At 37.0% G+C, this 288,358-nt stretch overlaps 1 protein-coding gene and 1 long non-coding RNA gene across 2 annotated transcripts; one reads left to right on the top strand and one right to left on the bottom strand.

Moving 5' to 3' along the window:
* Positions 1-82,350: 82,350 nt before the first annotated feature.
* On the bottom strand, positions 82,351-268,539 carry PLCXD3 (phosphatidylinositol specific phospholipase C X domain containing 3). The gene is made up of 3 exons (XM_007961480.3): positions 268,310-268,539; positions 147,213-147,921; positions 82,351-82,913 (listed from the first exon to the last, which is right to left on the bottom strand). The coding sequence occupies exons 1-3, from the start codon at positions 268,410-268,412 to the stop codon at positions 82,760-82,762; spliced, it is 966 nt and encodes a 321-aa protein (XP_007959671.1). The 5' UTR covers positions 268,413-268,539; the 3' UTR covers positions 82,351-82,759.
* A 136-nt stretch (positions 268,540-268,675) lies between these two features.
* On the top strand, positions 268,676-269,593 carry LOC103215187 (uncharacterized). Its single transcript, XR_490042.3, has 3 exons — positions 268,676-269,063; positions 269,179-269,247; positions 269,390-269,593. It is a non-coding gene; the product is annotated as an uncharacterized lncRNA (long non-coding RNA).
* Positions 269,594-288,358: the final 18,765 nt, after the last annotated feature.

Here is a 288,358-nt window from a genome sequence, read left to right as displayed (position 1 = left end):
ATAATATGGTTTTTGTTTTTCCTTATGTTAAGGCACTGTATTACATTTATTAACTTCCATGTGGTAAATCATCCTTGCATCCTGTGGATAACTTCCACTTGATCATGGTGAATGATTGTTTAAATATACTGTTGAATTCAGTTTGCAGGTACTTTATGGAAGGCTTTTGCACCTACGTTCCACAGGAATATTGGCCTGTAGTTTTCTTCTTTTGTTGTGTCTTTGTCTGATTTTGCACTTAGGCTAATGCTTACACTGTAGAATGAGTCAGAGATAATTCCCAGCTACTCGGGAGGCTGAAGCAGAAGAATCACTTGAACCTGGGAGGTGGAGGTTGAAGTGAGGCAAGATTATGCCACTGCACTCCAGCCTGAGAGACAGAGCGGGACTCCATCAAAAACAAAAACAAAAACAAAAACAAACAAGCAAAAAAATCAACTCTTAATTTTATTGATCATGTTAATGTTTTTTTTCTATTTTCTATTTCATATATTTCTCCTCTGATATTTGTTATTTTCTTTCTTCTGCTAAGTTTGGGCTTATTTTTTCTTTTTCTTGTTTCTTGAGGTGGAGTTTGTTTATGTGTGATCTTTCTTTTTTCTTTAATGTAGGTGTTTATCTCTATAAACTTCATTCAGAACATTTTTACTGCTTCATCCATAAGTTTCAGTATGTTATGTTACCATTCTCATTGTGTCAATATGTTTTTAACTTTTCTTTTTGATTTCTTCTTTGACCTGTCAGTTGTTCAGAACTGTGTTTAATTTACACATATTTATAAATTTTCAAATTTTCCTCCTGTTACTGATTTCTAGTTTCATATTATTGTGATCAGAAAAGATGGTGCAATTTGATTTCAGTATTTTTTTTTAATGTGGTAAGACTTTTTTTGTGGTCTAATATGTGATCTATTCTCAATAACTTTCAGCGTGTGCTTTAGAAGAATGTGTATTTTGTTGTTGTTGGATGGAATGTTTTGTATATGCCTTTTAGGTCCATTTAATCTGTAGTGTTATTCAAATCTTTGGCTTCCTTATTTATTTTCTATCTGGATAATGTGGTTATTGTTAACAGTGGGTATTAAAGTTCAATACTAATCATATTGCAGTTTATTCTTTCAGTTCTGTTAATATTTGCTTGATATATTTTGGTCCTCTGATGTTGTTTCCATATATATTTACTATTGTTGTATCTTTTTGATGGATTAACCAATTTATCAATAATAAATTCTATTTAGTGTCATCTAAGTATAGCCATTCCTGCTCTCTTTTGGTTACTATTTGCTTGAAGTATCTTTTTCTATTCCTTCACTTTCAATCTATGTGTGTCTTTAAAGCTAAAGTGACTCTCTTGTAGACAGCATACAATTGGATGTTGTTTTCTTAAAATGTATTTATTGTTTATCCACTTAGCTACTCTTTTAATTGAAGAATTAAATCCATTTATGTTTAAAGTAATTATTGAACGATACAGACTTGTTTCATTTTTAAAATTGCTTGATATTTTGTAGGGTGTTTTTTATTCTTTCTTTTACTGTCTTTGTGATATTTATGATTGTTTTATGATGGTATGTTTCATTTCTTTTTCTCTTTAATGTACATACTATATGGCTTTGCTTTATGGTTACCATGAAGCTTACAGAATTCATCTGACAGTTACAGTTAAAGTTGCAGATTCATCTTACAGTTAAAGTTACAGAATTCATCTTACAGTTAAAACCAGTCCAGTTTTAACTGATAATGGTTTAATTTTGTTCACATACAAAAACTACACTTTTGCTTCCTCCATTATCTTGTGTAATCATAATATATGTAATATCTAAGCTAATATGCTATTAAAACCATTTTTATTTTTAATTGGTTATATTTTTCATTTTTAAAAAATTCTTTTTAAAAATAAATTCTGGTCCTCTGGTAAAATTCTCCATTTTGACATTTTTTAAAAATGTACTAATTAGACTTATTTTAAAGTCAGTGGTGTACCTATGATTCTGTTTCTAACATGTTATTCCCCTCTTGTTTGACATTTGGTTCTGTGTCCTGTCTTGCCTGGTGATTTTTTTTTAAATGGTAGACATTGTGCATGAAAAAATCATGTGTTCCTAATTAATAATTTTATTTAATATAACAATTTCTTTAATACAGTTTTTTTTTTCCTGGCACAGTTACAGTAGTGACAGATAATATTGCTTTACTCAGTGATTGGGATAATTTGTGCTGAATTTTAGTGTCTGTGGGGATGACTATATCTGTTTTTTTTCTGTCTTCTTAGGGTTTTACCTTTTGAGAATCTCAAAAGTTTGTTGTTCTTGTTAGGACTCCTAATTCATAGTTGTCTTTGTTGTATCCACAGAACTATGAGACTTTCAAAAATTCTTCTTAGCTTTTTTATATATTGCTTTCTGCTTTGTTTCTCCAACTCTTAAAGTGTTTCTTAACCTTTCAGGAATGAGGAAATATTTGAAGATAAAAGCGGAATCAAATACCGAGTTTACTTCTTTGTATGTTTCCCCCCCTCCCTATCCCTTGAGTTGTGGCTGTCTTAGTAGTCCTTACTCACTTCTGTTTCCCTACTACACTACTATCAGATAGTGGAAAGCTCTGATCTGCTGCTCTGTGCTAAATCTTTTGGCCTACTTCAATTATCAGTTAGTAAATCCCCTAAAAGAAAAGTGGCAGAGATTTTGTCTTAACCACATGGATTTTTCTTTCTCAGATTTCTTGATTAGTAAAGTATATTTTGCCCTGACTATTCTCTTTTTAATTTTAGCTTTTATGGTTGCTTTTGCTAGGAAGTTTGGTAGTACTAATAAGTATTCCGTCAGTCAGAATCAGAAGTCAAACAAGGTTGTTTCTTAAAAAGCAGCTATGCATTGTTTCTGATTAGTAAAGTTGTGTGTGTTTTCTTAGAAATTTGGAAACACAGAAAAGTAAAAAAAAAAAAAAATTAAAGTCATTCACGATCTTTTTTGCTTCATTATCCTCACTTGATTAATTCCTAATTATTTTTCTATTTTCAGTCTCGATTAACTTCCTCAGAGTCAAATCAACTCTCATATTAATTAGATGCTATTCACAGCACCTTTTTTTGTTCTTTCTTCTCATATTGTATTGCCATGTTTCTTTTTGTGTTTATTTGATTTGCATTTATATCTCTCATTACATTATTAGTTTTACTGTGGCAAGGACCATGTCTACTCTTTCTGTAAACCCAGTATCTATTACAGCCTTAAACATAGCAGATATTTTATATTTATAGAATGTGCTGCACTACCATTATTTCTGCTTTGTATGCATATCTTTTCAACTAATATTCTATTATGTATATAATTTTTATGTGTATTACTATATTTTCTATATTTAAAAATTAATTTGATAACATATTATAAACATTTATTCATATAAAGTTTTGTTTCTAATATCAGCTCAGTCACCAATTATTTGATCTTGGAAATTTTAATTAACATTTTTAGCAGTCAGTTTTCTTATCTGTAAAGTAGGGAAATGATAACTGCTGTAACTACTCATTCTGGTCTTTTTCAAAAGTAAATGAGACCACTGATCTTCATGGATCTTGTGGCATAAAAATTATTGGATATGAAATGGTTAAACAATAATGTCTTAAACTATTGTTACCATTGTTTCTTGATGGATAGTCTACAGAAAGTGTAAGTGAGGTATTTGATGTAAAATTCATGTTTACTTTAGAATTCTAAGGCATAATTCTTTTTCACTATAGATGGAGAAGCTCTTCACATATAGAATATTTACATGATGGCAAAAGGAAGACTGTCAGGAGCAATTGTGTAAGAAAACAAAATAAAGCTAAAACAAGATGCAACTATTCTCATTACAGCAAAGTAGGCAATAAACTTTTTGTAGAGCACTTTGGAAGGAGGCAGACACATTTGTAGACATGTAATAAGCACTCAGTTGCTACAAGTAAGTGCATGAGCAAACAAATAGTTGCAGTTATTAATAAGAGCTGAGAATTAAAAAAGCTATCCTATCTTAGAAAATTTGAAAGAAGAACACTGAGACAATCAGCAAAATCCAGATGACACCTGATCATTTGCTCTAGCCACGTTAAATTATTGGCAGGCCATATGAGAACTCCATCTGTCTCTATAGTTACAGTTTATTTATTTCTTTCATAAAATTTTTTATTATTTTCTTTTGATCATAATAAATATATGACAGCATTAATAGTACCAAATATTGCTTAAATGATTTCCACAAATATTTCTGTTTCCATAATAAATCTGTGATATTAAAATAAAAACCTTCAAATATTGCTATATATGATACCTAGATGGGTGAAATTTGCTTAACCATAGTCAAGGTTTTGGTAGCCAGAATTTATAAAACAAGTTATATAATATTACCTACAGAATCCTTTGCCACAGGAATCATTCTTTCCAGGTGGATCTCACATTACTACTTTTGAAGGAGAAAAGTAGAAAACGCTACGTAATTGCAGTGTATCAATATCAATAACTTCCAGGTGAAGTAAATTCGTTGTAACAATAATAGAAATTCCACTTTTCAATAATGTTCAGGGGAAAATCCTAGAATTTTCATGTGGGATACTTTGTTTTTCTACCTTTTTTTTTTTGCTTGGAAAATGTTGCATAACTTAGCGAATGGAAATCATTTTGTCAGATAATTTGGCAATAAACGTATTTCCCACGTGCTTGGTCTTGTAAATCCTATCTGGCAAAGTAGCCATTTAATCAACAGAGTAAGAAAATAGAAATTTAATCTAGAAAGCAATTGAACTAGCACTGACTGTAGAAGCTGGACAAAAATGGAAATATCATTGCTCTGTAGTTTCTCCAATTTTATAAATGATTATTAACGAGTAATGAATCAATTGCCTAGTTCCTCTGTACAATTTGGGAAAACAGAAGAGCAGAAAATCCTCTGCCTTGAGACTGCTGTACTATGGTGATTACAAGGGAACACAATTAGTGATGTTCACTAATAACTTGTTAAATCAAATCAGCTTTATAATCATGGAAAACTAAGAAAGTTATGAGGAGCCAATAATGCCAAGGTGAGAAAATACGAAGGCACATTTGTAAATGTGAATTATTCAGAACATGAGGTAGATAATTTATTGTTACTTATTCCTATAATAATTCCTTACTACTGAGACTTTATTAATTTGGAGTTTGAGATGATTTGGAATCTTGGCTGAGATTTGTCCTTCTATTCACTGTGAAAATGAGATTTGGAAAGCAAGTTAGTAGCCAAACAATGAGGATAATATTTTTGAAAGTCCAAGTCCTACATTCTTATTCTTTGTTAATAAATAATAAATGGCATTATTGCCTTTTTTTTTTTAACCCAGCAGAAGAGGAGAATATGGGGCAAGTCTATTCACACCAGAAGCAAAAGTAATAAAACCCTTAGACCACTGGAGAAAAGAGGAAGAGAACAGACAAAGGGTTCAGGAAGTGAGGGACAAGAGGTGAGACATGAGCAGTGATGTGCTGACAAATGATTAACAATTGCAGAATTTGATAATTTTTATGGTGTAATATCTCACACCATGAATAAAATTTCAAGTTACCAGTCTGATGTCATTGAATGTAGAATTAGAAGGATAAACTATACACAAATGACCTGAAGGGCATAAATATTAGTAAAAATTAGTAAAAATGTACTAAAATTATTAGAATATGGTGAATTAAAGTTTTTATTACCTTTGTTTTTAATAAAATTAATTTAAATGTAGGTTCATATAATTTAATTTAAAAGAACTTATGTGTTTAACAGCAGGCTAACAACATTCCTAAAAATCTAAAAGTCAACTTCTTTGAACTTTTATTGATATACAATGTTTGTACATACCTATGGGGTAAATGTAACATTTTTTTTACATGCATAGCATGTGTAATTATCAATTCAGGGTATTTTGGGTATTCATCATCTGGTGCATTTATACTTTCTTTTCCTCTTTTTATTTTCATGGAGACAGATTCTTGCTCTGTCGCCCAGGCTGGAGTGCAAATGGCACGATCTCGGCTCACTGCACTCCCGCCTCCCAGGTTGAAGCAATTTTTCTGCCTCAGCCTCCCCAAGAGCTAGGATTACAGGCCCGCACCACCATGCCCAGCTAATTTTTGCAGTTTTAGTAGAGATGTGATTTTGCCATGTTGACCAGCCTGGTCTCGAACTCCTGACCTCAGGTGATTCACCTGCCTTGGCCTCCTAAACTGCTGGGGTTACAGGCATGAGCCACCATGCCTGGCCGAGCTTTTATCATTTCTATGTGTTGAGAACATTTCAAGTCATCTTCTCTAGCTATTCTGAAATACACAATACATTGTTGTTAACTATAGTCACCCTACTCTGCTATCAAACATTAGAACTTATTCTATCTAACTGTATATTTATACCCATTCTCCTCATCCTCCACCCTTCAAAACACCTCCACACCCTTCTGAGCCTCTATTATCATTATTTTATATCTCTCTGTAAGTTCAATGATTTTTAGCTCCCACATATTAGCAAGTTTATTTTCTGTGTTTTGATAATAGCACATATCTTCCTTTCACTTCTGGATGTTGGACTCCCTGAAGCATATCTTTCAGGTCTGGTTTAATGATGATAAATTCCCTCAGTGTTTGCTTGTCTAGGAAAGGCTTTATTTCTTTCATCTATGAAAGGTAACTTTGCTGGATATAGTGTCCTTGTCTGGCAATTTTTCTTTCATCACTTTGTATATATCATCCTATTCTCTCCTGGCATGTAGGGTTTCTGTTGAGAAATCTGCTGTTAGTCTGCAGAGTTCTCTTATATGTGACTAGACACTTTTCTCTTGATGTTTTTACAATTCTTTTTTTTTTTTTCTTTGACTTTTGACAGTTTGACAATAATGTGTCAGGAAGAATCTTTGAGTTTCCTGTATCTGGATTTCTAAATCTCTTGCTCTAGTTGAGAAGGTTTCTAGCTATTATTTTGTTAAATAAGTTTTCTAGGCCATGGATCTTCATTGGTCAGAGTACATTGTTAGTGGAAGCTCTGGTGAGATTTTGCTGGGAACAGGGACACCTGTCCAGTCTTGTTGCCCCATAGGTGCTAGTGGTGGGCCAAGAGTGCCTGTTCTTGGACCCCTGAGCAGTGTACACAGCCACTAGTGCTAGCAGGTTTAGGCAGGCCAATTCTTGAGCCTCCAGGTGGCTTGCCTGGGTGCCAGTAGGAGCAGCTGTGGATCAAGCAGATGGGTGAGTCCTTGGGCCGCTGAGCAACATGCATAGTGTGGGTCGTGGCAGTAAAGTGGTGGGATAACTCTTGGACTTTCAGGCAGCATTTCCTGGTATTAATGGTGGTTGTGATGGGCTGGGTGGGTCATTCCCCATTCCCCCAGGTGGCGCATGTGGATGCTGATGTTGGTGGTGGCGGCAGGCTGGGCTGACCCATTTTCAGACCCCTGGGAGGACTGCACAGATACCAGCAGTGGTAGACAGGGTGAGGCGATCCTCAGGCTTTCAGACAGTATGCTTGAGTGCCAGCAGCAGATTTTCTGGGCTTGCAGTTAGGGCCCCTGGTGGCGCACACATGTGCCTAGAGTGACCGATGGGGTGGAGTGATACCCCAGGTTCCTTAGTGGCATTCTTGCATCCTAGATGGGGAATACCAGGTGAGGTGGGCTTCTCTTTAGGTCCCCTCTCCGTAGAGTGCATGGATGTAAGGTGTAGTGGGCACAGTAGGGCAGTCCTTGGGTCTCCAGATTGTGTGTTTGGATGACAGGCATTATTGGGCTGTTATTAGAGCCCCTGATGCTATGTGTGTGCACCTGGGGTAGCTTACAGGGCAGGACAACTCCCCAGGTCCCTGGGGAATGTGCTCATGGGAGTGATGGTGGTGCCAGGCCGGGTGTGCCTGGTCTGAGGCCCCCAGTGGCACACACAGGTACAGGCTGTGGTGGGCAAAGTGGGGCAATTCTCAGGACCTGGTTGGCATGTCCCAGCAGCAGCAGCAGCAGCAGCAGCAGGCTATCCTCAGCATGTATGCAAGTGTGTGGCAACCTTGCTGCTGGAGGCGGGGTGGGGTTCTGCCAGTGGCAGCCAGTCTAAGCAGGTGGCTCTCAGGCTCTGTGGAGCTCATGCTACAGCTCTCTGGCAGTGATAACAGCAATAGTAGTGGGTGGGAAGAATCTAACAATAAAATTTTGTGAGCTTATATAAGCTGGCTCTAGCACACCGCTGGATCTTGGCTTCATTCTCTACCAGGGCTGAGCCCCTGGGAGATAGTAAACCATATCCAACTAAATTTGGAGGAATCAAAAAATACTGTGATTCCCTGGACATAGACTGAAGAATTTACAGGTCTTGCAGAGAAACCATGAATTCAGAATGGCACCACAAGCAACATGGTTGCAGAGCAAGAAAGCAGCAATGTTGGCAGAAGTGAATGGATATGGGATAATATTTCAAATTTCATAAAGCGTACATGTGGTTTCCACAAGGTCAGTGTGCTAGTGGGGTGACAAAAAATTGTGAGAAAATTTATGTAACAGAAGAGACCTTAACTAGATGCTATGATGGGAAACATGGGTTTCAAAGTGGATGTTACTACATATAAAACTTCAAAAGACTAGATAGCAAGACTGGTTCAAGATGGATATTGTTTGAGGATGCTTAGTACTTAGGTAGGACAGAAAACTCACAATAGCCACCAGCATAGTGTGAAATGACAGCCGGTGGACCAGTGTCCCCATCACACTTCTTCTATGAGTATTTGGATGAATCTTGAAAAGGAGAAGGTAAAATAAAAAAACCTATAGCAAGACAAAAATAGTCCCAATAGGGAGTTTGAGTTCATTAAATAGTTACCTTGAATAATATTAATTGAAAAGTTTAAGACTTTTTTCCTCATTAATTGGGATAGGAACAGAAAGGAAAGAAAAACTTGGAGAAAATAAGGTTACATTTTTTGGCGTATGATATGGTTTGGCTGTGTCCTCCCACCCAAAATCTCATCTTGAATTGTAATCACCACAATCCCTGTGTGTCAAGGGTGGGACCAGGGGTAGAGAAGCCTCATAGGGGTAGTTTCTCCCATCGTGTTCTCGTGATAGTGAATGGGTCTCAGGAGATCTGATCATTTATAAGCATCTGGCATTTTCCCTGCTTGTACTCACTCCGTCCTGCAGCCCTGTGAAGAAGGTGCCTGCCTCTCCTTTGCCTTCTGCCATGATTGTAAGTTTCTTGAGGCCTCCCCAGCAATGTGGAACTGTGAGTCAATTAAACCTCTTTCCTTTATAAATTACCCAGTCTTGGGCAGTTCTTTATAGCAGTATGAAAATGGACTAAACAGGGTACATCTGAGTTCTAGCAAAAGTTACATTTTAGGGTACATCTGAGTTTCAATTTCTCTGTAGTTAGCACACACTTATAAGGATAATGTTTTCTTAATTAAGAAATTGTTTTCAAAAATCTTTATATAAATTATGTTTCATTTCAAAATAAATCTCTAGCCAAAATTTTTCTTTCAATTCTCTCATGTTTGCAACAACTTTAGAAATCCCACATTTATGCTTTCCTGTCACCTCCAGAATGGTTCGTCAACAGATGAACGGATTAAAAAAATTTATATATATATATACTCAATAGAATACTATTGAGTCTTAAAAAAAGAAGGAAATTCTATCATTTACAACATAAATGGAACTGAAGAACATTATGCTAAATGAAATAAGCCAAGTACAGTAAAACAAATTCTGTGTGGTTTAACTTACACAAGGACTCTAAAACAATGGAACTCGTAGAGGCTGGGGATGTGAGGAGGAATGGGAAGATAATGGATAAAGGATACAACATCTCAGATGGGAGACATTTTATTTTCTTTTGAGTTCTATTGCACAGCTTGGTGAATATAGTTAGTGTGAATATAGGATAATGTACATTTCAAAATTGCAAAGAGATTAAGGTTCAAATGTTCTCATCACAAAGAAAGTTAAGTATTTGAGATGATGACATGTCAACTAGATTGATTAACTAGGTTGATTTAATTATTCCACAATGTATTCATAAATCATAACATCACTTTACCTCCACACATTTATACCATTATAAATTATCAATTAAACATTTTTATTGTGTGATTTTTATGTGGACACTCATATCTCATGATTTGTGAGCACATTGTTTTCTCTTATTTTGTGCCATTACAGGCATTGCAAATAACTGTTCCCTTAGTGATTCATTATGTTAAAAAAATTTTATTCTAGGCCTTTTAAGCTTGTGTAGTGCTTCATAAAAATACATTAGGCTTTTTGAGCAGAATTTCTTGACTCTAGCTGCTTTACACATTGTTTTAAAGTTTTTTTTTTTTTTTTGATTTATAAAGTTTCTTTGGGAACAATGAGACTAGTTACTAAACTAGACATTCCTGTTATTACTTAGTATATCCTTCCTAGAGTATGGATGTAGCAATAGCTGTAGGTGGTCCATCATATCCCCTTAGCTCTCACTTCTACACACCACAGCCTACTTAATGAAATCTCTGCTACTCTCTGCCTGAGGGCTTTTTAATAGCCTTGGGGAAACTCTTAGCATATGTAAAAGACAACCCAGAAATAACAGAGTTAATGATGCTACAGTAGCACTCAACCTTGGACAGTTGGGGAGTTGGTAGAAAAATACTCCCACTTTCTCTTTCCTCAGTTGGAGTAACTTTGAGATGTGTTCTACATTGTCTTCTAAATGTGGAATTAAGTCTCATTTGCCTACACTAAAAACCAAGGTCATAACACACAATATTGGCTTCATTTCTTTCCCAGTCTTATAACCTTCCATTCCATACCATTGTTTCTTGGATCACTGTCCATGTAAACTACATTTATCTTTTTGACTCAGGACCTGCTTTTGAGAAAACATAATCTAGTATTAAAAGGGGGTCACAACTATAGAGAAAGATACTTTTGAACTTCATGTATGAAAAATAAACAGTTTTATAATAAAGATGCAAAAGCAATGTCATAAATATGAATGTTCTAAACCAAATAACTTATTATAAGTTCTTCTCTTCTTTTTATTACATTTTCTCTCTGTTAAAATAATAATAACAACAGCAAAAGCTAAAATTTTTATGGTGTTTATTAAGTGCCAGGACATGCTCTAAATATTTTACACATAAAATTTTGTTAATTCTTACAACATCTTTGGTGTATCATAATGGTAGGCATACAGAGAAAAAGTGAGAAGTTGAATTTCATGTCCAGGATCATAACTCACAAATGGTAAAGACTGGGTCTAACTCAAGCAGGGACATTTCAAAGCCCATACTAATAAATACCATGCTATGTAGCTTCTATGCAACCTAATCTGTAACGATTGCTTCAATAACTACCTGCACAGACATGGCTCCCAAATTTATAATTCTAATCTATGCCTTGTCTATGACCTCCAGAACCGGACAACCACTGTCCCTCTTGGAAATTGTTGTTAGATGTCTCCAGGGGGAGAGCACTTCAAAGCCAATGTATTAAAAGTCAAACACATTTTTTTTTCCTTTAAATGTGATTCTCTTCTACATACTAAACTTTAGTTAATATCATAAAATTCTACGAGTGAATGTAAAAAAGGGTTCAGGATATCACTTTATCTTCTTAATTTTCTGAGAGTTTTAAATCATGGATGAGTTAAGAATTAGCAATGAATTTTTCTAAATGCTTTCTCTGCATCTAATGATCTAATGAAATGATTGTATAGTTCTCATTTTTTCAGTTAAAATGGTGAATCATGTTGATTGATTTTTTTAATGTTAAACTAAGTTCACACTCCTAGGATTTATTGCACTTGGTCATGGTTTATTTTCCTTTTTGTGTTTTGCTGAATTCTATTTGTTAACATTTTTTATAATTATTTTTGTATCTATTTTCATTAGTGGTCTGTGATTTTCTTTTATTGCAGTATCTTTTCTCATGCTGGTATCACAGTAATGTTGATCACATAAAATAAATTGTAAAGTTTTGTCACCTTCCCTACTTTTCTGAAAGAGTTCATGTAACGTTGGCATTTTTTCTCCCAAAAAATTTAACGGCCATGCATGGTGGCTCACGCCTGTAATCCCAGCACTTTGGGAGGCCGAGACGGGCAGATCACCTGAGGTCAGGAGTTTGAGAGTAGCCTAACTAATATGGTGAAACCCCATCTCTACGAAAATACAAAATTACCCGGGCGTGGTGGCAGACGCCTGTAATCCCAGCTACTCGGGAGGTTGAGGCAGGAGAATCACTTGAACTCGTGAGGCTGAGTTTGCAGTGAAGTGAGATAGCACCATTGCACTCCAGCCTGGGCAACAAGAGCGAAATTCCATCTCAACAAGACAAAAAATATTTAATAAGATTGACTAGTAAAGCCATCTGGGCCTTGAGATTTTTTTCCTGTGGGTAAGTTTTTAGTTAAGATTTCAATTTCTGTACCTTGATTTGCAAAGTGGCTTTCAAAAAAATCACAATCAGTTATCGAGTTCTATCAAATGCTTTTCCTTCATCAGTTGAGGTAATCATATTATTGTCTTTTTATTGTATTAATATAGGACATTACATTGATTGATTTTTTTAAATCTTGGAATTTAAAACTCGGAAACCTGGAGTAAACCCAGGTTAGTTGTCATGTATGATCTTTTTAAACTACTGAAAATCCTTGTTTGGTGATATTTTGTTTAGGAGTTTTGATATTTATTCATGAGAGATGTTGGCCTATGATTTTCCTTTTCTTAAAGTAATGCTATTTTAGTTTAGATGTCACAATTATTTTGGCCTCCTAAAATCAGTAGGAAATTATCCCTCTGAAGAAAGTTTTCTTCCCTTTTGGTTTCCTTCCCTTTAGGAAGGCATTTAGAGTAGAGGTAGATCATCTTAATACCCTCGAAGGTAAAGATGAGTCAAATAATTAGTCTTTGACAAGGTTAAACTTGACTCCTATGATGTTTACCAGGGCCTCCTTTTCGGCAAGCCACGAACTCCAAATTTTAGTCCCAGTCTAAAACTCTGCTACTCTCTCAGGCTCTTGGTGCTACGTTTCTCTTGGATTCCATGCCTCTTGGCTTCTTTGCTGTTAGATCTCTCAGTTTCTAGTCCATTGCTTGTAAATTAACAGATGCCTCCAGGTTTAAAGCTAGACCAAATGCTGGGCTCATTTCTGCACTTTGCTTCTCTCTAGGATCTTGGTCTTTCACATCCTCACTGATGCCTTCACACAGATGTTTTTGAAATTGCATCCAACTATTCTAATTATTCTTAGTGGGAGTGCTGATCTGATAAAAGTCTCTCTGCCATATGTGCAGGCAAAGAGTGTCCAAAGTCATCTTCAGGTGCAAAAACATTAGTCATACTGCTTAAAGCAATATTAGCTGCATGAGTGTGACAGCTCAGTCATAGGTGACTCATTGGGCCAGGCTGCATCTAACTAAGAGTTTTTGAAAAAGCCTGGAGACGCTGTGGAGCCCGTAAACCAGTCCTGAGCAGTCTAACTCTCGGCTATTTCTTTGTGAGAAAAAGACATTCTTATGTGTTTATATTATTGTGGTTGGATGATTACTCCCAGCAGCTAAATGCAATTCCTATTTGATTCAGAAGAGGACAAGACAAACAAACTTATTTGATGAGGACAAAAATGTTGACTATATGTTTGAGCTTGAAAAGGAAAATTTGGGATAAATAACAGCAATACATCTTTACCTCTGGGAAGTAATTCAATAAAAAAGTTTACCTCTAGAAGTAACACAATACATTTATATGGTTATGAAACCAGATTCAGAAAGAGTTAATTCCATGCAATAATGACAGATATCAGTTAAGTATTAATAATGAAAATTTTGGTTAGATATTATACTCTGATCATTACTTAGATCAAATGTGAGAAAACCTGTCTTTGCATTTGTGCCTATATGCCATATAAAGTGTACTAGGCTGACTGTGCACAGTATTAGGCCTAGATTATGCTATGTTTATGCTGATTCTACCTCTCTAAATAAGCCAATTCAAGGAAGTCCTAGCCAGAGCAATTAGGCAAAGGGAAAATAAATAAATAAATAAATAAATAAAAGGCATCCAAATAGGAAAAGAAGTCAAACTATCTCTCCTCAGTGACAATATGATTCTATACCTAGAAAACCCTAACGACTCCTCCAAAAGTCTCCTGGAATGACGTCAGTAAAATTTTAGGGTACAAAACCAATGTATAAAAATAAATAAATTACTATACATTAATAATGTTCAAGCCGAGAACCAAATCAAGAATGCAATCTAAGTTACAATAGCCACAAAAAAAGTAAAAATAAAATAAAATATTTAGAAGTAGATCCAACCACTTTGGGTGGATCACGAGGTCAGGAGATCGAGACTATCCTGGCTAACACGGTGAAACCCTGTCTCTGCTAAAAATACAAAAAATTAGCCAGGAATGGTGGCAGACCCCTGTAGTCCCAGCTACTCGGAAGGCTGAGGCAGGAGAATGGCGTGAACCCAGGAGGTGGAGCTTGCAGTGAGCCGAGATCACCCACTGCACTCCAGCCTGAGCAACAGAGCGAGACTGTCCAAAAAGAAAAAAAAAAAAAAGAAAAAAAGAAAAAAGAAAAAGAAAAAAAGAAAGGAAATATATCTAACCAAGAAAGTTAAAGATCTCTACAAAGAAAACTTGTACAAGTAAAGACATAATACTGCTGAAAGAAATCAAAGACACAAACAAATGGACAAATATTTTATCCTCATATATTCAAACCAAAAAGGAGCCTGAATATGTAAAAAGAACAAAGCTGGAAGTATTATATTACCCAACTTCAGATTATTATGTAAACCTACAGTAACCAAAAAAACATGGCACTGGTACAAAAACGGACACATAGACCAATGGAACAGAACAGAGAATGGAGCTTGCATGCCTATAGCCATTTAATCTTCAACAATGTTGACAAAGATAAGCAATGAGGGAAGGACCCCTTATTCAATGAATGATGCTGAGATAGCTGGCTAGCATATGCAGAATAATGAAACTGGACGTGTATCTTTCACAATATACAAAAATTAACCCGTTAGATTAAAATTTTAAATGTAACAACTCAAACTATGAGAATCCTAGAAAAAAACCTAGAAAACACCATTCTGGACATCAGTCTTGGGAAAGAATTTATGATTAAGCCCTCGAAAGCAATTGAAACAGAAACAAAAATTGACAAGTGGGACTTAATTAAACTAAAGAGCTCCTGCACAGCAAAAGAAACTATCAACAGAGTAACCAGATAATCTACAGAATGGGAGTAAATATTTGCAAACTATGCATCTGACAAAGGTGTAATATCCAGAATCCATTAGGAACTTAAACAATTGAAGGAGCAAAGAACAAATAACCTCATTAAGAAATGGGCAAAAACATGAACAGACGCGTCTCAAAAGAAGACATGCAAGTGGTCAACAAACTTATGAAAAAAGTTCCACATCACTAATGATCAGACAAATTCAAATCAAAACCACAGTGAGATACCATCTCACACCAGTCAAAATGGCTACTATTAAAAACTCAAAAACCAATAGATGCTGGAGGGGTGGAGAAAATGGATGCTTATACACTACTGGTGGGAATGTAAGTAGTTCAGCCACAGTGGAAAGCAGTTTGGAGATTTCTCAAAGAACTCAAAACCGAACTACCATTTGACCCAGCAATCCCATTACTGGGTATATAGCCAAAGAAGATAAATCATTCCACTAAAAAGACACATGTACTCACATGCTCACATGTTTATTGCAGTGTTATTCACAATAGCAAAGATATGGAATGAATCTAGGTGGTCATCAATGGTGGATTGGTATATATACACTGTGGAACACTATATAGCTACAAAAAAGAAAGAAATCATGTCCTTTTCAGTAACATAGATACAGCTAGAAGTCATTATTCTAAGAAGTTTAATGCAGAAATAGAAAACTAAATACTGCATATTCTCACTTCTAAGTGGTAGCTAATCATTAAGTACTTACATAAAGATGGAAACAATAGACACTGAGGGACTACTAGAAGGGAGAGGGAGGTAGCAGGACAAGGGTTGAAAAACTAACTGTTGGTACCATGCTCAGTACTTGGGTGATGGGATCAATTGTACCCCTTAGCATCACTCAATATACCCAGGTAAGAAAACTACACATGTATTCCCTGAATTTGAAATACAAGTTGAAATTACTTAAAAAAAAAAAAAAGTTAATTCAAGTTTTTAAAAACATAACAATAATACTTGAGTATTTCTTTTATTTTTCCCCAATAGTTAAAATAATAAAAATTCAAATGCTTGTAAATACTGAAAATGATAGTAGAACTATTATATTTGTATTTGCTCTTATAGATATCCAATCTCTACTTTACTTTGATGTAGTAAATCAACTTTATTTTTAAAGCTCTAATTTTGAGAGCCACAGAGGAGACTTTCTTTCATCCACAATCTTTCTGCTACAACCTCCAGCAAAACATTAGATAAATTAGTGTTAGGGATTAGCTAGATGTGTTTTGAATATTGGCTAAATTGTTTTCATAGCTCAATCTATCATACCTTTGGCTTTATTTGAGCTCTCCCTTGCTGATGAGCTGAAATTTTACATGTGGGTGCAAAGTGTATTTTATCTGAAAGCCAGGAGTCAGAACTGAATAAAGCCATGGATATTGATTATTCCTCATTAACGTTGAGTTCTTAAAGCAAATAGGTCCATTTCAGATCCAATCCATGCTACGGATAGAAAGACTAACTTACAGGAGTACTCATAAGAAAACTGACAAAAATGTGTTTCAAAGAGTCATGTTTAAACAAAGCAAAAGAAAGAAGAAAAAAAACCGTGGATGGACAGCTTTTAATAAATAATGTACTACTCTCTTAAACGGAGATAATTATATGCTCCAAATTCTTTAGGTGGGTTTAGATTTGGACTTTTTCAGCTGCATGCACAGAGTCAATTCTTTCTCACCTTGTGGTCAACAGCTTTTAACCAGGGACAATTTATCCATAGTTAATGGTATCAGGGGAATTTAATATGTGGTTCTGGCTTTTCCAGCATCATGCCCTATTTAACAGACTAGACTATACATTCCAGAATAGAAAATTCCACCTCCACTCTCACCCTAGGCTCGAGGAGAAACCTGAAGTTATGTTACCCAATAGTGGCACCAAACTCTGAGGGAATTTACATATGTCACATAACCTTGTGGGTCTCGGCTTTCCATCCTTTAAAATTACCTCCATGGATTGGATGATTTCTAAGGATGTTTTTTAGAGCTATTGTCTATCTGTGGTTCTAGAATTAATAATTCCACTCCACAAATATCCTTTAAACACTTAATTTGTACCCAGTCATATTTTAGACCCTGAGATGAAAAAGTAAAAGTTATTGTCTCTATCTTCTCTGTCCCATTCATGTTGGGCCTAGTCAATGGAATGTGAACTGACCTGAAGTACATCCTATCTGAGCAGGATTTAAATGTCCTGGCAGAGTTTGATTTGGCTTCTTGCATTCCTGTTATCCACTATACACACTATACAAAGTGGCCCCAAGAGTCACTGGCCCTCTAGCTGGACCCCAGAATGAGATCACATAGCGTATACCCAAGCCTGAGCCCAAATGACCCCAGGTGAGCCCAGGTAAGCCACAGCAAACCTTCAGACTTGTGAACAAGGAACAAATATTTGCTGCTGTAAGCCACTGAGATTATGTAGTTGTTTCTTGCTACCTCAGAAGCTGACTAACATAATAGCTTATTATTTAGTAGGAAAGAGATGTCATCTTCCCAGAAATAATTTTAGTGTAATGTGAAAAGATTATATGTTTAAAGCCTTTCAATATCTTAATTTGGTATAAAGAAAATAATTTGACACATTATTTTATTTAATTGTCAATCATTTGATCAGGCTGTTTTCTCTACTTTATATCTGAAGACCTTGAGGCTCAGAGAGGATATATTACTGGCCACAAATCAACCATCTTGAGTGGGGAGAACCATGATCAAATCTAGAACCTCTGAGTTTTGAATTGAAACTTTAGGTCCATCTTATATATTATTCTCCTGCCTCTGGCATAAGTATTTTAGTTATTATGTATTGAATCAGGTTTACATGCTAGTTCTTAAGTAAATTGATGGTAGCTGATTCAGGCCAAAAGGAACTTATTTAAGAAAAGGATGAGTAGTCCAAATAAGCAACAGGCAGGCTGAAAAACCTGGATAGGGGCAGCCTGAAATTGTACCCCAAATCATCCCAGAACCATGCTTTTTTTTTTTTTTTTCCTACCAAGTACCAGATGCAATAGGTTGGATCACTGGCACCACTGGCACTAGACATTGAATGCTATTGCTGTTATTAGTGTGGCAGGCATATTGTCCTTGAAAACTTGATCTTTTTACCAACAACCCTGTAGTCATGACCAAAGAGAATTCTTCTTGATATCCTCCTCTTTTTGTCCCTTGCCCTAGAAGAAAAGTTTGGAACAGCTGAATCTTAGGTCAGGGACCTAGGTGTTCGCATTTTCAGCTCTATGCTTACACTAAGGAGTTTCTCCCAAATTAAGAAAAGGGTTCTGATGCTAGAGAACTAAAACAATGACAAACACTAGGCAAATATAAAATACATTTTTGCAAATGCTCTTGTTGAAGCTTCAGTGTAGGACAGACTAGGCTGTATGTGCCTTCCTTTCATTCTGGGATACTAGGCAGTTCAGGGATTTTACTGGGCTGGAGTCTCTGCATCAAAGCTGGGTATATGGGAGAGGCAAATTTTATCTATGGTTAGAAACATGAAGCAAAAAGCAAGTAAAGTCTCTTTTAAGGGAAAAGATGAGCTTGGGAAATAAAGGGGCTGTAAATGCATGAAACTCAAGGAGAGAGGCAAGAAGCTAAATCCATATCCTAAGTAAACCTTATGGCAAAAGATTTTACAGTGTGGGTGTCTTTTCCAGAGTCCTGGGCCACATGTGTGTGCACAGATTTGTTAAGGTAATATGTAAATTCAGTTACCTAAGACCATTTAAAGGTGGTTTGCAAATATTCTGTGATTGACTTTCAGACTTGGCCCTATTTTAACTAAATAGACATCCCTAAAGCATTGGAAAGCATGAGCATTGTGTATTTGAAAAAATATGTTAACTTCATTTGGCTGGGAGGGATTCCAGAAATAGGATGTAAGCCAAAAATTAAATTCTTAGCCTTCCACCAGTCTACATGGATGGCCCTACCTTGGCCAAGATGATCTCAAAGAATAATTAGTTCAGGCCATGTTGGGAGGGGAGGTCAGATATGCCTATTATACCCCCTCCCTTCAGAGTTGAGGCATAACTGACCAGCACTAACATTAAAATAGAGACCATAAGACCTACAAGGCAGACTCTTTGTAGCAGTAAGATACCCAACTCCAATCTGATTTTGACATAGCATCTTACGACAGATAGCAGGTCATGAAGAAAAGAAAAGTATTTTATCCCCAAATGTAGTTCTTTGTTATATTTTGAAATGGCCCTGCAAAGCCATCTCTTTTGGGAGAATTTTACCTTCTGCAGAGAGTCTCCTTCCCTTTCCCAGTCTTTTCCTGATTGAGGGGAAATTTAAGAGTTTGATACCTTTTAAGTTCTGATAAGAGACATTTACCATCTATTCTTTCTGAAGCTTGCTACCTGGAGGCTTCATCTACATAACAAGAACCTTGGCTTCCACAGCCCCCCTTATCTTAACTTTTTCAACTAATTGCCAATCAGAAAATCTTTGACTCCACCTTTGGCATGTGAGTGGGCTGAACCAATATGTATCTCACATTTATTGATTTATGTCCTTGCCTGTAACTTTTGTCTCCCTAAAATGTATAAAACCAAGCTGTAACTCAACCACCTCGGGCACATGTTCTAAGAACTTCTTGAGGCTGTGTTCTAGGCCATGGTCAGTCATATTTGAGTCATATTTGGCTCAGAATAAACCTCTTCAAATATTTTTGAAGAGGGGAAGAAGGCATGGGCTTGAATTGATATCTAATTATATGTTAAGAGTGACATGTAATTGTTTTAAGCATTTGATTATGAAGTCACTTGGTGTACTTTTCTTCGTTTATGTTATGCATGGGGTTTTTCCTTTCTGGCTGGTAGGAATATAAACATCCCTAACCTTGTCTGAGCTCTGTGGTTTGCACCTGTAATCCAACCTCTTGGGTGGTTCTTTGCTGGGCCTCTGGTGGTTTCCTCACACCTGTGAGATGACTGATAGTCATCTGAAGGCTGGAGAAGGGCCGTCATCAAATTTTTATCTCATAAATTTCTCTCTGTGTAGCTCTCTCCTTTTTGTTACCCTGCCCTGTGAACTCTAGTTGGCTGTATGTCCTTCAGTCCCAACTCTGTTTTCTTAACTCTGGGAGACTCCCAGGCTCCACTTGGGATTTTCCTCCTTTTCTTGAAGCCTAAAAACTTTTATCAAGGCTGTAAACTAGGGCAATTGTAGGACCCACCTAATTTGTTTTCTCTCTCCCAGGAATCGCGGCTCTACAGTGTGTAGGGTCCAATGGCTGAAAAACCATTGTTTTATTTAGCTTGTTTTTAGGTTATTTTGGCTTGTCCTTGTTACACCTTCTTGATCCAGAGTGAAATGTAATTGTATGGATAATTTGTACTATTGTTTATATGAACATCAACAATAAGGTAAGTGTTTTTTAAAAATATGGTATTTTATTGTTATTTTTCCAAAGCTGTAATTAAATTGATAGTGCTTCCTAAAGATGTTTTTGAGTTATAAAAAATACATTGTATGCAACAGTGAAAAAATATATTGATAATTATGCCCAAAAAGCAATGTGTAATTTAGGATTTTATAACATTCCAAGTTCTCGAAGTATAGATCCCAACCTTAAAAGTTGCAAATGTGGGCAAATTTCACACAGTTGGCCTTATGTATTAATAGTACATGTTTCAAGGAATGATTTATGTATAAAACTAAGTCCCTGACTGCAATATACATAGGAAACAAGTATTACATAGAAAAGAAAAAACAGTTTTGGCTGGGCATGGTGGCTCACGCCTGTAATCCCAGCACTTTGGGAGGCCGAAGTGGGCGGATCACGAGGTCAGGAGATCCAGACCATCCTGGCTAACACAGTGAAATCCCATCTCTACTAAAAATACAAAAAATTAAATTAGCTGGTGTGGTGGTGGGTGCCTGTAGTCCCAGCTACTTGGGAAGCTGAGGCACAAGAATGTCGTGAACCCGGGAGGCAGAGCTTGCAGTGAGCCGAGATCATGCCACTGCACTCCAGCCTGAGCAACAGAGCAAGACTCTGTCTCAACAAAGAAAGAAAAGAAAGAAAGGAAAGAAGGAAGGAAGGAAGGAAGGAAGGAAGGAAGGAAGGAAGGAAGGAAGGAAGAAAGAAAGAAAGAAAGAAAGAAAGAAAGAAAGAAAGAAAGAAAGAAAGAAAGAAAGAAAGAAAGAAGGAAGGAAGGAAGGAAGGAAGGAAGGAAGGGAGGGAGGGAAGGAAGAAAGGAGGAAAGAGAAAGAAAGAAAGAAAGAAAGACAGAAAGAAGGAAAGAAAATAAAGAATAGTTTTATAATTTTTGTCTTCTCCTTAGCTAGTAAAATAGAGTTTCTACAGAAGTACCTACATCTATAGCTTCCATTTCTTAGGTTTAATTAAAATATTACTTATAGATTTTATCACCAGCCTCATTATAGAGCTACCAAATGAAGAGTGAAGAGAACCTTGATAACTCCATTTGTGGAACCTTCACAATTATTCTAATTATTATCTGATAGATCAGAGATTACCGCTGTGTATTTCAGCTCAATGTAAAGGTTAAGAAATTCCCTATAGCGAGGAAATCATAATACAGTGTTGGAATAGACTTTAATCAATTTGACAACATTTTTTCTTTATAATTTTTTAACTGAAGAACAGTTGCAATCCAGAAAGCAAGATTTACAGGAAGCACACAGTGACTAGTGCTGCAAGAGTTTATGTGACTTCGGCTACTATGGATCTCAGTGAAAGCATTTTAGTCTCCTAGATAATTTTGCAAATGAGTAGGCAGGTATAGAGGGATTGTGTCACTTTAAATTTTGCAAGAAATGGTGAAGACCCAGTGTATAATGCACAGGTGTTCATATCCCATTCCTGGTCATCCACATCAACTTCCCAGAGAATAAATGCTTTGAGGGGCCACCTAGAAATTATCTTTAAAAAAGGGTAAGAGTCTTGGCCAGGCCTGGTGGCTCATCCCTGTAATTCCAGCACTTTGGGAGGCTGAGGTAGGCAGATCACTTGAGGTCATGAGTTCAAGACCAGCCTGACCAATATGGTGAAACCCTGTCTCTACTAAAAATACAAAAATTAGCCGGGCACAGTGGTGAGTGCCTGTAATCCCAGCTACTCAGGAGACTAAGGCATAAGAATTGCTTGAACCTGGGAGGCAGAGGCGGCAGTGAGCTGAGATTGTGCCACTACACTCCAGCCTGGGAGACAGAGTTAGATTCCACTAAAAAAAAAAAAAAAAGTGATGAGTCTCAACACGGTTCCACAGGATCCACTTTCATTCTTTCACATTCTTGGTAGAAGGGAAATCCGACTCTTTGGGCTGCAAGTAATGGAGACAAGGGCTTATTAGTAGGAAATGTATATAGCAGTACAAGTGTGTCTTCTGGAATCAATGGCAGTCATGAAGCCAAGCCTTGGGAAGGGACTCTAATCAGAAAATGGGAAACTGTGAAGCCTCAGCACATCTCCACTTCTCTCTGAGTACCATATGCATTCTTGTACCTGCCCAGATTAGCTTTTGCTGTATGCAGTCTATGAAGGGAAGACAATGTTTCACAACTGAATTTATGTGCTATGGGTCTGTCAAAAGTAAAAACAAATTGGCAGTCCCAATTCTTAATTCCCAGAGAAGGGAATATGAGTGTCCAGCTTGGTCAGGAGTTGACCTGTGGTCCAATGAGGAGATTATATTACTGTAAAAAGCCTATCTTTATAGTTCAGCCTCTACAGAGGGAGTAGTTCCCAGGTAAGGCAAAATCATTGTGAAAAGATGTTTAAGCATCTGTGAGTGTATATGTGCTAACGGAAAGGAAGTAGGGGGTTACATTCCCAACTTTTGAAAAGCTTACTTTTTATTACTTAAAAAATAACAACAACAAAGAAAAAACCCACCAGGCATGGTCCTCACAAGCAAAAATTATATTGCTTTAATTTCTGTCACCATGAGGTTGCTGTGCAGTGAGAGCAAATGTCCTGTTAGATGTCATTTAGGGTTAAGAGTCTCAGATTCTACAGGCCTCAGGCTGGACTGCACCACCCAGACTGCTAAGCTTCCCTTAATGCCACCTTTTCAGTTACTGAAATCAGAGGGCCCCACTGCTGAGAGAATTTTGTGCTTTGATGTCAACTAATCTTTGTATCACACAGGGGTTTCTCAATGTTGGTTTTAAGTTCTCCGGTATAAAGTTTGCTTGGTTTTATGTTATGATATCCTGCCTCTAATGATCTCAATAATGTTACCAACTGCATCATATTCCAAACCAACCTTCTTACCTTATAAGCAGATTGAGTCTCTTATTAGAGAAGTTGAAGGCCAGTCAGCTCCTTGATAAAAGGGAACACATTTTATAAATGGGTAAAGGAACAATTGCCTCATGGTGCAATATTAGTGGGAAGTTCCCAAACCCACTTCCCATCCCCAAGTCCAATGGGATGTTTTGTTTTCTGAATGAGGTAGGCTTTCTGCAATTTGGATGAGACTTTTATCTTTGTTTACACTAAAAATGCCACAGAGAGTACTTCCAACTCTTGTTTATATTTATTTATTTATTTATTTATTTATTTATTTATTTATTATTTTTCAACTTTTATTTTAGGTTTAGGGACTACATGTTCAGGTTTGTTACATCGGCAATTTGCATTTCACTGGGGTTTGGTGCACAGATGATTTTGTCACCCAGATAGTAAGTATAGGTAGTTTTTTTACCTTTACACTCCTCCCACTCTCCTCACTCAAGTAGGCTCTGGTGCCTATTGCTCCTATCTTTGTGTCCATGTGTAACCAATGTTTAGCTCCCACTTATAAATGAAAACATGCAGTATTTGGTTTTCTGTTCCTGCATTAATTCACTTAGGATAATGACCTCCAGCTGCATTCATGTTGCGGGCAAGGACATTATTTCATTTTTTTATGGCTGCATAGCTTTCCGTGGTGTATATATACCACATTTTCTTTATTCAGTCCACTGTTAATGAGCATCTAGATAGATAATATGTATTGGTATTGTGAATAGTGCTGTGATGAACATATGAGTACATGTATCTTTCTGGTAGAATGATTTGTATTTTTTTTGGGTACACACCGAGCAGTAGGGCTGCTGGATTGAATGGTTATTGCACTTGATGAATAAAGTGTTTGGGAGTAGACTTCAGGCTTCTTTAGATTTAAGGAAGGGTTACCACTATGAAAATAGAAGCTATCAGAATGGAAAGCCACAAACAACTATATCACATCTACTCACCTACCTGCTTTTGTGGGCACATACTTTGCCCTCCCTGTTGTTAACAGTCTATCCTCCCATCTAAGGCTGACATATATACTACCTCTTAGTCCCCTCATGCTGAATTAGGAAGATTCCACCCACATATTTCTCTCTTTATTTTTTTGGCTAGTTATCCAATTTTCTTGTTTTTCTGGATTGTCCCTATGTACATGCATGTATTTGATATGATTTACTTGAAAGAAGCTTAACAACCATCAGCACAAATTTTTTAAATCAAATTTAAAATTTCACACAGAAAAAATCTTTTTACATAATTAACTCATTTTTTCTATCAAATCATAAAACTTTACTTTTTATGACTTTAAAACAGCAACAACAAAGAAAAATCCCACCAGGCATGGTCCTCACAAGCAAAAATTAAATTGCTTTAATTTCTCTCATTATTTTACAATAATGTAGTCTTGGTATTATCCAAACGTTGGTTTAAAATTCTTGTCAATGTATTATGAGGAAAAATAAAACACATCTGAAAGTCATTATTATTGCTTTGCTCTACAGATCTAAGACCCAAAGGTGACTTGTGAAGTCAAATTTTATAAACTTCTTTATTCTATATGAAGTGAAGAAGGATTCCGACACTTATTCATTTTTTTTTTTTTTTTTTGGCTGAAGTCTCTATACTGTAGTAATTCCATGATTTTGTTTAATGATTTTATTAGCTGAAATATGAGACAACCACATTGAATGAAAATAAGAAGGTTATATATTAATAGAAAAAGCTTCAACTGGAAGGCCGACCTGCCCTTTTCTAAATGTCAGACCTTGGAACCCAGTCCTTTAAGTGTTTTGATGCTGTTTGGGTGCAAAAAAATATTTTTGAAAGCTCTCAAAAAATTTACTTATATTGAACAGGTCTTAGAGGGAAAGACCTGTTGAATGAAAGTAACCATATCTATATGTGTTGTATTAGCGATTCTCACGCTGCTATGAAGAAATACCTGAGACTGGGTAATTTATAAAGAAAAGAGGTTTAAGTGAATCACAGTATCACATAGCTAGGGAAACCTTAGGAAACTTACAATCATGGCGGAAAGCACCTCTTCACAGGGTGACAGGAAAGAGAATGAGTTCAAGCAGGGGAAATGCCAGACACTAATAAAAGCATGAGATCTCGTGAGGTTCACTTATTATCATGAGAACAGCATTGGGGAACTATCCCATTATCCAATTACCTTTATCAGGTCCCACCCTTGACATGTGGGGATTATGAGGATTACAATTCAAGGTGAGATTTGGGTAGTGACACAGAGCCAAACCATATTACACATACATATACAGTGAGACCAACGAACATGCTTATGGGTTTTAAGTTCACTAATAATGAACTGGACTCTGGGTCACTGTCACAGATGAGAAGTTTCATTTTAAAAACTTTAAAAAAGAGAATGTAATAAATGGGTGTTGCCTTTAGGGGATCTTGCTCTAATGTACTTGAAAACATTTACTTATTCAAATTCAAAATTATTAAATCAAATGTTTAATGAAATTATATAAAAGATATAAATCTAACCTTAATTCTTCTTAATGGAGAAGCAAAGAGTAAAAATAACTGGCAAAGTGTGAACTAAACACGTGGCTTATTTTACTTTGCATTCCTTGGTGAATGTATATGGGTTTCTAGAATCTCTTGTATTTTATTTCATTGTTAATATAAGCAATGATGTCCAGGCTCTTGACAATGTTAATATCAATTTTAAATTCTATTTTTCAGGTCTGGTCCAATGCCATTAAAAACAGCATAGTTGTTCCAAATTTGAGCCCTTGAAATTACAAAAAATAATCTTTTGTTTTCTGAGATAATAGCACTATTTTCCTACAACAAGATTTAAACTGTTTTCAGCACATTACCACCTTACAAAAATCCAATAAACCCTTGGCACGAATACTGCAAATTTAAATTACCAATTGCTTAGAAGTGGTCCTTAACTCTAATTTTAGAAAGAGGAGGTTTCTATTCCTAATTTGTTCACGTTATTGGCCTGAGGCTGCACTTAAAAAGAATAAAATTATCCATTATGTTTTCCTAATATCTCCCATATGTCATACCTATTAAGAATACGGACACCATCAGCTTTCAATAGGGGTGCTATTGGCATTATGATGTGTCAATTCTTCCTTAAACCAGAATGTCTCATAGAAATTGAGTATTATTTGATATGTCTGGTCTGAACCCTCTAAAAGCCTGGGGCTGTCCCCACACATTTCCAAATGTCCTGTAGAGAAAAAAACACTCTCAGCTGGAAATGTAAATACCTCTGAGGAGAAAGAACTATTTTATTCAATGTATCTGCTTATTATCCAGCTATGGATAATGATTTCTAGGTTATTCATGAGTTGCAGTCAAAGCTTCCTATAGTTTAATTTTTTTCCTCAAAAGTAATTCAGATGAATATTTTGCTTTTCGTCCACTACAAGGCTATTATAAGGTATAAAACACAAGCTGATTATTTTTTAAATTTTTATTTGCCTAGGCAAATGAAGTAGTAACTTGAACACACACACACACATCACAAATACACACACACACACCACAAACACACACACACACACCACACACACATACGCCAGCTTTGTGACTCAGTCACATAACTTTCTTCAGAAAAAGGACATATTGCAAATATTGGAGGCACAGAATTTCAAACACATTATATCAAGACATGTAATTAGTGCTTTCAGATCCCTTCTCTTCAGTAAATCCAGAATTGTTCAGTAAAAACAAACAAAAAAATAACCCCCTCTTAAACAAACAAGCAAAATGCTGCAACTGCTGGTGCGGTGGCTCATGCCTGTAATCCCAGCACTTTGGGAGACTGAGGCAGGTGGATCACCTGAGGTCGGGAGTTCGAGATCAGCCTGACCAACATGGAGAAATCCCATCTGTACCAAAAACACACACACAGAAATTAGCTGGGCATCGTGGTGCATGCCTGTAAATTCCAGCTACTCAGGAGGCTGAGGCAGGAGAATCGCTTGAATCTGGGAGGTGGAGGTTGTGGTAAGCTGAGATGGCACCGTTGCACTCCAGCCTGGGCAACAAGAGAGAAACTCTGTCTCAAAATAAACAAACACACAAACATACAAACAAACAAACAAACAAACTGCAACTTCTCTAGTCTTAAACACACCAGTCCTACAGATGGATACTGTGAGTAAGGAGAAACAGCATGAATGAAAATGAAAACATGAACAAGTTAGATTTCACAAAATTACACTTCAATTAGTAATGACAAGATACTATACAAAGGTTTGTTTTCCAAATGTGAAATCTCCATTGACTTCACAAAGACATTGTCACATAGCAATCACATATCATAAAAAGTACCATCACAAATGTACCCAAAACCATATCCTATAAAGCTAAACTACTGCCTTTGTAAACTTTCATCTGGAAATCTTTTAACCGGCCATTTCAAGAAGCACCAACCTCATATGCATGCCCACCAATTAAAAAAAAAGACGAAAAAATTAGAAAACTTACTATGCATCTATGACTTGAAGAAATACCAGCAGATACTTCATCACATCAAAATCCAAGTCCAGAGTAACTAGTTTCATATTTCTTATTATGAGCTCTCAGCAGGAATCTTATTATATGCTGAAATATTTAAGCTAGAAACATTTCTCTTTAAAAGTATTTCAGTTTTTAAGACTCAGTTTCAGAATAAAATTTAATAAATGTTATGTTGAAGACATACAAAATTAAGAGAGATGAGTGTATGATAAAACGGATTGAGAATCTCTACATTTTAATTTCGTTTAAAAACGAAACTAAATGCAATAGAGACTCAATGCAAATCCAGATACAACTGTGTTGTTCTGTTTTATCTTCCTACCCCCATCTCCTGCTTATTTTTATCTTTTAGAACTTTTTCACACAAATTAAACATTGCAAAAACTTTCTATTTCAATTTTAAAAAATCACAAATTCAGAAAGATTTGGATTGCATCTCAAATATTTAAAATCAATCTTACAATTAAAATTTTCAAATAAAAACAGTAGTTTAAAACTTATTTAATTGTCACTTATCAATCCAAAATTATTATTATCTTTCACTTCGTTTTTAATGAGATTGATTTTCATTTTTTGAGTAGCAATGTCACTACATCAGAATGTGGTGATTTTTTTCTGCATTCAAAATACTCTCAAATTCTATGTTTTTGGCAGGGTTTTAGAAAACACAAAAAATTAATTAAAAAATTCTATTGAATAAAATATATTGAATTATATGATAAGCAAGACACATTCCTTTGGAGGATAAACTGCTGGCGAAAAAAAAAAAAAATCCTGTGTATATATAAGTGAGCAAGAAAATCTTTCTTTTTTTCTTTTTTTTTTTTTCTGTCTCTTTCCCTTCTTTCCTTCCTTCTTTCCTTTCTTCTTTACTCTCAAAATACACTTTTCGTAAAGTATGTTCCACAAACCCGGAATTGAGAATTAAGGTGGGCAGGGAGGACAGGAAAAATGAACAGATAAAATAAAAAGGGATGAAACCATAGCAAGCAATTTGTAAAGGCTACAGTCACATTCCAAGATGGTAGACACTGCTTGAAGTAATTTGAAATGCAGCAAGAGCTCAGATTTTTATTGCGGTATGAGGATCAAGGAGAAATTTAACACCTGAAACCATTGTGCCTTTTCATTGCACATGCTGCTTCCTCCTTCCTGCCTCCACAGAAAGGACTTTTTATTTCACTATTTCTTCCTCTTTGAGGTCCTCTAGGTGTGCATAGTGAGCAGGAAGTTTGTGTCTTCTGGGAGAACTCAAAAGATATCTTAAAAGTTTCATTTTTTTGACTGTGTACATCTGTATGGATAGGGCTTGTATAACTGATTTCCCAATTTGGGGGTGAAATTCAACCTTTTCTTTTGTTTCCATTCAACCTTCTCTTTTGTTTCCATTCTTAGAAAACACGGAGAGGCATTCTTTGATTTAGAAAACTTGAGATTATTAGAAATTTTGCTTTTCTGTGTACTGTAATCCATTTGGTTATGACAAACTTCATACGTGACTGCTGTTTGGAGTCAGTGTGCAAACAAACATTATCATATTATGAAGAGATCTAATTAACTAGGTAATATGTTTCAACATCCAATACAAGGTGAAGGCTGCAAAACAAATTAGTTTTACCCACTATCTGAAAAGCATTCCTTCAAACGGAGGGATTTTCAACGTACTTGATTCTTTACTCATACATATATCAGGTGGTAAAATAACTAGTTTTACTTTTTTATTTTGACTAAAGTGTTTTTATCTTTTCTTTGCTACAACCTAAGGAAGAAAGCTATTGTAATATGAGTATACGACTGGATAATTTTTTGTCTTTGTTTTTGTAATTGAGATTGAATTGAAGCATGATGTCATTTACAAGGGTGTAAAGTGACCAAACTTGGAAATAAGCCATGGCCATCTCATGGAATTGGTTCCCCAACATTTACAGTTTTTGCAGTGACCAATAGAACAAGTGACCACGTGCAGGTAATTTATAGGCTGATAGATAGTTCACTATTCCATGTGAGAAGGATGAATCAAAACTTAAGGTACATTGGGTGAAAGATGTTTGCTGTTTTTAAGATTATTTGGCTTTTTAAAAACTGTAAATACAAATTTCAAGTAATTTATTTGAACAATGCCTACTCCTTGCTAAGGTCATTTGATTTCCTCAAAATTCAAGATCAGACAAGGTTAAGCTTCAGTCAAGATTTGCTTTTGGTCCCATCTTACCTTATCTCTCCTCACCACCATCACTCTCAACTTTGCCTGGAGTTCCCCTCCTCCTAGACCTCTCAGTTGTTTCTCCCTAAACATTGTCTTGGTACTCAGAATGTGTATGACAGCTGCTGAGTGTATAGTGTCCTTATTTTTACAACATATAATATCTGACCTGCTTAGAAATATTTCCTGGTTTCCTCCTCTGTCCGACAATCTTGCTTCTCTTTATGGCTTTAGATTCAGGCTACCCAATATTAACAAAACCTGTTAAAGCACTCTTTGGGAGCATCAGTAGGTTGGTGTGTGTGTCTCCCTGTCTAGGTAACATTCTTATATTTTCATAGAGGTCACTGGAACCAGAGCACTTAAGCTCAAATATAGACTGTACTCTCCTCCCTCAATATCATGGCACAAATAGGTGCCATTCATTGGTCTCAATAAGGACCAACGGATGCAATATCTTAATAGATGGTTCTATTTCCATCCCCATCACCCATAAGTAGCATGAAATACCTGCTTTTTCTGATGTATGATTGTGAAGTTATGGGATAGGGGTCAGCAAAAGCATTAATAGCAACAGAAAGCAAACTATTTATTCCTCTTTCATAACATGAACCAGAATCAAATAGTTGGAAGCCAATTTTGAATCTGAAGCAGATAATGTTTCCTGTATCCTGCTATTATTTTTCTCCCCAGCATGTGTTCAATGAAGATAAGTCCTGTGAATAATTATCTGACTCCATAAAAATCATTAGGCCAGAGTCCAATGAGGTACCACAGCTGTGCTAGGGACCAGATAATAGAAGAAGAACAGCATTCAAAGCTTTTCATATTATCCATGTATACTATGAAGAGGGTAGTGGACAGAAGACAGGACCCAGAGTGACGTGGTCCTGACTTCCCTGGGCTGGCATTGAGGTACTGGGGATGGGACTGGAGTTGGAGCCAGCAAGAAAAGTTATTTAAGAAAAGAGCCAAGAGAACTTTTCTATGTTATTTATCTCCTGAAACCTAAAGATTGGGATAGTTCTGTTTTTCCTCATGTTACTGTGGAAGAGTAGGATGCAATCAAGATGTTACAGTAAACTTTAGGCTCCTAGATAAAGCCAAAAAGCAGGATGAGATTGATGGTTCAGGAGCACAGACTCTGAAGTTATTTGTCAGGAAGTGCCTATCATAAGTTGAACTAAACCAAGTCATTAGAACATGTGTAATTCTATCCTAGTAAGGCCTAAAAGTTGGCTAATGTGCTGGTGCCTATATTGCCTCCTCTGGCCAAACTGCAATGTTCAATTTCTTTAATTGCTGTCTTTTCATTAAGCCTGCTGACACAACCAAATGGAGATTTCTCAGCCTGTCGAAAGGATAAGTCTGACCTCTGTTTGTCTATGTTCTTGAGGCTAGCTTTTTGCTTAATTTTTTAAAAGCTGTCTTAAAAATATGACTTTAAGGCTACATTAGTAACAGAGGGAAATATTGGCAAATCTCACCGACAAGAGTGAGTGAGAACCTCAGGGGTTTGTGCCCCAATGGCCAGGTTTCATCCAAGAGCATTTGTGTCTAAGTGTCAGAATCAGGATATTTTTTAAAACGTGCAGATGTTTTCTTCATGATTAGGTCAAAAGAGATCAGCTCTACTTACTGGGATCCTATGTTTTAAATAATAAAATGTTTTCTATCTAACTCAAAATACACAGTCAAGCTATGTCTATATACCATCAGTACATAGAGAATAAAAGTGAAATATTTACTCCTTCTCTTAGATGATTTGTTTTTATCCTATAAACATTTGTGGTGCCTAAATATTGCTCTATTTCTTAATAGATTTGTACTGATACTTGCAAGAAAGATGTCAGAAAGACCATGGTAAGATGAGTTAAATGTTCAGAAAGAAGAATGAATGAACAAAAGAAGACGACTTAGGAAGATGTAATGGTCTCTTAGACCTAAATAAAGAGAAATAACAAAACGACCACATATGCAACCACTGAGCACAAATGTAGTCACAACTGCTGCAATGAGTGGCTATCCCCCACGAGTTTTTGCTTTGGTTTACAGCGTGTCCACACTAGTCTTGGCTGAAATTAAAGGAAGATCTGGTTTGCACAAATATTTATTACTAAAATATAATATCAACAATTCTTTGATTTGGAAAAATATGGGGAAAGCGTCTGTGGGCAGAAATCAATGGCTCAAGGAATTTTTAGAGCAAACAATTTTGATATTAGCAATAAATTATTGAAGCAAAAATGGAAATGTCACTAAATAAGAGGCACAGAGGGATTGGAAACTGTTCCCTGATATATGGCAAGCACTAGCATTCCTTTCCTTTGGAAGAGAATGACTTTAATCTCATAAGGATTCCTCCCGGTACCAATATTTTGGAAATCTATATTTCTCCCTGAAAGTTCAGAGAAAGAAAAGAAAGCTCATAGAAACCATGTCTCTAGTACATGTCCTGTTGGTTATGGGTGTTAAAAAATAAAGATAATACTGTGGTTTGAGTAATGAAGACATTGTTATGCTTGTGAACAATTGTGTTTTCTATGCTAATGTCCAGTTAGGAATTACAGGACAAATAGAATTTGTGGTGGTATGCTTAGTGTGTATATAGTTAGGGACTTTTTTCCATGGCCAAAGAAGTTATGTCAACATGTCACAGCCTAATTTCCAAAATTTGTGAAGCAGAGAGATTAAGACGTTCTCTTCATTAAAATAGCACAGGAATTTTGGAGAAGATAAACAAAGTACAATAATACTTACAGGGCTCTGGGTTTTAGCACCTCAGTGGGCAAAGAGATGCTGGACCAAAACGTCTTCATTGGCAGGCAGATCTGTGAGATGAAGAACATGCTGGCCTGGCCTGCCATGTAATGTAAACAAGTCCCTTAGCCTCTTTGTGTCCCAGATTCCTTGTCCATGAAAGAAAGGGTTGATTATCTTATCTTCTTAGTCACTTTCAGTTCCAGAGTTTTATGACTGGTTAAGAACAGATTAAAATGTGGTCAAAGTAATAATATAAACAAGTTGTATGGATGCATATTTTAAATTCTTAAGAAAATATTAATAAGTTCTTCAAAGACATTCATGTAAATACGAATTATTTATGAGCTAATTAAAACTTATAGAGTCACATCATTTCAGATATGAAAGAAACCTTCAGTGTTCAACACATCACTGTATATCATGTATATCATGTATATTTGTGAATGTGTTCCTTCCTTGAAAGCTTTTGAGGACATCATCTATGTTTCTTTGTGTCATCAGTGCTTACACCAGAAAGATATAGAGTGTTTACTAAATAAAGAGTAGTTAAATAAATTTTGCAGATAAAGAAACAGAAACCTGAAAATATCTGCTAAACTGGTCAAAGTTACACACATAGCTAGAATGAAACTTCACCCTCTTCTGATACCCGATGCAGAGACGGTTGACATCTTAAGGCCAAATTGTGACGTTTTCTAAAAAGTATCATCAGTAATAACATTTACTTATAAAAACAGGCCTTCTAAGGACTTAAAGGCAGGACTCTGAGCTGAGACTAAGGCACACAAGAAACATTCAGTAACTATTGATAGATTGAAACAAGAATCAAATTACTCATATCTTCTTAAAAGTGATAAAATTATCTCTCTGTGGTAGCCGTCCCAAGATGGCTGCCTTCCTTTCTCCTGTGGCTGTATTAGGTGCTATTCCCTCACCAAGAGATGAAGCTTATTCCACCACATCCTTGAATCCCACCCTACCACTGCTTTAACCAGTAGAGTACTGACGCTGTATCAGTTCTGGTCCCGACCTTTGGGAGTATAACAGCTTTCACGTTGGTCTCTTGGAGGCCAGAGCTACCATGTATAAAGTTCAACTTCAGTGCTGAAGAGGTATTTAGACTACATGGAGAGAGAGGGGCCCATCTTAGACCAAACTTCCAGCCACCCCCACCCTGGCTCTTGGAATGCGAAGAAAGCTGTCTCGAATCCTCCAGAACAGCTCATCTAGATAAATATCACAAAGTGACCACAGTCAGTACCTCAAGGAGCAGAAGAATTATACAGCTGAGTCCTGCTTGAATTGAAGTCAGATAAAATCTTGAGATATAATAAAAGATTATTATTTTAGATCACTTAGTTTTGGGGTAGTTTATTATGAAACAATAAATAACTGGAACACTTCTTTATTGAACAAGTATATAATTTTACTTTTCTATTTTTCTAAATTAGGAAATTAGAAAATAATTCTAATTTTCTAAAAGTAGAATTTTGCTGACCCCCTACTCGTATCACAAATAAATACAAGTTAGAAAGATCTAATAATGCTAATTTCAAACTTTGCTATGTTAAGAATATGTCCAGGATATCAGCATTAAGAAAAGCCAAAGCTAGCTTCTTTATTTTATAGAAAGGAAGTTAATTTTAATGTGATTTATGGTGTATAAGCTACAGTATCAATTTCTTTCCCCATAAATGAGTCCTACCTTTTATAGAGAAGCCAATTGAAGCAGTAAAATTTATCTTAGTACACGCATTTATTTGGCCAAAAGAATCCTGAAAGAATGACTGTTGCAAGTTGTTTCAGTGCCTTTCTTCCCCTTTTCCTTATCCTTGATTTAATATTTCCATTTTCATTTTAAACTCCTCACTCACTTATGTGTGGATTCTTTCAGGTAATCTTTATTGAGTCCCTGAATTCCTGATACAGTCCTAGGCACTGGAAAAAAAGGATATGATTAACAAGTGATAGACATGTACATCAAAGAACGTGAATTCTATTACAGAAGAAAAATATATTAATACCCAGTGTCCACAGGGTACAATAAGTGTAAAATAAGTCTAAAATTGAAGTCACTGGGTACAATAAGTGTAAAATAAGTCTAAAATTGAAGTAAGTGCAAAAGTGAATGGGAACTTAGTGCCTACAACAGTACGGGAAGTTATCCCACAGAAGGTAAAGTTGGGTCTTACAACATAAATTTTGCAGACAAAAAAACAATACAGGCATTTCAGGCAGAGAGAATGACATCTGTAAAAGCATGAAAAAGTAAGGCAAAAATGGCGAAACTTCCATTGTGAATATAGCAAAGGATTGACAGGAGGGCAGGGGAATAATAAGAGATAAATAACGGACTACAACAGTTGTGGGCTGAGGGCAAACAGTGAAGAATGCATGCTATGAACCAACAGTCAATTAATGTTTACCCAGTGCTCCCTACGGGACCTACTAAGTGGGTAGCATGCCCACCACCACTTCCCACTGATTAGACCTGGCCTGCAGCTAGTCCGTCTTTTGGCTTGAATGTGATCAAGCAGTTTCTCCTTTTTGGGCATTTGCCTTATAGATGAGGTCAATGACTGTACCTGGCCATACAGTATACTGGATTGAATGGTTATGTAGGCATGAGATCAGTTCTGGAGTCATGGCAAGCCAGGACCACAAGCAAGTGGGCAGCAGAAGTGCTATAGCCTTGCTGAGTCTGTGGATAGGAAAATGGAACTGACATGCTGAGGAAGGCAGAAATGAAGAACCATGGGATCAGAGTAAAAATTAGAGCGAGACAGAGCTGTTAAAACATCCATGAGAAGAAGATCACATCTGGGGGAAGGGTGTGAGATTAGACAGGCCAAAGGTAGCAGAGACATCAGCCAGATGGGGACTTGGTTTCATCTATTGGTTCTGACAGTTATTTCTGACTTTAGAAACGATGCTTCTCAGGTAAGCTGATGTGAGAATCCAGACGCTACCATTAGGATCTCTGAGTCTACATGGAGTGTCTGTGAAATAAGGCAAATAAAGTATAATGTATACTGATGATTTCCTATTGACTGAGGTAAGGGGGAATGGCTGCAAGGATGAGGAAATTCAAAGCACGTTCAAATGGGCCACCTCTCTCTAAGTATGTTATGATGGGCTGGCCTTTCCTTTCTTCCACTCAAGTCCTCCTAATTTGAGGAATGATTTGAGCTCTCCATTCTTCTGAGATATATTGCTTTCTCTTTTATCAATGATCACAGCTAACGCTGGTAATGTTCCATTGACTTAATCTACTTAAAACTCAGCAAGGGCTGCTTGGTGTAATGGTTTGCTTGAGGCCAGGAGTTTAAGACCAGCCTGGGCAACATAGTGAGATCTCATCTCTAATTTAAAAACAAAAACCAAAACAAACCAATAAAACTCAGCAAGTCCTCACTTTAGTCTAAGTAGTGTTCATATATTGAAATATTGGACATGGTACCTCAGAAAACTTCACTTTTTTAAGGAAAATAGTGTAGCATGAGGCTGGGAAAAGTTGGAGTGAAGTCAGCTAGGTTTTGCATTGTGATTTTCCTACCCTTGGGATCTTCAGACTGTGGTTCTGGAGGGTGCTTCATGTAGGCTATGGTTGCGTATCTAGTAGAACAAATGCCTAAAATATAACAAGACATTTCTTGCTGATGGGATAGTTGTTGATGCCTTATCCACAGCTGTCCTTGGATTCTCTTTTTTCTGGTGATACTGAAGAGCAGGAAGAACGGGTGTAACAAGTAATCCATGGGAGCAGCAGGTATCTTTAAGGGGGTCCAAAAGCTGCTTGAGACCCGCTGCCTATTGTTGTATCACCTCCACCCTTCAAAGGATCTAAGGTCTAAAATCTTTGAGAAAACCAGTTCTTGACTTTAGAGCAACAGTAGAAATCTTTACTTCTTTTCCAATACAGTTTAGAAGAAGAAATTAGAGAAAGGGTGAAAAAATTAAGCAACGAGCAATGACCAAAGGAAGGAAAACAACAACAACAACAACAACAACAAAAGAATGTCCTCTGAGGAAGATCACAGTTGAGTTCTACTTGTTTATTACTGGCTGAGATATGGAGCTGCTTTCCCTAGTTGATATTTAGCCAAGTCCGTGGAGTCTGACTGCCTTTTGCTTACCACCAGGGTGCACCAGTGCACACACTATTTCAAACTTTTAACTCATCAGGGTTTGTTAGCCTTTAATAATTTGGCTAGTCAAAAGTTACTCACTTTTAAAAAGACCATTGGGAGGGAATTGAACCTGTAAGATACTGATTACTAAACCGCAATTCTGAAATATTCCGGATTTTAAAAATTACATCTACATTCTGTTTGCTACAACATGTATTTTAAAATGAAAATTAACTCACATGCAATTGGTAATTAAGGGAATTATGTTAGCGTAACAGGGCAGACAAATTGAACCAAACATGACTTTCCCAGTATGTTCATCATTTGACATGATCAAGGGTAACTTTCCTCACAGTTAAATAAAATAAAACTGTAATGATATTTGCAGATCTTAAAAAAAAAAGTTGAAACATCTCAAAATGTCTTCTGTTTAGTCCAAGATAGCAGCTGGTTAATGGCCTTAAGAGCTGCTGTGCTTTCCATTGTGCTAAACTATCTGAGGGTAGTGTAAGTGAAAATTAGAACCTGGAAAGACATTTCCCTGTGTTAAAACAAAATAACAACAACAACAAAATACATTCCTGAATCACATTTTTATTTTAGATGTAACTGGCCTGTATGAAAGCAACTTTTTTTTTTTTTTTTTTTTAAAGTATACTAAAGTCCAGGCTTTATTTTTCTGAGTAAATGACACATTCTATAATTCTGGAGTTGTAGGTTTTTTGGACATTGAAGTTTAGCAGTTGAATTTTGAAGACCTTCCTGAGAGACTACACTTGTCATATTTCCACTTTTCTGAAGTTGTTCAGCATTTATATAACATCTCATCTGTTACCATGAGCACAGATAAATTACCCCAAATAGGATGGAATTTTTGAGACAGCCTCATAGTGATTGCCAGTATAAAAATCTTATATGCAGCCATGAAAACTCATTGGTGTATATTCTGAAATTCCTGAGACTTCAGAAGGGAAAGCAAGTCATTGCTTTTCCCATGAACTATTCTATTTCTGCCTTTTCTTGGCATTTGTACAATACATACAGGCATTGTTTCTTTTACACAATGTATTTCTCCAATTACATGGTAAATCTCCAGAGGTTGGGTATCCTGATACTATCTTATTATATTATTTTTATATATTTATTATTTATATATTTTTATTATATGTATTTTATTATATATATTTTATTTTACTTATTTTTTCTTTTTTTATTATACTTTAAGTTCTAGGGTACATGTGCACAACATGCAGGTTTGTTACATATGTATACATGTGCCATGTTGGTGTGCTGTACCCATTAACTCATCATTTTCATTAGGTTTTGCTCCTAATTCCCCCCTTCCCCCACTTCCAACAGGCCCCAGTGTGTGTTGTTCCCCTTCCTGTGTCCAAGTGTTCTCATTGTTCAATTCCTACCTATTAGTGAGAACATGCGGTGTTTGGTTTTCTGTTCTTGAGATAGTTTGCTGAGAATGATGGTTTCCAGCTGCATCCATATCCCTACAAAGGACATGAACTCATCTTTTTTATGGCTGCATAGTATTCCATGGTGTATATGTGCCACATTTTCTTAATCCAGCCCATCATTGATGGACATTTGAGTTGGTTCCAAGTCTTTCCTATTGTGAATAGTGCCACAATAAACATACATGTGCATGTGTCTTTATAGCAGCATGATTTACAATCCTTTGGGTATATACCCAGTAATGGGATGGCTGGGTCAATATCATACTGAATGGGCAAAAATTGGAAGCATTCCCCTTGAAAACTGGCACAAGACAGGGATGCCCTCTGTCACCACTGCTATTCAACATAGTGTTGGAAGTTCTGGCCAGGTCACTCAGACAAGAGAAAGAAATAAACGGTATTCAATTAGGAAAAGAGGAAGTCAAATTGTCCCAGTATGCAGATGACATGATTGTATATTTAGAAAACCCCATCATCCCAGTCCAAAATCTCCTTAAGATGATAAGCAACTTCAGCAAAGTCTCAGGATGCAAAATCAATGTGCAAAAGTCACTAATATTCTTATACACCAATAACAGACAAACAGAGAGCCAAATCATGAATGAACTTCCATTCACAATTGCTTCAAAGAGAATAAAAAACCTAGGAATCCAGCTTACAATGGGTGTGAAGGACCTCTTCAAGGAGAACTACAAACCACTGTTCAATGAAATAAAAGAGGACACAAACAAATGGAAGAACATACCATGCTCATGGATAGGAAGAATCAATATTGTGAAAATGGCCATACTGCCCAAGGTAATTTATATATATATTCAATGCCATCCCCATTAAGCTACCAATGACTTTCTTCACAGAATTGGAAAAAACTACTTTAAAGTTCATATGGAACCAAAAAAGGCCCTGCATTACCAAGACAATCCTAAGCCAAAAAACAAAACTGGAGGCATCACGCTACCTGACTTCAAACTATACTACAAGGCTACAGTAAGCAAAACAGCATGGTACTGGTACCAAAACAGAGATATAGACCAACAGAACAGAACAGAGCCCTCAGAAATAATACCACACATCTACAACCATCTGATCTTTGACAAATCTGACAAAAATAAGAAATGGGGAAAGGATTCCCTATTTAATAAATGGTGCTGGAAAAACTGGCTAGCCATAAGTAGAAAGCTGAAAGTGGATCCCTTCCTTATACCTTATACAAAAATTAATTCAAGATGAATTAGAGACCTAAATGTTAGACCTAAAACCATAAAAACCCTAGAAGAAAACCTAGGTAATACCATTCAGGACATAGGCATGGGCAAGGACTTCATGTCTAAAACACCAAAAGTAATGGCAACAAAAGCCAAAATTGACAAATGGGATCTAATTAAACTAAAGAGCTTCTGCACAGCAAAAGAAGCTACCATCAGAGTGAACAGGTGACCTATAGAATGGGATAAAATTTTTGCAATGTACTCATCTGACAAAGGGCTAATATCCAGAACCTACAAAGAACTCAAACAAATTTACAAGAAAAAAAACAAACAAACAACCCCATCAAAAAGTAGGCACAGGACATGAACAAACACTTCTCAAAAGAAGACATTTATGCAGCCAACAGACACATGAAAAATGCTCATCATCACTGGCCATCAGAGAAATGCAGATCAAAACCACAATGAGATACCATCTCACACCAGTTAGAATGGTGATCATTAAAAAGTCCAGAAGCAACAGGTACTGGAAAGGATGTGGAGAAATAGGAACACTCTTACACTGTTGGTGGGACTGTAAACTAGTTCAACCATTGTGGAAGATAGTGTGGTGATTCCTCAAGGATCTAGAAAGCTACTGTTTTAAAAGGCCTCCATTTCCAAGAAGAAAGCTTTAGACACTAGTGGGTAAACTGATTCAGGTTCTAGGGCAAAGGCAAGTGGAGATTTAACTCTGCTAGTATTTGCTTTAGGATTGTTATTGCTTTTGTTTGTGCCCTGGTCAAAAAGTGCTGTAGGTTTTGAAGGATCTATTTTTAACACTGTTTCTCTTCATGAACCCTATTATGTTTAATGTATGATTTTGAAAAATGTGAGAATGCATATATATATATTGTGATATGGCAGAAACACCTGTGCTGAGAATTTTTCTTAAACATTTGCTTAACCCTTACTAAATACCATTTTTCAAAATATTTTATATACATTAACTCATTTAATCCTCAGAACAATTTAATGAGGTTGGTTCTATTACTATCTTCTTTTTTAGAAATGGGCAAAATAAGGCAAGGAAGAATAAATGAACAGCGAAAAATGAGTGTATTAAAAGGATGTGAATCTGGATGGGTAGGAGGAGGAGGTCCTATTCTTTAAGTTATGCCCATGGGAGGGCACTCTTAAAAGGTGAGTTTGCAGGGAAATAAGGTTTCATTAGAATGAGGCTATCATGTAGAAGGTAGCATACAACGTCACCTGATGAAAACTGGTTTTTAAGTTTTGGCACATATGTTTAAATGCACAAGCCATTTTGTTTTTAACTCAATGAGGTACATATTCCTCCTTTCAAACTTTTCATCAAGTTGTCAGTAGATACTCCATATGAAGTAATGTTATGTGTGATGAACTACAGTGATTGTACAAATTCGTATCTCTAAAACTGGTTATTATGGTAACTTAGAGTTAATTAATTGCAACTGCCTTTCCTCCCTCCCTCTCTTCCTTCCTTTTAAACTCCTGTTAGATTACCTACTGAGATTGGCTCAGCACAAAGTCAGGCCAGACATGGAATATGGAGAACTCATAAATCTCTTGTATATAATCTTCTAAAAGGTTCACTTGCTTACATCTTTACATGGGAAATTGCTGCTTGTAAAGAAATTTTTTCAGAAATTGATTTAATGTGAGTAAATAAAATTTTAATGGTAAATAGGCATTGTTTGTGAACTGTATGAGCTGTCTACGGTGCAGGCTTCCGACGCCAGCAAGCAGAATGTGGAAGGTCATATTATTCTAAGCTGCCTTTCTGTGAACCTGAAGATTATTGAAAACCATTCTTGTTTCCATAATGAGTTCATAATGCAACAAAGAATGACAAGAGTTTACCATATCTCTCTGATTGTATTCTGGGACTCTGGAAAGAGAAAATTCCGTCATTGAATTACCATTTTATTTGACATTTCATAATGAAGTGAGAATGCGTAAAAATAAGAAAATAATGCATGTAAATTTATAAAGAAAGAAAAGTATGACATTGTATTTTACAATTCTCCCTTCCATTCTTTGTAACAAAACACTTTTCTGATTTATTTTTATATTTTCCATTTGGTGCCAAGTACCTGAGTATTAGTTATACTGCCAAGAACCTGAGGGTTAGCTACAGTCTTCTTTTGAGAACAAATTTGGACTTTAAGGCTTCCCAGTAGTTACAGATTAGTGTTTAGCAAAATGTAGGCTAAGGGTTATGTCTATCAGAATCACCTGAAGTGCTTGTTAAAAATAAATAAATTCTTAAACCAGAGTCCTATTTACTAAGTTACAATATTTGCATGTGGGGGTCTAGACCTGAACTTCTTTTTTTTTGAAACAGAGTCTCACTCTGTTGCCCAGGCTGGAATACAGTAGCTGATATTGGCTCATTACAGTTTCCACCTCCCAGGTTCAAGTGATTCTAATGCCTTGGCCTCCCAAGTAGCTGGGGCTACAGGCACAGGCCACCATGTCCGGCTAATTTTTTGTATTTTTAGTAGAGATGGGATTTCACCATGTTAGCCAGGATGATCTTGATCTCCTGATCTTGTGATCCACCTGCCTCCGCCTCCCAAAGTAATCCTCAGCCTGGGATTACAGGCGTGAGCCACTGGGCTCGGCCTACCTCAACATTTTTAACAAGGTTCATATGGCTTTTACGCACACTAAAATTTTGTGTGCGTAAAATTTGGGTTTAAATAACTGATTTAGAAAATCCAGAGAATTTACAATAGGTATAGTTGTTGCTGCCAGGCAAAAAAAGCCATTGGCTGATTAATTACTATAGATCCCAAGTTTTTTTTCGGATTGGATAAGCTTTGTGTCTTAATACAAATTAAGAGAGTCAAATAATCTACTTAGTCAGTTGAAGACTGAGGACCAACTGAACAAATCAAAGTTCAATTGTGCAACCAATGTCAGAGGCCTTGTTTGACTGGAAAATGACATTGTAAACAACCTATACCCAAAGGTTCTCAAGATAGTCAAATTGATTTATGAGTGCAGAAATAGCCTTAAAACAAACACTACCATCAAGATTGTAGGTATGTTTAGGTTTATCCTAAAATCTTTAGTTGCAGAAGAGGAAACCTCTGAATTAAATATTGATACATGCAGGACCATGCTAAGTGTAAGAGACTCTTTTCAGTAGTTGTTTGACTTCTAAGCAGACTTTTGACATTGCTGAATACTCCTTTTTGAAACAGTCTCTTATCTTGGCTTCTGTGATTTAACATTGTGTATGTGAAGGTGTCTGCACTAGGTGGTTTAATATAATAAAAGTTTATTTCTCACTCATGTTAAGTCCAATAGTGCTTTTCCCCAGGGGATGGGGGAGTTTTCTCGTTTCTTTTGGAGGCTGACATGAACTAACTAGATGGAGAAGAGTGAAATTGTTATGGGAAGATCTTATGTATCAGCTTTGAGAGTGGTATTTATCACTGTTGCTCTCATTCCATTAGTTAGGATTCAATTGTATAGCAATACCTAACTGCCTGGGAGGCTGGGAAATACAGTCTAGAAAGAAAAGTAAGCACATTGGTGCTCAGTGAACAATTTCTGCTAGACAAATTCACCTTGTTTTCTTTCTACCTCTTTTATGCTCTTTCTCAGATGCATGTGTGACTTTTTTCACTACCCAACCCTAAAACATTGATTTTCCTTGTGGCTCTGTCCTAAGTTTCCAACCCTTTTGGTCTTCAAACTTTTCCTGGGCAATCTCGTTCTTTCACATGACTTTAATGTGCATCTGTAGCCCTGGGAGCCCCCAAAGCAAAGTCCAGTTGCTACTGAATCTCTATCCCCCAGTGACTCAAAGGTACGTCAGTCTCAAATGTGCAAAAGTGAGCTCTTCAGCATCCTGATTCTTTTCTCCTTCCAGCCTTTTTGGACACAGTAAATGGCAAAGATCTGTTTCAAACTGCCCAAATCAGAGACCCAGGAGTGCTTCCTGACTCCTCCTATCTTCCCTTCATCACTGAATCAGTCATTAAGGTCTGATGATTCTAGTTGCTGAATATCTCTTAAATATAACCATTATTCCATGTCCATCTCTGCTATCCTAGTAAAGTCCACCATCTCTTTCCTCTTTTCCTGGTTACTGCCCACAGTCTTGCTCCCCCTCAAGCTACTCTCCACATTGCCACTAAAGTTATTTTTATAAAATTAAATTATTTATTTATTTCTCCACTTTAACTCTTTCAATGAGTTTTCTGTGTCATCACAATAAAGTCCAAGCTTTCAAATGTGATTTATAGTGTCATCCATGATTTGGTCCTTCTATCCCCTTTCTTGACCTTCAACTCCTCCCCTCTTACTATTTTTCTGTAACATACAATGTTCTTTTGATTGTTTTCTCAAGCATAACATTTTTTTTTCTCTGAACCTCTGCTCATGTCATCCCCTTTACTTAGATCTGTTTTCCCTGACCTATTTGAACTCGGAGTTTTAACTTAAACATCACTTCCTTTTGGAAACCTACAATAATTCCTTAATTCATACTGGTTCATATTAGAAACCTATAAGGATTCCTTAGCTCATATTAGAAGTCCTGCTTACTCTTCTATGACACTTTGCAATTTATTGTGTTCTCTTGTTTAAAATGTTTATTTACCCTCACTCTTCTGCACTCTCCAAGATACAATTCTGCAAGAGTTGTATCAGTTGGGTTTACTACTTCATCTCCAAGATTCTTACTGGGTATGCAGAAGTTTGCTGGTGAATGAATAAAGTTATTAAGTGAGAAACTCAGCCAGCTACTATCATATTTCTGCATGTTCTGTGAAACAAATGGTTGCTTATGTGGTCCAGTTAAATTATCTGTGAAACCATTTTCTAGAAGTCCAACTTCTGATGGCATCTTCATGTAGCACCTCCAAACACTTTATTTGACGAGAAAAATAGGATTGCTTTTTGTTTGCACACAATTTTTCGTTTCCATTACTATCAACTTCCTCAAGAAACTCAGAGAAAGCTAAGGAGCGATTTCTCTAACACTTCCCAGAGCAACACAATAAAGGAAATCAGAGAGACATCTGTGCATTGTTTTTTTTTAATCTCCACTAGACTTTTATGAACTGTAAATTACTTGAGAACAGCTGGGCAAGAGGAAAGAAAGAGCTATTTTGTTTTAAAAAAGTATGTATGAACATAATGACTAATTTGATGCTTTCAAGTTTCATCATCTACAAAGTTACAGTAATTTTCTTAACTTACAATTGACTAGTATAACATTAATCAGGAGACATATTGATTATGTACATAAAGTGAGAAAGGACAACTCTAAAAATGCCAACTGACTTTGGAAAACTTAAATGGAAAAAATGTGTAACTGAGGTGGAAGCTGGCTATTGCCACACTGATCTCCCTTCCAGCACTGAAAAATTGATTCTCCTGGTTATGGAGTGCTCTCTGTTATATTTCATGATTGTTTGGCCAAAGAGAGCTAACCATCCCCAAGGTTACATCCTTTTCTCAGGTCAAGTTGCTCTACTGACTAGGTTGCCTTGAGCATGTAACAGCCTGGGTCTCTTGACTCAGCTTGAGGCAACTCTTAAGGATTATCAGTTAAATGGGGAGCTTCCCATGTGGTTGGCTGGGGTCTCCATTTGAACACACCACAGCCCACGTTCTCCCTCTTTCCAATAGTTCTTCCTTCTCCCTTCTCACAGGTGTCGGTCCTGGGAACACTCCCTAATAAACTTCCTATATGCTTATCTCCATGTGCTGTCTCAGATTCTGTGACACACACCTTCTATACTAGGCTGCAAATTTAATCTCAGATAGGAGGTTTTTTTTACTCTGTTATCCACTAACTTCTAGATGGTAAAATTGGAAGAGGAGATACGGTTTGTCCAGCAAGAGGGGCAAGGGAGTAAGATTGGTTTGAGGATGGAAATAGGAAGTGAAACACGAGGCAGAGGATAGACAGACTCCTTGAAGTTTTAGCTTAAGTTAGGTAGAATTATTTAACCTTCCTAGGTAATTTGTAGGTTTTTGCTATGAGAAGAAACCTTTTCTGCTTCTGACCAATAGAGAGATCTGTGACTCTTCCCACAAGTTTGCTTTTATATTTTGTCTTATATGCTAGTTTATTGTTTTTTTTTTCAAAGTAGCTTATAACTCAAGATTTTTTAGAATAGAATCTAGATCTTATGCCTCACCATTTCCACAGAGTTTCTACCTCAGTTCACTGAATGTCCAAATAGTATAATATAGATAAATTGTTATCAGATAAAGTTTCTTAAAAACAGTTATCTACCTAGCTGTGCCTTATTCGACTTAGAATTGATTTTAACTTACTCTTCAGCCTGGCCCTTCTATATTATAACTTTTTTTCATCGCACCTGATTTTAAGATGCTATCAAAACCACTTTTCAAGCTTGGTTAAATAAAATCACTTTTTCATTATCAATACTTTTGTATTTACTGTAAAGACTAAATATAACAATCCTATTATCATATAGAAAGTGACTCCACCTAAAGTTGAGAACCTAGTATGCTCCAGGGGATATGCAGAATACTCTACCTGCAATCTTGAAATACTCTCTGGAGTTTGAAGAAATATGTGTCCAGTGTTTTTTTTTATATATTTATTTTATTGTATTGTATTAAATTCTTTTAGGAACCAATTAGACTGACCAGATTAATTTTTCTTAATAAGAATGATTAACAAAAACTCATGCCTTATACTTGCCATGGAACAGGAATTCAAGTTCATTGTGGAGTCAGTTTTAGACCCTGAGCACTCAGCGATGAGACCAGGTCTTGTGGGAGATGGCCATTCATGCCTGCCTACTGAATCTTAGTTGACATTTTAATTTGCATGACCTATTTTCATTGCTGTTGGAATTGCTTTTACTTTGTCAATGAAAGATTGAATTAGTTTGTCAGTCATTCAAATGAAGGAAAGCAGCACAGGAGACCAAGAACCACATCAAACTAGGAAAGAATAACATAATTAAACACACATGAGTGACTTGGAGAGACTAGAGAAGGGTGTTGTAAATCTTCAAGTAAAAGAATAGATTAAGTGTGAGTATGAGCAAGTCTCTCATACTGTGAAGAACAGGAAACTGGCAAAAATTTAGATTAGAAACTTGTCTCATTTCAGTGTTTATCGAATCTCATTATATGTATTCCTTTCACTGTGCTACCCTCCATGCCCTCGAAGAGGCAACAGTGGGGATACTGATGAATACAAATACGACATCACTACCCTAATGCACATGCTGGCAGAGGAGGGGACAGAGGAGGACCAACACAATTCTGGAAACAGAAACCTGTGTCTGGGGGAAGTTGAGCTTTCAGTCTAGGTTTTTAAAAGGTTAATTCAGGATATTTCTTAGGAAAAAAATAGGCCCACATGTTGCTCTTATTGAGTTATCTTTTCCAAATAATCTGCTTAAGAAAATTTTCATGTTTAAGTAGGAGATTGCCCGAAGGAAATAAAACGTTATCCTCCTATCGATGGCAGGTTTACCAAAACTATATTCTGTGAGCACAACTTTACCCACAAAAATGATCAGTCATACATACATTCTAGTGAAAATGAAATTTCTGTTTCCTGCATTTACTTGTATAATGTGGTGAAAATCACTCCACACTTCTCTCCCTTGTATTTTTACCCGTAGCAAGTCCCTGTGGATCTGAGATATTTCTACAGCATCTCAGAGAAAGCAAGAGGAGAAAAGGGAGGAGAGAAGGGGTGTGGCTGTGAAGTCAGTGGCTTCAAGATGCCAGAATCTCATACCAGACACAGGGGCACAACTGTGGAATGTGTATAGGTTTATTTTCTGTTATCTGCCCTCTCTTTTAAAAAAATATTTGAAAAGTAATTGTCCCCTCTTTTTTTGAGACCTTACCTTACAAATGATTATTTTCTGTGGATATGAGTCAGCACAGGACAGAGAGCAGAGCCTTTGGATGTACACAGACTCAATTTGAATCCAGCTCGGCCCCTTAGTAGTTATTATGATAGAAATTTATTATTCAACATCAATTAATTTAGTACCTGTAAATAGCCAAGTCTCGGGTTCGTAAGTTCTGTGTATACCAAGGAAGCAATAACAGAAGAACTGTTTATTTATAGTCTGAATTGTTTTTGTAAATATGGATAGGTCTCATTGGGCTTTGATTTGTTTGGTAGGCAGAGAGAAAATATCTTTCAGCTGAGGGAAATCAAATTGTTTTAGAATTTAAATAACAGTGATTTAAGTCACTGATCCCTCTTCCTGTACAATTTTTTTTTTTTTTTTTTTTTTTTTCCGAAATGCAATCGGTCATCTAACCAGTAGATAATACAAAATCCTGTGATGATATTTTTTAAAAACATTTTTCAGGAAGTTTATAAACTATGTAACTGGATTGTTCAAATGAAAGTAAGCTGTCAGAAGATGTGGAAGTGAGTTAGGCTGGAAGTAGAGGTAAGAGATGAAAATCACTATAGCAGCAGACTAAGGCAAGCGTCATTAATGCAGCCAACCACTACATTTAATTCTGATCTTCATCATAGACAAGGCCAAAAAACCAAAGACAGTGAGATATGAAATAAATCTATTAGGGAAAACATTCTCTTTCCTACTATTAAATCATATAAGAAACTTATATACCCTTATACAAGAGACAGAGGGATGTTAAATTTGCTGCATATAACAGGAAAACCCCAAATAAAAATGATTTAAACAAAGTAGCAGCTATTTCTTTCATATAAAAGAAAGTCAGATATAGGGAATCCCAGTGTGCCTCAGGAATCTTCATGGTATCATCAAAGACCCAGGCGCCTATTTTCAGATCTATTGTCTTCAGAATTTGTGGCTTTCATCCTCACAGTATCCAGCAGTCCAAGATGGCTACTGAACTCTGACCATCACATCTGAGTTTCAGGCTGTCAGCAAGAAGAAGGAAACTCCAAAAGTCATTTGTCCCTTCCCATTTAAGAAAATTTTCCAGGAGTTGTATGCAACACTTATGCTTCTATTTTATTAGTTAGAATTTAGTCATGTGGCCACATCATGTAAGTGTACAGGCTTGGCTGGGAAAAGTAGTCTCTTTCTGGATAGTAATGTGTAACAGTAAAAACATTTAATAAGCAACTGATAGTCACTGTCACAGACAGAGAATAACAAAATGAATGATGTCTTTAATGATAGTTTTACAGAAAATTCAAATATGGCATTTATAGAAATGTGTTACCAGAGGCAAGAGAACAGAGTCCTGTGGCCACAAAATATTGGTGCATCTGTACTATTTTACTTAGCTCAGGTCTTGGGCATTTCTCCAGGAGAAGTAAATGCTGAAGCTCCAGAGAAATAATTACATATTTAACATGTTGTCTCTAGTTCATTTCCCTAGGGACCAACCAGCTTTTAAAACATGAAGTTCTAATAAGGAAAACATAAATCCAGTTCTTACCCATGAGATGTAATTGATTCATAGTCTTATATTCTTTTGGCCTTCTAATAGGCAGTAGCTACATAAAACTTTTGCCTGTGGTTTCTGTAATAATTTAATTGTGGGGAAAGTGCTTTGTCCAAAGCAAATATGTAATCCAGATGTCAGGAGTTCCCCCTAACCCCTTAGATTTAATGAAGATTAATTTGAGCCCCATTGCCTGGACTGTGGAAGACCAGAGCCCTTTCCAAGATTACAATGAGCTTCAGAGGGACTCAGGTTCTTATGGTCACCTCTGGTTCTGAACACCTGCCTGTATAAATTGTCTGTTTTTTTTGTTTTTGTTTTTGTTTTGTTTTGTTTTGTTTTGTTTTGTTTTTTGAGATAGAGTTTCGCTCTTGTTGTCCAGGCAATGGCGTGGTCTCAGCTCACTGCCTCCCTGGTTCAAGTGATTCTCCTGCCTCAGCCTCCCGAGTAGCTGGGATTACAGGCATATGCCACTATGCCTGGCTAATTTTGTATTTTTAGTAGAGACGGGGTTTCTCCATGTTGGTCAGGCTGGTCTCGAACTGCTGACCTCAGGTGATCTGTCTGCCTTGGCCTCCCAAAGTGCTGGGATTACAGGCATGAGCCACCGTGCCTGGCCCAAGTTGTCTGTTTTTATAGATTAACTTGCTCATGTTGTTCCTCTTCCATATTGTGTGGAGGCTGAGGTAAGACCTGGATATTTTTCTTATTTTCCATACACATAAAAATGCAAATCAAAAGAAAATCTATAACAAAACCAGAAACCTCCCATACAAGGTAATTTAGTGTGGGTCAAAGACTTTCCTGAAATATATCAGAGTAGAAAAGTACACAGACCAATTTAAACAGTAGACGTATTTTGGATAAAATGTCCTTTAGCCACCATGCCATTGGAGACATTTTCTTGGCAGCTTTATTCCCATTTTTGCTTTTGCTAATCCCTTCTTATATGGTTTGGCTGTGTCCCCATCCAAATCTCATCTTGAATTGTAGTTGCCATAAAATCCCCACGTGTCGTGAGAGGGACACAGTGGGAAGTAATTGGATAATGAAGGCACTTACCCCAATGCTGCTGTTCTTGTGATCATTAGTTCTCACGAGATCTGATGGGTTTTATAAGAGGCTTCCCCGTATCCGCCTCGCTCTGCACTTCTTGCTGCCGCCATGTGGTGAAGGATGTGTTCGCTTCCCTTTCCACCATGATTGTAACTTCTCTGAGTCCCCCCCAGCCACGCTGAACTGTGAGTCAATTAAACCTTTGTTATGATCACAGGCAGCCAGATTTTGTTGATGTCTTTCCTACATTGAACTACCTTTGATCTATGGCCTGCTTTTAGGATTTTAGCAGTGAAAATGAGAGCCCTTAGGAGGCTGAAATTAGATTATGAATGTAAAAGACAAATCACAGTGCCAGCAAATAAGTGCACGGTAGTTATTTAATAAGTGTTAGGTATTATTACTAAACAATCTTCAATCGATACTGCTTTTCTCATTGAGATAAATGTTGAGTCTGTCTATTCTTCTGGTACAGAGCAGTTTTAATTTGAATACAGAGATCTTCAGAATCTGGATTTGGGGACTGAGTCTAAGTCAGGAGTTATGGTCGGCTGGTTCTCAGGACGTGTCAGTTCTTGAGGTGATTTTGTAGGAACACTGGACTCCTGGTTCTCTGTCACTGTAATTCAGTTTTGAAAATGCAGCAGCTAGTCATTTAAGAATCAACCGGGGCCGGGCGCGGTGGCTCACGCCTGTAATCCCAGCACTTTGGGTGGCCGAGGCGGGCGGATCACAAGGTCAGGAGATCGAGACCATGGTGAAACCCCGTCTCTACTAAAAAATAGAAAAAAATTAGCCGGGCGCAGTGGCGGGCGCCTGTAGTCCCAGCTACTCGGGAGGCTGAGGTAGGAGAATGGTGTGAACCCGGGAGGCGGAGCTTGCAGTGAGCCGAGATTGCGCCACTGCACTCCAGCCTGGGCGACAGAGCGAGACTCCGTCTCAAAAAAAAAAAAAAAGAATCAACCGGGTGAGCGCTGACCGTAGTCAATTAACTAATGTAGCAAGAGGGAAAGATGATAACTCTCTTTTAAAGTGTCTAATATCTGACTAAGCTGATCTGACTAATGGTAATTTATTTTGAGCTTCATAACCCAAATGAACAATAAAAGGTTACAACCAGCCAACATCTTGAAAATGTCTTTCCCTCTGTATCTTCACTTCTGCCTTTCAAACCTTATCTCTTACTCTATTCACTAACTTCCTCTCTTAACCTGCCTTAGTTTTCCCGCCTTCTGCCTTTATTATTCGTCTGCCTCTTTAGATCCCTTGCTTTAAGTTATGATTTAAGAACTATAGTATTTTCCTTTTGCTTAGAATTTATTGCACATACTCAATAAATGACCAATTTCACTTTTAAAAGTAGGTAGATTGAATATTTTCCTCTGTAAATAAAGCAAATTGTCTTGTTATTTTTTGCACTCAATTGATTCTCCTCATACAATATTATTTCTTAATTGAAAATGGGTTATTCCAATGGGTCCAAATGTTTTTCCTCCAGGCTGTGTATTGTTACCTCCCTATAGTTTCTCAAGTTATTTAACTACCGTTTCTTGAAAATTACTTATATCTTGGCCACCGAGACAGATGCTGTAGATTAAATTAGATTTGGCTCCCTTCTTCAAGGAGCATATAGTATACATGGAAAACAAGACATAAAATACTCAATACACAATTGAAAATACTGGTTCAAGACATTATATGTAAACTCCCTACTGTATGTCCTATTAAGAGGTTTAAAACTTAAATCTGCCAGACCCAGGTTAGTGATACAGTTATATTGTCTCTAATTTCCTAACAGCAGACTAAATTATGATAAAAGGCACTTCCCAGTGCTTTTTACAAGAAAAGCAAAACATGGATTTGTTTTCTTTTAGAATTAAATCTATAAGGATGGCACAGCCATAAGTCCTATTAAGTAGCAATATTTTCTCTTTTCTGAAGATTATTACAGTAGATTTTGCCCCATATTCTAGATTCACTATCTCTGGCACTCACTCAAAATAGAATATCATTTAAAAGAAAGACACTTCTTTCCATATATATATGACTAATATTTCTTTTAAAATGTCAGTTTAGTAGCTACTTTTTTTTTTTTAATGGAAGAAGGAGAAAAAAAATACTTTCTTAGGTTACTTACTGGTTGTCTGGGATGGGTAATAAATTATGTAGCCTCAAGAAGTCTTAACTATCTAGAAGAAAGCATTCCTCTTACTGACATCTTGCGGGTAGATGAGAGAGGCTGACCACTTTCACCCTGAAGATGATATGTGTTTTTAGCTCACATTTGCACCTGAGAGGCTTACAGATCTGTGGCCTCACCTGAGGTCACAGGTCAGTGTGGAGAGACCCAGATAAGGACAGATCAACTTTCATACATCTTTCATATATCCACTTGGATTTCTATTTATTCTATAAGAGCAATTGATTTCTATATGGAGGCAGGGGCAATATTACAGGGTAGGAGAAGTCATTGTTTATATATCACCAGCAGTTCTCAAAAATAGTGCTTCCCTGATTTGCTTAACAAAAGGCAGATTCCCAGAGCATTTGAACTACCTTGGGTGTAAAGAGAGAGGGGGTTGGGTAGGGGTGGGGCGTTTGACACGTTAAGAAAGATGGTGCAGTAAAATGAAATGGCATGAGGAAGAGAATACTGGCTTGACTAAAGAGAGAAAATAACAGAATTTCAGGACCTCTGGTGTAGGGGAGAGCTAGATCCATGAAGGAGCTTGAAACTAAATGGGAATCTATTGTTTAGTAGGCTTGAGATGTTTCTGATTTTGAAGTGTGCGTGTGTGTGTGTTTGTGTGTGTGTGTAAATGGTAATCAATGCATATTTTCAAATGTTTTCGAGACTTACAAAGATATACAGTAAAAGTGCTCCTATAATCACTGCCTCTTAAACCACCCAATCCCAATCTTGGAGGCAACTGATATTACCAGTTTTTTTGTGTGTCCTTCCAAAGATGTTTTATGCATGTATAATGTGACTGTATTTATTCTCTTCCTTTGCTAATATGGAGGAAAGCTTTTTGAGAGTCACATGCTTTGAATAAGAGAGAAGCTCCGGAGCATTAGAACTGACCAGAATGCCAACTCATTTTCTTGAGAGAGAAGAAAAAGAAAACAGAAAAATAATCTGCTGAAAATGGTGCAATACATACAATAGGTTGAATGAGGGTGACTTTTAGATGTTCTTATTTATTTGTATTATGAAATATATTAGGGTATTGTGCCCTGCCTCGTGTTACTGGACATACATTAAAATAGAGGAGGTATAACTTATGAAGGGAGTACCATCTGAATGGCAAGGTAACCTGAGCAAAGGAGGACTGTCCTTTAGAGCTCTGTCACATTATAGTTTAGGTAGGTTTTTCAAGATTTATTATGCAATATTCATTTTCAGGGCTTCAGGAATTTCAAAGTTATACCTAGAAAGAAGAAGTGAATGTTTTCGACCTATTGAGTTCTTACTATCTCTGGTTATGACATAGCCTGTTTTCCCCTTAAATTCCATCTCCTCAAGGACAGAAACTATGCTTTATTTATCCTTCTATTTCCTACTTAGTCTAGTGATTAGAATGTGGTAGATACTCTATAAATATGTGATGGATGGATGATTAAATGAATACATTTCTAAATAATCAGCCAAGCCACCAATCTATGGCTTAATTTCTTTACTTTGCAACAGTGAGTATTTTCATTTCAGCTTTAATTAAAATATGGAAAAAAGCATAATCATTCAGTTTTTAGTATTGTTCTGTGGCAACATTTCATGAAATTCAAGGTGGCCATTCTTATGTGAGTTTTGCTAGATTAACATGTTAATGAAGAAATATTTATATCTTAAAATTCTATTTTTTTCTGTTTTATCTTCAGTTTCCAAAAAGGGCAAAATATCTGTGTATCTGGAATAAAAGACAAATTTAAAAAAATAATTCAGCACGTATCAACAATTTTTAAACATAAATTTTAGCACTAGAGGGGTGATAAAATCAATCATTTCAAATGTGCTGTATGAGGGGGTTCGATTTAATTAATTTACTTGAAAGGTGACCCAATCTGCACAATTGGAATATCAATAAAAACACAGTTTTTACATATAAAACAAACTCTGAAAGAATTTCCGTTATTTTGATTGCTAAAACAACAAAAAAACCAAAAAACATGCTTTGCACAGTTTTGTTATCAGGAGCCTTTGCATTTGACATTTTGGAAGCAAGAAAAGGGAATGGCTTGACAAGTTGAAAAGCCAATTCATCATGATGTCTGACATTTGGGAACTGATATTATCGTCTGCAATTTAAAATTCGGAATTGATAACGTGCAATCATGTAATATAACCCAGCAAACAAAGGGTCTTATTGAAATGTATGTACTCTGGGAAAACAACATCGAGTCACAAAAACTTGATGGTTACGAATTTGAATGTTTATTCTTCCTCCTCTCATTCCCCATTTCTACAAAACAGTGAGTTTCTACCTTCTGCAAAAAACAAAATTGTCCATACAAAAAACTTGGTTTTATACAGGGGGATTTATGAAGGGGGATTTTATATAGTGGATTTAAAAGTACACTATATGACCTTTCTCTTCATGGTTAAGAGACTTCTCTTAAACGTGTATCATGTGATGTTTGTTGACTATTTCTTGACTTTATTTCTAATCAAAATATGAAGGCACATGAAAATATGTTCAACACTACTATGGAGATTCTATTTACGACACCAGTAATAGTTCTTACGCTGCTATGTGCTTATACATAAGGTTTACTGGTTAGGGATTCCTATCTGGTAACACTAGCAGGCATTTTTGGGAGCATTTACATCAGAACATACCCAGTTGGAGAAATTCTTTAGCAACTACAGCCTCAAAAGTCACAGAAGGTGCCTCTCAGTGCTCAGATGATCTCTTGTCCTTGAATCTGATCCTCCACTTTCCTTTTCATCAAAGGAATTAGCATTAAGATTGGGAAATGGGCATCAATGATTTTATGTTCGTTTTTGTCATTGTCTGGCATTGATGATTCTGCTGCTCTCTCAAAGTTTGGCTTGCTTCGTGTACTGTGTCCAGATTTCTTGCAGTTACTCTTGGATCAACAAAACAAAATATTCCTTTTATTCCTTTCTTACAAAAACACTGCAAGAAAAAGCACCTAGTGATTTGTACAATTGACAACTGCAACCATTGCTCTAGGGCAGAGTGAGGAGAACTCATATTCTCTCTAATATAATCTAGAAGTGCCTGTTCATCTACCTTATGACTGAGGCATGCATTTCATTGCTGCTCTGTGATCTAATTCAGAGGAGAGATAGCTGCTGCATTTGCAATTGATATATAAAAATAGCTGGTTGCACTAGACACTATCTGACGTCAATGGAAACATTAAAAAGCAGTGACCAGTCTGCAGAAAGTCTTGGTTGAAGCTAGTGCAGCTCAGTCTGCAGATACTTAAGCTATACCATTTTTTCCTTTTGACAAACAGCCATCTTTTCCTATTGTAAGGTAATTTTCATCAATCATTTAGCAAATTTGTGGTCAAAGTTCAAGCTCTTTTCACTACACCATAGTGCATAATTCTGTGTTAAAGGTTAGCCACATTTGAGAATGATTCCTATTCTGTGGATATGGTAGGAATGGATTTATGAGTACCCTTGGAAATTTCTCAGTAGAATCCTATGTAATCTGAAGCCCACGAACTAATTTTTACTATATTAGCTTCCACCACAGGCTTTTCTAAAGGTAACTGATGCAGAAAGCCATTGGACTCTTAACAGTGACCAATACAGTGCTGAGGTCCACTTGCAAATTTTTCTAGGATATGGAGCTTACACCAGGAACCAGATATGAGTATAAAAATGCCAGACAGAGTGAGGCTCACGAGTCTGCCAAATCTGTCACTCTGTAAAATGTTCTGCTGCCCTTCCTCCAGTATGAAGTCGCTTCCTCATTCCTCACTATCAAGCTAAATTTGATTCTGCAAATGACCCTAAGTCTTGCCTGACCACTCTGGCATATTATCTTTCCCCTTCCTCATCAGACCACTCCAGTTCTCGGTCATTGATCTAGCTGAAACCGTCATCAGCTTTCTCTTACTTGCACTTTCCCCAAAGAATGCCTGGCTGACCCCTGTTCATGCCATCTTTCAACACACCTTAGTTGCAATTTTTCTTTTTTTTGAGACGGAGTCTCGCTGTGTCACCCAGGCTGGAATGCAGTGGTGCAAACTCTGCCCACTACAACCTCCACCTCCCAGGTTCAAGCGATTTTCTTATATCAGCCTTCCAAGTAGCTGAAATTACAGGCATGCACCAGCATACCTGGCTGATATTTTTATTTTTAGTAGACATAGGGTTTCACCATGTTGGCCAGGCTGATCTCGAACTCCTGACCTCAAGTGATCCACCTGCCTTGGTCTCCCAAAATGCTGGGATTACAGGCGTGAGCCACCGTGCCTGGCTGTAATCTTTCTAAAATACCGATCTGATTATGTTAGCCCCTGGCTTGACAACTGTCAATGTCTCCCTGTGTGAGAGCTCCCCTACCTCTATGTCTTTTAACCAGGCCAGCTCATCCATATCCTAGCCAGAGTCGAACTAAACAAATCTTTGGTCTTTTAGGCCTTAGAATTGTTGATTTTTATTCTCCCCTTATTTTTGTTATCCAATCATTCCTGCAAACACTTGCCTTGGGGGGTTACTCTTCCCTTTCACCCCTCATCCTTGACAGATTTAGCTATCTTACTGTTGGGCAGTTGTGTTCTCTTTTAAACATAGTTTCTACTAGTCCTATGAATGCTCAGATAACCACTCTGCTTCACCAGTATCCACACCTGGGTTTCATCCTGGAACGTGATTTACCACCTTCTTGGAAATGAATCAGGCACTCTCGCATTATGTGCAGAATAAAACCCATGGCACAATACACAAAGCCCCAACCCACCGTTCCAGACTCTTCTTCCACCAATTCCCACCATACATCTATATAGCAGCCACATAGCCCACCACAATCTTTCATTCTTTCATTCTTTCATCATTGTGCCATGCTATGTCATATCTTGAAAACACTTCCACTCTTCTCTATTTGACCCATTAATCACTGAATATCAAACTTAATTGTCATCACCTCCAACCAATTTAATTGATTCAATGTATATGGTCCCATGAAAATGCATATTTATCTCTAGCACACATGCTTTGTAACAGCTTTATGTTCATCTGTTTTCTTCCCTAAAACTTGACTTTCCATAATGAAAGTCAAGTTGTATATCTTTATATCCCCAGCACACCACAGAATCCGTCAAATGATGGTTCGTTAACAAAGTGTTTGTTGATTGAACAAATAACCTACACCATATATTTGAGCGTATCTTGATTTTTTTACTTGTATTGTCCAATAATTAAGTGTATGTCATCTATGCATTGCCTCTGATTACTCACAAGCATGATGTGCTGCAGGTATTATTTTTAATTACGTATATACTACCTTGGTCAGTGTCCAGAATTTATGTTTGATGAACAACCTTTTTGGTATTATCTTCTGGTTTCTGTTTTACCTATAATATTTTCATTTATTAATATTTCCTTTCAAACTTAAAATTCTAGGCTTTATAATTTCTTAGAAAGGCACTTAGATGATGGAGGATTAAAGTTTGTTAGGCCAGTTAACCCAAAGGCCCAGGTGGAGGAGAATATTTGTCACTATGGAGATGTGCAATGGTACATCCCCTTTGGTCATGTTTGTGTCCTGCAGTCATCATTTAATTCAACATTTAATAATTGAGAGTTAGTTTTGTTTCAATCTAGACTCTGCTTCTACATAGATCTGGAGATTTTCATATTGCTCTTCAATTTGTGTCTTTAGCCAGTTAACGCAGCTGCCTACGCAAGACTATCCCATCACACAAGTATCTAAAACTCATTCTGTTCAAAATGTGAACCAATGATCCATTTTTCTAAATGTGTGTGTTCTGGAATGTCTTCCATTTTTATATTTAGCATAACAATTTCTTGATTTCTTTCTAATCAGAAACTTGAGAGTACCTTTAAATCCTTTTTCTTCGTGACCACCCCCCATATCCAGTCTAGCATTAAGTCCTGTGTTTTCAAACCCATACATTTTTCTCCACCCCCATTGTCATTATTCTAATCCAAACCATCATTGTCTCTCTCCTGAATTCTTGTAAAGTCCTTTTATTTGCTTCCTCCAGTTGATTCTCCATATAGCATCCTAGGAAATGTTTTAACAACCAAATATGATTACTTCCTTCTCTTACTTAAAATCCTTTAATGGCATCTGATTGCCTTTAAAAGAAAGTCCAAAATGCTTCTCATAGTCCACATGACTGCATAACCTCTTCAGCTCCACCTCAACCTCCTCCAGCCTCTGTTTTCATGAGCCTCACTGAAACTGTTCTTGATATACAAGCATTTCATGCCTCTACTTAGGCTGCTCCCCATGCTCTTCTTGAACCTTCCTCACTGTTCACCCAGCCAGTATCTACATATCCTCTAGAACTCAACTAAAGCACCACTTCTTCTAGAAACCTACCACGACCCCTAGATTAAGTTAGGTACTTCTTTTGTATGTGCATTCACCTACAACTCATAACTTTCACTTATATGTTTTATCAGATTTGTGATTATGTAATTGTGTAATAATTTATTTTCTCTTTCCCTGCTATCATGCAAGTTTCTTCCAAGAGGACAAGTATATTTATATATTGCTCACCTCTGTATCTATAGAATATAGGAGAGTACCTGATAAATAGTGGTGTTCAATTAAAATACTAATTCACTGTATGAATGAATGAATGAATATCTCTTTTCTGTAAGGGTTCAGTTATTAGTTGAGACTCTGAATTTTTAATTTAGGCTTGGGTAAAAGATTAACATCTCAATGGCCAAGTTGATGGTAATGTCACAGGATCCTTGGGCTGTTGCTTCACCAGGCAGAAACCTCTGTGGTTGGCAGTGTCTTCTGCCTGAGTATTGCTTGTGCCTGCTGGGCTCGTTCCACCCACTGAGCCTGGTAGGCTGCACTCAGCTCGTGCTCCTGGCCTGGATCCCACATCTACCAAGGGCCAGTGAGGTGCAGAGAGGCAAGGGGTCTGTGAACAAGTGAACGTGGGGTCCGGCCACTGCACACAGCCAGGTGCTGGCACAAGTGCTGGCTCTGTGTAAGACTGTGTCTGGACGAGATGTACCACACATGGCTTCTGCTCTGGGCATGTGTGTCTGGATGAGGGGAATGTGGTGGCTCCTGGAAGCTTGCAAATGTCAGGAACCACAGAACCCCAAAGAAAGTATCACAGCCGTGGCTTGGGGAGCCCCTAGGTCTGGGCTCCCCAAAGGGCTGCAGCTCTTCTCTCCATCTTGTTTCCTGCAACATGGTGAAGTAGAGCAGGGGTCAGGGGCGGGGGGCAGGGTTCAGCCCTGTTTGTGTTACAACTCTTTCAGTCCCACCATTTGGCAGGTCCCGAGTTCTTGTCCTGCATCTAGGAAAAAACGAGGTACACAGACAACTGGAGGGTGAGCAAGGTGGAGAGAAGCGTCACTGGATGCAGAACAGCTCTCCAGAGACCCAGAGTGGGTAGCTCCTTTCTGCAGGCAGGTCATCCTGCTGAGTGTCCAGTTCTCAGTGGAGAGGAGGCCCGCAGTGGGTAGATCTCTGGACCAGGGACTCTACCTGGAACTGGCAGCCTGGCTCCTAGGCTTTGGGCCATCCCTGCATTGAAAGTGGAATTTCACCCGGGACCCGCCCCTTTCTGCTGAGAAGCCTGTCTGCCACCTGCTGCCATCAACATCATCACAGTGTCACAGTGCCCAGGCTGTTCGTGGTTCAGGGGTGCCTGTGGGCTTTTGCTGAGCCACCCTCACCCCTGCTCAGTCTCCCTCCCATGCTCATCAGCACCCAAAGTCTGGAGGGAGCCAAGGTGGCAGGGGTCTGGCCTGTCAGTGCCACTGGGAGTGTGTACACACCTAGGCGGGTACTGACAACACCCAGACTCAGCCATGACTTTGCTCCACCCAGGAGCAGCTGCTGGGAGTAGGGAGAGGCCAGGGAGTGGGAGCAGGTACTTCTGAGCCTGTGGGGACAGGGGTGTTTCCTGAGCCCCCAAGAGGACAAGGATGCCCCCATCTGGAGCCTTGGCTGAGTGCTGCAGTTGCTCCCAGGAGTGTGGGACTCCCACCCTCCAACTCTATAAGGGTTGAGGTTCCCACTGGCTCCGTGGAATGTGCAGCCCCAGCTGCACCTACCCAGCTGCAGCCGGTGTCTTTGCAGCAGCCACTCCGGATGGGCCACTGCTGCCATCAACAACAGGTAAAACATATTACAGATTACTCTTTTTGGTAAAATTGCTTTCCTTTCACTTGCCTTGGTGAAAAGCTCTCTACAGTTGATAACAGTATATATAAGAAAACAGTAGGTTCTATTAAGGTTTTTTCAAAATAAGAAGAGGTACTGGGATTCTGAACTTATTTTAGTTAATTGCTGAGGTTGACATATCATTGAAAAGTCACACCTTGCCCTTTTGTTTAGGTGCTGCAGTAACTATGTTTGTGTGTTATTGTGCAGACACGTGTTTCAGCTAATCACTGAGAGCCACCACTAAGCAGCTGTCAATGGAAAATGCAGAGCAATCAAATCAAATCAATAAGGATGGCTAAGAGCCATTGCAGAAAGAGGGTGGTACAGACTTCATACTGTCTGACCTGTTTCAGGCCACTGTGTGTTTTTGGCTTAAATACATTTATCGTAACCATTTTGCTACTTGTAAGTATTTCAGGATTCTTGAAAAAATAGAATATATTTTTTTCTTCCTCATAACTTCTATATTTAGTGCAAAGATCATGAGCTTTGCCATCAGACAGTCCTGGGTTTAAATTCTACTTAGAGATTTTGTAATGCTGAGAACATTGTCATCTTTTAGGAGGCTTTGCCCCTTTTATTACGTGGTTATCAAGGTTGAAATAAATAACATGTTCAAAGTAACCAGAAAGCTTGATAAATGTCAGTTTCTCATTCCACACACCATCCCTTGATTTTTTACTTTTTTTTTTCTTTACCCAAACTCATTTACCTTGGTTTTTCTGATCTGTGGGGCCCTTGGTAACTTTCTTTAATTTCTAAGGTATTGGAAATTAAATTACTTTTGTACTTGAATATTGGGTTACAGATTATCCAGAATTCTATAACTTAGGGAAATTTAAATCTTCTTAAAACACATTAGTAACTAGTAAAAAAAATACTATTTCTCTATTTTTACTGATGAAGAGTCTATTTTGACTGACTAAAAACTTTAGAATCCTTCTTTAACATGCTATATGGCCACAGTTGATCAATTTCCAGTTGAATATTGTAAGCTTAGGTTAACTAAGGTCATCTAGAATCTTATTGATTTAACATGGTGGGAGGGAAATAAATGGCTGAAAGATGGGCAATTATAATGGAGTCTAGTACAAAGATCATGGGATCTGTAGTCGAATCCTGGGTTAAAGCCATCTTTTGCTCATGTAAACTTGAATAATTTAAAATAAATAATTTTAAATCCCCAAAACTCAGTTTCTTTATTTATAAAATTGGATACTTAGTATACAATTGTACAAAATTAATAAACAGTCATACAAAATAATACATCCAATTATTTCATTTAATAGTCACAAAAAAAGTTCTAGTGTCCAATTTTGGTAAAGTTTTTGTGACTATTAAATGAAATAATATATGTATAAAGTTTATATACTTTATACAGGGAAGGCATTCTAAATACTATGATTTACTTTTTTCACAACAGAAGGTAAAGCACAGTTCCCAATTCAGGCCTTTTTCTTGCATATGCAAAGGAGAGTCTGATTATGTATCTGGGGAAGAGTATAATGAAAAATAGAGGGCGGAGGAAAGGGGAAGAAAGCAAGCAACATTTTTTCAATTCTTAGAATTTCCTAGGGCATATATATTCTAACTCATGCTTGTCTGGTAGATGCTTGGAGGGAAGGAAGATGACTTTGGATACACCCTTCATCATCACAGTGTCCGGAATTTCTGGATGCCTACCAAAATAAACTGGTTCAGCTTTTTCTGAAGCAGACTTTCCAAGCAAGCAAAGAGGCTCTGTCCCACCCCTCACCCATAAACCTGATGTGGTGTCTATTGAGCTGCTGGGATTGGACAAAAAGTTGGATAAACTGGTTCCAAAGATTTTTTTCTGAGATGGGGTCTTGCTATGTTGCCCAGGCTGGTCTCAAACTCGTGGACTCAAGTGACCCGCTTGCCTCAGCCTTTCAGTATTACAGGCATGGGCCACTGTGCCCATCTTCTACAAAGTTTTTAAGTGATAGGAACAGAGCCTACTTTTAGCCCCATCCCAAGTGACCCCATGGGACATAGTGGAATTGACTGGGCAGTCATTTGCATAACCAGTTTCTATTCATTGTGGTATCACTCCCTGAATTCTCCTACTCTGGTTACCATTCAGCATTGGTAATTGGGGTAGATGAGATGGGGTAGGTATCTTGGAATGAATGAAAACTGGAAAACAAAAAGGATGATAGATGACTAATACCCTTTTAACCCTCTGCTTACCTTCAACAACAGTTCACTCATCCTCTCTCAGCTGATAAATTTGCTTTCAATTTCACTGAGCAAACTGGCAATCAGAAGAGGTCCACAAGTTCCCACACCACATCTATTCACCAACTGGCATCCTCACCCTTATACTCACTTTCCTCTTGCTGTAAATGAGGTGTCCGTATTTCTAGTAAGGACAGCCTCTTCAATTGTTTATCAGATTCCAGCCTTCTCACATTCTCAGGAATATTACCCCAGAAATGCTACTCTCATGCATCATCAATTTTTTTCTCCAGTTGAATTATTTTCATTCATCTACTTATATGCTATTATTTTAATAATCTCAAATAAACCCTCTCTTTACCCTGTTTTTCCCTGTAGCTTTGCTCTATTTCTTTGCTCTCCTCTACCACAAAACCCCTAAAAAATATGGCATATAGTCTTTACTTCTAGTTCCTCCTTTCTCATTCTCTTTTAAACCCACTCATAGTATGTCTTTGTTTCTATCATTTTAGTAAAGGTGCTCTTGTCAACAATGGTTTCAAGTTACTAAATCCAGAGGTCAAATTCTCAATCCTTATTTTATTTGCCCCTTCAGCAGCATTCAACCTGATAAATCACGTATTTCCTTTCTTTTTGAAGTGCTTTTTCACTGGGCTTTCAAGACACCACTGTCTCCTGGTTTTCATCATCCTTATTGACCATTCCTTAGTCTTTACTGATTCCACTCTACCTCCCTCATTTTAATATTGGAGTGTTCCTCGGCTCAGTACATGATCTTCTTTTCTCTAGTTACACTCATTTCTTTGGTAATCTTATTGAATCTCTTCGTTTTAAGTCCTAATAACACATTAATGATTATCAATCTGGATCTTTCTCATGAAATCCAGGCACATACATGCAACTGCTCTCTTGACATCTGCCCTTGGAGTTTCATGGGTACATTTAATTTATCATGTCTAGAGTGGGTCTCTGAACTTTTCCTGCTTTTCACTTTTCTTGCCCTTTTTAGCTCACATCAAATCAAGTTTTCCTTAGAGTCGTCCATGCTTCTTCTTTTCTTCTCACACCATAAAAAAGTTCAAATAGATTTGCCTTCACAATATAACCATAATCTACCACATCTGTTCACTTCTGCTGTTACTGGCCCAAGTCATCATCTGTTACCAGAATTTCTACAGTAGACTCCAAACTGGTTATCCATTTCTACTCTTATCCCCTTCAGTCTCTTGTTAACACAGTGCCCAGAGTCATCCTATTAAAGCATAATGCAGATGATGTCAACAACTTCTCATCTCAAATAGAACCAAAGACAAAGTTCTGTTAAGGTCTATAAGGCCCTACATGATGGGTTCTCCATTACCTCTGGACAAAATTCTCTTATATCCTCCCCATTGCTACATTTGATCTTACTACAGTGGCCTTCTTGCTGTTCTTTAGCATGCCAAACACATATCCATCTGAGGATTTTGCACTTCTTTTCCAATTTGTGCCTCAGCATGTGCTACCCAGAAATGCAGGCATAGAGCTTATGTGATGTTTTCAGGGAGCTCAGTCCCAGGGCACAGGTGAGAAGGGCAAGAAGAGTGATGCAGGGAAGGAGGAAGAACCAGGGCAAGGACACGTTATTGAGCCTGCTTCCAGTTACTGCAGTTAGCTGCTCAGTTCACTGGAATACACTCTTGAGCAACTTTGAGTGTTTCTCGGGAACACAAAGGGAGAAGAGCTTATCCAGATGATTTTGTCTTGCATTGGTTGAAGTTTATCCACGTGGGCATTAATTTCCATGCACTTCCAACTTGCAAATGTGTGAGTTTAAGTGCCCACGAGTCTATAGTAGTATCAACCTGAAGCCCTGAGGCAGAATAAAAGAAGTGAAATCAATCAGAGCCCACACAGAGCTGGAACAAGACACATTGGGATCTCAGAAATAATATAAGAGATGTCGGATAAACTATGCCTGGAGTGTTCTCCTCCTGGTGTTGGTATGGCTCACTTTAGCTTTGAACAAAGGTGTTCTTTTCTCAAATGCCATCTTCTCAGTGAGATGTTTTCTCACCTTCCCTTTTAAAATTGTAGTCCCCTATCCCCCTTTACTGCTTTATTTTTCCCATATCACTTTCTAAAATGCCATAAATCTACTTATTTATTTTGTTTATTGCCAGTCTCCTTCACTAAACTTTAAGCTGCAGGAGAGCTGTGAGTTTGGTGTGACTTATTCATAGTTGTATTCCTAGCCTATCACATAAATAAATACGTTCGATAACTACTTTGTTAGTGGATTATTTATGGAAATTATTGAAAGTGAGGTGGTGAGCTTTTGTGATAAACTTTGAATTAGATATATGGAACATGTTAATCAATGAATAGATTATGTGTTTCTTTTGTCAAATAATCAAATATCCCAAGCATTAAAAGATAGGGTGCAGTATTTCTTAGGTGGATTCTAAAGCAAATTATTGAATGAGAAGATACTTTAGTGTTCACTGATCAACAAGATATTTGTTTACACAGCTTCTTTATTTCTCTAAATTACCTTTTATTGATTGGTTATATTAAGTCTCTATGGAAATAACCACAAGGGTTGGCAACAAACGTATTCTTTGTTCTGCCCTCTCTTGGATGTTAACAGTGGGTCCCTGTGAGTTAGACAGTGATAGCAGAAGGCTTTTTAACATCACTTTCTGAGCAAAAGGGAATATGGAAACAAGGAAGTGAAATGAAAAAAAAAATGAGTAAAATTAGATCCCATAAACTTACATAAGAATCATAAATTATAATATATGTTATTAAAAATAGTCATTATTGATCTTCCTTAACTATTCTAATGCTTCCAGAAGTAACAATGTCTTCTGCAATTATAAATGAAGGGAAAGGAAAGAAAGCAAATAGTAGCAATGGCATAGCTGTTTTATAATTTTCTTCTAATCATTGACATTATTTTCTTCAGAGGCCATTATAGAGTACTGATGAGTCATTGATCTAGACATATCCGCATCCTGATTCAATGATTTATTAGCTTGTGTGGACTTGGTCAAGTTATTGAACTTGTCTAAGTCTTGATTTCTTTATTTGTAACATAGAGATGATAATATTCAAGCTTAAAGTGTAAATTTTTGATAAATAAATTAGAAAATATAAGGAAAGCACAAATACATAAAAAATATTTGATAAGCTCTGCCTGAAGTTTAGGTCCTCTACTGTTAGTGTTTATCAGAAAACAGCAAAGTAAAAATAAATGGTAAGAAAAGCATGAAGTAAGAGAGAATAATTTAGATATAATGTTAATAAGACTTTTAAAATAAAAATAATTATATGTAATGATTTCAATTTTATTCATATTAAACATTGAAAGCATTGCAACAGGCTAAACATTGGCAGTCACTATGTTTAAGTGTTACACAAATAGAACATATCAGGTGACATATTTGGCCTCCAGTATTTTGGTGTTCCGTTAGCACTTGCATAATTTAGAGAAAGTCTTTTGTCTCCACAAAAGTTAGTGTCCTAGCAGTCTAGAATACCTCATTAAACAATAGAAACATCATTAAACTCAGTTCACAAAGAAAGAAAATTGGTTAACCCGATGTGCCAATTATCAGTTTATTGCCTCAGCACCAAATTCGTATTTCACTGCCTGCTTTGTGATAATATAGACTTTAAATTGATTTTCTTTGTTATCTGGCTCAATATTAGATTTTACCAGTGGAGGACTTGGAAGGAGTTTAGAGGAAGAAAACGTCATTTTCTTCCTGGTCCCAGTTTGTTCCTCCTGCTGGGATCTTGCTGCATGGTTTCTCTAGCGCTGAGCTTCTCAATGCGCAGCTCCTGCAGTGCCCAGCTCCTGCAGTACGTGGTGCCCAGAAGCACTCATTGACCAGCAGTTGCCCCAGGGAGCCCCTTAGATGTTTTGTTCAGCAAGGCACCCATGAAGGGGCACATCTCTGTGCACAGTTTTCCCTGAACCCTCTTGTGCAACATTGCAACAAATTCTGAGACATTACCTCTCCCTCTGGATGGTTTACTTCAGAGAGTAGATTGCCATCAAGTTCCAATGGCACAGCATCTCAGCACCTTTTCTGACATCGAGCGAGCCATTGTTTTGCTCTCCCCAGTGAAGTATGAATCTCAACACTTTGGGAAGTTCTTACTTGGATGCTCTACTTAAGCCCTAAGGGTGGATATTGCTCCTTATTTCTGCTATTCTTACATGCCTTATAGTTCTCCTTACTTCATGGTGGCCTGCGGAGACCAGCTCGGTTGGGGAGACCCTAACCCAGTGGCACTAGAGGAATTAAAGACACACACACACAGAATTATAGAGGTATGGAATGGGAAATCAGGGGTCTCACAGCTTTCAGAACTCAGAGCCTCGAACAGAGATTTACCCATGTGTTTATTAACAGCAAGCCAGTGATAAGCATTGTTTCTATAGATTATAGATTAACTAAAAGTATTCCTTATGGGAAATAAAGGGATGGGCCAAAATAAAGGGATGGATTTGGCTAGTTATCTGCAGCAGGAGCATGTCCTTAAGGCACAGATTGCTCATGCTGTTGTTTGTGGTTTAAGAACGCCTTTAGGGGGTTTTCTGCTCTGGGTGGGCCAGGTGTTCCTCGTCCTCATTCCAGTAAACCGACAACCTTCCAGTGTGGGCATCGTGGCCATCATGAACATGTCACAGTGCTGCAGAGATTTTGTTTATGGCCAGTTTTGGGGCCAGTTTAAGGCCAGATTTTAGGGGCCTGTTCCCAACAGTAGCCAATATTCTATTTCTTCAATCCTCTGTTATAGTTAATAATTATATATTAAACTTTTCCTCTTCAAATTAGTGTGGTCTCTATCTCCCACTTGTTTCTAAAAGAAACACTAGAGTCTATCTGGTGCTGTATGAGACAATGAGGGAGCAAACATGTTCTGTTTAAATGTCACTCTTTAAATTTGTTAACACAGAGTTCATTCTGTTATATCTCTGGAAGTGCAATGTTTTGAAAAATGGTAAAATTTATTTAAAGAAGGATTAGTGATCATGTAATCATTCTACCTGAGAGGAGGTCTACAGAAAAATGTAATGAAGAGAAGTTGTAGAAAAAATAGACTATTTGAGAAGAGTATACCAAACCATTGTTTTTTAAAGTTACGTAAAATGTGAGAATGTTTCTGAAGTCCAAGACTTGTATTTCTTTTTGCATTCATCAGCATTATAAGAAAAAATATTGCAAATAAGTTTTTATATACTAATAATTTAAATTCTATTTCATGCTATTTTGTTTTAAATTAAGTTCACTGAACAATTAACCTACTGAATTGTAGAAGGATCTATCAAAAGAAAGATGGATGACATATATATTATTTTGTAACACATGGTGAATATTTCAGCATTTCTTTAGGATATATACCAATTTTTAGTGGTCTGAACAGTATCCCCCCAAATCCATGCATACCCTGAATCTCAGAATGTGACCTAGTATGGAAATACAGTAGTTTCCCCTTACCCATAGGAGATATATTCCAAGACACCCAAATGGATGCCTGAAACCAGGAATAGTACTGAACACTATACATACTACACACAAATTTATTTTTCCTTCATTATAATTTCATGGCTAGGAGATGCATTCTTGCCATCGACCTTAGCACCCTCATCATACAACTTATTTTTCTTAAGAATTTTTACCTTTTTGCTTAAAGGAAGCACTTTATGGCTTCTCGTTGGCATATATGAATCACCAGCATCCCAACCCTTGTACTTTGGGGCCATTTTTAAAGAAAACAATAAATAACTTGAACATAAGCACTGTGATACCGAGAAAGTCGATCTGATAACCTATCCGACTGGGACAGAGTGAGATTCCTTATGCTACTCGGAATGGCAGGAAATTCAAAACATATGAATTATTTATTTCTGGAATTTTCCATTAATATTTCCAGACCACAGTTGACTGTGGGTAACTGAAACTTCAGAAAGTGAAATGGCGGATAAGAGAGGAATGTAGGATTTTTCCAGATGTAATTAGTTAAGATGAAGTCATGCTGCATTAGGGTGGGCCCTACATCCAATAACTGGTACCCTTATAAGAAAAGGAGAGGACACAGAGATAAACACCAAGGGGACGATGTAATGATGGCAGCAGAGATTGCAGTAATGCATTGACAAGCCAAGGGATGCTGAGAATTGCCAACCACCACCAAAAGCTGGAGGAGAAGGATGGGATGTTTTTTTTTTTTTTTTCCTTTGAGCCTCCAGAAATAACCAATACTGTTGACACTTTGATTTCAGACTTTCAGTCTTCGGGACAGTGACAGAATACGTTTTTGTTCTTTTAAACCATCCAATTTGTTATTGAAGCCTTGGGGAACTAATGTGCAATTACTATACGAAATATTGGGGATTCACAGGTAAATAAGACAAGAACATTCTTGTGCTCATAGGGCTGCTGATCATATTTTGATATTTTCAGTATTAGTTAAAAAACTTATATTGTGTACTTTTGATTAAGAAGGTCTTTTTCTTATAACTCCATAAGAAATTGTAACTGCTGAAATAGTGACCAGAATTTAGGAATGTGGCCTTGTGGAAGGCCTTATTAGATGGGGGCATCTGAATTAGATTTTAAAAATATCTTTTATGAGAAAATACTGCAGAAAATTCTGTGGAGCACCTAAATATTAACACAGACACACACACACACGCCACAGTATATTTCATCCACTTTCCTAATTCAGAAATGCCTTATCTCAGGTAACAGGTAGATGTGGTTCTGCCAACTATTTTAATAGTGACCCTGATATGATTTGGCTGTGAATGAGCTACAATTCTCTTGTAACTCATCAGGTCGTTAGTGACCCTGACATGGATTGGCTGTGAATGAGTTACAAATTCATCAGCATTATAACTTCCACAATTCCCATGTGTTGTGGGAGGAACCTGGTAGAGGTAATTTCATCATGGGGGCAGGTCTTTCCCATGCTGTTCTCATGACAGTGAGTAAGTCCCATGAGATCTGATGGTTTTAAAAATGGGAGTGTCCCTGCGCAGGCTCTTTTCTCTTGTCAGCTGCCAGGTGAGACATGCCTTTCACCTTCTGCCATGATTGTGAGGCCTCCCCAGCCACATGGAGCTGAGTCTGTTAAACCTCTTTTTCTGTATAAATTACCCAATCTTAGGTATGTCTTTATCAGCAGTGTGAAAACGGACTAATACAGACCCCAAGAACTGAGCTGATGACTTTGGGATCTCCTGCAACTTGTATTGATTGGGGAGGAAATAATTTGGTGCTACCAAGGCTGTCATTTTCCCCACACTGTTGAACCATTAATTTGACTATATTAGCACCTTCTTCTGAAAGTTGTCTCAGAAGAATTGCCTGTTCCTTCCTCCACAATGAGAATTCTAGCCTGCATCTTATTCAGACTAAACAGCACACCTAATACCTTCTTACATATTATACATCATAGAAACTTTCTTTTCCCTTCTTTTTATATAAACCATTGGGTTTATTTTTATATTCTCTGTGGTGCTTTAGCATAATGTGAAGTTTGAATGAAGACCTACTTCATTATATGAATGAGTGTGGGGATATAGGTTTTTCAACTTTTCAATTCTGACCTCTTAATTAAAAGTTTCTTTCTGAAATGTGAATAATTATTTAAAAGCACACTATTTTCTAGATGATAATAAGTTAACATTGAAAAAATATTAACTAAAAAGTGACTCCAAGGAAAATATATATGGATGTTTTCTCTAATATTTTTGCAACTTCTCTGTAAGTTTGACATAATTTAAAATTTAAAAGCAAAAGAAAAAATCAAAAAGTAAGAATTAAAATTAGACTTAATGTTAGTTTTTACTTTTTAATCTCTGGGATTCAGAACAGAAGTCAAAATAATCAAGACTACCCTAATGAGTAAATAAAGGCAATGCCCACCTACATGGCATGGTTTCAGAGGTATTGGGAAACTTATGTGGATGACATCTACTGTTTGTGCCTGACTAGAGCACCTTCTAACATCTTGTAGTAGCAGAACTTAGATTTTTCTTGTAAGTCACCTCTTCCTCATTTGCAGTTCACTCATAGGGATGGGGCTGGCAAAGGCCCAGCCAGTCAGTCCATTCTATTTTCATGCCAGTGCTTGTTTGGGCAATTGCCTTCAGGCCCAAATCAGATCAGTGAAACTCAGTTATGTTTCTAGGTTGAAGCTATTAGGAAAACGTGTCTTTGGTCATCTTGACTCAGTATGGAAAGATCCTACTTAAGGATAGTCAATGCAGACAGAGGAAAATAAAACAGATAGAGAAAACTCAAGCCTGGATGACACTGTTTGAGACTCCAGATCCAGTTATCCCCAAAGCTGCCTCTTTTTCAGTTCCAATTAGTTTGAAGAGTCTCCCTCCCTCGTGTTTTTGGTTAAACTGATTTTAGTTGGGTTTCTGTCATTTGCAAACTGATCAGTTAAGATTAGATTGGAACTGAGAAAGTATAATCTGCATGGCCATTTATCAGGTTGGAATAACAGAAATATATAGATAAAGCCAACTCTGCAAGGAAGGAGACACTCACACAAGGACACACTGCAGCTCTAAGGTACAACCCCCTTCTTGAATGAGTATGGCTGTTTTAAATTCTGTCAGTAAAAAGAAAACATTCTACTTGTGCATGCGGAATTTAAGTCACTTTGACACAGAGAAACAGCCTCAATTCACAGCCCAGGAGCAGAACTTTAGATAATGAGTTTCTGCACACAGCATTCCATAGCTACATCACTTTGTAGGGTGAAAGGAAACTGGACTCTGAGTCCACTTTGCAGTCTAGACCTCCATTAGACTTTACAAAGCCCTACTTTGCTTTGAGTCGATCAAAATACTGTTTTGTTTAGATTTCATCTAAACTCCGCTTTTGCACAGAACTCTGTAACAACTTATATTTTCCTTTGGTGAGATGAACTTTGCAATGGATAAATAAACCTGATTTTGTTAGACTACAAGTAGTTACTGGTGGTTTTGGTTTGACTAGGACTGGGAAACCAAAGGGTTTTAAAATTATTATAGCTCTCTCTCCTACAATAATTCTTGCATTTAAACTGTTTTTATAATTAGAGGTCTGGTCGTTTATTCATCTGCAAAGCACATCTCATAAACATTTGAGACTATGAAGCAGATTTTTGAAGCTGGACTCCATAGCCTAGCTACTGACAGTGGGATGCCTGTGACAGTAGCATCAGTATCATTGGGACCTTGTCAGAAAGGCAGAATCTGGGGCCCGTCTCTGACATGCTGAATCAGAATCTGATCTTTTATGGAGATCACTATGTAGTTGTTTGCGCAATAAAGTTTGAGAAGTGCTGCTCTGGACAGTCCTAGGAATTTCCATAGAGCCTCTCAGGAAGCTAGGGGATAGGGAAAGGGGACATACAGCCACTGGTCTTTCCCTATGACAGCCATCCTGTAATATATTGCTTTGTGATTTCATTTTTCTGTAAACACTCCTTTACAGTAAGAAAAAAAAAATTGAAACACTGCTATTTTAAGCCACATTAAATACTTCATTGTAAATGAACTCATCATTTTGTGTGTGTGTGAGAGAGAGAATAAGTTTTGTTTGGCGAGGATAGGGGAAGGAAGAATTCTACTAAGGAAGAGCTTGGAACCCAAACACAAAGCCCCCTACTCAATTTTGTCATTTGCCTGTCTGTGTGGAGATGGATGCTAGCAGGAGCTGCTGGTTCTTTTAGACCACATACACATGTGGTTCTAGAATGATTCTAAATAACAGAGTTGGGAGGGTGGGTCTCTCAGAGCCCTATTTTTATAAAAATTAAGAAATCAACTAGGATAATGCCTTGAGAAAATGAGAAGCCAGGAAGATAAATTTGACCAAGAAGAAAGCTCTGGTCCTCAAAGAGGAGTGGCAATTTTGAGAATAGCACAGTGGTTGTCACTGGAATTAATTTCTGTCTCCAGGCCATAGACGAGAGAGGGAGAGGGGGATGGGGATAGATAGTAGGAGAGAGGGAGAGCGAGAGAACCAGATCTAAAAATGATATGCCTGCAATCCCAGCACTTGGGAAAGGTGAGGCAGGAGGATCACTTGGGACCAGGAGTTCAAGACTAACCTGGGCAACATAGTGAGACTCTGTCCCTGCCAAAAATTTTTAAAAGGCTGGGAATGGTGGTGCATGCCTATGGTCCCAGCTACTAGGTAGGCCAAGGTGGGAAGATCACTTGAGCCCAGGAGCTTGAGGATGTAGTAAGCCATGATTGCACCACTGCACTGCACTGCACTCCAGCCTAAGGAACAAATGGAGACTCTTGTCTCAAAAAAAAAAAAAAAAAGAAAGAAAGAAAGAAAGAAAGAGCTTCCACTCCTCTACTCCTCTGATCTTGGGTAATTATCAGAACATAAGAGCCTATATCTAAGCCCCTCTGTTAGAATGTAACATAAAGGGAGGAGAAACATTTCCTCACCTAGCTTTACTTGGCCATAGGCCAGCTACCCCTTCAGTCCTGGAAGACTCCACCTTTGTAGGATGCCCAGCTGTAGATAAGCAGTGGTAATTGGGCAGTTTGCTGGGTCTGGCAGAGAAAGGGCAGAGACCAGAGACTGCAGTGGGCATCAAGATGAGAAAGAAGCACAGGCAGTACCCAGAAGTAGTGGAGTTTAATATGAATCGAACAGGAAATAATGTCAAAAACTGAAATTATTTTTGCAACAACCTAGTATCTTCTGGGCACTCAGAAAAGCATGGGGTAAGAGATAGTCTTCCAAAAGGGTATGTGAGTAGAGGTCTTGTGTGGGAGCAGGAATCTGTGGAATTTTAGTTAACAATTTATGCAACCCCACATGTGTCTATGGGCAAATGAAAAATTTAATAGGATATTTTGGGAAAATTAAACAGGACATTTTGTTGAAGCTCAAAATGTAATCTGCTCCCCAACTCTTTTTCACTCTTTTTAGAATAGATAAGCCAAGTTCCCATGGTTGAATATTCTTCGTAAAGATTTAGAGTTGACTTTAAAGCCTAAGAGACAGGGTCTTTTACTTTTATAGAGGACACCATGCAGGGTGTTTTCTCCTAAATTCTCTTCACTTTCTCAGCATTTCTCCGAGGAATACAGGAGGTAAAGGATACTGCCTTATAGTTTTTTGATTACCACTTATCAGTACTTAGCATGTATGTGACCCTCATCAAGCAAGTGTCCATGGTTCGATTGGGTCACAATCAGCCACACTTTGGTTTCATTGTTTCCAAACATGTTTTAATACCTGCTATGCCCTAGGAATACAAGAATATTTTACCTTCAATGCTTAAATCAAAGATTAATATTCTTATAGTCTTAAGAGAAAAGGATTATTGGTTCTAAATTAAAATGTTCTGCCTTATCCCCATACAATGTACAAACCAGTCTACAGGCACATTTTTTTTTTTTTTTTTTTTTTTCCTGTAATGAAAGAGTACAATTTAATAACAACTGGGTCGTTGTGTTGAGGCAAAAGATTTTTTCTTGTTTCTCAGTATAACCCCAGGAGGTCAAGCTGACATATTCCTCTGAAGAAGTAAGTGCAAATAGAGAATAAGGGTTCTGCCAAGAGGTGCTTCGGGAGCTGCCAGCATTGGTATTCTCAAACACCTTCCTCTCCCTGTCACTATGGCACTGAGGCCCACTTGTTAGAGTTTAATGTAGTTCACCTTTGCCTCACAGCTCCAGATGTTTCCAGGAATAGTTCTGTCCACAGGACTGAAGAGTGAATATGGTAGCAGTGCCCATCAGATTTAGATTCACTTCTTGCTACTTAATTCCAGTGCAGCCATTATTATGTCTTATTGCTAAGAACATACATTGAACTACATGTCGAGAGCCAATGATGAAACCTCTTATTGTGCTACAGTATTTTTTTCCACCCAAAAAGAATTATCTCCTTCAATTCCAGATGATATTTTTACCCCTTTGATATAAGAAGTACCATAATTTTTACCTTATATAGAGGAGATACCTCTTTTATTTATGGGGTCGGCTTACCTGAGATGCAGAAGTCTACTTGTTAACATCTCAGTGGTGCCATCAGTCTCTCCTGTGGAGCAAAGACAGTTTCTTCTCAAGTCTGGAGGTGAGGGGAGAAAGGAAAAGGGATAGAGCTCTGCTTTTTCTGTTTTAAAGCTACAGGTAGGAAGTGGCCACTAGCTTGCACACAGTGCCCTGTACATAGTGGCAAAGATTGTGTTAGGGAGAGAACAAGAGTCTACTCTTCATTGCCTGTGGTCATGACCAACCTATTTCCAATTATACTTTTTTAGAAGTTGTGCCTTTCTTCTCAGGCTTAGGAATAACTGTGTTCAAACCATTTTATTATCTGGGGATATTACTTTGAAAATGTCATTGAGCATGAATGCTTTGCTTGGAGACAAAATAGTGCCAGTTGTTAGCTCAAGTGAGAGACTACCAAAGATGTACTTCGTCCATTTTCCTAGGAAACATTTTAGAAATGTTTTATAGTGCTTAGCAGGGAGCCTGCCACAAAGTAGGCAAATGTTTGCTGAATGACACAATAAATGAATAACAGCTCTGATGAAGCTATAGCAATATTAAGGACACACAGATACGGTTATGTGGATTATTATTTGCAGACATACACTACTTCTTGAATGTAGCAATCATTACAGCTTTATAAATAGAAATCCTCTATGCGTATTAGTAGTCTTTGGGGGGATTTATGTCCATGCTCAGTCCCAAAGATAATCTTGGACCATATTTATTTGCTTGACTATTTTGATAATACTATTACAATGCTTAAATTTTGTTTTAAGTATGATTTAAACCCCAGCAGGTAGGGTTTACTTGGTGAAATACAAAGGCTATTCCACTTCTGAAATAATGTCTCATGTATTAAGTACCATGCAGGCCCAACAAAAGTAGATAGATTTCCTTCACCCGAAGCTTTTAACTTTGAAATGGTGTTTGATAATATTAATATACTATGTTACTGTAATATTGCTGCATTGATATGGGCCTTCTTCATCATATCGGAAGTGAAGTGTATTGGACATCAGATACCTAACTTTTATACAAATTGAAGGACTCACAGCGTTGACTTTATTGGTAGATAATATACATATATATTTTTATGGTAGAAACCCTAATATGATGCGTCACATTGTTAAAAAAGAATTATATTTTTTGATGATCTGAGTCATGCCCTATTTAAGAGATCCATTTTGAGCTTATAATGAAGCACTGATGAATATTAAAATAAAAATAAAGATAATTGATACCGGGACTTTATTAGGCATTTCACTGAATACAAATCAACTTTTTTACATTAAGAACACAATCTTATCAAAAAAGTTCACATTTTCTATACAGACTGTAGGCATGGATTTTCTTTACACCACATTTATTAAAGTATCAATGACCAGATCCTAAAAAGAGAAGGCACAAATCTGTCTCTCTCTGGTGAATTCCCGGTGTCTAATGAAGGAAATGTCACCAGCCCTGCAAATTCCCATCCTCCAGAACTGAAGCAAATCAATGGAAATGTGTGTAAGCAGGAGTCAGGAGATGGACATGTTATATTAAAGGATTTGGATTTTCCTCTGCCACTTATAGGCATTTCAAGTGAGGAGGTAGCTACTGAAAATGTTTCAAAACTCCGTCTACATTCAGGCTCTGTCAAGGATTCACTTTTGGAAACGAGAGTATTTGAAAGCTAGAATTTAGGAATTCCAACATGTTTCTATTTTCTACACTGTTTTTAGAAACTAGCCTTTGATCTCACTGTTCTTATTTTGGGGCTTCTTGGGTTTTCAATTCCAAAAAAATAAAATAGTGCTGGTTGTTATAATTTTCTTTGACAAGTCTCTCTGCCAGGTGATAGCTTCATGTCAGGTCAGATTCTATCCCCCACTCGTGCCTGCCTCCCCAGTCTCCCAACAATGTTCTGAGGAGGTGTCACCAGGGCAGTGTCTATACCTCAGACTCTTTTATTCTTCCAGCAGTGAAGACAGTTCCTTCCTATATCACCTTTTCTACGATTCCGTAGATGACCAGTTTTAACGTGATAAAAATAATTTGTGGTAAGGTGTTAATGGGAGAAATAATGAATTAGTTTGTTATCTCTCTGAAAGAAAAAAGAAATTGAATTTAAAAGAGGTCCTGGTACTAAGTTAGGAGGTGCTGCTACTTTTTAGGAGCATTTCTAATATGTCGGTGTGTTTTGGTTTTCCCAGTTACTGGGAAATGCTACATAAGGGATTAATGGGGAAACTTGGACCTCACAACAGGCTGGCGAAGGGAAATGTTGAACTTGGTGGCATTCATCTTATGAAGATATTTACTTGAGTATCCCATCTGTATTCAAGCTGGCCCTTCAAAAAGCATTTTCAGGACCTAGAGCTGACCAATGTTTTCCTTCTTCAAGGACATTATGACTGCAGATACTCATAAGGTGTCTGAACACAGGGGTATGGAGGGAGGCAGATCTCGCCCCTTATAGTTAGCCCAACTGAAAAAGATTAGAAAGGCAGTGTGGATAGAATTATGAGATTTAAGAAAAAATATATAGGACACACCCAGTTACATTTGAATTTCAGATAAACTTTTTTTAAGTGAAAATATTTCTGATAAAATATATGAGAAATACACTGAAGGAATAATGTTTATCTGAAATTTAAATTTCACTGGGTATCCTGTATTTTACCTGGCAACTCTAAATGTTGAAAAGGAATAACTAAGGATGGAGAAAGAAAGGAAGTCAGAAAGTTAATTAATATTCTGTACCCAGATGCCAAGCCCAAAGAAGGTCAGAATTTTTGCTTCAAGCATGACCACGTGTGTAGATCCTTGTCAGTCACGAGTTTTCTATCGCTAGACTAATTCTACATGTGGGGCAGACCGGAAAAGTGTGCAGGTTGCATGCTTGTTTTCTCGAGAAGAGAACCATGTTGGAACCACCTAGTATGGGTGGGCCTTTAAAAGCTCTCCTAACACCAAGGCAGTTCATTTTACTTGAGAAGATCGAATTTTAAAAAGTAATGGTTTGGAGAAACATTTTTTCATGGAAAATTTATCATTAAAGAAAAATGGGTGCCATGTTGGAAAGGTCAACTTTCGAGGTGTACTGGTTTTATTGCTGATGAAAACAAATTAGTCTGTGTGTTGATGAAGTTAATACATGAATTGATGTTTGATTATTTCGAAAAGCAATGGGGGTGCCTCACAAGCTGGACAGTTTGCTTGTGGGAACTCAGATAGGTTCTAACAGCCCATTCCTCAAAAAATTAAGACACCATTTTTAACAAAAACTTAATTTCGGTTTCAATTTTAAATCCAAATTGCAGCAATAATGAAAAAGTGTTAATAAATTAAGGCTGGTCACAATGTGCCCTTTTTCTTTAGGATAAGTTTGATTTTTGATAAGAGATTATATACTTACACACGCATACCACATACAAGCACATACTTTTGACTCATACAAATATACATTTAAAACTAATACCTGCAAAATAGTATCACAATTGAAATAACAGTTACACAAGTTTCAACAGATTCAATTGACATGTTTTACAAATTCTACGGAACGTTTTATCATTATCATTGGGAAAACAAACAATTTAGAGCATTATTTAAAATTGTATGTAACACAGGAGCCACCAATAAGTTATGGCAAATATAGCATTTACACTATGGTGTCACTGAAATCTAGCTGAAAAGACTAAAGTGCTGTAAAATAAAATGCTCTTAAAAACCTTGTTTAGCATATCCTGAGGACGTTATGCATTATTTTCTATTAGCAATTCAAAGTGTGAGCACTGTGCCTATGGAACTCCTGTTTGGTTGAGTGACCAAAGATTAAAAGATTGTGTCGTTGGATCTGTAAAACTGTAAAACTGAAAAACTCATGGAAACATGCATTTCCTGAGACTTCCAGCTTTCCAGTCTGGAATCCTAACAAGGAAGATCCTGAACAAATAACCCTGGCTAAAAACATGTCAGAATTTCAAAGAACTTAAACAACTTTAAGTGAAGATGTGTGTATGTGTTTGTAATTTATAGTCTAGTCCATCTTGGATTCTCTAATATGAAGTGAAATTGACAATTTAGATAGATTGTTAGTGCCAGGCATTTTCTATTTCTGATGGTCTCAGTTTTCATTGGTTTTCGAGTTACCTTTCTCCTCTTAAATATTTAAATATTTGAATTATGTTTATATCTACTAATGTAGGAGATACTGATTTTAAGAGTTGAAACAACAATAGAATCAGATTGATTCAAGTGCAGTTTCAACTTGAATAATAAGTGTACGTGTGTGAAATGTGCATTCTGTGTGTGTGTGTGTGTAATGTGTGTATGTGCACATACGGGTGTATACATGGCAAACATTTTATACTCTAATACATTCACTGTTAGGTGGCACTCCATGAAAAGTAAGTTTTCCCAGTATGGCTGAAAGTAAATATTGAGGTCATCATATAGAATATCCTAAGGCTTTTAAAAGCTGCCTCCTCATTCTCTGCATTTACATGATTGTGTGGCAAATAGGGAGACATAAATGATACTGGCAGAAGAAAAATTTACTATATTAGTCCTTGAAAATTACAGACAGGAAAGGAAAGCAAACTTAAAAATGATCTCTTTGCATATTTTCTCTCATCGCACCCACTTCTTTGATTTCCTGCTGTAGATTGGGTAAAAGTTAGATTGTATTTGTTTGGTTGTTTTGTCTTGTTTTTTTGCCTTGCAGGACTTGTGAAATAGTCTTAAGAAACAAACAAAACAAAAAATGCACCAAGATGTATCTACCGCCATCTTGGGGACCATGTATAGCGCTTGTGCTACAAGCTCTCTGAAAAGACAGTGCTCAGCTAAGACAAAGGTGCATAGGCTGAGGGTAAGCTTCGATTGCATATCACCATTTTTCACTTTTGGAAGGCCTACAGTCTGCTTCCCCAGTGTGCTCCAGGGCAGGGCTAATGGATAGAAGACAGTCAAAGCCACCTTCTCTCCATTCCCATTTCCAAGGACTCCCTTTTAGTAAACTCCCCCTCTTGCTAGAGGATCCATGACTCCCTGCTACCTCTTCCCTCCTTTATAAATTAAGGCAAGTCCATTTACTCTCAGCGCCTGCTACATAGGCACTGTATGTCCACACGGAAATCATAGCATTGGCTTGAAAGTGCCTTTTGTCTAACAAGGTTTCTGGGTGCATATCATTAGCAGCAGTACAAACCTTTCCCTAGTTAAAAAACCGCACAATTATTCAAAAGCTTCATCATGTTTGTTTTTTTCCAGCACCCAGTTGACAAATAGGACAAAGTTAATTCTAAGCAAACACTATGAGAAAGTATCTAGGTTCAAGAAAATACAACATAGTTACCTCTATATTTTATTCATTAATATGATGAAAAATCTGTTTTCTATTATATTTATAACATTAAATTAGTGTGTCATTGCAAGTATGCTTGGCTAAAGATCCTCCTGAAGGATAAATGAATAGCCAATTAGAGAGAAAGTCTGTCCCAAAACCAAATGTACGGGACATACATTTCAATAATCCTAATCATTTTAAAAGGATTCATATACATTTTCACATAATAAAACTACAAGGGAAGGGAAAATGGAAAGAAGAAAGGAAATATATTTTAAAAATAATTAAGTCCTACGCTAGAATTCTTTTACAAAAATACTTTAATGTGATCATCGACTCTACTCTCAAAGGTTTTATTACTCTTTTTCACACATGATTAAGGGTTTCAGTCTTAAAATTAAATTATTTAATATTATCAATGTTTTCATTTGAAAAGAAGAATTGTACTGTGTCTGTCCATATCTATGTGTGTTTGTGTATGTTTGAATCTGTATGCTTGCACAGGAGTGGGCATATGTTTGTATATTGTGTATGGCAAGATATATACACACAACCCAAATGTACACACACATTTTGTGTGTACATGTATGTTATTTGGTATACCACAGGTACATACACACTCCTTAAAAACATTCTCCTCAGTATAAACAATTCCTTTCCCTCCCTTTAATTGCTAGTAAGTACTATTTTCTGATCATGAGTATTTATAATCTTGAAAACAACTCTTGATTATTTATGATCTTGACATATATAGTTTTGAATTCAACTCCCTTATCTAAGTCTAAGAGATTAAGCCATATATCCTACATTTAAGTTCATTAAAAGCTGAGGGCATGCTTTTATTTCTCTATGACCCTACTTTTCATGGACTGTATTATCCTAGGAACTATTGAGGTGTGATTATTTCTAAACATGAAAATAAAATAATTCATAATTGTAAGAATTTCATCAAATTTTATAATTTTTGTAAACACCTCACAATATTCCTGTGAATTACATAGCCAAGGATTATTGTGCCCTTACTAAGTTTGTTTTTTTTTTTTTACTTTTTAGAGTTGTCAAATATCACAGAGACTCCAAGGAGGAAGTAATGCTCAAGCTATGTCATTGTTCTTCCCTGTTGACCCTGACTATTAAATATTAGGTTGCAGAAACTTTGTATGAAACTTTTGCCTCTGCCTTAATCTCATCCTTCAGACAGGATGAAACTCAGAAGTGAGGAGTCAGTGCCAATTTTAAACAAGTCCACTCAGATCTCATAAATTTCAAGAGTTTTCTAAAGATATTTCACAGATCCCTGTGATTTCATGGACATAATTTCAAAAACATTGCTCTAACTCCTTCTGTCAGCCTTCCTCTTTCCTTCAAGTTGAAAACTTGAAGTTTCTTGAAAAATCTTCCTTAAAATATGGAATTTAGAATTAAATATTTGAAAATCCCAAATTGGCAGGAAAGCTTGCAGTCTTTTTTTTTTCTTCCTCCTTCCCTTCCTTCCTTCCTCCCTTTCTCCTTTCCTCCCTTCTTCCCTTCTTCCTTTCCTCCCTCCCTCCCTCCCTCCTTCCCTCCCTCCCTCCCTCCCTCCCTTCTTTCCTTCCTCCCTTCTTTCTTTCCTTCCTTCTCTTTTTTTCCTTTCATCAAGAGCATCATTAAGAAGGCCTTTTAAAGAGTTCTTTTCAGAGTTTTCAATTTTAACACAGTTGTACCTTACCGTGTACTGGGTACTTGCAGGGAAATATTATTTAAGAGATTGCCAAATTAAAATGCCATCCATCTCTTTCACCCCTCAATCATCATTCCCTCTGAAGTTGGCATTCACAGTTCTCCAAAAATATTTTTATCCTATATTTATAGCTGCCTTAAATAGAAATACTGTGAAACACTATTATTTTCATATAACAAAAATCACTGATTATGACCTTCAATATTACTGATGCATGGAAACTGATTTGATGCAGACTTTCTATGACCAAAAGTTAGCTATGATCGCCCAACTGCAGATGACTATAGAGTATTATACCAAGTCCCACAAAACAAGTACGTTTTAAGATAACAATGTAATACACAAAATGTTGGGCATTCAATTGTTTTGATTTCCATATAGCATCTGATTAAAAAGAGTGAGCAAGAGAGGGAGCAGAAAGGTTACAGGATATAGACAGTGTAGGAGCTGTAGGATGGAAATAGAGAACCTAATCAAGTAAACACATGTAAGTTCTATGTTACAAAGACTAATTTTGAAAAACAAAGTTACTGGTCTTTTTTTTTTTTTTTTTCTTCCTAACACTAGAAGTAGATTTCACGCATCAAATGGGAAATGAAATATTTATAGTAATGAAGAGTATGATTGTAATCACTGAAGAAATCGTTTTTCCCCTTTTCCCACCCACTACCAGCCCTATTGCCTTCAGAGACTCAGTGAAATAGGAAGATCAAATTGTTTACAGATAATATGCCCTAATACAATGAGCCTTTCCATCTTAATCATGGAAACTCCAAGTAGTGCTATCAAGTGTTGGCTTCTCCTTCATCAAAGACATAGTTGAGCTTTATGACAGTGCTGATAAAGTCACCAAGTTCTACAAAATCGGCAGTGACAATATTGATGCCACTCTCTCCTGGCTTCTGTGTGCGGACCCACTGCATCATGGCAGGAAGAGCTCTGAGAAAGGAAACAAAAAGAAAAGTCACAGAAGGCAAGATATTATTTTTCAAGCTCTACAATTCTCAGTCTTCCCTTTAGTTTCTAGCTTATTAAAATAAATGTTTCACTTATAGGTACAGGAAGAGGAAAAGGCCACATGGACTCTGGGGGTTTCTTAACCTTTGCAGAAACTCTGTAAGAGAAATATTCATATTGGTTCGTATTGGAGTCCTCATCTCGGCAGATCCCAGATACTGTGATAGTTTATAATGACGTTTCCCTACTAAGAAAACAACATTGTTGCGTTTATATTCTGATTTTACATGGTGTTATCATAAACCCTGCAAAACTACGGAGTAGGGAGGTCAGAGATAAATACATGCACTTAGTAAACATTTATTATGAACCCACTATTATGAGGAAATGTGCTAAGATATTGTAAATAGACATAATAGTAAAATCCCCTGCCTTCAAAAAGTGTACAGTTTGGTGGTGGGTAAGCAGACAAGGAAGAAATTGTAGCACAATATAATCAGGGCTCATTTCTTCAAGCACATTTACTGGGCACCTATTAAGTTCCAGTCATCACTGTAGGCACCTGGAGGATTCAAGTAAACAAAACAGATAAAAATATCTTTCCCTGTGGAGCTTACATTCTCATAAGGAGAAACAGACAATAAACAAGAGTCATAAAAATGTGTAGTTTGATAGGAGGGAATAAGTGCTATAGAAATGGAGAAAAGAAAGGAAGATTAGGAATCTGCAGGTGGGGAGGAGTGATGCAGATTGCATTTTAAAATAGGGTGGCTTAGTATGCCTCAGTGATAAAAGGACATTTGTGCAAAGGTTTGAAGGTGACAAGGGAGTTAGTCATGTGGTTATCTAGGGAAAGCATCCCAGCTATTGCCATGGCACAAAAGGGGTAGCATGCTTAAGCTTAGAAAAAAGAAGAGAGTAATAAAAAATGAGGGTAATGAGGAAAAGGGGGCAGATTCTATAGGGTACATTAGGCCATTATAAATGTTTTGATATTTACTCTGAGTAAAATAGGGGCCTTTGATGTATCTTGAGCAGAGGAGCGGTGTGATTAGACTTTCACTGTAAGAGCTCATTCATCACCATGAGACCATAGTGGAGAGTCACCTAGCATAGCCTGGAAAATCAAGGAAAACCTTTCAGAAGGATGCTCTCTAAAATAAATATTGAAGGATTATGAAGATTTAGCTGGATAAAGGTGGGAATGGTAGATGGAGGATGATACAATACACTTTCAGGCAGAGGAAATACCATTTTTACATTCATTAACAGAATCATGGTGTGTGCTTAGGAGCAAGGGATACAGGCAGACAGATACAGGTGATGTTAATGATGATGTCCAGCTTCATCTGACAGCATATTGGAATGAGAACTACTATAACTTGGGCAGGGCAGGAAGGGAGGTTTCCATGACAAAAGGATAAATGAACAGGCCAGAGACCTGATAGTGTACTAACAAAGAAAGTTTGATGGAAATACACATGAACATTAAATTTCTGGATGAAATGGAGAGGGAGAGGGAGAGGGAGAGAAAAGGGAAAAAAGGGAAGAGAGTTTAAAAACCTAGAAGAAGTTGTATCAAAAAGGTAAGGTCGTTTTGAAAGATGTTAAAGAGAAAAAAACCCAGACAACAGAGGGCCTTGAGAAATATATAACAACTGAATTGGGAGGCTGAGCAAGATGGTGGAACAGAAGGCTCCACATCCCCCTGCAAGGACATAGTCCCACCTGCAAGGATACTAAGTTAACAACTATCTACATAGCAAAACAAAAACAAAAACAAAACAAAAACCACCTTCATAAGAACTACAAATAAGGTGAGTACCTATAGTACCTGGATTTAACTTTATATTGCTGAAAATACCACTGAAGACATAGAAAAAAAAGTCCTGAATCACTGTCACTATCCCTTTCAACCCCCACCAGCAATGGCCTGGTATGGAGAGCATCTCTGGGCTCTGGGGAAGGGAGAATACACTAATTGTGAGGTATTAAACTCAGTGCTGTCCTGCTAGAGCAGAAATGAAAACCAGACCTAACTCAGCTGATGCCCAGTCACACAGGGAATATTTAAACCAGGCCTAGCCAGAGAGGGAATTGCAGATCCCAGCAGTCAGAAACTGAGTGCCTGCAAACCTCACCACAGAGGGCTACAGTATTCTGTATCTCCAAGGAAATTTGAAAGGCAGTCTAGGTCTTAAGAACTGCAACTCTTAGGCAACTCCATACTGAGACATCAGCTTGGGTAATCAAGGGAGTGCTGGCATCACCTCTCCCCTAAACCAGGCTGCATAGCTTATGGTTGTAAAAGAGATCCTTTTCTTCCACTTGGGAGAAGAGGGGGAAGAATGGTGAGGACTTTGTGTTGCCTCTTGGATACCAGCTCAGCCACAGCAGGATAGGGCACCAGTCAGAGTCATGAAGTCCCCGTTCCAGGCCCTAACTCCCAGATGACATTTCTAGACACACCCTGGGCCAGAAGGGAACTCATTGCCTTGAAGAAAAGGATGTAGACCTACCAGCATTCATCACCTGCTAACTGAAGAGCCCTTGGCCCCAAATAACCAGCAGAGATATCCGGGTACTACATCTTGGGTCTTGGGTGAACCTCTGAGACTTGCTGGCAAGTAAGACTCAGCCCATTACTAGCTATGGTGGCTGTGGGACAAAACTGCTTCTTGTTGAGAAAAGTGGAGGGAAAAGTAAAGGGGACTTTGTCTTGCACCTTAGGTACCAACACTGCCATGGTGGGTAGAGCACCAAGCAGACTTTTAGAGTCCCCGATTCCAGGACTTGACTGTTGGATGACATTTCTGGACCTGCCCAGGGTCAGAGGGGAGCCCAGTGCCCTGAAAGGTGAGTCCCCACCTAGGCAGCATCCACCAGAAGCAGACTTAAGAGATCTTGGACCTTAAGGGAACATCAGTGGTAGTCTGGAAGTACTCATCATGACTACGGTGGTGGTGGCTATACGATGAGGCTCCTGTACCTTTGGAAAGGACAGGGAAGAGTGGTAAGGACTGTGTCTTGTGTTTTTAGTGCCAGTTCAGCTGTAATACAATAAGATACCAGATATATTTCTAAGGGTTTTGGCTCTACTTCCTGACTCCAGATGGCATTTCTGGACCCACCCAGGGCTTGGGGAACCTTGCCATCCTGAAAGGAAGGATACAGACCTGACTGGCTTTGCCACCTGCTGATTGTTCAGCCCCAGGTCCTTGAGAAATCATACACAGTAGCCAGGGACTGGTTACAGCAGGGCCTGCATGAGAGCCAGTGCTTTGCTGGCTTCAGGTATGACCCAGCACAGTCATAGTGGTGGTGGCCACAGAGGTGCTTGTTTCATTCCGTCCCCAGGTTTACGTGGTTCAAAATGGAGCAGGAGACTCTGTATGTTTGGAAAGAAGTAAGGAAAGAGAACAAATCTCTGCCTGGTAACTTAGAGAATTCTCCCATATCTGGACTGAAACCATCAAGGTGATACCTCTGTAAGTCGTCAAGAATCACAGCATTTCTGGTCTTGGGGTGCCCCTTAAAGTAGACACAGCTTAGATCACAAAACCCAAGTCTTTTCAAATTTCCAGAAGGCGTCCCTGAGAAGGATGGCTACAAAAAAGCTCAGACAGAAAAGACTAGAATAAATACCTAACTCTTCAATGTCCAGACACTGAAGAATATCTAACTTACATCAACACCGTCTGGGGAAATGTGACCTCACCAAATGAACTAAATAAGGCACCAGGGACCAATCCTGGATAAACAGAGATATGTGACCTTTCAGATGAAGAACTCAAAGCAGCTGTGTTGAGGAAACTCAAATAAGTTCAAAATAACACAAAGAAGGAATTCAGAATTCTATCAGATAAATTCAACGAAGATATTAAAATAATTAAAAAGAGTCAAGCAGAAATTTTCTGGAGCTGAAAAGTGCAATTTATATACTAAAGAATGCATCACAGTCATTTAATAGCAGAATGGATCAAGCAGAAGAAATAGTGACCTTGAAGACAGGGTATTTGAAAATATATAGAGGAGACAAAAGAAAAAAGAATAAAAACAATGAAGCATGCCTACAGGATGCAGAAAATAGGCTCATAAGGGCAAATCTAAGAGTTATTGACCTTAAATAAGTGAAAAAGAAAGACATAAGGGTAGAATATTTATTCAAAGAAATAATAACAGAGAACTTTCCAAAATTAGAGAAAGATATTAATATCCAAACACAAGAAGATCAGGAGAGCATGACATGACATATTTAAGGTGCTGAAAGGAAGAAAACCTTTTACCCTAGAGTGGGATATCTAGCAAAAATATCCTTCGAGAAATAAAGACTTTCCCAAACAAAAGCTGAGGGATTTCATCAATACAAGACCCATCCCACAAGAAATGTTAAAGAGAGTACTTCAATCAAAAAGAAAAGGTCATTAATGAGCAATAAATAATCAGTCGAAGGTACAAAACTTATTGGTAATGGTAAGTACACAGAAAAACAAAGAATATTATAACGCCGTCACTGTGGTAAGTAAACTACTTTTATCCTCAGTAGGAAGACTAAACAATGAACCAATCAAAAATAAAAACTACAACAAATTTTCAAGACACAGTCAGTACAATAAAATATAAGTAGAAACAACAAAATGTTTAAAAGTTGGGGGATGAAGTTAAGGCATATTTTTATTAGTTTACTTTTTGTTTGTTTACTTATACAAATAGTGTTAAGTGATCAACTTAAAATAATGATAGTATTTGCAAACCTCCTGGTAAACTAAAACCAAAAACATGCAATGGATACACAAAAAATAAGAAGCAAGAACTAAATTCTCTCACCAGGGAAAATCATCTTCACTAGAGGAAGACAGGCAGAAAAAGAAAAAAGGAAGAGAAGACCACAACACAACCAGAAGACACATAACAAAATGGTAGGAGTAAGTCCTTACCTATCAATAATAACATTGAATGTAAATGAACTAAACTCTCCAATCAAAAGACATAGCCTGGCTTAATGGATGAGAAAACAAGACCCAGTGATCTATTGCCTACAGGAAACACATGTGACCTGTAAAGACATACATAGATTAAAAATAAAGGACTGGAAAAAGATACTCCACACCAATGGAAACAAACAAACAGAAAAAAAGCAGGAGTTGCTATACTTATATCAGACAAAATAAATTTCAAGACAAAAACTGTAAAATGAGACAAATAATGTCACTGTGCCATGATAAAGGGTTCAATTTGGCAAGAGTATATAATAATCGTAAATATATATGCAGTCAACACTAGAGCACCCAGATACATACAATAAATATTTTTAGAGCTAAAGAAAGAAATAGGACCTAATACAATAATAGCCAGCGACCTCAACACCCTACTTTCAGTACTGAACAGATCTTCCAGATAGAAAATCAACAAAGAAACATCAGACTTAATCTGCAGTATAGACCAAATGGATCTAATGGATATTTACAGAACATTTCATCCAAGAGCTACAGGATACACATTTTTTTCCTCAGCACATGGATCATTCTCAAGGATAGACCATATTTTAGGTCACAAAACATCTTAAAACATTCAAAACAATCTAAATATCAAACATCTTCTCTGACCACAATTGGGATATAACTAGAAATTAATGACGAGAGGAATTTTGGGAGTTATACAAATGCATAGAAATTAAACAATATGCTCCTGAATGACCAGTGGGTCAATGAAGACATTAAGAAGGAAATTGAAAAATGTCTTGAAACAAATAATAATGGAAACACAACACCCCAAATCCTATGGGATACAGCAAAAGCAGTACTAAGAAGGAAGTTTATAGCTACAAGTGCCTATGTCCCAAAAGAGAAAAAAGCTTCAAATAAACAACCTAATGATGCATCTTAAAGAACTGGAAAACCAAGAGCAAACCAAACCCAAAATTAGTAGAAGAAAAGAAATAATAAAGATCAGAGTGGTAATAGATGCAATTGAAATGAAAAAAATACAAAAGATCAAGAAAACAAAAATGTCAGTTGTTGAAAAGCACAATGGACAAACCTTTAACCATACTAAGAAAAAAAAAGAAGATAGAAATAAATAAATAAAATCAGAAATGGAAAAAGAGATATTACAACTGACACTGCAGAAATTCAAAAGATCATTAGTGGCTACCACGAGCAAATACATGCCAATAAATAGGAAGACCTAGAAGAAGTGAACAAATTCCTAGACACATAAAACCTACCAAGATTGAACTAGGAAAAAAATAAAAATCTGAACAGACCAATAACAAGTAATGAGATCAAAGCCATAATAAAAAGTCTCCCAGTAAAGAAAATCCTGAGACCTGATGACTTCACTGCTGAATAATTCCACCAAACATTTAAAGAAAAACTAATAGCAATTCTACCCTAATCATTTTGAAAAATAGAGAAGGAGGGAATATTTCCAAAATCACTCTGTGAGGCCAGTATTACTCTGACACTAAAACCAAAGACGCATCTAAAAAAAGAAAAAAAAGAAAACTACAAACCAATATCACCGATGAATATTGATGTAAAAATTCTTAACAAAATACTAGCAAACTTAATTCAGCAATATATTAGAAAGACGATTCATCATGACCAATTGGGATTTATCTGTGGAATGCAAGGGTGGTTCGACATATGTAAATCAATTAATGTGATACATCATATCCACAGAAAGAAGAATGAAAACCATATGATCATCTCAATTGATGCTGAAAAAGCATTTGATAGAAGTCAACATCCCTTCATCATAAAAAATATTTTAAAAAGCTGGGGATAGAATGAACATATCTCAACATAATAAAAACCATATACAACAGACCCACAGGTAGTATCATACTGAATGAGGAAAAACTAGAAGCTTTTCCTCTAAAATCTGGTCCATGACAAGGATGCCCACTGTCACTGCTGTTATTCAAAATAGTACTGGAATTTCTAGCTAGACCAGTCAGAAAGAGAAAGATATAAAATGCTTGCAAACTGAAAAGAAAGAAGTCAAATGTTCCTCGTTTGCAGATGATATGATCTTATATTTGGAAAAACATAAAGACTCTGTAAGAAAACAAAACTGATAAACAAATTCAGTAAATTTGCAGTATCCAAAGTCAACATACAAAAATCAGTAGCATTTCTGTATGCCAACAGTGAACAATGTGAAAAAGGAATAAAATAAGCAATCCCATTTATGATAGCCACACATAAAATTAAGTACCTAGGAATTAACCAAAAAAAAGTGAAAGATCTCTATAATGAAATCTATAAAACACTGATGAAAGAGGACACCAAAAAAAATGAAAAAATATTCCATGTTCATGGATTGAAAGAATCAATACTGTTAAAATGTCCATACTACTCAAAGCAATCTACAGATTCAATGCAATCTCTATCAAAATACTAATGATATTCTTCACAGAAATAGAAAAATCAACTCTAAAATTTATGTAGAACCACAAAAGATCTGGCATAGCCAAAGTTATCCTAAACAAAAAGAACAAAACTGGAAGAATCACATTACTTTAAATTATCCTGCAGAGAAATAGTAACGAACACAGCATGGCACTGGCATAAAAATGGACACATAGACCAACAGAAAAGAATAAATACAGAAGCAAATTCACACATTTATGGTGAACTCATTTTTGACAAATGTGCCACAAACATACACTAGGGAAAAGACAGTATCTTCAATAATGGTGCTGGGAAAATTGGATATCCATATGCAAAAGGATAAAACTTGGCCACTATCTCTCACATCTCACCATATACAAAAATCAGATCAAAATGGATTAAAGACTTAAATCTAAGACCTCAAACTATGAAACTACTATAAGAAAATTTTGGGGAAAATCTCCAGGACATTGGTCTGGGCAAAAATTTCTTGAGCAATACCCTATAAGCACAGGCAACCAAACCAAACATGGACAAATGGGAATCACATCAAATTAAAAGGGTTCTGCACAGCAAAGGATACAATCAACAAAAAGAAGAGACAACCCACAGAATGGGAGAAAAATATCTTCAATCTACCCATTTGACAAGAGATTAATAACCAGGATATATAAGGAATTTGAATAACTTTATAGAATAAAAGCTAATTATCTAATTAAAAGATGGGCAAAAGATTTGAACAGACATTTATCAAAAGAAGATATACAAATGGCAAACAGACATATGAACAGAGGCTCAACATCATTGATTATCAGAGAGATGAAAATCATGTCATCCAAGTTAAAATGGTTTATATCCAGAAACAGGCAATAACAAATGCTGGAGAGGACATGGAGAAAAGGGAACCATTGTATACTGTTGGTGGGAATGTACATTAGTACAACCACTATGGAGAACAGTTTGGAGGTTCTTCAAAAAACTGAAAATCGAGCTACCACATGATCCAGCAATCCCACTGCTGAGTATATACACAAAAGAGAGAAAATCAGTATATTGAAGAGATATCTGCACTCCTATGTTTGTTGCAGCACTGTTTGTAATACCTAAGATTTGGAAGCAACTTAAATGTTCATCAGCAGATGACTGGATAAAGAAAATGTGCCTGGGTTTGGTGGCTCACCCCAGCATTTTGGGAGGCTGAAGTGGGCAGATCATGAGATAGAGGCCATCCTGGCCAATATGGTGAAACCCCGTCTCTATTAAAATACAAAAAATTAGCTGGGCGTGGTGGTGCACACCTGTAGTCCCAGCTACTCAGGAGGCTGAGGCAAGGGAATTGCTTGAACCCGGGAGGCAGAGGTTTCAGTGAGCCAAGATCGCACCGCTGCACTTCAGCCTAGAGACAGAGCGAGACTCTGTATCAAAAAAAAAAAAAAAAAAAAAAAAAGAAAATGTGGTACATATACACAATGGAGTACTATTCAGCCATAAAAAGGAGTAAGGTTCAGTCATTTGCAACAACATGCATGGAACCGGAGATCATTATATTAAGTGAAATAAGCCAGGTCCAGAAAGACAAGTATAACATGTTGTCACTTACTTGTGGGATCTAAAAATCAAAACATTGAACTCATGGACACAGAATGTAGAAGGATGGTTACCAGAGGCTGGGAAGCATAGTGGGAGAGCTATGGAGGAGGCAGGGGTAGTTAATAAGTATAAAAAAAAAAGTTAGAAAGAAGAAATAAGATCTGCTATTTGATAAAGCACAACAGGGTGACTATAGTCAATAATAACTATACGTTTTAAAATAAAGAGTGTAATTGGATTGTTTGCAACTCAATGGATAAATGCTTGAGGAAATGGATACCTCATTCTTCACGGTAAGCTTATTTCACATTGCATGCCTTTATCAATACATCTAATGTACTCATAAATATATACACCTACTGTATACCCACAAAAATTAAAAATAAAAGGGAAAGAAACATATAGTAACTGAAAACTGTTAGCTGGTGGAATACTATGATTAGATTAGTGATTTAGAGATTAGTTTGCCTTCAGTGTAGACAAGTGATGGGAGAGAGAAATACTAGGGGCAGAAATCGCAATTAGGAGCTGCTGAAGTAATCCAGACCAGGGATAGTGCTTGCTTGTATTGCAGTAGCAGCAGTATATCTGAAAGATACCTGAAATCTATATGTCATCTAAAATGACATCTGATATGAAATTGGATGTAGAAGGAGAGGAAGAAAGAGGCCATGAATTATGCCTAGATTTCTAACAGTATTCTGGCAGGTGGACATCATTCACTCATCCTGGAAAGATGGGAGCGAAGGCTTTCCAGCAGGCATGATAAATTCAGTCTGATACATGTTGATTTTGAGGTGACTTTGGAAAACATGAGTTGAGATCTCAAGTTGCAGGTTAGTACAGGTCTGATATGCAGGACAGAGAGCTGGCCAGAAGTCACCACAAACAGAATAGTTGGAGCTGTGAAAGTGGATAAAATCATTTAGATTTTGAGGAGGAGGAAAAAAGAGAAAAAATCAGAAGCATTTAAGGGATGGGCAGGAAAATGGATTCCATAGAAGGCAAGCAGAAGTAGACATAGAAGTAGGAGGAAAATCAGGAGCATATAGTATCATGAAAATCAAGAAAAGAAGGAAGCCATGCTCCTTTTGGAAACTAAGAAGAGCTGAGTGAGATGGAAGCAGGGAGTGCGATAAATGTGCATTTCCCCAGGTCTCAGAAAGTATATCTAGTCTAAAGAAATTCAACCCATTCAGACAACACTGGGTCAATGGCCTTGAGCTACACTATTCCCTGGCTAGTACCTTAAAAATCCTGATCCATAAGTTCAGCATATACATTTCCCTGTGAGACCCAGATATAGGAGGACTCAGTTGTTTCTAAAAGAGCATAATGTGGACCTAAATGGCCCAATGCCTTTAGAAAACAGAGTAGCAGGTGGAGACATTTGATCCCCACAGCAATGGTTTTAAAAGATAATTCTATCTTAAAAGGGACAGTCTGAATCCCTGGAGCACAGACATGAGTGTATTCAAGTTCATTAGAACGACAGATACTGTGGCAGTATGTGTGCAGCCACTCTGGTTGAACCCAGAACTTCCTCTTCTGGCCTTGCTAGAACAGATGAAGTGGCTCTGCTGTGCCTGTGGCATCACCTTTGCATATACGAGAAGACCAACGCTCTTTGGAAATAGTATCACAGCCAGTGTATTTCCTGGGAAGAATGATTTTTCAACAGACTCACTCACCTTGAGAGGTGAAAGGCAGAGTAGATAAGCGTGATGCTAAGGCCAGTGTTGATTCTGTATTAGCCTTAACTGAGTAGCTTCTTCAGCAGATCCCTTGGGTACTAGGTAATGGGAGGTTCCTGAGCAACCAAATTCACATCTCAGAACCGTGATCATCACAGAAACAGCTCCTCAGATGCCGTCTGTTACTCAGAAGTTAAAATATCAAGGCCTGAATTTAGAATAACTAATTGTTATCTCCACAGGGAGAGGTTAGGAGAACAGAAAAGTGTTCTTTTTTGTTTCCCCATAAAATAGATTGCTTTGAGAATTGATGAAACATTGTTTCAAAATAACTTGTAGTCCTTAGATGAAATATGAATATTACATTTAAAATATCATTCCTCTGAGTCATGGGAATATTTCTATTTTCTGTTCAGGCATACTTTCCTAAAGTCAATATGATACCAGAGACAAAACAAGCAATAATGCCAAGTTAAACCTCAAATACTTAGATAGTGTCAAGTAGAATTATATTAAACAAAGAGACTCACCATACTGGATTAAAACTAGCAAATGCTACTGGAGTTACAACAATTATTTAGAATAGCATTTCTTAATCTTTTATCATTATTACCTCCCAAGGAGCTTTTTTGAATATTGTTTTCCTATTTGTCTCCCTCATCCATGAAATTTTAATACTACAGATATATTGTATAACTGTTTATATGTCTGTGTTTTACATGTGAAAAGAAAAAAAAAGTTTGCTGTCTAAAGAACCAATTATTGTTGTTGTTGTTGTTTGCCATTGATAATGTATGATGTACAGCTAATTAGGACATTGCTAGTTATACTTGGTGTTGGACAGGTAGTAAGAATGAACTGAAAGATGACTCTGGTGGTAATAAAATGCCATCAATGTAACAGTTTTTATGGTATGAGACAGTCTTAGTTTGTTTGGGGCTGCTATAGCAAAATACCATAACCTGGGTAGTATATAAACAACAGAAACTTATTTCTCAAAGTTTTGGAGTCTTGGAAGTCCAAGATCAATGTGCTAGTAGATTTGGTGTTTGGTGAGGGCTCCTTTCTTGATTCATAAATGGAGTTTTCTCACTGTATTTTCACATGGTGGAAGGGCAAACAAGATCCCACATGCCTCTTTAATAAGGGCACTAATCTCATTCATGGGGACTCTGCCTCACAACCTAATCACCTTCCAAAGGCCTCACTTCTTAATGCCATCATCTTGAAGGTTAGGATTTCAACATATGAATTTGGGGAGACACAAACATCACAGCAAAGAAAAACTGGTTAAACTTTATTTAAATCACCTATCTTTCTGTACCTCCATTCATCCATCTATGCATTCATCTAACAAAGATGTATTGTGCATCAGTGGTGCTACTTGTAACTCCCTAGGGCCATTTCAGAGTTTAGACTTTCCTCATCTCTCTTGGAGAGATGTTGCCACAGTCTTGTGCCTATGTTCCTTTTTTGTGTGTTTTCTACACTACAGTCAGGACAATGTTCCTCAAATTAATTTGAGCATTATTATTCCTCTTCATGAACAACTACAAATTCATCTCTCACCTGTAAGATATACCTAACTCTTCAGCAGTGTGTATGAGTTTTTCCTATCTCCGCCATATCAGCTGCCATCTCCTCCTCAACTTCATTCATTGCTACTTCCTGTTCATTTGTTCTCCAGTGATACTGAAATGCTTGTATTTTTCCCCAAACATGCCCTGCCTGTTTTTTCAGGCCTGTCTTCTTCCAATACCCTTCTTGGCCAATTGCTCCCTACCCTTTAAGATTTAGCCTGGGCATTATCTCAACCCCTCCCATCCAAATCTGAGTGAAGATCCTTTTTTTTTTTATGCTTTATGCCTCTTCAGCATAGTTTTGTGAGTGTACATAGCACATAACATTATGATTATCCATTTCCTTGCCAATTTCTACCAATACCTGCCCATTAAAATATCATATTATATTCATTAATACATTCCCTGTACCTACTACAATCCCTAGGACCCAAAGAGAAAACAACACATTCATTGAACTCCAATTTCCTGGGCTCAGGTGGCTCAAAGTTTAAGAAGCAAAATAGGCGTAAACCCACCATGACAATATGATGTGGTACAATAGAAGTGGGCATAGAATTCTATGGAAGCACAGTAGATAAAATCATTCATTTTACTTGGGAGAAATTAAGGAGGAATTTAAGGACCATTTAACAAAATAGAGGCTATTTGAACTTGGTCATGCCTAGGCACTCGTAAGATAAAGAGAAAGGAGTTCCAAAGAAATTGAAGGAAGGTATCGTAAGAAAAGGGAACAGCACATGCAAAAGCATATGGGCATGAAAGAGATGATGCAACTAGGAAGGACATGGGGACCAGAGAGCAGGGGCCCTGGAGGTGTAGGGGGACTGACTGCAGTTGAGAAGAAGCAGAAAAAGTGTTTGGCCAAATCGTTAAGGACTTCCTTTGACATGTTGTGGAGTCTAAGCTTGACTTTATATGTAAATAAAGATTTGTCCAACTAAAGAAACTTTTAAAAAATTTTCTCATACAAAGTAAAATATAATATTAATTCCATTCAAAGGCTCCTAAGACATTGAAACTTGTATTTTCTTCACCTATAAATAAAGAGCTCATTGTCTTCCTTTGAAACTTCTCAGATTGCTGTGAGAGTCTAAAAAAGCCTTAATTCATTCATATTACTCCTACCTTTCCTTATAGCCAAGATGTTGCTAGTGGAAATTTTAATATTATCCACGAGTATCATGAAGGAAAATATTTCTAAGTGAGTTATGTAATCTTAAGAGATAATTAAATTCCCTTTGAATTTGTATATTAACATTTTAACATCTATTTATAGAATGGTCTACTTTAGTATAGAAAGTTGTGATTATATAGTTACTGTGATGTCGTCTTATAAATGTCCCCCAACCATTCTTTAATCTTTCTTTTCATTAGATGTTGACTTTTTTCTTTTTTAGAGACAGTGTCTCACTCTATCACCCATGCTGCAGTGCAGTGGCCTAGTCATATTTCACTGTAACCTCGAACTCCTGGACTCAAGTGATCCTCCTGCCTCAGCCTCCCAAAGAGCTGGGATTATAGGCCTGAGCCACTGTGCTTGGCAGATGCTGGATTTATAGTGTGGATTAGACTCTGATTGCTTGCTAGACCTCACTGACTACCAGGAAAATCATTTCAAGATAAATGAAATTTAAAAAACATTCATAGCACTATTGTCAGTTCTAGAGCAAGACTGTTTCTATTCGTGTTTTAGCTCCATTTATTATGAGCAAGTTGGTTATCACTCTAAGCCTTAGTTTTGCCATCTATAAAGTGGGCATAATAATGAGGATTAAATTAGTTAGTACATGTAGAATGATGAGAAGAGTGCTTGTCTCTCTGTAGTGGTGTTGCATTCAATAATCACCGAGTGACAGCCTGTCAATTCACTGCTTCAGTAGGGGATTCTGAGAGCTGGGAATTAACACCTGGGCATAATACAGTTGTGATATAAAATGAGTCTGCAGGATTTCTTTCCAACTTTCACAATTTCAAAGACAGAAAAGAGGGGGATAATAACGTCCTGGTGCTGTCAGACAAGACTGGTGATGAGGCATTTGGGGAAGAATTCTTGAAATGGCTTTGTTTCCTGGGCACGTAATTGTGGCAAATATCTGAATATCCTTTTCCCATTGCAGTATCTAAAGTAAGTTGGTACAACAGCAGTTCCCAAATTTGGCATGTGAAGTCTCAAAGCCCCTCTGGAATGTGAAGCTCCTCTGAGGCAAGGCATCTTCAAACTGATTACAGGATTCTTAGAAGAGAAACAGGGAAGGCTACAGGAATCAGAAAACCTCCCTCCTCCAAAGAAGCCACAGGAGTGAAGAGATATGAGAACCAGAGGTTGTCTTCTGATATACTGACATTAAGAACTGGTTTTAAAAAGATTTAAAGAAAAATATTTAAGAGTTGGAAGTGCCGAGGAGTTCTTTTGCAGGTCATATCTATTGAGTTCAGTAACCCCCAATGTGCTGACCTTGACTTGTTATTTCATGTCAATCTCCTGCTTTGGATGTTTCAATTACCTCTCAGTGCTTTTAGGACAAAGGTAAAAATGCTTAACTGGCCTACAGGGCCCTGAACAATGGCCACTAGAGGTTTCTTCAGTTTCATCTCTTGTCATTCTCTCCATCAGTGAATGCTAGCCATGTTATCAGTCTTGCTCATTTTGACTAGTCTAATTTTCCCCCAGGGAAACTTCTGGTTTGTTTTTTTTTGTTATTTTGTTTTGTTTTGTTTTTCCAAAGATGCTTTATCTTCCCTGCCCCGTCACTTGGTGTTAAAAGAGAAATTTCACTTCTGGTCCTGACTAGACTAATGTACTTTCATCTTTCAGGTGAAAGTTTAAATGTCGCTTCTTCAAAACACTAGTCAGAATTGTAATTGTATTTATGCGTTTGATCAATGTCTGTCTCCCCAACTAGCCTGTAAGCTCTTTGAGGGCTGTTTTCCCACTGTTGTAGCCTCAGTGTTTAGCACAGTGTATGGCACAGACTAAGGACTCAGTAAATATTTGCTGAATAAATGAACAGGCTTTTCTTTTAGAAACAAGGTTTACTTTTAGAACAGAAGTATATGCAGTAACATAATTCATAAAAATGCTACTTAGTATTCCTCATTGTGGCTACTGCCACAGATTTTAGTTTATGGACTCTGCTTTTTTGCTGAATAAAAGTAATTTTTTAAAAAAAAATTTTATAAATTTTATAAATTTTCAAACTGACCACTCAATTTGAAAGGTGCCTTTCCTTGCATTATACATGTAGTGTCAGGAGGTTCTGTGTTAATGATAATGAAAGCAGTAATCATCACCATCTTTATAAGATTAAAGTTTATTAGAATTAAATATTTTATATAATCAGATGTATTTAATCTAATTTATTATATATTAATTATTTATTATATTATAGTTGATTATCATTTTAGAATTAAATTTATTAGAAATGTATTATAAATTCATGTCAAATTCTTATTTAAGTATATGTGTTTATGTATATATAATAGCTTTGTAACAATTGTATTTCATATATGCTACTTCTCTAACACTTCTAAACTTATATTTTATAGTTATAGATGAACAATTGTGGATAATAAAACATTTGTGTCTTTTAATGAATTTGTTTTGAATACATTTAATTTTCAATGAAGTATATCTTTTATTGAAGGAAATAAATTTCCAAAATCAATTCATTAATTTTTCCGGAACTCTCTGATGCACTGGGGGATAAAGATTATAATAAAAATGTCAGTGCCTTGTGACTGCCCGTCCCAAACCCAGACTCAGAAATGAAGCCTTCATTGATCTGCAAAGTTTAAAATAATGATCATGGATCTGTCTTCCTTTGAGCAACTGAGCCCCCACAGACCAACTAATTAAAGTCAAGTGTGACAGATTTTCAGATATGTTTTCTTGTCCATATGGTCATTTCTGAAAGTTTGGAAATTTCACTTGAAAATGTAAACAAGAGAATGACAACATGAAAAGAAACTCTTGCCCAAAAGGTTAGTATTCCATGCACTGAAGCATTCAGTGATAAAAGGCAGGGTCTTTGCGTCAATAGGTTAAAACAATGGTGACGGGTTCAGAATAACCTCAGGTAGACAAATATATCTCATAAATCATAGCATCTGTAAACACAAGGCTTATGGGTTTTGCTAAATTCATCTCTGTGTAGGAAGCAGCATATCTGATTTATGTCTGATGAAAACAGTTCATTTAAAAAATATTTTTCCCCTAAAATTACACTCAGAGAAATAATTAAGTCATATGAATTATCTGGAAAACAATGCTCTAACAAACAAGTCTTGAACTTTTAGGTGACCTGGGCTTTCCTGAATAGGGCTAAAGTCCTCCTAAGTCTTACTATGTCCTTCATTATGTATTTTCAGAACTAAGTTATCGTAACTATTTAGTTGTAAAACAGAAAGTAATTAAAGGCACAGCTAAAGAAAACATTAATCTGAATTTTCCCCTTGTCCCTGCAAAAGGAAAAGGTCCCCTCACCTTGACTTTCCCAGATTCTCAAAGCAAAACATGCCATCCGTTTCCTTTGATAATGACAACAGCAGCCCTTTTTTTTGTTGTGGCAAGGAAAACCATTAAAAATCCATTTTCAATTAAAATAAGTTCATATAAACTACAAGAAAAATGGTGTTTAAGAGTTCATAAAATGTACTCTGTCCTCAGACTCATCGTTTGCTCCAAGTCAGGGTTTCAGAATGAGTCACAAACCTTGCCAGGAGACAGAATGTGAGCACAGCCAGCCCTTGATGGGGGCCTCCTGGTGTGCAAGGACTATTTTGTCTTCTAGTTTTCCAGGGGAATGAAAGAATAAAGAAAGCTTTGCAATTTTTAAACAAAGAGACCCTTCTGTGTATTAATAAGATTTTGATTGCCAGGAGACAGACAATGGGTTTTCTTTCAAGGGCAGAGTCTCAATATAATGAACTCTTCCGTGTGGCATCAAGTGTTCTCACTTCACAGTCTCTCCCTCGGCACAAATAGCCCCTCACTCAGTGCAAATGCACAGGGAATTTGGGTGCTCAAAGCTCAAAAGCAATTTACCTTCCTCAAAGCAGACAGTTTCTATTGCTAGTCCTGTCCTTCCTTTCCCCTCTTTGGAAAAATTTCCATTTGATAAGAAAGAGCTGTGATGAAAGGAAATTTCTGATTTTGCTTGGAACAAATATCTCAAGGACTATCTAGGTTTATCCTTTGGCTGTCAGTGGTTAAATCCACTTGAGAGTTCTGGATCTAGTACTATTAGAGGCAGTAACATTGAAAGCCACAACAGAAATCAATTACCCATAATCCATAGTCACGTGAGTGAACAAAAATGCTACTTCACTGTTGGCAGGATCGTTTTATCAATCCAGGTTTAGTATTGACTACCTATTGTTGATTGGAAGTTCTAGTGTATTCTGTATGTCTTTAATTTTAGCAATGGGAAAATAAAGTATTACTTTAAAATATGCATTTATTAAGAAGAGAAGGGCTTTGTGGGGAGAAATAGGGAAATAGGTCCTTGATGGTAAGACCCTGGAAACTGCTGGTCTCCATGGCATTCATACATATGCTCATACTGTCAACAAGTGTTTAGTGAGTTCCTATCATGTGGCATTTGTTGGGGGTGGATGAATCAGATGTGGTCCCTGCCTTGACTATGGGACTAGTTCCAGAATTACTTGAAATCCTACAAACAGAAATTGCTGAATTGCTCTGAATAGCCTTGCATGGAAACACTGGAAAAGGAGATGTCCATAAAGCCTCTTTTGGCTTCATGAACTAGCTATTTGTCTCTTTATTGGCACACATTCCAATTCTAAAGGAAATATTCCATGGACTCTCACAAATTCATAAGACTAAATAAAAACTACTCCCCAAGGACTCATAAGCTAAGTGAGTATTTATCGACTTGTAGTGGACTCCCTCCAATCGATGCAGAAAGATCAAGAGCTTTGGAATCAGACAGAGTCATATTTGAGTTATAATAACATGCGGCCCTTGGAAGGTTATTTAACCTCCCCAGTTCTCATCTTCCTCATTGTATAATGACAATAATAATAGTAACACTTCATAGTGTTTTTGTAACAATAAAATGAAATAATACATTATAGATAGGTGGTATGGCATAGAGGTTAAGAGTGAAGATTTTGGAGCAGAGTGTCTGAATTCAAATCCTGGGTAGAGCAGAGTGTCTGAATTCAAATCCTGGGTAAGTCACTTATGTAAGAGAATAATAAAAGTGAATAGTAAATTAAATGAAATAAAGCATATAAAATTTAGATTTATACCCAAGAGATAAGAACTCAATGAAGGTTAATTGTTACTCCATTATTAGTGTTAATACTTCAAGTGCTTAGCACATAGACAGTAAATACATGTAGTTACATTCATTTTTTCTAGTTTTGGGTGACTTCAAGGCAGGTGACTGAACTCTCTATTCATTCAGGTGTTTAGTGAATGCTTGTGATGAGCCTCCCAGAGCTTCCCTTCCAGATGGAGAGTGCTCATTCTTCTAGCTTCTGAAAGTGTTGTTGGCTGTCAATTCCCAACTAAGTTTCTGTCTGAGAATTGACCTCAGCAAAAGAAAGCCACCTCACTCAATGCCACACATGCTCTTTGGAATAACTTGTATGCAATGACTGATGTCTGGGGAAGGCTGGGAGGACAAATCTGAAGATTTCCCCCAGCTCTAGAGCTTCCTGTAGTCTTGGCTGAGGTCTTTGTTCTTACTGCATCACAGTCCAATTTCTTCCTCTACATAGTTCTGTTTCCTGTACTCTCCCATAGGTGCTGATCCCAAAAGAACTCCAGAGTAACCCTTCTGCACACAAATCTTGGCGTCTTAGAGTCTGCTTTCTGGGAAACCCGACCTACAAGTATAATCTAGATGGCAGGAAATTCTGTGATCATAAAATCTGTCCTTTTGCCAGAGTAAGAATTAAGAGTGGCCTCTGACAAACTTCATAAGGGAGAAAAATTAAAACTACATTTTCATTTCCAAAATGCCACTGGGGTGGGTTTTCAGCTGCTTTTAGGGTGTTTAGTGATGGTCAACCAAAAGAAACTGCATTTATGCTTAGGCAGTGTACTGTACTTACCCACGTGGGTATCTCTACTTCCTCTGGCAAAGGTGAAAGGCCATCAGAACTAGATGACTTATTGTCAGTGACCACAGAGTCTTAACCTCATCCAGGATTTCCCTCTGGATACCATGAAGCTATGAATAATATACAAAAGGCTCAGAAAATCTAAAGATACCCCTCAGAAAAAGTTTGTGATGGGCACTTAATGGGAGACTTTTCCAGTCCAAATTGCCCAGCAGAAGCTGGAGGATATTGATTACATCATCAGGGCTTTTTGTGTATAGTACTTTGTTAAGCTTCATGTCCCCAGTGCATCCTTTCCAAGATAAATGTAATTATAGCATCCAAATTTGAGTTTGATTTTTTTTTTAAAGCCAAATTCAGAAATTTCACTTTCTTTAGAGAAAATGCTAACAGGCAGAATGAATGAATATAAGTAGAATTTAATTTGATCAAAACATCCCAGGTGCTAATATGTCAATGTGTCTTTGGACACTTGCAATCACACGTAATAATCAGAGGTGATTTTTTTGTTTTTATCCCCTTTAATCAGTGACAACTGCAGCTGCAAAGTATAGAGAAAATATGTCATCTGTTCTGCAAGAAAATAATATTCATTATGTTGTTAATTCTATAATTTCCTCCTGACGGTGGCCTTATGAAGTCAGAATCTTTTAACAGTACCATCAGGGAGAGAAATTTTAAGTCAATTGATCTGAGTTAGAAGAGTATTTCCCATGGTGTCATCTCTTCATTATATCTTTGGGAAATCATATTACCTGACACTTTCCTAAATTGTTTGACCATGTTAACATTTTAAAGATAATTCCTAGGAACTTAGTAATGTACAATAAATATTGTCAACCCATAGAGGTGCCACATATGTGTCTTAATTTGTAATACATTCTTCCTCTTCCTTGTATATTTTCTCATTGCCATGTTTAGAAAAGTCTTAGAGAATATCAGGTTTGAAGATGTCTTTAAGACATTTATAAAGTAATGATATTCTCTACAAAAATGTTTCCTGAATTAAATTCCATGGAACAATGCTTCATGACAGATTAAAGATGTGCCTAAAACAAAAGATTTTCTTGGCCACATAAGTTCAGGGAATGTTGAAGCCTCTTTGATGTTCACAATACACAAAATAGCATATCGAGACCATTATCATATTAAGAACATTGAAATGTCCTGAAGTTAAGGATTTATTTCCCTGTTTTTAAATTGGAAAACAAATTTATTTGACCTGAGAATAGCCCTGCCACTAGGGCCCCTACTAACATGAGTGCATGCATGTGCACACACACACACAAATCACCAATGACATCTAGTGGACCCAGTGTTCTACAGAACACTGTTGAAAATTTTGCAGTTTCTTTTCAAGGGGCTTAACTTGAGCATCCTTTTCAGGGGCTCAACTCTAACATATGTTTTAGGGGCTTGGAATTCTCATAGCCTCCCTCTCACTATTACAAGTTTCTTTCTGACCACCCACTATATCTACTTAGGTTCATGTAAAACAAGTGTATTCATCTTCAACATGATATTCCTTAAATATTTGAAAATAATTGATATTTCCCTAACCCCACCATCTGTATCTTCCCTTATTCTTCTTAAATACCCTCACTTACTTTCCTTGATTTTTCAGCTTGGAATCCTGTTATTGTCCTTGTCACTCTTTTCTGAGTGCTCCACTTTGTCTATACTTCCTCTAAAAAGGGTAACTGGAAAATAATGCAATATTCTCACTTGGGTGTAAAGTGTAATAGAGTATTTCCACCCTCATTCTGGTTCTTTTATTATGGTCAAAGATTATTTTGGCTATTTTTTGTTAATGTTTCCGAGTAGTTTCATGATCACCTTTTTCCTGGAATTCTTTCATGGCTTCTTCTGCAGTGAGTGGCAGGTATTAGGCAGTATTAGAGGAAGGGGTAGGGAAGAAGTTGCTGTACCTCTGAAACAGTCAACAGTAGTTTGCTAGCATATATATTCTTCTCCCTCTTTAGCTCAGAGAATCTCCTCTCTGCTTCCAAAGAAGATATGAAGCATGCAGAAGCTGAGATCCCACCAGAACTGCAAGAAAAGTCCTCAAGAGTGATCTGAGGCTAGATAGTGGTCAGAAACTAAGGAATGGGAGCAGAGGAGAAACATGAAAATTTGGATCCTCTAGGACGTAGCTCCAGCTGGTAGTAGGAATGGTGCTGCCAGGGGATAATAGCCATCTGAGTAAGTCTGTTCTGACTTGCTTTAGAGTGAATATGTCAATGGATACAGAGAAATCGTACTATTTTGTTTTTCAAAAATTGGAATCACTGATGTATGTGACTAGTTGGTCATGTAAATTATCTGCCTAACTGACTGAGTCTGTACTTATCAAATACAGAAGCAGCGTTTCCAGGGTGACAAAATGACAGTAGTGTTGCCCTTTCTCAGGGCTTGTGCTCACTTTAGCTTTAATTAAGTCGTTGATTGCCTAGCTATTGATTCCAATATACGTCATAGAATATGTTATATGGAAGAGAAGCGTTATTAACAACTTGGTATGGTTGTATTCTAGGGAAGCATTTGAAAATGTCATCCTAAAGGAACCCTTGCTATACTTTTGTCTTAAATCTTCCTTCACGTTAATCTATAATGCTATAAAAATGACCTTAGAAAGATGAATTAAAATGCCTCCTCATAATCATATGCAGTGCTGGGTTATTTCAAGAGAGATTTGCAGGGATACGTCTTTAAAAGTTGCTTATAGGATTTATTCTAGATGGAACAAAAGGAAAGACACTCGCCATAGAGATGCCAGAGGAGCCTTCGGTCAGGCACATGGAGAGGTGTTGAGAATTCAGATAAATGGCTATATGTGTGTGTGTATGTTTCTGGAATCTCAGTTAACCTCTAAAGTTATATAGATTCACACCTACAATTGCATTAACTGCATGCCTTTATATAGATGCTGCTGTCCTGGGTCCTTCTCTCAGCAATGCCTCTATTAGATAATCAGCAGCAGTTTTATTCACAGAATGAGGGAACCAGCATTCACTAGTCTCTTTTTATTAGAGCATTTTTCTACACTGAATTTTGCAACTCACTGCATATAGTATCCCTAAAAACAGATAACATGATACTGTGAAATGACTAATTAAATAGCTAATGTACTGAAATATCAAAATTATCCTAGAGGCAACAAAATATATTAGTTTCATCAATTAACTAAAAGTTGTAAAAATAAATGGAATGCCGTGCATTCTCAGTTTCTCTGCCCTAGACCAGAAGAACAATTTGAAAAATCCCATTATTCTTCACCACTCCAGACTGGAAAATTTTCTTTCCATAGCTGGGGTTCAAATTTGGAAGACACCCACCAAGGGAAGTTGGTGGTGAGCTAGACAACGACACTAGAGATGGCCATGGTCTCTGATGACTGCGTGCATCAGTTGCTCATCACTTTTACCAACACTGACCCCGAGGACAGGCCAAGGCAAGGAAAGAGTCTTCTCCAAAGCAGTTAAAGTCTCTCAGGCAGAACTGTTTAGAGGGATAGTGCTACTTTCAAGTGAAAGAATGAATACTTTCCAACTCAAAGTTGCAGTCAGCAGGATAGAACCTAAAGAATTTTGTTGCTAATTTTATTGGGAACTCATGTCCCACTGGAAGTCATTAAGTGGACGTTATTTGAAAATATTTTTAATTGTGTGACTTTTTAGCTACTAATAATAGAATGTATTTTATAACAGGTCTTACTCTTGGCATTGAGTTACATTTTAGCAGATGAAAAAGTTTTGATATTAAAGAAGTACAAATATTTGTTAATATCCCACCAAAGTAAGGTATTCTAAATAAATGTAAAAAAATGTTGCTGACAAAATACTTGCCAGTTTTTAAAGTTGCTCTATTTCTAATGACAAAAGTTTATAATGTTGATTTATTTTCTTAGCTATATTAAACCAGTATATCTAGTGGAATTCAGTGAAAAACCAAACTAATACCATATATAGTTGACTGAAGAATTATGAATACTTGATTCTAAACTGGGCTGTATCACCGATGGAGTATGTATGGAAGAGAGCACCATCAATATCCCATGTCTACACTGCCATGCTAATGTCCAGAATGGACAGCTTCCTAGCTAACTCTGCGAAGTCATTCTTGAAACCAGGACTGTGACTCCACCTAAACCATGTCTACAAATTGCTGATCCTTTCTGTGCAACATGCAGCATGAAAATACATCATTCTACCTCATGATTAATAGGAAGCTTACATATAATCATGACTATCAATACTCATGCAAATTTCAAAGTGCCACGCAAATTTCAAAGTGCCCTACAAATGTAAGTTGTTCCAAATAAATTAATGATTTTGGATTATGTAAACTGGAAATAGTCCTGTCCCTCCGCTGAACTTTTTACTTGTAAATGGAATTGGTTGCCATTGGGTTTATAATGTTTACCTGTTTGCAATATTACCTGTTGTGGCTATGAATCATTCCTCTTACCTTATAAGAGGTCATAAAGGGTGGGTGATGGGTAAATAGGCAAGGCCATGGTAGAAAAGAAAGGTTTTATCACTTATTTTTACATCTCTTGGAATCTACCCGTGTTGCTAATCTCAAATAACTTAAATCTGAAATGAAAGTTGTCATCTAGTTATTATGTACCCATTGCTTATAAGCTGTGATGCCATCATACTGTTTAGGTGCCAAACAACTCACCTGGATTACAAAGGAGCCCATTCCTAGCCATGTTTTATCTCTCAAGATGTGAATCCACAATAAGACATTTCCACCATCTACAAGAAGGCTTTGTTCCAATAGTTGTAAAAAATGAGACTGGATCATACGGCTGTGATCTAGTGAGCTCCTGCCTGCTCATCTTTCTATTTAGGGATAAATCTGGGTAACTGGGAAAGGATTTGTTACTTTTGGAAATGAACACAGGAGTATGCAGATGTGATTTTCAGGACACTGTGGCCTATAGGGTATCCATATACCCTTTAATTGATCAAGATATTATCAACTCAGAGTATCCTACTTTGGAATTCCTCTAATGATGCCACAGTTTTTGTTCAATCCAGTTATACCAAATGGTTGCTGCCTGCCAGGCACTGTGTTATGCAACAGAGGTGCTGTTTTAGATGTTGAAGAGTGAGCCCAGAAAAGTGTGTGTAAAGAGAGACTAAACTTTCTAGTTTAATCTACAAAGTCTGAGCATATGTTCAGGAAATAGTACTGATTTCACCATTGGCGCAATAATTAGATTTTATTGACTCTGTTTCCCAAACTTGTTAACAATGGAAGAGAAACTGTGGGCCTCAAAGCAGCTGAGGCCAAAAGGCAGTTTGGTGATTAAAATGAAGGTTCACAAATGATATCTTCTTGGACATATAAAATTGTGCAGCTGAGTACCTTCCAAAACTGAAAATGTACAGAATGCTTTGTAAATTTAGTGTGGGTATTTTATTACCACTTCACTATCTCATTCTTTATCTAGGTTTAGTAGTATATCAATGTATTGAGTCAATATAATTTTTGTAGGAGAAATCTCAAAACAGAAGCAAAATCTCCAAATGCAGCATAGAATATTAGTAGAAAAGGAGGAGCTAATTCATTCCAAAATTTAAAAACTATAAGAGTTTATAACATACTTAGCTATTTCAATAAGCTGAAAATACTTGCTTCACAATTTGAAAAATATAATCAATGATGCCTCTATTTTTGTGGTGGGGATACGCCTTGTATCTAAGAAGGTTGATTTCTAGACAAAAGCAAGAATAATGGATTGGTCCTAGAAGTCTACAGTTCTCAAAGCTAACAAATCAGCATCTTCAAAAATCTACTTTTTTGAATACAAATACACAGTGGGTATAGATTTTCTTTTCATTAGAAAAATGTAAAAGTTTAATGATAAATAACATTATCATCCACAAAACTGTGTTATCAAACCTGCTGCAACTTCGCACAAGCATAGGATCCTTAGAGCTAAACCTAGGTAGCTCCACCTTTTCCTGTTCTGGCTCCTTACCCATTTTAGGCTTCTAAGTAAATGAGTACATGAGGACCACTTTGTTCACCACAATGATAATAGAAAATTGAATGAAAGATATTAAAATTATGATTTTTTCCTTCAAGTGTAATAGCATTTTTATGCAATTTGAAATTTTTATATTTACTTGAAACCTAGTTGTTTTGCTTCAAAAATCTCTTTTACATAAATAGAAAAATAATCAATCCAAAGCCAAAGAAATCATCCATGTACTTGGTGAATATATTGAAAATGAATTACTACTAGGCAAAAGGAAAATTGTTTGCTTATATGCAAAGTAAGTAACTTCTTTTTGGCTAAAATAAATGGTCCATTCAGTACTAAAATCAGTCAAAATTTTTAACCCCAACAGGTGATTTCACATGTACTACTACTAAAATCACAAACTTACTTTGTGTCTACATCTTGAACTTTGGATTGAAATAATTTAAAGTCATAACAGTGTCTAGACTGAGAACGTTTGTAGTTACAAAGAAAATCCAATATACTTAAACCTGAAGAAAACAGAGAATATCATCAGCTAGAAGAGAATTCTGATATTTTTTCTGATCTTAATGAAAACGTGGTTTAATGTCAAGTCACAGTCATATTAAAACATTTTTTCCTAAAGCCCAAGCATTATGTTTGCTATACACAAGGCCAACATTTTTATGAATTGTGTTATTTACTTGCTTAAGCAGAACTGGATGATTTGAAAAATTCTTCACACCTCAGACTTCCATTTCAACTTCAAGTAAGTAACAACTGTATTGCTTTTTTTTTCTTACATTCTTGTATTTTTTCTTACATTCTAAGTTTCAAATGGCATCTATGATTCTCCATTAACCATAAAACATTATCTTGAACTGAAAAAGTAATCTTTCTAAATTGATGCTCTGAATTAATGGGCATGTTTTAAAGGAACGATTTCAGATGGACTTCTAAAACATGAATAATTCATTGGTCATAAAGAGCAGGCATTAAGCTAGCATTTAGAATCACTCCATGAACACAGAATAGAAGAAGACAAAAGATAGTTTATCCAATATTTTGTTGACATATTTGGTCCGAAGACTAAGTGCCAAGTCATCCATCCAGAAATGAGACTTATTTTTAGAAAGAGTAGACTGAGGTTTCAGATTTAGTCAGCTCTTATTCAAATAAAAGGTAGAACTTTTCACATTTTTCAGTTATTTTCCACAGCAAAATGAAAATCTGAAATCCAAATGATCAACTCATCAGTTAAAGAAATATTTGAATCTAGAATGAGAAATCCATTTTCATTTGTCACTTAAGGAAATAGTTATTTTGTTATAAGTTTTATATTCATAATAGTTCCCATTATTTTCCTCTTACAATTTTAATTCACTTGTTTGCCTAGAAATTATTTTAGATAAGAAATATAAAAATGCAGCTGATATCTGTGACTCACATCAGTTAACAGAAGATCATTTATGGACAAGAGATTACCATGAATTACTAAAAATTACAATATTAAGTTCCTGTTGGAAAATTTTTATCTCAAACCTACAACCATTTAGAAAAAATATCCTAACTCAGAGCAAACCATGTATCAAAAAAATCTAAATTCTCTTTTACTTCATATAATTAAAAATTATATTTATGTTTCATTAAACTAATATAAAGAATCATTCATTCGATATATATATATATTGCCTACCTACTCTGGGCACTAAGCACTGAGGAGTTAATGGTGAATAAAATCAGATCATTCCCTTCCTTCATACAACTCGTAATCTAGAGGTGGGTAGGTGTGGGCAGACATTAACAAATAATCACAAAAATAAAAGCATTATTACAAACTGGTTCTATAAACAAATTGATTCTATTACAGCATATAGTAGGGAGACTTGGACACAGTCAAGATAGTAAGAATATTGATTTGAGTATTTTCTTTCCAAAAGTCCAAATAGTAATTGATGAAGCAAGGCAACATTTGATTTGTGTCAAAATAATATGATCTCTGCAGACTTGGGCTTTCTTTGAGATTTTCCAAATGATGTCTTTGGCTAAATCTAACCAGCAAGACAAAAGAACTTGAGAGCAAAAATGGAATTCAGAGAGTATTTAGTCTAACCCTCTTATTGGATAGATGTGGAAACAAATCATGAGAGAGGGTGAGTAGCTTGCCCTTGCTTGTTTTCACTCAGTGGCAGAGATGAAATTGGAACCCATTATGCTAAAATCCTGTCCAGAGGTTATCCTTCTTCTTCATATTATTCTGGGTCTGGTTTATCTAACGTTATCTACTCTGATGCACTAAGGCAATAACTGGAATAGCAATATGATGATAAGAAAGCCTAGAGAATGAGAATATTCATAAGATAACATTGTTTTCTGAACACAAACTGTCATTCAGCTCAGGCTGGTAGTGAATAGAAAAAAATTGCTTATGCATACAACCAAATATCTTGGTAAGTGTCCAGTTATTTACCATGTTTCATCCTTTACTCCAAATTTATACATATATATGTGTACACACACACACACACACACACACACACACACATTCAGGTCGCTAAAGCTTCTAACTTTATAGATCCCAACTTTAACTCATTTAACTCATGGCTAACTCCATATTTAATTTTTGCTATATATTTATTTGTCTTTATCCAAATGAATACTTATTAGAGCAGTTTCTCCTTCCTTCCTTCCTTCCTTCCTTCCTTCCTTCCTTCCTTCCTTCCTTCCTTCCTTCCTTCCTTCCTTCCTTCTTTCTTTCTTTCTTTCTTTCTTTCTTTCTTTCTTTCTTTCTTTCTTTCTTTCTCTTTCTTTCTTTCTTTCTCTTTCTTTCTTTCTTTCTTTCTTTCTTTCTTTCTCTCTTTCTTTCTCTCTCTCTTTCTTTCTCTCTTTCTTTCTCTCTTTCTTTCTTTCTTTCTTTCTTTCTTTCTTTCTTTCTTTCTCTCTCTCTCTCTCTCTCTCTCTCTCTCTCTCTCTCTCTTTCTTTCTTTCTTTCTTTCTTTCTTTCTTTCTTTCTTTCTTTCTTTCTTTCTTTCTTTCTTTCTTTCTTTCTTTCTTTCTTTCTCTTTCCTTTTCTTTCATTCTTTTTGATGGAGTCTTGCTCCGTTGCCTGGGCTGGAGTACAGTGGCACAATCTTAGCTCACTGCAATCTCCGCCTACTGGGTTCAGGTGATTCTCCTGCCTCAGCCTCCCGAGTAGCTGGGATTAGAGGCACCCACCACCATGCCTGGCTAATTTTTTGTATTTTTAGTAGAGAGGGGGTTTCACCATGTTGGCCAGGCTGGTCTCGAACTCGTGACCTCAGGTGATCCGCCTGCCTTGGCCTCCGAAAGTTCTGGGATTACAGGCGTGAGCCACCACGCCCAGCCTAGAGCAGTTTCTAGTTTACAGGCAACTTACACAGAAAGTACAGAGAGTGCTCATATACAACCCTTACTCACCAACCCCTAGCTAGTTTCTCCTATTATTAACATCTTGCATTAGTGGAGTATATTTGTTAGAATTGATAAACTAGTTGTAATATAGTATTATTAACTGAAGTTTAGAGTTTATGTTAGGGTTCACTCTGTGTTGCACAGTTCTATGGGTTTTGACAAATGCATGATGTCCTCAATCTACCATTACAGTACCACAGTTTCACTGCACTAGAAATGCTCTGTGCTCTGTACCTACTCACCCTCCCTCCCCTAAACCAAACCCTTACAACTGATCTTTTACCTTTACTGTCTCTATAATTTTGAATGCGTATGTTGTGGTAAAATATATATTAATATATTTATCAATTTAACATAATATAAAATTTACCATTTTAAATATTTATAAGTGTACAGTTCAGAGGAATTTGGTACATTCACATTGTTGTATTATACAGCCATCACCACTCTCCAACTCTTTATAAACTTGTCTTTTACAGAATGTCATATGGTTGAACTTACATGCTATGCAGTCTTTTCAGAATGTCTTTTTCACTTACCAATGTGCATTTAAGCTTGCTTCATGCCCTCTTGTGGCTCATTTATTTTTATGATGGAATAATGTTCCATTGTATGGATTTAACAGTTTGTTTATCCATTCAACTACTGAGGTACATTGTATTTGCTTCATCTTGGTTCCTTCTAAGTTTTGGCAATTGTGAATAAGGCTGTTATCAACATCCATGTGCAGGTTTTTGTATGGATGTAAGTTTTCAATTCATTTCGGTAGGTACCTAAGGTTGCTATTACTGGATCATATGGTAAGACTAAGTTTAGCTTTGTAAAAAACTGCCAAACTGACTTCCAAAACAGCTGTTCCATTTTGCATTCCCAACAGGAATGAATAAGAGTTTCTGTTGCTCCATATTTGGTGGGACATTTGGTATTGTCAGTGTTTTGGATTTTAGCCATTCAAAGTCGTGGTATCTTGTTTTAATAAATTGATATTTTAGGACTTTCCAAATTAAAATGCTGAAGAGATGCCTCAGCGCAGTAAAGTTAGAAAAAATTAGAAAAAAATTCTTTATCTATTAAAATGATTTCTGGTTCACTTTTGGCAAGGCTTGTCACCTAGTAGATTTGGTTTACTCTGGACATTTATTAGATCAGATTCATAGGTCTTTAGCAATCTCTCATTCCTAGGAAAGTAATTTATCTCTCCTCTGAAATCTCACAGCACCTCAACACCTTATACACACCATTCTACATTGCAATAGTGTATTGTTCTGCTAATCTTTCTCACTGAATTTTGGGTCAAAAAGGCAGGGATCTTGGTGTAGCTGTGTCTGTATCCCTGTGCAAGCACATCTATAGATACTAGTTACCAACCTATAGTTGTTCTTGATTATGACAGCTATTAAAGAAAGACATGGAAGATGAATGTAAACTCACACTGGTCTTCAGTTTTACTATTTTCTCGCTAACACCTTTGTCCTGAGTTGTAATTGTCTCAGTATTTCCCTACTCTTAACACCAAATCAACTGGAGGCACTATTATTCAAAGAATCACCAAATAGGCACAGGACAGACTGAGAGAGGAAAAACATATATAGTCCAAAACCAGGTAACTGGGCCATGAAAAATGAAATGTAGCTGGCCTTCTTACTCTTTCTCTTTTATTCCATACCTCTCTTGTTAGTAGCTAAATCAGTCTCTGTCATAGGCATTACACATTTTGGGATGGTGGGCAATTGTTCTCCAAAACACTAAGTAAAAATAGTTCAGTGGAGATATTTTAGAGATGTTCTCTGGCAGCTCCAGTGGATATTTGGAGAAACAAATATTTTTTCCAAGTTATTGGTTAACATATCATGGAATTCCCTATTGTAAAGTGCTTCTCACACTGTGAGGTAGGTTAATAGTATTAGGCCCGTTTCCTAAATGAGTTAGGGGAGCAGCTGCTCTGGATGCTATTTTCAAAACAAAGACATCATTGCTTGTGTGATATTATGATCTAATAGACGTTCTAAATGGACCCCAATGTACCATTATCTTAAAATATAGATGAGTTAGTAATTGCACAAAGGTAGGAAGATGAAAAGAAGTAATCATGGTACAGCTGAGAATTCCTGTTAGAAACTCATTTTTTTGTTGTTGTTTTCTTTGTATCTAATGTCAGATGTCATGAGAGTAAGATTTTGAATCAGTGAGGGAAACCAGAAAAAACATTCCTGGTAATATTTTGCAATGTCAATAGGTAGCACTCTAGCTTAACTAGTTAACAAGACAAGGAAGCTTGTGCAAATATAATAATAAAGGTCTTCCAATTTTGAAAATAGATGTTTCCCCCCCCTCCCAGAAATCCCATCACTGTCATATAAGATGACCACTTACAAATAGAGAAAATTACTGATCTATCTATCTATAGATAGATAGATAGATAGATAGATAGATAGACAGACTGCAAGAGCATTGGGCCAGGTGTGATGTTGAATACATTAGGTGCTTGGCAGCCTCTGTAATGCAGACTTACTAAGTGCAGAAGCACTGGGGAAGAACAAGACCTGCAGCTGATCCATGACTGCTCGGCAAAGAAGAAGAAGACTTTTAAACCTCCTGGGAATGAAAATAAGCCATCTCTTTCAGAAAAGGTATGGAAATACAGTACTGAGCTCTGGAAAATTTGCCAAAAGAAATGAAAAGTAGTAGGGTCTAAACAGGTCAAATACTAACCACGCATCCACGTATTTGCTCTAGTTTTCCAGTAGTTAGATCTAAAACCTACGATTCAAAATTTCTGGATGATTTTAATGTGATTTACTCATCTTTTCTATGATTTATTGACAATATGCAACCACAGATATTGACAATGCAAAGGACTCCACATATCCACCTGTTACCAGTTTTGCACATACAATGTGAAGACTCCTAGCTCTATCTAGTAGTTGTTTAAATGGTCAGAAAATTGTTCTCAGGTTGGGTCTTCTGTTTCCAAAGCAAGATTTAGTTTTTTAAAGGATGGCTGCACTCATTAGAGGTTGTTAGGATGCTAAGCATGGCTTTAGGATTAAAGAAGCAATCAGAAGTTCAAAATGTTGTGTCAGGATAAAAAGTTTCATCATGATCATCAAACAGCTCCTATGGAGGAGTGCTACTTTCAGAAGAATAACTTCTCTCAAATTCAGAGATGGTCAAATGCTCCTATTGGGAAAGGGGTATGGAGTTCTTTAAACTTTTCCTTATATTAAATTCTGCCACAAGTTGTGCTAAAAGGACATTATCACTGAGAAATCAACATTCCTTTAAACTGCAGCAACTAGAGCATATCACCCTTCATGAATGATGTGGAGTTGAAGATGAGGAACTGACAAAAGCATTCCACACTTTCCCCTCATGAAATGGTTCAAGAGTTTAAAGCAGAAGTTCTTGTACTTTGGAGGTTTAAATAACACTTCAAAATGCTGTCATTTTTTGCTCCACACTTGAGGAGATTTAAAAACTCGAAAATGCACCAAGCAAGCCAGTGATCATTACAACACAATTGCCTGCATCACAGGTCTGTAAATTATCCTATAGTTACAGAGGACTAGTCCCTTAGTTGTCCTTTAGCACTGTGGATACTCTGCTTACTTTCCCGATTGCTGTACCCATAAATTCACAAGGGAAAGTTCTGGAATGTCCTAGTAAATATGCAGGATTTTTTTTTTTTTTTTTTTTTTTTTTTTTTGGAGTGCTTTGCAACATTTTGTTGCAGAAAATTGTAGCCAGCTATTCACTGTGGTGCCCTACTTGTTCAGCTGGGCTAATATCTGTGGATGACTCCACAATGGGTAAAGTTGATAAAGACTTCTCTCATACCTCCCGTGCCAGAAGTTTCCACTGTCTCCTGTATCACAAGAGACCCTAATATGTACACAGCTCCCTCTCTCATGTTTTTAAGCCCAGTTTAGGCTCTCCTCCCACTTCTTTCAGAGCTCAATTATTTCATTTTTTAAATTCCCTCTTCTGTTTTCTCATTGAAAATGAATGAGGCACATTGGATTTAAGCTAAATCTACAGTATAGAGGTCCTCAGAGCTCTATTTGCTGCAGTACCCACTACCTGACCCCATATCTACTATACTCTTCATCTTCTCTCTGATTCTTTTTCTTTACTTGCTCTGTTTCTCCATTCTTTTTCCTTTTTCTCCATCTGAAGAGTAAGGGGAACAATCTTAGGGTGTTAGGTTTTATCCCCATATGAAGAGTATACTATGAATTTTCATGGATTTCTTTCTTCTTAGAGTATAGATGCATTCCATTGAAAGACTCTTTCAAGGTATGGAATAATTGGATAATTAGGTATAGATTACATCATTCTTACATCATGCTTAAAAAAATACGATAATGTATTCTGAGCATATAACGTGAATCAGCATAATCAGGTGCAATTCTTTCCCAAGACAAGGTCAAGAAAATTTTCCCGAGTGTCCTCCCTACAAAACAGAGTGTGGCAAAAGTCCCAAAGAGCTTTATGAAGTACAGTAATTATAGACAAAATTATTTTTCCCAGGAAGTCACCTCTTAAACCGTGATAAGTATATTGCATAAGCAAAATCTCTTATATGTTAAATTCCATTTTATGTCTTAGATTTTTCTTTCCTGTTCATAGAATCTGGGACTGGTAACATAAGCTTACTTTGTACCTGGTTTTGACAACTTTATGTCTTTGTCTTCAGCTTGAGTAAAAAGCTCTTAAAAAAGATTTCTGGTCTTATAGTGGGCAGAAGTCACAAAACCATACTTTATACTATTGTTTGTGGCAACAACTGGAGAAAGTATTAAATTATGTTTTATAAAGTATTAAATTATGTTTTATAAACTATTTATAAACTATAAATTATGTTTTATAAACTATCAAAGAAACCACAAGTTCTCAGAGCAGATACTTTTTTTTTTGAGGCAAACTTGTTCTAATTTTTGGATTTCTTAGATATTTAAGAAAACCAACAATCAGGGTAGAGGATATCCTAGCTCACTAGGTCCCTCTGATATGTGCTTTCATCGGGCCACACACCTTTCTTATCCCCCATTCCCCACCTCTTGACATTTCAAATCAGTGTGACTTTATTAGTATCACACGAATGTCTCTTCCCATTGGAGTGTGAACTTTAGGCTTGCAGGGTTCCTTTCATCCATCATTGCATTCCCGGACCCGGCACAGGGGCTGAGCATATGGTAGACTTCAAGGCCTGTAAGGGATGTGAGGCTCTCACCTCACTCCCTACTATGGGCTTGTGGCAGAACAAGGGCAGTTCAAACGGATTTTCTCAGTCATACAAGAAGACACCTAGTAGAAAAAAACCACTGAACTGAAAGCCCAAGGGTCTAGATTTTAGATCCAACTCTACTAAATTGTGCCTTGGCTTGTGGTCTTCAGTTTTCATATCTTTAAAATGAAGTTACTATAAGAAGAGCGATTAAGTTCCCTTCCAGTTCTCAAATGTTATGGTTCTCCCTGGTGCCAGGGTAGTAGATTGCTTATTCATTCACTCAATGAATAAGAAGTATTAATGATAGTACTATTGCCTATTGTACTTTAAGAACCAAACAGATCTCACTTTAAATGCTAAGTCTAGCTTATATTATTTTTCAATTAATTAATATCACTCAACTACTCTTCATTTTTCTGTTTTGAAATATGTGGGAAATATGCCATTAAAATATTTGAATAAAGGAACAAAATAATTGCAATGTTCTGGCAAGGTGAATATTAAATTTCATGGTGACTATTGCATTTCAAAACTATGTCATTTTTATTTAATTTATTTACTGTAGTATTAACTTATGCAAGCTAACAAGGCCAGACCTTATTGGTGATGTGGCCTGTCACCCACTTATTTGAAATTATAAAAAAAGAACTGTGTTTCATTTACCAATAGAAAGGCTCAGCATGCAGAAGACACCATCATCTGACTTTTCTTAAACTTCTAGTCCCTTCATCCTGCCCTCCCCCACATGAACTTAGTTCAAGACCCGTTAAACACTTTGTGCATCTTGACTATGAACATCCTTGCCTATTTCATCCTTCCTCCGCCTTGCATTTTTTCTTGTATTTTTTCTGCCTCAAGGGTTCTTTTTTCCCCCAGGTTCACTTGAAAAATTTCTGCTTGTTTTAATTCTCAGATCAAAAATCACTTTCTTTGTGAAGTTTTTCTGGAAATCCCTGGGTTCGTGAGGGCAGGGACAGTATCTTATTTATTGTAAAATCAATTGGCAACATCTAACAAATTTTGGCAAAAGCAGGTGTGCAGAAAATAAATTTATGATGATTAGCCTAGTCTTACATCGCTGCCTATTTTTCTGAATGTACTTGATTAGAATAAAGGCAGCAATCCATTACGCAAACCACCTTTCTCTATTAAGCATTCTGCACTAGTAGAATCTAAAATGTTTAAGACCTAGTTGTCTTTTAGTTATCCAAGTATAAAACAAATAGACATCTGAAGAATTCTTAACAGCTGAAAAATTATTTGGTCAGGGAGACAAATGGTTTTTTAACAAATCATTCTCTTTGTGGCTGAGTAAATTTTTTTTTAAGTTTGAGGTAATTTTCTAGAGTTCTGAAGAGTGGATTTAATTACAAGAAAGGCCCATTGTTTCATCACTGATTGTAGGATACTTCCCAGGGTTTGACTTATTTGAAGGACAATCTCCTTAGTGAAAAATCTTAAAGAGCAAGAAAAATGCAGGCTTTCTCTTATGATTTAAAGCCAGTGCATATCATGGCTAAGAAGGTTTGCTAGAGGTTTGAATAATCCTCATGGCACAGTGAAGTTTGGGTTTAACTAAAGCACTGCCTACTGGAGTGTTCAGTCAAAACCAACATGTTGCACACTCAGCTTTTTTTTTTTTTTTTTTTTTTTTGAGACAGAGTCTGGCTCTGTTACCCAGGCTGGAGTGCAGTGGCGCGATCTGTGCTCACTGCAAGCTCTGTCCCCCGGGTTCACGCCATTCTCTTGCCTCAGCTTCCCAAGTGGCTGGGACTACAGGTGCTTGCCACCACACCCAGCTAATTTTCTGTATTTTTTTTCCCCAATAGATATGGGGTTTCACTGTGTTAGCCAGGATAGTCTCGATCTCCTGACCTGGTGATCTGCCCGTCTCGGCCTCCCAAAGTGCTGGGATTACAGGCATGAGTCACCATGCCTGGCCTACACACTCAGCCTTTAAGAGAAAAAGCAAAACACAAGAAAATAAATTCATATCAGGAGTTTTATATAAGTAGGATTTCCTGGGATGTGGTCTGAGATCAGTAAACACCTTGTGTGGATGTATGCTTGATATTTTTATTCATTCAACAAATATTTATTGAGCATGTACTATATGCCAGGAATTGTTCTAAGCTCTAGAGACACAAGAGTGAGCAAAAGAGACAAAAACCCATGCCTTTGTGTAGCTTCGCTTTTATTGAAGGGAGAAAGATAATAAATGAATTATTAGGTAAAATATGAAGTTATGTGGTGTGATGAAATCACCCACTGGGCAAGCAATAATTCAGGATTCTTTTCTTCTGAGTTTGTTCTAGTTGGAGATTTAGGAGTTGGTGGTGTGGTAGAGACGCGTTTTCTCTGGGCTCCAGTAGTAACTTATTTCTCTACTGTGGGTATCAATGGCTCTGATTTTTCTACTTACCTATAGATAGCTCCCTCACCAGAATTTGAACTTCTATAGATAAGGACTATGTTTCTTTTATCTTTATATCTTTGGTGCCTAGAATATGTGCCCATTTTTCATGAAATACCTTCCACTGGTTTCTGAGAATCCGTACTTCCTCTAGACTTTTTCTATTTTCTTCCAACTTTTGGTAGCCCCACAGCTTTTTTGCAACCACTTTTCTTCTGCCCAAGCCTAAAATGTGATGATTGTCAGAGTTCCAGCCAATCCTTTACAGATTCTAATTATCTCTCAATGATTGGATTATTCCCACAGCTTTAATTCCCAGCTAGATATTTACAACCTCCCAAACTACTTTTGTAGCCCAGACTTCTCTCTGGATGCTAGAGAACCAGGCTCTTCTATCCAACCAGACTTATGATCAGCAGGACCTGAATGCCCTGCAAACCTCTTGGAGTCTTCATATTTGAAACAAATGGTCATCATCCCTCCCTCAACTTGCTCTATGCTCAATATTTCTGAGTTCAGTGAATGGTATCAGAAATGACCCAAGCCAGAAGCTTCTCTCTTTCTTTTTCTTTGACTCCTCCTTTCCTTCCCTTTCCCTAAAACAAGTCAATTGCCCAACTCCTTCAGATTCTACCTCACTAACATATTTTAAATCTCTGTCCATTTTTTCAATTCCTATGACCACACCTCAGTTTAGCCCTCAGTCATATGGTATCTAAATTACTTGCCACAGCCTCATGCAGCAACACACTTGTACTGACTATATTATGCACTTAGATCCTGGGTAGCAAAAATAGAAGCCCATGCTCCATTGGGGATGTTGGTGTGGTAACTCCTCTTTGGTTTCCCTGCCTGTAATATTGTCTTAATCAAACTCATTTTTTAAAACTGTAGAATGATTTGTCTAAATCCAAATCTGATCACATTAGTTTCCTGCATAAAATTCTTCAAATATTTTAATTTGTCTCCACTCTTCTCAGGAAAACCCTCAAATTTCTTAACATGAAATCCAAGGAAGGCACCTTATAATATGAACCATTCTTCTTTCTCTAGATTAATCTTTTGCACTAATTTCAAATGCCACGTTAAGCACACAAAGGCACCTGAAGTTTCCCCAAACTGTGTGCTGTCTTATCTCAATAGAAAACATGTAGTTTTCTATGACTAAAGAAAAATCTTCCATCTGAATATAGAAACACATCAAGCTTCCCTTTCTCCAGTTGTTCCTGTTTACTCCAAGACAAACCTCACTGTACTACCATCCTACTCCTTCCTTAACACTAGCCTGATACCGAGCCACAGTCTACCAAGAGTGTAGAAGTAGGTAGTCTCTCAGTTATATGACAGACAGGAAATACCCATGGAGTTTTACATAACATATCTCCTAATCTGATAGATTATGGAATGTGAATGATTCTTCTGTCTTTGGAGATCATAAAATGGACGGAGCTACAAAGAACTACAAAGTGTTCAGAACAACACTTTTCCAACCAGAATAGAGATAATGCACTCCAGAACACTGCAGCTTGCATAATTATCTTTCTAGGCAATAAGGTACTTGTCTGAAGTAAGAACCATAATATCATAATCTAACCTTTATGCTCCTGTTTCAACCTGAAGCCCCCACTCCCCCTTTTCATGAATTCAGTTGGTCATTAACTGTCAATGTCCACTTATGCTCCATCCAAGCCCTTTCCCTGCCACTCCTGGAGAGGACCTCAATATCAGCTGGGGAAGCTGGAAGACTATGCCTAGGAATATTTTTGTAACTGCCTTGACACAGACTGTTTATGTTTAAAGGAAATGAACATCTTTGCATTGCCTTCATTCACCAAATGATGTCTTCTATCCATGCATGCTGCTCTAGTCACGAGAGTGGGTTTCATGTAACATACTTGTGATTCCATGAAGAGTGGGCACAGGGGAGTGCTGGTCAGGCTAAAGTTTGGGACAGATGAGGATATTAGGAGAAGAAGAAAATAACTTCTGCTCATCACCCAGTAAAGATTATTTTTCCATTAGTACATTTTTCTTTTCCTCTGGGCATCAAATGGCCTCTTTTCGTTTAAATTTTAACTTATATGAAATGACTTTTTATACCACCAGGACATTTATCTTTGTTACCCAGTAACTTCTCCAAAAAAAAAAAAAAAAAAAAAAAAAAAAAAAACATGATCATTGGGAGGCTGAGGTGAGTGGATCGCCTGAGGTCAGGAGTTCGAGACCAGCCTGCCTAACATGACAAAACCCTGTTTCTACTAAAAACACAAAAAATTAGCTGGGCATGGTGGCGGGCGCTTGCAATCCCAGCTACTTGGGAGGCTGAGGCCAGAGAATCGCTTGAACCTGGAAGGCAGAGGTTGCAGTGAGCCGAGATCATGCCACTGCACTCCAGCCTGGGCGACAGAGCGAAACTGTGTCTCAAAAACAAACAAACAAACAAAACCATGAACATGTTCATGTCCCTGAGAAATGAACTACAATGATAACTGTTACTACTAAGAGTTGGCTTTGTATTGGTTAAGAAAAAACTGGGGATGGTTACAAGATAACTTGATTCTGGGTAAAAATTAATAAGGTAACACTAGGCAAATCATTTCATGTGCGGAGATCTAAGAGTGTAGGCACCATAAATTGTCAGATGCTATTATTATTAATTGACTTTTGGGTTATTCCTTTTAATTGTTCCTTGATTAATGCAAATGTTAACCTTTGTATTATTGGGAATATCAACAATTCCCAAAATGTGTGGATCCCTGTTTTTAAAAATGAAAACGGCCCCTTATTTTAATCCAGTTTATCTCTAACTCAATTTACAGACTATCATATCTGAACAAACCTTTTTGCCATTAATATTTACTGAAACACATGCTATGAACCCTTAACAAAACTTCCTGGTGAAGTGACCTCCCAAAGATAAGACACATATTTTTCCTTTCATCTTTTTGCTGAGATGCTGAAGTAGGAAAATCTCACCGGGTCATCCCTCCTGGAGGGCTGCATGTTGTTGTCACAAGCTACAGGGCAAACAGGAAGGGCTGCATGGGGCTGTGGAGAACTCACATGTCCCAGGGGCCCACTGTTAGCTGCTAGAATTAGCTGCACAATTATCCCAGTCACACCAAATGGTCACCAAGGGTGATAGAGATCCTAGATGCAACTTAATGAACCATTTTCAGTTTTATGATAACAACCATGTGTATGCAGACACGCTTGACCTAACTCTGAGATGGGCAAATGCTTACTTGCAACAGAATCTGCTGGGTCGCTTGATATATTTAAATAACAGAAATGTGATTAATAGCAACAAAACATGTCGTTCTTAGAACAGTGTCTTGTCAACAGTAACCAGCTAGCCTGACCTTTCAACAGCTCCCTGAAGGGTGGGTATACACATCTTTCGTTAATTGTGGCTTATATTTGTACCTTGGTATAAAGCAATATAGCTGTCAAAAATACTGTATATTGAATTTTTAAAAAGTTATTATCAATTAAAAAATTGTTATTGCCATAACTTAAGGTGGCACTGGCCAATTATAAATTCATTGGATATTAGTTCTCACTTCTTAGAACATGTAAGACTCGGTTTCTGTTTGGAATATGCAACTTAATTTCTCTTTTATTATATTCTATGATATCTGGCCTGCAAAACTACTCAGAAAATGCTTAACAGCTTTAGAGCAATTTTAGGGGCTACAGAATTGAATAGGTGGTGCTCACTATTTTCAAAGAGCTGATCAGACAGTCAATCAGTGCTTCTCAAGCTTGGCGTGACACTAAAATAACACTGGGATCCAGGCCCACTGCAGAATTTACACAAGCTTGAGCAAATCTATATTGTAATGTCTCACTGATAATTCTGATTACAGAATCCCTATAATAGACTTAAACTTAGTTCTAAAAATAATTATAGCCAAATAAAAATAATGATATGTATAATAAAAAGCTGTAATATTAGTGTTAGAGAAAAACAAAACCCCAAGATACTTGTTGCAATGGCCATATAGCATCTGACAATTAGTGTACAAAATTGTTATATGTGCCAACATCTATTGAAAACTCCAAATCACCATTATCTGTATTACAATAGGGTTCTATTTAAAGTAAACCTAATTATTCCCAATGATAAAATCAATTCCTAGGAAATAGGCTTCTCAAAGAAGATTATTTACTCTTTTAATTTAGCAGAGTACCATTGAATATCTTTACAAAAATATGTTGTTAATGAAAGCTAACATTTATTTATCATGCACTAGGCACCAGGCATAGAGCTAAAAACCTTGTATGATGGTTACTTTATGCTTCACAGTAGTCTTGAGATAGGTGTAATTTTATTTTAATTTTGCAGAGGAGAAACTGAGGTACAGAGAGTTTATGGAACTTGCCTAAGATCACACAATGGCAAGTGGTAGTCAGGACAAGCTCAATTCTGTGTCCAGAGTGAATGCTTTGGGCTACTTTTTTTTTTTTTTTTTTTAATGTCTTTTATATTTCAGTAGGTTTTTGGGGAACAGGTTGTATTTGGTTGCATGAATAAGTTTTATCGTGGTTTCTGAGATTTTGGTGCATCCATCACCTGAGCAGTGTACTCTGTATCCAATGTGTAGTCTTTTATCCCTCAACCCCACTCCCACTCTTTCCCCCAAGTCCACAAAGTCCAATGTATCATTCTTATGCCTTTGTATCCTCATAGCTTAGCTCCCACTTATAAGTGAGAACATATGGTTTGGTTTTCCATTCCTGGGTTACTTCACTTTGAATAATAATTTCTAGTTCCATCCAGGCTGGTGCAGATGCCATTATTTCTTTCCTTTTTTATGGCTGAGTAGTATTCCAGCCACAGTTTGACTTCCTATTTACCAATTTGGATGTCCTTTATTTCTTTCTCTTGTCTGATTGCCCTGGCTAGGACTTTCGGCACTACGTTGAATGGAAGTGGTGAGAATGGGCATCCTTGTCTTGTTCTAGTTCTCAGGGTGAGTGCTTTCAACTTTTCCCTGTTTAATCTTACGTTGGCAATGGGTTTGTCATAGATGGCTTTTATTGCATTAAGGTATGTCCCTTCTATGCCATTTTTGCTAAGGGTTTTAATCATAAGAGATGCTGGATTTTGTAAAACGCTTTTTCTGCATCTGTTGAGATGAGCATGTGATTATTTTCTTTTTAATTCTGTTTATGTGGTGTATCACATTTATTGACTTGCATATGTTAAACCATCCCTGCATCCCTGGTATGAAACCCACTTGATCATGGTAGATTATCTTTTGGATATGCTGTTGGATTCGGTTCACTAGTATTTTGTTGAGGATTTCTGCAACTACATTCATCAGGGATATTGATATGTAGTTTCCTTTTTTTTTGTCATGTCCTTCCCTGATTTTGGTATTAGGGTGTTACTTGCTTCATAGAATGATTTAGGGAGGATTCCCTCTTTATCTTTTGGAGTAGTGTCAACAGGATTGGTACCAATTTTTCTTTGAATGTCTGAGAGAATTCAGCTGTGAATTTATCTAGACCTGGACATTTTTTTGTTGGCAGTATTTTATTACCATTTCAACCTTGCTGTTTGTTATTGGTCTGTTCAGAGTTTCTGTATCTTCCTGGTTTAATCTAGAAAGGTTGTATATTTCTGGGAGCTTATCCATCTCCTCTGGGTTTTCTAGTTGATGTGCATAAAGGTGTTCATAGTAACTTTAAATAATATTTTGTATTTCTGCTGTATCAGTTGCAATATCTCCCATTTCATTTCTAATTGAACTTATTTGGATTTTCTCTCTTCTTTTCTTGGTTAATTTTGCTAATGGTCTATCAATTTTATTTATCTTTTCAAAGAATCAGCTTTTTGTTTTATGTATCCTTTGTATTTTGTTGTTTCAATTTCATTTAGTTTTGCTCTGATCTTGGTTATTTATTTTCTTCTGCTGGGTTCTTGTTTCTCCAGCTTAATGACTTTAAATAACCTGATGACTATGTGCCTAGGTGATAATCTCTTTGTGATGAATTTCTCAGTTGTTTTTTGAGCTTCTTGTATTTGGATGTCTAGATCTCTAGTAAAACTGGGAAAGTTTTCCTCAATTATTTCCTCAAATATGTTTTCCAAACTTTTAGATTTTTCTTCTTACTCAGGAACACCAATTATTCTTAGGTTTGGATGTTTAGCGCAGTCCCAAACTTCTTGGAGGTTTTATTCATTTTTTTAAAATTCTTTTTTCTTTGTTTTTGATGGACTAGGTAAATTTGAAAGCCTTGTCTTTGAGCTCTGAAATTCTTTCTTCTGCTTGTTCGATTCTATTGCTGAGACTTTCCAGTACATTTTGCATTTCTCTAAGTGTGTCCTTGATTTCCAGAAATTCTTATTGTTTTTTATTTATGCTATCTATTTCACTGAATATTTTTCCTTTCATATCCTGTATCAGGAGATGATAAATCAAAAAAATTTTTGATTTATTTAGGTTAGACTTCACTTTTCTCTGGTGCCTCCTTGATTAGCTTAATAATCAACCTTCTGAATTATTTTTCTGGCAATTAAGAGATTTCATCTTGGTTTGGATCCATTGTTGGTGAGCTGGTGTGATCTTTTGGGAGTGTTAAAGAACCTCGTTTTGTCGTATTACCAGAATTGTTTTTCTGCTTCCTTCTCACTTGCGAAGAATATGTAGGAGGGAAGACCTGGGACTCAAGGGCTACTGTTCAGATTCTTTTAGGGCTACTGTTCAGATTCTTTTATCCCACGGAGTGCTCCCTTGATGGAGTGTTCTTTCCCTTCCCCTAGGAATGGGGCTTCCTGAGAGCCAAAATGCAGTGATTATTTTTCCTCTTCTGGGTCTAGCCACCCAGTGGAGCTACCAGGCTCCCAGCTGGTACTGGCGAATATCTGCAAAGAGTCTTGTGATGTGATCCATCTTCAGGTCTTTCAGCCATGGATACCAGCACCTGCTCTGGTGGAGGTAGCAGGGGAGTGAAGTGGACTCTGTGAGGGTCCTTGGTTGTATTTTTGTTTAATGCATTGGTTTTGTGTTGGTTGGCCTCCAGCCAGGAGATAGCACTTTCAAGAGCACATCAGCTATGGTAATATAAGGAGGTTGCAAACTCACCTTAGGGATACCTGGTTAAGTATTCAGGTTTCTCAGGCTATGGAAAGGGCTATAGAGCTCCTAAGAGATTATGACTTTTGTCTTCTGCTACCAGGGCAAGTAGAGAAAGACCACCAAGTGGGGGCAGGGATAGATATGCATGAGCTCAGACTCTCGGTGGGTGGGGCTTGCTGTGGCTGCTGTGGGGGATGGGGGTGTGGTTCTCAGGCCAATGAAGTTATGTTCTCAGGGGGTTATGGTTGCCTTTTCTGAGTCATACAGGTCACCAGGGAAGTGGGGGAAAGTTGGCAGTCACAGGCCTCACCCCACTCCCATGGAGCCAGCAGTCCTAAAGGCTAGTCTCACTCCCACTGTGTCCCCACACAGTAACACTGAGTTTATTTCCAGGCAGCCAGTGCCCAGAGCGGAGAATTTGCCCCATACCATGAGCTTCCCTGCTGAGAAAGCAAGCAGACCCACCGTTTTTTGGTGTCTCAGGGAGTCTGCAGTAGTGATCCAGTTCCTTCGCATAGTCTGTGGATTGTCTCAGCTTTCCTGGAATGTCCCTGCAGTAGTTCTTGAAGCAAAAGTTCATGATGTGAGTCTCCACATGTTGCTCTATTCATCCCCACAGGAGTTACAAGCCAGTCTTGCCTTATATCTTCCATCTTTCAATCCCTATGATCCGCTTTGGTCTACTTAAACCCCACAAAAAACATGAACAAGGTGCCAAATGGAATGAACAATAGAAACCTACCTCACTCATTCTCATAATGAAAGATAAATAAAAGGGTGAATAAATGAATGGATAGCCTACTTTGTCACACTCTTCTAGAAGCAACATCTCAGAGCTGTCAGTTAATCTATTTACCATATTAAAATAAAAGTCTACATGATAGAGAAGTAGTACAGTTACAATGAATATTTTACTTCATTGACTGCTTGAATATTGAACTAATTATCACAATTTTAATATACAAACTCTTGAATCATCAACGCTTTCACAGATGAGAGTTAAAAACAAAACTAGAGATAATAGACCACCACACTTACTTTCATGTCAGCATGTCAGTTAGTATGCTGACTAAGGGAGATAACCTGAAATTTGGATTGGTTTTTGCTCTATCCCTGAAACTTTCTGGATTTAGAAATATTTTGGACGAGAATCAGTGACACTCTTTGGAAGCCATTTTTACATGTAAAAAGCTACTCATCTGACAGGACTTCTGTTTGTCCCTGAATTTGGAAGTAGACATAAACATTTTCTTCTTTTTCATTTTGTAGTTAGAAAATGTGTGATACTTTCATATTACTTTTTTGAGTTACTGTGAAAAGAATTACATAATTTCAGATCTTCATCAGAGACAACTCAAAAAATGGAGTGATATGTAGGGGGTGAAAAAAAGCAACAGAGACTCTGAAATCAGACTGACACCTGTTTGAATCCTAGCTCTGCCACAGATGCTAGATGAGTTGGTTTATTTGGCTAACCCTTATTTTTTCCATATGCAAAATAGAAATAAAAATATCTGCATCATTCAGTTGTTAAGAGGACTGAAATAAGAATATAAATAATGTGTCTACTGTGGTCATGCGAAAAAGATTCGTTCTAATTCCAATCTCTTCATTTTACAATTCAGAATGTCGAAGCCAGAAACCGACACCTTGAAAGTCAAACAAACTTCAGCTTAGGTTACTTAGGATGTCACTCATATTATTTAAAATAATACAATAATTTAAATTACAAAGGATTTATGAGTTAAGTTTTAAATGTAGACATTTTATTTTGCTTTTCACTGCTTGCTATTTTCCTGGGATACAGCAACTCCTGGGCCAACCATGTAGTTTATTGCAGTGCTGCATAGTCTAGGAAGAAGAAATAAGGGCAATTCACTTGGTTTATGGTCATTCTTTAATAATGAACTACTAGTAACAAGTCGGATCTCTCAACAGTTAGTGTTCATGAATGTCTACTTTGGCATCTCTTCCTGTTTCGGTAATAATTCAAATGAAACTAACGGTTAGTATTTAGACATCATATGATCAGATTTTTTTTACAAAATATTGTAGTACATATGTCCATAGAAACTGTTATTGTTACCACAGAATCAGCATAATGACGCTAGAGGAGGGGACAACTGCCTTTACAGATAAGGAAACTGAAAGCAGATGAAATTCAGTGACTTCTCCCAGCTTACAGTCAGTCGGTATATGGCAGCGCTGGGTTGAGAAACCAGGTAAATAACTGATTTTGATTTATCTTAGAAGTTACTACATGATGTGGAAATAAACTGTTTATTAATTTGTCTCTCCCACTGCAGGGTAACCATGTTGAGGATAAGGGGCTATGTTTTAATCATTTTAAAGTACAGTCACTAGCACACACTCAGTAAACGTTCTGTAAATATCTGTTACTTGATCCAAGTAATATAGATAATAAAAGAATTTTAAAAAGAATTTATCAGGATATTTTCTCTTATCTTATTCTACGAGAAATGACTCTAAAATAGTGGATTATTTTAACTGACATCCCAACACTTATAAGCTGAAGATGAGCTGTCATTCAGAATTATTACCCATGGAGATGACTGTTCACTTATCCCATCAATGACAGAATGACTCAGAATCTTTTAAAGACTCCTTTATTGAAATTGACTTTAGTATCTGTTCATGAGGGAAGAAAAATCCATCTCATTATTGTTTCACTTAGATTTTGACTCCAAAGAGCCTTCATTAGCTTTGCTTACTTGCCTTATTTGCTAAACTTGAATGAGTTTGGTTTGTTTCAAAAAGCAATTTACCCTGAAGGGAGAAGGACTTATCCCTGACTAAAATTATTCTTATTCAGTATCACTTGGATAAATGAGTAAATTCCCAAGGTGACTAATAAGCAGGTGTCAGTAGACACTAAAAATGTGCAAGCTTGGTCATATTTGTTTAAACAAAAAACATGTCATATTACTAAATATTTTATGCTTGTCTAATCCCTGGACAGTTGGTATCGTCTGTTTAATGTGTAAAGAAATAGAGCATCAGCAAAAGTAAATGACTGTCACAAGACTTTTTGTGCAGTGGCAGCTCTAGGCCACTAGTTTTTAACGAGGGTCAACTCTGTAACCTCCTCCATGGGTGGGCGTGGGGAGCGTTTAGCAATATGTGGAGACATTTTTTTCAGTCATAACTCAGGGGAAAGTGCTACTGGAATCCAGTGGGTAGAGGCCATGGATGCTGCCAAACATCCTACTATGCATAAGACAGCTTCCCATAACGAATTACCTTGCTTACATTGTCAATATTGCTGAGGCTGAGAAAATCTGTTCGAGGATAAGAATTCTCACCCTCAGTCTCTTCAGAATCCTTCACTACAATCAGTGTTAAAATATTTCCACAAGCAAAAGTGAGTGCATGATGTGTTTTTCTTTGGTAATCAAAGAGTAAAATTTTTTTCCATGCTATTTTTGCCACCAGAAAATCCTATTTGCCTTAGGTTCCTTCACCAAAGGATACGAAATTGTCACAAAGGTTGCCTGGAGATGGGTTTGGCATCTTAAAAGTCTAATTGGCAGGAAAATTAAAGCAACTTAAAATGTGTGTGCTCTTTAGGGAGATGTGCTGTTCCCACTCTATATTATTAGATCTCAGAGACAGCTGGGGCAAGAACATCTGGGACTTCCTGCACTATCATTTTGCCAAGTTGCTATAAAATTGTCCTTTCTCACTAAAAAACTGAGAAGGAAAAGAGAAAAAGCAGTGCAAAGGTCAACCACACTTGTTAAAAGGTTGTTCCTCAGCTGTCTTTCAGAAGTCCCAGCGGTGGTTCCCTTTTTGTCAGGTTACTTCAATAAGGGAGGGAATCTACTTCATTTGATGTGTACTTTTGATAATCAATGAATGTATCTTGGCATGTAAACTGTGCAGGACAGAATGTCAAATCTCAAAGCATATTTTTCCACCTTGAATTTTAAAAATGTAATACGTAACATGCATTTAGCAAATTTTCTCAGGGAACTTGCTGAATTTTATTGTCAAAATACAGACCTTTCACATAATGCTTTCACTTTTGTCTCTTATGTACATCTGTTCCTAACACCAATAGGCACACAAAGTGTTGTGAATCAGTAGCTGGATCTTCCAGCCTTCCAGGGAACTCTCACTTGTTGGCCTAGTCTAATATCTTATTATGTGGAAATGTTTTCAAAACCAAGCACAATTTTTCACCATAAAAAAGATTTTTTTTTTCTTTTACCATTTTTGGTGGTCAGTGATTTAGACAATCACAAGAGTATATCACATTTGAGTAGAGAAAACAGATGTGCACCTGATATATGAGCATAAATTGCAATGTCTCGATGAAAGGTAAAGTTCAGAAAAGGCCAGCATATTTCTGTCCTTAGATGCTGAAGAAGTCACTTTTGTCATCTTTCCTTCCTTGGAATCCCTATGGCATATGTCAACTATAGATAATTTTACTACGCAGTTGCAAACAGTGTCTCATGCCATTCTCTAGTTTTGTCTTTTATAAAAATCTCACACTCCAAGGAGATTGTCCTGTAACTGGAGGACAAAAACCATGAAGAAAAATTTTATGACACCGTATCATGCCTCTCCAGTCCCCACTCTAAGCCCACAGCACATTCTTACTATGTTTTTGTTGGCTGAGTGACTGGCCAACTCAATAAATGAATGGATTCTTGTTTCTGTCCCTGGGTAACCTGAAGAGTGCTGGGACACTAGGAAACGCTATTTTGGTCTACTTCAAAGAAATTAGAATTCTGTGAAGTCATACCATAAATGTCATCCTAGTTTCAAGTGGGTTATATTACTTTCTCAATTTTTTTTTAGTATTGTATCTGCTTCATTTTAATGTTTCATTCACTTTTCATAAGTTACATCTACTCACTTGAAATGTCTCAAGCAGAACCCTTTTTGCAAAATAGAGTTTTGAAAATATTATTTGTCCTTGTTCTCAGTAGGTCACCATTTTCTATTTATATATTTATTTACTTATTTATTTATTTTTATTGTACTTTAAGTTCTAGGGTACATGTGCACAACATGCAGGTTTGTTACATATGTATACATGTGCCAAGTTGGTATGCTGCACCCATTAACTCATCATTTACATTAGGTATATCTCCTAATGCTATCCCTCCCCACTCCCCACACTCCACGACAGGCCCCAGTGTGTGATGTTCCCCACCCTGTGTCCAAGTGTTCTCATTGTACAATTCTCACTTATAAGTGAGAACATGCGCCCCACATCAATTTTTAAGAAGAGTCATAGATATACAAAAGCCCCCCAAATATCACAGAGATAAGCCACACAATGTTGGAAACAGAACACAACTTTCGAAACTACACTGCCAAATAAATCCTTCAAGAAAAGCACTAAAGGAAAATATGAGGTTCAGAGCAAGCTAAAAGAATGTAAATGCATGTCACCTAGGACAATCATGAAATTAGGTGAAAAAGTACCACATGGGATATCTGAGCACTTTCAGGAGACCATCATTTATATCTTCAATTGGGAGATAAGATCACACTGCATGTGAAACTCTTCTTTCCTTAATAAGCAGGAAGAAAGCAATGAATACTTACGGATGAAAAGAGAAGACTATGTTAATACTTATTTTCAAACTATTCTCTTACCCCTATCAACACACAACTTGCATCCACACACACATGCACAAACACATACATGCCCAAGCACACATCAACATTTTCTTTTTTTTTTTTTTTTTTTTTTTGATTTCCAACTTTTAAGTCAGGGCTCCATGTGGAGGATGTGCAGATTTGTTACACAGGTAAATGTGTGCATGGTGGTTTGATGCACAAATCAATCCATCACTAGGTTTAAGCCCAGCATGCATTAGCTATTTATCCTGATGTACTCCCCCCAACCCTAGTGTGTGTCATTCCTCTCCCTGTGTACATGTGTTCTCATTGTTCCTTTCCCACTTATAAGTGATGCGTTAGTTTGCTGAGGATAATGGCTTCCAGCTTCATCCATGTCCCTGCAAAGGACATGATCTCCTCCTTTTTATGGCCACACAGTATTCTATGATGTATATATACCACATTTTAAAAACTCAGTCTATCATTGATGGGCATTTGGGTTGATTCCATGTCTTTGCTATTGTGAATAGTGCTGCAATGAACATACATGTGCATGGATCTTTATAATAGAATGATGTATATTCTTTTAGGTATATACCTAGTAATGGGATTGCTGGGTCAAATTATTTCTGGTTTTAGGTCTTTGAAGAATTGCCACATTGTCTTCCACAATGGTTGAACTAATTTACACTCCCACCAACAGCGTAAAGATGTTCCTATTTCTCCACAGCCTCACCAGCGTCTATTGTTTCTTGACTTGGTAATAACGCCATTCTGACTGGCATGAGATGGTATCTCATTGTGGTTTTGACTTGCATTTCTCTAATGATCGGTGATGTTGAGCTTTTTTTTCAAATGTTTGTTGGCCATGAAAATGTCTTCTTTTGAGAAGTGTCTGTTCATGTCCTTTGCCAGCTTTTTAATGGGGTTGTTTGTTTATTTCTTGTAAATTTGTTCCTTGTAGATACTGGATATTAGACCTTTGTCAGATGGATAGATTGCAAAATTTTTCTCCCATTCTATAGGTTGCCTGTTTACTCTGCTGATAGTTTCTTTTGCTGTGCAGAAGCTCTTTAGTTTAATTAGATCCTATTTGTCAATTTTGGCTTTTGTTGCAATTGCTTTTGGCATCTTCATCATGAAATCTTTGCCTGTGCCTATGTCCTAAATGGTATTGCTTAGGTTTTCTTCTAGGGATTTTATACTTTTGGGTTTTACATTTAAGTCTTAAATCCATCTTTAGTTGATTTTTTTATATGGCTTGAGAAAGGGTGTAGTTTCTATTTTCTGCATACAGCTACCAAGTTCTCCCAGCACCATTTATTAAATAGGGAATCCTTTTCCCATTGCTCAGTTTTGTCAGGTTTTTCAAAAATCAGATGGCAGTAGGTGTGCAGTCTTATTTCTGGGTTCTCTATTCTGTTCCATTTGTTTATGTGTCTGTTTTTGGAAATGGGAATAACATTGAATCTATAAATTGCTTTGGGCAGTATGGCCATTTTCACAATATTGATTCTATCCATGAACATGGAATGTTTTTCCATTTGTTTGTGTCATCTTTGATTTCTTTGATCAGCGGTTTTTAGTTCTCCTCGAAGAGGTCCTTCCCTTATCTTGTTAGCTGTATTCCTAGGTATTTTATTCTTTTTATGGCAATTGTGAATGGTAGTTCATTCATAATTTGGCTGTATATTTGGTTCATTCATAATTTGGCATGGAGCCAAATTCATTATAAGCTACTTGCCTATTCTTGGATTATAGGAATGCTAGTGATTTTTGCACATTAATTTTGTATCCTGAGACTTTGGTGAAGTTGCTTGTCAGCTTAAGAAGCTTTTGGACTGAGAGAATGGGGCTTTCTAGGTATAGGATTATGCCATCCACAAACAAAGACAGTTTGACTTTCTCTCTTCTTATTTGTATACCCTTTATTTATTTCTCTTGCCTGGTTGCTCCGGCCAGAACTTCCAAATACTATGTTGAATACGAGTGGTGAGAGAGGACATCCTTGTCTTGTGCTGGATTTCAAGGCAAATGCTTCCAGCTTTTGCCTATTCACTTTGATATTAGCTTTGGGTTTGTCATATATGGTTCCTATTATTTTGAGGTAGGTTCCTTCGATACCTAATTTATTGAGAGTTTTTATCATGAAGGGATGTTGAATTTTATCAAAAGCCTTTTCTGCAGCTATTGAGATAATCATGAGGTTTTTGCCTTCAGTTCTTTTTCACATAAACATTTTCAATCTACAGCTGACCACCCTTTTGTTAACTGGAGTAGAAAATGGTGGACAAGTGAAGCAGCCTTTCTATAAACAGCCTGCATCAGGAGACATGGAAATGTCATTCCTCATGGTTTACAGTATTAAAAAGCCTCTCCATCTTTATTACTTGTAAGAGTACTCGGCTATATTGTGTTTGGGGTCTTCTTGGTCTGTGGACACATGAGTGATGTGGACACATGAGCATACAGTGGCAATAAGTTGTGTGTGCTCAAGGGTGTGGAATTCTCCTTGTGTCATATAACACCATGTAGAAATGTCTGTGGCACTTGCTCTGCTTGTGAACAGCAATAGAGTCAAATTTATTAAATAACCAAGTAACCCCTAACCAGCCAATGTGAAAGTGAGACAAGAAAAAACAAAGTTTTCAGGATACTTAACAATAGATCCATCATGACTCTTCTGAATCGACACATGCTGTCTATTAACAGACTGAATTTAGTGACACTAAACTACACACTTGATCAAATTTTCCTATAATCTATTCATTATAAGCTAGCTTTATTTAGAAAAACAGGCAATGTGAATTAAACTTTTGAAAATGAACCACAAAAACTGAAAGATATCCATTAATTAGTAGCTTTTATTTTTGTCTTTTTTTTTTGTTTGGTTGATTTTTCTTAGACAGGGTCTTGCTCTGTCACCCAGGCTGGAGTACAGAGGCTCAATCAGGGCCTAGTGCAACCCCTGCCTCCTGGGTTCAAGGGATTCTCCTGCCTCAGCCTCCTGAGTAGGTAGGATTACAGGTGCCCACCACCATGCCCAGCTAATTTCTGTAGTTTTGTAGAGAGGAGTTTCACCATGTTGGCCATGCTGGTCTTAAACTCTTGACCTCAAGTGATTCACCAGCCTTGGCCTCCCAAAGTGCTGGGATTACAGGTGTGAGCCACCATGATGAGCCAATTAACAGCTTTCGATAGAGTTATTATCTATTTTTTGACTGGTTAATTTTTGAACCTGAGGTAAATTATATAGGCAACAACTTTTTTGTTCAGTATTCAGACAAGTAGCAGACAGCAGTGAATTTGGTCTGTTTTATATTGGCTACATCTCACATCCACTTCCAAAGGGCAACCTGTGCTTTTAACGTTCACTAATGAAATCACACATTACAGTCTCACTACCACATACTGCTTCCTCCAGATAGGATGTCACAGCCCCAGAAACAACTTGTAAGCTTTTTGTCTCTTAACAGCTGAGGCCACAGGGAAATAATGATGAGGGGGTGGAAGGAAAGACTATTTTAAAGGAAAAGTTCAAGATATAATTGTGATTTCTGCAAAAAAATCAATTATGACAATCAAGTCTCTAGCCATTCTTGTCTAATTATTGTTAATACTTTAAAATAAGTTAATTAGCAATAGGCTACAATCCCAGACATACAGAGCAAGAGCCAGAAGATCTGTGCTGTAATCAACAAAGCCAAATATTAATGCCTGCAACTGATGCATGCAGTATTTTCTTGTAAAATCCTCCGAGGTCAGGTATTCTGAGAAAATTTCACAGTTTTAACTTTTTTATTGCTGTTGTTACACTGAAAATATTATAGAAAACATCATTTTATCAACCAAATGTGGTAAGTTAAAAGCTGACATCTCATTGCCTAGAGTGATGTTAGTTCGTTATTTAATATTTCTATAACGATTTGGTTAGGTAGGATATGCTTACAGCAACTCCTTGCCCTTTTATCGTTTTTGACAGAGAGGATTTGGCTTATATCACCTCACTCGACTAGCCATTTATACTTGTCAGAGTCACCCTTGTTTATCAGTAGGTCAGTCTCTGAAAACCACGTCTATCAAGTACACTCAGCACAAACATCTGGATCGCAAGCCCTCAGGGGCACCCATGCAAACAAGCCCGATAAAAAAACATGCCTCCCTCTGTGAAAGAGGACAACAAACCAATTTAGCTGAAAATATGACAGTCTGCATCCTATCTCCTGCTTCCTTGTGCCCTGAATGAGTTGTGAAACCTTAGGAAGATGGTTGGAATGTTCCCAAATCTTAAAAAAACAGCAATTCCCTTTACAAAGAACTGTGTTCTATTTTTTTCCTGCCCTGGACCCCGTCTCTCCATCATCTGGGAAATTTCAACAGTTTTCCAAGGGTAGAGGGAGAAATTTAAGATCACAGAGAAAGAAAGTCAAGTTGACTGTCAATATAGCCTAATTTGAAGAGTTTACATTTTCACTAGCCAATCCCTCAGTTAGGATATTACCAACTCTTTGATTTGCCTCATTATCAAAATGGTCTGGGCTTTTGCATAGAAACAACCTCGACCGTTTTAATGAGAAAAAGAACAAAGAAAAAGCACATGGACAGACTAATTTATACTAGAGGCTTTTAAGCCAAATGAGAATAAGTGATATTTCTGTTTTCACATGTTACTGAAAAAGGGGGAAAGAAAAAGCAGCCCCTGACAACTGAGAGCTCACCAGACACTTAAAACCAGGCCATGTTATTCTCCTGTTGGACATAAGCAATCTCCCACAATACCAACTTCAGATAAGGTCACCACTTCTCTTCACTAAAATAAGTGACTGTGACTCCTTTACCAATTACAGTTTGATCTTGCTCTAGCCCTATGGATTAGGCTTGTTGAAATACCCAAATATAGACTAGTCTTTGCTTTCTGACAGCATCTGATCTAGAGAGAACCCCTGCTTCCTTAGACCCTCCCTCAAGTCACCCAACCTAAGCCCAATCTTGTAAGTCCCTTCTAGCATCCTCTTACCGGGGTGTCTCATGTATGAATCCCATGGTATGTTCTCCATCGCTGCAACAAATAGTAAACTCTGCATGTTCAACAAATGTTTGTGCCTGGGGATCTTTGGCTAAAGGACAATCACAAAATTCAGCTGAATGGATTTGTGCCCCACTCAGGAGCCCTGCCTGCATAGAGCAGAAGGGAAGAGCTGGCCTGCAGGCCCCCTTCTCATGACTGTGGAATGTGAACTGAGATTTCCACATGTGGTCCATTTTACTTCTTGAATCAGACACCTTTTACTCATTCATCTACTGATATCTCATTATATGGTTCATTTGAAACTCCAAACAAATCTCCCTTTTCCTTCGGTTGCTGACTAAACTACACAAATTATTGTGTCACTACTTGACTGACTAAATAGCCCTGCTGCCTGGATACTCCATTTTTATTCTCTCTACCCCATCAACCTACCTCCTTTCAACTTTTTTTTTTGTGAGTGCTAGCTATACATACTAGCTATATTTTAAGCTAGTTTCTTTTAGAAATTAAATTCAATCTGCCCAGCAATTCCATAGAAGAAAACTGAGATCCAGAGAGGTTTACTAAAGTAGGAGAATCTCCATCCTATGCCACAGTTTCTCAGAAAAGTATATGTATTCATTCTCTGTTTCTCTCTGTTGCTCATACACACACACACACACACACACACACACACACACACTACACACACACAGAGCAGGCACTGAATAGATGTCTGACTTCTCAACAACTTGGAGCCTTCTCTAGGCTTTAACCTCTCCGAAACAGTGAAAACTACCTGCCTGTATTTAAATGTATTTTATTCTTCTTTAATCATACAACATCAGCAGAATGAAGGAGAAAGAAAGTTTTTATATGCACTCTTGTTTCAAAAATTTTGGGGTCAAAAGTTGTTAAAATGGAGAATTACAGACAACCCTTCCTCCTGCCATACCCCAGAGGACACAGGCTGAACTCACTGCTCTGTCACACAGTCTCACAACTGTAAGCTGGTACAGAATCTTCTTCCTTCTGAGAAATAAAAATTAAATCTTGAGCCCCCCAGCCAACTGAGTGCAACCCCTTCTTGGCCAAAAGGACTCCAGAGAAACCTTAAAAACTGAGTTCTTGGCCTTGCATGGTGGCTCATGCCTGTAAACCCAGCATTTTGGGAGGCTGAGGCGGGTGGATCACTTGAGGTTAGGAGTTCAAGACCAGCCTGGCCAATATGGTGAAACCCCTTCTCTACAAAAAGTACAAAAATCAGCTGGGCATGGTGGCATGCACCTGTAATCCCAGCTACTCGGGAGGCTGAGGTGGGAGAATCAATTGAACCTGGGAGGCGGAGGTTGCAGTGAGCCGAGATCATGCCACTGTACTCCAGCCTGGGTGACAGAGCAAGGCTCTGTCTCAAAACAAAACAAAACAAGAAAACAAAAACAACTGAGTTTTTGGCAATGATGGGATGGGAGATTGGACATGCCTTGTTATACTCCATTCTTCACTAACTGCCACTAAAAGACTTCCTTTCCCAAGAGTTAAACAGAAATCAATCCATCCAACTTCCCCACATTTTTGTGGTTTCAACACAACTGACCAGCTTGTCTTCCTGATCAGAGACACCAAATCGTAGACTGGTTCTGGTCAGTTTACAGAGACTGCACATAACATGCCTCTGTGTCCTCTGTTTCACTTTTTGACATATAGGACCTAATTTTAATGCATTTAAATGTTAAGTCTCCACCCAGAAGTGAACATAGGACTTATGAAATATGTATGTTTACTTATTTATAAATGCAACCGTCCCACTTTGTGAATATTCATAGATTCTCCTACAACCTGTTGAATATGTATACTTAGCTGACCCTTTCAGTCTAAATTTTTGTCTCACCCTTCCTTTCCTTGAAGTACCTTTCTCAGCTTCTACTGGAGGCTACATTTCCCAACCCATGGAATGGCCAGCCTGCAGGTGGCAATCCTTTATAAGAAATAAAGCTCTCTTCTCTCTGAATTTATGAAACTCATAATTCTTCAGTTGAAACTCCTCCTCCTCCTTTTCCTCTTCTTCTTCTTCTTTCTCATCGTGTTTGAAATTAGCATTGGGGAGGCAGTTGGGATGCAGTGCTGTAATGTTAATTGGCTTTGGTGGGAGACACTGAGTCTAGAAGTTATTAAGTCTTCCTACACGAGAATGTGCTTTTTAGCCCATTAGCGCAATAATTCTAGGATCAAACTAAGTCACACAAGACAGAAGATGCCAAAAGCTGAGGGCTATTTTTTTGGAAATCATTGGTAGGTACTATCTGAGTGATACAGCAAGGAAATATGAACTTAAATCTGGCAGGTCTTGTGGGTAGAGGAGTTGTAACTTAGATTTTAGGAAGAACTAACTGAGCCTAGGGAGGAGGGCACCAATAAATACTGGGGTTTATGTTCTCTAGGTTAACTAAAACCAGGTTAATTTGTCAGTAGGGATGATTAAGGTGCAGCTTGTTTGTGGGTATGAGCAAAGCGGTGCTACTTGAAGTGGGGCTCACTTGAGCCTGCTAAGAATTAAATACTTTGAACCACAGACTACTGAATCAGAATTTCTGAAAGTGGTACCCAGGAATTTACATTGTAACAAAATTTCCGTAAGTGTATTCCAGTTTGCCAAGTCCTGAGCTGGGAAAGGGTTGTTTTCTGGAGCTTCCTTTTGATTTACAAGCCAGAATCCCCTTTCCAGTGGTTCAGAAAGATTCTAAATTGCTCCCAGCACTGACTTATAACATTATCCGAGTAAATTATTTAGCCATTCTGACTTTCAGTTCTTTAAATTGCAAATTAGGAATAACACTTGTACAGATGAAGCCATGTACATACATACAAACAGACACACACAGACACGAGTACATATATGTATCTGTATGCATACATATCTATAGAGACAGGGAGAGACAGAGAGAGAGACAGGTCGAACAAATGAATCTTATGGTGAAAGTTTTTTGAAAACAATGATTATTGGAACACTAGCTTTCCATAGTCTCCTTGGTGTTCTTTCTCCTCATGGATATGTAGCTTGAGGAGATCGCTTTCCCCATCTGTTGAATAGAACATCCCAAATATCCATTGTCAGCTGCTCTGCTCTGCTGCTGTGCTGACCTGTCTTGGGACATGGCCTAGGGTGGAAGGGCGGGGCTGGAAAGCTGCTCTTTATGGAGATAGGTACTGTCTCGTGTCACTGTAGCTGACTTTGAACCATTCTGAGTCTCAGCCTCTAAGTGAAGATTTTCCTGGCTCTCCAAACTGCTAAGATGACTGGCACTGCAGCTGAAAAACTTCCAAGAGACTAGACCCATCCCTTCTGGGTACGGGCAAGGAAAAGGCAAATTGGGCAATAGGCGGGTTGTGAGCTGAAGTGTGTCCCCATTGGAGAGAAATAAATAATCCTTTGGGCTCATGATGTAGAGAGAGAAAAAGAGTAGAAGAGAGAGAGGGAGAGAAAGAGAGAGAGAGAGAAAGTCCAGGGAAAGTAGGCCCAGCATAAAATCTGTGGCCCAGTCCTTTGACTTTACCCGCATTCCCTCCTGGCAAGACTCCAGGGCACCATGCAGTGTTGAGTGCAGCGCAGACTGAAAGCCCTTCCATGTTGGTATGTGCAGCCTGGTATGCTCTGCCCCCTCCACCCCTAGGCTTTCTGTTTATCCTCTGGCCTTATCCCTCTCTGGGGTGTCTCTTCTTTTGACTGGGAGCCAGGAGTCCTGGATTTTAATCCTTTCTCTGCTGCCAGTTAGCTCTGTGTCCTTGCACAATCAATTAGCATTCTTCTTGGCCTCAACTTTCTTATTTAATAAAAAAAAAAAAAAAAAAAAAAAAATGGTGAAATGAGCAATAGGCACAAGGCAAGAAGGATTAAGCCCAGTCATCTCTAACTCCTTTCATGTTCTATGTCAATGCTTCCTTAGGGGGTTCCATGCTAACATCCTATCAGGGTTTGCTTTCTTGAGGCAAAGCCACACACTTCAGACCTTCCCTTCTCTTAGCTTTGCCCACTCTGTCACCAGCATAATTCACTTTCCCAAACCCCTAGACCCGACTCTGCCTTCCAAGATGACAGATAATATATTAAATGCAGCCAGTGCCAAGCAATATTAATTTTACCTAATCTGCAAGAATAAGCATGGGACTTAGAGTCAAACAAACCTATGTAATAATCCTAGCTTATTAATTAAGGCATAACTTTAATATGGGATTTTAAAGCAAGGTATTAGACATCTCTCAGCCTCAATTTCCACCTCTAATGGATTTAATAATACCTAATTTGTAAGGCTGCAAGGACTTAAATGGACACAAATCATGTAGAGCTCTTAGCACAGTGCCTGGCACATAATGTGGGCTCAACAACTACAGTTGTCTTCCTTTGGCCAGCTGGGTAATATTGGTGTATACTCACAACCACATCCTAAAAATTCTGCCTTACACTCAAGGTGATCACTGTGCCCATAAGACTAAGTGGCCAGGGCTACCCATCATCCAATTCCAAGGGACATCATCCATATAAAATGATACTGTAAATGGTATTCCAAGGGGGCAGCACTGTCAGTAGGGCTGAAGTCAAACCATGTCAGGATTTTTACCTCTTTTTCTTTCTAAACACTTGTTGGCATGCTACTCTGTTTCCGCCTTTAAACTGGTAGCTTCATCTTCAGTCTCTTCCTTCCTTACTCAACCTACATAATTAGGTGAGTTTCATCTCCTGAGGTCCAGTTCTGATTTGCCCTCCTCAATATCTTCCTAATATATGCCTAATTCAGCCAACCATAATCTCCCCCTTCACTTTTTCCTCGAGTCATCCCCCATGTTCCTTTGCATATCACTCTGTTTCTCTAACCAACCTTGATTTCTCTTGTCCTTAAGATTTCCTACCTCCATGCTTTGCTCTTGCTATTTCCTCACCCTGAGAAGTTACCCCTACCCATCTCTGCCTATCACAGTGCTTTTTGTCAAAGCCAGCCAAAATCTTTCCAGATATCTCTCTCCTCTAAGTCATATAGGTCTTGATATTTAACTCTCCTGTTTCTCTCCAATTTGTGTTTAGGTCTTGCATGTTCTTGTCTTTTCAAACCTACTTGATGCTTGATGGGAACAATGGCAAATACCAATTTTAATATGCCTCACAACACTTAATGCAGAGCCATACTCATAGGAGCTGTTCAACAGATAAGTACTAAATTGAACTCAGTCTACCTGAATGTACTGCCAAATTTGATCTAGATATTGTCATTTAATAAGATGAAAACAAAGTTGCAGTCACTTCTTTGGATTCTCACAAATAGCAGGGAGATAGTACTACGTAATGGTTATAAGACTGCATATCTGAGATCAGTCACTTGAAGTACAGTGTCTAGAACAGATTAGGCATTTAAATGTTTGCTTTTGTGAATAAATGAACAGATAGAGCAGCCTAAATTTAAATCCTGAATCTACCTTTTCTTAATTGTGCTATCCAGCTAAGTTGGTTAACACTTCTAAGGCTCAGTCCCTTTATTGTTAAGATAGGATAGCAATAGTACCTACACTTGGAGGTTTTATAATATTGAACCTAATCATGAATATAACACAGTAAAGGATCTAACAGATAGTGAACCCTTATAATAGCCCATAATAATAATAACAGTTATTATTATTGTTATATTAATCATTATCTAACTTGTTGGCCTGAACAAATATTGTCTAATTTAACTGAGCATCACTTTACTTGCACAGATGTACTGCTGCTTAAAAATTCAGGCAGGTAATATGGCTACATTTTTTAAATTAAAAAAAACCTGTAAGTTAATAAACTTCTACAAATTAGGAAAGGACTTTACTCAAGTTGCACACCTTCTTTTTAAGAATGTGTGAATTGCGTGGGGGTGGGGTGCAAAAACTGGTGTTTGAAAAAGAAATTAAAAATAAGTCTTTAAGAAATAAAAATCTGTGTCTTTTGGCATTGCTACAGTGTAAAAAATGAATCTGCAGTATTTAGAACCATTGGCCAGATTGAAAGCTATGGTACCTAAATCCAGGCTGGATTTAGTTTCCCTGAAAGCCACCCACGACTCTAAATGCTGTTTTCTAAATGTGTGTGCTCAGAGTTTTGTTAACCCAAATATTAGGTATGATTTTAAAAACTGTAGAGAAACTAGCTAGTCAAATACAGGATCTTAGAACTGTGGGATTTTACAACTGAAATGGATCTTGGAGGTAATCTAGCTCAAACTCCAAATTTTGCAGATGAAAATATGTAAGGCCTAGAGCGGTCTTATAATTGCCTGGTAACTTTCCTTTCGTGGCACAGAAGAACTTACTACAACTTTCGGTGCCATCACAGGACTTTAAGAATGAATGGCTTTTACACAAAAGCAAAGAGGACAATGTCAGAATCAGTTCACTTCATAGGCTTCATCACTTGGTAAGAAGAGAAAGCCAACAAGTTCTGGGGAGTCAGGTGCTCCTTCGCTGAATAAGTGACAAGTATTAATAAATTGCCTTTGCAAGGCATGACCCCAGAGCTGACAATAAGCTTTTCCTGTAGGTTCCATGCAGAAGGCTGGAGTATGTCCAATAACCACACCAAACTAAAACAAAAAACTGAGCTTCACATTAATATAACATTCAGAATACAGCTTTGCAAATGGTTAAAAAGGAAGTCTTTCTAGTACTTCTGAGACTACACTCCACTGGAGAATGCTAGCACATTTATAATGACAAGGTTCAGATATATTGGCAAATTATTTGTAAGTAATTTTCATAATCCTATAGAAGAAAGAATTAGTTCTACATATGGAGTCTTCATTTCTACTTTTAAAATTTCTTTTTCTGTTCCTTTTTCTTGTCAATGATACAACTCTACTCTTCCAAATATACAAGCTAGAGAGGCAAGTAAGAAGTTCTGAATTAAAGGGCTGAGAGCAGTTTTTAAAAATTAATTCCATGTGCTGTTAATAAGTGTTACCTGAACAAAAGTTAAGTGCTGGGAAAACACTGCATTAGTTAAATTTAAGTAGGATTCATCACTAAAACCTTCCTTAGTGCTTTTTATATGCTAATGCACACTGTGACTCCTTTGGGAGAGTTGTGTAGAATATAATGTCCAGCACTTTCCTAACTGATTTGACTTTTTTACCCACAAATCCTACTTTAGTAGTAGTGTACTAGAGCATGAGTAACCAAAAAGCAGTTTAACTATGACTTGAAAACTTCTAAATGACATCAAATGCCGTAAGAAGGAAAAAATGAAAACCGTTTATCTTTGAGTAAATTCTTGGCTTCTTCAAAGGATGATCTCTACACAGGTAAAATGAGGGTAAAGTTCTTGGCGAAAATGCAAAGCAAGGATTTAATATGAGTAAGTGTTTTCCTAAGCATAGAACTATGCTGGAAGCCAGAAGAGGTCATAGGAAGACTTGCATCATGCCCAAAATGTCAAAGTTAAAAATGAAGCTTCTTTCATTCAAGGTATGGAGAGAATGGAGGGAGTTGGAGTCAGTTCCCTCCCAGGCTCCTGCTGCCTTTTCACCACCTCTAGTGACCCATCAGAGATTCTTCAAAATCTGGGGACTCTATGGGATACAGTTAAAAACAACACATTTTTATATGTACACAACTCCCTCACTTTCTAAGTTTGTGAGAAAGGGGGTAAATTGCTAATTACCAGAAAAAGTAATGTTTGTAGACAGCGGTGCTATAAAGCAAAAAGCCCTCTTGTTTTGATGAATACTTTGTTTCAACTAGCTGAGTTTAGGCTTAGGAAGCTGGAGAGAGTTGACTAGTTAGGCATAATCATCTAGATGTGTTAATCTAGTTACACAGTCATCTAGAATGTTGGGTCTCAAAGGCAATCTAAGGGTAAAGAAAGAAAATAAGTGAAAAATGGTAAAGGAGGAGAAGATTCAGTCAGAGGACATCAAGCTGAGGTATACAGTGTTGCAGATGTTGTCAGGGGCTGTTATCCTAGGGCAGAAGATTTGTAATTAAAGACAAGCCTAAAATTCGATTTTAAATTATGTACATTATTGTGTTTATAAGCCATTCCTGGCCTCTTCAGATCTTCGGTAAAATTTAAAAAATATTGTGGAAATGAACATGAAGCAAGTTTCATGTCTCAGAATGGGACATGGACAGACTGTGTGGGACAATTAAGTCATAAAATGATATAATCCAGTAGTAGAAAGGGCTCCTACCATACAAATAGAAGAAATGTAGACCTTAGCAGAAATCACAGAGAAAGCCAGGCACTTTCATAGACTATACAATGAGTGGTTGGTAATGTTATTTAAATTTTAAGGAACAGAGCAGTCCCAGCTAATGGACCATTCTGAATAAAAGAAGAAAGTTTTGATTTCATATGGAGGAACTTTTCCACTCCAAAGACTTGGAGTTTCCACCACCAAGAAATGCCAACAACCCCCAAATGAGTTGGCCTGTATTTCTAATGATCAATTAGCCACATCTACTTGAATGCCTTACTCATGCTTTAAATTCAGCATGACCCTGATGGTACCTTCCCCACTTCCTCCCAAATCCCTGTGTCTTTGTTTCCTCAGTCTGTGAATGCTTCCATTACCTATCCTGCTTATCCTGAACTCTTTTCTCCCATTTATACCACATATGGAACTAGTCACCGAACCATTTTAATTTTCACTGCTTGCATATTATCTGCTTCTGTGTTTTTCCGCTTCCCCAGTGTAGCTTGCATTACCTTGCTGAAACAGTTCTAAGCACTTATCAACTGCTCACTCTCTCCATTCCATCAATCCTCCAGGCTGCATCAATTATTACATAAAACGCAGATCATGTCAAGTCATGTTACTTTTAAACTTTATTATCTAGCTCCCCATTGCTCACAGGATGAGGTTCTCTGTAGCCTGGTTAAAAGATTTCTGGAAAATGTGTTCTTGCACCACTCCAAGCTTTAACTCCTTTCATTCCCCATCCTATCTGCTATGCCACAAGGTCACACATACTATTTTCACTGCCTAATCTTTTCTCTTCATCTTTTGTCTTTTTTTCACAAAGACCTTGAGTCCAAGCAAAACATTCACGCTCTGTTTCTTTAGCATAATTCAAAATGTCAGTGAAAGATAAAAATAAGAGATCTGATAAGGATTTATGTTCTTTCTTCAGATGATGTTTTCATTATTTAACATTTTAACTCAAAAGAATAAATAATATGTATAATTCAGCATATTGTGTCAAACTTTCAGGAATAAAACTGTGATTGCTCAAGTTATACTTCACAGGTAATAAACATTCTACATGTTTGGCTGGGCTTGACCAATGAAGTGACCACTGTCTCAGGGGTAACCATTCCTTATAAGGCTGCATATGTAGTATAAAAGGCATAGGATATAGTTTGAGAATAGAGTTTGAGTATCCGTGTTATCATTCACTGTTGAAGCGGTCTTAGGAAAAATATATCACTTTTTTTAACCTCATTTTTTAAATCTATAAGACAATATCTACTTCTCAGGGTTGTTATGCATTTCAAATGGAATTAGGGATATTAAAAGACTCTGCAAATGGTGGAGAAAGGATATTGCAATCTATAAAGCAACACACAAATGTGAAAAAAGGGTGCTATGAAAAGACAACTAGACATGGAGTCAAAATACATGGGGTTATGGGTTGATCTGTGGTCCACAAAAAGACATGTTAAAGCCCTAACTCCTGCTACCTGTGAGTGTGACCTTATTTGGAAATTGGTTCCTTGCAGAAGTAATTAAGATGAGGTTATTAGAGCAGGCCCTAATTCAATATGACTAGTATCCTTATAAGCAAAGGAAAACACAGAGACACATGAGAAGATGGCATGAGAAAAAGGAGGCAGAGACTGGAGTGATGCATGTATAAGCCAAGTAACACTCAGGCTTGCCAGCCACCACCAGAACCTAGGAGACAGGCATAGAACAGATTCTCTCTTAGAGTCCTCAGAATGAACCAACCCTGCTGACACTGATTTCAGACTTCTAGGTTTCAGAACTGTGAGATAATATATTTTTATTGTTTTAAGATACCCAATTTGTGGTACTTTGTTATTGCAGCCCCGGGGACCTAACATACGTAAGTGTGAATTTTAGCTTCATCACTTGTGAGCTCTATGAATTCAAATTAAATTATTTGAGGTTTTCCCCCTGACATTTTAAAGACACTTACCTTTCTGTGATTGTTTCTCTGAGGCCACTTGCCACCCCTTTGACTACAGTGCTAGCTTTGGGGGTCAGCACCACCTGAGATATAAAAAACGATCCCTTCTTTCTTCTTTCAGTGATGGATGCTTGAAGAAACTGGATCAGTTTCTCAGGGTCTGTGGTGTTGGCCCAGGGTGCTGGCATCATCTGCCCGGGCCAGAGAAAGGGCACTTCCAGAGCCACTGGACTATGGTAGAAGACCAGCACTTGATAGTCCTTCTCCCATAGGTACTTTAAACTAACTTCCTGGGCAAAAATCGCTGGGCACATTTTATTTCCATAGATGTCTTTCAGCATTTGGACCAGTTTTTCATGGTGATATTTCTGCATCCCATAGAAGTGGTTGAAGTCCAAGAACACTACCTCCTTATGGTGATCTGTGAGGAATGCATTGATCTCCTCAAGGCCTTCATTGACTTTGGCACTGAACAAACCATGAGCAAAATAGAGTTCATTGTCGGGGTCTCTGGGCTTGGTGGAAATTCGAAGATCAAAATAACGAATTCCAGCTCCTAGTTGGCCAGTAAAATTCATTGTCTGAGTGGCCAACCATTTCCGCATGAGCTTTTTGGCCACAGTTCCAAACACAGAGACAAAATTCTGGACAGTTTCTGGCTGTTCAGGACCTACTGGAGAGGCTTCATCAATGTAGAAGCTGAAGGAATCGTGAGACCCTAGGAGAATAACAAGCATAGTGTGGTTAATTTCCAGGTCTTTGCCCTTCCCAACTTCCTTCCCTCTTGCAATATCCATACCTCTCCCACGAATGAGACACAGGAAATACTAAGAAATTTAGTACTAGTTACTTTTTATGCCTTAGGAGAGTCCTTTATATAAATTGACATAAGACACAGAACACTTCAGTAGATCAAATTGGTTATAAAAGAATAAGAAGATTTCATTGTCATTAAATTTAAATTTAAATAATCATCTATTCTGTGAACCAAGAATGTAATACACTCACTAGAACTGGATTTCCATATGGGTGACATAAGTGATCATTCATAAAGCGATATGTATGAAGACTCACCAGTACCCCAATACTTTACAGTCTTACCCTTTTCCTTGATTTTGGGTTGATTTTAAGCCTAGAAGGATTGTCTCAATGAATAAAGATGCCCTTTTCACAAACAATCAGCATTCGAATTGTTACCTCATTCACTTTGGAAGGCACAGGAGGTCAAAGTGATAGAGGGAAGGAGAAGTAAGACAAGAAGGCAGTACAATGCTGACATATTTAAGTTCATTCCTGACCTTGTATTTGGGCAACTGTAAACTTAGATGAGGTCAAGTACTTTCCACATATTGAATAAACGATTAACTGTTCTTGCAAGTCAACAGCATTTAAAAATTAACAGCATTTAAAAATTGGCAGCATTTAAAAAGTAACTAATAAACTCTTTTCTTCACAAATTTTCTCTCAATAGCATAAACTCTTTTGGGAATTGGCTTCTAAATTTAGAATAATTTCTTCCTAGGAAGAAAAAGGACTATTTATTTGATTAGTTTTGGCAGTTGCAAATTTCAAGACTCCAGAAATGTAGCAATGAACATGTGTGTGATTTGTTACAGAGAGTGGCATTTGAAACTCTTTATTAGGACCCAATAAAGAAAAGTTATTTCAAGGTTGCATTTTATTTCTTAAAGCCTCCTTTAATTCTTAGGCATAACCCACTGAAGAGCTAAAATTAAATTAACATATTCTAAAAATTTCATACATTAGAGGGCAGATATGCTTTAAATTCTGACACCCTTTCCTGTTTCATGACTTTGTCCTAGTAATATCGTTCCCCATCTGTTACTCAGGCTTCCTCTGAGTATACTTTGTTGCCCCATTCCTGATTTTCCTCCCTTGAGGCACATATTTTCCTAGTTCTTTCACTCCCCAACCCAAAACTCACATACATATAAATACACACAAGCACACACAAGAATCTTAAGTTTATCGATACAATACTTCAAAGCCTTGGTCTGATAAATTATTTGAAGCATTTTTTTCAGTGATGCAATATATACCATTCGTCTATATTCCATATCTAAGTCTATTTCTATCTATGTATCTATGTATCTGTCTATCTATTATGTATCTATGTATCTATGTATCTATGTATCTATGTATCTATCTATCTATCTATCTATCTATCTATCTATCTATCTATCTATATCTAGCTTTAACAGCCCATAAGAATCACAAGTGCCTAAATTTCAGACACCATGGTAGGTTGTTAAAGAAAATAATTTGCAAAATATTTTGATACCCTGAAAATCACAACCTTTAAAATTTAGATAAGTTCTCAGAATGATATGCTTTTCAAAAACAATAAAAGATAACCCAAATATACAGAAATAGCACGTTTAATTTAATTTGAAACTGCATGTCTTATCTTTAGTAGATGATGTGGCAAGAAAATGTCAATCCTTTCTGAATAAGCAAAGCTGGGAGTTAGGTTCTTATTGGTAAGTTTTAATAAACATTTAAATTGCTGCATACTGGTTTATTAGTTGCTATTCATCTGACTGCTAATTTAAATGAAAGCTAAACAAATGGTGCTACAGCTTAATATATACAAAGAAGTGTGTCTGAAGATAGAAATGAAAGAAGGTTTAAGAAGAATTATGATTAAATGATCTAAGATTAGGAGAGATAATAAATACATTTATTTAAAAATAAATTTAAACTCTCAAAATAAAAGTTAAAAAGTTAGTTTCAAGGCACATGAAGGGAAAGGTAGATGAAAGTAATTGGTTACTTCTGTAATCTAGTAGAAATTATACTTGGAGGCAGGCAAAAAGGGAATTAAGTATAACTAGATTTCTTTTACTAGAAATGAGTGGTTCTTTGTTTTCAATATGGCTTTAGTTTCACCTTTCTATCACATGGTTATGTGGCAAGTAAAAAAAACTGCAAAAATAAAATTTTAAAGGCAAGGAAATCACCACTTTTGAAAATACTGTGAAAGGATATTATACTTTCTAGAGTACATGATTTGTTGACTTTCATGGAAAGTAGCTTCTTAAGGTCAAAATAAGGGAATGTTAAAAATAAAAATAAACAATCAGAAGGAGAAGCCAATGGTGGCTTCACCAGTATGTGTTTTAAGCCAGATGACTCTGAGGTGTAGCCACAGCACCTGGTATAAAATGGTGCTTCATACTGTAAATATTATTAGAAAAGAAAAGAAAATCAATAGATACAAAACAGTATCTATGCATTTTGTAAGAAAATATATAATCTACTTTTGGCTAAAAAAATGAATATTTTGATGACTTTTAATTTTATTTGTAGTAATACTTCTCAATTTCAACATTTTTACGGAACCAGTAAGTTTTCTATTCATTTGAATGTAAAGCACAAATACAGCAGTACTTCATAACCATTCAATAATTGTGAGGAAAAGCCTAACCTCGTGTCTTTAAAGCCAGGAGTCCTCTTTGTTCTTGAACTTTTCTGCTACATCTGGTCTGACATTTTGCTTCTATATTGACTTGGTATTCCTGGGCTTCTGACCTTTTATTCTTCTCTCATCCACAGTCTCAAATGCATACCTTGGACCTGGTACTTAATGTCACTCCTCTGATGTTGAATTTAGTTTCTCATCTTTAGGTTCCATTTGCCCTCTCTCCTCAGACAAGGGCTAACCACTCCCATTATACACCCAGTCCCACCAAGTTTGGTTGCTTTGGCTCTGAATAAGTAAATGTAATCAGAGCAACTATTTGTTTCATTTCTTGGAAATAAGCACTTTAATTTGTTTCTCCTCAGTGTGATAAATTGTACCGTCATTCAGGCACTGTGGGAAGCACACTTCTAAGATGGCACCTAACAATCCTTGCCCTCTTGCATTCATATCCCTCTCTGTGAGTGTGGGCTGAACCTATGACTTGCTTCTAATGAATTACATATGACAAACATGATGGGATGCCCTTTCTGAGATTAGGTTACAAAAGATTATAACTTCTGTCTGGCTACTTTTTTCCTTGCTTTGATGAGTGAACTGCCATGTTGGAGAGGCCCATGTGACACAGAGGTGGGAGTGGCCCTTGGTCAACAACCAGCTGGGAGCAGAGGTCTTTAGACTAACAGCTCTCAAGGAACTGAATCCTGTTAACGGTCAATGAATAAGCTTGGAAATAGATCCTGCCTGAGTGAGATCTTGATTGCAGCCCTGGGAGAGAGACCAAAGCAGAGAACCCAGTTAAGTAATGCTTAGATCCCTGATTCATAGAAGTACCCAGAAACTCTGTGTTGTTTTGCGCAACTAAATTCAGGGGCAATTGGTTACACAGAAATAGTTAACTAATATAGGCCATCTCTTTGTGGTTAATGAGGGGACTTGTGGCCAATAGACCCAACTGGCTAAAAGGAGAAGTTGGAATTTCAAAGAAGAGAAATTAACTATGTTTATATTATATGCATGTTTCTATGATTGAAAACTGTATCAGATATGAGAAAAAATTTTAAAGATGGTTAAAAAAATATTGAATTCACAAATGGACTTTCTTTTTTCCACATACTGTTATGGAAGATCTGAGATATCATCTGGCCTAACCAATTGGCACATAGCATCAATTTTATTACCTTATCAGTGTGGAACGTGTGTGTGTGTGATCATTTCTATATTTTATGATTTCCAGTAGTACTGGACTTAACTTCTCATCCCATCATTTGGTATGGTAGGAAGATTGCCCCTAAAACATCCTTCTCCTGGTGATATGACCTATATAATCCCTCCCCTTGAGTGCAAGGTCTATGATTCCATATTGTTCTTGTGATTATGTTACATTATATAGAAATGAGATTTTTAAAAATATGTAATTAAGGTCCCTAATCAGTTGGCTCTTAGTTAATCAAAGAGATATTATCCTGAGTAGGCCTGACTTGAGCAGACAAGCTCTTAAAAGAGGCAACAAGCTGCAACAGATATTTTCCTGTTGCTCTTACAGAAGCAAAATGCAATGTTGTAGAGAAGGCCATATGGCAAAGGAAGTCATTAATAGCTCACTAAAGTGGTGTAAACATTTATTTAAACTGAAAGCATCTGAACGATCAGCAGCAACAGAAAAAAAATATTATTCAAACTTAAGCAGACCCTCCTGAAAATATAGTTGCCATTGCCTCCCCTTCTGATTGAAAAAAAGACTGATCCTTATCACCAGAAAGTGCAAATATAGCTGTCCATAAGCATCATAAAGCCCAGTAGACCATTCCATACTTTTCCAATTAAAATATTAACCTTTTTGTTTAGTGAGCCTTTATTTATGGTTATTCAGGGAGTTACTCCTCATTGAGCACTCCCATCTGCATACCATGCATGCATAAATAAACCTTGCATTTTCATCTGTTAATCTGTCCATTGACAGTTAGTTTGCAGGCCACCAATCACTGGACCCAAGATGAAAGGGAAAGGTTTTCCTCAAAATATAATGAACACTAAGTAGCCTCTAGGAGCTGAGGTCTAAGCTCCTACACAACTCAAGAAACCACGTTCTGTGAACAACCAACAAGCTTGCAAAAGGAACCTTAGCTGCAAAAGAGTTTGCAGTCTTGGTCAGCACTCTGATTTCAGCCTGGTATCATCCTGAGCAGAGGTCCCAGCTAATTCATATCCATAGTCCTTATTTACAGAAGCTATGAGAAAATTTGTGTTGTTTAAGCCACTATATTTGTGGTCATTTTAATGCAACAATAGAAAACTAATACATTTGGACACTACTTAAGATCATCTGTATATGTAGTGTCATACGAGTATTACAGTATAGTTGAGACAATTAGTGTGAGTATTCTGTAATTTTTAGACTGTGTGTGTAAAGGGATATGAATGACTTGAGGCAATTATAGCATTCTGATTAAAGGCCCCCAGTAACTGGAAGTAAGTTAGCCTCCCTGTGTAAAAAATTGTATCTACTACTAATTCTATTTTGCAAATGTTTTCTTCAAGTAAAATGGTCTACCTTCCTGATGGAAAGAAATGTTCTTATTTTTAAACTAATGAATTGCTCATTTGGTAAAACATTTATCAAGCACTTGCTATACGTGTTGTTATTATGCTAAGTATAAGACAAGCATTGTTTTAATTCTCATGAATTTACAGCTTAATATGTGATGCACATAGATAAATAATTATAGTACAGTTGGTAATGATTCTTTAGTCACTATTGCAGAGCATGGGGTAGAGAGGAGAAAATGTGTGATAACTGATTATTAATATCAATGGGCTTATGCAAATAATTTTAAAAGAGCTAGACTAAATGCAAAAGTAGCCTTGCTTTTTGGGTTAAATGATAAATGGCTCTTGGGAGCCACACTAAACAGGGTACACAGAATGGGAGAATTTGCCTCTGGCTAACTTTGCCTTAGTTTATTGCTGTGGACTAGTTGGAAACTAAAAAAAAAAAATTACATACAATTCTTGCCCCCAAGAGTCTTATAATTTAATTAGGGAAGTTAGGCATAGACACAAACAAATGAATCTTTATACCAAATAGCATTCCTTCATTCTTTCAACAGACATTTACTGAGCGTCAGCTGTGTTCAAGACACTTATAATTAGGCAGTGGAAGTTAAAGACAGTCGATTTGGATGTGGAAGGAAAACGTACACTTCTATTTTTATTTATATATTTATCTTAAAATAATAAAAATTAAGCATTAATAACATTTTACATATGTATTGCCACTGTCACCTCCAGGATAGTCAAATACCATATTCAGTACTCAAGGTATTTTTTTAAAAAAGTGGAAATTCCACTGCCCTGAATGGTACCCTCATTCATTTGATCAGATTGTGCTGCATTGCAGTTTGCGTAATATCCTGGCTAGTTAAGTAGACTTTAGACTTGCAGAGTTTAATTATCCAAGCACTCCCAAAATAGACATGTGATTTTAGAAGTTATTTTCTTTTTCATAAAAAAGGTCTAGACTAAAGATAATTCAATTAAGTAAATAAGAAATCTAAAACTGACACCTATTCTTTTATTATGAGTTTTTTGTTAGTCATATGACTATATTATAATTTTAGCTAATAGAAGGACAACCAAAATAGTATGAAATTACCAAGAAGACTACCTGATATGTGGATTCACTTTTACTATTAACTATGAACTTCTCCCTACGTACGTATCATGTTTTGTAATACCAGTTCATAATAGAATAATGACACTACAATAATAAATGTTTTAAAATAACATATATTTTATACTTTATTAGTATAGTAATGCTTGTATAATTTATATATAAATGTATTTATAATAATTTTACGTATACAGCACATCCATAAAATTTATGGATAAATATACTTCTATAACAGTTTCTTGCTTGATTTTTTTTTTTTTAGTTGATAGAAAGGCCTCTGATTTAGTCCACTGGAATGATTAGACTGGAGGAACTAAGTAAAAATGACTTGAATCAGAAAATACTGGAGACAGAGAAACCAGTTAAAGCCTATTGATGTGCTAGTGATTTGAGATATAGAGCGTCTCTGTGAAATAAAACGTACTGAAAAACTTCAGCCCTCAGTGCTTCTCCCCATATTACAAGATACTGGCATCAGAAAACACCACAAAATGAATACCATTCTTTACTCCTTCCTTGCTTCCCAAATCCCTACTGGGAAGTAACATTTAGCAGTGTGAGAGTAATTAAGCAGAATACCTCCTTCCTCCAGATACCAACACAGATGCATAAGAAGACATAGCTGAATTTCCGAGCAACAGGTGTTAGCTTACAAAGCACAAGGTAAGCTGTACTGTGTTCTTTGCAATTGAAGTCAAATATTCCAACATGAGAAGAGCCTCTCTGCATATAGACAAAGATAACCAACTGTAGCTAGAGGCTTCCATGTACTTTCAGTACTCAAAATAGTCATACATCTGGGCATTCTGCCAGTCAACACCATGTCTGCTGTTGATGTTGGTAATAGTAACCATCGGAAACCTCAGGAAGTGAAAGAAGATCTCCCATAGAAAAGGAAATCATGGTCAATATAATTTTTGTGATCAATTTGTATTTCTTTTAAATTTTCTAAATGTCTAAAAATATACACATCATATATATTTTACATGGTAACTTTCAGTTAACCAGAATTTTTTACATTAACGTTCCTTTTTAAATTATTATTATTGAAGAATAATGTACAGACTATAAAATGCATTCATTTTAAGTATATAATTCTGTCAGTTTGATAAATGTATGCATCCAAGTAATTGCCACCACAATCAAGATACAGCACATTTCCACCACAAAGGTCATCCCTTGTGACCTTTTGTAGCAAATTCCCCCTATCCACCCCGAGATCCAGGCAACCACTAACCTGCTATATATCACTCTAAGTTAGTTTTGACTTCTCTATAATTCCATATAAATGAAATATACAATATGTACTTTCTTCAGTCTGGCTTCTTTTCCTTAGAGTATATATTTTAAGATTCATCCTATGTTAAGATACATCCTATTGTATGTATCAGTTTTTTTCTTTTTATTGCGAAATCATATTCCAACCGTATTCCACCATTTGCATACATCACAATTAATTTAACCATTCATTAGTTTTTGAGCATTTGGGTGGTTTCCATTGCTGACTATTCTGAACAAAACTGTTCATTGCTGAATATTTTTTTCTGTAAACATTTCTCTTTCATTATTATTGCACAAGTCCAAGGAGCAGAATTGCTAGGGTAAATAGTATTTGTTTTACATTATAAGAAATTGACAAATTTATCAAAGAGATTGTCTCATTTTATATTTCCTCAAGCAATATATCAGAGTTCCAGTTACTCCACAAAGTACCAATGCTTTGTAATGTCAGTCTTTTTAGTATTAGTCATTTGATTGGTTGTACACTGGTATCTCATAGTGGTCTTAATTCTCTGATATCTGCTAAGTAAAGATATTAAGAATCTTTCTGAGAGACAGGCAGAGCAAGAGGGTGGAATAGAAGGCCCCACCAATCGCTCTCCATGCAAAGACACCAAGTAGTTAACAACGATCTACATAGAAAAAAAAAATCTTCATAAGAACCAAAAATCAGATGAGCACTCATAGTACTGGGTTTTAACTTCATATTGTTGAGAGAGGCTCTGAAGAGATAGAAAAAACAGTCCTGAATTGCTGTTGCCACTCTTCCCTACCCTGGTGGCAGTGGCCTGGTACAGAGAATATCTCTGGGTACTGGGGGAGGAAGAACACAGCAATTGTGAGGCATTGAACTCCATGTTGTCCTGTTACAGCAGAAATGAAAATTGGACAAAAACCAGGTGATGCTCGCTCGCTAAGGGAGCATTTAAAACAGACCTAGTCAGAGGGAGAATTGGAGATACCAGTGGTCCAAACGTGAGTGCCTGCAAACCTCAGTACTGAGGGCTACAGCACTCTGAGCCTCCAAGTAAACTTAAAAGGCAGTCTAGACCATAAGTACTGCAATTCAGGCAAGTCCTAGAGCTGAATTCAGCCCAGAGACAGTGGACTGAGGGGGAACATGACACACAGAAACATCAGTCGAGGAAGCCAAAAGTGCTGTTATCATCCCTCCCCTAACCCCAGGCTGCACAGCTTCAGGGTCCAAAAGAGACCCCTTCCTTGCTCTTGAGGAAATGAAAGGGAAGAGTTGAGAGGAGTTTGTCTTGCATCTTGGATACCAGCTCAGCCACAGCAGGATAGGACACCAGTCAGAGTCATGAGGTCCCCATTTCAGCCCTAGTTCCCAGATGACATATCTAGACATACCCTGGGCCAGAAGGGAACCCGCTACCTTGAAGAAAGAGACGTAGTTCTGCCAGCATTCATCACCTACTAAATGAAGAGCCCTTGGGCCCCAAGTAAAGAGCAGTAAGACCCAGCTACTACATCAAGGGCTTTGGGTGAGCCTCTGAGACTTGCTGGCTTCAGGTGAGTCTCAGCACATTACCTACCACCTGTGGTGGCTACTGGGCAAATTCCTTACTCTTGAGAAAAGCAAAGCGGATTTTGTCTTGTACCTTAGGTGCCAGCAAAGCCACAGCGGGGTAGAGCAACAAGCGGGTTCTTGGGGTCCTCGATTTCAGGACTTGACTCTTGAACAGCATTTATGGACATGCCCTGGATCAAAGGGATCCCATTTTCCTGAAGGGTGAGTCCCAGACCAGGCAGCATCCACCACAAGCTGACTTAAGGGAACTTGGGCCTTAAGAGAACACCAGCAATAGTGTAGCAGTACTCCTCATGGTGGCTATGGATGAGACTCCTCTACCTTTGGAAAAGAGAGGGAAGAGTGGCAAGGACTGCCTTTTGTAGTTTGAATGCCAGCTCAGCTGCAACACAGTAAAACACAAGGTAGACCTGTAAGGTTTTTGACTGTAGTCTCTGACTCTTGGACAGCACTTCTGGACCCACCCAGGGCCTGGGGTACCTCTCTGCTCTGAAGGGAAGGACACAAACCTGGATGGCTTAGCCACCTGCTGATTGTACAGCCCCAGGGCATTGAGTGAACATAGGCAGTAGCCAGGGAGTGGTTACAGTCAGTGCTTTTCTGACTTCAAGTCTGACCCAGCACAGTCGTAATAGTGGTTGCCACAGGGCTTTTTCTGTCACTTCACTCCCAGCTTTAGGTGACTCAGAACAGAGAGAGAGACTCTGTATATTTGGGATAAAGTAAGAGAAGAGAACAAAAGTCTCTGCCTGGTAATCCAGAGAATTAACCTGGATCTGAACCAAGACAATCAAGGTGATGCCTCTACAAGTCTGCAAGAATCACAGTGTTACTGGGCTTGGAGTGCTCCCTAAAGCAGATACCACTTAGATCACAATACCAAAGTCCTTTTTAGTATCTAGAAAACCTCCCCAAAAAAGATGCCTACAAATAAGCCCAGACAGTGAAGACTACAATAAATACCTAACTGCTTAATGCCTGGACACTAAAGAATATCTACTAGCATCAACATCATCCAGGAAAACTTGACCTCACCAAATTAACTAAGTAAGGCACCAGGGACTAATCCTGGAGAAATAGAGATATGTGGGCTTTCAGATAGAGAATTCAAAATAGCTGTGTTGAGGAAACTCAAATAAATTCAAGATAACACAGAGATGAAATTCAGAATTCTATCAGATAAATTCAACAAAGATATTGAAATAATTAAAAAGAATCAAGCTGAAATTCTGAAGCTGAAAAATGTAATTGGTATACTAAAGAATGCATTGGGATCCTTTAATAACAGAATTAATCAAGCAGAATAAATAACTAGTGAGCTTGAAGACAGGCTACTTGAAAGCATACAGCCAGAGAGGGAAAAAGAGAATAAAAACAATGAAGCACTTAAACAGAATCTAGAAAATAGCGCTAAAAGGGCAAATCTAAGATTTGTTGACCTTGAAGGGAAACTGGAGAAAGACATAGGGGTAGAAAGTTTATTCAAAGGGATAATAACAGAGAACTTTCCAAACCTAGAGAAAGATATCAACATCCAAATACAAGATGATTATAAAACACCAAGCAGACTTAACCCAAAGAAGACTACCTCAAGACATTTAGTCATCAATTTCCAAAGGCCATGGATAAAGAAGGGATCCTAAAAGTGCCAAGAAAAAAAATAAATAACATGAAATGGAGCTCCAATACATCTGGCAGCAGACTTTTTAGTGGAAACCTCACAGGCCAGGAGAGAGTGGCATAACATATTTAAAGTGCTGAAGGGAAAATATTTTACCCTAGAATAGTATATCTGGCAAACAATATCCTTCAAACATGAAGCAGAAATGGAGACTTTCCCAAACAAAAAAAAAGGTGAAATTTAATCCACACCAGACACATCGTAGAAGAAATATTAAAAAGAGTCCTTCAAACAGAAAGAAAAGGACATTAATGAGCAATAACTTATCACCTGAAGGTACAAAACTCACTGGTGGCTGGGCACAGTGGCTCGTGCCTGTAATCCCAGCACTTTGGGAGGTCGAGGTGGGTGGATCATGAGGTTAGGAGATCAAGACCATCATGGCTAACATGGTGAAACTCTGTCTCTACTAAAAATACACACACACACACAAAATTAGCCAGGCATGGTGGCAGGCGCCTGTAGTCCCAGCTACTCAGGAGCTCAGGAGGCTGAAGCAGGAGAATGGCATGAACCTGGGAGGCAGAGCTTGCAGTGAGCCGAGACTATACCACTACATTCCAGCCTGGGTGACAGAGTGAGACTGTAAAAAAAAAAAAAAAAAAAAAAAAAAAAAAAAAAAAAACCTCCCTGGTAATAGTAAATATGGCAGACAAACACAGAATACTGTAAAATTGTCACTGTGGTGTATAAACTGCTCTTATCCTAAGTAAAAAAACTAAATGATGAACCAATGGAAAATAATAACTACAATAATGTTTCAAGACATAGACAGTAAAATAAAATATAAATAGAAACAACAAAAAGTTAAAAAGCAGGGAGACAAAGTTAAAATAGAGTTTTTATTAGTTTTCTTTCTGCTTGTTTGTTTATGCAAGTTGTGTTAAGTTGTTATCAGGTTAAAATAATGGGTTATAAGATAGCATTGGTAAGCCTCATGGTAATCTGAAACCAGAAAAAGGAATACATAAAAAATAAATACAATGAATACATAAAAAATAAAAAGCAAGAAAAACTAAAACATTATCAGAAAAAATCACCTTCACTAGAGGAAGACAGAAGGGAAAAAGGAAAGTAGAGAAGACCATAAAACAATTGGAAAACAAATAAAGTTCTTACTTATCAATAATAATATTGACTGTAAATGGGGTAAACTCTGCAATCAAACAACATAGATTGGTTAAATGAATGGAAAAACAAGATCTGTTGATCTGTTGACTACAAGAAACACACTTTACCTATAAAGACCACACAGACTGAAAATAAAGGGATAGAGAAAAATATTCCATGCCAATAGAAACAAAAAAAAAAAAAAAAAGAGAAGCTGGAATAGCTATAGTTATATTAGACAAAATGGATTTCAAGATGAAAACTAAAAGAAGAGACAAAGAAAGTCACTATATAATGATAAAAGTGCTAATTTCACAAGAGTATACAAACTATTTAACAATTTTAACTATATATGCACTGAACAGTGGATAACCTAGATATGAACAGGAAATATTATCAGAGCTAAAGAAAGATATAGGCCCCAATACAGTAATAGCTGGAGACTTCAACACCACACTTTCAGCATTGGACAGATCTTCCAGACAGAAAATCAACAAGGAAACTTGTTGGACTTCATCTGCACCATAGACCAAATGGATCTAATATTTACAGAAATTTTTATCCATGAGCTGCAGAATACATGTTCTTTTCCTCAGCACATGGATATATATATTATCAAGAATATATATATCTTGAATATGTCATATGTCAGGTCACAAAACAAATCTTAAAACATTCAAAACCCATTTAAATAATATCAAGCATCTTCTCTGACCACAGTGGAATAAAATTTGATTTTAATAACAAGATGAATTTGGGAAACTATACAAATACACAGAAATTTAAGAATATGCTTCTGAATGATCAGTGTATCAATGAAGACATTAAAAAGGAGATTGAAAAATTTATTGAAACAAATGATAAGGGAAGCATAATATACCAAAACCTGTGGGATACAGCAAAATTAGTACTAAGATGGAAATTTATAGCTATAAGTGCCTACATCAAAACAAGGAAAAACTTCAAATAAATAATCTAATAATCTTAAAGAACTAGAAAAGTATGAAAGAACAAAACCCATAATTAGTAGAAGAAATAATAAATGTCAGAGCAGAAATAAATGAAATTGAAATGAAAAAACAATACAAAATACCAATGAAACAAAAAGTTGATTTTTGAAAAGTTAAACAAAATTGAAAAACCTTTAGCCAACAATGAAAAAAGGAGAGACTATCTAAATAAAATTAGAAATAAAAAAGGAAACATTATAATTGATACTACAGAAATTCAAAGGCTCATTAGCAGCTACTATGAGTAACTATATGCCAATAAATTGGAAAATACAGATGAAGTGGACAAATTCCTAGATACATTCAACCTAGCAAGATTGAACCAAAAGAAATGCACAACCTGAACAGACCAGTAACAAGTAATGAGATTGAAGCTGTAATAAAATGTCTGCCACTAAAGAAAAGCTTGGGACCTGATGGTTTCAATGCTGAATTCTACCAAATATTAAAGAATAACTAATACCAATCTGATTCAAACTATTCTGAAAAATAAGGAGGAGGGAAAATTTCCAAACTCATTCTGTGAGACAAGCATACCCTGATACTAAAATCAGGCAAAGACCCATCAAACACACACACACACACACACTCACACACACACACAACAAAACAAAACAAAAAACACAAGTACAGGCCAATATATCTGAAGAATATTGATGCAAAAATTCTCAGCAAAATACTAAGAGACTGAATTCAACAATACATTAGAAAGATCATTCACCATGACTGAAATGGTTTGACTGTGTCCCCACCTAAATCTTATGACAAATTTTAATTCCCAATGTTAGGGAAGGAACTTCGTGAGAGGTGATTAGATTATGGTGGTAGATTTCCTCCTTGCTGTTCTCATGGTAGCATGTGAGTTCTCACCATATTTGGTTGTTTAAAAGTGTATAGCACTTCCCCCTTCTCTCTCCTGCTCCACCATGGTAAGTCATGCTTGATTCCCCTTCACCTTCCACAATGATTGTAAGTTTCCTGAGGCCTCCTAGCCATGCTTCATTTACAGCATATGGAACTGTGAGTCAATTAAACCTCTTTTCTTCATAAATTACGCAGTCTCAGGTAGTTTTTTAAATAGCAATGTGAGAATGGACTAATACAGAAAATTAGTACCAGAGAAGTAGGGCACTGCTATAAAGATACCTGAAAATGTGGAAGCCACCTTAGAACTGGATAATGGGCTGAGCTTAGAACAGTTTGGAGGGATCAGAAGAAAACAGGAAGATGAGAGAAAGTTTGGAACTTTCTAGAGATGTGTTGAATGGTTGTGATCAAAATGCTGATAGTGAAGTCTAAGCTGAGGTGGTCCATATGGTGATGAGGAACTTATTGAAAACTGGAGTAAAGCTCACACTTGCTATGCTTTAGCAAAGATACTGGCAGCATTGTGCCTCTGCCCTGGAAATCTGTGGACCTCTGAACTTGAGAAAGACTATTTAAAATATCTGGCAGGAGAAATTTCTAAGCAGCAAAGCACTCCAGATGTGGCCTTGCTGCTTCTAAAAGCCTACAATTATCTGCATAAACAAAGAAATGACCTGAAACGATAACTTCTATTTAAAAGGAATGCAGATTATAAAAGTTTGGAAAATTTGCAGCCCAACCACGCAGTAGAAAAGGAAAACCCATTTTCTGGGGAAGAATTCAAGGCTGCAGAAATTTGCATAAGAAGAGCCAAATGCTAATAGCCAAGGCAATGGGGAAAATATTTCCAGGGCATTTCAGAGACCTTTGTGGCAGCCCCTCCCATCAGAGGCCTGGAGGACTATGAGGGAAACATGGTTTCCTGGGCCAGGTCCAGGACCCTGCTGCTCTGTGCAGTCTTGGGACATGGAGACCTGCATCCCAGCTGCCCCAGCTCTAGCCGTGGTTACAAGGGGCCTAGGTACAGCTTGGGACATTGCTTCAGAGGGTGCAAGCCCCAAGCTTTGGTGGCTTCTACATGATTTAGGGCCTTTAGGTGCACAGGAGGCAAGAGTGGAGGTTTGGAAGCCTCTGCCTAGATTTCAGAGGATGTATGAAAACACTCGGATGTACAGGCAGAAGTCTGCTGCAGGGGTAGAGCCCTCCATATGAGGGCAGTGCAGAGGGGAAATGTGGGGTTGGAGCCACCACACAGAGTCCCCACTGGAGCACTGCCTAATGGAGCTGTGAGAAGAGGGACACCATCCTCCAGCCCCCAGAATGGTAGATCCACTGACAGCTTGCAATATGTGCCTGGAAAAGACACAGTCACTCAATGCCAGCTTGTAAAAGCAGTCATGAGGGCTGTACTCTGCGGTGTCACAGATATGAAACTACCAATCCCTTGGGAGCCCACCTTTGCATCAGTGGATGTGACACATAGAGTCAATGGGAATTATTTCAGAGCTTTAAGATCTAATGTCTGCCCTGCTGGGTTTTGGACTTGCATTGGTCCTGTAACCCCTTTGTTTTGGTCAATTTCTCCCTTTTGGAATGGTAGGATTTATCCAATGCCTATACCCCCATTGCATCTTGAAAGTAACTGACTTGTTTTTCATGTTACAGGATCATAGATGGAAGGAACTTATCTTGTCTCAGATGTGACTTTGGACTTGGACTTTTGAGTTAATGCTGGAATGCGTTGAAATGTTGGAAGACTGTTGGGAAGGCAAGTCTGTGTTTTGAAATATGAGAAGAACATGAGATTTGAGAGGGATGAGAAGCAGAATAATATGTGTGCTTTGGTTTTGTGTTCCCATCCAAATCTTATGTTGAATTGTAATCCCCAGTGATGGGGAAAAGACCTGGTAGGAGATATTAAATCATGGGGGATGGATTTCCCCCTGGCTGTTTTTGTGATAGTGAGTGAGTCCTCATGAGATCTGGTTGTTTGAAGGTGTGTACAACTTTCCTCTTTCCTCTATTCTGCTCTGCCATTGTTAGATCTGCTTGCTTTCCCTTCGCCTTCTGCAATGATTGTAAGTTTCCTGAGGCCTCCAAGCCATGCTTCCTTTACAGCCTGTGGGACTGTGAGTCAATTAAACTTCTTTTCTGTATAAGTTACCCAGCCTCAGTTATTTATAGCAATGTGAGAAAAGACTAACATAATGACCAAGTGGGATTTATCCCTGAGATGAAGTATAGTTCAACAAATGCAAATCAATCAACATGGTACATCATATCAACAGAATGAAGAATAAAAACTATATGATCATTTCAATTGATGCTGAAAAAAACATAATATCCAACATCTCTTTATGATAAAAATCCCCAAAAACTAGGGATAGAAGGAATCTACCTCAACATAATAGCCATATATGGCAGACCCACAGCTAGTATCATACTGAATGGAGAAAAACTCTAAAATCTAGAACACAGCAAGGATGCCTACTGTCACTTCTGTTATTCAGCATACTACTGGAAGCCTTAGCTAGAACAATCAGACAAGAGAAATATATAAAGAGCATCCAAATTGAAAACAAAGCCAAATTATCCTTGTTCACAGATGATATAACTAATATTTTAAAAATCTAGGCTTCAAAGAACAACTATTAGAACTTATAAACAAATTTAGTAAAGTTGCAGGATACAAAATCAACATACGAAAAAAGTAGCATTTCTACATGCCAACAGTGAACAATGGGAAAAAGAAATAAAGTAATCCCATTTACAAGAGCCACACATAAAATTAAATACCTAGGAATTAACTTAACCAAAGAAGTGAAAGATCTCTATAAGGAAAACTATAAAACACTGATGAAAGAAATTGAAGAGGACACTAAAAAATGGAAAAATATTCTATGTTCATTGATTGAAGATTCAATATTGTGAAAATATCCATATTACGAAAAGCAGTCTACAGATTCAATGTGATCCCTATCAAAATACGAATGACATTCTTCACAGAAATAGAAAAAAAAATCCTAAAATGTATATGGAACCACATAAGACCTAGAATAGCCAAAACTATCCTAAGCAAAAATTACAAAACTGAATAAATCACATTACCTGACTTTAAATTATACTACAAAGCTACAGTACCCCAAACAGCATGGTACTGGCATAAAAACAGATGCATAGACCAATAGAACAAAATAGTGACCCAGAAACAACTCCACACTCCCACATTAAACTCAATTTAGATAAAGGTTCCATGAACATACACTGGGGAGAAGATAGTATCTTCCATAAATGGTGCTGGGAAAACTGGATATCCATATGCAGAAAAATGAAACTAGACCCCTATTTATTACCATATGCAAAAAAAATTAAAATTGTATTAAAGACTTAAATCTAAGACCTAAAACTATGAGACTACTACAAGAAAACATTGGAGAAACTTTCCAGGACAATGGTGTGGGCAAACATTTCTTGATGAATACCCAAGAAACACAAGCAACCAAAGCAAACATGGACATATGGGATCGCATCAAATTAAAAAGATTCTGCACAGTAAAAACAGCAATCAACAAAGTGAAGAGACAACCTACAGAATGGGAGCAAATATTTGCAAACTACTCCTCTGGTAAGAGATTAATAACTTTATATATTAATTATTAATAATATATTAAATAATATTATATAAATAATATAAATAATATTAATATATTAATATATAAGGAGCTCAAACAGCTATATAGGAATAAAGCTAATAATCCAATTAAAAATGGACAAAAGATCTGAATAGACACTTCTCAAAAAAAGGCATACAAAGACAAACAGGGATGTGAACAGATGTGCAATATCATTGATTATCAGAGAAATGCAAATCAAAACTACAATGAAGTATCATCTCACTCCAGTTAAATGGCTTATACCCAAAGAGAGCCAATAACATATGCTGGAGAGAATATGGAGAAAAGGAAACCCTTATACACTGTTGGTGGGAATGTAAATCAGTGCAACCACTATGGAGAACAGTTTGGAGGTTCCTCAAAAAACTGAAAATGGAGCTACCACATGATCTAGTCATCCCACTGCTGGGTATACACCCAAAAGAAAGAAACTCAGTATACTGAACAGTTAACTGAACTCCTATGTTTGTTTCAGCACTGTTTACAATACCTAAGATTTGGAAGCAACCCATGTGTCCATCAACAGATGAGTGGATAAAGAAAATATGGTACATATACACAATGCCACACTATTCAGCCATATAAAAGAATAAGATCCAGTCATTTGCAACTACATAGATGGAATTGGAGATTATTATGTTACATGAAGTAAGCTGGGCACAGAAAGATAAACACTGCATGTTCTTACTTATTTGTGGGATCTAAAAATCAAAACAATTGAACTCACGGAGATAGAGAGTAGAAGACGGTTACCAGAAGCTGGGAAGAATAATGACGGGCTGCAGGGTAGGTGGAGATAGTTAATGGGTACAGAAAAACTAGTTAAAGAATGAGTAAGACCCACTATTTGATAGCACAATAGGTTGACTATGGTCAATAACAACTTAATGGTCCATTTTAAAATAACTTAAGGAATATAACTGAATTGTTTGCAACTCAAAGGATAACTGTTTGAGGGGAAGGATACCTCATTCTGTATGTTGTGCTTATTTCACATTGCATGTGTGTATCAAAGCATCTCATGTACCCCTTAAATCTATATACCTATTGTGTACCCATGAAAATTTTAAAAAGCTAAAAAAATTAAAAATAACAAAGAATATAGTGTGCTTATTTGACACTTTTTTTTGAAGTGTTCATTCCAGTCTTTAACTCATTTTTAAATTTGGTTACCTTCTAACTATTTAGTTCTGAGAGCTCTTCTGGAAACAAATATTTTGTTTCTTTCATTGTGTAACTTTCTTCCATGTACTTAATGTTGTCTTTTAACAGCAAAAGTTGTATTTCTGATGAAATTCAATGCATTTGTTTTTTATTCTTTGGTTTGCTTTTTTTGTGCTCTAAAAAATATTTGCCTGTCCCAAAGTTGCAAAAATTTAAACATGTTGTCTTCTGGAAGTTTTATAGTTTTGGCATTTATATCTGGGTCCACAGACCATTTTGAGTTAGTTACTATGGATGACACGAAGTAAAAGTCAAAAGGTCAAAAGAATATCCAGTTGTTCAAACACTACTTGTTGAAAAAAGTGTCTTTTCTTCCGCTAAATTACCTTGGCATGTTTGCTGAAATTATCTGACCATATATATATGGGCCTAGCTCTGGAATATCGAATTAGTTTCCCGATTTCTCTATATGCCAATACCACACTGTCTTAACTATTATGATAGGCAGCCTTTCAGATGGTTCCCAGTGATCTTTGCTTTCTGGTTTTCTTACTCTATTATAATGAGACTCTTGATTTTCTAAAAGAGTTTGTGTAAGATATGCATTATTTTCCTCTTAAATTTTGAATTAAATGAACTACTGAAGCCATCAAGTCTTGGAGTTGTTTTGTGAGAATATTTTAAATCATAAATTCAATTTCTAAACTAAAACAAGGCTATTTGCTTAACTAACTTTTGGTAATAGTTGACTTTCAAAAAATCTGTACATTTACTTTCTGAGACGTAGCATTTATGGATACAAATTGTTCATAATATTTTTATTACACTTTTAATGCTTGTAGGATCTGGTGATGCCCCTCCTTCATTCCTGATGTCGGTTAATATTTTTCTTTCTTTCATTTTCTTGATGAATGCAAGTAGAGATGCTAAATTGTATTGACACTTCCTAAGAACTAGTTTTTGTATCATTGTTTTTTCTGCTATTATTTTCCTTATTGATTTCTACTTTTCATATATAATTTTCTTATTTCAAATTGTTTTTGGTTTAATTTGTTCCTTTTTTAAGCTTTTTAAGGCTGAAATTTAGATCACCAATTTTTGTACCGTATTCTTTTCTAAAATAAACATTTAATGTTAGCTTTTTCTCTAAGTACTGCTTAGCTACATCTCAGAAATTCTGCAATGTTATATTTCCCTTTTCATTCAATTAAAATTATTTTATAATTTTCCCTCTGATTTATTCTTTGACCTCTGAGTAATTTATAAATGTGTTATTTTCCAAATATTTATAGATTTCTTGGGTAACATTTTGTTATTCTTTTAAATTTAACTTCATTTTTGTCAGAGAACATGCTCTCAATAATTTTAATTCTTACAAATTTATTGATATTTGTTTTATTTTATTTGGTAAGTTGTCATGTGTGCTTTAAAATATTTTATTCTACTGTTATTGCACAAAGTACTATGTAAATATTAATTAGGTTAATCCGGTTGATAATGTACAAGTCTTCCATAGCTCTATTAATTTTCTATCTGTTTTATTAATTATTGAGAAAGGAATTTTAAAATGTCTAACTAAATTGTGAATTTATTCTTTATTCTCTATTCCATCACTTTTTGCTTTATATATTTTGAAGCTCTCTTATTGTTTATAAGTACTATAATTGTTGTGTCTTTTAATATGTTAATCTCTTTAGTATGAAAAGCTTCTTTTTATAATTAGTAGTAGCCCTTGTCCTGGATAATAATATTTAATATTATATATCATTTTTGTATTTTTACTTTTAACTTATTTGTTTTTAGATATAAAATGAGTTTCTTGGAGAAAACAACTTGTTGGCAATTAGTTTTATATCCAGTCTGACAATGTCTCCCTTTGAATTCAATTGTAATCCATTAACATCTAAGTATTTACTGCTATGGTTAGCTAAATACACCATTTATATTTACTTTTTTGCATCTGTTCTGCATTCCTGTTTTTCTCTTTTTTCTTCCTTCTTTGGATTATTTGACTCATTCTCAGAATTCTATCTTATGCCAACCTTCGGCCTATTAGGTAGACTTTCTACCTTTGGCTTTACTAAAAAGGTTTACTTTATAAGGGGGATATAAAATGCATCTCTATAAGAATTTTCAATATCACTTTAGGGGTTCTTTTAAAACTAAAAAGAAGATTAGAAAAGAGGAACCCTTAAAATAACTATTCTATAAGCCTAAATAAAACATCTTAATAATTTAAGTTTTATTTTTAAAAAATCAAAGACAATATATGTTTGCTTAATAAAGAAAAATGGTGCATAGAGTCAAGTATCAAAATATATTAACTTCCAAGTTGGGTTCTTCCAAGCAAATGACTCATATAAATTGGCCTTTAGATTAAAATACATTAAGCAATGGAGTGCACTGAAAGCATCATTGAAAGAATTGTTGGAAGAATGGGCTCAAATTTACACTCAGTAACTCACTGTTTAATACTCGAGAATCACCAAAACTTCTATCTCCAGTTTTCTAATTTGGTTAATTAAAATACCTTTCACACCTACTTTGCAGGACTCTTATAAGGAACAAGGGGAACCATGTTAACGAAAGTCCCATAAAAGTACTATAATATTTAAAATTCCTTATTTTATTTTCTTATGGTATAACCCGTCACAAACATCTATTCACCCGAGAATAAAAAAAAAAAAATCACCTACACAAATGCACATTAGGATAGCTATGCAAGCTCATAAGGAAGAAGGGCAAGGAAGGAAATGATTTAAGTTGCAGAATTTAGGTTTGTAAATATTAATAAAAAATAAGAATATTATCTACCATTTGTCTAAGATTTTATAAATATAGAACAATAAAAACTGCTTCATCCTTTATTGCTTTGAGCAACATCTAAAGATTTATATTCTGCTATATTAATAAAACTTGTATATGATATATAGTAAGTATGAATCTTTTGCCATTTAATATCTTTCCAGTATTATTTATAGAAGTTTTTGGAATGAACTTCTGGTTGGTCTCTCAGTTTAGCCATAATCCCGTTTCAAATTCTACAAAATTATAGGTTTAATAAACATCAAAGAAAATGTATCAAGTCAATTTCATCTGTGACCCTTCAGACCAAGAAGACCCCAGTGTGCTGAGGTTTGACATGCTGTGAATGTTCAATTTCAGTATCCATATGCTGACCTTGGAATTCAGGCTTTGACTCAGTTAAAATAAGAACTGCTTCTCTCCTTGTTTTGGCAGAGCACTAAGCTTGCTTGTGACAACACTATGTGTTAGTACATCATGTTTTCTTCTCCTTGCCTGTTCTATTTCTGTTCTTTGACTCAATGCTTTCTGGCAATAGACTTTCTACATATATAATACCTCCATACCTTTTTATGATAATAGGGCCAACACTATGGTGGTTGGGAAGCAAACATACCTTCCACCTATGAACCAAAAAGATGCTGCTGGATGAAGATATATAAGGGTAGCTTTGTTGTTAGAGGTCTTTTTCTAGGATAGAAGAAAGACAAGTGGAAGTATTTCTACTTTCCATGGGAAGAGATGGAGTTCTGGAGTGAAGCTTACCCTCTTGTCTTCCCATATGAAAGTCTTTATCTTAGTCTCTTTGGTAACCAACATATATTTCCTCCTTTGTACCAAAACCTTTTTTTACTCATAGTTGTCTTTTTCCTGAATTCACGTTTATATCATCTACCACTCCTCCTATCAAGTAATAATTATTATTGGATGTTATTACGAACACTTGCTATGTTCACTAAATTGTTTTTCTGTCTTTATATCTTGCTGTATACCTGCAGTCTCTCATGTACACACACTTGATTTTAAGCTTCCTAATAGAGAAATTTATATAGAGAAATACAGAAATAGAGAATATAGAGAAATAGAGAAATAGATAATATAGAGAAATAGAGAAATAATAGCGATTATAAGCTTCCTAATAGAGAAAAAAAAAAAACCCCTATGCCTTATAATTCCCTGTTCCCACTGCTGCATCTAGCTGTATTAATATAAAAATACTTGATTCAAGTCAATGGGTCCATTGTTCACGTGAGATGTTCTACAAAAGTGAGATAACTACATCCACTAATAACATTTTTTACCAATTAGGCAATCATTGGTCCAATTTTTTTTTTTTTTTTTTTTTTTTTTTTTTTTACCATTTTCATTCAAATTCTCAGATTAGTCTACTTAGTCTGCCTCTCTCTTCCCCAACTTTGGTTCCATCTTTAACCCACTGTAATAAGGTTATCACTATTGTAACTCATATAAAAACGCAGCAAAATGCCATTGATGACTACTAAAGAAAATTGACCAGTCACTTTCTTGACTTCATTCTTAAGTCTCAGCACAAAGCTTGGGAGACATAAGTTTATTCTATTAAATAAACAAATAAGTGAATCCTGCTCAGCCTTTTTGGAACATTTGATACAGCTATGCTTCCTTCTTGAAATATTTTCCTCCTTCGGCTTTTGAGACATGGATCTTTCCTAGATTTTCTTGTCTTTCTGTGATTGTCCTTTACTGCCTCCTGTCCTTCCAACTCCCAAATGAAGGTTAACACCTTCATTTCACTTCACCCAAAGCTCTATTCAAGACCTCAACTTGCTTCATACTTTTTCCTTGGGTGATATCATCCATTTCTTTAGTCTCTTTTGCCTTTATATAGATGCATCAAATATTGATACCATCTAATTTGAACTGCATTTTACAGCCCCTGTGTGCCTACCTGACAACTAAATTTTATTGTTCCGTGGGTACTATAAGCTTACATGTCCCAAACAGAATTTAGTATCTTCCCCTTTAAATCTGCTCCTTTTTGTTTGTCCATTATCATATTTCCTTTTCTCATCATCCTTCTATTTCATCCTTGGGTTCATCTTCAACTCTTGCTTGCCCTTCAAATCTTACACTCAATCAGTCTTCAAGTTGTACAGTGTCACGGTACATACTGCGTACAGACATAAATCCTCTCTCTCCAAATCCTCTCTCAGATTTTTTATGTTCTCTTCCATTCCATTGACAGTAGTCTGGCTTCCTGTGGGGTCCACTGAAATAGCTTTCAGGTATTGCTTTGATTCAATCCTCTGTAGCTTTCCCTTCATCCCAGCTGCCACCATTCAACCTTCCTCTATGGTCATTACCCTGCCTCAGCCTCTAGAATGGATTTAATCTTAGGGAAAAGATATATAATTATTTTCCAGCCCAATACATTGGCATTTGTTAAAAAGTTCCAAATCTGGCTGATGATATGTGGGACTCTTGATTTCAGTACATGGTCCTCCATGTAGGTGGATAGGAGTGCTTTATTCCTGATAGTACTCAGAAAAAATAAAATCTACTCTTGGTTTGTAACTGAGGAGATAAAATACACAGATTATGAAAATAATATTAAATTCCAAAATACTTTTATTTGGTTTGGAAGATAATCAGTTCAAATCATGACTACATGATTTGACAAGAAAAAAAATTTCAAAATTTACTCACTTGATTCTTACCTGACGGCTAACAATTAATCTTAATTTTTGCTTACCGTGTGGATTAAACTTATCAGTTATTTGGACTTTTGGAGACAAAGACCAGCCATTGAACAGTAAGGATCACTTTTTTTTCCTGGCACATAATTTTGCCTCAGTCCTCCAGCTCATGATTGGGTCTTTATAAACAACCCAAGAGATTTTATGTCAGTAAAGACAACGCACAATATGTATCACAAACTACAAGACTTCTAGAATTGAACCGAGCATTGAAAACTATAGACTTGTAACTTAATATGTATATTTCACTTGACATAATAAATGAATAGGAAATATATTTTTTAATATTAAACCCAAAATAGCTCATGGAACACTAAGTTTAATCGTTTTCTAAAGAAAGCATCAAAATAGTCATGCTATGATTTCTCTTTGGGCAAATCTGTGTCTTTCATATTGTGTAAAGCCTCTTCCTCAGTACATCTTACAGACAGTGAGCTCGTGTAAAGAAGGTTGGTTTCCTTATTTAAGTCTTTTGATCCAGGATTCAAGATGCTAAATTTGAGAAGTCCGATTTTACTAATGACTCTGAGGAGTAGGGAAGTTCAGTATTCATCACAATTTTTATCAACTTGCTGGGTCATTTCTTTAAACCAGTAGATGAACTGACAACGAATCATTTAACGGCATCAATATTCAGATTATTCAGATCAAGAGGCAGAAAAAAAAGAGCTGGCTCCCATTGCCATCCACGGTGAAACTATTAAGCCTCTTTTTCATATGAATTTATTTTTAAAGATTATTAGCAGGGCTTCCAGAAAAAGAATTATAAGAGACCTAGGTATTACCAATGCTGCTCTTTCAAGGCCCACACTTTGAATGTGAGGTATTAAGGTAATACAGACATCTTCTTGCTCATCAACTACTCATTACATTGCCTTCTTTCCTGAGCCCGGAGTTTCCTGTGCTTCCACTTTCAGTCTCTATTTTTTCTGACACACACACACACACACATATACACAAACACACATACATATTGACACATATACTTCTGCTTATCTGATCTGAGTTATGATTATGTGAAGACATTCTAAGTTTTGGGAGATGTCCCAACACCTGTGCTGTTGGTTGAATACTTTCCTGTCACATATTTAAAAATCTGAACTAAACTTTTTTTAAAAAACAAACAGATTGACGAACATTTATTAATAAGTTTTATGGTTAATTTTATTTTAATAAACTGAGGTTATTTATTTATTAATACTCATAAGAAGAACTCTGGAAGTCAGTCTGCACGTCTTTATTAAGAAGTCAAATACAAGTCTGTGGCCATAAGAATAAGGTGTCGCATAAGTAAGCCTAATTCCTCTTACCCTTGAGGCCACCAAGTTACACTTTCAAATGTATATATTTCTAGATTTGTAACGATCACCCTTCCAGATGTAGTGAGTCAGGAAGAAGAATGAATCAAGGATGACTAAATAATAAGAAAGATGGGGGAGGAAAGTGTCCGTAAGAGGGATGTGGCAAAAATGAGGAAGAAAAATAGCAGATTTTATTAACACTATTGCCTTGGCTATTTTAGCAGAACACAGAGAAGAATTCAAAAAGGACATGTCTGTTGGCAAACAACTGGGGAGTGAACCAGAAGCGAACCCAGTTGCTTGTGGCATTATTTTGCCTTAGCCTCCGAAGAGCCTGGACAGCCCAAGGAGGACAAGACAGTCTTGACCTAAGGGAAAGATGTGCTTTATCTACAAGAAAACATTTAAAAAATCTGTTTTGTACAGGACACTGTCTGGTTCTTTTCCTATTCACTGCCCCCAAAGATGACCTATGAAGTTGGAGAAACTGTATCCTTGGGAGCCTCGAGCAGCCTTTAGCCGAGGGTGCTAAGGTCACAAAATGGATCACTCTCCCTTTGCTGGTGGGGCTCCAGCCACAGCAGGCTTTTTTGAGCTTATCAAATAGATTAAGCTCATTTCAGTTTAGCCCCTGCACTTGCTAATCCCACTGCCTGTGATACTCTGCCCCTCGTTGTGTGCACAGCTGGCATCTTTTCATTCAAGTCTCAGCTTATATGTCATCTTCTTAAATAAACCGTCTCGTATCTAAAGTACCTAACTAATCCAGCCCTCCTCTGCTGCCTGTTAGTCTGTATCACATGATCTAGTGACATTTCCTTCATAGCATTTATTACTAACTTCAAGTTTAATTTTATTTAGTTGCGTATTTGTTTGTTGTCTATCTCTCCCCACTAGCATTTAAATTCCATGAGAATTAGTATAGAATCTGTCTTGTTCGCTATTGTGCCCTCAACAAAAGGCACTGCCACTAGTACATGAAAGATGTTCCATAAATATTTGTTGTGTGAAATAATATCTTTTCATTTTACTAAACCTCAACATCCTCATCTATAAATAGGACTGATATCACTACTTATAAAGATTATAAAATAAGTGATAAGCAGTAAACACAAATTATGCAGACAGTATTCAAGAAGTATTAGCTTTTATTATCACCATGAATTATAATTTCTACATTATTAACACTGAGAACTAAGTGCCTGGCACATAGTAGGTTTTAACCAAATGAATGAATGAATGAAAGAATGAATAAGAATTATACTTAGAGATTACAAACAACATGGTTGTCATAAGCTCTCAGAACTAACTCAAAGAAAATACTGCCACAGCCTCTGGAGTACTTTCGATAGATTAATGTCTTCTAAAGCCACCTCCTTTTATTTATCTTTTTTCTTTTTTTTTGAAATGGAGTCTTACTCTTTTGCCCAGGTTGGAGTGCAGTGGCCTGATCTCAGCTCACTGCAGCATCCGCCTCCCGGGTTCAAGCAATTCTCCTGCCTCAGCCTCCTGAGTATCTGGGACTACAGGCATGCACCCCCACGCCTGGCTAATTTTTTTGTGTTTTTAGTAGAGACGGGGTTTCACCATGTTGACCCCGATGGTCTTGATCTCCTGACCTCGTGATCTGCCCACCTCAGCCTCCAAAAGTGCTGGGATTACAGGTGTGAGCTGCTGTGCCTGTCCCCCGTCTCCTGGCTCCTTTTATGATTCCCTGGACTGTGAGTTTCTTGCACCAGATGTCACAATGCCAAGCCCTGCCAATTCTGGAAGGTTCTGCTCCTTACACACGTGTCATTTCAGATTCTTACTATTACTGTATGTTCTGATATCCAGGCTCAGAACTGACAGCTGTCCTTCTACCCAGGCCACCTAAAGGAGGCTCAAGTGTAGGGGACCTCACTCTATGACCACCTTTTTTCCCAGCCGTTTTATCCTTGTGACAGGGACCTAAAACCGAGCATCAAGAGCAACCGTTGAAAGAAAAAACAAAAGTCAGTGCCATATAGAGGTAACGTGCAGCATAAGAAAATAAAGTTGGGAAAGGAAATGTGGTTGCCACACAGTCAGCCACATTTTCTCCATTCCTCTGTAGCAGCTAATTGTATAAGATGTTGATATCTTTTTTTATGCCACCTTCTCCCCTGATTTCTGCAACGGATCCTCCCGATGGTGGCAGACGCTGCAGTTTGGGGCAGTGTTGAATATATGTAACCACAAGAGCAGCTCTGCTTGTGTGGGCAGATGGAACACATAGCCTGGGCAAGTGGGGGAGGGCAGATTAGATAAAACCAAGTCCATATCACTAAAACTCACTGTTCTGAAAGACAATAACCCGATTGTGTTTTCCCTCTAAGAAGAAAACAAATATAAAACATGGCAAATAAACAGTCTAATTATTAAGTTCTCTTAGATTTGAGAGCCAAGAAGGCCTCTGAAGCCTGTTTACCTTTGTTCTTGTATGTCTGGCACTGTTTGTTTTCCTTTTATGAATAAAGAAAATCTGAAATAACACAACATTACCCTTAATCATGTTTGTGCTACAGAAATAACATCTCCTTGAAATACCAGCCTTTGATTCTACGATGCCCTCACCAAACATTGCTTCTTGCCAATAGCTAGATCTTTTCTTTACCAAAGAAGTGTTTGAGGGTTGGGGATTATTTCTTTTGTTGTTATTATTATTATCATACTTTAAATTCTAGGGTACATGTGCGCAACGTGCAGGTTTGTTGCATATATATACATGTGCCATGTTGGTGTGCTGCACCCATTAACTCGTCATTTACATTAGGTGTATCTCCTAATGCTATCCCCCCTCCCTACCCCGACCCCACCACAGGCCCTGGTGTGTGATGTTCCCCTTCCTGTGTCCAAGTTCTCATTGTTCAGTTTTCACCTACGAGTGAGAACATGCGGTATTTGGTTTTTTGTCCTTGCGATAGTTTGCTGAGAATGATGGTTTCCAGCTTCATCCATGTCCCTACAAAGGACATGAACTCATCCTTTTTTATGGCTGCATAGTATTCCATGGTATATATGTGCCACATTTTCTTAATCCAGCCTATCATTGATGGACATTTGGGTTGGTTCCAAGTCTTTCCTATTGTGAATAGTGCCACAATAAATATACATGTGCATGTGTCTTTATAGCAGCATGATTTATAATCCTTTAGGTATATACCCAGTAATGGGATGGCTGGGTCAAATGATATTTCTAGTTCTAGATACTTGAGGAATCACCACACTGTCTTCCAACAATAGTTGAACTAGTTTACAGTCCCACTAACAGTGTAAAAGTGTAGGATGGCGATCATTAGAAAGTCAGGAAGCAACAGGTGCTGGAGGGGATTATTTCTTTGCTCTTCCTTACAGTCTCCCTTTCTTGTCCTCTAGCCTTGGGATTTGAGATCTGGATATGTAGAGAATATATTTCCTTTAGCTTTTCAATCTAACAGCAGAGCTGGGATAATAAGAAATGTTTATAAAGCTGGCACAAACAGACAAACTGGTTTCTAAAAACTAGAATGTAGGCACCAAGTTGAGCCCATCATAAGATGATTCTGAATGATATCACCTTCGTGCTACATGATATTTGGTCCTATAAATTTTACATGGTATACAAACATTCCCAAACTCCTTACTCCAAATATTTTTATAAAACATTACTTTTGTAATAATTTTGGTCATATAGAGTATTGATCATGGAGATATATATACATATATCCATATTGATATCCATATATATCTACATATATATCCATGTCTATCTATCTATCTATCTATCTATCTATCTATCTATCTGTATGTATGTATGTATAGCTGCATTTAGAGCACACACAGACACAAAAGCATCTCTAACAATTGTTTTACTTCTTAAGAACATTTTTTAGGCCTTTTAATGCACCAAACTATTTATATTGTCTTCTGATAGGAACGGTTTAGACTTGATTCAAATCGTGGTCCAATTTATACTCTATATTCTTACTCATGTTTGGTCTCTTTAGGAAAAAATATATATCAAATACATTGGGTTACAACATCAATGTTTTTCCATAGTATTACATAGTCTTCAAACATTGTTTAAATGATTGCACTGTGCTGAATATACTAATAAACACTTTAACAATTCCTTTATAAGTATGTGTTTCTGAGTTACCTCTTTTATTAATTATACTGAAATGAAACTCTTCCTATATCTTCTATAATAAATTCTCAGAAATTCAATAGTCTAATTTATTAGGAGGTGACTTATACTCTTTCTTTACTTTTACTTCATTATTTCTTCCTGTCTTTTCTCAGAGTTGTGTACCTAACTTAAAAGAAGTCAAGGACATGAGAGCTGTTAGTGGGAAATTATAGTAGCAATGTGCTCCTTTGGCACTCGCCCTTGATAATGACCTTCTAATCACATACTGTTTTCAGTCTGCACCCCTCCGCCTCCGAAGACAGGCATTTTTTGTTTCAGCCTTAATGTCTCGCGTCCTTATATTATCTTCTATTGTGTCAGCCTCTACTTCTTATCTGTAGTCACTCAAGGTCTCACCTCAAAGATCTCCCTAATGCGAAAAGGACTTGATGTTGTCTGGACTTGGTGACACACCATTTAGAGTATACACAGACACAAACACATCTCTAACAGTGTTTTACTTCTTAAGGAAAATTTTAAAGCCTTTCTTTATATTCAACTATTTGTACTGTCTTCTGGTAGGAACTGTTAAGACTGGATTTAAATTGTGGTCAAATTTGCATTCTAATTCCTACTCATGTTTGTCTCTTAAGGAAAAAAGAAGTAACGACATGACAACCAGTAATTTTCCAATGATCTTAAGTTGAGATCAAAACAAAACAAAAAATAATAATAAACTCTGCCACTTATTGTATTACACTTACTAGAGTTTATGTTTAACTTGGGAGTTACCAGTAGTTCATAGCAGATTGCAAATAATTTTTTTAAATTGCCTACTTAAAAGTTACTTATTTTTCTACAAACCAAACAAATACTTTGCAAGTGAATGATGCCAAGATTAGATCATGAAAGTCATAAATTTTGTGGAACACAGAGAAAGGATGGCTGTGAGCTGGCTCAATTGCAGTGTCAAGCCAGTCAAAGCAAGAAGAAATATTAGAACCATTTTGTTTCTGCACTGAACTTGGAAGAGTCATTTCAAATCAAATGAGCAAACATGCATTGAACACCTGCAATGCAAAAGGAAATTTGCTAAACACTATGATAGTTGTAAAAATAAATATAACCACTTCTGGCCCCAATAAACTCAAACCTAATAAATTTGTGAATGTTTTCAAAACAATGGTCTTTGCCTTTAAGATCTTTAAATGAAAAGTTCTGGCCAAACCTGCCGAAGAGACTGTTATTCCACTTTTCCATTATTTGTTTCTAACAGTCAATGTGCTTGAATTACAGGAGATATGGGTTAACTGGATTAGCTTCTTGGTCATAGAAGTGTTTCTATTTTATCATTAGTTTAGGCAATGGTCATCACACTTATGAGGTGAAAGAAGGGTTTTTAATCTACCAGTATGAGTAGGCTTTGATTCTCAGTACAATAAAAATCACCTATATTCTGCACCTTAAAATATGATAAACTAGAGTTTTAAAAAAAATTCTCCCATAAGATGCAAATATACGTTTTAAATATTTATTTTTTAAAATGCACCACTGAGCTGGTAAGAATACAAGGGCAATTTTCAAGGGTCAAAACCAAACCAAGGAGCAGACAGAATCCAGGTGGGTAAGGCAGACCTGAAGCCTTGGAGGTTCTGATGATATTTACTGATACAAAAACCTAGGACTTTTGAGTTTTTTTAGATAAATGATAGAAAGGCCTGGGCCTGACCAAGCAGTATTCACATAAAGCTAAGACCTGCATGCTGTACTATACTATAGCCCAATGAAACTGAGGCTTCCATACCATCCAAAAGAAGTTTTCAAAGCAACTTGTCTGTCTTAGCCTTAGCTCTTGATTGGTATGGGGGAAGAGAGGGAGTAGGGATTTTTTTATTATTTTTAAATTTTTTTTGAGATGGAGTTTCGCTCTTGTTGCCCAAGCTGGAGTGCGACGGCGCAATCTTGGCTCACCGCAACCTCCGCCTCCCAAGTAGCTGAGATTACAGGCATGCGCCACCACACTCGACTAATTTTGCAGTTTTAGTAGAGAGAGGGTTTCTCCATGTTGGTCAGGCATTATTTTTGATGGGAAAAGAGAAGTATCTAATTAAGAAAGACAATTCTACTGTGGTCTTTAATTGCATTGTGAATATTTTATTTCTTTACCTGTATGATGAATATGAGGGTGATTATTATATTAATTTGTGTGTCTCTAATATCTCTGAATCAAATAAAAAAGCGTAAGTATCCTGTGACAAATACAGTAGTTATCCCTTATTTGCAGTTTTGCCTTCTGCAATTTCAGTTACCCGTGCTCAACCATAGCCCAAAAATGTTAAATGGAAAATTCCAGAAATAAACAACTTATAAGTTTTAAATTGTGCACCATTCTGAGTAGCATGATGAAATCTCCTGCCAGGGACATGAGTCATCCCTTTGTCCAGTGTATTCCCACAGTCTACACTACCCACTCTTTAGTCATTTAGAAGCCATCTCAGTTATCAGATCAACTGTCCAGGTGTGACAGGACTTGTGTTTAAATAACTCTTATTTTATGTAATAATGGCCTGAAAGCTCATGAATAATGATACTGATATATTGTTATAATTGGTCCATTTCATTATTAGTTGTTAATTTCTTATTGTGTCTCATTTATAAATTAAACTTTGTCACAGGTACATAGGTATAGGAAAAAACATACTATTTGTAGGGTTTGGTACTATCCATAATTTCAGGCATCCACTGGGGATCTTGGAATGTATTCCCTATGGATAAGGGGATACTATTGTAAAACCAAAGATAGAGACTATTTTTAGATTAAAAAATTCAAGGTATAGTTAATTAAATAACAGGTAAGATTAGAATTCCAGCCTCTCAACTCCTAATCCCCTGCTCTTTCTGTACTTTTTAAAAAGAGTGTTTCAATTCAAGACATCCCAGAAGTTTTGTATTTTACTACGGGATGTGGCTGAGCCTGCAGTCTCAAGAGTAAGTCATTTGCAGGAAACCTTGTCTCAGATTGGCAAATACTCTGTGGGCTCTTTGGAATAGCTCCAAAACAGGCCATCCACTTTGGTACATATTTGAATACGGTATTCATCCTGGATCTAGATTAGAAAATCCACTAAGAAATGATTATCTGGTGTTGGGGTGAAATTTATTGACAGATCCATATGTTTCCTCTGACTATTCAGTTCACCATGACCTTGCCCATTTCTGAATTCTTAGAGCACTTATTATGCATCCTAATCACTTAGATACTTGGTTCTATTCTGCATTTAGTAGGTATATAGGTTATATCCTCAATGTGACTCAAAGTTCCCCCGAAAAAGAGCTTTATTTTGCAGTCCCTGCATTGTCAAGAAAATTTAGAACAGGAAAGGGTATTATTATCTGCTTGAAACTTCTTATACTACATTTGAGGTGATTTGCCCCTATAAAGTGATTTGCCCCAAATCACACAGTGTATCTGTCAGAGTGTTAAAACATGACACAACCCAATTAGGATAATTCAAGGAGAGTTTATTTATAATGGGACTGTTTGGATAGGGTGTAGGGAAACTACATATTATAATGTAGTGCCTCAAGGCTAGTAACAGGTAACTGTTGCCACTCTTAACTGATAAGAATCAGGAGTGTTACCAGAAACTGGAAGGAGAGGGCTATAATGAAGACGCTTTGAGAGGAACAAGGATCTTCAGTAAGGGAACTCAGACATCCCCAAACAAGCTCAAAGAGGGCGATTAAGAGGAATAAATACCCTGACATCACTTTCCCATATCCACTCTGGGTACTTCCATTGGTCAAACCCAATTGTAACCTTGAGAACAAAGAAGGCCATTGATAAATCCTATAATAGTTACCTTTCTGGAGCCAAGGGCAAGGTGAAGAAGGGTGAGGATATCTAGAAGGAAAAAGAGACCATATCTAGGACATTTAGGTTTGGCTGGAATAGAGGTTTCCTAACTCCAACTTTACTTTCAACCGGACATAACTCTTACATTGCTCAAAAAGTGCTTAATGAATTGAGCTAAGTTTAAATTGACTGAAAGCTGCCAAACCAGAAGGAAGGTCTGTGTACCTAATGTTGAGCCAGGTCCCAGTGAGGGTAGGTCTCAGACCATCTCCTACTTTCAGAATTGGAATCAGATCCCAAAACTGTACTCAGAAGCAGATGGGAAGCCAGTGTAGTGCCCAGGGCCAAGTGAGTAAATGTTCCAAGCAACCAGACCCACTCAGCATCCTCTTTTGCTAAACACTGACACAACCCAGCATATGGCAGGCTGGACACTGTGTGATGTGTAGGACCAGAGCCAAAGATAGAGCTGGGCTGGATTAAAAGAGACATGTTAGTTTTCAGAATTTGAGAGTTAGAGATGTGGCAGGTTGAGAACATTCAAAAACCATCATATCCTTTTGCCCATGCCCCAGTTAGATGTGAAACTGAACTTCAGAAGGCAAGAGTGGGATTGAAGGCAGCTTTTCTATACCTCCACGTAGGACAGCCACAGAGTACAAAAGATGAGGAATTCACCTTTAGTGAGGGTGAAAAGTTTGCAACCAGGAATGAGAAACCAATTAATCCAATATAAACAAAAGATTCTTCCCCAAATCAATCATCAGACTGAAAACACTGGCATTCATGGACCAAGATGAGAGTTTAAGGCTAATCTAGTAGATGATTCTCTTTTCTTCTCAAATCTGTGGCACTAACATGTCTATTATTCCTCTTACATATCCCTTGCTGAGCTATTATGATAATCAAGTGAAACACTGAAATAGCACTTTGTAAATCATAGGGCTTCCTACATGACATTTATTACTATTACCTATTGAGAGCTGCCTAAGGGTCCCAGGAAGGGAGACCTGTTCCACCCCTCACTTTGGCCACTAACCTGGAGGATGGTTCCGTTGTTAAAGCCTACATTACAAAGAGAGTTTTGCCATTGTCATTGGGTGGATGAGGTGATGCAGAGTGTCTTCTCAGGAGCCCCAGCTGATTTTTGGGTCAGCCTCCTCCTTTTCATTCCAGGAATTAGGAGCCAGAAGCAGATGAAACTTGACTGACTACCAAGAGAGGATAGAGGAGGCTGTTCGGTCAAACTGGGAAAAAGTGCTTTCTTGCTGCTTGTTCTACCCAGCAAGGCAAGAAGATAGACCCAGTTATTAAAGAATCAATAGAAGCGGGGCAATCAGGTCTCTGGGAAATCCTTGGAGAAATCTCAAGGGAGGAAAGAAAATCCTGGAAGAGAATAATACATTTATATTAGCTATGCTTTGATTAGCAGCTAATTGTTGCAAATGAATTTACTGAGCTTTTCCCTGATGATGAGGAGAGTGCTGCCATCACAAAGCTGTTAAGCCATGACATAGGGCTCCGCTGAGCAAACCTGGAGGATGGGACTTCCCCAAGGAACCAGGTATACTTGGGCAGAAATGACCAAGGATATCCCAGGAGGTCAGCCAGAGAAACGTGCCCACTGTGGGCCTGAGGGGGTGCCTATGTTGGATTGGCCAAGCTGACTGAGCAGGTTGTTGGAGATTTGGATGTATGGGCTAAAGAAAACAGAATATCCTCATGTGTTGTCTTATTTCACTACTTACTAACAGTATGGAATTATCTATATATTAGTTTTAAGAATTCAAATGTCATATTAAGTTTTCTGTAATCAAATTCTATCAAATAATACAACAAAACATGTAATTGTCTCTTTGTTAGGGGGAAAAAGTTGTCCAGGATTGCTGAGGATATTATGGTTTTCACACTGCAATATAGAGGCATGTGGCAGTGCAGTGATCTAGAAGCCAATGCAATATGCATGGCATATATTTTTAGAATATAAATTTTATCTAATATTTGAAAGAGAAAGAAATTATTTTCATTTAAAACACACACACACACAAGTGCATTAAGAGGAGGAGGTCAAAATTATCTTTTGTTTTTAAGATAAAACATGAGGCTTCAAAGACTCTTCTTCCTTGTAGCAAGCTACTTTAAATAGCACAGACCCACACACCTGGGGTCTGCTCTTCATATACAGCTATTATGAGTACTTGGGTAAGAAATTCTGGTGACACATAGCCTTATGGGAAAGCAGAGGGATAAGAAGTAGAAGCAGCTGTAAGGTCTTTTACAAACCTAGAAGCTGAAGACAGAAAAACACATGAGTCATATTAAGTTTTTTTGTGAACTTTATTTAATATTTAACATTTGTATGGCAATATCCTAGATACTGAGGCAAAGCTGAAACTGAATGGTATATAATTCAGTTGCAAGTCTTCCAGTTTATGAATCAAACCACATTAAGTGTAGTGTAGTTCTTGCCTCCATCTCTTCTTCCTGCCACACTGCCTCCCCGCACTGCCTTCCATCCCAGATATGAATTGAAAACACATTCACTCATAAACTATCCTAATTGTTTGTTATTCCAATAGTGACACTGAATCAGTCATCATTTTTGAGAAGAGTATGACCCCCAAATATTTTGTCATTTCCTATGATTTACAATGAAATTATGATCTGTTCCACCTCAGAAGGTTACATTGTTCATCACAAAAGACACCTTGTAAATGGAAAACAGTAGGAGTCAGAGAGAGGCCAAGGCTGAGCAGCAGGCAGCTGGGTGCTCTGCGTTGCACTGTCTTGGAGGAGTGACTGAGGCCACAGTCCTTGATTGTAAACAGTGGGTTTTACTTTATGTTATTATTAGTTCCCTCTTCTCACTTGGTATATGCTAGAAACATGAAAGTTGAAAATTTGGCAGAAGCAGGGGGTGGGAACGAAAAGTAATAATGTTAAGGAAAAATGCCTTCTAACCGAAGAGAAAATAGGAAGATGTAGCCAGCAGCAAGAGAATCCCTCCCTTTCCAGTTCGGCTCAAGATTTTATAGCCACAAATTTTCCTCAAATCAAAGCTTCCTATCATCAGGAATTCCAAGGTTTCATGATAATAAAGGACCTCACAAAAAAATACTATGCAAGACATTCTTTATTTGGAATAATTTCCTGGAGTATTCAAATCAAAGTGCTAGGGGAACATTTCAGAGATTTCCTAGGATATGATAGTGTTTTTCCAATAGAAAACAACATATCATATGGCAAGTCAGTCACATCTTCAAATGACAAGACATGGTTGAAGTTTTCAGAAAACAGTAGATAGCATTTCTGCTCCATGTTAACCATGAAGTAATTAAAAAAAAAATACTGAGGTCTTTCCCCCAGAGATAGCTAAGCAAAATCTTATTTCTTAGAATGATACAATTCGATTGTCCACTGAATGATTTCGCACCAATGGCCATACTGGAGAAAATGACATGTATTCTAGAATTAGATTGCCCCAGTCCCACTACTTCTTAGTTATGTGACAACAGGTTAAATTCTTTAATCTCCATATGCCTGAGTTTCTTTAGCTGTAAAATAGGGAAAAAACTATAGACCAACTTCACTCAATAGGTTGTTGTGATGTTTAAATGAGGTAATATGTGGAAAACACTTAGCACCGTGCTTAAGTGCCAAATAATTATCATGATTATGATTATTGTTAGAAAATTATTTCTCTGATATTTCACAGCATGCACCTTTAGTAACTAAATAATTCCATGTTAGAGGTACATAGTCTTTCCTTTTTCCCATTTCCCATAATTGCTTATCTATTTTTATTTTAAAATTTTAATTATTCTCTGTCAAATGTGTTGTTGCTATAATATGCTTCCAACCTTTTCAAAAAGTTTAGAGGGTATAAATTATAAATAAAAATAAAGACAATGATTGGACCTATATCAAGTATCTCATCTATGAGTTTTTAAATGGACTACTTTTACGTCTATATTCTACCCACACAAAAAGAAAGAACTCCTAAATATATATTAACTAGAGAGTAAAACAAAAGGGAATAGAAGAAAATTGATACACGTCTTTAAATTGGTCTTATTTGAAATGAATCTATTGTGCTTGTTTAACTTTTCCTCAGCCCAGAAATGCACATCTTTTAGAGTCATAGAGTTATTATAGAAATCCAAGTCCAAGCTAGGCAAAAACCTGTGATCTCTAGTGGCATAAAGTCAGTGCTCCTCATCCCTCCAAAACAACCAACTTTAGATGCTGCATAAAACAAGATTATAATAATCACGTTTTCTTTTAGGAATGTAACACTGACATCAAAAGATGCAAAGGAATCAAACTGTCCGGGCCTACCTCCAAACCCCTTCCCCTCTTAGCTAGAAAACATGTTACAGCTCTCAGACTGGGATTCCGCCAAATCTGCCATGCTTAGCAGTCTTAATTCCTTCTGCTTCTCAGTGACAAGCGGCACCTCCAATGCTTGCAGAGAGAATTTATCTTTGCATGGCAGGAAAATTGCATACAATAAGCCAGGACATGAAACACAGATACAAAATGGCATTATTTCAGCATTTTTAGTCTTTCCTCCACCCCCTAACTTTATCACATCACCTTTGCATTGTCTGCAAGTTCTTGGTTGTGGTCACTATGCTAATTCTTCTGGGCAGCTTCTCTCTGCAATCATGTGACCATATAACTCCATTATATGAGGCTACAGATAATAAAATGCTACTATTTATTAACACTCAGGGATACTTTTCCCCTGCATTTCCTGTATTCTTTCAGTAATGATAACAGGAATCTTTGTGTTCTTTGTGAATTTAAAGAGAGTCTTTTTCATTGTGAAATAGAATACCACGTTAGGTAGTTGGTAGATATACTTTATCAGCTTAAGGAATCTCTCTTCTATTCTTAATTTTCTAAAAAATATTAATTTTGCTAAAAAATTATGAATGGGTGTTGAATATTATCAAATGCCTTTCCTATATTTGTGAGGTGATCAAATTATTTTTTCTTTTTTTTTCTGTTAATATGGTGAGTAACATTAATAGATATTCTAATTTTAAACTATTCTTGCATTCTTGGCAGAAGCCCTATCTGACTTTGATTTATTATTTTATCTTCTCCCAGAACAGTTTACATGAAAAATGGGTTTTATGTTCTTTGATGGTTTGGCAGATTATGCTGAAAATACACTTTGGTCTAAATGTTGTGTTTTGTGGTTAGAATAAAGTATTTTTATGCTTAATTATTACAAGCCTTTTGAATTTTCTGTTTCTAGTTGAGTCATTCTCAGCTAAGTTCTATTTTTAAAAAATATTAAGTTTTTCAAGTGTATTGGCACAAAGTAGTTCACGGAATTCTCATAAAATTCTGCTGCATCAGTAGTTATGGCCTTCATTTCTAGAATGATTATTTTTATATTCTCATTTTTTCATCAATTTTTCCACAGATTAGTCTATTTTATTAGAAGAAATAGATTTTAATTTTGTTGACTACATATTTTCTGATTTGGATTTAATCCATTTTTGCTCTCACCATTTTTTTCTCCTTTATTGAGTTTTGATCTTTCCCTACCTTTATTGAGATATTTTTGAAAAATAAAAACTGTATATATTTAAGGTGCACAACTTGATGTTTCAGTACATTGTGAAATAATCACAATCAACTAATTAAAATATCCATCACCTCACATAGTTGCCATTATCTTTCTTTTGTGTGTGTTTGGTGAGACTACTTAAGACCAACTCTTCAAGCACATTTCAAATATACAATATAGCATGTTAACTATACTCACACTGCTATACATTAGATCTCCAGAAATTATTTGTCTTGCAAAATTCATACTTTCTACCCTTTGACCAACATCTCTCCATTCCCCTTCCCCCAGCCCCCAGCAACTATTCACAATAGCCAATATATGGGTTTAATTTCCTTTTTATTTTTCTAACTGTTGGGTTAGATGATTATATTATTACTTTATATATTTTCTTTTCTAATATATACGTAAAAGGTTGTGAATTTCTGGCTGGGCGCCCTGGCTCACATCTGTAATCCCAGCACTTTGGGAGGCCAAGCGGGCGGATCACCTGAGGTCAGGATTTCAAAAGCAGCCTCAACATGGAGAAACCCCGTCTCTACTAAAAATACAAAATTAGCCGGGCGTGGTGGTGGGTACCTGTAGTCCCAGCTACTTGGGAGGCTGGGGCAGGATATTGCTTGAATCTGGGAGGCGGAGGTTGTGGTGAGCCAAGATTGTGCCACTGCACTCCAGTCTGGGAAACAAAAGTGAAACTCCGTCTCAAAAAAAAAAAAAAAAAAAAGGTTGTGAATTTCACTCTAAGAACCAGTTTAGTTTCATCACACATGTTTTGATATCTACTTTTACTGTCCATTATTTTTTCTTTGATGCAAGAAATACTGCAATTTTTGACTTCCTTAATGTTTAAATTATTTTTCTATATTTTTATTTATTCTACTTTTTTGCATTATAAATAAGGAATTTGTTGTGTATGTGTTACTTAGTATTTGTTGAGATTTGCTATGTGACATAACATGCAATTAATATTTAAATATGCTTCAAGTGTTTTGAGAAAAATGAGTGTCTTTTGATTTGGGGAAGCAGGATTTTATGTTCTATATTATCATCAAACTTGTTTATTCCCTTGTCAAATCATACTAATTTTCTAACTTTATGATCTAGCACACAATATGAGAATTAAGGTAGAAATAGTTCTCAATGAAAATTGTGGATTTTAGTTATTAAAATGCAATAAGTTTTTACTTTATATATTTTGAGACTATTTTGGTAGTTGTATGCAGCTTTGGAGTTCTTAGAGCTATTAAATACTTGGTAAATCTTTTAATCATTGTATAGTAATAATCTTTCTCTTGTTATAATGCCTTTTGCATCACAGTTTGTGTGATATTAATATAACTATACCAAATTTCTATTAATATTTACTTAGAATATCTTTCCCTCCCTTTACTTTCAATCTTTTTGTATTTTTATGATTCCAGTGTGTCTCATATAATATAAAAGTGAATCTGTCTCTTGTCTTTATTTTTCTTTCTGAAATAGACTTTCAGAACAGTTTTAAGTTCCCAGAAAAATTGAGCATCAGGTGCACAGATTTGCCGTATACTTGCCTCCCCAACAAAGGCACACACTTTCCCATTATCAATATCCTCACCAGAGTGGTACATTTGTTACAAGTGATGAATCTATATTGACACATTATCATCACCCAAAGTCCATAGTTTACATTAGCGTTTTCTCTTTGTATTGTGCATTCTATGGGTTTGGACAAATGTATAATGACATTTATCTACCACTATAGCATCATACAGAGTAGCTTCACTGCCCTAAAAATCCTCTGTGCTCTGTCTACTCATCCATTTCTCCTTTCTAACCCCTGGCCAACACTGATCTTTTTACTGTTTTCATAATTTTGTCTTTTTTAAAATGTCACATAGTTGGAGTTAAAAAGTATGAAGGCTTTTTGTACTGGCTTCTTTCCTTTAGTAATATGCATCTAAGTTTCTTCAATGTGTTTTCATAGCTTGATAGCTCATTTCTTTTTAGCAGTGAATAGTATTTTATTGTCTGGATGTACCACAGTTTACTTTGTTGCTTCCAAGTTTGGGCAATTATGAATAAAGCTGTTATAAACATCCATGTGCAGGTTTTTGTGTTGACATAAGTTTTCAATATCTTTGGGTAAATGCCATGGAATGTGATTGCTGCATTGTATGATAAGAGTATGTTTAGTTTTGGGAGAAACTGCCCTGCTGTCTTTCAAAGTGGCTGTTCCATTTTGCATTCCTACCATCAATGAATGAGAGCTCCTGTTGCTCCACATCTTCAATATTTGGTATGGTCAGTGTTCTGGATTTGGGTCATTCTAATAGGTATGTAGTGGTATCTCATTGTTGTTTTAATTTACATTTTTCTGACTTATGATGTGGAGCATCTTTTCATATGCTTATTTTCAATCTGTGTAGTTTCTTTGGTGAGGGGTGGGTTAAGGCTTTTGGCTCATTTATTTTAATAGAGTTGTTTCTTAATTGTATTTAATTTATATTAATTATATCAATGAATTTGAATTTATTCTTACCATCTCATTTATGCTTTCCAATTGCCATATGTTTTTCTTTCTTATTTTATTCTTTTCTGCCTACTTCTGTATTAATCATGCTTGTTTTATTTCTCTTTTTTACTTCTACTGGCTTGGGAAGGTATACATTTTAGTTCTATTTTTAGTCTTTATCCTTCATATGTTAACAAAGCTACTTAGTTTGACCATCTAAATATAATGTTTTTACCCTTTTCTTGAAAAACATAATGATATTATTAAAATAATTATCCCCTTCCACCATCATGTTATTATTGTCTAGAATTTTATTTCTACTTTGCTTTTAATTCTCTGCCCAAATGAATTATCAAGCTTTACAGTTCATATTCATTAGATTTACATACATTTTTATTAATTCATTTGCTTACCATTACTTCTTGCATCCCATTCCTTCTTAGTTTTCTTCTTTTTAAGGTAGTTTATTTGATGAGGATTGCTGAGTAATCAGTTCTCTCAGTTTTTATTTTTTCTGAAAATGTCTTTATTTTGTGCTCATTTAATAATAATCTATCTAAATAGAGAATTCTAGAATAACTATTACTGGTATCAGTATTTCACAGGTACATTTTACTCTTTCTGATCACTAATGATTTTGAGAATTCTGCTAATTGATTTTATCCTCAATAAACTATCAATCTCTCTTTTCTTGTTGCTATTAAGACTTTTCCCTTCACTGATTTGCAATTACACTACGTTTCCATGTAGATTTATTTTTTGTTTTCCTTGTCAGTGTCCATGGGAGTTATTCAATATGACAATTCATGTTGCTAATTAAATCTGGAAAAATTTCAGACATGATTTCTTTCAATATTACCCACTCCCTATCTTGTTTCTTTTTTGCAAATCCTATTAGCTTTACTCATGACTCTTATCCTCTAGTTTGTATTCCATCCCTTTCCCTCAGAGTTAGAGTCTGGTTAGTTTTCTCAGCTGTTTTCTAGTTCATTAAATTTCTTCAACTGTGTCTAATCTGCTATTTACCCAGTTCACTGTATTTTAAATTCAGTGAAGAAGACTTGCATATATAGAAGTTTTTAAAACTATTTTTAGTATTTTCTTTATCCTTTCAAGTGACACTTTACTCTTTCCTTTGGCTTCTAAACATTATTTTACTCTCCTGAATAATTTTATGTACACTTACGTGAATGTCTGTATTACATGTTTTATCTATTAATTCAAGTTTTTTGGTTTCTAATCTTCCAGCAGACTTATCATTCTGCTGCCTAATATTCACAGAACACAGTTTTCACATATGTTCTGGAACTTTTTGTTGGGAGGTCATTTTAAGCAAGCATTGCTTTTAAGGAAATCTTGACTTCCATTTCTGCCGGACTCTGGGTGGTTGAACTGTTGTTGCTTCCAAACAGTATGACTATTTCCTTCTTCCATTCACTCCACAAGTATCATTCACATGGGAACAACTCTTTTTTTTTTTTTTTTTTTTTTTTTGAGACAGAGTCTTGCTTTGTCGCCCAGGCTGTGGTGCAGTGGCCGGATCTCGACTCACTGCAAGCTCTGCCTCCCGGGCCGGGTTCACGCCATTCTCCTGCCTCAGCCTGCAGAGTAGCTGGGACTACAGGCACCCGCCAACTCGCCCGGCTAGTTTTTTGTATTTTTTAGTAGAGACGGGGTTTCACCATATTAGCCAGGATGGTCTCGATTTCCTGACCTCATGATCCACCCGTCTCGGCCTCCCAAAGTGCTGGGATTACAGGCTTGAGCCACCGCGCTCGGCTGGAACAACTCTTATGTTAATTTCTCAGCCTAGAATTGAAGCACCATTAGCAAGAATAAATTTGAGCTCCAGCACCATCAAAGGCACATGGAAAATATATTTTTTAATGTAATCAAAATCAGAACAGAAACAAACACCTTGCATTTCTACCAAAACAGGTGAATACATTTAGTCCCTCTTAGGGTAGCCACCCTTTAAGTTTCCCATCTCTAATGAGGGATCTCAGTTCCCATTTCCCACTTTCTTTGCAACTTCTTTGAGTCCCTCAACTTGTGCTGTCCCTCTGGGAAGGCATTCAAACCTAAACTTTGTCTCTCTTCCCACACCTTGTACCCCAACTATCGTGGAGTAAATGAAAGCCAGTTCCTCTGGCTTTCAGATCCCTTTCTGCCTCTAGCACACAGGAATTTCTTTATCTTTCTTATAAGCTCAGATATGTATTAAAAATATTATTTCAACCAGTATCTCTTGGTATTTATTATGTACTGAATTGTGTTCCCCCTCAAATTCATATGTTGAAGTCCTAACCCCCAGTACCTCAGAATAGTCTTTAAAGAGGTGATTAAGTTAAAACGAGGGTTTTTTTTTTCCCTTAGGGTGGACCCTAATCCAATCTGTCATGATAAGAAGAGGAAATTTGGACACAAAAAGAGACACCAGGGGTGTGTGTACACAGAGAAAAGACCACGCGAGGACACAGAAAGGTCTGCAAACCAAGGAGAGAAGCCTCAGAAGAAACAAAACCAGCCAACCCCCTCATCTTGGACTTGTAGCTTCCAGAATTGTGAGGAAATAAATTTCTATTTTAAAGCCACTCCGTTTTTATTATTTTGATATGGCAGCCCTAGCACACTAATAGTGTTTTACCACAAAAGTCTCCAACTTAAAAGTTTTCAAAAACTTTCTCAACTTTTAAAATCAGTTCCTTCATTTTCCCTATTTCCATCTCATTAACACTTAGTGCATTTTTCCACACAAAGAAAATGTTTTATAGAAGCTTCATGCACTGTTAAAAAGCAAATAGATGCTGAGGAAAGGTGGTTTAACAAAGTAATTTCACAGTGAAAATAAATGGGATGAAGTAAAACAACTGCCAGTTTTAGCCATAGAATATTTCAAAGACTCCCTGAGTCCAGATTATTTCCAGATACTAGAATAGTCAGACTACGGACTGACTTGGAGGAACTGGAAGACAAGGCATCTATTTTGAAGACATGTTGCTTCCTGGAAGGTTTCTCAATATTTATACTGCCCAGGATGTATCCAAGAAGCCCAACTTTGGGAGTACTAAACTCGCAAAGGAGAAATCACCCATCCTATCAGGTTAAGCATATTGTCAGTCGCTAAAACAAAAATGAAAATGTATACCACCAAGAGAAGTCATTGGCTCCATGATCTGTTTCACTCCAATGTTTGCTTACAAAGGACAAAGTGATCTTCCAATAAAGTCAGAAATGGATGAGACTGAAAACTCAACAGAATAGGGCAAAGACAACACTGCTACTGGGGATGGGGGAAGGGCACATTCAGTATCAGGAGATTCTCTGCTATGAGGGGAATCAGGGGAGGGAGGGAGAGAAGGCGGAGGAAAGAGAGACATTAATAATGTTATATTGTATTACCTTAGCAATATACCTGATACAATTGAATTGCAAAGATTGATTAAACAGGACTATAAGCCAAATTAAGGAAAACCTTATGGATTTGTGTTTTATAGGATTGGGATTTCTACATCACTGAATTCATGTCCAAAATCATCTTGAATGTGGATATGTATTAATATGATTTCAAATAAAAAAGGCACAGTTGGTTTATTGGAAATGGATGCTATGCTTTAGGAAGTAAATGTTCTTGAAAGAGAAAAAGAAAGAAATATAGAAATATGATAAGGAGGGAGGATGGAAAGAAGATTAAAAGGAATGAGGAAGGAAGGAATTCAGATCTGAGACAGTTTTGTAAGGGATAACATCTATTCACGCCCCAACTAATTTAAGAATTTATAGGTCATTTGAAGAGTCAGATAAGGTATAGTTTTAACTTATGTTTAGTGTTCTTATTTAGCACCAATTAAAATATTATATTTTTAGAAAAATATTCAGCTTCTAACCAACCTTGATGCCTCTGGAAACACCTATTTACATAGCAGAGCAAAGCAAATGCCAAAGATGAAGCCTGGTGCCAAGTTACCAAAGCATCTCCCAATGATTTAAAACAAAAGGGCAAATGAGTTTGAACCCTAGCTTTGCTACTTGCTAGATGTGCAAGCTTGAACAAGTTGCTTAACCTCTCTGTGCCTTAGTTGCATCAACTCCATCATAGTAATAATAATAGCACCTATCCCACAGGGTAGTTATTAATGGAATGAGTTTTATTTGTAAAGCACTTTTAACAGTTCCTAGTATATAGAAAATGCTATATAACTGTATGTAAATATGGTAAATACATACATTTTATTAATTTGCTTTCCATGAGAATGGAATGAGCTCAAGAAAAAGGGGAATTGAATAGTTGCTTGGAACCCTGATAGGGTTAGATTATAAAGCCAAAATTTCCAGGTTAAATATGAAACAACACTAATTCAATTTATTGAAAATAGCTGTAGCTTGAAGGAACAAAAATTTCCGTATCGTCTTCTGAGATCAGGGCTTAATGAGGCAGAGAATATTTAGGAAAGATACAAAATGCTTCACAAGCATGGCTGGGGTTTCACTTGCCTCTCTTCTTGGGCCTTCATCTGTCCAGAATCAACTGCAAAAACCTGGAAGGGAATTCTGTGACCCAGTGTAAGTACTCATGCCTAGGGAACTTATTATTTAGTGTCCTTCCCTAGTTTCTCTTCTGAATCCCTTCCAGGAGTCAGAGTAGTAATTAGGGCTGGCATAATTTGAGGATATAAATTATTCAAAAGCTTTTGAAGGAAATAAAAATTTTAAATTATAAATATTATTCTTTAAAAGTTATTGCCAATTATAAAGAAAATAGAAAAGTCACAATGAAAAATAGGAGAATTTTGATTCCTGAAACTTCTGTACCCACAGCCCATCAAAATGCTTCCATCTGCTGCTTATCCAAACTAATTTGGAACAGTATTCTCTCCCAGCTTTGAGCTGACCAATTGGTCATCGTCTAATGGGGTATTTGACCAAATTGTCTTGGAAACATGTGAGAAAGGAATTCTTTACTGAGAAACTTATTATATAATGAGCACAAATCACCTAGCAGATGCACAGAACGTCAGAGTTAGAGAGGATCCATGCCAATTTTCTGGGCTGACCTCATCAGTCTCCATCCATACAGGGATTTCATCTCTAACTGACAATGTTTCTAAATGCCAAGCACTAGATTTTGGAATATCGCTTAAAATTTTGTTTAATTAAAAAGTGGTAATAGATAGAACCACAGGCCTATTCTCTGGTTTGAATAGGAATGAGAACTTTTTTAAAATTTACACTCTCTGAATATACATTAGAGGTTGTGCTAAGAGTTTGCAAAGGTAAAAGACACATTAAGTATGCAAAATTTTTGATGTTTTGACTTACACCTTCTTACATATTACTTAGTGATGACTTTTGTGTTAGGTTACAGATTTATTCATACAACACAATCACTTTCACGATGAATTTGTCCTAAATTTTCATGCCAAAGTAGATCACTTCATAGACAGGTTCCAAAAATTATGAACATGAATTGGGAGGGAAAATACTCACTAGATATTACATTATATAGCTGTTTGCTTATGTACATGCATATATATATTTCACCTTCTTGTTCTTCATTCAAAAATAAAAGTAGCATAACAAGTCCAATTATCTGTTTCATTTGATTGTTTTCAATGAAATTGTTTTCAAATGAAACAGATAATTGGATTAAGGTGGAGTATTTTACATTAAAACCCACAGAGGGAGGTCTCACTGACCTGGCTGTCTTGCTGAGCCATTACTCATAAATCTCTAACCAAGACAAGTTTTTAAAGTGAGACACAGTTAATTTCAGAATTCAAATGATACTTTACTTTTAGAAATGGAGGAGGGGAAATGGTGGTGTGATTACCTCCAATTTCAAGCCATTCTCCTGCAACTTGTCCATGATGGATGCTAGGTCCATAAGATTTGCTGGACCTAGAAGAGCCCCAGGCAGCCATGTGGGACCTCGAGCAACGGGACCACGTGGGAGAAGCTAGTTAGGGAGTGAGAAGAATGGAGAAGACAGAAGACCAAGCAGAGGTGAGAGGCCTTCCATCTTGGAGACCAGAAAGCCTTTTTCCAACTGTCTAATGTCCATACACAAGGGAGCCAGCTTTTTCTGGTTTCTTGCCCTCAGATACTGTGAAATTGTTTAAATAGACTTTACAATCCAGGATAAATTATGACTTAAAGAAGCCTCCCATCTTGAATAATATTACAGTCCTACCTCCCCTCTCCCTACTATGTAATTCAAAATAAGCTTAATGCACAAATTGCAACTATCATGCTTGTGCTAATCGAGCTTCTTTCTAAATGTACGATTTGTGAAATTCAGGTAAGTTTATCAAAAGTTAAAAACCCTTCTATTTCTTTGGCTATCACTGTTTTTCTGCTGTTCAGCATGGGTTTATTCAACAGATAAAGGAAAGTAACAAGGGAATGAAAGTGGATGGGGGGATGGAGAAGATGTACTACGTTGAGATTGTTCATTCCTTATTTGATAGGGTCTTAAAAAGTTTAGTGATAAACTGCATGTTATTCTTTTAATGTCTTCTCTCAAAGCTATGTTAAAACTGTCTTTTCCAAAGTACAACCCGCCAGAGAAAAGCACATAAGAGAGTCAACTTTCAAGAGGGCGGGCACCGTATTGTAATGCCTGAGCACCCAGAAGAACATGCCAATCAATGTGTAAGAGATATTCGCTGAGTAAATAAATAGGAGCAAGAAAATTTTGTTTATTTAATAATGCAACTAACAGATAAAAGAAAAAAGTGAGGTCAACCAATCTTTTGCCTCAAATAAATAGCCATTCTCAACAGGTTTTCATGATATTTTCATTGAACTGACCTATTTACAGGTTGAATAGGCTGATGGATATTTTTTCTTTTCCAGGGAAAGGACAAAAAGGGCTATCCACTCTGTCCACATCTCAGCCTGTCTTGTCTGCTGTTTTCTTTTGGCCCAGAGCCATTTTCTTATGTCATGAAGAACTTGACCTTAATTTCAAGGTCCTGGAGCAGCGAGCTGGTGAGGTCAGAATGCTGCACACCTGGAGCTCTGTTCAATTAGCTGGTGCAGAGGCCCGCTTTCTCCACCACATGGCAGAGGAGCTCAGAAGTAGCATTCAGGGCACCAGCTGCCTTTCTTGCCTTTGTGGCCACTCATCTGCTAGAGTCAGACCAGGATGAGAATTTGGACTGCTGCTTACCAACTGGGTAGCCTTGGGCAAATCTTAGCCTCTCTGAGCCTCAAAGCCCACACTCTAAGTGAAAATAATGACACTAACCTCATCCCCTGTTTGAGGATTTTATGATAATAAGTTCCTAAAGCTCATAATGTGAAGTGCAATCAGTGTTCATTAAATGATATTTATGACTTTCCCTCTTGCCCCCTTTTTTATCTATTCATCAGGTACCTAAGGAGTGCTGAAGAATAGAAGTCATAAAACAGATGGATATTGGCTCCCCTAAACCTCCCTATTGTAAAGTATTCCCCTCAATCATTGCCTATACACCCCTTTCCACCATCTCAAGATGGAAGCAGCCAGATTAATTTCTCAGTAACCTCTGAGAGCAATTGTATAGATCTTTCCATGTTTGCTCAGGCACAGGATAAATGAGATCTGAGCCCTTGGTGCCAAAGTGTTTCTTCTATTACTGACTCACAAAAGTGACAGTAGAAATCAGGAAATAAAATGCTCATTCTAAGAATGATTAAACCGCATGGATGCAGCCTTGCTCATCTCAGCTGATCTAATCAGCACCCTCATAGGAGGGAGAGAAAACTGCTGCCCTATCAACTAATCCATTAATCAATTCTTTAAACACACAGAAACAAAAACATAAAATGACTTCTCTCCTTTGAAGTGATATGATTTTTCCCCCTTCTCTAATCTTGTTACATCAAAAGCCTACAGGTGGGAAGGGAAAAAGTACGGGCCACTTGTATAGCTGTGATGTAATATTATCTGATGGGAGCCAATGGGATGGAGCCTTTCAGCAGGGATGGTCCAGGCATTGCAAACAAACTCAGCAGCAGGAGCCAGTCACTTCTAACCCTCTCCTCGGGGAAGAGCAGGAAATGCCCACATAGCGGCTCACAAAGATCCTGGGGGCTATTTGCCAACAACTGTGGATCCTTGTGGTTTTCCTATATATCTTTGCTTATTCTAGTTTGCCCAGGCAGCTTCTACCCAAGTTGCTGTACCACAAAGCACCCCGGGTTTGACCTCTGTGTGTGATTTTGGACAACTCGCTTGACTTCTCATTCATTTATTAATTCATTTAATGAATATTGAGTGCCAGATACTGTACTAGGTGCTGGGAATGTGATGTGAACAAAAGCAAACCTGTTCTCTCTCTGCATTGGAAAGCGATAAATGCATTTAAAGCGATAAGTATTAAAAATGTACAATTGCAACTGGGAGAATGGCTAATATCAGAAAGATCTGACCTAGCTAGGGAGGTTCATGGAGCTCCACTTGGTGACTAGATTGAAGCCTGGATTTCAGTCTGTACTCATGCCCCCAGGTACTTGCCTTTTTTGTAGGGCACAATTGGTATAGGAGCCCTGAATCCAACCCTGTAATATGAAATCTTGTATAAGAAGAATAAGAACACAATCAGTGGAATTATTTCAATAGCATTAGGAGTATAAATTATAAAGGGGGAAGCTTGGAATGGGTTCTTGAAAGATGGAAGGAATTTTGATGGATGGAGATAATAAATTGGAAAAGAAGGGACAGGCATTGTGTAGAAAAGTGGGAAACACATTAATAAGACCTGGGTGCAAGTGAGCCTGGTGAGAGTAGGGGCAGGAGGGATTGTTTTCACAGGGCTCCCATCCTTGTGCCTGGAGCTGACATTGCTGTGGAGGCACAAATTGTGGAGGGCCAGGAGAAAGGGGATAGGGTTGGAATTGACAGAAAACGAAAGGGATATACTTTTTTTCTCCTTAATTGTAATGCTAGCACACGCTCATAAAAATTTTCAATAGAATAAAAAAAACGAAAATATAAAAATTACATATAGTGTCACCATTCAAAGAAATTATCAGTATTTTGGCATATGGAATTTTAGCTATTTTTTTTTTTTTTTGCATACACATGTGCATCTATCTGTACAAAGGCACATAAGATTTTACATGGCATCATAGTGAGAATGCTATTTTGTAATCTGCATTTATCACTTGTTCAATATGCCCTGGGCATTTCTCCAATTCAAAAAGTATACAACTCTGTCATCATTTTTACAAAGATGGTGGAGGCCACTATATGGCTCTACCACAATTTCTATAACTACTAATCCCATGTGGAGAAAATTAGTTTTCCCCTTTTGGCTCTGTAAGTAATCTTCTGATAAATATACTTAGATAAGTCAGAGTATACAAAAAAAAAAAAAAAAAAAAAAGGTCAACCTGCCCTTGAAACCTAAGATTAGTGTCTGGCTGCATTGTGTGATAGCTGAGGTTCATGGAGCACCGCCCACATGGACACTGGCAGCTGTGGAGTGCGGGCAGAGGCATGTGGTGCATAGTGCGCTAGACTATATGGGAAAAGTTTTGAGTTTGAGTCCCAGCTCTTTCCCTGAGTAATCTTGGAAAAGTCTGCTGGCCTCTCTGACTCTGAGTTTCCTCATAGGTAAGAATGGGGGTAGGGGAAGACAAGTGGAGAAGCCATGGTGGATTCGATAAAACTTCTCAAAACACTAATTCTGAGGAAACCTAATAGGTATTCCTTGGTAAAAATAATGGTTCTGTTGCAAAGTAAGTTTTGAAACACTAGCTAACGTTTAGAAAATAAGATTTGTGGAGACTAAAGATGTTGAGCTGCTTCTTCAGAGTTTAGCAAAGAAAGGTGTTTCTCCTTCTCCCATAAAGAAACAGGGCCCACCATTCAGCATCATATGAGATAGAAACCTTTGTGGCCTCATGGCCCTTGAAGTCACTCTATACCACCTACTGAATAGTGCCTCTGCACCTGCCAGCCTGGTCTGCCCTGTGAATACCACTCAACCCTAACACATTGGTTGGGGGTAAGAGGTTACTGGTGTATCCTCTAAGAAACAACAAATATTGAAAGAGAAGTTGGGAATGGGCTGATATTTAAGAAGCACACACCAGGTGAGATATACTGGCCGCCCCCATTTGGATGGGTTAGGCATCCATTCTGACTAAATGTCTGATGCATAGTTGAATATTACACGTGGTTAGACTCATAAATGTCAACCCTTAAAAGTACCTTAGCAACTGTCTAGTGTAGCATTTTTAAAGCTATGTATCACTGAATGCCATCCCTATAAATATGTATTGATACAAAGCAAGTTAGCATTGCTTAAGAGAATGAGATCTAAAACATAGTTAGATTCAGATCCTGGCTTCACTTCTTACTAGTCATGTGATTATCTGCAAATTACTTAATGTCTCTAAGGCTTGGTTGCCTCATCTCCAAGCAGAGACTGTTGAAACAGTTAAATTACACCCACAAGACTAGTTCAGAGTTTGCTACTTAATATGTTCAGTAAATGTTAGCTACCGCTATTGCCGAATCATTTGAAAAGTTCTTATTAGGCACCTCTTTGTAATGGCATTAGCAGCCATTCTACTAAGAAATTGTAATAGTTGCAGCCTTCCAATACTTCCCACCATGGTAAGTGGCCCTGACGTCTTTCAATGCAACAAAACCACCACCTACTAAGCACTTAGCAGGTACACAACAACAGTGTGTGAAGGGCCAAATCCAGAGCTTGAAGAAATCAAAAACTACTTCACACATCTATGGGCTACTAGACAAAAGATACAAACCTACTTCAGAATAGGTGTTTCCAAAGAAAATGTAAAAGTATTGAAAACCAAATTAATCTATCTATAAAATTCAACTAAAGTTCAGTTATTTAATTTCATGTATTCTGTACTTTTAAATACTTAATATAGTCAAGGAAAACATATATACTTAAATGAAAGTACCCCCTTCATTCTTTCTGAAAGCTCTTTTACTTAAGCTTCGCCTGAGCAAGCCTGTTACAGAATCTCATAGGGTTAGAGAAGAAAGCAATATAAAATCTGAACTTGTGATTGCAATGTTAGCTCCCAGGCCCATTCTCACATTAAGGACTCTGTATTTATTTCCTTTTATCTTTTATTTAATAAAATTATCCTAGTTGGAATGTAAAGATACGAGTAAATCAGGAGACATCACACCTCTCTTTGGGGAGCTTACAATCTAAACACAGTGACAAGACATCATACATGAAACTAATAGAGAGGTGGAATACTGAGACATCAGGCCCACTGGAAAAGGCTATGGATTTGAGAAAAATGATGAAGCTCTGGCCACAATGATCTTTCATTCAAATACATGGTGATAGACATTTAGCAAGTAAACACTATAAGTGAATGTATAAAATACAGCAATTTCAGGAACTATTAAGAATTTACAAGGACTATAATAATGCAGCCCTGTGATAGTGACTCGTGGTCGTGGGCAGTGGTGAGGGAAGACCTTCTTGCAGAGGTGATGTTTGAGGAGCAACTAGAATGATGAAAAGGAAGGAGCAATGGATCTCAGTTTGCTTCCTTCTAGACCCATTACACAGCAAATTCACAAAATTTAAAATAGGAAAGAGCTTGGCAAGTTCAGGAAATACAAATACGCCAATGTGGCAGAACCCTATTGGTGCAAGAATAAAGAGAGGAATTTGAAGAAAAGTCAAAGGTCAGATAGATGTCATGTCTGGCACGTCCTGGCAAAAAGTTTGGACTTGATATTCAAGCATTGGGGCAGCCACTGGAGAGGTTAGATTGAAAGAGTGCTATCACCTAGTTTACTTTTTCTAAACATCTCTTTGGTATGGGCAGAGACTGGATTATAAGGTGCAGAGAATGGAAAAAGGGAGGCTAACTACTGTCCATCAATATGTGGTAAATACTGCTAGCTATTGACCAAAATCCAGGTTTCCTTCTTCCTGGACATGGACTATATAGCACATTCCCCAGCCTCTCCTGGAGCCACGTGTAATGCTTACCATTGGAATATGACAAAAGTAATACCAGCAATTATTTCTTCCTCACTTGCTTGGGAAGAAATTCCTATCCCTGGGCTTTGGTTTGTTCTACCTTAAGTTGTTTGGAAAGGTGGCCACTAGAGAAATTATTACTGAGTCCCTGAATGACTAAGTAGAGAAAAACTGCCACCAACTTAGAACAGTCCCGGCAGATCTTTATGTGAGAAGAAAATTAAATTGCTGACTTTTAAGTGAAAAGTATTGTGCTTCTTATTTTAGCACTTTAATCAATTTTCCTTAGTTAATGATGAAAAGGCAATAAGAGTAACATGCTAATAATAGAGACAGGAGGCAGACAAGGGTCCCCCGCGAAACCCCATCTTCAAGCCTAAAATAGCCTGAAGTCTGAAAAACCAAACTGCTGGTCCTGGATGAAGCCTGCCCTTTCTCTGACTGATTCTTTCTGAATAATGCCCACCTGTACGCTAGGGGGAATGGGGTGGAGTCAGGGGAAGTTTGCCCCATTCACAGAGGGGAGAAGCCTGGCCTCTTCAGTTCCTGTGTGGTGGCCTGGGCTTCAATCTGCAAGGTGGGAGCCTGTTAGCAGGACTGTCTCTCCCCTTGCTGAGAGTTCCCCTTTCTTGTTTTCCTTTTCACTCAATAAACCCTGCCCTAATCACCCTACAACATGTCTGCGTGCCTAAATTATCCTGGTCGTGTGACAAGAACCTAGCTTTTTCTACAACACTAACATGTGAAAGTCTCTCTTCTAGAAATATCCAAGGATATCTAGTCCTTTGGAGCTTATTATTTAGTCCTTACCCTGTCATTAGGAAAAAAAAAAAAAAAAACTTTACAAACTATCTATATTGACTAAAGTCAGAGCATAAAAAACTAAGTGAACAGCCAAATGTTTTTCTCCATGGAAAAGAGTTAAAGAAAGCAGAGCTTTACATGTATTTTTTCCCTATGACTATAAAAATACATTTATCAAGATAAATTTCAAGACCTGTTGTTTGTTTTAATGTAGGAGAGCCCCTGTCTTTAACAATCTAAGCAAATGAAAACAAACAAACACTGTTGTAGTTTACAGTGGAGCTCATGGACACTTTTTGATATTCCATTTCCATATAAGGGAGACCAGGCTGTCCTCCAGGTATCCTGCACCTCCTCTGAACCATCCAAAGCACATTTTAATTTCCTGCATGGGTCGTGAATGGAAAATTTGTCCATAAAAAAAAAAGGTTTCTAAAAAGAAACTGACAGAGATTATTTTCATTACTCTCTGTGGCAAAGCCTACTACTTGCCTATCCAACATTTATTTTTCTCCTTCCTACTTAGTAGTAGCACCTTGACTTTTAGGTAGACATATTAATGTGCTAAAGGAAAGACTGCATGTCCCAATGCAGCTAGAAGTAGCCATTGTAAAAGTTCCATCCAATGAGATGTAAGCCAAAGTATTATGGATTATTTGGGACTTTCAGGAAGTCTTTTTAAAAATTTTTTTCCTTTTTTTTTTTTTTTTTTTTTTTCCATTGCGGAATGCTCTTTCTCCTCCCTGTTGTCTGGAATGCGGGTGTCATGTTTAACCAAGAGGTGGCCTTGAGAATAGTCTCCAAGTTCAAGAGTTGCAAAGCCCAAAGATAGGAGCCTGGGTTCCTGAAGACATCATATACCATTTCAGCTCTGGACTAACTTCTTTCAAATGTCTTTTAGGTGAGATAAAATATTCATCTTGTTTAAGTTACTATTATTTGGATATTTTCCTGTTATATGCAATGAAACTGACTCCAAAATTGATAGTCCCCCACATATTAAAACCTAATATCTAAAAGATTCAATATCTCAAGATTCTGTTGATTTGATTATTGGTCACTTATCAAGTACTAGATTCTCCAGTGACACAAATGAACTATCTTAAACTGTCTCTCTTCATGTATTTGCTCAGGCTAATTGGGCAGGTGGAATCTGCAGAATAAAAAGTGAAAAATAATAGTAATGTGTTAAATTGGATGTCAGTGACTGTGAGTTTTAAGAAATGGAAAGAAGAAGTCAATTGGGACAATGGTAGAAGAGGAAGGATTCACACACTGATGGAACATGGACCTGACTTGTATGATGGCCATTTATAGAGTAATTGAGTATAGTGAATAAGTCCCTAGATTCAGGAGCCAGACCACATGGGTTCAGATCTTAGCTCCACTACTTATTAGCTATACAGTTATGAGCAAATTACATAATCTCTCAATTTGTCAGGTTCTCATTCTGTCACCCAGGCTGGAGTGCAGTGGCACAATCTCAGCTCACTGCAACCTCCGCCTCCCGGGTTCAAATGATTCTTGTGTCTCAGCCTCCCGAGTAGTTGGTATTACAGGTGCCTGCCACCATGCCTGGCTAATTTTTGTATTTTTAGTAGAGACGGGGTTTCACCATGTTGGCCAGGCTGGTCTTGAACTCCTGACCTCAGGTGATCCACCTGCCTTGGCCTCCCAAAGTGCTGGGATTACAGGTGTGAGCCATCAGGCCCAGCAAAGTACATAATTTCTAATGGCTCAGTTTTTGAATCCATAAAATAGAGAAAATGATATCTATCTTATAGAGTTGTCTTACTGATTCTATCAGTCTCTGTATCTATATACATAGAGGAGTGTGTGGCATATAATAAGTACTCTATGGGTGTTAGCTATTATGATTCTGATTTGGACCCTTTTCTGATAATATCACTCTCTTCATTTTAGAAACCTGTTATACCTCACAATAACCACGTTATTTCCCCCAAAAATCCTACAGGTGAATGAGAAGACCCAAGCTGGACCAAAGCATACCTTACCGTGTGGTCATTTTGTTTATTTCAAAAAGTGAAGTTGTAACTTTAACCTAAGGCAGGAAGGATGTTCTGTTGAACTTTTAAAATCATGAGATCAGATACCATGGGATCAGGCTATCAGAATGAGCTACCTAGGAGTCTCAGAAAGTCAGTGTACAATGCAAAGACAAAAACAGACAGAGTGGACTCCAGGCCCACAGAATGAGTTTTCTGGTTCTTGCAGTCCTTCCTTTAACCTTATAAACTAGTCTCCAACATCTTGCCACCAAATCCTGTTCATTTGCATATTCATTCATTCATTCATTCGTTCATTTCTTTTTTCTTTAAGACAGTTCAACTGGGCTTTTGGTACCTGAAAAGATACCAAACCTAGAAACATAGTCTTAAGAAGACTTGTAATGAAAAGGAAGTGGGTACCTGGTAAAAAGGATACCCCAGCCAAGAGATGCAGAAAAGAATTTCTTTAGAAAATGCACTCATGCAGTGTCAATACTAAATGAGATGCAACTCTAACAGAGACACGGCATCCTCTCCGCCACAGTTTGTAAGATCACTATTTTGCATGGAAAAGAAGACATGCATTGGGAATACATTAGTTCTGCTCAGATTTTTACTCCTCTCCTCATTCTTACGAAAAGCTAGTTTCTCATTTTATGTCCAAAATTAGTTTCTCACCTGGGAAAGTTTCTCTAAACAAACAGTCTCCTGAAGAAACCTCCCTCCAGGAAGGAGCTCAAGGTGGATCCAAGAGACTGCTCCAGAACATCTGCATTTGCCCACATGAACCACCACTTCACTATGTAGGTTTCTATATTTTGGACCTCACTATGCACTTTTAAGGTAGTTTTTTGACTCTTTTGTCTCTGCATGTCTTACATATGACCTGTAGGAGAAGTGTAGACAACATCTTGGGGATAAACTCAATTCTGCCAAGTGAACATAAAGGGATTATTTCAACTCTGTATATTTCATGTCCCCTGCCTATAAAATGAAAATAACAATATGATCTATGATAAATGTGGAGACCCAGATTGTCTCCACACATAAGATACAAATGCTTCTTTTGATCATCTCTAAACATCAGAAAAAATTGTAAGTCTTTATGAAGTTTAAGTTTTGCAGAGATCTCAATCATTGGGATTAAATTCTTCTTTTAAAAAACTCTGTTTGTAAAAGCAAAATTTAGATTTTCAGTAACAAACCATTTTAGATTCTCCACTATGTCAGCTTAATTATTGATGTCCATTGAAGAACATGGAGACCAGTAAAAGATTCTAGACTCTTATTCAGATGATTATGTTGCAATTTAAATCATCCCATATTTGGGAAGAAGGTAATTTTTATTAAAAAGAGCAAGCCTTCTCTATGCCATGATAATAGTGATTTCTCCTTCTAAATCTGTTGTAACAATGCATAAACAACTCAGACAGGTGTTTATCTGACAAGGAAGCAAATACACAAACTATGCACATGTGACTTAGTTAATAATATCCCACAATCTTCCAAATTCACTGGACAGTTTTCAGTGCCGAAGAAGTTCATTACCATGTTCTGAAATGTTAATGTATCCCAACAGTTTATGTATCATACACATTAAAGTAATAATAAACATATATTAAGACCAAGGTGCTGCCAACCTGCCCCAAACACCACATTTCTAAGCCACAGTTTTGTTACCTGTAAAGTGGGAGAAAAATAAAAGACAACCTCAGGGGGTGTTATAAGGATTAAATGAAATAATGAATGTGTAAATCACAAGACATTATTCAGGTGTTTTATGATTTGCTTTAGCAGACTTATATTGAGAAGTAACTTTTCCAACATCCAAAAGTAAGCAAACTAAGCAAGGTTAAAAATTGTGTTGTGATGCTAGAACAATGTCTAAGGAAAGTTTCATTTACCACACAGGGAAAAGTCCATAAAGTTTTCTTTTTCTGTCTCATCAGCTGGCCCTAAATCCCTTCCCTCACCCGAACACCTCAAATCAAATCTGATTGCATTACTCTTGTCTTTCTCATCCTTCTTCCTCTATCCATATTTTCCAGTGTGACTCAATCAACTTGTCATGGTTTATTTCTGTCCTTCCCTTGACTTTACTCCAACTTACCCAGGTCACAAATATAAAGACAGGGAAAGATAGAGTTCTCCTTATGATATATGAAGAGAAGGAGAAGGAGGAGATGCAGGGATTCTTACACATTAATATTTGTCCATATATATGTATTCTTGTACACATATAAAATTATAATATATAAATATATATCTATATCCAGAGGCTGTATAATTATAATACATAATTATATATGTATATAATTCATATATACCCAATAGTCATGCACTACACAACAACAATTCCATCAATGACAGACTGTACATACCACAGTGGTCTCATGAGATTATAAAACCATATTTTTACTGTACCTTCGCTATGTTTAGATACCCAAATACTTACCATTGTGTTACAACTGCCTACAGCATTCAGTACTATAAGCATTCAGTACAGGTCTGTAGCTTCGGTGCAATGTCTGCCGTACCATATAACCTAGGTGCATAGCGGGCGTACCATCTAGGTTAGCACACTCTATGATGTTTACACGGTAACGAAATTGCCTAATGGTGTATTTCTCAGAACATCTCCTCATCGTTAAACAACACATGACTGTATATATATTAGTTGATATAAATGAAATAACATGTTATTATTCTACATATACATATAACATACATATATGTATGTAATCAGTCATTACAAAACCTGAGACCTGGTAAGCATCCATTATATTGTTATTATTATGATTATTATTAAGAGAGACAAGCATGGAGGGTGAAAAGATGGAAAGACTGTGCTGGCCTTTTGCAGGAATGCAGAGGTGGTTAGCAGTCTGAGGGAGAGAATCTGAACTGAGTCTTTCCTTTAAGGAAACTTGAGATGTGTTGATAAAATAAAATGATTATCTTTTTTGACAAGCATTTCAGGGTAGGCTGGGTGAAGTACAGACAGACCATACCTAAGTATAAGCACTAGGACAGCCTGTGATTGTACTTAAAATAGCAAATTGGTCTGAGATTCTGTATATATTGTTTGGTACCATTTAGTTTTTCTTTTAACCCTGCTCTGTCTAGATATTTTCCCTGAGCTATTTTGATGATAAAGGTTGGACTCTGCTTTTCTCATAGTTAAAATAGTATTCTTTTAAATGGGAAAATTAGTGAAGTACAAATCCATCTGTGGATATACTTTCTTCTCAGGTGTTTTTTTTTTTCTCATCTCTAGGCCAGTATCTTTAATTAAATTTCACCCTGTAATTGGTGGCCTTTATTAAGGGTGAGCAGTGGTGACAACCACATTTGTCACAGGATAGTCATTCTATTATTTGTCTAGTATTTTAAATATGATGTTACCTAGTCTAAACTTGGGTGTCACCCGCAGATTAGGGTTTGCTAACACTTGTCCCCAAGATTCCTCAAGCTGTCTTAGGAGGGTTAATATTATCATCAATTCTGTCTGAGGATGGCAAAGTTAGAATCAAAGGGAGTAAATTATAATGACAGCACTTCAAGTACCAGAATAATCACATAGAGTCACATTTTTGGGTTGGGCTAAAGGAGCTCATTCAGTGCTTCTCAGCTAGCATCAGCCAACATCTTCTACCTGGGCAGTAACATCAACTTTGTCTGCCAAGAACAGCCTATTTATCTGTAATTGATTTAAATTCCTCCTGCTGAAATATAATCCCAATTCTTATTTTGTCTCCAGCACTTAAACAAATGATTCAGGTTCTGTAATGCCAGTTAAGCTGCAGTACATGCTGGAAAGCTAATAATACATGAATTAATAAAAGATGACACATTTTAAGCAGCAGTTTCATAACTACAGATAATGATGTTAATAGAAATGCATTATCAAATGGCCAGTCCCACTTTAAATGGGTACCATAGGCTGAATTCCACTAATTGTGCAAGCAGAGACACAAAGAAATCACTCATAGCAAAGCCGTGCCTAAGTTATTTTGTTAGCACCTGGTAGGCTTTTCGATTAGCATATAGTAAGTTCTGTATAATAGTTTGCTATGAGTGTTTGTGTTGACAATAAATTATTAGAATATTTTGGGGGTATTCTATTTTAAAAAGGAAGGAAGGGAAATAATTGGTTTATATTCTTGAAGTATAAGAGCTTATTAGATGCTCTTTTGTCAACATATACAGCTATTCACAAAGTGTAAATATGACATGCTTTCTCTGAACACAGCTCCAGAAAAAATAATTCTCCATTGATCAGAATCAAGTCCATGGCCCTGAAGAGAAACTTGTTTTTTAATATTATAGTGCTGAGCACAGTCAACAAGGGAGAAAGTCAATTTTGATTTGTGACTGTAAGGATCCTGCCAACTGAATCCATAACAAGTCTGGTTTATTGGATTGTGGAGAATCATTCCTGGTGACAGAGTATTTTCAAGTACCAATTTATTATGTCCAGTGCTCAGGGTCTCTCATTAAGGAAGGGCACATAAGTCAGATCCTCCTGGCTTCAAAATCAGAAATTATGCTGATTAGGACATACTTATTGTACCACCTTTTACTCAGTGAGTCAAATAAAACGAGTATCATTCTCAAAAGCATGACAGTATTTCAAAAAGTGGGGCATTCAGAAGGTAAAGAATTAGTCTCATCTATGAGTCTCCTACGGAAATATGGCAATGATGCCACCAATTCTCCTCACTAGGAAGAGAGGCTTGAAAACCAGTGATATAAGACTTCCACAACTTCCTCTCTGAAATGGATTATCAGAATTTTCTTTGAGGAAGAGAACAATGAAGTAAGGCCTCCAAAAAGTAAGATGCAAGAGAAAGTATATTTAAGAAAGAGGGAACAAGGTAAAATTATAATTCCGAACAATCAGAAATTTTGAAGTAGTTACATTTGTCTATTTTTGCTTCTGTTGCCTGTGCTTTTGAGGTCTTATTTAAAAAAATAGTTTCCCAGCCCAAGGTCACAAAATATCTTCTCTACTTTTTAAAAATAATCATGATAAATAATTAATTAAAAAGTAAGAACAAGTTAAAGTAAGTATTTAAATTAAAAAAAGAACAACCAGAGAATAGTGAGGGTTGGGGGGCGGGTAGGGGTGGGTAAGGAGTACTGTTGCTTGGCTCCTTCCTACCAGGGAATTTTCATCCAGAGGCTGTTTTAAACTATCTTTGCCTTTGGAGAATGGATTGACCAATCACATTCATACCAAAACCATTAACCAGTAATGGAAAGCATGGCTTCAATCCAGCTGACTGTTCATTCTAAAATTGATTGGGCTGTGATCTGACTCAACTAGTCAATTCCAAAAAAGAGCTTCACATGGGTGTTTCACACTGGCAAATGTAGCCTGTGTAAAAATCCCCATGGAATGAATAAGTGCTAGTTTCAACTGAACAAGATTTTAATTTAGAAACCCATCTTCTAGACAAATGCTAAATTAACTATATAATTGCTTTATACTGAACCTAGCTGGGGCTACATATTGGGAAGCTGTAATAATTGTTCAATAGCTGAAAAGGTTATTAATGTTCAGAAATAACATCCGCCTATGTTCCACCCATGCCAAAAGCTCTTCTCTAATAGCTGTTTTTCTGGGGGTGGAGGTCAGAAAGCCTCATGAAGGTTGGCTTGGAAAATAGGTTGGAGAATGGTTCTATTAACCTTTAGTGCTTGTAAAACTCTTATCCAGTTCCTGGTTCATGTCTGATTATGATCAATTTAGTCATGTTAATAGAGTTGTTGCCCTTTTTTTCTCATTGCTAAGCATTAATAAGTTAACAGAAAGGCAGATAGGAAAGAGGTGGTTGTTAGCCGGGGTTAAAGACTCAGCGGTAATTGAAATGAAGTGAAAAATAATTTGAGAGAAAAAAAAAAAAGACAAGGCCAAAATATTTAAGGAGCTAAGACCAAGCATCTTGTCAATTTCTCTTTCTTTGGAAGATGTTAGGTTTTCATGTCATGTTATTTTCAATACCCTAAATCATGTGGGATTAAAAGAGCAAAGGAAGGAGGGAAAAGAGGCAGAAGGGTGAGAGAGGGAGAATTGTTCAGAGAGACAGAACTAGTACACTCACAGGCCCTGTTTGATAACAGCATGTTGGAATTCAGATGTGACTCCATGGAGTGCAGGCAACTTGAATAGCCTCTTCATCTAAATCACATGTATGAGCCCCAGAGGATATTGCATTTAATTGCCAAGATTGGGAGGGAGGCATTAAAATGGCCCAAAGAACAGAGCAGGAGGAGGAAGCCATAACAGCTATTCCTCTCTGCAAATGGAATGGATAATACGTTGGCATAAAGTTACAATTTCTTCCTGTATCTGCTTAGGTAAGGCTGACAAATAAAACCAGCGTAAACCTTCAAACCTAGGAGGCAAACAGTTATCTCATTAAGGCAAAGCCCATTAACTTGCCATCATCATCTGGCTACATGCTGTGCTGTGAATAAATTAAATTCAGATTTAGAAGCATTCTGGCTATTGTCGGCTGACATGCAATATAACAGTACAAATGTCACCAATCATTCATAGACCAAAATTATGGGGGACAAAGAAGGAGGAAAGAGAGAAGCCTATCCTCAGGCTCTGGTGCAGCTGTAACTGAAAGCCTCATAACAGCTCTTAAAAGCCATAAAGAGTTAAGACATAGGCTATAATTTTTCCCCGATCTCTAGGACCAAAACAGACGTAGAAGGTGTTGTGAAATCAACGCATCTGACAAGAAGCTCTTGACTGGGACCTGGACCCCCTCCCTCCCATCATTCCTGAATCCTGCAGAGTTGATACAAACCAGAAACCTAGTTGACTTCAACATGCTGAGAAGGATGAAAAAGCCACCTGTTCTTGAATAGGAGAGGTCTGAGGCCAAGCTCAAGGCAGATTCACTTGGGCTGAAGCCATCTTGCTTCCCACATCCCAAACAGACATCTAGCCAATATGGTAATCCTTTGAAAAATGCCTTGGAAATTGGTGCCAATTAGGTTTTCCAAAAGTAACTGAGAAAATTGATAGAATTAAAGAGCAAAATAAATCTTACAAAAGACTTCTTGTATTGCAAAATCATATAGAACTAGCATACTGGTTGCATGTAGCCTGCCTTAACTCTTTTTGGAAAAGTTATCAAATAAGTAAACACATAATTTATCTAAAACAGAACTCAATTCTCCCTTCTAACTTTCCTAACATCTCCATTATACAAGTTTTGGGTCATCCTTTTCTTCTTTCCCTTCCTCTTTTTTCACCAAGTAACAAAACCCAATGTATGCCTTTAAATAGAGAAGAAGATCAGTATGGTTAATGAATGGATGAATGAAATAAATGAATGCCATTATCATGTTTAAAAACCAACAACAAAGAAAGGTAATACTCACTTCCCAAACTTCTTAGTATAACATTTATAATCTTCTTAACTTTGGTCCAATATATGTATATACATATTTTTAACTTCTCTGCTCCCCTAAAAGAATCTTCCATTTCAGCCAGACACAAATGCTAAACATGTGCACCTTTCCCTTTCTGCACCTGCAGAACTTTCTCTACCCACATTATGGATCCTTGCCCATGATTTTTCCAGAAAACTTTCTATATCCATGACTTCGCTGGACTTCTATGATACATGTAGTATCTATTTTCACATTACATTTCACCATTTATTCCTTGGCATTGCTGTACATTATTTTATCTATTATCATTTAACGTTGTAATGAATGTTCTCATTCTCTTCAAAAGTATAATCTAACATTCTTATAAATAGAAAAAGACATCACACTCGCTGATATCCTCATAGCAATTTGCATTAATGCATTTTAGACCAAAGCTCAGAAAAAAATGTTAATGAGTGACTAAACAAGATTGATTTTGCTGAGAATGTAAAGCTGAAATCTTAAAAGTATAGCTTAGAGCATAGTCAGTGGTCAAATTTCATGATAACTTTCTAATTTTCTAAACTACACAGACTTGTCTACCATTTTCAGTGACACCATAGATTTTCACGTTCAAAAATTAAAATGCATTCTCTCTGTATGTAGCTTAATTTGTATTGCCCCAAAACAGACCATGAGACTAAGATTTTAGTGCAAGTAGTTTATTTGAAAGGTGATCATAAAAGGACCATAGAAGAGGGGGGCAGTGAGATAGGGAAGGGAAAAAGCCAGTGCAAGGTACAATGATAAGCAGAATACCATTGTGAGAAGTGGGGCTCCGTCCTACTGGGAACACCTAAGACATACTATAGGAGTGCCTCAGAGCTATCTCACCTGGGGATTGAGGAGACTGGGATATTCATCTACCAGTTTCCTGTTGTTATTGGTTAAGGTTCTTTTCTGCCCTCACTCTCCAACCACAGAACCTTGCATCAAAAAGCCATTGGTGGGCATAGGAATGGGAGGTGGAGTGGGCAAGGGTGTATGAGCATTACACTAATAGTGTCTGCTCTATCTTAAAGCATAAATATTGAAGACACTGCCTATTACCTCCCCTAACAGATAGATGGGGAGGTATACTGAAAACCATTATAATTTTAATTCTAAAGGAGACAATGGCTTTCTTTGGAGTAGTACACAAGAGAACATCTATATAGTAAATACATCTACACACTGGAAATAAAATGAAAGAAAAAGTGATTCTGTCCTATGAAGCTCTATTCCTTATTCTATCTTCAAAGCTGCCCTTAGTTTTAGCTTGATTTCACCCGAAACAAGATCATGAGGAGTCCGGTGAAAGAAAGAAGGAAGAACAGAGCTGGGAGGATGCTGCATAAAGACTGATATAAGAAGGATGGAAAACCTGCTGATTTTCTTACAAGTCTGAATTGATAGGAAACTAACATTCATAACATCTTAGACACAAAAGCTCCCAGCCAGGTGATAGTTATTTTATCTCTAAACAAGTTTCTCTACTCTTGTTTTTCAAAGGTCTCCAAGATAAAGGACATGGATTTTAATTAGCAAGTTTCAATTGACAGAGAATTAAAACTGAACTTTCTATTCATCAATAGTTTAAGGATGAAGTTTCCCAAGTAGTGCCTGGGAAAGGTGGCTGTCAGAGCTGCTTGCTGTTTACAAATATTTTACAAAACTGACAATGCTGATAGAAGCAGCTTGAAAGTTTCCTCTAAGTACACCTGAATTCAGGTCTCTCTAGTAGTAAAGAAAGAGGCAAGCCTACTCTTTTCCAATTTCACTCTCATCTTCCCAAAAACACTTTACTTGCTAAGACTTTCTATGGAAGTTTCTTGACAGTGATACATTTTCTAAATGCAGGTCTCCTAAGTCCCTGAGCCACCTCAGATACCATCTGCAGATCCTTCTCCATGATGTATATAGTGATCGGTCACACAACCCCATTCTCTCCTCTACATGCAAGGAATTCTACACATAGAGATGAACAAAAGAGAAGTAGGAAAGGGGAAAAGAAGGAGATGGATTGCAGCACAGATAAATGGAAGAATGGAAGCAGAAAGAAGGGAGGAAGAGGAATAGAAGGCTGATTATCAAAGCTGGTGGTTGAGCTTCCTGCTATCTCCATGCCTAACTGAGAAGACACTGGAGTGTCATGCTGTATCTTCATCTCTGGTTTGGAGGAGTTCTCCAAGCCAGGAGCAGTTTCCCCTGGTGTACATGTCAGAGGAAATAAATAGATTCTGGGAAAACAATGTTCTTTTGGCACATATTAAACAATTCTTACTCTAGAGTGGACTCTTCAAAAGATACCAAAGGCTCAAGGGTTTCATACACCTCAACGTAACCTGAGACATCTTAGTCAAAAGCAGAAAAGGACAACTAAATTTGTCTTACTCTTTTTTGACTCCTGAAGTACAGAAGTAGAATGTTTTATGTCAGTGAATTTCCTGCTACCGGGAATGTTTAGAATATTTGTCATAAGATAATATTTGAGGAATATTTTAAAAGATCTCTGCTTGAGGAGGGAAATGGGATTCCATTTACAATTCAATTCAATAGACATTTAAGTGCCTCTGATTACGAAAGTGAACACAAAGCTGTTGCTGATGTCAACAAGGCAACACTCTAGCAGAAAAGATGGGTACAGACAACTGTGATAATGAAAGTGTTATGCCTAAATGTATATGCAGAGAGGAAAAGCATTGATTTTTTGAGAATATTTAAAAATAGCCCCAAAGAAAAATAGAGTGATTATTTTGTTTGGTAGATCTGAGATCTTTCCTCTCTTTGTTTTCCACTGGGTATCCACCCCTAATCCTTGGTCTCAGCAAAGAACTTGATGAACTCACCTACTGAAAGATGTTGAAGGGAAACTGGACCCTAAGAACTAGCTCTCCATGAGGTTCTTCCTTTGTTCACGTTTGTCACTTTGTTGCTAGCCTTCGGAGAGCAATTTTCTTTAAACCATATAATCAGCTGATTCACTGAGCAGTAAGAGAAAATATCATCTTCTTGTTGGATTGGAGGCTTCCCAAGGCCTACTTGACCCTTTGAGTATATTTACCCAACTCTCAGATGAGGGCAATTTTGTGTGCATGTTGAGAAACAGAGGTATTTTGATTGCCATACTTTCAGCCAAGTCTTGTTTTCTGCTCAAGGGATTGCTTTCCTTACTGAAATCAAATCAAGGAACCCAAGGTATTGGTGCCAGAAGGAGGAGCTTCATGGTGAAAGCAGACTGAACAGCCCTGATTCTGTCTCCCAAGTTTGCTCCTCCTTGGCTATCCTCACCTTTCAAATTTAGCTGGTGTTGTATCCTGTTAAATTGCTTGTATAAATTTGGATCAGACCATCTTCCTTTCATTCTCCTTAGTCCTGTACCATCAGGATTTCAAACATGCAGAACCCTACTGAATACTAAGGAATGGCAAAGGGGAACTGATTCAAGAAAAATCTGTATACATAAAGCAATGCTAGTTAGATTTTCACCAAATTTTGAAGGAATGTTTGAAGTGATCTAAACTTTATAAGCAGAGACTATAAGGCTTTCATCCAGGGAAGACCCTAAAATGAACAGGCAATGATCTCCCAGAGCAGGTGCAACTTGGTACCAGAGACCTATGTGCCTGCTGTTAAGCGGGCATACCTTAGACTCCAAAGAAAACAAAACAAACCACAAAAGTATGAAAATTGTGTCAAATATGACCTCCAAATGAAAAATCACAAAAGCAGATGCAAAGGCAGGGCTACAACGCACTCAAGCTGCCCCTCTGCACCCATGAGCATTTCTGTATAATCTACTTCAAGGTCAGTGTGGGCAGAGACATATTTACTTGAACAATGGCTAATGATTTTTTTGTGCAATGCTGGCAAGCTCAGCTAGTACCAGAAATTTGAAAGCATTTCCACTTAAAAGAATACACTTCTGGGGCTCCCATAGCTAACTCTAGTCTCAAAAACGGTATCACATTCCATTATCTTTCTTTCTTGTTTTTCTTCATTTTATTTTTAATTTACAAATACAAATTGTATATATTTGTGAGGTACAATGTGATGTTTTAAAATTGTACACATTGTGGAATAGATAAATAATCTGATTAACATATTCAGTATTTCACATGTTTATCATTCATTTGTAACGAGAATGTTTAAAATCTACCCTCTTAGCACTTTTCAAGTATATAACACACTGTAATTAACTATAGTCATCATGTTGTACAATAGATCTCTTGAGATTATTCCTCCTGTCTAACCAAATTTTGTGTCCTTTGTCCAACAATCCCCAATCCCACCCAATCTCCCAGGCTCTGGTAATCACCATTCTATTCTTCTCCTTCCATGACTTTGACATTTTTAGATGCAACATATATGCCATTCCATTTTCTGCCAGAAAGTCTATCATAATCTTATGCCAAAGAGATGACTCCAATGCCAAAGAGATGATTCCAACTATTGGCTTTATGTTTTGCTACTATGCTTTCTACCCATTCTCTCTTTTTTTTTTTTTTTAATGACCACATGGCAATTGATTTCCTCAATATCTTTATTATTTCACAGTCCTTCATTCAGCCACTCACCTGAAGTTCCTCCACTGTGTTTTGCTTCTGTTTTATGATACAAGAATAGGCAGATGTGAGTTCAAATCCTAGATCAATGACTCACTAGAAACATTTATCCTGGTCAAGTTATTCACCTTTCTTAATATCTTTACCTCATCTGTAAAATTGCACTAATAAGTGTTTTACAAAGTTGTTTTGAGAAATAAATTAGTTACTTATGTTTTATAGAGAGGCCAGCATGGCACCTAGCATGTAGTAAGTACAAAATATATTTCCTCAGTGGAATTTATAAGCTTTCTCTGCCTAGGGTTGTGCAAACTTAGACTCCAATGCTTGGTCAGGATACTAACTTCATGCACTGGACAGTTTTGTCCCAGTCACTTTTCCCCAGAATGGTATAGCCAGTGATTTGCCCAGAGTCTCTCAGTTCCTGGTGCTCTTGAGGGCCATGGTTCAACTATGTGTTCTTTTTAGACTCTCCAAAATAATGGTCATGACTTTTAGGCTTTTATATTTCAATTTTCCAAACATCCAACTCTGCAGAAGTTATTTTCATCAACAAGAGAAAAATACCTTTTTTTTTTTTTTGGCATGGATTTAGACCTCCCAGGAATCTATTAAATCACACAAGAACACCTCAAAACACCAGAACTCCTTTGAGAGTTAGAAATACATCACAGTGTATACTGGGTTAAATAAAGTCCTCCCGAATATTAATGTCCATCCACAACCTCAGAATGTTACCTTATTTGGAAATAGGGTCTTTGCAGATATAATTGGTTTATATAGAGTCACACTATAGTGGAGTGGGCCCTAGATCCAATGACTGGTGTCCTGTCTTAGTTCATTCAAACTACTATAACAAAATATAGTAAACTGGGTAGCTTTTAAACAACAGGAATTTATTTTTCATAGATCTCGAGGCTGGGTTGCTAAGATCTAAGTGCTGGCAGATTTGGTATTTGTTGAGGGCCTACTTTCTGGTTCACAGATGGCACCTCCAGCTGTGTCCTCACAAGACAGCAGGTGCTAGCTAACTCCCTGGGGTCTCTTTTTTAAGAGCATTAATCCCATTCTTGTGGACAGAGCCCTAATGACCTAATTACCTTCCAAAGGCTCCACCTTCTAATATTTTCACCTTGGTGATGATTTTTAACATGAACTTTGGAGGGATGCAAACATTCAGACCATGCCTATCCTTATAAGGAAACCATGAGAAGACACAGAAACATACACAGATTGAAACAGGTCATGTAGCTAGAAGCAGAGACTAGAGTTATGTATCCACAAGTCAAGGAACACCAAAAGTTCCTGACAACCACCAGAACCTAAGAGACACGAGACATATTCTCTCTCCAAGTTTACCAAAGAAACCAATTGTATTAGTTTGTTTTCACACTGCTATGAATACCTGCCTTCATAGACTGGGTAATTAATAAGAAAAGAGGTTTAGTCGACTCACATTTCTGCATGGCTGGAGTGACCTCAGGAAATTTACAATCATGGTGGAAGGCGAAGGGGAAACAAGGCACCTTCTTCACAAGGCAGCAGGAAGGAGAAAAGCTGGGCAAAGGGAAAAGCCCCTTATAAAACCATCAGACCTCATGAGAACTCACTCACTATCACGAGAACAGCATGGGGGAAACCACTCCCATGATTCAACCACCTCCACCTGGTCTCTCCCTTATACGTGAGAATCATGGTGATTACAATTCAAGATGTGATTTAGGCGGGGACACAAAGCCTAACCATATCACCATTCCTGCCAGTAACTTGATTTTAGATTCCAAGCTTCCAGAAGTATGAAATCATACATATCTGTTGTTTTGAGGCATGTAACTCATGGTAATTTGTTACAGCAATTCTAGGAAACTCATAACTGAGGATAACTGAGGACTTTCATTTCTTTATTCCTCCATTAATCTGACTCTTCCTATTTCCAATTTCAGCAGCTGAAACCATCATTTTCTCAGTTTAAATATGATTGACAAGTTTAAATTACAGAAAAGAAGGATGCTCATGCTGTCTCAGAGGGATGATAGGGTCAGATAGCAGGGTAGGAAGCAACCAGAGCAAAGGGGTAAACCTTCAGCTCACAGGCAATGGCTGAACAGCACTAAAGAACCCAGAAACTGAAGAGAAAGGAAGTACATCAACTCTGATGGAATGAGAAAAGGGGAAGTAGAAAGTTAGGTGTAAGCTGTGTAAAGTGAGGTGCAGAAACACGCCTTCAGAAAATAAAACTAAATATGAAAGGGCAATTCTACCACGTGAGAGTCAACGTATGCATTCTGAAAAGGTACACTGCTTGTCCTTAGAAAACTGCTTATAGTTCAAGGATATTTGTTTTAGCATATTCTGAAAAGAGTTTAGGGCCGTTATCAATCCTGTAATAAGCCCAGGAGGAAATTTCAGGAAGCTGCAGTTCTCCTACCACATTTTCAAGTATGATAATACCGGTCTTGAGAGAACAAGAAATACAGTTATTGTCCCGTATCACCATCATGTTAAAAACAATGCATATAAAATTGTCACAAAGCATAAAATCATTTAAAATACAAGGTGTTACTACTGCTCGTAGTATGGTACAATGATAGATGGAGTCTGCAGTAAAAAAATAGGGATCAAAATTCTACTATGCACTCACTAAGCTATGTAGGGTGGGATAAAAGAGACTGGTAATGAGGAGGGAGAGCAGTTCAATTTTAAATGAGATAGTAAGGGTAAGCATCATAATGAAAGTGACCTTTAAACAGAGATGTGAAGTGTGTGATTCATTCACGTAGATAGATAATAGGCAGTTGTTTATTACCCTCAAGAATTCTGGAACTCTCCTGGCGCCTTGGATTCTGTCTAGTTCTGTGGAAATTATCTGAATCCTGTTTGTAATCTTCACACAATCACTTGGCAAATAAAAACATAAATATCCATCATGCTTTGTTAAAACCTATTGTTCCAAAACATTCTGTGTGCTGTTAACTACAAAATATGTATGTACAATGGCTAACTTTTTTCTAAAAGAGATAAGTTCAGGATAGAAAAATAATATAGTCATTCATGTTCGGAAAAAAAAGAAAAACAAGTTCTTAATCTCTAGACTTACCTATTTTATTAATGCTATAAAGTAGATGTTTGTGTCCTCCTGACACTCCAAATTCGTATGTTGAAATCTGTTCCCTAATGTGAGAGTATTTGGAGGTTGGGCCTTTGGAAGATGATTAGGTCATGAATGTGGAGCTCTTAAGAATAAGGTAAGTGCCCTTATAAAGGAAATCCTAGAGAGATCCCTTGTCCCTTCCACCAAATGACGACATAGCAAAAAGATAGCCATCTGTCAACCAGGAAGCAGCCTCTCACCCTCTCACCAAACACCAAATCTGCCAGCACCTTGATCTAGGATTTCTCAGCCCCCAAAACTGTGAGAAATACTTTTCTGTTGTTTAAAAGCCGCACAATTTATTGTAGTTTGTTGCAGCAGCCCAAATGGACCAAGACTACTCAGAAAGATTATTCCCCTATTGTCTTCTCACTCTTTTAAAAAAGCGATGGGGTTTTATGAGAATACATTAGCACTAATGGGAAAACATACATACCCAACCCATATGAGTCAATGGGGCATAAGAACTTTCTGCAAAAATAAATATTGAAAATGTTTTTGCTACTTTATAAGCTTGAAAAACAATTCAAGCCAGTGTAAACCCTTGAAATTCTGTTGGATAACCAACTTAAGGAGCTGTTGACATCCATGTGGCCTGGTGTCCACTCTTGGCCTCATATCAGACAGCCACTGGAAAGTGATTGGCATGAACCTGTATCTTAGAACCCTCTGTTTTATTTTTAAATGATAACAAAAGTAAGTACAACCATGATAGTAGCCTACTAATAATAAAGGGAGCTATTTATACATTTTTTAAGTGACTGTGGTAGATATAGTTAGCTATCAACATGAAGTTCTTGTACCTTGGAGATGGCAGGTCACTCAAAGATACAGACTCCTGGTCATGGGAGTTCCAAATCTCCTCTCAGATTATTGGAACCCAGGAGTACACCCTTCCCCAGCATAACCTGCATATATAAGAATAGCCCACTCCTGAGGAACCTGTACCTGTGACCAGTGCCTCAGATACAATGCTGGGAGGACATCTGTACTTAAGCTGTCTATATTCAAGTGACCTTTGCTCTTAGAGAAGTGGGACTATATTCAAAATGGTGCTCTTTAATGTATTCCACATAAACCCCTTTCACCTGTTTTGTTTTGAAACATTCTCATGGGACTAGGGTTCTTAAAGCTGAGGAGGTACATGAAAGCTCATACCATAACAGGTCACCTGTTAGAACACATCAATGGAGAAAGATGAGCACTGAGAAAATGCAGAAAGACTGGGCCTTCCCTGTCCTCTGTCCTGAAACATTGTGTTTCAGCTCACTCTCCACAAAAGTGATGTCCTGGAGTTCTAAGAAAGAAAACAGTCATAGACCACAGAAACACAGGGCTGTAATGGATGTAAGGGAAAACTGTGTAGACATGGGGAAAAAGGGAAAAATAGAAGCACCAAGTTTAATTTAGGGGAGAATCAACCATCATTATGGTTGCTTGAGATACAACAATGATTTAAAAGGGAGAAACTAAATAGGACTTGTTACTGGAACAGTGTTTAACCTGCATGTGTTTTCCCTACTCCCTCTCCCTGTGCCTGATAATGTCAATAGTGATAAAAATGAGCTGGATGGAAGAGGATTGAAGGTGGTCAGTGTAATACTTTAGAAAACAGATTCAAGTATGACTCAAATACCTGAAGCTTTAGGAATTCCATATTTAAAGAACAGAATATAAAAGGAATAAAAAACATATTGAACAGCCCAAGAATCTTTAGTGGAAGTGAAAGATTAGACAGAGAAACAGGAATCTGGAAAATAAAACCAGAATTAGTGAAAATGTAATTCTGAGAGTTAGAAGGGATGAAGAAATGTGACCAGGCTGAATAAGAGATATAAAAAGCCATTTATTTACCTTGATAATAAAAAGTTTGTCAATGACAAGGAAAGTTGGGGCCAAAATTAAAAAGTTTAATTATTTTCATTCAATAAATGTTCACTGAATTGTCACCCTGTGCCAGGAACTGTGTTAAGTGTTGGGATCAAGTGGTGGACAAAACAGCAGATTTAAAGTGAGTGGCTAGGGCAAAGGGTCAGGTCACTTGACGCTAATGCTAAAATCCCATGGAAATCTGAATGTTTTTCTTAGCACCATGAGGTCACAGAAAACTAAAGCAGAAGCAATGGGCTGAAATGAAAAATAAGGGTTCAGAAGAAAAACACTAAAAGGCATCTGTTTAAATAAATTATATTTATTCCAGGTGCTACATACACATTTGAAATGGAAAAGTCCTTGTGAGACCCTGTAAAATAATTTACAAAGAAATATTGAGTGATATTATGCAGACAAATGCAATCTATGCTACATTTTAGCTGTACATTTTTCAGTTAAGAGATATATTTATATTTCTTAGAGTATCTATTCCTATAACTTATTTCGTTATGAAAAGCATGTTTTGTTTAGACATTCCTATAGAATACTGCTTGATTTTCTTTTTTCTCTCTTGTGTGTTTTTCTAAGAAAAATATTTCCCTTCAATGTCAAGTACTCTTTCAAGGGTCTAAATAGAAAAATATTAGAATCATCGATCAAAGAATCCCTTCTCTTTCTGAGTGTCTTCATCTACATTTAAGGTTTGAGAAGACAAGTGACAAACATATTTTTAGACATTTTCATGTTTGAACAGGTTAGGAGGGGTTTATGTCTTGATTCTTCCTAATATAAATGGCATCCAGGCTAGACAAAAGGAAAAAAATAGTCTCCAGGATTTCAGAAATGTTATTTTAAAAAATCATCCAAATCAATGTGGCAGAGTGGCTTGCTTAAAAGCCCTTCAATTAGATTCCATTGCTATAAATGGAGGTGAAAAATCAATCAACACAACCTGGGACCAAATATAATGTCACAATGAATAAATACTTCATTAGAGGTCCAGCCTAATCTTGCTAATTTTTAAAGATTGGTACATTCATGTGACACGTCAAACTAGCATCACACTGCTCAAGTCCATTTAGGGTATCAATACCAAATTAATATTCCTAAAATAACAAAATCAATAACAAAATTTCATAGCTCTGACTTCAGAACTGCCAACTAGATAGCCACCATTGTCTCTTACTGTTTCCTAACACATTCCACTCAATTCCATTAGAGACACCTCCCTGCAACAATTTCTCAATCAACCATTAAGTTATTTCTCTGCCAACATCTTCAGTCACACTGTTAATCTACCTGTCAGATTTATATCACTTCTTGCAAACTTTCTTTTGTACCCAACTTAAGGATTGCTGCCATTAAGTGTACAATCAAGCAAGCGATAAGGATTTACTGAGCATCTATTCTGTGCTTGTCACTGGGCTAAGGAGAGGCAAAGGAGAAATGATTAGATAAAGACAAATCCTGCAAGGAGTTAATACTAGAGTTCAAGGTATAGCACCAAGAAACAACCCCAGATTAAGATCATGTGTAACAAAGGGCATAGCTATGCCTTGCAGAGAGAAAAGGAACTGCAATTTAGGAGACCTTTTAAACCTGTTTTCCACACAAAGACATGTGTATATAGAATATAACATAATGGTTCCCAGTCTCCTCTGGGATACGATTTTATGGATGTTTGTGTTCCCATTTGTGTTGCAAACCTTTCAGAGGCAGGAAATGTTCATTCCTAGCACTACAGTGCCTATCATATTGGTGACTATGCTGTTAATTCTCAATGGTGTTAGTTGAATTTTAATATCCTTTACCTTGATCCTGTTGAACTGTATTTAATTTATAGCATGGATAAACAGAGGTGCTTAGATGTATAGTCTAATTTCTATGTGTGCAGTTAACACAAATGTGTTCCTTATATTCTATAAGTATATGTGCATTATCACATCTGTAATTTTGAAAGTCAGAGAAACTTTACAGTGAGAGCTATCAAATACCAGCGTGAAAATTCCAGGGTTTATCACAGCTCATCAACATTTATAGCAGAGTACCTGGCAAATTGAAAGAAACCAAGCAGCTTATGTATGACATCTACTTTTGTGCTATTGTACACTTGGTGAGCAGGAAATTAAGTGTGTTTGCACACAAATAACTTTAGTGAGCCCTCATTATGCTACAAGAATTGCAAGATTCATTGCCCTTTTTACAACAGTCATTATGAATTTATAAAATGCAATTTTACTTGAAATCTTTGATAATTAGATTTCATGTATTATCACCAAGTGGCTTATAGTTTACATTCAATAAGCATTTTAAAATTCTTGTTTATGAATGTGCAAAATTATTGGAACTATTCTTTCATTGTTTGGGAATTGTGAGGTTTTTTTTTTTCTTATTATTGTTGTTGCCTAAGTGTTTCATGTCTCTGGAGCTAGAACTTCTTATAAATTATAACAAATTTGGTATAAGATTACATTTTTATATTTTATCAATCAGCAATACATTCAGAGTAGTGTTATTCTCAGTAGTGTTGAATCTTTGTCTTGCAACAATTGGTTTATTGTTTTCTGATAGGATCCAAAAGTTATCTGGACTACATGTGGAAAATGGAATAAATAATCAAAACATATAATACATTTTGGAATTATATTGGTTTATTGGTAAATAAACTAAAAAAATTCTATGAATTGGAACAGGTTTTTCTATGCGTCTATAAACTGACTCAGCAGAGAAAATCAACAGGGGTACATTAGAGTAATACACATTGAGAATAAAAGGAAGAGAATCCTAAGTTTTAAAAAAATTCTACAGGAACAATGTAAAACATGACTGAAACATTTTTTCTTTCTTTCTTTCTTTTTTGGTATCCTACTAAAGATCAGAAAATTATCCCTCCTACCTTAAAATTATCCCTCCTACCTCCTACCTTAAAAAACAATAAAAGCGGAGAAAGTGTAATATGATTTTTTTGAAGCAGTAATTCTCCACTGAGTTGCTGCGATCTGTTTCATGTACACTTGGAATTTTATTTTCTTCTCCTCCATAAAGTGTGCTACAAAACTATGGTGGTTTCCTGCTTTCTAAAATGCTGGGTTGCGGAAGCATTTATCATCACTGCCTCACTTGTTAACCTGCTCTGATATTTCTACATTTAGCCTTGTTTTTACAGTGTTTCAGAGGTGTCTGATCATCTTTCAAATAACTAGGTGAGAAGAAAATCGAGAGAGAGAAAGGGGTGGTAACACCATATAAGGAGTCATCACAGCTACTTGAATATGAGCGAATGAAACAGCTTATTCTCCTCCCAAATAATAGCAGCAGACCAAAACAGTGTCACGGTCAGAACTCAATCAGACTCCGCATCGACACCTCAGCCCCCTCACTCCCATTCCAGGGAAAACACATTAGAAATTGAGTTGTGATAATTTAGTCCTATATTCCTATGCTTCCATTAAGAGACTCAATTTTAATTTAGGTATCAAATCGACTCAACAAGCATGTGCCTTGTAATTGACAACTTGGTTCTACCCACAGTCCTGAAGAAATAACTGTATGAAAACCTCTCTCAGTAGCCTGAAAGAGATGGAAGCTCACATGTGCACTCAGGCTAGGTTTTAGCAAGGTGTTTAATCTAGGCAGCAGTTGTCATACCTCTGTAGGAAACATACACAGTTAGAAGAGTTGCCATATTCAGGAAAGCCTAAAACTATGAGGTCCACATCATAACGGTTGCATACAGAGTTGCTCCTAGTCCAGATTCAGTTTAGAAATCCAGGGTCATTTTATCACAGACAATTCAGCCTAAAAACATAGCTTACATTTTACCCTTATTAGGTTGCCAGGAGAACAGAACTAGTGAGCTAATCAAAGGTCAGATTCTGCTGCAGCAAGGGAAATGGGTACCAACAGAAGTGAAGTTTAAACATATTTGCAATACCTGTGAGACAATCCAATGGAGATGGTATGTTGGTATTTGGGTAATCCTGGAACTCAGATAGTTAATCTTGGCTGGAAATATACATTTGGGACTTATTTGCACATAAGTGTTTTTCAATACTATAGGAATAATTACCTCATCTAAAGTGAGCAGAGGGCCCAGGATAAAGCTAACTCTAGTATTTTGAAATCTGATAGAAGAAGAGTGGCTCAAGTGCTAGGAGGAAAATCCATGAGAGTTCCATGTAGCAGAAGCCTGTAGAATAACATGTCTTAAAGAAAAAGAATGGCTATAATCCCAGCTACTCAGAAGGCTGAGGCAGGAGAATCACTTCAACCTGCGGGGGGCGGAGGTTGCAGTGAGCTCAGATCATGCCATTCACTCCAGCCTGGACAAAAGAGTGAAATTCTGTCTCAAAAAGTAAAAGAAAAAAAAGAGAAAGAAAAGAAAAAGAATGGGCCCAACTTTGGGAAATGTTGCTGAGATGAGAATTAAAACTGTCCATTTTCTTTGGCTTGGCCAACCTAGAATTATCAGTGACTTAGAAAGAACATTTTTAGTAGAATGCGAGCGTACCAACTAGACTGATTTGAGTAGAAGAATTAATGAAAAGTAAGAAAATGGAAATAGCATAGCAGGACTCTTACAGTGGGAGGGCACCAGCTAGATTGATTTGAGTAGGAGAATGAATGAAAAGTAAGAAACTGGAAATAGCACATGTAGGCCTCTGAGCAAATTATTCTTGAGTAAAGTAACTGTATCTTTTACAATCAATTTTATACAACAGTGTGATCTCACCTAACCATCGATCCCACCTGTATTCATCAGTTCTGGCTACTATAACAAAGTACCGCAGACTTGGTACCTTCTAAACAACAAAAATTTATTTCTCACAGTTCTGAAGGCAGGAAGTCTGAGGGCGCCAGCATGACTGGGCTCTGCTGAGAGCCGTCTTCTGGGTTACACATGACCATCTCATTGTATCCTTACATGGCCGAAAGGGGGCAAGAGAGCTCTCTGGGGTCCCTATTATAGGAACACTAATTCCATTTGTGAGGGTCCCACACTCAGGACCTAATTAACTCCCAAAGGGTTCATCTTTTACTACCATCACATTGAGTGTTAGGATTTCAACATATAAATTTTGGGAGGGCACAAACGTTCAATCCATATCACCATTTTAAAGAGAATATACTTGCTTCTTTTGTAAGAGATTCACATTTCTGGTCTTTGATTATTTTCTTTCCATTACTAATTCATGTTTACAACTTCTGAGGGATCTTCCTAGACCTTGCTGAATGGGGGCAGAGGCTCCATGTTTTCCCCAGCACTAAATTACCATAACATAAGGGCTAGGAGTTCTCACTGTGGCAGATGTCCTCATATTGCTGCTGCACTATTTTCTTTAAGCATCTCTGTGTCGTGCATTGGCACTCACTATGAATGGCCTTTGTCTTCCTTGTTTCCTTCTTTTCTGCCAATCATAGCATCACTTTCAGGGCTACCCTTCCTCTTTGAATACTTATCCTCTCCAAGAGAATTTGGTCTCCTAAATCCTTGGGAGCTCAACACAATCATAACAACATTTTTTAATGTAAATATTATATTAACAAGCATGATACAGGCATTACTAGACACTTTCTGTCAGGTTTTTGCTGACTACTTTGGCTACCATAATTGTATTGTCTAATGTATCTAATTGCCACTCACAGACCACTCCAACCTCATACCCACTACTGATTACAAAATTATCATTATTCCATCATTTAGTGTGACGGAATCCCTCAGTCTGCCCTGACTGTGTTCATTTACTAGTCTGCTTTAATCTGAAGAGCTCTGTAATCTGTAGTCTCAGGACAGATAAGGAGCCATTTATTGAGTTCTCCCAGTTTTGGTTGAGCTCAATTACCTACTTAATTAAGTGTTTCAAAGATTATATTCCTAAGAAATAAACATCAGTGAGTTCCAAACTCTTTTGATTGTGCACCACTATCGGTAGACAAAAATGTACTTACATGTACTATTATAGCCTTGTGCACTGAGAACGGTAGAATGCATATGCTAAAAATAGAGATCAGATAATATGATAAAATTAATATGGGCATTAAGAGAAATACTTAATGTAGATGATGGGTTGATGGGTGTGGCAAACCACCATGGCATGTGTATACCTATGTAACAAACCTGTACATTCTGCACATGTATCCCAGAACTTAAAATATAATTTAAAAAATTGGAAAAAAAATATATGATAAAGTTTTCTTCACTTTTAAAAGCTTTTTGTTTTTCCCAGTTATTGTTTATCTTACTCAGTACTCAGAGGTGTTTCTAATCTGAAGACTTATGTCTTCTTCATGGTGAATTCTCATCCATTATCTCATTAAATATTGTTATATACCATTCTCTGTATTTTCTCCTTTCTGAATTCATAGCATATGTATGCTGGACTTTCTGAATCTATCTTCCAAGTCTCTTAACTTTTTCATAGTTTCCATTTCTATATCTTTGCTTTGTGTTCTTTCATTTCGTCATTCTTTCTTCAGCTGTTTCTGATCTTCTATTCAATGTATGTGATATAATGACTTTACTAAATTCTAAGAAATGTAATGGTCATTTTCAAAATATCTGCTTCTTGTTTCATTATCCCTTGTTCTTATTTTGTTATCAACTGTACATTTTTTGGGGGTGTTTTCATTCCATTCTTTCTTTTAAAAATTATTAAAAGTTTTTATTGTAAAATTGTTTCTAATTATTTAATTATCCATATTTTGGGGAGGTAGATTCCTAAACTTGCTAAACATATGACATGTTTTTCATTATTTTGGCCTTCTCAGTTACTCTGGTTTCTTGCTTGTAAAGACATCTGTGTAAATCCACAGTAGTTTCATGGAGGCCTCAGCATTTGCTGTGTGGTGCTGTAGGGAAATTCAGCTTCGGAATATCACCCTATGTCTCTAATCTTCAGTTCCTACTTTTCCCCATGAATTCTTGTCTTTTTTTTTTTTTTTTTTTTTTGGGCATTTTCACTTGTATTCTCCAGAGATTTTTCTTTCCTAGAATTTAACAATAATTGTGTGTTAATTATTATAAGTATGTGCCCAGTATTTTTCATGAATTTAAAGCAGATGGAAGATAATTCAGCATGTGCTCGTGTTCAATGCACTCTCTTGAATCAGAAGCCTTTCCTTGGTTCTTGTCTCAGCTTTGCTATCAGTCTAATGATGAACCAAGGGAATAAAAGAAATTGAGGTTGAGTAGGGAAGTGACTCAGAGTCTCTAGAGATATCCAAACATCGCATTTTCTAAGATGATGCTCTAAGTAGGCATGGGGGCCAGGCAGCACGTGTCTGTGGTCTGAAAACTGGATTGGCCATTATGAACATCTATTCTTAGCTCTGCTCTTGATTTTTGAAATAGTCTGAAGTAAAAACTGCTGTCTCAGCTCCCTTATTGATGCTTCTTACTAACCTCAAAAGACCTTTCCCCTCAATTCAATTTGAGAATATAATCTGCTATGAAATTAAATGAGTTTTTAAGCCCCAATTTTCTTAAAACAAGATCTTAGCTAAGAAAAGAAACTACCTAATTACATCATTTTTACCTTTTCTCACTTTATCCTGTGCAAACACAAAGAGAAACACATTTCTTTTATCTTTTTCCCTAGATCTCATTAACCAACACTGGAAAAAAGTATTGTTTTCTTTTGTACTCTCTTTTCCAATCTCCTGAAGTGTTGTAGTCTCCAAATAGATTAAAATTTTTATTTAATTTTTACCTTAAAATACAACTGTTTAATAAAAACAGATTTTAAGGGTTAAAAATTGTTTTTAAAGATTTAATTAAAAATTTTTTTTCAAGTGTGTAAGAAAATTGAGCACTGAACAGAAAAAATACATTAAAAATGTTTATAAAGTTAATAATTGAATCTACTTAGCAATGTAGGGAGAAAAATCATATGTACTATAAAAATGTGAGTATTACATATTCATAAAACAGCAGTAATGTTTCTTTTTTCAGTTTATTTAATTTTTAAAAATTATTATTTTTATTGAAAAATCATAATTGTGTAATTTATGAGATACAATGTGATGTTTTTATATATGTATACAATGTGGCATAATTTTAAGTCAAGCTAATCAACATATCTATCATCTCACTTACCTATCATTTTTATGGGGAGACATTTGAGATTTATTCTTAGTTATTCTGAAATATATAATACATTATTACTGTCTATAGTAACTCTGCTTGCAATAGATCTCAAAATCTATTTTTCTTGTCTGTCTAAAATTTTGTACCCTTTGATCAACAACTCCCATTCCCTCACTCCTCCCCACCAACTCCCTGCCTCCCTCAGCCTCTGGTAATCACAGTTCCACTCTGTAACTTCTATGAATTCAACTTTATTAGATTCCCCATATAAGTGACACCATATGGTATTTGTCTTTCTATGTTTGGCTTGTTTCACTTAGCATTACATCTTCAAGATTCATCCATGTTGTCATGAGTGACAGAAATTTTCTCTTTTTTAAGGCTGAATAGTATTCCAATCCATATACATACCCTATTTTCTTTATCTATTCATACATTGATAGACACTTATGTTGAGTCTATATCTTGGCTATTGTGAATGGTGCTGCAATGAACATAGGAGTGCAAATATTCCTTTGACATGTTGGTTTCAGTTTCTTTGAATACACATGTGAAAATGGGACTACTGGATTGTATGATAATTGAAATTTTAACTTTTTGAGTAACCTCCATACAATTTTCCATAATGGCTATACTAATTTACATTTCCACCAGCAATGTTTAAAAATTCTCTGTTTTCCACATCCTCTCCAACACTTAACTTTCATCTTTTTTGTTAAAGCCATTCTAATAGATGTGAGGTGATATCTCATTGAGGTTTTAACTTGAATTTCGTGAATGATTAGTGATGATGAGCATTTTCTCATATTCCTGTTGGCCATTCATATGATTTCTTTTGAGAAATGTGTGTTCATGTCCTTTGTCCATTTTTTAATGTGGTTATTTGTTTTCTTGCTATTGAGTTGTTTGAGTTTCTTATAATTTTTGGATATTAACCTCTTAACAGATTTATGGTTTGCAAATATTTTCTCCCATCCTGTGGGTCATTTCTGCACTTTGTTATTTGTTTCCTCTGCTGTGCAGAAGCTTGTTAGTTTGATGCAATCCTATTTGTCTATCTTTGCTTTTGTTGCCTATGCTTTTGGGGTCATATTAAAAAAAAAAAAGCATTGCTTAAATCAATGTCATGAATATTTGTCCCTATGTTTTCTTCTAGTAGCTTTATAGTTTCAGGTTTTATTTGTAAGTCTTTAATCCATTTTGATTGATTTTTGTATGTAGTGTAAGATTAGGGTCTAATTATATTCTTCCAGATGTTGATATTCAGTATTTTAAACACTATTAATTGAAGAGATTATCCTGTTCCCATTGTGTGTTCTTGGCAGCTTTGCCAAAAATCAGTTGACTGTAAATGCATGGGTTAGGCCCTTAGTTTTCTACTGTTTTCCATGGATTGATGTCTTGATGTCTCTGTTTTTATGCAGGTAATGTGATGTTTTGATTACAATGACTTTATAATATGTTTTGAAATCAGGAGTGTGATACTACCAGCTTTACTCTTCTTCTTTTTTTTTTTTTTTTTTTTTTTTTTTTTTTTTTTGCTGCCCAGGCTGGAGTGTAACTGCACGATCTCGGTTCACTACAACCTCCACCTCCTGGGTTGAAGCAATTCTCCTGCCTCAGCTTCCTGAGTAGCTGGGATCACAGGCACCTGCCACCACACCCAGCTGATTTTTATATTTTTAGTAGCGACAGGGTTTTACTACATTGGCTAGGCTAGTCTCAAATTCCTGACCTCAGGTGATCCACCTGCCTTGGTCACCCAAAGTGCTGAGATTACAGGCATGAGCCACTGTGCCTAGCCCAGCTTTGCTCTTTTTGCTTGAGATTGTTTTGACTATTTGGGTTTTGTGTGTGTGGTTCTATGCAAATTTAAGGACTTTTTTTCCATTTCTATGAAAAATGGCATTGAAACTTTGACAAGAATTTCTTTGCATCTGTAGATTGTTTTGGGTAGTATGAACATTTTCACAAAGTTAATTCTTCTAGTTCATGAACACAGGATATCTCTTCATTTATCTTTGTCTTTTTCAATTACTTTCATCAATGTTTTATAGTTTTCAGTGTTCAGGTCTTTTACCTCCTTGGTTAAATTTACACCTGAGTATTTAAATTTTTTGTTGCTATTGTAAATGGGATTATTTTCTTATTTTTCTTTTCAGATAGTCTGTTATTAGTGTATAGAAATGCTACTAATTTTTGTATGTTAATTCTATGTCCTATAACTTTACTGATTTCATTTACCAGTTCTAACAGATTTGTGATGGAGTCTTTAGGATTTTTTACATGTAAGATTATGTAATCAACAAATAGAGACAATTTCACTTCCTCTTTTGCTATTAGTATGCCTTTTATTTCTTTCTATTGCCTAATTCCTCCAGCTAGGACTTCCAATACTAAGTTGCAAGGAAGTGAAGAGAGCATCATTATCTTGTCTCTGATCTTCAAGGAAAAGCTTTCAAATTTTCACCATTGGAAATGATGTCAGCTACAAGTTTGTTATATATGGCCTGTGTTGAGGTGCATTCCCTTTATAGCTAATCTGTTGAGAGGTTTTATCATGAATAGTTGCTAAATTTTATCAAATGCTTTTTCTGCATCTATTGAGATGATCATAGGAAAGTTATCTCTAATTTTGTTAATGTGGTATATCACATTTATTGATATGCATATATTGAACCATCTTTGCATCTTAGAAATAAACAAGATATGATCATGATGAATGGTTCTTTTAATGTTATTTTGAATTTGGTTTGCTAATATTTTGTTGAGGATTTTTGTGTCTATGTTTATCAAGGATATTGGCCTATAATTTTCTTTTCTTGTAGTCTAGTTTTGGTCTCAGGGTAATGCTATCTTCATAAAATGAGTTTGGAAATATTTCCTCCACGAGTTTTTTGGAAGAGTTTCAAAACATTTTGTATTAGTTCTTCTTTAAATGTTTAGTAGAATTCAGCCATGAATCCATCTGGTCCTGTGCTTTTTTTTTTTCCTACTCTTTCAATCCCTTATTTGTTATTGGTCTGTTCAGATTTTCTATTTTTCATGATTCACTCTGCTGAACGGTGTCTAGGAATTTATCTACTTCCTCTAGTTATCCGATTTATTGGTCTATAATTCTTCATAGTAGTTTTACTATTCTTAGAAGTAATTCTTTTTTAAAAAAAACACCATCAATTAAATAATAAATGGGAAAGAAATTGAAGTGTATTTACATGTGTGTTATGCTTATATACCATTTTGGTAGGAAGACATTCTTTCTGTATTATAACATGCCAGTGGTGTTTTCTTTACTTTTTAAATGGTGTGAGAGATAAATTCACCTAACATATTATTTCATCCAAATGGAAGTTCTTAGGTACTAACAAAGGTTATCCACACATTTGTCACGTATGGTTTTTAAACACCCTGCCTCTCTTGAGTGAGATGGAGAATGAGAACGCTGGGACCAAAAGTGAGATTGGGCTGATAAGAGCTAGTTTAGAAAGAACTCAACAAAAGCCTCTGAAGTGTGATCCAGACCAGCAGCTCTGTCCAGTGATTTTGCCAGCTAAGACATTATATAAAAACACACAATGTGGAATACATTTAGAAAACACAGTAGATTAGGCCGGACACGGTGGCTCACGCCTGTAATCCCAGCACTTTGGGAGGCCAAGGCGGGTGGATCACAAGGTCAGGAGATCGAGGCCATCCTAGCTAACACAGTGAAACCCCGTCTCTACTAAAAATATAAAAAATTAGCTGGGCGTGGTGGTGGGCGCCTGTGGTCCCAGCTACTCGGAAGGCTGAGGCAGGAGAATGGCTGTGAACCTGGGAGGCGGAGCTTGCAGTGAGTGGAGATCACACCCCTGCACTCCAGCCTGGGCAACAGAGCAAGACTCCGTCTCAAAAAAAAAAAAAAAAAAAAAAAAACAAAGAAAAGAAAGAGAGAAAACACAGCAAATTAAATATGCATGTTTATCTCTATCTCCTTCCCAAACAAAGGGGGGTGGCAGTTAAAAAAACCAAGAATTATGCTAATTTGAAAGAGGACAAAGATACATCAATGAGTATCTGAAAGATAAAGAGTAGATGAACAAATGAATGGTAAATGACTTAAAAGAGCAGCAGAATCTGAAAACCGAGGGTCTGGAGAGGAGAATACTGATGAAAAGAAAGACAATCATTTCAGACAGAAATCTGAAAAAAAGCATAAGGTTTAGAAACACCAAGTATCATGGAAGATTCAAGGAGGAGACAAGGTGGAAATCAGGAGAACATCGGTCTATGACTCAGATCAGTTAGATCCACATGGCTCTTCCTCCAGGCCATACAACTGGGCAGAAATTTTTCCCCCTAAAACTGAAAGTTGAACTAAGGTTTTCCTATAGAGAAGTTGATCCAGGAGGAGCATGCATACCATGGAAATTGAAGGTGGACAAATGCCAGTAAACAGTAAAAATGTCTGTTCTTTTATTGGCTTAGTTCCTTTAATGCTAGAAGCCAAACAGGAAAAAGACTAGAATATTCTTTTTTGGATAGTCCAAAGAACTCCTGAGAAAAAAGAAAAGAAAAGAAAAAAACCTTCCACTAAACAACCTGGGGAGGTGTCTACCTCAGTAAGCAGACACATTTGCCACCTGATCACCTTGCAGTGAGTCCCAAAAGTTAATAAACTGCATTCTCAAGTGCATCTTGTCAAAGCAAACCAGAAAGGAATAGTTAAAGTGGTAAAAACAGATTTTACTCAGGAACTAATGCAACTGAGGAAAAGAGACCTCAGTATAGAACTTGGCTCAATTCTAAATTCATTGTAGATAACTGAGGACTTACAGTCAAGGAGCAGGGCAGGGGTCAGTGTATAAAAATTACTAAGAGGGGACAGGGGTAGAACAAGATGGAAGAATAGAAGGCTGCACTGATAGTACCCTCTGCAAGGACACCAATTTAACAACTATGTACACAAACAAAGCACCTTCATAAAAACCAAAAGTCAGGTGAGTAATCACAGCAACCGGTTTTAACATCATATTGTTGAAAGAGGCACTGACAGTGTTGAATTGCCAATGCCACCCTTCCTTCATCCCCAGCAGCATCTGGGTGGGTGCTGCAGAGAGAGAACCTGTGCACTAGAGATAAAGAGAGTGCAACAACTGTGAGACACTGCATTGAATGCATTGTAGCCCTGTCACAGCAAAAATCAAAACTCGGTTTCTCTCAGCTGATGCCCACCCACAGAGGGAGTATTTAAACCAGTCCTCGCCAGAGGGGAATTACCCTTCCCAGTGGTTAGAACTTGAGCTCTGGCAAGTCTCGCGACTTCAGGCTAAAGTATTCCCATTCTACAAGAAATGTGAAAGGGGACTACTCCAATTAGAAGGAAAGGATGTTAATGAGCAATAAGAAATCATCTGAAGGCACAAAACTCACTGTAATAGTAAGTACACAGAAAAACACAGAATATTAAAACACTGTGACTCTGGTTGTTAAACTACTCTCATCTTACATTTATAAATTTATAAAGACTAAATTATTAAACAAACAACATAATAACTACAACAACTTTTCAAGACTTTTCCTTCCTTCCTTCCTCCCTCCCTTTCTTCCTTTTTCCTTTTCTTCTCTCCTTCTCTCCTACTTTGACAACCAAGACTCCAAGCACCTGGCTCAAACCCAGAACAATGCCACATAATTTAAATCTGGATATATTTCCCACCTAAAATGTTAATTGGCAAATGTAATGAGCTCACAATTTAAAGCTGCAAATTGAATGATATATTTAGGCCTATGACAAGATTCATTGTTGAAGCATGTATGTCTTTATCTGTTAAAACTGTGATGCTTCGCCATCCCTTAAATTTTAGAAACAGGAAGTTAACTCTTCAAGTATCAATGGCAACATCTGATCTGCCTTGGCTGGTTTCTGGACCATTTGGAGAGTATGGCCTAAGAATTGGGAAAACCATCAATTTCCTTCATTCTCTAACTGTACTGTTTTTCTCATGACTTTAGATTTCCTGGCTACAAAACACAGCAACAGATTTTAAGGGGACAAAGAAGAATATAAACTATATTAAATTGTATGTGATAGCATTGGAAATGGCTATATTATTAAATTTTCATCCAAGTGGATTTCTTTTGAAGTCCTTGAATAATTGAAGTAGGCACTTAAAAAATAATTCAACAATCTATACCATCATTTCTATATAATAAAATAACATAACATCTCATCTCAGAATAGGCTTGCCATGTTGTTCTATTTCAGAAATGACACTGAAGTACCTTAAGGCTCTGCTTTTTAAGAAGCAATAATGGTTTGAAGGTGATGGTATTTGTTAGCAACGTGCTGGATTATTAGAGTTGATAATCTTTACGTTGGCCTAAATTGCTCAGTACTCAGGGGATTCTTTAGTTGACCAACAAAAGAAAGACAGATCATTGTCGGTACTAATATAAATCTAAGTTATCTCTCCATTATAAAAAAGATAACTGTTTTAACTCATATAATGAATTTTTTTTGCTCTTTCTAGGGAATATGTGTATTTAGAAAAAACTCATGGTTGATTCAAACAACCACATCAAGTTTGTGGATAATCTAAAATAATAAATAAAGTATAAGCCTCTCCTATCTATATTCTTAACATTTTATATGATATTTTATGAAGAGATTTAAGTGTTTTACTTTCTAAAGCATTTTTATTGCCTTAAAAAAATCTGCAAGTAAAGAAATATTCTTGGTGGTTAGGGAGACTTTGCCTGGTATTAAAAATTAGTATCTAAATTAGCCACCAAGTGGAAAATCTATAGGCAGATAATTGAGGATTAACAGTATTTCAAAATAATAAAGGAGAAATTCTAACATCTTGAGCCTTTAATGAATCAATTTGCAATCACTTTTGTGCTAAGATTTCTATAGCACAAAACAAAGTAATGACTTGCTCCCTCATACAAATGATAGCACATGTATCATCCTTTCTTAGTGCCAATTCTGAGAAATGCAACAAGTAAACTGGTAGTATTAGGTTGGTGCAGAAATAATTGCAGTTTTGCCATTACTTTTTATGGATAGAACCATTCCATACTCAAGCATCCTCAGTAGAGGGAAGGGCACATAGTGAAGCAGTCCACAGAGGTAACTCCATTAATTACCATTATACAATGACTTGGGTTCCCCTCCCCCTGCCCCCATCCTTCCATGTAAATTTACGAGAGACCCCTTCCTCTTTTTAAATTTCAAACTAATCTACAAACCCTCAGGAAACCCATGAGAATTGTGGTTGACTGCCACAATTACTACTTGAGACCATCACTACAACAGTTACTACTTGAGATCATCATTACAACAGTTACTACTTGAGATCGTCATTACAACAGTTACTACTGTTACTACTTGAGACCATCATTATGAGAATGAATGAAGGGACAAATGTAGAAATGAAAACTTAAGGCAAATGAAACTGTTTTAAAGGAAGGGTCCAGGGGAAGAAGAAGATAGCTCCCTGCTTCTAGTGAGCAAAGGCAGCCCCTGAGATTCCACAGCCCTTCGTATTTATTGGGTAGCAAGAGCAGGGAGGAGGAAGTAACTTGTAAGCTTCTTAATTGATAACAGGTTCATATATTACTAACAGGCTTCAGATGTACCTAATCACAAGACACACTGCGCTTGGGGCATGACTGCCCTCTGCATTCTTACTGGGTGGCAGACACAGTTTGTCAGTTTGCCAACATTCTGCATTTATGAGAAACAGTTTGCTGTTTACTCATGTAGCTTCCAATAGTATACTGAGTTGATCACACCCCTCATTCTTTCAGCCTCCAACGTATCTCCCTTTTTGTTTTTGAATTAATTGAGAAAGGCAATTGCAAAATGTGCAGCCTTCAATTTGTACTGTACAGGTGGGTCCACTAAACGCCATGGGTTGTGATAGATAAATCTCTCTCCGAGTTGTACTTCCAAACCCCTGATTCTCTCGTTTCTCCTTTCATGAAGAAGGGTGCAATTTACAGGGAATAAACAACAGTTGAGCAACATATTCTCCTGGTTCAAAAACCCAAAGATCTTGTGACATTACCACTACTACCTGAATTTCTCCTTCACAATCAAAATCAACAACTCCTGGGACTACAGTAATGCCCTGTAAGTTAAGATGACTTTCACCCAAAATTAATCCCATGTATCCTGTTGGCAAAGGTCCCCAAATACTGGTGGGAATCTTAGTGAGTTTGTCTCCTCCAACTAATGCAACCTGTTCTCTGGGAGATCTAATCCTGCGCTTCCAGGTGTTCTGCAATCCACGTTTGCATTCTCAAAAGCTAGAGCCAAAGTCAAAGCTAGCATTTCTGCAGCCATGGAAGAAGACAGTACAAGCCCATTTTCATCCTCTCTCTCCTGTTCGCCACCCTTGATAGGTGCTGTAGGTGGGGCAAAAAATTATCTCAGACTCTGAAATAATAACAAAAAGATGGTACATACCAAACTCCAAACAAAAAAGAGAAAAGAAGTAACAAAATTCTTCCCCATGTTACCCTGATTCAAAAACTTCCTGTTCTTTGTACCTCTAGGGCACTGACCAGTACATTTTTAGAGCACTGACCCTATGCTGCTGCCAGGAAACTTGTAACGGGGTTTCTCATTCATCTGGTTGGTTTTAGTTTTTTCCGTTCCAGCAGACCTTCCTCGTTTAAGTCCCTATAGGACCCTATGTCTCCCTGTCTGTCCCTGCAAGTTTCTGCTGGCTTCTGCTAATCTCTGCTAGTCTTTGCTAGTCTCTGCTAGTCTTTATCTATCCCAATCTGTCCCTATCTGTCCGTATGGTCCCTGTTAGTTCCTGTGAATTCCTGTAAGTCCCTGTCTTTCCCTACCTATCTCTATTTGTCTGTCTCTATTTATTTCTATTTATCTCTATTTATCCCTATTTATCTCTATTTGTCCTTGTAGGCCTCTTCAGGTCTCTGTTTGTCCCTGATGTCCCTGTTTGTCCCTGTTCAGGTGCCACTTGTGGCTGTCTGCCACAAGTACTATTTGAGACCGTCACTCCGACAGTTACTACTTGAGACCATCATTACAAGAGTTACTGCAGTTACTACTTGAGACCATCATTATAACAGTTACTGCTGTTACTAATTGAGACCATCATTAAAAGACTGAATGAAAGGATGAGTGTAGAAATGAAAACTTAAGACAAAAGAAACTGTTTTAAAGGAAAGGTCCAGGGGAAGAAGAAGAGAGCTCTTTGCTTCTAGTGAGCAAAGGCAGCCCCTGAGCTTCCACAGCCCTTTGCATTTATTGGGTAGCAAAAGCAGGGAGGAGGAGGTAATGATTGGTCAGCTGCTTAGTTGATAACAGGTTCACATTATTACTAGCAGGCTTCAGATATACCTAATCACAAGAAACACTGCGCTTGGGGCGTGACTGCCCTCAGCATTCCTTCTGGGTGTCAGACGCAGTTTGTCAGTTTGCCAACATTCTGCATTTATGAGAAACAATTTACTGTTTACTCATACAGCCTCCAGTGGTATACTGAGTTGATCACGACCCTCATTCTTTCGGCCTCCAACAGAGAAGGAGTATCTTCCACTCTTGGAGGAATCCCGAACCTCAGGATGACATTGTCTCTTGTGTGTGGATGTCTTTGTTTGACTGATAAGGGATAACACGCAAGAGATAACTGGAGAAGCAATGATTGTTAGTGCTGTAGCTTGACAGATGAAATGAATGACATTTTTCTATGTGGTGATGTGTGTATGTAATGATTCATAACACAAAAAGATGTCTACAAAAGAATGTGCCATATCTGAGACCATGTGAGATTTTCTCTTTAGGTGTAATACTTCTTGCCACCTGGTTAATCTGCTGAGAGTGAAGTGTGCAATTTGTAGGATCATTCTCTGCTGATAATTATTGAAGTACAATACAGATTCCTCTGGACTTACAATGGCATTACACATGAATAATATCTGTATATAACCCCATCATAAATCCAGGCATGTACTGTACACATATCACTTTCCCACCATCATAAAATAGAGAAATCACAAGTTGAACCATCTTAAGTGGAACCATTGTAAGTTGGGAACAGTCTGTACATTATCTCATTTGATCCTCACCACTTTGGGAGAGTGTGCAGAAAAAAGTTTATATAGCAGGCCTGATTGCTATCCTTAGAAAGGCTTTATTACAAGGTTTACCTTTGGCACCTAAAAATCTGAATTTCAGGCATGTCCTCACCATTCCCAGAATTAATAAGAATGGCTCAATGTGCCTTAACTATTTGGACAAATAATGTGGTTTATGCTGAATATCTTAACCATCTGGGTGTCTAGAACTTGACACATGCCAGGTGAAGACTGCCTTCCTGATCAGTCCCTATTGAAAACTGGGTGCTGATAATCTAATGAGCTTTTCTGGTTGGCAACATCTTATATGTGTTGTCTCCATTTGTTGCTGAGAGGATTAAACATGTGTGACTCCACTGGGAAAGGACTCTTGGAAGCTTGCACCTGGCTTCTCCCAGACTTTGTCCATGTGCTTTTTTTTTCTGATTTTTCTTTGTACTCTTTCACTGTAGTTAAATCTTAGCTGTGAATGTGACCATATGCTGAGTCCTGTGAGTCGCCGTAGCAAATTGTTGAACCCGAGGTTGGTCTTGAGGACACCAACACAGAGAGTAAATACTTTTATCATCCACATTTTACAGAAGAGAAAATTGAAGTACAGAAAGGTTAGGGAGGTCCTAGTGTTTCCATCAAGGCTTTTATAAGGGTCAGATATGATTCTGGGGAGACATGGTACTAAATACCTTAAACTTCCACTGCTTTTGAGATGTTTCCAAAATGTAGTTTCCACAGATATTCATGTTTTTCTGTCAATGACAATGTTCTTCCCATTTCCTGCTGCAAATATATATTTGTACATAAAATTTGTAAATATAAATTATATATACAAATTATACATGCCCCTCCACACACACACACACACACACACACACACACACACACACACATAATGTACCGGCAACACAAGAACAGGTGAAATCTGAGCTAGATTTAGTCTGCTACCTGCTTTTGTACAACCTGAATGCCAAGAAAAATTTTATAGCTTTAACCGGTTGAGAAAAAAGGCAACATTGTGTAACACATTAAAATCATGAGAAATTAAAATATAAGAGAGTTTGTATATAATGCTTTATTGGAAAATATGCATTCTCATTAGTTTTTGAATTTCTATGGGTGCTTTCATGCCGCAATGGCAGGTTTGAGTAGTTGAAACAGAGACCATATCACCTTCAAAGCCCTTTATAGAAAAAGTTTGAAACCCCCTCCTCTAGACCCTTCATGTTCAAGGCCTTCCTCTCCTAGCCAACCTTGTGCAACTTATACTGTTTTTATCTCCCACATATTATTTTTCTAGCCCTGTGGTCCTGAAAAAAGTCCCTAATCTCCTAAAATCTGGAGTCTATATATTTCTGGCCCTCTGAACTTGGAGAAAATTTACTTCTTTTCTCTGGGCTTCAGTTCTTCCATCTGAAAAATGGGAATAATATGTTACCCTAACAGTATAGAAATGGTACTTATTACTAGTAGTAATTGTAGTTTCTATAATACCCAGTATTTATCTCCTAGTATAGAGTTTATTGTAGATTATGAATAAACATTTAAAAACAGAAACAAGTTTATTAGCATGGTGCAAAAGAAAGTAATCAGGATTCTGGAATCAGAAGACTTAGATACAATTCCCATACCAGTCACTCCTGGTTCAGAAAATTTGGGCCAATTTCTTACCTTCTTTGTGTGCCGGCTTCCTTGTTGCAAATAGGCCTGTGACATTTGCCTGGGTTCTGTTTAAAGGGTAAATCAAAGAATCAGGTGCATATTTTCACAGCTCCTTGGTCTGAAGTGGTACCCAGGATCAAGATGTCCCTCCCATGATTCTAATCTCCAGCTCCCTTACACCATAGTCACTTCTAAACTGGATTTCTTAGCATTGAGTTTGCTTCCAAAAAAAGTAAAAAAAAAAAAAAAAAACCCTCATCTGGGCATTAGAAGTCATTCTGAAGAGGCTGTCCTACATCTCAGTGCAATTTCCTACTTATCCACTCCAGACTATAGCCTGCTTTCATCAGATTGCAACTGACCTAATTTGTAAAGACTTCAGTGAAAAGAGGCTCATTAAAAACCTTCATCTCTTTAGCAGCCTCTCTTTCCTCCCTCAAATGATCTAGGTCAGAATGGCCCAATAAAAATAGCTGGGAAAATTACAAAGTCACTCAAGACTCTGCCAGGAGTAGAGACTTTAAGAACTGGTGACAGACATAGACTGTCTAGCAGTAAGATGGGAGTGGGTTGCATGGCTTAGGGACATACAAAATGCCTGACAAAGTATAGCAATGGCTGACTACTGTTCCACTCTCATCTCATGATAGGCTGGCCATGTTGTTCTGGTTCAGAGATGACATTGCAGTGACTTAGCACTTTGCCTTTTAAGATGCAATAATGGTTTAGAGGTGATGGTATCTGTTACCAAAGTGCTGGATTGTTAGAGAGTTGATCTTTAGCTTGGTCTCAATTTCTCAATTCTCAGTGGATTTGTTAGCTGAGCAACAAAGGGCTTGACATAGATACAAAATAAGCAACCATAAGTAATAATAATTCATGAGTTTAAAGCGAAAAGGTTTTACTATGGATATTATCCAATATTTGGTCCCTTACCGGAACATATAGTCATACAGAGTTAACCTAGATTTTAAAATCTTAATTTAAATAACTATGTCACTTTTCTAGAAGCCATCACTCTTATAATCTTAATTACCTAAAACATCATTAATATGTTGAAAGTATATGAAATAGGAAGGCCTTTCAGTGATTAAAACAGATGTCATAAAATGTATTTACTAAAGCTGATGTACTTTAATTAATTAAACATTTCTTGAAGCCTCACTCAGAGCCTATTCTGTTTTAAGAATGATTATAATCAACTTAGCTAAATCACTCTTCAGCTAAAGGAAAATAAACAGCAAAGTGTAAAGAGGTGTGTATTAGGCTATTCTCATACTGCTATGAAGAACTACCTGAGACTGGGTAATTTATGAAGAAAAGAGATTTAATTGACTCACAGTTCCACAGGCTGTATAGAAAGCATTGTTGGGGATACCTCAGAAAACTCACAGTAATGGCAGAAGGGCAAAGGGGAAGCAAGTACCTTCTTCACGTGTTAGAGCAGCAGAAAGGGAGTAAAGGGTGAAGTGCTACACACTTTGAAGCAAACAGATCTCGTGAGAACTCACTATCATGAGAACAGCAAGGGTGAAGTCTGCCCCCATGATTCAATCACCTCTGACAAAGCCCCTCCCCCAACACACGGGGATTACAATTTGAGACGAGATTCGGGTGGGGACACAGAGTCAAACCATATCACCAAATGTGCATTGACAGAAGAATGGGTAAACAAAATGTGGTATATTCATATAGTATTATATTATTCCATCTTACAAAATAAGAAAATTCTGATACGTGATACAGTATAAATGAAAGTTCCAGACCCATGCTAAGTGAAATAAGCCAGTCACAAAGGACAAATATTACATGATTCAATTTATATGAGGTACCTAGAGTAATCAAATTTATAGAACCAGAAAGTAGGTTGATGGTTGCCAGGGGCTAGGAGAGGGAGGAATGAGGAGTGTTTGATTGGTATAGTTTTAGTTGAGGAAGATGAAAAAATTATGGAGCTAGATAGTGGTGATGTTTGCATAAGAATGTGAGTGTACTTAATGCCACAGAATTGTATACCTAAAAATGGTTTAAAATGGTAAATTTTATGTTGTGTATATTTTACCATGATAAAAAAGCTGTAACACTCAAACACAAAAGCTTAAAAACATAGATGTCTAGTTTAGTGAGTGTAGGCATAAATAGCTATGCACATACCAAAAGCTTCTTCAAAATATCTCTTTGTGATATACAGTTCAATAGGCTAATAATAATTTTGCATTATAAAATTGATTAAATTATATTGGTCCTTAGTGCTCTGCTGAGAAGGAGAGAGAGAGAGAAAAAGAGAGAGACAGAGAGAGCAAGCATGGACTTTAAAAACATTTATTTAAAATCATTGAAATTAAACATGGTGTTACCTTAAAGAGGCAAATTCTATATTTTAGAAAATAACCCTATAGGTTCATTACATATGAGTATTTGCCAATACTTGTCAAAACAACTAATACATCACCTAGAATATAGAAACTAATTATTAAATGTTGGCTACATTTGTTATATTTTTAACAAAGAAAAGAATCTAGTAGAATTTATTTCTTTCATTTAATTTTCTATTAAAGCATTGTCTCAAAATTTGGGAAAATGCATTTGTTATGATTGTCAGCTGATATTATAATGAAGCCAAACCATTTTAGAGAGATACGAGCAGAAGTTTTTCAGTTCTGAATTCTGGTGAAAACCTTCCTTTCAATAGGAATTAAAATGATTTTTGCCCAAACATTAGCCAAGAAAAACGCCCTGAAAGCAATATACTGGGAAAGGTTCTAAACTCTCGATAAAAAAGCAATCAAAATCAAAATGCCATCTCCCAGGGTCAACGACCAATGAGTCACTCATTGAGAGGCTCTCTGGGTTCCAGGACACAGAAATGTCCTTTTGAATATAACATCAGGATTTAAAGTTCCACTTGGGTACTTGTGAGGCTGATGTAGCTGTACCAGAGTGTTTTTTGTTTTTTGTTTTTTTTCATTTATAATATTTGCTTTTTTTCTCTTCTAATAGAAATTGGTATGATGACATTTTGCAGCCACAGGTTGGGCACAGAGAAAAAACATAGTTCAGGGTTTAAGGCATTAAGAAAACTTTTAATCTCACTCTTGTGGAAATTCAGTACTGTTTAGTTTGTTCCTTTACTTGTTTAAGGATTTAAGAAAATGTCTAGGTCCGTTGTTAAAAGTATAGCATAGTGGGCCAGGCACGGTGGTTCACACCTGTAATCCTGGCACTTTGGGAGGCCAAAGCAGGTGGATCACCTAATGTCAGGAGTTCAAGACCAGTCTGGCTAATGTGGTGAAACACCGTCTCTACTAAAAATACAAACATTAGCCAGATTTGGTGGCAGGCACCTGTAGTCCTAGCTACTCAGGAGGCTGAGGCAGGAGAATCGCTTGAACCTGGGAGGTGGAGGTTGCAGTGAGCTGAGATCACACCACTGCACTCCAACCTGGGTGGCAGATCAAGACTCCATTTCTAAATAAATACATAAATAAATAAATAAAACAAAATTGTAGCATAGTGGAAATATAAGTTGAAGCATTAAAGTATACTAATACTGACTGTTTCTAAAAGGGGTCAAATTAGTATGTACTTAATGAGTTAATCAGAAAAATACCCTCCCAAATTTATAACTGTCAATGGAGAGAGTCCTGAATAAATAATGAAGACCTAATTTGTAAAATAGAAGAAAAAATAAAGGAAGAAAAAAAGCTTGGACTTAGAAATCCAACAACTCTTTCTCTGTCTGCCTCACCTAATACTTCCTGAGTATTTAGTCTCTCCATTTGTATATCTGTAAAATGGGAATTATATTGACTCTACAGAGTTGTTATAAGGATTAGAGTTAATATATGTAAGTTATTGTCAGACAGCAGCCTTTAACAAATGGTCACAATTACTGTGATCTCTTCCTATGAATGTAATGCTATAATACATTAGCTAGATCTCCCAGAACTGGACTTCTGCCTGCATAAGAGCTACCCAGCATACTGAAGATGAGTCAGATAATACTTTTGGAATCATACATATGGAGCAAAACCAACAATTATCTGTTCATCACCTCTGAAACAACTTCCTTCAGGATCCTAAGGTGCAGGGGGACCCTGAAACTCAGCAAGTACTCTCCAACAGCTTCTGAAAAAGCTGGGCAAAAGCAGGGATGCTATCTTCTGAAATTATCCTAGTCAGTGTCTGAAATGGAAGGTGCAAGTAAATAACAAGTATGATGTGGTTCAAGTAACTGCCACCACGCCTGAAAGGAAACTGTGAAAGGAACTGAAGCTGTGTCTGGAGCAAGGTCAAAAGAAGGGAGAGAAGCTTCTGGGGCACTGCTTTGCCCTCTGGGATGAGCGCCTTAGCCACAGCCTCCTTCCCTTCTCCCTTCTGGCATGGACAGCAGGGTATAGGCCCTTATGAAGCATGAATAGGTCAGGCCTTCATCTGGATATCTGGGCCTACCAAAAATAAAGACTGAATTTTTCACTCTTTAATTGGATATTCAGAGCCCAAGCCATGTGAATAAGGACCTAAGTAACAGTGTTTACAGTGTAAGGACATGTGATGAGCTACCAGTTATTATGCCCATTTTCTAAATTTTGATGTGAAAATGAAAAGTCCTTCAAGATGACTTTTTAAAAAAAAAAAAAAAAAAACATGGAATTCAGATACGTCAATAAAAAAAGATATACTTCTTCTGGCTTAAGTGAATTCTTTCAATGGGTCTTTTTCTCTGCAGTTGTTTACAATCTCCTTCCTAACATTAGAATGGAAATGCCTAATCTAGCTCCATTTCCAGCTCCCAGCATAGCCTGGAACATATTCACTGTTTCGTGTGTAATTTCTGAATGAATGAGTCCTGAATCCAAGTTGTATTATGGTGCTACTGACCCTATCCAAGAAGAGACATTGTCTTTGCGGGTTATCTCTGGGCCACATGATTCTTAACATACTTACAAATCTAGGAAGATGGTTTCAATATAAAGAATTTGAAAGCTTCCCATATATTATTCCATTAACCCTTACCAGCAGGATACTTAAGAGCACAAACTATAATACATTAGTCTGATATCACACTAAAGGCAGAACCTATGAAAGTAATGTGATTTGGCCATCTTTAATCAGTGAAACCATTAATGAAATAACAAGAGGAAAAAACAAAGTTATTGGTCATGTAGCTGGAAGCAAAGTTAAAGAGGATGACCCTTTCTTGCTGTTAAAGCCTCAGAAAATTAGGAACACTGTAGAAAACTACAGGGCAAAAGGTGTTTATGTCAAAAAATATTTTTAAAAATCTGACTAGGCCATTTCTTTTCTTGTTTTCTTTAATTTTGGTTTAAAAAATACCTCATATTTACCATCGTAACAATTTTTAAGTGTACCATTCAGTAATGTTAATAATATCACATTGTGTATCAGCAATTACCAGAACTTTTCCATCTTGTAAAACTGAAACTGTACACATTAAACAACTCCCATTTCCCCTCCACCCCAGCACTGGCAGCGGCCATTCTAGTTTCCATTTCTTCAAATTTAATTATTTGAGATATCTCATATAAGTGGAATCATACACTATTTTTTTTTTTTGTGGTTTACTTCACTTAGCATAATATTCTCAAGGTTCATTCATTGGACAAGTTCATTTGAAGATCAGTTTCTACCTACATCATTTAAAGCTTTAAGGATGTCAATTAAAGTGAACCTGACATAATCTTAATCTTATCAGAACAAAATACAAATCTCAAATACTTAGGATTAAAGGAGAACTTGCAAAGCAAGCACAAAGTTTGCAGTAGGTTAACAAAATTCAAAATAATTCCAGTTACTTGAGAGATCAGGTGAAACAATCAGTGAGTTTTGCACTACCTATGAGATTAAGCAAGAAAGAACATTGGACCAGATGAGAAATGACCTGAGTTCAAGTTCTGGTTCCCCAATTAACCAGAAGGGTGAGATTTAGCAAGTTATTGAATGGTTCTGAGCCTTGAGACCCCATCTCAAAAGGCTGTCGTTGTAAAATAAAATATATGCCATATCTTCATAATACATAAAGTGCTTTATAAGTAAAATAAAAATTATTTTTAAAGTAATTTTTAAATGTTATTGCTTAATGAGTACAGAATTTCAGTTTTGCAAGATGAAAAATGTTCTGTGGATAAATGACCGTGATGGCTGTACAACAATGTGAATGTACGTAATGCCACTGACCTGCACACTTAAAAATGATTAAAATGGTAAATTTTACATTATGTATATTTACAACTATTAAGAAATGTTTAAAAAATATGATAATATTTCAGTCTTAAAAAGTAATTGCTGAATCAGATGAAATATTCTAGAAATAGCAATTTACATTCGTTTTCTATTTAGATTTTGAATTGCCATTTTTGGTCCTCCCCTATCCAAAATATTGTCAACACCACAACACACACAAAATTAAATGGCCTAATTATACTGATCTTGGTATTCTCATACATATTTTTAAAGGCTCCAAATGCATTAATGTAGAATTCCTCTCATTTTGAGGAGGCAAGTATTGATCTCACCATCTAATATGTAAGAAAATAGAAGCAAAAACATGTTAAGGGACTTGCTCCACTTTAGGAATCCAGACTGCCAGTTATGACTCCAAAAATGTAATACCCATTTTAATATGAACATTAGGGGTATAGGGGGCTGCAGCTATATGTATGATTTTCAAAACTTAAGCAGATTGACTTGGTTAAGTAAATTCTTGTACTCATAAAGTCTGTGACTTAAGATCCTGCAACATGCACACACACACACACACAAACTGTATTCTAAAATATTTTTGCACATGTTCATTGAACAATTAGGACCAAAATAGATGAGCCAAGTTTAAGTTACTGTATGCATTAGTCACACACCTTTAGTTTTGAGCAACTTTTTGCAAAGTGTTTATCCTTACATTTCTAGGCTTTGAAGTCCAGCAGCTTTTTCTTTTTCCAATCATTTATTTGATCAACATTTAGTAAGCAAAAACTGTTGCCAAATATTATTGTATGCCTTATTAAATTGTTTAAATGGCCCTTAGATGAAATGTTCATTAATATAAAATATCTAAATGGTAAGCTTGCTTTTGGGAGAAACATATTGCTCACAAAATTTTAAGAACTCTGTCCTGAGGGTTATTTTAACATCTTGACTTCAGGAACTGCCCAGGTAATCCCAACCTGTGTCTAGGTAACAGAATGATCACAGTCTGCAGGCCGCACATCTTCTATTGCAGAAGTCTCTGCAATTACATTGACATATGAGAAAAATAAATTCCATCTACTGACATGCTAAAATATTGTTCTTAATCCAATAGCCTTGAAAATAACATTCAGGTCCTAAATTGAGATTTGTTCCTGCTGAATTCAATTTTCAGTTTCATGTCCCACCTGCTAAGAAACTGCTAAATCCTTTTAGGCAATTAAATAATAAATAAATAAAACTTCATAAGAAATGAAAGTAAAGACCAGAACCATTTTATAGATAGAAGATAGGAAGGTATAAGCAAGGATAGGTGAGATTTCATTTATTCAGTTCGTCAAGAATTTGCTAGGTTAACTCATAACTTATACATTGAGAACTTAGTAGGTATTAAGCATTATCCAAATGTTTCACACCAATTATTTCATTTAATTCACACATAATTTTATGAGGATGGATACTATTCTACTTCTGTTTTTAGGTAAGAAAAAAGACATTCAAAGAGGCCAAGTAACACACCCAAAATCACACAGTATCTTAGAGTGAAAAAATGTCTTAAAGGTCATTGAGCTCAAATCCTGTGTCAATGCAGATGTTTGGAAGATAGCCATGAGCCTCTCTTTATAAACTTCTACTGAAGAGGATGAGTTTACTACTTAAAAAATCACATTGAAGAAAGTTTCTTTCCTTACTTTCAGTTAGCCAAAACCTTCATCCTTCTAAATTGTATTCTTTGGTTGCTTTAATTTAGAACTCCAGAGACCCCCTCCTTCATGTATTTGAAGAAAGAAGGCTCTATTCCATTTCTGGTGGCTTCCAGAACCTTCAGAGTTATGACCTGGTAGGGTCCTCCCACACAATCCCAACCCTTCAGTCCCAACCCCATCTCTAAAACACACTGAAGCTTTCCAGGGTTTTTGTGGAAACTTGAATCCCAGAACAAAGCAGCACCATGCTGCAGATAGGCTCTGCCTGGTACAGAATCAGCAGGACTATCACACTGCTTACTCTACAAATTATATCTGGTTATGCAGCCCAGAATGTATTACACATTTTCACTGCCATGTCATGCTACTGACTTACAGTCAGTTATCACCAGCTGGCTACTTGCCCTAGGACTTTTTCTCACAAACCATGGTTAAGTCAGGTTTCTACCGACCTGCTCTTACATAGTTCATTTTTTGATGTTCCAATATTTTTTTTAGTATGAGTCTTGTTGAAGCTCATCAGAATAGGTCCAATTAATCTTCAAGTTACAATCAAGTTACAAAGGTTACAATCAGCCTTGTAACAACTGGAAGTTTTCTCCCACAGTGAGAGACAGCTCAGTTAGTACGAGGCATCAGGAACCTGAGCAGGAAGAATTACATGGAACCCTTCTCATTCTAAGATATGAGGACAGTCCAGGGCTGAAGAACTTAAGCCTAGAGAGAAAAGTCTGGTGATACAAGCTTGTCCAAAGCTTAGACTTGGGGGAGTAAATATACAATGAAGTCTAATCTGGCTGAAGTTTCCCTGTGTTTCTGGGAAATCTGCTTTTAGATTTCCTATTATCTCTGTCAATATATATTAGACTCTGCTTCCTCTGCTGGATCAAAACTCTTGGTGGTCATTGTCCTGCTCGGATAAGGATATTCTCCTAATCACTTGTCGCTATGTCTCCCTGGCTAATATCTCCACCAATAGGAAGATCACATCACTCTCTCTGGGTACCTCATGTCTGTCCCTCCCACAACAGTCCATTTTTCTATGTCCAGCTGCATCAGAGAAGTTGAGTGCTAGACACAATAAGTTAACTATTAAAATAGCTTTCTTTACTTTCCCTCTTCACAGTATATGGTTGGACTGCTTCTGGAGGCTAAGCAGAGCTGAGCCTCAAATGGAAGTACAGAAAATATGAGAGTCTTCAACTGAGGTGAGACAAGAAACAAAGGAGCTTAGTCAGAGAACCAGGCAGTCCCTGCCAGAGACCCTGTTAGCAAAGTAAATGAGGTTAATTAGACATGATGTAATGGTCGAAAGAGCTACATTTATTGACTACTTACTCTGTGATACACATACTATGTATATTATCCTGTTGAATTCTGACAACAAAGAACATGAGGTTAATACTGTACTCATCTCAATTTTAGAGCTGAGAAAATAGTACCTCAGAGGGTATTTAGTGGTTACCCTGGAGCTAATTTGTAAGTAGCAGAGCCATAGTTTAAACCAAGACTGTCTATGACATGAATTCCCCAGGAGTTTTACAGGTACAACACCTGATCCTACTTGAATTACCAACTTACAGATAATTAGAATGCGAATTTAAAAACCAAACTAGTGTTAAAAATAGCATACATTTTTTTTCTGAAGGTCCAATCTAAAATTTCTTCAAAGTTTTTATTATGATTAGTAGTCATTAAGTATATAAATATAGAAATAAGAAATGTGATTGCACATATAGTGCCATAATGGCTAAAAATTGTTCCTTGAAACAAAATCTTATTTCATTCAGTTCAATTATCATGTGCCTCGTTCAAAAAATATTGAAGGCCAGGATAGTCTTTATTGAAATGTAACAAGATGATCCCTTGGCTTGAATTAACTTGTTTCAGTTAGAGCTTCTTGAAAGATTTTGAAAAAAAGAAGCTCACTTGACTACTCATTTTGGGTTCTCTTTCTCTTAGATCAACAGAACAGAAGCCTTTGTACAAGGGCAGAGTCTCTCTATGCGTATTTTGTCATTTGATAGGCAACAAATACTAATTGGATATTGACTATAGGCCAGGGCACTAGGAAAGATCCAGACAAGATCCTGACCTTGAATAGCTTATATTCTACTCATTTGAGAAATAAAAATATATAAACAAATAAAGTAGTTATTCATAAGCACTAGATAATGTATAAGCGCTATGAGTAAGACAAAGTAATTGTTAGAAAAATGATAAAAATGGAATAGACTGAATTAGCTAGCATGGTCAGGGAATGTCTCCTGAGGAGGTGTCACACTGGAGAGTAGAGGGGGAAAAGAAGGAAGCCTGGTGATGATCTGGAGGAAGATGCCAATGAAATCTTAAGACAAGAAGCCCGGAGGGTATGAGGACCAGAAAGAACGGATAGGATTACTGAGAAAGGAAAAGGTGAAAGGAGTTGAGGTCAGAAAAATACACAGAAACAAGTAAGTTTAGTAAGTTACAATGGAGGATTTTATTTTTTACGTATTTATTTTTGAGACAGGGTCTTGCTCTGATGCCCAGGCTGAAGTGCAGTGGTGTGATCAGAGCTCACTGGAGCCTTGAAGTGGTCTCAAGCAATCATCCTGCCTCAGCCTCTTAAGCAGCTGGGACTGCAGGTTTGGAGGGTTTTATATAAGCAAATTGTACACCTAACTTACACTTCCGAAAGATACTCTGTATTGAGGGTCAAAAGTGAGGGCAGGAAAACTGGTTTGAAGAACAGTGGAAATATTCATGTGGGAGATGGCAATGGCTAGATTAAGATTGTAACAGTGGAAGTAAAGAAAAGTGGAAGGATTGTAGGTATATTTTAGAGAAATATTCCACAGGATTTATTCCTTGAGTGGTTTTAGTATTCGAGTAAAAAATAAAAATGAAGAATCACTCCTAGGTTTTGGGCTTGGGAAACTAATAGGTAATGATACAAAGTACTTAGATGGGGAAAGCTTGATGAGGAACACATTTGGCAATGGATGGTGATATTAATAGCACTATTTGGGTCAAGTTAAGTTTAAGATTTCTATAAGAAATTCAAATGCATATGATGGGAAGGTAGTGGGATATATGAGGATAGAGTCCAGCAAAGAGGTCTGGGCTAATGATTTAAACTTGGCAGTCATTAGCATATTGATGTTATTTCAAGTGATTGGATTAGATATTTTCACCTAAGGTAAAAATGTAATAATAGAAAAAAGGAATCAAAGTCTGAGCCCAGGGTAATTTAAGATTTCTTCAGATGGCAATAAAAGAGGCTGCAGCTCACAAAGATAACCTTATGGAAGCATGTAGGGAAGGAAGTGAAGGAAGAAAAACAAGGTAAGTGTGGTTAGGAGTAATGTCAGCAAGATGGCAGAATAGGATGCTCCAGACTCTCCTTTCTCTCATGGAGACACTAATTCAACAATACATGGACTAATTTCCTTTATGATACATCCTGCACTCCAGGTGAGTATGCAATGTGCCACATCAAAGCCAGAAGGAAAATTTTTGGCATCCTCTCACCAGAGTCCCTGCTTCCAGCAGAGTCATGCAATTGGGAAGAAACTTTGAGCCCCCAGATTCTCCCCAGAGAGAGAAAGAGGAGACTAGACTGCATGTCCAACATTCTGACTTTTGGAGAAGGCTGCCTACGGGACTGGCTTTTGTCTCACCTGTAAAAGAGAGATAATGAGACCCAGAGTATTCTAAATGTCTGGTGGTCACTGAAAACAAAATTGTTGGGCAACTTGCTGCCTCTCCAGAGGGTCTGAGGTACAGCTGACAGAAGTAACACAGTTCAGTAGCTTCTCCCTCAGGAAGGAAAGGGAAAAGTAAAGTATGCAGTCAATGTTCCTGCTTTTTGATGGGATACCCAAGGGATTAGTTTCTGTATATCCTGGCTTTGGGGACTGATAGGACCTGGCATATTCTAGATGCCTGGGAAACTCTGAGAATATAAAATAGCAGGTGGTGTGCTGCTTCTTCAGAGGACTCACAGTACAGCAGTCAGGTATCAGAGGGAGTCAGAGATTAAAAGTTCCTGAAAAAATCTAATAAACCTTCCTAATTAGAAATCTATATGCACAGGTCCAGGGAAGACACATCACAGAAAAGGTTTGAGAGTCTTACAGAATCCCTAGTTGGGCTGATTGATGAATGCCTTTCCCTTTACAAATCCAGTCTGTAAAGATTATGAGAGGTGGATTTTTTTCAAGTGCATAAATACCAACACAAAGGTACAAGAAATAGGAATAAATGGGAAAATAATCAAATCAAAGGAATAAAATAAATTTCTAGAAACCAACCTCAAAGAAACAGAGATATGTGAATTACCTGACAAGGAATTAAAAATAATCATCATAAAGATGTTCATTAGTTCAGGACAACAATACATACAAAAAATAAAACCTTCATCAAACATAGAAAATATTTTAAAATAACAGAAATTTTGGAGCTGAAGAATGCAATAACTGAACTGAAAAAATCCACTGGAGATATTCAACAGCAGACTTGATCAAGCAGAAAAATATTGCAAACTTGAGGATAGATCATTTGAAATTATCCAGTCAGAGGAACAAAAAGAAAAAAGAATAAAACAGACAGAAGAAATCCTTAAGGATTTATGGAAAAGAATTGAGCAGACCAATATACACATTATGAAATTTAAAAGAGGAAAAATGAGAGACAAAGGGGGAAGAAAGTTTATTTAAAGAAATAATGACCAAAAACTTCCCAAATATGAGGAAGGAAATAGGCATTCAGATTCAAGAAGCCCAAATCTGAGAAACCCAAATAAGTCAATACCAAGACACACTACAAAAAAATTGCCAAAATCAAAGACAAAGAAAGCATTTTAAAAATAACAGGAGAAAAGTGACTAGTCACATACAAAGAAAATTCCAGACTATAAGTAGATTTCTCAGCAGAAAACTTGTGAGACAGAAGAAAGTAGAATAATAGCAACCAACCAAGAGCACAATATCTGACAAAATTGTCTTTTAAACATAAAGGAAAGGTAAAGCTTTTCCCAGACCAAAAAAAAAAAAAAAAAGCCTAGAAAGTTTATCATCATTAGACCTACCTTAGAAGAAATGCTAAAGGGAGTCCATTAAGTTGAAATAAAAACATGCTAAATAGTAATGTAAAAGCATAGGAAACTATGTAACTTAATGGTAACGATAAATATAAAGATAAATACAGAATACTATAATACTATAATGATATGTAAATCACTTTCAATTCAGGTATAAGAGTTACAAGACAAGAATATTAAAAATAACTTACAGCTATAAAAATATATTAATGGATAGAAAATATAAAAATATAATTTATGACATTGGTAACATAAAGTATGCGCAGGGAGAAGTAGAGGATTTAATATGTGTTTTAAGTTTTTTTTAATGTAAATAAAGTGTTATAAGATATTTCATGTAAAACTAATGGTAGCCACAAAGAAAAAATATACAGAAGATACAAGAAAAGAGAGAAAAAAATCAAAGAGTATTACTACAAAAAAATCAATAAACCCAAATGAAGATAGCAATGGTGGAAAAGAGGTATGAAAAAGTTACAAGACGATAAGAAAAACACAATTAACAGGACAGCAATAGTAAGTCTTTTCCTATACAATTTTTTAAAAATGTAACTAAACAGCAAGAACAAAAATTCGTAAGATGTATGTGCTATCTACAGGATTTGTTTTAGATTTGAGAAAATACATAGGCTGAAAGTGAATAGAAAAATATATTCCAGGCAAATGGTAACTAAAAGAGAATGGGAGTGGCCATATTTATATCAGACAAAATAGATTTTAAGTCAAATATTGCTACAAGAGACAAAGAAGCTCATTATATGATGATATAATTTGATGAGTCAAGTCAACTAGGAAGATATAGCAATTATAAATATATGCACACCCAATATCAGAAACCCAAATATATAAAGCAGTGACATAACTGAAGAGATAGACAACATACAATAATAGGAAAAAAATTCATATCCTACATTTAATAATGGATTAATCATCCAGACAGAAAATCATGAAGGACTTGGACTTCAACTACAGTTTAGACAAAATGAACCTAACAAACATATACAGAACATTCTATTTAACAACAGCAGAATACACATTCTTTTCAAGTACACATGGAATGTTCTCCAAGATTGATCACACAATAGACCCCCAAAAAAATCTTAACAAATTTAAGAATATTGAAATTACACCAAGTATCTTCTTCAAGTATCTTCTTCAACCACAACTAATAGCAGACGGAAAGCTGGAAAATTCACAAATGTGTGGAAATTAAACAATGCACCCTTTAACAACCAGTTGATCAAACAAGAAATCAAAGGGGAATTTTAAAAAATTATCTTGAGATAAAAAAGGCGAGATGAAAACACATCATTCCAAAACGTATGGAATGCAACAAAAGCAGTACCAAGAGATAAATTTACAGTAATAAATGCCTACACTAAAAAAGATAAAAACCTTAACCTAATTCTATACCTCAAGGAATTAGAAAAAGAATAGCAAACTAAGCCAAATTTAGTAGAATTAAGGCAATCATAAAGATTAGAGCAGAAATAAATAAAATAGAGAATAGAAAAGGCAATAGAAAAAATCAACACTAGGAATTTTTTGAAAAGATAAACATAATTGACATTCAGCTAAAGAAAGAAAGAGAGAAGATTCAAATAAACAAAATCAAAATTGAAAGAGAAGACATTACAACTAATTCCATGGAAAGGATTATAAGATGCTACTATAAACAATTATATACCAAAAAATGGGATAAACCAGAAAAAATGAATAAATTCTTAGAAACATACAACCTATTGAAACTGAATCATGAGGAAATGGAAAATGTGAACAGCCCTATAATAGTAAGGAGATTGATTCAGTTGCTAAAATCTCTCAACAAAGAAAAGCCCAGAACCAGATGGTTTAAAGGTGAATTCTACCAGAATGAATGCCATTCCTTCTCACATTCTTCCCAAAAAAACTGAAGAGAAGTGAACACTTCTAAATTCATTCTATGAGATCAGCATTACACTGATACCAAAGGCAGACAAAAACACTGCAAGAAGAGAGCACTATAGACCAATATCCCTAATAAATGCAAACATGAATAAATATGAATAAATTATCAATAGAATACTAGGAAACTGAATTCAACAGCACATTAGAAGAATCATACACCATGATTAAGTAGGATTTATCCATTGTAGGCAAAAATGATTCAACATATAAAAATCAATTAATGTGATACACCATGTTAACAGAATGAAGGATAAAAATAACATGACCATATCAATAGACGCAGGAAAAACATTTGATAAAATTCAACATCTTTTCATGATAAAAATGCTCAACAAATTAGATATAAAATAAATATTCCTAGACACAATGAAAGCCATATATGATAAGCCCATAGTCATACTCTATAGTGAAAGTTTAAGGCTTTCCCTCTAAGATCAGGAAGAAGGCAGGGATGGCCATTATTACTACTTCTATTTAACAAAATACTATACACCCTAGTGAGAGTAGTTATATTAAAAAAGAAAAGAAAAAGAAGGAAAAGGTATCTAAATAGAAAAGGAAGAAGCAAAATTGTCTCTGTAGACATGATTTTATATGTAAAAAACCTAGATTCCAATAAATAAATAAATTTGTTAGAATTAATAAGCGAATCTAGTACATTGCAGAAGACAAGATCAACATTTAAAATCAGTTGTTTTTGTACACTAAAAATGAACAGTCTGAAAAGAAAATTAAGAAAACAATCCCACTTACAATATTATCAAAAAGAACAAAATACTTAGGAATAAACTTAACAAAGGAGGCAAAAGACTTCACTGAAAATTGCAAAGCATTGCAGAAAGAAATTAAAGAAGACACAAACAAATGAAAAGTCATCATATGTTCATGGGCTGGAAGATTTAATATTGCTCAAATGTTACTACTCCCCAAAGCAATCTACAGATTTAATGCAATCCTTATGAAAAGCTTATGGCCTTTTCCAGAAAGAGAAAAAATAATCCTAAATTTATATGGAACCACATAGGACTCCAAAAACCTTCATAGTTTTGAGAAAGGAAAACAAAGCTGGAGGTCTCATACTTTCTGATTTGAAAACATACTACAGAGCACAGTAATCAAAACAGTATGGTTCTGGCATAAAGACCAACATGTAGACCAATAAAGCAGAATAGAGACCAGAAATAAAACCTCACATATACGATTAACTTATCTTTGACAAGATACCAAGCATACACAATGAGGAAAGCATAGTCTCTTTAACAAAGGTGTTGGGAAACTAGATATCCACATGAAAAATAATGATTTTGGATCCTTATCTTACACCGTACACAAAAATCAACTCAAAATGAAAAGGACATGAATAGATATTTTTCAAAAGAAGATATACAAGTGATCAACATATATATATACACACACACATACACTTTATATATATATTCACATATATATAAAGTGTGTATATATAAAGTATATATGTATATATAAAGTATATATATACACACTTTATATATATACTTACATATATAAAGTGTGTATATATATAAAGTTCCATATCACTAATTATCAAAGAAATGCAAATTAAAAGTGCAATGAGATATCATCTTACACCAGTTAGAATGATTATTGTCAAAAAGACAAAAAACAATAGATGTTGGCAAGGATGCAGAGAAAAGGCAAGTCTTAGACATTGTTGGTGGGTATGTAAATTAGTACAGCCTCTATGGAAAATAGTATGGCTATTTCTCAAAGAACTAAAAATAGAACTACCATTCAATCCAGTAACCCCATACTGGTCATCTACCCAAATGAAAAGAATTCACTACATCAAAAAATAAATAAATAAATAAAAGAAGATCACCTGCACTCATATGTTTATCTCTGCACTATCCACAATAGCCAAGGTATGGAATCAAACTAGTGTCCAACAGTAGATGATTGGATAAAGAAAAGGTGACATATATACACAACAGAATACTATAATACGCAGCCATAAAAAATAATAAGGTGACTTCTTTTGCAGCAACATGAATGGAAGTAGAGGTCACATTGTAAGTGAAACAAGCCAGACACAGAAAGACAAATATTGCATGTTCTCACTCATAAGTGGGTGCTAAAATACGTGTACGTATGGATGTAACAAGCAGGATGATAGATAATGGAAACTCAGAAGAGTAAGGGGATAAAAGGGGAGAGAATGAGAAATTACTTAATGGGTGCAATGTACATTATTTGGATGACAGATACCCTAAAAGCCTGACTTGACCATTATTCAATCCATACACTTTTATCCCATAAATGTGTATATTATATATATATATACACACACACACACACACACACACACCTTAAACGTAAGACCTGAAACTGTAAAACTCCTGGAAGAAAATGTAGGAGGAAAGATTTATGAAATTGGGTTTGACAATGAGTTTTTGGAAATGAAATCAAAGCCACAGGTACCAAAAGCATAAATAAACAAGTGGAACTACATCTAACTAAAAAGCCTCTCTGTGGCAAAAGACATAATCAAAATAATCAACAGAATGAAGTAGGAGAAAATATTTGCAAACCATATATATGAAAAAGGGTTAATTTCCAAAAATATATAAGGAACTCCTACAATTCAATAGCAGAAACTAAATAGCCCTATTAAAACTAGACAAAGAACAAGTATAGACATTTCTCTAAAGAAGACATGAAATAGCTAAGAGGTTTATGAAAGAGTGCTCAAAAATCATTAATCACCAGGGAAATGAAAATAAAAACCACAGTGGGATATCACCTAATCCCTGTTAGGATGGCTACTATCAAAAATATATAAAATAATAAGTGTTAGCAAGGATGTAGAGAAATTGAAATTCTGTTGGTGGAAATGTAAAATTGTGCAGCCTCTATGGAGAACAGAATGGAATTACCTCAAAATTTCAAAGATAGAACTACCACATGATCCAGCAATCCCACTTTGGGGTATTTATCCAAAAGAATTGAAATTGAGATCTTGAATCGGGATTTCTATTCTCATTGCAATAAGCTTCAGTATTGTTCACAATCTAAATGTATATCAACGGATGAATGGATTAATAAATATGGCATATACATACAAATGTACTATTATTCAGTCACAAAAAGAAGAAAATCCTGTCACATGCTACCACATGGGTAAACTTTGAAGACATTATGCAAAGTGAAATAAATTAGTCACAAAAGGACAAATACTGCATGATTCCACTTAGATGAGGTATCTAATAGTCAAACTCATTGAAGCAGAGAGCGGAATGGTGGTTGCCAGAGAGAGAGAGGCGAGAGGGGGAAAAGAGAAGTTTCTATTCAACAGGTGTCAAGTTTTAGTCATGCAAGATGAAAAAGTTCTAGAGGTCTGCTGTACAATATTGTACTTACAGGTAGCAACACTGTATTGTATACTTAAAATTTTAAGAAGTAAATTTCATGTTATGGATGTTATGGTTTTTATCATAATAAAAAAAATAAATAAGGTGTGCTAAAAAGCCAAAGGAAGAACATGTTTCATGAAGAAAGGTGTGGTGAACCACATCAATGTTGCTGAAAGGTCAAATAAAATGATAGAGAAGTAACCATTACCTTTGGCAAAATACAGATCATTGGCTACCTTGATAAGAACAATTAATGAGATTAGTATAGACTAGGGACAGAAAGAGATATAACAACCTGAAGGCAGACAAGATATTTTTACAAGAATAAGAGAAATAGTTTACTGATTGAGGGGCAGGTGTGATAACAATTTTTTTTTTCTACAAGTGGCATTATTACATATATTTGTGTGTTGACTGGAATGATCCCATAGAAGTAGAGAAAAATGATGACACAGAAAAGAGAGAGTGGATAAATTCAAAAGTAAGCTTTGAACAGATTTGTGTGGATGGGATCCAGAACACAAGTGGGAAAACTTAGCTTAGGTATGAGCAGGTCCAGGTCTTCCTCTTATCTAAAGGAAATCCAAAGTATATAGAAATAGATGCATTGTAGGTTCAATGGTGGAAAACTGACGAAGATCTTGTCTGTTTGCATGCAGTTTTTAAATATAAAATCAGAGGTGAAGTAATCAGTTTAAAAGAGGTGGCAAAGAGGAATTAATAGGATAAAATTATGTGTGTGTGTGTGTGTGCACGTGGTGTGTGTGATTTAACCTTTTCTTGATGGGTCAGAGCACATTAATTAACTGTTAATATGCTTTAATACATGGAGCCCTTTCTTTAATATAAAATAAGATGTGATGTAATCAATACAGATGAAGTAGGAAGAAGGTGCTGATTTGAGAATCAAGAAGAGGTATAAAATTCGCATCTTAGAGAACAAGAAATGAATTTACTAGGGAAGTGTAGTCTCTCTGCCTGTATTGAACACCCATTTAAAATTTCTGGTCAGAAATTTCCAGTGAGTCCAGTCATCCAAGCTGTGTAATTTCTCGCCAACAATGTTCATCCACTGAAGTTTTCTAGTATCTGAATAGTTAGAAAGTTGTGTTTAACTGAATTGGGGTTTTCCAGGTAAATAGAGGAGAAAAAGTGAGACACGAGCATTAAGATAATTTCCAAAGGTGGGAATCTCATGTTGGATCAAGAAATTTGGCTTTATCAGAAGAGAAATGAGGACACAAAGGGGTGATGAAGACTAAACAAGACTTCACATTCTGTAGCCTTCTTCTCTAGCAGTATTCATAGCAGGAGCTTTACATCCCCTGACAACCTTTTCTTGAGCAAGGGCCAGGACAGGTCACATGGGTGTGTATTTAGGGCTAACTTCCCTCTAAGGCAGCTATGGTTATCTTCCTCCTACTCTTCTTCCTCCTCTAAATGGCAACATGGGTGTATGGCCTGAGACATGCATTGAAGATAAGTCCTATTTGCCCAGTAGGACTACAAGTGCATCTTTCTCTGCACTACCTAACAAGCCATAGGGGGTTCCAGGAAAGCATAGCAGGCAATTAAGATGACCATTTATCATAATCCACTTCGCCTCATGAAATGAACATTTTTCAAGTGAATGGAGGAACCAAATTTTTCTTTATAATGATAATTAAGGATAAATGTGACTGCTTCATAAAAATTAACTCACAGAAAGAATTCTTCTATGTAAAACATAACATTAGCTGGCATTTAAGATAGAGTGTTGTAAGAGCTGTCCACTCCCAGGATCTGTAATGAAATACAGGAACATAACAAGAGCGCATCTAACAAATCCATGGGCCATCTGTTTCCGTACCTGACCTCCGGAGGTGACTAATCCTGGCTGCTTCTCAAGAATATTTAACTATCTCCTCCTGCCCCTCTCTTACTGACCTATCTTCCTCTCTTAATAGAGCATAATAAAAACATATGGTACTGTAAAAAGCTTCTGGCAGTGAAATTCCATCTGAACCACAATTAAATTTTTTGTTCACGTTTCCCTTCCTTCTGGAATATACGATACAGATAATTTTTTGGTCCCCACTCTTCTGAGATCGATTTGAACCCTATCCAAACCAGAAGACATGAGAAGAGTCTATAAACTTCTTGAGGACATTAATTTCAATGATTACGTCTAGGACTTCCTTGAGTGCTCATCATGGTGGCATGTTCTCTGGTTTCCAAAAACTAATACTTTTGAGCGAGAGGCATCCTCACTGGTGGTAATAGTTAAATTTTCCAGAAAATAGAGCTTTCCCCTTTAGCAACAGGAATTAAAATGTGTCTGTGTGCACTTGTGTGTGTGTGTGTGTGTGTGTGTGAATGATTTAACCTTTTCTTGATGGGTCAGAGCACATCAATTAGCTACTAATGTGCTTTCATACAATGGAGCCCTTAGGGATTACTTTAGGGATGTGGGATTAATTGGCTCTGTTTACATTATCCCAGCCTGCTCAGTGGGAAAAATATAGACCCTAGCTATACTCCCACTCTAGATTTGTCTAAAGGAATGATTACATTGCACCCACTGGAAGTTTACTTATAGGAAAAATCAAGATGCTTCGTGAAAAAGAAGTTTTCTTAAGAGGAAGTCAATACAAACACATATATGCAGATGCAGAGAGTGAGCTAACATTGAGCATAATGCAGAGTACAGAACAAAATTTGTCCCACATATTTTCCTCTGCCCAGCCACATAAAATCATACCTTAGTCCCCGGGCAATGGAGCAACAACAAAATAATCAATATAAACCAGGCAAAAAGATGCCTGGTTTTGGCAGTGCCAGCACTCAGGGCTTCAGCAGTGATGGCAGAGTCAGCAATAGGAGATGTTGGCATCAGCAGCTTCCACAATGGGGGACCAAGCTCTGGGAGCCTTTGACTCTTGTTAGACATTAATATGCTCAATGTTGGGCCTCTGTGACACAGAATAAGCTCTGGAGGAGATGTCATTAGTGGTAGTGATATTTGGGGCATTAAACTATGGAAGCACAGTTTCTCTATATGTCAAAGGAGCAAGGGTGACAATGCTCCAAAGCTTTCCCAGAACAGGAAAGAAGGAAAATGACAGATACCATGTTGTAGCTTAAAGGACTAGTTTCTCAATCCAGCCCAAATGACTGGTTTGTAGATCATCCTTAAGAATCCATCCAGATTTTTAAAACTATTTGGAAGTTCATTAAGGTGATATTTGGGAGGAGTTGAACAACTGACAGTTGCTGTGACTCTGATTTTACTTTTGGACTGGTAAAGTGTAGAGAACACTAAGTTTTGTGTCAGTGTATCTCCATTTGTTAGTCTTCCCTCATAAATATTCCCTATTGTCATTAATGATGTATGACACTCAACAGTTTTCATCTTCTTCATAATTTGCTCTTTCTATTCTCATTGGGTGGAGTTGGAATTAAACATGATTAAATAAACTCTAAGTAAGGGTATAATAAATCTTTATATGAGTAAAGTATATGAGCCTTAATTTATGAACATTGTGATATCCATTTAAGCAATTGGAGGACTGTGTGTGTGTGCGTGTGTGTGTGTGTGTGTGAAGTTTAACTATTTTAGAACAATTATAGTATCAAACAACTGACATCCAATCTAGTGGATTATAAACGGCTATATATGCTTGTACTCCATGTAAGCTATGCTTCAAATAAATGAGATGTGACTTGCCAATACAAACAAGATAGGTCATTTTCTATTGAAAACCAATTTACTGTTTACCTTTAATGTTGATGCTTTTGATGGCTTTCTAATGCTACATTTTGCATTATTTCATGATGTCACTTTTACTCAAGAACAATATTGCAAAGTTCTAGCTTATAAATAAAATGAATCAACCTGCAACTTATAACAGAAAGAGCTGGTCTTACGCACAACAAAGAAAGACTCCAAATGAACAAAGAACCAATATAGAGATGTTTCCTAAATTGGCATTAGGGATCACTAGCATCACCAGATGAGCTGATTTTAAGTGCTACGGATGGCCAATAAGAAGCAGCAGGACTTTAAGGAAATGAGAGGAAAGATTTTACTTTTATCACAGTGACCCAATTTGAAGAGTTAAGTAGCAATTAAATCACATTTACTGCTCAAGGTACATAATGACCTGCAATGTCAGTTATCAGAAATGTCCCTAACTTGGGCAATTAGCTTTGAGTCAAATATGGTGTTCTGACTTTAAGCCTGATTATAAATTTGGAGACATGTATAGACTGCATGGTGCAATAGAAAGGGCCTAGTAAAAAATGTATATTTAAATTTGGCTCTGACATTTACATAAAAGCCCTCTTTAGAGATACACTAAAGCAGTTTTCTCAAACTTTAAATGTGTACATAAATCATCTAGGGATTTTATTGAACTGTAGATTGTAATTAAATAGATCTGATGTGTGATGCATGGAGTCTGACGTGCAGCATTTCTACCAAGCCCACATGTATGCTGATGCTGTTGGTCCCTGAACCAACTTTGAGTACCAAGGTCTTAGAAGATTATTGTTAGAATGTGGAAAAGGCACATGTGTGCATAGGAAGACACTTTGTGAATGGTAAAATAGCATATATAACACTTTACATTGATAAAAATAGTCAAGGATTCAATTCATTAAGAAAAGTCCTAGTAGAACAAATTACGTTTCAGATACTTTTCAAATTTTCCTTTTTCACAAAACCAAAAACAAAACTGGGAATTAGAGAGGCAGAACAAGAGAGATATTCATCCTAAACAATATTGTTGCTTTTTTACTGTCTTGAAAGATTCAATTCTGTATCACTATCCACTAAAAAATGGGGTGGGAGGTGGGAACTGCTCTTGTTTTGTTCTTTAGAAGTTTGCACAATTAGAACCAGTACCAGATACATCCTAGAGATTGACTTGTTCCAAGTAAAATAGAAATAGAAAATTACAAAGAGGAGGAAGATGGTTGGCTCCAGGAACACAGGCAGCAACAATAAGGGATCACTGTTAGGGGAAGAAATTAAAAACTAGTAAATCAGACACAAGAACAGAGACTCAGAGCTGTTTAAACTCAGAGCTGTTTAAACACTTAGCTTCCCTTAGTGAACCTGTTGTTTCTCATTGATGTTTGCATTTTCTAAAGGAAATGAACAAATTTCACAGGCACAGTCACTGATTTATAAAGCATTTCTGTGTTCCTTATCTAAAATACAATCAACAATTCCCTGTTGAAGAAAACATAGATTCTTTCTGAGTTTCCAGTCCCACAACATTTTGGCCAATATTTTATTATTACATGGTCAGTTTGCTACACTATATGAAAAAGATTTTTATCACATATTAGAGAACACAAAGCAGACCCCTCCGATGGGTTGAACCCTTTCCAATCTTTTAGAATTTGGACAGAATGACTCTCTGTCACACATGCAGATTACCAACACCTTACTTGTTCCCATGATGAACCTCTTTACAACAGTTCTGGAGCCACCATGATTATAGAGTTAGAACTCTGCTTCAGAGAAACTGAATTTTCATCAGTCTCACTTTTACCTAAGTTTTCTACTTTGTCTTCCTGCTCCCATTTCTGTTTATCCTCTCTCACCTGCTTATAGTGAAGGGCAGTATCATTCATAATCCAAAATGCCATTATTAAACAAATATGCAAGAATACACACTTAAGTTTAGTGCCATCAGAGAGAGAAAGAAATAATAAACAAGGCTGAAATTCGAGTAACTGTCAATGTGTTCTGGCTGTGTCATTATAAATTCAAAGTGAAATACTAACACCAATTACTAACTTAATTCTTCAGTCCAGTCAATATCAATCATATCATGGTGCCATTTAAATGCAAAACAGCTATTGAGAGATTACTCTGAAAGTATTCAAAATGCAGAGATTTTAGAAATATTTAAAGACACCAGAACTGTGCTCTGGTGGGGAATATCACACAGCTGCACGTTGTTTTCTGCTGCAACTCTGGGTAATCTGGGTCAGCTGCCCCAGGTGGGTAGCCTTATAATTAGGCAGCTCTTCATTTTCCAGCCGCTTTACCTAAGAAAACCTGAAGCTTTGAGGATGACTGAGCAGCAGTTCCCCTCAACAGAAACACTTGCGTGGTGTACCAGGAGTGGTTTTAAATGGTGGAGATAATTACTTAATTTGAGCTGTAGCAACTGGCCAAGTAAACATGTAGCAGCCAGGAAGCTATTAGCATGATTTTAAGGCAATTATTCCATTAGTGTTTAATAGTCTCCAATTAGTCTTCTCTATCAAAGTTTGAATATCTTTTTTTCCTCCAAAAATTCTCAGTGCTGAATAATGCAAAAAGGTGCCAAACCTGTTTTTAAACCTGGTTTTTTACACGTGTGTATCTTCCAAACCCATTTACAGAAACATGGGGGTATTCAGGAGTATAGATTTGATGAAATATGTTGTGTCTATTTTTTTCTTACAAGTATTGGAGTGAGAAGGGGAAGTTTTACAGGGGATCCATTTGAGTATAATACCAAGAGGAGTTGGGAAAACAATATAAATTCCCATGGAAGCCCAATGCCATCATCATCTTCATGTCTGTACTCTAAGATCACCCAGATACCAAAATCTCTCACTTCAGGTTTTTATTTTGTCCATGGGAGGAAAGGAAAATTACTCTGTTCCCACTAATGCTTACTTCCTTGTTTCTTAACCCTGGTTAGTCACAGTTGCTGCTGAATCATCCAGATACAAATCAAAAAGCCTTTCCCTCCAAAATTCATAGGGTATCTTCCCAAAGGTCCAATTAAGGGGTCAGATCCTTGAACTGATAGGGATCTGCATTTGTCTTCGCTTAGCTTCAGTTTTTTCATCTGTGACATCGAGGTAATAGTGCCAGCACTGCCTGCTTCATGGGGTTTTGGAAGGATTATGTGAGCTGGTGTACATAACAGAGATTGGAAAGTGAAATATTACAGAAAAGTAAGGTAGACTCAAAAAAGGTATCATACCATCTCTCAGAACTAGATAAGCAAACTTAGGCTTTTAATCCTGTATCTCTAGAGAGTCACCTGCCAGAAGGTTTGCATCACACTGATTGCCCTTCTCACCTTCTACGCATATAAAAACATTCAGAGGAGACCATGTGAAAGAAACTGTCAAAAATCCAAATAAAAATGAAGAAGGAAAAGGAATGGGAATGCCTGTGGAAGCGAGAATGGAGTTATGCCAGAGTTGTGCTTTCTACTGTCTCCTTGAAAAGAGCAATCCTCAGGCTCACCTAGGTAGCAGAGTAAGTGCTGCATGGAGAACCTCGGGTTGGTTCTTTTCCTTGGAGATCCCTGGCCCTTGGGAAGCTATCTGTTGAAGAAGGACAAAAGGAGACAGCCCCTTCTGTGGATAGCACTTGTAGCAGAGACTATGCTTGCCATTGCTGTCAAATATTCACTTGACTAACAACCATTGATTTGAGGGACTAATCAATGGCAGCACTGTTGGTTGGAGCATCTAGTGATTTTCAAAATAACCCTTCTTTTGTTTTTGTTTTTGTTCTGTTTTGTTCTTTATTATGTTTTCCTCCAATAGCTGAGAGGGGGCGCTGGATGGAGCAGATCAAGAGGAGGTAGACCAAAACGTTGAATTTAATAACCCAGCTTAGTTCAGGGCCAGAAGTGGAATGTTCATGAGTAATTTGCCCTCCAGCCCAGCTCTGAAAAGATCAGGTGTGTGCTCCCGTAGCCCAACTGCATAGCCAAATTGCTAATAAAGTATGGCCGTGTCCCCAGCTGTCATTGTTGTAAACTGTCCTGAAACAACCCTCACTCCTGGATACCTGATCTGGGGGTTGCTAGAATCTCCCACCCTAGAAACTTGCCCGGTCTATGGTCCAAGTCGCACACGTCAAGCTGAAGCTTCTTGATCCCTCAGGTCTCTTCTTCGCTTTGTCCACCCTTCTTTCCTTCTAGGCTGTCTGGACACATTCTCAGTCACCTTTTCCCTAAAATTTGCCTATTAATCCCACCCCTCTACTGCAGGTCACCCAGGTTCCCCTGCCCAGCTTCTGTCCCAAGCAGCAAACACACGGTCCACAAGGGTTTGCTTTTCTGACCTGGGCGAAGTGTGTTGCCAACACGCACTGGGAGCAGACTCCAGACGGCGACCACTTGGCCAGGCCCCCCCGGGGGCCACGCCAGTACTCAACGGTGCCCTCTGCCCGTCGCCCCCTTCGGCTCCTTTTCAAGGGCAGCTATCACGCCGCCTCTGGTCCCTGAACTTTCATCACTCTTCGGGAAGCGCTTTGTCTTTTTAAAGGAGATTGGGGACGAATATTAATGACTCTAGCCGAGAATCTATCAAATCCGCTCAATTCCATGCCAGGGATAGACTCAGGTCCTTGCACCGGAGGCGAGCCCCTGACACTAGCTCGCGTTCGCCGCACACTGTCACCCCACAGACCCAGAGATCGCTCCCACTCCCCCAAATCTGCAGGGGAAACCATAGGAGGGGGTCACGAGGCACCATCCTGGAGCCCAGCTTCTCCTCTGCCCCAGTCCTCCGCATATAACCTGCTTCAAACGCCCAGGAGAAAAGCAGTCACCTTGACTCTAGCGCCTCGGTCCTTAGAGGTCTGGAAAACGCCAGGAAGCCCAAGGCTACCCGGCACGGGCTCGCCTGGCCTGAGACCCACCCTGGAAGACGAGTTTCCCTCCCGCGGGCATAGTGGCAAGTTACCACTTAGTGGCAGATAAAGCAGGGCGGGGCAGGTGGAGCGGGCGCCGAGCTCCTAGCCGGCAGCCCCTGCGCGCCTACCTGGAATGGCTAAATTGGTGAGGGGGATGCTGTGGATGCTCTCCGGCAGAGTTGCCATCCAGTCGGCTAATTTCAGCTCGTTTTTCCCCTGAGACGAAGCCATCGTGCAGTCGGCGTGCAGCGCGCTGGTCCCAGCACTCCTCGGGCAGGTTGGCAGGCTGCTGCCGCTAATCCAATGTTTGCTCCAGCCCCGCTAGAGTTTACACTCCTCTGTGCGCCACACCCACAGGATGGCGCAGACACATGCTAATTTTAATAATTATTCAAAACACTCCGTGCTCCTTTAGTGCCTCCGCCAGACTCCGCTGGAGCTTTTGTTCCTGACGTCGGTGCTCTGCTCTCTCCGCTCTCCCCTCCCTCTCCATCTCCCTCCTCCCGTCTTACCCTTTCTAGGCGTCTCTGCCTTTCCTCGCCATTCTGCAGCTTTCCCTGGTTTATTTTTCTTTTCTATTCATTTTTTTTCCCAACTGCTTTGCCCATGGCTTGCTCGGTCCTTTGGTGTGACTTTCTCGTCCTGTTTGTACGAAAGACAGTCTTGCAGTTGAACCTAAAATCCCAGTAGACTTTGGGATGTTATTGCTTCCTGAGGAACAGACTTTTCATGCTGGCTTTCAGGGCTTTCCATCGCTATCAAAGAGCTTTCCTTTTTGTAATCTACAACAGGTTATACCTTTCCTCAGCCAGAGACCACAACCCTGTTTATTAAAAAATGATGATCTTTATTCACTCTTTTGGCTACTTTGTGAAATAGCTGGTAAGTGTGGGTCAGTGAAGGACATGGTAAATTCTAGGTGGTTCCCACCTAATCCTGGGTACCTTGCTCCAGACATTTCAAAGTCAAGAAATGCTGTTCCCCCTTCTTTTCTCAGATCATGAGAAGTCTACATTATTTCTATGGAGAAAACTGCCTCTGTCCTGTCAGTTTCATGGCACTCAGGGTAAGACTGGAGTCTTATGCTGGAAGAAAATCACCACATCTCCCAGTGACATGCTCTAATTGTTGCCAGTAGCATTTGTTGGAATGTATTTGGTACCATTCAAAGTGATCTATGTAACTGTCTGGATTTTCATTCTTTGCAGACTGGAAAGATGTGCCTCTCTCAAGAGAAATCACTCACTGAGCCTCCAAAGAACTGTCTGGGTCCACCTGCTCTCAGATGAGTAAAAGGAGAGAGATGAAGTTTTACAAATGTAATGAGACCAGCAGTGGCCTCAATAGGAATTATAGGAGATGAACTGAAAGTGTGCTGGGCCTTTGCAACCCAGGAAATGGAGATGTAATAAAGAGACCTCTGTTCTTTCATGCCAGGGTTGTGTAAATTTTTATTTTTCTATGGGAAATACTATTAGATTGGGGAAATGACAATCAACATAGGAGACAAAGAGAGCCGTAAAATATGAGAATAATTATTTAAGGTTAGTGAATCCATTTAATCCCAAATAGCATTTAAAAAATAAGAAAAAAAAACCTGGAGCCTATCTTATTTCCTGCAATGATGCTAAGTCCTGAGAATATTCACCCCCAAATGGGGAGCAATATGGGAAAGATAGAGGACAGGTAATATCTCATTTTGGTTATCAAATTTTCCATCTACCTTATAAAATAAATTCATACCTTCAAGACAACATGGTACAGTTACTTTTAATGATGAGGAAGAGATGTACTGAAATTTTTTTCCCCAAATAAATCTTAATATACATGCTAGTACAATAGAACCCACACCCACATATCCTTTTAATTAGGATGATAATTCAGCCTACTATGGGACTCCTGGTAAAGAGATCTACAAACACCACCCTTCTGTAAGAAACCTACAAACACCACCTAATGCTGGTGATCTCAGGGCATGATTGCAGGGCAATGAGGAAAGTTCAAATCTAGCGGTCAGCTGCTCTGTCTCTGAGTAGTTTGGGCAAGTCCTCTAGTCTCTGCTAGCCCCAGTTTTCTCCATTATAAAGTGGTAATAAGAACTCAGAGATTTGTGGTGAAGCTTCCAGAAGAGAGTGCATATATGTTTAAGATAACAGGATATGTGTATTTACCACTCTTTGTCTTTTCTATACTTATAAAGTATTTTTTTCAAGAGCATGAAATAATTATTGAATCTGGGGTATATTTTTAATAAGACACATTTTAGAAACATGCCCTGTTAAAGTATATTGAGCTTATGTGGCCCTAAAAGTTTACAAAGCATTTTTTAAAAAATGAAACCACCTTAAATGGTAAGGAAAGTTCCCTCTCTAAAGAATCATACTATCTTTTGGCAAAACACACAAACAATCCCTTCTGTGTTTCGTCTGATTTGGATTTCAGAATTTTAAATGTTTTGGTTTAATATAAGTTATTATCATTTTCTGCTTGCAACCCATTAAAAAAGACGGCCTGAAAGTTGATAGTTGTGAATTTCTTTCTCAACCTTATAAACAATATTTTGGGCAATTATATGACCCAGTTTCTCCATCTTTCTATCACCAACCCTGCTGCCATTTACTAAAACACATTAGAACAATCACGTAATATCTCTGGGCTTTAATTTTGTCACTGGATTAATCAAGGTTCTCCAGAGAAACGGAACCAGTAGTATATATAGAGAAAAAGAGATTTAGTTTAGAGAAATTGTCTCATATGATTGTGAGAGCTGGCAAGTCCAATATATGTAGGGCAAACTGGAAGGCTGGAACATGAGATAAGAATTGTTCCTGCAGTCTTGAGTTCAAAATCTGCAGAGCAGACCAGTAGGCAGGAACTCAGGAAGGACTTCTATGTTGCAGTTCTGAGGCAGAATTGCTGCTTCTTCAGAGAGCTTTAGTCTTTGTTTTTAAGGCCTTCAACTGATTTAATGAGACCCACCCACATTATAACAGGTAATGCACTTTACTCAAAGTTAAATGATTATAAATGTTAATCACATCCACAAACACCTTCACAGCAACATCTACACTAGTGTTTGACCAAGCAATTGGGCATCACAGCCTAGCCTAGTTGACATATAAAATAAACCATCAAACCCACTTGCAAATTGACTAGAAGTTACTACCAAACTCTAAAGCCCCCTTTGACTCTATTATTCTATCATTTTATTTTCTTTATGATTTTTCTCATTTATATAGCTGCTCAAAATAGCAAAAGGAGGCATGTAATATTTACTTTCTTTCTTTCTTTCTTTTTTTTTTTGAGACGGAGTCTCACTCTGTCACCCAGGCTGGAGTGCAGTGGCGCAAACTTGGCTCACTGCAAGCTCTGCCTCCCAGCTTCACGCCATTCTCCTGCCTCAGCCTCCCTAGTAGCTGGGACTACAGGAGCCCGCCACCATGCCCGGCTCAATTTTTTGTATTTTTAGTAGAGATGCAGTTTCACCGTGTTAGCCAGGATGGTCTTGATTTCCTGACCTCGTGATCTGCCCGCCTCGGCCTCCCAAAGTGCTGGGATTACAAGCGTGAGCCTCTGCGCCTAGCCTGCTTTCAATTTTTAATTCATGCAGACAACTCAAGATATAGACCAACATTTTTTTCCCCTCAAAACAGATGAGAAAACACCAATGGTTTTTAATTATGGCATTGATAGTAGTCTACCTCTGAGAATCAAATGCTTTTAGGCATAAATGAAAAGAGAAAAATGACTCATTGCAGTGGCTTCGTGCTACCACCAAAAGTTGTTTGTGTAATGCTCTGCTGTCCATCAAATTCATACCACGCAAAGTTGATGAACATGGATACTCATCTGGAACATTTTCTTACTTCATATCCTCTTCCACCCATAAAAATACATAACTCTTTTCCATGTATGTTCTTCCATTAATTCATAATCTTTCTCAATCATTGGACATATATATTTTATTTTTGTAACTGGATTTATTTTGAATTATATTCTGAAAAGCAAGGGTTCTTATAGATCAGAAAACTTTAGAACACATTTTAGTCAAATAATATTTTGAAAGAGGAACTTTGTCTAAAACAATTCTGCCAAATTATTTTTTTAAACACAGTATTCTAAAATATACACTTACAGAATCAGACTTAAAACATATCCAAAAGGGCAACAAAAAACCTTTGTGAAATTAACTATTAATAATCAAATTTTTTTTACCATACTTTACAACTTTTATTTAGATATTCCATCCAAAGAATTTTTCTGTGTTTTAAGGACAAAAATGCTTTTGTACTTAAATTCAAAGTAGAAAAAAGTGACGACCCTCTCTTTTCACCACCAGTTTAACCCTGCAGAGTTTTCTGTCTTATCTCTCTTGTCCTCTCCTAGTCTACCTTTTATATGTCAGCCCTAAACAAGCTAATTTACACTCACTGAATGTAATCTATTGGCTGGAATCACCAGTTATAGAATGTGATGATTCAAATCCAGGTCTTCCCAGTCAATTACTGTGCGTTTCTTCATATCTTTTTCTGAAATATAAAGAATGATTATTTTCTCCTGGAGGTGGGGAAATGGAAGATGCTATGAAGCTTAATAAAGTAAGGAATTGAAAGTTTATTAACAGACTGGAAGATGAAAAATTATACTTTCATGCTTTTTGCTCCCACCATGACTTTGCTCATGGACATGAAATGAATGTACTTCATGCTTTCATCTATCAAAATTCTTTCCATTCTAACCAACGCCTCTTTGCAATTTCCCTTACTATCTGCAAGTGGAAGTAATCTTTCTTATCTCTGTACACCCATTGCGGTTTGTAGTATTGTGTCTCTCATTCTCTAGCTAGTCTTAAAGCATATTGTAGGCAAGGATGATGTCATTTAACACTCTCTAATGTCTTTCACAGAGACCAAGACATAATAAGGGCTCATTCTAATCATTCGTTTTACTCACTTATTTCCTTATTTCATAAATATTTATTGAGTGTCTATTATGTGCTCTCAGAAAAAATAGAGCAGCAAGTCCCTGAACTCTTTGACTTGATGCTCCAGGCAGAAAGTGGCAAATGATAGCTTTATGGCTCAATAAATAAATGACTTGGCCGTATCTCTTATCTCAATGGCAAAATCCAAATTTTGCATCCCTATTTTTAGCACTTGGGTAAGTAGCAAAACACCAAAGACTTACACCTTAGTTTTGAAAATACATTTTAAAAGAAAAATTGGAAGAATTGTTTTGTCTCTCTATACTTTTTCCCTTAATCTTTCCCATCTCTATTGCATTTTTCCCTAATACAGTAGGGAAGAGATTTGGAAATAACATGATAAATTCTTCTAGATCTCCAGGGGTCATTACTATGAAATGTTTGATTTCTCAGAGCTTGGGCATTGGTGGAGGTGGAAGTGGCCTGGGAAGGGAGAAGGAAACTGTTTTAAATTCATGTGCAGAGTAAAAAAAATCCTGGAACTCTTCTACCCATCACTGCCAAAAACTTAGGACCATTGTACACCAATACTTGTAGAAGCATTATTCACAATTCCCAAAGGTGGAAACAACACAAATGTTAATTGACAGATGAATGAACAAAATGTGGTATATGCATTCAATGGGATATTATTCAGCCTTAAAAAGGAATGAAATTCTAACACCTGCCACAGCATGAATGAAACTTGAAGACATTATGCTATGTGAAATAAGCCAGACACAAAAGGACAAATGTCTTATAATTCCACTTATATGAGATTCCCAAAATAATCAAGTTCATAGAGACAGAAAATAGAATAGCAGTTATCAGGGGTTGGGGCAGGGAGAAACAAGGACTTTTTGTTTAACGGGTAGAGTTTCAGTTTGGGATCCTGAAAAGTTTCTGGAGATAGATAGTGGTGGTTGCACAACAATGCGAACGTTCTTAATGCCACCGGACTGTACCCAAAATGCTTAAGATGGTCAATTGTATGTTATGTATACTTTACTAAATAAAAAAATGACCCTTGACTCTGTTGGGCAAATTTACCCTATTTTATCTGTTACAAAGTTGCCATTGTAACCACTTAGTTTTAATAATAGTTTATTCTCCAGCTGATGACTACCAAGAACGCATCTCAAGTTGAACAAATTGAACTTATCACTTGTTGCGCTGAGTGAGAATGTGCACCATGGGAACCTGGGGACACCTTAGAAAGAGGATGTTAGAAAGAACTTAAAATATTTGAGCTTGCATTAGGTGATTTGAAACAGAGTTTAAGAAAGTGGAGCTTCACTCTGATTTGGATGCTGTCAAAAAGTGAGGAGAAGGTAATTCTATAATTAGGTTTCATGAGAAACCTCATCTAGAGTGAAGAAACACTGGACTAAGGCTAAATCTGTAATTGATAAATAGGAGTCATTCATTAGAATAGAATCGTCGGTCATTTTTGCAGTGTAAGACAGTATTAATATTTTGTTTATTTTCAGGCATGATTACAAAGACTTCATATTCTTTTCTCTTCTTGATTCACCAAGGTCACAGAGTGAACCTGTATAATGCTGATGATCCAGAGCATGTGTATGTTCAACAGGTGGACACCAAGGCCTAGCTGAGAATACCAGGAGAGCTCCTAGACACCAGGGACTATTTTGTGCTTTCTCATAAATAAGTAGAAGGACACAGTCCAGTCTAATTTACTTGGGGTTTCAAGAGTGCTAGTCTAGTGGACCTTTGTCAATGATAGACACTACTGGCAACTTTGACATGTACTTCCCATTAATGACATTTTAACTTACATTTTATAGCAAGAGCAAATTGATGCAACAAAGTAAATTATATTCCTGTGTGTGCAAACTGATTGTTGTTCTTGCACAAGTATGCCCTGCAAGACTCTTTGTATATTTCTGTCATTCTCAAATAGTCTGTCAGCTACACAGAAGCAAAGATAATCCCTGCTGCTGGATAACTCACTCAATTTGCATTTCTTTCCAGCCTCTTCTTGCAAACCGCAAAGGCAATCATCTATATCTAGGGCTGTCTGACAGGCACAGGTAATGCTGTGGGACACTCTGGCACCTTAGAGAAAGAGATTCTGAGAAGAAAAGTTAGATAATGAGCTCTCAGTCTAGCTCTAGTCCTAGAACTGCAGTTCAGCCTGTGGAAGAGTGTGTCAGAAATATGGACATGGTGTGAGAGGCAGAATAGATGTCTTGCTATTCGGGAAACTCAGAGCAATGCTAAGCCCTTGGAAAAAGAAGAATTAGAGACTGATTTTTTGTAATTATTGATTTTTTTCTGGCTGTCAGTCTAGCAACATTTAAGACTACAGCTTTGCCTAATAAAGTTTTGCTCTAAAGAACAGTCACCTCCATTCAGTACTAAACCCTTCTTTACAACTTTATGTAACCCCCTAATCCATAAGTATGATTTTTTCTTTTTGTTTTCATCATATAAACAATTTAAAAATTGGAGCTATTTCTTTTCATACTTGAGCTCAATGGCTCAAATGTAACTATGCATTAAGGAAATGTTACCATATCCTATTAAATTGAAGAAGTTGATTCCACATAATTTATAGCACCTTGATTTTATTAATCAACACTGTAATATGTGGGCACATCACTCCTGTCAAAGAGATTTTAAGGATGAGAGCAGCATGGGGGAAAATAAAGCAGAATGCATTTAATTTTTTCCTCATCCCATGAGAAAAAAGTTGTATTTAAAAAGTTATTTATATTTTCAAAAACTTAAGAAAAAATATAAAATGCTCAGGTCAGTTTTTTTTTTTTTTTTTTTTTTTTGGAAACACAAAAATTTGAGGGATTTTACATCTTTACATCAAGTCATAAGCTACAGAAACTGAGTAGCTGTCCACAACTTCAGTGCTGAATACAAACAGATTCATAATTTGCTCTGGGCATGTGTTTATCGTGGCTTCTTTTGTAAGCCTGTAACTACATCAGTATGGTGATAAATACTAAAGTTTTTTTTTGTGGTTCCCAACCAAATCTTCTTTTTGACCCTGTCTTTGAAAACATTTTGTGATGAAAAAGTTCAAACAAAAAAGTAGAAAGTACAGTTAATAAACCTCCACATCTCCCTCACTGATCTCAGTAATTATCAGCTCATGGGCAATTTTAATTATCTCACATACTTCCCTTCCAAGCTGGATTATTTTGAAGTAAAGTCCATGTATGATAACAATATTTAATCCATAATATTTAAATATGTTAAATTAATAACTATTGTATCTAGACAAACAGCCCATTCAGATTTAAAAATCACCAATGATTGGCTGAATTAACTGATTAAATTTTTCTGACTTAACAGATTAGTCAACTGGATACAATATAAATTTGAAGTTTTAAGTCCTCTCTTTTTTTTTTTTTTTGGTCGCCCAGGAGACAAAAAAAATCTGTTGCCCATTGCAACCTCCGCCTCCTGATATGAGATTTCACCATGTTGGCCAGGCTAGTCCCGAACTCCTGACCTCAGGTGATGCACCCACCTCGGCCTCCCAAAGTGCTGGGATTACAAGCGTGAGCCACTGTGCCCGGCCACTCTTCTCTTTTTATTAACTCATACGTAGATAAATGCATAGAACTTGCATCGTAAGGAAATTATGAAAAGTGAAATTAAAGCTTCATGAACATAGATCATCCTAAATTCAAAGTAACCACAAACTCCGGTTGTGTAATCACTATGGACATACATTGTTAAGAAGATAATTAGTTTCCCTGTATCCATGTATGTCATCACTGCAATTACAGTGTAGTGTAATCATTGCCTTTATTCCAAATAATGTAAAACCTTTTATTTTAAAATGATTGAAGTTTATGTATTTTTATCACAATGTTGGTCCCTTTTTTCAAAAAAAGCAAAATAAAATACATCAATCTCTAATAAACAAATGGATCTAGTCCCCATCTTGTTCACTATGCTATATATATTTTACATATGAGCAATAATATAATTTTATTTAATTACTGCATTTAGCTTGAAAATAGCATTTGATAAAATATTAAAAATACATTTGCAGATGTCCTTATTAATATATAAAGACATTTTTACTGTTATAGAAAAATGGCATATTTCTAAGACATAGGAATACATTATATAATAATTATATAATAACAAATAACATTTGAACTGAGTGCTAAATTGCTATATTTGGAATCAACGTATCTTTGAAAGGTTATATAAAGAGCTTGTTAATAAACTTGCCTTTACACACACTGCAGATAGTGTTATAAAATTTCTACTGCATTAAATAAGAGCAAATTATGGATACAAAATGGCTTAGGAGCAGCTTCCTCGGCTTCAGCAAAAAAATTGTGGGTCCAGATAAGTTGAAGGCCAAAATTTATCGTAAATCATATAACAACTGACAGAAAGGTCCAAAAGAAGACCTGCAAATAGCACAATGCCTTATTTCCTTGGCTGAATGATTCTAATTTATAAAGCATAGTAGAAGAGAATAGGACAGATGAAAAAATATAACTCAAGAAGAAATCCCTGCATATACATCATGGTGGGATGAGGAAGTTATAGAGATACCTTCATAAAATTAGTAAGCATTCATCCTCCAAATTAATGAGTTTAGTAGAAAGTTCACATAGGGCACTGAAAAATGGCATACTTCTTAAAGTGAATAATGCTGGTTTGCAGACACAAAGGGTCACAAGATTACTCTTGATTTTGCATGGGAATTTGAAAATACAATACTCAAATTTATGGTTAGGTAATGTGGCCACCTGCAGGCTGTTAAGCAACAGAGGAAGAATACCCATTCTTATGCTAAGAATAGGAAGTTATTTTCTGTTTAAAACAATTTATAAGCCAGGTGCGGTGGCTCACACCTGTGATCCCAGCACTTTGGGATGCTGAGGTGGGTGGATCACCTGAAGTCAGGAGTTCAAGACCAACCTGAGATAGTGAAACTCCATCTCTATGAAAAATACAAGAGTTAGCCGGGTGTGGTCGCGCACACTTGTAATTCCTGCTTCTTGTTGCCCAGGCTGAGGCGGAAGGATCGCTTGAACCCGGGAGGCAGTGGCTGCAGTGAGCCGAGATTGGGCCACTGTACTCCAGCCTGGGCGACAGAGTGAGACTCTGCTAATTTATAAAGCATAGTAGAAGAGAATCGGACAGATGAAAAAATATAACTCAAGAAGAAATCCCTGCATATATATCATGGTGGGATGAGGAAGTTATAGAGATACCTTCACAAAATTAGTAAGCTTTCATCCTCCAAATTAATGAGATTGCTCTCATTATAATTTTCATCCTCCAACTTAATGAGTTTGCTCTCATTATAATTTTTCAAAAAAAATTATAGCAAAAAAATTATAACACAGCATTGTCATATACTTTATGTAATTATAAAACTTAAATTCTTCACACATGATAATTGTGGATATAATTTTCCACAACGATACTACTTATTATACCTCATTAACTTTGACTACTGAGATTGAAAAATAATACATTTACTATTATTGGTTTTCATCTGATTCTTGCCTTCTTTAACAAGCATTGAAAAATCTAAGATGCGGCTTTTGGCTAAGAGACATAGGGTTAGGTAAATTCGGCATTAGAAAAAGAATGGGCCTGAATTGACTGCAGTTCATTACAATGGCTATAAAGGGGATTGGTAGAGCAGCGCCTAGTCAAAAACCATTGTGAAATAAAATATACTAAATAGTTGTTGGAAATAATAATAAGTCAATCTGAAGGAAGTGCATTTCAGTATGTAATGTGTTTAATGAAGTGATTTGATAGTAAGACATTTGCTAATAATCATGGGAGAAATTAAAATATAAACAGTTTTTAAATTATGTGGACAGATTTCATATAAAGCAAATATTGGCAGTCAACTAATGAGTAGTGTAATGCGATGGTTTCAGACCAAGAACCAATCATTTCAAGGGTCTGTCCCTGTTAATTATTAACTATTTTAATGTTAGCATATAGATTAGCCTATATAATCTGTGCTGGAAGCAATGGACTGTAGAAGGAAGTCAAGGAGAGGAAAGAAGAATTAGAGGGAAATTGTGATAAAGGGTGAAATGGAATGATTGTGAAATTAATCATGAACATTTTTGACCATTCTTTACAACAAAAAGTAAAATAGAAATGTGTAAATTATTTAGCTAATATAACTATTGTAGAAAATTTGACTAATTTAAATCAAGATATCAAATTTCACTCTACAAGACTCTTATTTGATAAAACTAATTAGTTTGTTCCTCTTCCCTTAACTTTCTGTTGCATGAATACTCCCTACAGCTAACCTCTAAGAAAACACCCAGATTAAAATAGGGGTAATTAATTCAATTATTTAGATATTTTGCCTACATAAGTAAAGCCTGAAGTTTTTTATTTTTTTCTTCATTTAGATATTTTGGCAGTAAATATCATTTAATAGAAATCAATTCCAAGTACTGTCAGGCCTCTTAGCCAAAGCTAAGCCATCATATCCCCTGTGACCTGCAGGTACACATCCAGATGGCCTGTTCCTGCCTTAACTGATGACATTCCACCACAAAAGAAGTGAAAAATGGCCTGTTCCTGCCTTAACTGATGACATTACCTTGTGAAATTCCTTTTCCTGGCTCATCCTGGCTGAAAAGCTCCCCCATTGAGCACCTTGTGACCTCCCCCCAGCCCTCTCTGTCAGAGAACAACCACAACCCCCTTTGACTGTAATTTTCCTTTACCTACCCAAATCCTATAAAATGGTCCCACCCCTATCTCTTTTCAGACTCAGCCTGCCTGCACCCAGGTGAAATAAACAGCCTTGTTGCTCACACAAAGCCTGTTTGGTGGTCTCTTCACACGGACGCACATGAAATTTGGTGCTGTGACTCGAATCGGAGGACCTCCCTTGGGAGATCAATCCCCTGTCCTCCTGCTCTGTGCTCTGTGAGAAAGATCCACCTGCGACCTCAGATCCTCAGACCAACCAGCCCAAGGAACATCTCACCGATTTTAAATCGGATAAGCAGTCTCTTTTTACTCTCTTCTCCAACCTCTCTCACTATCCCTCAACCTCTTTCTCCTTTCAGTGTTGGTGCCACACTTCAATCTCTCCCTTCTCTTAATTTCAATTCCTTTTATTTTCTGGTAGAGCCAAAGGAGACACATTTTATCCATGGACCCAAAACTCCAGCACTGGTCACGGACTCCGGAAGGCAGCCTTCCCTTGGTGTTTAATCATTGCGGGGATGCCTCTCTGATTATTCACCCACGTTCTATTGGTGTCTGATCTCCACGAGGACACCTGCCTTGGTCATTCACCCACGTTCTCTTGGTGGCAAGTCAATTGCAGGGACGCCTGCTTTGGCTGCTCACCCACATCGCAGCCCAAGGTTTCTCCCCGCCCACCTTCTCCATGTCTCTACCCTTCTCTTTAAACTTGCCTCTTTCACTACGGGCAGCCTTCCATCCTCCATTCCTCCTTCTCTTTTAGCCTGTGTTCTTAAGAACTTAAAACCTCTTCAAGTCTCGCCTGACCTAAAATCTAAGCATCTTGTTTTCTTCTGCAACACCGCTTGGCCCCAATACAAATTTGACATTGGTTCTGTAGCAGGATGAGTGGCAGACAAAACTCCTCAGACACCGACTTAAAGAAGGAAGGGGTTTACTGGGCCGGGGGGAATTGGCAAGACTTCTGTCTCAAGAGCCGAGCTCCCCGAGTGAGCAATTCCTGTCCCTTTTAAGGACTCATAACTCTAAGGGGGTGCATGTGAGAGGGTTGTGATTGATTGAGCAAGCAGGGGGTATGTGACTGGGGGCTGCATGCACGGGGGTAATTAGATCAGAACAAAACAAGATAGGGATTTTCACAGTGCATTTCTATACAATGTCTGTAATCTATAGTTAACAGAACCAATTAGGTCAGGGGTCGACCTTTAACTACTGGGCCCAGGGTGTGGCGCCGGGCTGTCTGCCTGTGGATTTCATTTCTGCCTTTTAGTTTTTACTTCTTCTTTCTATGGAGTCAGAAATTGGGCATAAGACAATATGAGGGGTGGTCTCCTCCCTTATTCCCCACTTTTGAGACTCTCATTCATTTTATTAGTGGGATTTCACACTTTCATTTTCACTACCCATGTCTTCTTGTAAGACAGATCGATAGTGATTTATATAGTACATTTGTGCTGAGGCATTTTGGTGAACTAAGGTAGCAATGAAGCTTTTTATCATTCAAAGAAGTACAAATATCAAACAGTAGGCAGGTTCCTATTATTATTATAGCCCCTATTATAAGAGTTTTAAATCCTCCTAGTGCTGGGAACCATTTTCCAAACATGGCCCCAGGATCAAATCCATGCCACACTTGCATGGGCACATGTGCCATTTTTATCATATCTCTAACTATGTCTTCAACTACTTGCCCTTGATTATCTATGTGTAGGCAGCAATTAGTAAGGTTAAATTTCCTACAGATCTCTCCTTCAGCTGCTAGCAAGTAGTTGGGAGCTAATCTATTTTGATTGATAGCATTTCTCATCAGAGTTTCTTGCCGGGCAAGAATACTCAAGGCTCTGCTAGTTTTATTAGTGATTATTTCTAAGACAGCTTGTAACCGTATGATTCGGTTGATCATGTAAATGGGGGTTCAGTATCCCCATGAGCTGTCTTGTGCCCAAGTAGCAGGCCCATAATATTGTATGATTCTCTCAGGGAGCCATTCATCATCTTTCCAATTTCCTACAGCTATGCTTCTCTTTCCACGGGAAGCATAGACAGGGAAGCCCAGGATTTCGCCTGTTTTTATGGGCAGTAGAAAGAAAGATGGTTTAATAGTGCCAATAACACAACTACCTGCCCACTGGTCAGATAATTTGGCATAAACTTGATGCCCACATATCCAATACAATCCAGTGGGGGCTGTCCACTCCCAGTGGGACTCTGGGTGGGTCCACATGGTTTACAACTTTGGGAATTTGCTAAATGAATTCCTCTCTGTTTGATTTGAACTCCACCAAGTGACTGTTTTTGTGGTACCAATATACGGTTTCTGCCCCAGACAACTAAGTCGTCCTACAGGGTGAGTGAATTCTTTTCTTCTCTAGCTATGCAATATTGTCCAATAATTGAGGCTTTTAGGACCCAGAAATTATCAGGGTGATTCTTTTGACCTGGGAATTCATTAGGAACTGGGTCTGTAGGCACTCATTCTCGGGCTTCCCATCACCATTGATCTCCCATTACATTTCTTCCACATACATAACATGAAGTGACATTGAGAGACTGGGCTACATGCTCGGCTAATTGCAAAAACAAATTTCTTGGTTTTTTTTTTTTTTTTTTTTTTTTTTTTCCTGGAATTTCTGGTACTGGTACATTTAACTCATCATAGAAAGTTTGAAACACTGGCTCAGAAGAGCATTTGTAAATTTCTCCTCAAACCAAGATATTTACTCAAGGATCCAGTCTGGCCCAGTCAATTCCTAAGGTCACACATTCCTCCTTTTCCCAGCAGGGATTAAGGGTATTGGTTATTACTAGCTCTAAGGGGTTACATTGTCCGTTAGTACAGGAAGGGCCATTTTTTCCTTTCTGAAGGTGAACTGGATCCTTTTCATCATTTTTTTTCCTTTTATCCAAGTGGCCTAAATGACACAAGACCAGTATTTACATTTATTTCCACACAGTCCTAATTTGTGACAGATGTACTTATTTTCTGTCATATAGCCTCTTTTCTAATTAAGAAAGCCACACCTTATTCCTAACTTATTACTATTAATGACAGCACAGGTATCAAATTTTAAGGTGACTTGTTTGGGCACCCTTTTTTTTCTTCTGTTTTGGCTAACACTTTACTCATATCGTTTATGAGCCCCCACCAGTCCTCAGTCCTTAACCTTATTTTAAAATCTGTGGTCATGGGAGGCTCAGATGGGTCATAACACACATCAGGTTGGTCATTTCCTGGTATACATACCTTGTATAGAATAACATTATACAAACAAGTTCTTTTTAGAGTTCCAGTACACTTATAATAACCGTAAAATAATAGGACCATAGCAACCTTTTGTCCTGCCTTGATGTACACACTGCGAACAGCCCTTAGTCTGAGGAAGGTCAGTTGAAGTCCTTACTGTACAAGTCCAAATTTTAAGGAAAATGAATCCCGCAATGAGTTTCCTCATGCTTCGGCCATGCATGGACCAATCAGCTTCCGGGTATGAATGGAGCAGGGCTTATCGTCTTCTTCAGAGTCACTTTGCAGAGGTTGGCTAAGCTGCTGCCGTCCACATACTGCTTACAGTCTACTAATGTTTAAGGATGGTCTCGGAGGTTGGGCCTACTAGAATAAAGTGAATCCAACACCTCTACACAGTTATATACAGCTGGGCTCTCTGATACCGGGAACAAGGGGGTGGGGTTTAGGGTTTTGTAAACTTAAATGGTTATGTGGAGATTTTCACATAGCAAGCTTTGGTACTTGGTTAATCTAGCATTTGTTAACCAGTGATGTCCTTTGGTATTTATTAAAGTTACCACAGCATGAGGGGGCCTTTATATTCAGGTTTTGCCTAAGGGTTAGTTTATCTGCTTCTTGTGCTAATAGGGCCATTGCTGCTAGGGCCCTTAGACCTGGGAGCCAGCATTTGGAAACTCTGTCTAGTGGTTTTGAGAGATAGGCCACTGGCCTTGGCCAGACCCCACAGTCTGGGTTAAAACTCCAATTGCCATTTTTTCTCTTTCTGACACATAGAGTGTAAAGAGTTTTGTCAGGTCAGGTAGCCTCAGGGCTGGGGCCAACGTGAGTTTTTCTTTTAACTCATGAAAAGCTCTTTGCTGTTGGTTATAATAGCTGTAGTTTATCTAATCTACATTTTTATTAACTGTCACCTACTAAAATATTGACTCAAATCCTGCAGCTATTTGATTTCAAGCTTTAAATTGATCTGGTATTCCTTGTGGGACTCCAATTGCGTCTAAATAGACATGAGAGTCGAAAGGCCCATAAGGGGCTTCTCTCACTTTATGATGTCTTATTATTTTTTTTCCTTCTGGTTGATGAAATGCCAAGGTGAAAAGGATAGCCAAGTGGACTAAAGTACAAGTGCCACTCCAGTTATTCAGCAGAGTGCCCAGTAAAGGTCCACCACAATACCACCACACATCCACTCAGGGATGAACAAGGGCTGACTGATTGATAAGCTCTTGTAAATTCTTAAGCTCACTGCATCCTTTCAGATCTCCAAGGAATGCTAAGTTTCCTCCCTGCCGTGAGAGACACAAAGTGAACTTAGTGTTGGGAGATGGAAGCTGGATGGCCCTCGGGGACTGACCCACAGGGATTTTGGGATATAGCAGAGAGAGCATGGCATGACTTATTACTCCAGGCTATAGAATCCTGGAAAAGAGCTATCATGCAGCCTATGCCTGGTTGACTGGACGACCACCTTAGTGGAAGGGGGACAATCTGGGCCTCTGGCCTGCCATGTACACAAGCATAACAATTGCTTTGTTTAATGTGCAGATGGAATATTTGATCCATTTTAACCAGGCATTTGCATCATGGTATCCTGTCTTAATTACTAAAGTTTATTTTAAGTCTTTAACTTCTATGATCCTCTGGTAAAATGAATGTATGGTTTTAGGGAAATTATAAAAACCAGTTGGGGCAGTCCATCCTTGCTCTTCAGTGGTCTACAGAATGTTGGACCAACTATGGCATGAAAGCTGTACATCGGTGGGTAACACTCCTGGCTGGCACTGGGGTCTTTATCGAAATCTCCCCAGATTAAATGGTCCTACTTTACTAATGCCTAGTCTGAGGACAGACAGGAGGGACAGAAGTACTTTTCTGAAGTAGAAAGCTGTCTTTAACTTGGCAAGTCCTCACAGGGTATAATAAAGCAATCATTAAATGCAATAGTTTGAGGCGAAATTGACTTGGTTATATTAATAACTAGATGCTCAGCAATAGAACGAGGAAAGAAGAAAGAGTAATAGAATAGATTAAAAGAGTTAAATTTTTCTTAGCTTTACTTTGGTAGAGTTTTCCCTTGGGACTATGGCCCATGACTCTGGAGGGGGTGGCACTTTCTTGACTCGGGGTGATGAGTCCATTCTTTTTTTGCTGTACGAACAGCAGTCTTGGTGGTTAGCAGCACAAGGTAGGGTCCTTCCCAGGCTGGCTCGAGTTTTTCTTCTTTCCACCTTTTAATGAGAACGTGATCTTCAGGCTGGCATTGGTTTACTGGAAATTGTAAGGGTGGTACATGTGCTAAAAGACTTTTAGGTTTTGTTTTGTTTTGTTTTGTTTTTGTGAGAAAGGAAAGTGGAAGATAAACCAGGTACATAATTTTTAAGAGACTGACCTTTTGTTTTAAATGTGGGGTCCTTGGCAGTGGATTTAGGTCCTTAGTGCCTTTTTACTGAGAAATTTCCTTTGGCACCTATTTTTATTAGTTTTTAAACCAAAGAAAGCCAAAAACCATTTTACATTTAGCAATGCTTCTTGTATGATTTTTATACAAGATAAGCTAAATTTTATCTTTGTATTTTTGTGTTATTAATGTTAAACCTAATTTTAATAAAACCTTGTAGACATTTTTATTTAATTTTTAATGTTTGACAATAAGGTAAGATTTTATAGACTGTTTTAAACCTTTTATAATTTTTGCTAAAGAGCAGGTTGGTGCTTTAAGAGAAACCTGTTATGCTTTTACTTTAATGTCCAGTTCACAGAAGAACTGGATGATACTTCTTTAATTTTAGCTAATATGTTTACACACAGAATGTTCTTTACAATTAATGTTTTAAACTTTGCTTAAACCTTCAAAACAGTAATTTTTCACTTTTTAATGTAGGTAAAAATGTACATTCTTATGCCTCCTTATAATCCTTTTACCAAAGTTATATTTTGCTTTTCTTATACACCTTGCACATAAACTGTTTTTTTTCTTTTTTTCAATAGTTTTACATTCAGGAGGCCTAGTTACTTTTAAATTATACAACATTTTTTGCATAAATTCTTTTTTTAATACACTTTATTTATAACTTTTTTTCACGACTTTTACAGGCAATTTTTTGATATGCCTTAATTTTCTGACTTATTACAAACATTTCTTTCTTTAAACACCCAGTTAATTTATTTCAGGACAAGAATTTACCATATAACACTCTTTTTAGATACATTCAACCCTCCCCCCTTTTTTCCCCCGTTTTTTTTTCGAAGATGATAACCATTCTTTTCCAAAGCGAATCTTTTTTTATGTCTGTGGACTAGACTGTCTAAGGCCACAAGAATAGAATTACTGTAATACATGTTACATTGTTAACTTTTAGCAAACTTTACTTTTGTTAAAAACCTTGTAAGTTTGGGATTTTAATTATCCTTTGCTATTAATACGACCTTGTTTTGTCCAAATTAGAATTGGTATGATGGCTTTTAAAGGAACAGGGTACACTTTTTTTTTTTCCTGTCAACTACTTGTGTATGTCTTTCTTTCTCTCTTTGACTTTGTCTCTCTCTCTTTGACTTTCCTTTTGCCTCTGTCTCTTCCTCTCTCTCTCTGCCTCTATCTTTCTCTCTCTCTCATTGACTCCCTCTTTGTCTGTCTCTTCCTCTCCATCTCTTCCTCTCTCTCTCTCTCTTTACCTCTTTTCCTCTCTGTCTCTTTCCTTTCTCTCTCTCTGCTGGTCTTTCCTTGCCTCTGCCAGCCACTTATGCTGCTGTTCTCTCAACCACTGTGTGTTGGGGGCAGGGGATCTAAAACAAGCTGGCCTGGGTTCCCTGGCTTACAGGCTACCTTGTGTCATACCTTTGAAACAAGGGACCTGTCAAGGCTTCCTTCTAACGGCCAACCTACCTCTAATGCTGGCCAGTCTATCTTACACAAACTTTTTCATTTTTCTGGTGTCATAGTACTCCATAGTCTCCCTTAAATCCTTTTTTTTGAAAATTTTCAACATAGTTCCTAGTGGGGTGGGCTTACTTTGTGCCTCACCCATGTTTCCTCTAGACAAAACACCACAAAACAAAGAATGGATAAAAAGGGCACACACACACTTTCGTAGTTTACACCAAACCAAAATCAGAGTATCCAGAAATCCAAGCCAGGTCAAAACCAAAACCAAAGTATCAAGCAATCCAAGTCAAGTCAAAAACAAAGGGAATACATTGGGAGTTATACCTGATGTAAATGACGAGTTGATGGGTGCAGCACACCAACATGGCACAAGTATACATATGTAGCAAACCTGCACGTTGTGCACATGTACCCTACAACTTGAAGTTTAATAATAATAAATAAATTAAAAAAAAAAAAAAAAAAAAAAAAAAACAAAAAAAAACAAAGTACCAGTACAGGCACACCGTGGGTGATCAGGCCACGCTTCCACTCAAATGGAGTGGGCAAGTTCCCAAGACTGGTCCTGTCAAGCAATTCAAACCAAATCAAAACCAAAACCAAAGTGCCAATAAAGGCACGCCATGGGTGATCAAACCATGCTTCCACTCAAACGGAGTGGGCAAGTTCAAAGACTAGTCTTACCAAGTTTTAGATGTCCAGACTCCAAGTGCCCATTCCTTCCTGGGGTTCGGCCATTGTGTTGATCCTCTACAGGGACCTGCCACACACTGCTCTGGCGGGGCGTCCCACCGAGACAAATGCCTACCCAGGAGTGCTCTCAGGATCCGCACGCTTGGGCTGGTTGGAGTGCCCCTCAGGGATGTTCCACAGGGCAAGCTTAAGCCACCTAAGGAGCTGCCTTGACTATCCACCATTCACCTCGCTTCCCGGTCAGGGAACCAAAAAATGTAGCAGGATGAGTGGCAGACAAAACTCCTCAGACACCAAGTTAAAGAAGGAAGGGGTTTATTCGGCCAGGGGCATCAGCAAGACTTCTGTCTCAAGAGCCAAGCTCCCTGAGTGAGCAATTCCTGTCCCTTTTAAGGACTCACAACTCTAAGGGGGTGCATGTGAGAGGGTCATGATTGATTGAGCAAGCAGGGGGTATGTGACTGGGGGCTGCATGCACGGGGGTAATTAGATCAGAACAAAACAAGATAGGGATTTTCACAGTGCATTTCTATACAATGTCTGTAATCTATAGATAACAGAACCAATTAGGTCAGGGGTCAATTTTTAACTACCGGGCCCAGGGTGCGGCGCCGGGCTGTCTGCCTGTGGATTTCATTTCTGCCTTTTAGTTTTTACCACTTCTTTCTTTGGAGGCAGAA

Source organism: Chlorocebus sabaeus, chromosome 4 (genome assembly GCF_047675955.1).
Source record: "Chlorocebus sabaeus isolate Y175 chromosome 4, mChlSab1.0.hap1, whole genome shotgun sequence".
Lineage (NCBI taxonomy): Eukaryota > Metazoa > Chordata > Mammalia > Primates > Cercopithecidae > Chlorocebus > Chlorocebus sabaeus.
Note: the sequence above shows the minus strand (reverse complement) of the source record. Positions and strands in the feature narration are given on the sequence as shown.

Bases quoted from the DNA above. Each gene is read 5' to 3' on its own strand.
- PLCXD3 (XM_007961480.3), bottom strand. From the start codon at position 268,412: ATGGCTTCGTCTCAGGGGAAAAACGAGCTGAAATTAGCCGACTGGATG. The intron at 147,922-268,309 runs GTAGGCGCGCAG...TTATTCTCCTAG, and splicing joins CACCAATTTAGCCATTCCAG to GGTCTCACGATTCCTTCAGC. The intron at 82,914-147,212 runs GTAAGTGTCTTT...TTCCTTTCTCAG, and splicing joins AGAGAAACAATCACAGAAAG to AGCTCTTCCTGCCATGATGC.